The following is a 232,969-nucleotide window of genomic DNA, read 5'->3' on the forward strand; positions in this document are numbered from 1 at the left end:
AAAACCCACAAGAGGGGCCAAGGTCACTGTGTTTTAAGAAATGGCGTAATTAAGATCAGAAGTTAAACTGAAGTCCTGACTCACTGGTCACTAAAGTAGCACTTTTAAAATAACTATGAGTGCTAAGCCCAGTGGCAAGGTTAACCTCTCTCTAGACCTGAACAATCTGGCCTTAGTAAGGTTTGCCCTAAAACTGGTGAAGCTTTATCTGTCTTCTCCACCTGATCTGATGTTTAGAGGGTCTTCCGGTGCACAATATCCATCACACGTTACACGGGTGAACATCAATGCTGGATATTTGAGTCCCCACTAAATGTTAAGAGTTTGAGATCATGATTTGTGAAATAAACTTTGATATCTTTTAAAAGGAAAAGGACCATATAAACATTGAATTATTGTTCATATTTTTTACCCAACTTTAACATATAAATATGTTATAGATTCAATGGTAATGCTTTACTCAAATGAATCAAAACAACAGCCTTACAATACATAAACAATACACAAGACAATAAATCTACATGCATAGAAAGTGTATAGTAAACATACCAGGAACACTTTAAGTATTATGCATCTACAGAAAGTGTCCAAGATGGTGCCTTCCTTCATTTTAAGTTGACTTCTCTTAACGTTGATCTCTACTTTTTGCTTTCATTTGAAACAATGTCTGGTTATCAACCCTAATGAATAACTGTCAGTCTGTAACAAATGGTTGTAAAGGATTACACATGTTGTTATCTTGTGTTGTGTAGTGCTTGTGGAGGTGTTATGACCGTGTTTTTAACTTAACTCATGTAAAGTGTAAGGGTTCAATAATAAACCCTTCATTCATGAATTTAATTAACTTAATGTATCCTAAATAGATACTGACCCCATAGTAAATTAACTATGAAACGAATTGTTATAGATTGAGGAACAAATACAGGTTAATTCCACATTGCAAAGTAGAATGAAAAGAGAGAATGTTTTAGCTAAATGTGCAATTAATCTTAATTGTTCCTTTGTAACCACAAATGCTGATGCAGCTGATACCTAGTCATATAGCCATAACCAGGCAGGCTGTTATAATAAAGAAACATTGTATCCTCTGAGGATGATATGATTCAATCTGGATACTTCAGCTTTGTTGTCTGATGAGGTAACAGCTTGTCACTAATAAACATTTAGCAGGCTGTCCTCTGTACATGCTCACTTTTGCTTGTAACACTGTCATTTACACAGATTTGTAACTGGTCAATTAGCAAGTAATATTCTGCATGTCAAATACGTATTAAGGGTAAATAAATTAACATGTATTATCAAAATTGACTGTAAAGATTTACCCACAGTTCTATTTCTGGGCTCCCTGGTGGCTCCATCAGGTAAGGGTCTTTGAGTTTCTATGATGCAAACATTGCAAGTTTGACCTTGGGTCATAATTCAATTCAATTTATTTTTATAAAGCGCCTTTCACAACAAGGTTGCCACAAGGCGCTTAACAATACAATTGATTTTACATTTTGTAAATACAGAACAGAAGACCAGAAGACAACTAAGGAGCGGAACCAAAAACTCCTTAGTAAGGAGAGAAGAAACCTCTAGGGGTCCAAGGTCAACTGGTTGCCCAACCCCTTTGGGCATGCTAACATTATATAATTTAATAAAGGAAACGATGAGGGTATTAATCCATCATGTCTTCTGTGTGTCAGTACTCCATGTAGATCTCTGTAGACCAGCAAAATCCTCCTAAATGATAGCTATATCCACGACGTCCCTCTTGGATCCATGGCAGTGATGCAGCATCCAACTCAGATGGTACCCAGCCCGGGCACCATCCGGACATGTGGGAAGGAGAATAGGATAGTTTGGTCAGAACAGATGTATCTACCTGGTGGTTTTGCAATATTTCTTAACTGTAGGAAGCATGTTTTAGATACTGTTTTAACATGAGAGTTAAATGAGAACTTTGTGTCTAATATGATGCCTAGGTTACGTGTGGAGTCTTTGAGGCAATTTTTTAAATCCTCTGAGTTAAGTGCTGACGTTATAGTAGTCCTATCAGAATTTTTCCCTCCAAACAACAGAACCTCAGTTTAATCAGAGTGAAGTAACAAAACGTTTTCACACATCCAAGTCTTTACTTCATTAATGCAATTAACTAATGTGATAATAGAAGAGTTGTCATTTGGTGTAAACTAAATGTATATTTGCGTGTCATCAGCATATGAATGAAAGTTAATATTATGTTTTCGTATTATCTTACCTAGCGTCAGCATGTAAAGAGAGAACAATATTGGCACCAGCACTGAATCCTGTGGTACCCCAAATTGAACTGGTTACATTAATGAAGCAGTACAATTATTAGATATTTGAACATAATGAAAACGATTACCTAAATATGAAGTAAACCACTAAAGGATGGTCCCAGATAAGCCAAGCTCAAACTCAAGCCTGTGTAACAAAACAGAGTGGTCAACCGTGTCAAAGGCAGCACTAAGATCTAGAAGCACAAGCACTGTTGCATTCCTCGCATCAGTAGCTAAGAGAATATCATTTATGACTCTTGTTAATGCAGTTTCAGTGCTGTGGCCTGGGCAGAAACCAGACTGAAATTTCTCAAGTATATTATTTGAATCCAGATACGATTGCAGCTGGGCCACAACTATACTCTCAAGAATTTTAGATAGAAATGGGACATTTGTAACAGGCTTGAAATTTAATCAAGTTACATTTGTGTCGAGTTGTAATAGTCTCCTTGGCAGCTATCAAGGGCAGATAATCTGAAAAGTAATTAAAGAGTGGTCAGAAAAAGAGTTATTGATGGGATGGACTAGCACCTGATGAATATCAGCTCTGTGAGTGATAATTAAGTCTAGTGTATGATTGTCAAGTCAAGGAGTCAAGGAGAGACAAGACATTTTTACTGAAGGTGTCTGTCTGTATGTCCATATGTATGTTAAAGTCACCTAATATTACAACTTTGTCTAAGTTAATAACTAAATCAGAGAGCAGTTCCCCAAATTCGGCAAGAAACAATGCATATGGTCCTGGGGGTCTGTACACTAAAAGAATGTATGTAGATAATTTGGGTGCTATTTTAAAGAGCATTGCTTCAAATATGTGAAAGTCATTAATAGTTTTTAATTCAATTCTCAGAGACTCACTGAAGATGGCTGCTAGGCCACCTCCACGCCCCGAGCAACGAGCTCTCTGTAAAAACGTATAGGAATAGTGTAACTGTATGTTATGGGATTCCCCAGCTGTGTTCAACTGACTGAGTGTTTCTGAGGTTAGAATCGGAAATAACTGGCCAGAGCTTCTTTGTTTCTGTGGCAGTCTTTGAGCTGTGATGCAAAAGAAACAACCGGTGGAACCAAAGAGGGTGGGTATGAATTAAAAAGCACAAAAATGTGTTGAAATGGAATCTATTGTTGGTATTCACTGTATTGTTGATCATGAGTGGTCTTGTCCTGATAGACCTAGCAAATCTGCCTGAAGGCGTAACCCTAGTTTGATATTTATAGTTGACAGACGCAGGGCTCTTTGGTATGCCTGAAAGAAATCTGTTCTCCCTGGGGGACTGAGCATTCAATTGCTGGGCACCGTAATATTGGACATCTTGTCCTTGGAATATCAGAGTCTGACCCTTTTTAAATCACAACTCAAAATTCATTTTGCCTATGTCTCCTAATGTTTCATTATTGCTTTTTGTTTTCTTCATTTTTGTCATTTTAGAATGTTTCTATTATTTATAACCTTTGTACTTTTTTATGTGAAAGCCTGCAAGATACTTTTCGGAAAAGCAGCATTGAAACTTTACTATATTTATTAAAACTAAACCATATTTTAAACTACCATGTAAAATAGTTAAGCTTCAATATCGGATTATAAAATCTTAAGAAAATCACAGAAGCCTATAGTAAAATTTAATGTTTTAAGAAATTGCATTTCTTAGTAATAAATCTGTAATAGTTTTACAACAAGGTATATGTAATCCTTCATGCTAAAATTAATCTATGCATTAAATGGGAGGGTCTAGTTTCCTGTCTTTACGGAATGAATCAAAAATAGCTCAGTTAATGCACAACTCAAAAGACAGAAAATATTTCCACGTCAGACGTTAATTAACTACTACTATAAATCCAGCAAGGTCAAGTAAGGAAATGCAGCTGAATAAAACAAAGGACATTTCTTGGAAATAAAATAAACTAGTGGGTTCTTCCAAGAGTGTAAACTAAGGCTAATGCACAAATAGTTAGAATTAGCGTTTAACTTTTAAAAAGGTTGTTCTTAATTAGAATGAAATTTAAATACACTGTTGCTCCAACCTATGTGTTTCAGAACAGAACATGGAAACCTGCACCCACTCTCCAAAAGAAACATTTTCTAAAAATAAGTATAGGCCAACATTAACAAAAGAAATCCAAAAAAGAAAAATCAGAGTAGACTGCCTTTAAGTTATTAAGGTGATAAACATAAGCTGATGACTAATTCTGTGACATTAAACTTAGTGCGCAGGGCTGGATCACAGCTCAGCAATGGAAACAAATAAAAGTAGAGTGAGTGCTGGGAACAGGGGGATATTCTTTCTACAAAGCGTTTTTGGATGAAAATAACAAGTTGCTAAACCTTGACTCTCTTTGTTTTAATACCTCATTTATGGTTTACAACATCTGCTCATTGTAAAGCAGAAAACTGACAGAAAAAGGAAAAGGTCTACTTATTTGACTCAGTTTCAAAAGGGAGAGTGCAGTGAAACACTAAAACATAATTGTGCCCAAACAATGAAAATCGAGCAAAAATAACAAATGTCGCTCACTACAGTTCGAGCAAAGACAATGTGGTGAAATGTTTTATGGTTCTACAGTGAGGTCACATTAACATTTGGGCACACAAGTGTAGCACACACAACTGAATGAAATCAGACATCCAGAATGTCTGCAAGAGATTATGAAGCAAGGTGGATATGAGATCAAGCCACTCAGAACATTCACAACTTTCATTGGATGACTAAATGCCAAAAAAGCTTTTAGAAAACAGCCAAATGGTAACTCCCATCGTTCAGGAAGTCTCAATGAAAATTTTAGATTTTCCATGAAAGCCGGGCAAACAGAAACAGACATTCAAAGCCAACATTTCTTTGCTCTCTTTTGTTTATCCAAGCACCACCAACTTAAAGAAAAACCAAACAACATAGGAAGAGCCGGGAAAGTGAGCAAGTCTAACTGCAGGGGGGAATTTAGGTTGGCGAGCTTGAGAAAGTCAAAACTGGATTTTAGCCAGCACACGAGGGTTATCACTCAGTATTCTTACCTTGGCTTAATATCTCATTTGGGTGTTTTTTTAAAGTCTGGTGCAGAGGGAAATGTGCTATCTGCTAATCCACTAAAACCACTTCCATCAGCAACCAAATTTTCCTTAGAGGTCTCCTTTCCCATTTCTGACCAGGCCCAGCCTTACTTACTTTCGAAGATCTGAATACATCAAGCTTTAAAGTGGTGCAGCAGCTGACGAGCCATTTCATGTCAAAAGGCTGCAGTTTCACACAATTTACAATACATTAAGGCTCTTATTTTCCCCTAGGGAAAACTGCCAACTCCAAAGTAAATGAAGGTTGGTGATTTTCCTTTTCCTAGGTTTGCACATATGCTGAATGTAAAATGTTCAAGAAAACATTGATTTTATTTAAACAAGACAGAGTTTACCTGCAATACAAGCATTTTTTTGTCCCGTGATGCATCAAATTTTGCATACAATAAACAATATTGTATTTTTTCTTGTTAAGGGTCAGACTTTCACAAATTTGAATATTTGAAAATGTATTGTACTTAAATATCAATGTAACCAAAATAGAGTAGTGAATGTTGTAATCTAACCAGCAACAAAAACATAATCTCGCTAAAAAATCTTTAAAGCAGCTTTAACATGTTTCAGTGCCTTTGATGTTTGAACACATGGTGGTGTACATTTTCTAAATTTCTAAACTGTAAGGTTATCAAAGAAACTTTTAAGTCTTACTTATGAAGACAAAACCACAGTTTTCTGATTGATTTAAAGCCTTGTTTTTTCTGGCACAAGTCCTTAATAAAAAAAAAGTTCTAACGCCTATGTGTCTAAACATTCTGTCACACAATTCTGAACCCTTTATGCACATGGAGATTACTGCTTCAGCACAAAGTGACTGGTGAAAGTAACCTAGATTTAGTTATCACTGCTTATTGACTTTCCCACTGCTTGTCACTAACACTTGTGCTTGCATAGCAGTGAAAGGAAAGCTTGTTTTAAAAGTGCTTCTGGCATCTGACCCAGTACAGTGTGGCTGAAATCTTCAATCTCACAATAATCTCTTTAGGTCCTTTGCACAAACCAGGTCTGATGAAAAGCTGCTGCTTGTCTAAAATACTACACACTCCCGCTCATAGAACAGGACTCTAAGTGGACTCTAATTTATGAAGCAGTTAAATGTTGCCTATGTTCATGGCTCTGCTTATCAACTGAAGAGCAGGCAACTATAAAAATCAGTGTGTGGGAGAGAAAAAATCAGTTTCATGAATCTTACATATTGTAGATATACAGTAAAATAATACTAACAGGAATTGAAACCAATGTGATTGATAGATATGGAAGGCTCTTTTTGTGGTACAAATAAAGACTTCGAATAAATAAATCCTCTAATGTTTCTTTTCATGTGCAACAGATGAGTTTTCACAAAAAACAGGTTGGCCTTTTTTAAAATGCCGTAGCTTGCCTTTTGTCTTCTCTTTGTATTAACAGCTTGCTTAATGTAAGTAAATAAGAAAAGTTACTTAAAACCTTAAAATTCTAACCTATCCAGCTCATTTTGAGATAATCTCATTCGGTTGTTTCTTGAAGGAAAACAGTGTATTGGATACATTCAGTAACATGGCTGGATTGCTGGTTCCAAAGCCCCACAGCCCTTTGTGTTAAATTTGAAAAGTCCTCCGGTTTTCAAAACGTCTAACAGAGGTTCCACTTGTGTACCTTGATGGGTGCTACAGGATTCTGAAGAAGTTCATTAGGTTGTCTTTCTCAATAGAATTTGGAATATTTGTATCAGATTCCCAAGTAGAAAGATCTCACACACAGAGTCAACACGAGAGAGCCTGGTTTTACATTAGTGGGTGATTACATCTCCCTGGCGGAAGCTCAAGAGCTGCCTCTGAGTTTCCAGAGTTACAGGGGTTCGGAAGAACTAGGAGGCAGGGGAGGAGCAGAGATGAACTCCTCCCATTGGTTTAGTTGTGATAGATTAGTGTAGGAGTTCTGGCCTTGCTGTAGGGTTAAGGAAGAAGTAGCTCTCAAGTGGAAGCCATGTTGTTAGCGGTTAGGTTAGGCCGAAGAGTTTCCATTGGGAATGACAATTGAATTAATTGAATTAAAAGTACAATAGCTTCTCCTTCCTGGTTAGAAATCATAGAGCAGATTATGGGTGGGGTTTCTTTTCTAACCCTGTCACTGAAATGGGTAAACAGTAGCAGTTGAAATGCACTGCTTCCTTCCCTGTGTCACGTCATGTCTAGGAGCTTCGAGACCCTGTCACAATTAGCTGGTCACCAGTGGACTTTGAGAATGTGCTGAGAATGGAAGATTTCTGCGTGTGACATCTTTTATTGTGGCGAAAACAGTGCATGGCACCTGCAAACACTTGTTTTTTACAAAACTTGACCTTGATCCAATAGCATGGAGACCAAAATGATTGAATGTCTTGTTCTGCTGTAGGCTTCACCCACCAGAACAGGCAGTGAGATTTCCCAGGTGCTACATATCTTTCACCTAATCTGCCATTGAGCATTTGGTTGCCAAAGCCTTGTTTTCTCACAGTGGAGGCTTTTGTAAAAAACCTCTCAGAACTTTATGTAACCAAAGTGGCTACATTAACCTGTAGATGATTCATTTACATTACTAATTTAACTTATTGAACTGCTGTAGTTTATTAAAAACTTGTTTTATTATCTTAAGTTCAGGTTTATTATTTTGACACATATCATGGCTGTTCTTGCTGAAAAAAATAGAAACAGAGAAATTTCCTAAAGCATATGGGAAGTTTTTTAAACTACTGTTTTATAGGGCTTTGATTTTTCATGAGTCCGAGTTGTCTCTGCATTGTAAGTCAAAGTTTGTGAAGTGCCTAGGATGGTCTGTATGTGTGAACCGGGAAATGTTTGCTGAGGGAGAAGGATGACAACAGATTGTCGTCGAGATTGTTTTTTTTTTCATTTTAATGTTATTTTTATTTATTTATTACTGATTTCTTTATTTCTTCTGGTCACTTGAGGTTTTTTGATTACTCAGGATACGAGGCAGTTTACTGCACATATTTGGCAAAAGCCTGCTCAGCGACAGGACCATGAATGTGCTGTTGTATCAGCCAAATGTGGAGATTCTGAAACAGTTCCAGAAAGAAGAAGTAGCCAAAATACTTAAAATGCAAAATTCATAAACCTAAAATTCTTAAAAGATGATGTGAGAGACTGATAAACAGTTTCAGGAAATACCTAGTTGAAGTCTCTGCTGCTGAAGGAGATGCTACCAGTTATTGAATATAAGGGTTCACACACTTATTCATGGTGACCTTATTATCTTGCAATTCCAAAATATCCGAAACTGCATCTGAAACATCTTACTCCCCTGTTTCTTCCGGATATGAGAGAACTTACAGTAGATACTATACAGGGCTAAAGGGAAGTCCTGGATTATCCACTGGAAGAACGTGCTCTGAACAGATAAGTCAAAAGCTGAGCTTTTTGGCAAAGTAAGAAATGTTTGTGGTGAAAACCAAGCATCGCCTTCCAGTAGAAGAACTCACCCCAGCTTCACACAGAATGTACCCTGTCTGGGCTGCCCCACCGGGACCCGGCTCTCAGGAGCTGGGTGACACTGAACCAACCTCTGTCCCACAAAATCTACCCATTTACAAAACCAGCCCGATGAGTGCTCTGTGTGTTAATAATAATAATTAAAAAAATATTTTATATAGCACCTTTAAAAGTGGTTTCTCAAAGTGCTTTACAGAATGTTGTAATGCTATTCTGATATTATTACTTTTTAATTTTATGGAGCATTTTATATTTGTTCTGCACTTTGCAATACACAAATGTTTTGATTCTATACGTCTGTTACATTTGTTTGTTTAAGGAGAGCCAATTAACAAAAATAAATAAACATTAAAGAAAGATTCTCATGGTCATGTGAAAGTGAGACAATTACAGGCTGCAGCTGCTGAAAATACAGGGGAAGATGGAATAGATTATATATTATGTAGTTATTTCTGTGTATAAAAACAACAACACACTGATTTTGTGATATGATCTAAGGAAAAGGGAACAGATATAAGGAAGAAAGGTATGGAAACATACAGAGAGATAAATGTGTATAGATATTATTATGATAAACAGCCATTGGGCAGTAAATGCTAGGCAGTCTCACAAAATAAATTAACTAAAAATAAAAATACTTTAAATGTTTGCTAGAAATACAAAGTGTCAAAGTGGTCAACGTGTGCCTGTGATATGGAGAAAATAGAGCAAAATGAAGTTGTCTTGTATGAATATTACAGTCAAGTTACACTCAGTTTAGAAACCCAAACAGTGCATTTTTAAATTTGATGACATATAAATACATATAAAGAGCATAGGTTGCATCTTCATTTTCTTTTATAAGGGCTGCTTGATATCCTACACTAATAAATGACAAATATGTGGAATATACTCCACTCCTGATGTATTTCTTGTTCTTTGTAAGAAAACAGAATATGCCATTGGATGTTAAATGAGAGAATTGTGCATTTTTCAATATTATTAAAAAATCTCTTTTTAATACTGGCCATAGGAACAAAATAGAGTTGGGTACTAGCACAGAATGCTGTAAATAATTTTATGTCTATTACTAGGATCTGAAGCAAGCTTTTTATTTTCCATTCTGTGTCTCCCCATTCTAGTAAATGGAAAGGTTAGAAAAGAATACAAATAATTGTTTTTAACAAAAAATAACATTTGCAAAAATAAAAACCTCTCATGTGGGTGTAGCCGTTACATGTGAAAACACTAAATTAAAAGAACAAAACCACATTTTAGGCTAATGAATCGTGCTGATTTCAAAATCATTGGGTAAGACTAGCAAAGACCAAATCTAAAACGTCGCTTTGCTGGGAGGGAGTTATTATGGGTGTGTAATTTCCTGAAATTTCCAACGATTTTAAATGTACAACATCAGATTGCATTCACAGGACTTGGGCTTTACAAGATTAAAGACCTCTTGCACTGAATTAGGCTAAATGTATGAGTGAGACCAGATAAATGTGTGACAAATTGAAGTGCATAGACAAGACAACTCCCTGATGCCACAGGGCAATGCTTTGTGTTCCACTGCTCTCTCAGTGGGGATTGTATTATTCCTTTGAACTTACAGCCCTGGGCAGCCTCTTCTTCCTCTAACTCACCAAATTTCGTTTTTTACTGCTGAGCAACACCCAAAGATCCATCAGCCTTGGTAATTAAGACATGTAAAGTTGAAATATTTGGTTGTAAAGTGGTAGCATAATAATTCTCCCCGAAAGGTTTCTTAAGTTAAAAAAATAAAAGCAAAACGGATCACAACAATAGACTTAAACTTCCAATCTACAAGTTGTCGTGTAGCATAGTCCAGTTTTTGCTTGGCTTGGCCTCCAGTTACATTATAGTTTCATGCTATTAATTAAAAATAACCTATATCCTTCCTTGGGTTATTTCCTCCAATTTATGCCTACTTACTCATGGCTTTATTCCATATTTCTGTTTTCAGTCTTCAAGATTTGTATGTTTAAAAGCATGTCTATAAATCAGACATATCATAAAAATGTTCTGTCCTCAGCCTTTACAAAGAGCTCAAGATTAAAGCCAGAACATAATCCTATTAGCTTTAAATATCTCTGTACTACAAAGAACCTCATCCCATTTCTGATATGGTGTGCAAGTATTCAATTAACTAAAAAGGAGTTACTATATATTTCTGGGGAGTTTGTTTTGTTGTTTTATCAGCCTCTGCAGTTTACCTTTCCTGTGTACATAATCCTAGCTTGTTAGACTCTATTATAACAAACAACCTCACCATATGTCTTCCCTCTCATTTTGACATAGCCCGCAACCTCAGGATGCCTGCAGATTTATTACAGTGTAATCTTAAGGTAAGTCACAGTGTCTGCAGCCAGGACAGGAAGCTTTAGTTTAAAATCCACCTACAGCTCCTTAATAGCAAAAACATTCCTTTGTGATTTGTTCTGCACAAATCTTTGCTAGTAGGAAACTGCGTGTGTGGTATAAATCCACAGAGTGCTCAAACTGAAAAAAATACCCTTTATAAACACTTAATGCTTTTTCAGTATCAGCCCTTCAAAACATACTCTATATACTGAAGGTGCTGTTGCACACTATCATTACTAATGGGGCTTGTTTTTGTACTGTATAGGGATTAATTTTGTTTCTGATTGAACCTTTCTCCTTACGGAGGTGCTATTATGGATCTACCAGAGGTCCCTATTCCAGGTAGACCAGTTGCTGTCTTCCCATTGCATATCTCCATCAGTATTCTACGCAGAGTGTAAAAACGAAACTGTGCCCCAGGGACCCCCAAAGGCAGGCTGCACAACTGAATGAAGATGTAGATTTATAAAGAAATTTTTACCCCGTAAATTGCAGCATGATTGGAAAAAAGATTTTTTGTAAGAGCCCTCACTGGTGTCAGAAAAGAACATATTGTAGTCTTGACTCTCTGATGGTGGGAAAATACTTCCCTTTGTAAACTGCTTTATAATACTACAGGCTATTTGGTTTCACTACTTCTTAATTTTAACACTTTTCTGATTCCCTTAGAGTGATAAAGACACAAAATATACAGTTTGACTTCTCATATGAACCACAGATCAAGCCGTTGGTGTCCTGCTCTCATTCATCAGTCAGACCCATGTGAACCATGCATATCACTTGTCTTAATTATAGAAGGAGGTGGTTGCACTTATTATTATTTATGCTTTTCTCTTTTCCGTTTTGTTGGTTTCCATGAAAACAAATCTTTGGCTGCATACCACTTGTTTTCTTCAATCTACCCAGATTATTAGATCTTACTAGTGTAGTCATTGTGAAAAACTTTGCGTTTCATCATGCAATAGTGGGTTATAATAACAGGAGACACTCCGCATGCTCGGTAGATATTCAGGTACAGTACAATAAAATGTGTTTAAATTCTATGAAGATCAGTTAAAGAGACAATGAGTTTGGGCTGTACAGATCAAGGATGTGGTCTACACAGTCTCACTTCAAAGGCAGCCTGGGAAATGCCTTTGTCCTTCAGTGGCTGGAGCCAGCGTCCTTGTTTGTCCTGTGGTGAATAGGGTTACATGCTGTTTTATACCTGTGTTTACGCATTGTTCTCTTTGTCTTTCTCATTTTATTGAGCTTATCTGACCAATGTTTTACAACAGCCCTCAAGTAAAGGTTCTAACCAAGTTTTAAATAACTCCCAAGGAAGAGGGGAAAACCAGCTACTTCTGTTTCACAATAAAGGGCACTGCTGCTCTTTGTGAATGCACACTGCACTCAGAGGTATCGCTGGAGCATTTTTCTTTTTTAAATGTGGCATACTGTACAACTATCGGGTGAACAGTAGGTATGGGTATGTACGATCCCCAGTAAAGAAATAAGAGTAGTCAATTGTGTTGTCTGTTCAGCATTCTGATGCTGTTAGACACACAGGATGAAGTGAAATGAGGGAAGCAGGACAGACAATGTGGAAAAGGTATCCTTATTCCCCTCCTTCTCAGGAATAATACAGGACGTGGGATAACAAAGGCAAAGTGGTAGCACTTATTGCATTTACAACCTGTTGCTTAAAGTACTTTAAAACTGGTTTAAACCATATTCCAAAAAACACAATAAATCATAATTAATGACTCCCAAGAGGGACACAACAAGGCTGCTTGATGAAAAGAACACAGAAAAGTACACCGATTAAGAAAAAAACAACAACAGTACTAACCACCTGTTATTAATCTTATGAAATAAGACCCCTAGAAAGGAAAAAAGTGGAGGGTCAGTGTGCTTCTGAAGAGCTATGTAAACTTGAGACATGACCAGACATCTGAAGATACAATTCTTTCCTTCATCTAAATGAATTTACACCTGCTATTACAGTGAGTTCACTGTTCAATGACAAACAGAAAAAATATTTAGATTAGTCAGCAAAATAAGAGTGTGTTCTTGGAAGGGAAAAATTTAAGGGCAATATTTTAATATGACATTTTTTGATGTGCATATTAACTTTAATCGCTTGAGATTATCAAACAATTTTCTTAGTCACAGTATAAAGGACTGATTTATTAAACTGTCACTCCGTAATTATTTTTTACGCGTTCTTCTGTCACTGAAGTGCATGAATGCCAAGCGACGGGAGACATTTTTGCTCCACAAGCTGTAATGTATGATGATTTCAATTAACACACAGCGGTTGCTCAAAATCAACACAACATTCTTTGGACAAATCCAGGCAGACCTTACCCACCATGTAAAGTAAACTTTTGACTTCCGTAATTATTTCATACACAGGAAGAATTTAGTAGCTGTAATCACTTCGAAATTGATGGAGTCTCAAGGTGAAAAGGTTTCCTCATTTAAAAAGACATGATACACTGAATTCACTACCTGACCACCGGAAAAAAAAAATGATTTTGAGATACCTTCGTTTAACAAAATGCCTTGGGAGAAGGGGCAAATGATAGCTAAAATAGAAGGATTAGCAAATACTTAGAAAGAATAACACAGCTAAATGTAAATTAGTAGGTATGCCTATTTTTTCAGAAAGACAGGCCAGATACAATATGTATTGCTTGATTATACAGTATATTGACAATAAACCACAAGCTAGGGAATTGGACCAAGATAATACAAAAAGGTACTTTAATATTAATATCACTTACATTTATTAATCTGAATGTATTGAATGTTTTAGCATTTCACCTGTTTTGCCCCAGATGTATTGTTCGGAAAACAGAAAAGCACTGGCTAATCAACTATTCTGTGCACACTCCTCTTCAATGCATGGTGTCTCTGTGGCTTAAAATGGCTTCTTTGAACAGGTTCCATTTGTTCCAGGAAGACCCACAATGCCCTGTGAACCTCAACCCCTCTTTGTATTTATACACGTGAAGTTACATTTCTAAAAATAAAAACACTTTAGACATTCTGCTCAATGTTGTCTTTTTTATCATTTAATCCTGTTATCACAAAGAAAATAATGAATGACCCAAAATAAATGTCAATTTCAAGAAACGTGTACACTAGTGTTAGTAAGCTGGCTATTCTAACATCTACCATACTTATTGCCAATTTTTTCAAGAAAGATTTTTTTTTTTTATATATATGGTAGACTAATCATGATTGTGAATACAGCTTTGGGTTACTAATACATAGTAATAAGGATTCATTTGAATTTACCCACTCACTGTCTCAGCAATTAATCGTTTAAGTTGATTTTTCAATACCAAAGTGAAAATTATAAAAACTACTTTATTAAACAATTAAAAATCAATGGTGAAAGAAATCTTCCACCTTCCTGCAAGTAGAAAATGAAACTTTCTCGTTTGAGAGCATCAGCTTCAAAAAGATTTAAAATGTTTATTTCTGAAGATACTGTATCTATGAGCTCCTCACTGGAAATCAACATTCTTTTACATAACACCACAGGAGACCAAATCCAAGTTTATCATGGCAACTTCTCCATGCCAGTGTGGAGAAGTGGCTAGAATTCTGGACTCCTTACCAGTGGTTTGAGGGATAAAATCTCAGTTGGCAAGCACAGCTGTGCCCTTGAATAAGGTATTTAACCACACTACATATTAAATCCCACGAGTCTACAAAAGCCAAGCTTTTCTTACTGTGATGGTGCTAGCTGAGGTTTGGCTAACACAGCCTCCTTCTGGACTTAAATTCGACACACCTGCCTTCATTGGATGATTAGAATTTCATTCCATGGGTGAAAAAAGAGGGTTCATGTGATTGGTCCATTGGTTAATGGAAAATTCCACAGGGTCGGAAAATTAGGATACAGTGGAGAGAGCAAGAGACTGTGTCTAAGCTCCTGCAGTTCAAGGAGAGACAGTCGGGAGAAATATGAACTGCAGAGAGTTTAGACAGTACAGGAGTAGACATTTTGCTCCTGTGGTTCAACACCAGCAACCAGCCTGCAATACTGAACCCAGTTAATGTCTGAAGAGCTTAAGTGATATGGGGAAAAACGTGCAATTATTTCGTTTATGGAATGGATTTGGCTAATGAATGATAGATACAGAGTGAATCTGTTGTATTCCTGGATTTAATTTGAATTCTCCATAGTCTCCGTAGATTTGAGTAGCCCTGATTATAGTTGGAAAGTGGCAGAAGGGGACCACCCAATGGGGTTCTGCAAGCCAAGAGGGGTGACACACTATCGAAACACACGCTCCTGGTCTGGTGATATGCTGTTCCTGGGTTGTTGTGGCCTGGAGATTTGCATTCACCACCCAGTACTGTGTAGGGAGGTCTGAATCAACAAGGATGAAAGAATCTTACAAGACGAGACCAAAAATGAGCTTTGTAACAGTGGATGCAGCCAATTTGTGGTCTGTTCAGTGAATGCAGAACACTCATTTGTCTGTCAAATTCTTGAGTGTATCTGAGATTGGATGGGAGTTTGTTTCAGTCTTCTGGGAAGCATGAACATCAAGGAAGAGGGTGAGCATGTGACAAACGCCATGCTATACATCTCCATCTGTAAGGAAAGGGAAAGGGATTTGTTTTCCAACCTGAACTTGCAGTTCATTGTAGCTGCAGAGCAGAGAATCTACTGTTCTTTCTTTTGAGTGGCTTAAAGCCAGCACCAGTCTCCTCAAAGCATGAGCATTTTCACTTTTTCTTTCACTCTTGATTTAATTAAATGGTTATGGTACCTGACAGGTGTCTAAAGAGGGAAAATGTTGATTGGGGCTAACATTTAATAAAACATTAGATTTATGCTAATATGCTAAAGAAATATGCTAAATGTATGTTAAAAATAAACCTAAAATAACTAAAAATATAAGGCTCATATCTAATGTATTGTTCCTTGGCAACTAAAGTGACACAAACAATAGATGTCCCACTAGATCAAAATATCCATTATAAAGTTGCCTCTGTAGGGCAACAGTCAGAAATCCATCTATCACGTAGGCACAAACAATACCACAAACAAGTCCCACATGTTTTTCTTTTACACTTTATCTTGACAAAAAATAATCACACTTAAATGTCCCAAATTAAGTTGTTATTTTGGAAAATAATAAACTCTCCTCCTGACAGTTTTCATTAGGTTAAATCAAACAAACATACCAAACTTTTTTTGAGTCCTGCAATTAATTGTTGTAATTGAAAACACCCAGGATGTGGTAAGTTTAGGAGAGTTTAAGTTTGCTTTCACCCTTAAAATTTACTTTCAACCCTATTACAATACCAAAAAGATCTAATGAATACTGGTAAATAGAAATACAATAAATGGAACACACATGCTTGTTCATGAAAAACAGCTGATGTGCTTAAGATTGAAAAATCCTCTCTGTAATTGATAAGTAAGAAAGAACAGACATTAGTTTTCACACTTCATATCACATCAAGTTCAATAAGCATTTAACCTTTTCAGGGTCACAGTGGCACAGGGTCCAGGGAAACATTGGGCCCAAGGCAAGATACACCCTGAGAGGGATGTCAGTCCATCACAGGGGAAAACACAGACAAAAACACTCACATGAGACCCAACTAAGGTTGCCACTGGAGGATGTGTTAGTGAGGCCAGGTGCTCACCCTGTGGGCTGTGTGGATCCTAATGCCCCAGTATAGCGACAGGGACACTGGGTGGTGTGGTGGCTCTGTGGTTAAGGATCTGCGCCTGTGGCTGGAAGGTTGCCAGTTCGTATCCTGCGGCCGGCAGAGGAATCCGACTCTGTTGGGCCCCTGAGCAAGGCCCTTCACCCCAACTGCTCCAGGGGCACTGTATAAATGGCTGACCCTGCGCTCTGACCCCAGACCTCTCTCTCTGTCTGTGTGTCTCATGGAGAGCAAGTTGGGGTACGCGAAAAGACAAATTCCTAATACAAGAAATTGCATATGGCCAATAAAGTGATCTTCTTCATACTATAAACAAAAAGGCGCTGTCCTTCAGATGAGAAATAAAACTGAGATCTTGACTCTCTGTGGATATTAAAAACCCTAGGGTGTTTCTCAAAAAGAGTAAGGGTGTAACCCTGGTGTCCTGGCCAAATTTCCCCCTGGCCTTTACCAATCATGGCCTCCTAATAATCCCTATTTATGAACTGGCTTCATCACTCTGTTCTCCTCCCCACTGAGAGCTGGTGTGTGGTGAGTGTACTGGTGCACTATGGCTGCCATCTCATCTTTCACGTGGGGCTGCACTCTGGTGGTGGTGGAGGGGCGTCCCCATTACCTGTAAAGTGCTTTGAGTGGTGTGTCCAGAAAAGTACTATATAAGTGTAAGGAATTATGATTAATTAATTATAGAAGCCAATTGACCTACTTGTATGTCTTTGAACTGTGGGAGGATACCAGAGCACCCAGAGGAAACCCACACATACAGTACTTGGGGAAAACATACAAACTCCATGCAGATATACTGTAGGTCATCAGGAATAGAACCCAGGGCCCAGCAATGCTAACCACTGCGCCACAGTGCTGTCCATTGTCGCACTTTCAAGTGATTACTTCTGCAGGCCTGGGACATAAAGACTTGAATAGTAATTTACACTACAGCAGCCAGCACCTGAGTCACCCAAGCTGGAACCATTCAATTCTGTGTTGAAAGGGTCCAACTTACTGAATAACCTTAGCCTTTTTCTGAAGCATCATCTTGCAAATTAAATTTTACAGTTAAATATATTTTTACAGTTAAAAAATCTTACCATTGGAAGAACGTTTAAGGGTAAATCCAACTGTAATCTTTTTCAATGATTGTTTTATACCCAAAAGATGTAGTAGCTTGTTCTTTGTCAGGTAGACTGTGTTTTAAATATACTTTTTTTGTTTTTAAAAATTCCATGTAGTAATACAAACACATTTAGTACAATAGTTAGGTTCTGACTGCTGTTATCAAATGCTATTAGTATCTGCACATATAATATTATATTACAGTTGATATTAAATGACATATATTAGAATATATGACACACACTGATCAGGACAGGTAAGATCTCTGTAATTAGTAACAAATCTCAGTGAATTATAAAAAACATAAGCAGCTCAGATCATATTGGTAAAAATAATAAAAGCATTGGAAGGGTTGCAAACGAGACAAAGCCAGTCAGCTATTTTAGGTGTTTGTAGCTTATTGATCTGAAGATCTCATCCAGCAGTCCTCTTGAAAGAAGTAAGTCTTGGATTTGACACACGCCCACAAACCTTAGAATAATATTAATTCACTAGTCACTTGTTCGTCGAGGATCAAAATAGTGGAAAGAAAGATACTCCCTAATTTTACAGCCAACATAAATTCACACCTGTGTACACAACATTTTATCTAGGTAGATCCTGTTCAACATAGTCACAAATCATAAATTAAACAAGACTTCATCTTTTCAGATGGTGTGACCAGGCACCACCTTGAACAAAATGAAACCTCAGCACTTTTTTGGAGAGATTTCACACAGAAAAGCAAACAAAAATGCAACCTTCGTGTTTTGCCCATGACCTCATTCTTAACGCTACTTGCTGCGCGAACTCCTTGCTTGGTCTTCTCAGGTGGTTATTCAGGTGCGTCATCTGCCAGATGGGCTTCTATGTCACAAGAGGCACATTAATCCTAAAACCACTTGTCAGCCACCTTTCCCAAACTCCATTTTAGTTCCAAACCAAACCATTGTAAAGAAACCAGCCCCTGAGGTATCTTGATATGTGCAGTTTCTCTGTAACTCTATATTTTGCATAGGAAATGACTCATAAATTAAAAGAGCCCCTTTACGAAATGTAAAAGTCTGAGCACAGAGCTGGGTCTGTGATCACTGAAAATACAGGAGGCCAATGTTACCTCATGGGTTCTATATGTCTAGGTATAGCTCTGAATTTAAAAATTGTGCAACTAGGTGAGGAGGCAAAGACCTGGAGTTTAAAAGATTATATTCACAGGATTATAGGAAGCAAACTCACAGGCATCTAAAACAGTGGGTATGGATTTTTTTGTGTGATTTGTATGAATCTGAGTAACAGCCTCTACAGATTTACAGATACATATTTTAAAGATAGGTCATTGTAATGATCCATCCATCCATTTCCTGATCACTTTATCCAAGTGATCCAGAGCTTCTCACAGCAAGCCAAACATGCAAGGCAGGATTGACCTTTGGATGGGAGGCCAGCACATCACAGGGCACACAGAGAAACAAACAGACACATGTACACACACACACACACACACACACACACACACACACACACACACACACACACACACACACACACACACATTGAATCCCAGGCCTCAGTTTCAGTGAACCCCGAGCTTGTTTCAAAGCTTAAGTGTTGACATTAGACTTGTGATTGAAAAAAGTGAGTGCATCGAAAATCTTTTCGGAAACAATGAGGTTTATATTGAGGAGAATCCCATTGTAGTCAATTTGTATATGTTTTACATACCAATAATGTTACGTCATTGATTCCATCCCTCATCAGAAAGTTCTTATTCATAACATAAGAAAGACACAAAAAGAGGAGGCCATTCAACCCATTAAGCCTGTTTGTTAGGTAATTGATCCAAGGATTTCTTCTAATCATTTCTTGAAAGAAACCAGGGTATCAACTTCAACAACAAGGCTGCGAAGCTTGTTCCATACTCCCACAGCCTTTCGGGTAAAGAAATGTGTCCTGTTCCCGGTCTTAAAAGAATATCTCTGTAGTTTCCTTTTGTGCTCTCTGATTCATGTTTCACTCCTCATTCTGAAGTAGTCCATTGGGTTGATTTCGTCAATGCCTTGAGGATTTTGAATGCATGTATCAGGTCCGCTTTTTATTGTCTCCTTTACTAAAAGACTAAAAAGGTGTGGGTAGGGGTAATTCCAGATAAGAGTCATAGCAATCCAGAACGTACTGTATACCAGAAGCACATGGCGCAAGTCAGGACTACACCCTGGGTGGCACACTAGTCCATCATAGGCCACTGGACTGGCACAGAACAGGAACACAGAGGCGAGTTTATGAACAGAAATTAAGCCAACCGGCAAATCTGTGTGAGGCAGGAGGAAACCAGAGTTCCTGAAACCCACACATGCATAGAGTGGTTCATTTTTTGTGATACTAGCTGTTACAAATGTCTACTTTTCTAATTACATTGTTTGCTAGTGGTACAGGTTTTGCTGTTATTAGTGCTATATGATCCATTCTTAATATAGTTTACTATCACCTTCTTAGCAATCCAGTTTTGCCTTACATTATAAAATATGAAGAAATATATTTGCAACCTGATTTAAAGATTTGTGTGTGTATTTCTTTCATACTGTGGTGTGTGCAGTGATTTTTTTAAAAACAGATCTCTTGCCTCTTACTTTATAAACCTAATATGGCACTCCCAAAATAATCTGAGAATAAGAGTAAGAGTGATGAATCCATTAGATGTCCAAGGAGTCAGTGCATTAAAAAGAAGAGATGTTAGTCTCAGTAGATTTTAGGAAATTAAATCTGCCTTTGGTTTAGCAGCTTTTTCCAGCCTGAATGGCAGAGTTAGATACATATGCCCCAACAATCTGGACAATAATTACATCAGATCTTATTCCCAGAGCACAATTGGAAAAAGGCCTGGTCTTCTACTACTTTCCAGTGCACAGAAATCTTGTGACCTATCACATGCTGGACCCTTCTCACTGGTTTGGAAAGGGTATCACATAAGGCACATTTCACTATGTAAGCAATGTTTTAGTTTTCTATTGTTATTTTTAGCAACACATTGCATATTTGAAAAGAAATTGGAAAGAAAGAAAAGTTGAATCCATTAGATTTTCTGAAGTTTGCATAATTTAGAAAAAAACATGTTTTTATGACTGAGTTTTTAGTAACTTTTACTGGCCAACTACAACTAAGAAGTTGCATATTGTACTGAAATTATCTGACTGCTTACCAATTCTTAATACATACTGATTATCTTGGGTTTTAGTGGATAATAATAAGCATATTATTTGTATAATAAGTAAGCACTTAAGAAACAAATATTAGCACTGTTTCTGTTCTAGAAGCCTAACACTGTGGCAACAAAACAGTTCTTCTCTTTATTCCCCAAAAATTACAGTTCTGTGGCAATCAGTTTCATTTATCTTCTTGGTTTAAAAGGTGATATATAAGTGATATACAATGTATACACCATTTGCCTTAATTCATGCAGTCACTTTGTCACACACTTTAAAATACAACCATGCATTCACATGGTTGTGAGTTTGAAAATCAAACAAGAGGGCCCCTTCTGCTGTATTTTTTCTGCAGTTGTGACTTTAGACTAAACAGAGTTGTCAAAACTTGATACTTAAAAACTATAGTTGGTATACTTTGAGCTGTTGAAAAATTACTATTCAGTGGTGTAAACAAATAAAAAACAGTAGGGTATATGGGTTTTATCACATTTTCACCTACATAGTAAACTGTCCTGCTCAGCTGTCTAAGTATAGTGCAATGATTTATTATATACTTACATGTACATAGAGTCAGCATCACAAACTGTTTACATTTCCTGCAGTTAAAGACGGGTAAGTCACTGGACCCTCTGATAGCTCTGCTAATGTGAGTCCTCAACAAATACTGTGTATTAAAAACCTCAAATTTTGAATCAAGGATTCATGCAAAACTGGAAAAACCATACAAGGTATGTATGTTTTATGATGTCTCCTGGACTGAGTTAGAGATGCAATAACAAAAAGGGTGAAGTTTGTTATCAACAGGTTATTGTGACATTGAGGTCTCACTTTAGTTCTTATCAGTCACAATTATAGGCTACTGGTCTGTCTATGTGCTAATGTAAGGGAGAAATAATCAACATGTGCTCTCAACCAAATTATGTTATACTGTAGTTTCTCCGCATCTTGACACAAATCAATGAGAAATTTGGGAAATGGTAAAGTAAAGGAAGTTGCATGGAATGTTTTAATGGCTGGAAGCTCCCATGTAAATGAACATTTAGTTTATTTTGTTTAAACTACTCATTTTAGTATTCATTCAACAGTTTCGTTCAATGTGGAAGTTAAAAAATATCATTATTAAAATTATTTAGGATTAGAGAAACTCTGATATCTCCCCGATTGCACCAATGTAATACCTATCCAAGCAATTGGAGCTGTATTACTTGTTTCTAAGGAACAAGTAATACGTTTATTCCATGCTGAAAAAAAAAAGAAAACACAACGTTTCACCTTTGGAGCCTTCTTCGGGTGTAAGAAAGATAGGACAGTCAGCACAGATAATATAGGATGGGAAAACACAAGCCAGGAGAGAGGAGGAGGTGGGAGCAGGGGAGAGAAAGAGTGGCCAATCGGGTTGTGCAAGGTCGAGAGAGGTGAGGAGAGGTGTGAAACGAAACCTACAAATGAAGAGAGAGAATTAGAAGCAAACAAGTCTGTCGTTGAGAGAAGGGGGAAGGTGTGAACCAAGTTTCCGTATAATTTTAGTTTCTGATGTCTTTCTGCTACAGGAGTTAAGAAACCCTACTTTGAGAATGCAGATGGAGAGATCAGTGTGATCATGGCCGTCAGAGGTGAAATGAGAAACTATGGCCTTGGAGAAATCTTTCATCTTCACAGCCCTAACATGTTCTCTGAAGCGCTCTCCGAGTCTCCTTCCTGTTTCCCCAATGTAGATGGCTGGGCATTTACTGGAAGAGATACAGTAAAAAAGGTTGCTGGAGGTACAAGATGTAATCTGAGTGATCCGGAATTGTCCTGAGGGGCCTTGAATGAGAGCAGTGTTAGGTATGTACTCGCAGGTGAGACAGCGAGCTCTGTTGCAGGGGAAAGTGTGGATCATTGTTGAGGGTAGTCAAGGGAGCTGTGAACAAGGCTACGGAGATTAGGTGGTCTGCAATATGAGATGATAGGGCTGTCAGGAAAGCCTCAATAGAGGGATCATCCTGTAGGACAGGAAAGTGGTCGTTAATGGTGCTGGGGAAAGAGAGTGTGTTAGGGTGGTAGGGAAGCACCAAAGGAATGTTCCTGATCGAGTTGATGGTCTGAGGGCTGTTTTTGGCTCGGGTGTGGGCCCTGTCAATTACACGGGTGGGGTATCCTCTGCTGATGAAAAAAGAGAGCATTTTGAGTGCTTGGTTCTGGAAATCGATGTCATCACTGCAGAGTCATCGTAGCCGAAGGAACTGTGAAAAAAGGAGAGAGTTTTTAGTGTGTTTGGGGTGAAATGAGCTGTACAGAAGATAGCTGTTTGAATCTGTGGGTTTGTAATAGATTGAAGTAGAGAGTCGGGGATGGTTAATGGATAGGTTTATGTCTAGAAAGAGAAGAGTAGCGGAGGATATGTTAACTGTATATTTGAGGGACGGGTGGAAGTTGCTGAAGTGAGGCAGAAAGTGCTCTAGCTGGTCATTAGAGCATGTGGCGGCACCGACACAGTCATCAGTGTAGGAAGTGTAGGAAGCGAGGAAGCGTTCTTCTACCCAGCAGACAAAAATATTGGCATAGCTGGGTCCCATTCTGGTGCCCATGGCGACTCCACTAACTTGCTGGTAAAAAAGGATATTGAAAGAGAATGCATTAAGTGTGAGTACCAATTCTGCAAGGCATACAAGGATGTGGGTGGGTGGATCATGCACTGTGTGTTTGTCCAGCTTGTGCTTGAGGGATGTAAGACCATCATTGTGAGGGATGAAGGTGTAGAGAGATGTGATGGAGGGCATGGTTGGTGTCCTTGATAGATAAAGGAAGACCTTCAACCAGCGGTCTCATAAGGCTGTCGAGAAAGGCCGAGATGTGAGTAGTTGAACAGTTGCATGCTGAGATGATGGGGTATCCAGGGGTATCGGGTTTGTGGGTTTTGGGGAGGAGGTAACATTGGGATACCTGGGGATGTTCAACGATGAGCCGGTGCTCTTCTGGGGGAGCTCCTTGCTGCTGAGAAGAAGTGAGATGGTGGATACCACTTCCTTTTGGTAGTCAGTGATAGGATCCTGTTGGAGAGGAAAGTAATCGGAAGTGTTGGTTAGTTGTCTAGAGGCTTCATTAATATATAGGTCCTTTCGCCACGCCACACCAGCGACTTCTTTGTCAGCTGGTTTGATGGCAATCTCTCTATTGCGAAGAGATTGGAGTGCCTGAGTTTCTCCTTGGGTGGGGTTAGACCTGTGTTTACTGGGTATAGAAAGGGTCTTGGGAGCTTGATTGATGCATTGGTTAATGAAGTAATCGACTGGTGGAAAATGGCCAGAGGGGGGAGTCCGACAGCTCTGTTTAGATTAATATTGTTAATGGCATCAATAACTGGGTTGTTGTCACCTGCCTGTGAGGAGGAGTCATCAGAAAAATGTGCTCTGAGACGAATCCTACAGTAAAAGCAGTTGAGATCGACTTGGGTTTGGGGCATGTCCAGCCTCTTGGGGACTGGTACAAAACTGAGGCCTCTGCTGAGAAGAGATTGTTCATCCTGTGAGAGGGAAAGGTCAGAGGTTATAGTAATGACAAGGTTAGGATTGGTGAAGGTGGTAGGGGTGTTGGTGGTTTTGTTCTGTAGAACATGATTGAGTTTTTTATCCTTCTCTGAAGTGAGGAACTGGTAGAGTTGGGAGTTGAGGGATCTAATGAGGCTAGTCATAAAGGGAAGATGATGTGGAGCTGTAAAAATTCCTTGGCTTCTTTGATGTTGTCGTCAGAGAGGGTAAACTGTTGTTTGAGGGAGACAATGGTAGAAAGCATTAGTTTCCTAGAAAATCGTTGTAGAAGCCTCTGAGTGGAAGTGTCAAGAGTCAAAAGAAGAAGTGTTAAATTTCAGGCTAAATCCTTCAGGAATTATATCATAATGACGACACCCGTAAAGGAATAGGGGGTAGTTAGAAAGTCCGGTCTTGGAACAGATCGCTATGAAGAGATGGAATGCTGGTTCAGTGAAAGAAGGGGGCAAGTGGCCCAGGGAAGTCGAGAAGGAACGACGAAGAGATCTAGAAAAAGATTTAGAGGAAGGCATAATGGGTCACAACAGAAGTAGGTTGAAGTAGTTGAGGTGGGTAGCTGTGTCTGCATGCATAGGCTGCAAAGGACTTGTTTCGTACTTGTTTCTAGCTGACCAATATCATACTTAAAGAGCACCAGCTGTAGGAAAGGTAGTACAAAACAATGTGAATTAGCACCTCCCCCTTGAGTAAAACAATCACTGAACATTACATGCATACAACAATATCCTAAACACAAACTATGTTTTACTGTAGTTCAATAATCTCTAGAGTGAAATATGTTAGGTCTCACACACAGGTGGAAACACAGCAATGACTTCTCCATTACTTTGACATTCTTTTAAATATGACATGTTCCTCAGAAAACGAATGCATAAACATGGTTAATTTCTTAATTTAAACTAATTTTTCAGAGTAAAGAGCTATCATTTCTGGCTGCATTTTTAACATACATATTAAGGTGAATAAATCTGCAACACGTGGCCATCAACCAAATTTACAGTACTGTATGTCTGCCACCTTATATATATAAAAACAAATTACTCAGACCTTGGCTAAATAAACTGTGGTCTGTAATTTTTTTAAGATACCATTTTTCATTTTTGACCTGCAGGATGAAAAAGAAAATACACCATAAAGCACAAAGAAATTTTAGTTGACTCTAACACTTGAATTATTATTGGCTTCCCCTGGGGTCCATACTGAGAACCAAGACTTTATTTTAAAAAGTTCCCCAGAGTAACACCCTGACCAGCAGCTCAAGGCAAAGTACATTTATGGATACTTCAGTAGGTTTTATCTGAAAACACACATAAAATATAAGACAAGATGTATATATTTTAGCTACTATTTTTTAAGGATAAATCAATGTATGACACTTCAATGTTCTTGAAAACAGTACAGTAAAGTATTCAAAGCTAATCTTTAGGGATTTTCAGTGACAATCCTAACCTTGTTCACAAATTGCTGCCAGACTGCTATGCAACCTTAGAAATCTCTTCTAGCATACTGTACTTGTTTGTCTGCAGTATTCCTGTAAAGCAGACAGTATTTTCTAATTCCATACACTGCTAAAGCCACATTTCACAGCAAGTAAGGTGATACATGTGGGAAAAAACATCTGATTTACATAAGTCTGGAACATTTTGGTAATGGCAATTATGGGTTAATATTTAGATGTTAAAAAGGAACAGTAATACAGAAAGAGATCAACATTGTATATAATATATAAACACATGTGAAAATAATGGTGAAATGGTGAAAGAACCCTTGTGTGTGTTCTGTACAAATGGCTGCCGCAAATGTGGAGTAGTTTAGGTATAGCTCTGGCATTGATTCCAGAAGGGTGTTCAGTGAGGGTATAATTTCCTTAGCTGTTTTTGCTCATTATCTTTTATCAGTATAGTACCAATAAAGTAGAAAGGCCTCTAATGAAAAATAAAGAAAAAAAATCTAAAATACCGCCACGTCACACATTTTAAAGGTTAAGGCAGAGGCTGCCACTGATTTAAATTGTAATTTTGGACAAGCTTGCATTAAACAGTTGCCACTGGAGAACAAATCAGAGGGCCAACAGGTGTGACTTCTGCCCAACCACAAAAGGGAGCCAATCTTTTCATTAACTCTGTCTCTCAGGCGTAAAGGGCTAATCAACAGCTGCTGATCACCTGAATCTTAACCCCTAGGGCCATCTGTTTTTCTTTCAAGAGAAATGGAATGCCTTTCAGGCAACAGTTCCACAAATAATATTTTATAACCAGACATTAAGAAATTCTTAATTAAGAAAACTCCAGGTTTCGGAAAGAGGCAGCAATATTGTTAATGGATATAAAAAGAGGAGAAACCTCTTTAGCTTTCAGAACTGCTATACAGTGCCCAAATAAACGGGAAGACTAATTACTAGATTAAATTAAACTCTGTGTATTGCTTTCTATAGTTACTGTATATTCCTGTGAATATTTAGAAGTACTCAGAAGTGGTGTTCTGAATCTTCTCACACTCTAGAAATGCCAGAGCTTCAAAAAGGAAGATAATGTTCTTCTAGTTCTCCTTAAGAACCACATTCTTGTCCCAATTTAAAAAGACTGAGAAACTGAAGAAAGTTTATTTTAGGGCCAGAAACACAAAAATCTGGTTAGACTGGACTCAATACGCATGTTATAGAATAAGACATCCAACCTATCTATCTGCTGTCCATTATTGCATATATAGGTAGATAATGGTGACAACAACTGCTCCTGTATAGAGCTTCTTATCCCAAAGGATCACAAAATACTATTCCAATACTATTCCATTCAGCACTGATGCGCACTGAGGTGCACATCTGATACCTGGGACATCTGTAGCCATTATATGACAGAGGCTTCATTTCACAACAGAACAGGTGGAGACAAGAGAGTGAGAGGTTACTTTCCAGTCACATTAATGGGGACATTCAGGCAGGAGAGATGGTGCAAACTCAGTATGGAATTGAGTCAGGACCCCATAAAGAATGCCATAATGGTGAAGTCTCAGTCTAATAGTTATCTAGGTCTTTGTGATTGTCTTTGTGCGTTAAATCATTGTGAAACTCTTGGGAACAAACCTGAGATGGTTTAACTGTACATTTATGTAGTGTAACTATTAAAAGTAAAGTTTTGGGGAATACTTCTGTTCACAACAACAACAATAATAATAATAATAATAATAATAATAATAATAATAATAATAATAATAATAATAATAAGATCCTTACACTTTCTGGACACTCCACTCAAAGCACTATAGAGATAATGGGTACTGCTCGCCACCACCAATGAGTGGATGATTACATTTCATTCAAAGGACAGCACCTTTTTTACAGTATAGTCTCCTCAGCAACTACACTGGGGCATAAAGACCCACACAGACCACAAAGTGAGCAACCCCTACTTTTTATAAGCATTTCATTGCATTTGTGCATATGACAAATAAACTGAACGAAACCACTTCCAGCAGCAACCATAGTTTTTTTTCCCAGGAGGTCTCACATCTAGGTACTGACCAGGCTCACACCTGCTGAGCTTCAGTGGGATGTCAATTGTGATTTGCAGCGTGATATAGCTGCTGGCATATTTAGTTGAAGGTCATTGTTAATGCTGTTTAATTTAAAGCATCAAATTGTAGAGCACATGTGAAATGTATTTTTGTTTCATTTTCCCTGGTGAGGCCATGTGAAGAGCAAGGCATGGCCCTAATATCATAAGAAAAAAATAATAGTACAACATGAATAGGCTGTGCTCCGAGTATTGTTGCTGGAAAATTTTAATCTTTAACAGTTATTGTTCTGGCCTTCTGAGTGTTTTAATACGTATAATAATAATTACTTACACTTATATAGACCTTTTCTGGACACTCCACTCAAAGCGCTTTACAGGTAATCGGGGATCTCCTCTACCACCACCAGTGTGCAGCCCCACCTGGATTTAATGTTTTGCTAAACACAGCTACATCTCTGGTTGTTTCTGCATGTTCTGGAAGCAGAAATGTTCCACATATGGGCTGTTACTTTATGAAAATCCCCCCTCTGTTAAAACCTCTTGTCACTTTTACTGCTTTCTTGTTAGATTAGTCTGGGTATTTCACACTGCATAACAAGGTCAAATCAAAACAAATGCCGTCATTCTGCATGTTGTTTTCATTGTCAGAGAGGGTGGTTTTCACAGGTCTTTGGGAATGTCCTATTATGTGAATCACACCTGGAGATCAGAAAGATTGACCCTTTGACATGCAATTTCTCAACATCCTGTGTGAAAAGAAACAAGTGGCACTAAGGAGAAAAGAGTAACCTCTTAGGGGCAGGTGAAGGTTCATATTTCCCTGACAACACCATTTTTCATGTTTTATCAATGAAAAAAGTATAAAGCCAATATGATCAAGCATGAAACAGGTTTGGTTCTAGTTAATTCTGAAAGCATACTATCAGTATCAGTATCAATTTTGAAACTGTCAAAAGATACAGAAGAAAATTATTTTTTTATCATTGAGAATGTGGAAAATATCTACCTTTAAAACATTTCAATACCTTTTTGCAGATACAATCAGATACTACTTCTGCTGCTTTAAAACATTAAAATACACATGATTGAAAACTTTTTAAGGTTAAATTGTTTATGCTCATACTGTAGGTTTCCTACTCAAACTTCAGTGTTTTGGTGTTGATGGTGCTGAAATTGAGCTTTGAATTAAGTTAGAAACATTGGTGTTATTTTTGATCCAATGCTATCACTTGAAGCGTGTGTTGGGAGATGTACTAAGGTATATATCTTCCATGTGCCTAACAATACAGACCTCTGGTTGTGGTATCTTCTAAGGTGCTAAACAGACTTCAATATGTCCAGAATTCAGACATTCATGTATAAAGAACTCTGTGCTCTGTATCAACATCTCTGCAAACTCCTCAATGTGTAATTTGAAAACTTGTACTTTTCCTGTTCATTCAAATACATATATGATACAGTATATAAGGCAAGTGTCACGCCCAACATCCCTCCCTAGAGGGCGCTCCACCACTCCCATTATTATTCCTGTAATTGTTGTTAATTCCCCAGGTGCACCTTGTTATGTGTATCATTCAATGACTAGCTCCTCCAGTCCTCGGGGCTCTGCATTGGAACAAGGAGCCTACCACCAAGTCACCCTACGCCCACGGCTCGGAGGATATTCGCCTCCTATCGGCGTCCTGAACCAGCAGAGTCCAGGACTTGGAGCACCTGGTCCCATTCCCCCTTTTTTCTCCGACCCTTCGCCTGATCCCATTCCGGCTTTTAACGTTTGTCTTTGTCTTGGATTGATCACCCGGCTTTGGACATTTGCCTCCCCATGGATTTCCCTACGAAACACCCTTCGGACTTGTTTGCCTGGACCTCGCCTCCCAAGCATCTTTGTCACGCCCCCCCGTTCGTCTACCAGCCCACTTCCTCGTTACCTCCCCGTGTCTATACACTCCCTTCCGGATTGTGCTGTCCCACTACTCCCGGTATTATTCCTGTAATTGTGGTTAACTCCACAGGTGTACCTTGTTATGTGTATTTAAAGACTAGCTCCTCCAGTCCTCGGGGCTCAACATTAGGGTAAGGATGTTGCGAGGCCCGCCTAGCACCAGGAAACTCTACGTCCGTCTCCTGAGGGCATAGGCCTCATCCCCGACACCTCCCGCTTCCTGAGCCCGGGGTCTGGAGGATCTCGCCCCGTCACCCTTGGACCTCCATGTTTTGTCTGTTCGTGTTTTCCACCTTCCCAGGGATTTTAACCTTGTTGCGTCCCAGGATGTATTACTTGCCGCTGGACTCCCGGACTGTCCCCTGACCTGCCTTTGGACCCGTTTAGATTTGGATGCCATTCTTTGTCTCCCCCTTTCAATGTCTCACAGACTGCCACTATTATTTTGTGCACTATTAAACCCCCTGTGTGTTTTCCCATATTACGTCTTCTGTGTTCTCCAGCTCTTACTGCATCACATAGGGTCTATTACAAGACCCAACACGGACATCTGTCCACGGTCGTAATAGCAAGGAATTATCTAAATCTGCATTATCATAAGGAAAGTGCACAGTGCACATTTTATCCTTGATGCACACAATGAGTGAGTGAATCGTCTCATGTGCAGCTCCAGGTCTATGCACTACTTAATGTAAATATTCTCAGTCTGGCACAGAACATCATTGTCATGTATTTCATTAAGTTCACATTTCTCAAATTTAAAATTTACACATTCATTCTCTTTGTTATCGATCACTCAATCTGCCCAGAAGTCATTGGGAAATTAAACCAACCAGATTGTGTTTTGACAACAAATTGTCTATACACTGGGACTAAAACCTTTGAAGCAGTAAAGGTACAAATTTTGTTTCAGGTAGAAGTGTGAAACAAAACTTTGCAGCTCTCTTTAGAAAGCATGCAGCATTGCCAAGAGCTCCAGAAAACGTCTTTGGCTTTCGAAAATTGAATAAAAATAAAATTTACAGCATGAAGTACAGAGTACATGATAATTACAACATTAAGATTGCAATGTAATTATTGTCAGATGTATCCAAAAGCCCTGGGATTTCATGTTGCCAATAATGTTCAAAAAACATTTTGACAGAATATCAGATCCTTATATTTAATTTTTCCAAATATAAGGGATATGGATATTGTTTAATTCAGTGGTTTTCAGCATTTTATGAACACGTATGAATATGAATAGTCAAATAATATTAATAACAAATCTCCATATTCATATTTTTCTTGAAACTCCATCCCACTCCTACAGTGTACCGATGCTGTATGCTTCACCTAACTGGTGTGAACTGTTTCAGCAATTGGAGGTTTTTACCACTGTTATCTGGTTCAATTTGAATCAGTGGGTTATGCAACAATTGTTGACTTAGCATTTTCTTCCAGACTTGTATAGAGATTGTAAAATAATACAATTTAATGACCTTTTATTAACACAGACGTCACAAAACCCTTACCATCCATGAACTTAATGATTTGCTATGAATCTGTTGTATGCAGATTGAATTTAATGTTTTGAAAAAAGTAAGAAAGAACTTTGATGCAAGCAGTTTCAGATGATGGTCTACTCAAGTACAGCATGTAATGGGGACCACAGGGTCAATATTTTATGCCTAAATAGAGTTTGAATCTGAAACAGAGGACCACTCTTGTTATGTACAAGTTGACAATCTCTGCAATTAATATTTTTAGAAAATATTTTGCAACCACACAATTCCTCAACCTGTAGGTCTGCATACACAAAGACTTTCAAGCTTCCAGATTTTCTTTGAACTATGAAATCCGTTTTTTCATGGCAGTTGGTACCACTGCTTCACAGTTCCAGGGTCAAAGGTAATTTGAAAAAATAAAAATAAATTTGCGAATAAAACAAATGACCAACCCCACTTTGGTAAAATGGCCCCCTCTCATTTGTAACTTTTTTAATGTTCTTAATTCCTGGGTTACATTTTACCTGTAATTCACAATATAGCTTATTCTTTGGGAAAACAATTATAATTAGTCATTGCTAATACCTTCATCATTCTTTAAAACTATTTCATAGGAATAGTCAGAAGTACTGGTCTTGGGGTTTTGGACTGAAACTTAGGGTATCAGTTCTAACTAATTCATTAAAATTACACCTCCCATTTCAGAACCACAAGACACATCTTGTCTTCACCTCTCATCTTCTAACTAAAAACATTTTATTGCGTCACTTTTGGAAGTCTCAGTTTTAATTGCTTTAATAGTTTAAAAGTGATAAGGTAGCTTGCCCTAAACTCCCAGAACATTTTGTGTAAAATGTCTGAAGTCTTACCTTCTTATTTTGCAAGATTATTAAGTCCTTTATAATTTTGAGAGCAGAAGTGGACAAAGAATACAGAAAAGGCCATTACATAGTACATATGTTTGCAGACATCATACACGTTTGCAGACATCTTTATAATAACCGCGTAACAGTCAAGCCCATACCATTTTGAATTGTGCTGAGAAAAATATTCACTTCCTTCCAAATAATAAAGTTTGTTCTAAGCACACTCCCATCTTAAATAGATCTTTCCTGTAAATTAAATATTATTTTATTCACATATATTTTAGGCGTTTTAAGATGAGTAAAAAATGTAACGTTTAGATTTTGCAAAATGATTTGTAGTTAAAACCTACACTAGAAAACTCAAACCCAGAAAGTGAATAAGGGAAAGTGTTATGCCTTTTCAATTTACTTTCTACATTATACTCTTCTCTGAAGACATTCACCACTCAGGTCTCTGCTAAATGGCCCCAGTTGTGTCCACACAAAGGCACAGTAATCTCCCCTAACCAAAGATAATTAACGTGCACGGTTTCCAGCTTCTTCAAAAACATTTTTTATTTCTATTTTCTTCTTAAGCCCAGCAAACATGAACCACAACAATAAACGGCTCTCAGCTCTTAGCTGCAAGTATCCAGAAAGTTCATTTTAGTGTGAGAAGCAAAACAAATATTTCATCTTAAAAATCGTTGAGGTTTACATAGGCTGTAAAAACGTCCAGACGCCATGGCTAGTCATCCAGGAGATGTGTCCAAGAGGGTTCTGAAAAACGTTTTTGAGACTTTAAGCTTCTAAAAAGGGGGTGCATTCATTGTTCGTTAACAAATTGTGAAAAATTCAATTGAATCCCTCAATTAACCCTGCAGTGGACCAGTGTCTCATTGATGGAGAGAGCTCTGCTGCTTAATTCCACTCTCCTTTTGCTTAATTCTGGAAACTAGACTACCGTCAGCCTGATGAACTTCTAAATTCCAGTATAGGCTATGTTTTTATATCATTTCATCATAGCAACTGTAGCACTGCAATTAGTCATAAAGCAAACTTAATGTACTGTTTTTCAAAACAAAGACTAAAAAAGAAAAAAGGTTTAAAGGGGAACTTCGCTCCCAATTTCTCAGACCAATTATTAAATATTGGTAATGAAATAAATTAACTGATGTTATAATTTGTTTTTACCAATTTCAAACTAAGCACAAAATCTGTGAACATTGTGAAAGTACTGTAAGTCGCCATTTTGTCACAAACCTCTGGTCTTGCCTGAGTGCTGTGATGTGGCCCTTCTTGCTCACTAGTCACTGTAAAAACTAATGTAATGCAATGTATGAGTGAATAAGTTCAGGTCATGCAGCAGACATTTCACCACAGAAATGTTCCAGCGTGATCTGGGTGCAGAGTTAATAAGTAGTATTTGTCGGCAAAACCGTCTCCAAATCTAAACTAATATTTCTAATGGATTAAAGTAAATGTTTTCACAAGCCTGCTTCTTTACAATGTAATAAGGCTGCATCACGTCACCTGATGCTTTGTTGCCTTGTTCTGAATCACACACTATTGTGCTGCACATAGATGGAAATGGTGTCTACTTTGGGATGTAAATCAGGAGATTTACAAGTTACTGTATACATCGGAGGTTTACAGGTCACTATGTATATTTACTTTTATTGTGTTTTGAAATGCCCTCATCAATGCTGATTCTTTCTAACCCTGAAATATAAAAAAATATCTTTGCAGTTCCCTTTTAATTCATGAAGTCGATACTTAGATATAAAGATACAAAATAAAAAAACTCTGACTCATCAGATCAAATTATAAAGAATCCGCAGTTTCAATCCTGTTCTATGCCTATAGCTAGATAAATTACTGCTGCCCCTACAGCAACCCTTGAACCACAAGAAGGTTAACTGAGTTATCATTATAGTCTGAGGCTCTTTGAGGTAACACAGGAAATATTTTTTGTCAACCACAAGCAAACAAGAGCTTTCCTTGTTCTTCCACTCCACAAGTTAACAGCATCAAATAAACTAGCCTGTTCAGTGTAGCTGGCCTGCTCTTGTACTTTAGAATGTGCTCCTCGGGTGATCAAATTCTTTTTACCTTTGTTCCCTCAATATCTTGAATATCCAGATAAAATCTTCTTTGGTCCTCTGGACATCTTAGCTGTCTGCTATGATAAAGAATCACTTTTTCTTATTTACAGTATCTCTCTATTCCATATATTGTAGACTGTATTTGTTTGCTGTATTTACTGGAGTGACTGTTAGGTTTCCTGATATGATACTAAATTGGCATTTCAGAATTGTAGCACTCTCGGGTTCACGTGGGTATGCGCCCTCACCGGTGCCGGTCAGCCCCCCCTCCACTGGGGACTCGAACCCAGGCCTCTGGCGTCACTCCACAGGCACCCAGCCAGTTGAGCTAAAGGGAAATCTCCCCTCAGCCCAACCGCTGTGGTCCCTGGTATTCACAGGGAAGGGCGATAACGTTACCGCGCTGGCAAGCCGGCTCGCACAACCTGCAATGGTGGCCGTATTCATTAAAGAATCTAATGCCCGTAATGTTTTGGGGGACTTTTAGTGATTCCATCAATGAGGGGAAATCTTTAATACTATGAGCAGCAGTAGGGTGACCAGAGTTAAAAGCTCTTATGAAAAACAGTCAGTCAATATGGGACCACACAGAAATTCTCCAAAGCATGGAAAGCAACATTAAACTATAGTTTAATTTCCATTGAAAATACAATGTAACAGACGATGTGTGTATTTTATTTCAGTTATGAAACCATAAAACCATAAAAATGAAAATAAAAAAAAAACAATTTAACTACACCAAAGAATTTGATTTTCTTATTACTTAAAGATGCAATGTACTGTAAGCAACCAAGCCTTGGTCACTATGGTATGACACGTTTGCTTTTTTGTAAATAACAATGAACTAATTCCAATATAAGCCCACATCAACCAACATCAGTGCAATAGGATAAAAATGATAAACAGAGTTTAATCACCACTAATTCTAATAGTAATCACTCTATATTGCTCATGCACACGCACATAAACAGTACATGCACATACACATGGACATAAACCTAGGCATGTACATACACACACATCCATACAGATACACATACCCATACTGTACATATACCCATATACAGTACATACATACACACTCATACACACACACACAAACACATACAAATACACATACCCATATACATATACACACACCCATACACACACACACAAACAAATACACATACCCATACCCATATACACACACACAGACACATACAAATACAAATACTGTACCCATACACATAGCCATATTCATACACACACACAAACACATACAAATACACATACACAAACACACAGATTAGACCATGGAATAAGACGGTAAAATAAAATAAAAACGTTTGCTGGACCAATGTGGTTGTGAAGAACCAGAGAGAGGCATCTACAGAAGATTTTCTCTAGGGAAACCTTCTTCCTGCTGTAGAGTGGGAAAAGCTGTTTATTCTAAGGTTTAGAAATATATCATCATCAGTGATCAGTGATCACGCATACTGCATTTTGTGCATGAAAAGGGGAAGATGTAAATGGATCTTTACCATATCTCACCTTCACTGTTCTTGAAAGTTCTCTTTGCACAAACAAAAGATGTCAAGGCCCTTAAACCTGTCACAGAGGTCTAATTTCAACTAAAGTGTTTTTGTTCACTGGTTCATGTACGGTACTGTATACATCTGGCATGCATTCCTGTAGAGTGGTGTGACAGAGTTTGTTTCTTTGTGATTTCCTGTATGTTTTTATTTTTTAGCCAGGTTTGCCATTACTATACTGACACTTGTTATTCATCCATCCTTATTATTGCATCGTATAGCTTCCTTTTGTTTGAAAGTTGTGTTAATACATCACTGGTATCGGCCACTGCTGACTGTTTCACCTGAACTGGAAGGACAACCACCTGGTAATATTTCTTCAAATCAGTCCTGGAATTTTCCCATTTACTTATCATTCATTGCTATTTTTTTCCTTCCTTTTTTTGGCTAACACTTTTCCCCTCTGTAGTCCATCTGCTACTGTAGATAGAATATTCTTAAATTCAGCACACACTACCCTGTTTCTACTGTTAACTTTCATCACATTGTTCTTCACTGCTACACGAGACAGAATAATCTACAGCTCACTTATGCAAATCTTTTTATTTCTTAAGCTAAGGGATCTAGTGCTGCAGACATATCTAATTATTGAGTATTGCACTTACTCATGAATACAGTTTAGTAAACATGGAACATTACCATTGGCAATTATTAACAGCTTAACTGACTATTTAAGACACTTAATACAGTTGCTTCAGACATTGGCTGTTAATATTAATGTCTGCAACTGCAGTATAAAGTAAATATATGTATCAGCAGATTTCCACTTTAGAATAAAGAGCTTTAAAGCTTTGAAGGTAAAGTATTAAGAATATGCTACAGGCAAGTACTAACATGCCTCTGGCAATGGGAGGAAAATAGTATTTTCCAATAAAGAGGCAGACGTTTTCATGATCCAAAGCACTGAAAATGAACAATTTAACAGTAATAATCCAAGGACCAACGCTCTGGAATCGGTATAGAGAAGTGTAATGGATGCTCTACAGTGACAGGCAGAAGGAACTAAATCGGAACATAGACTACAGAGGAGCCGTGATTCGACAATTTAAAATCCTCAGAGGCATTAACAGTTAGTCTGTGGATGTCTTCAGAATAAACAGTGCAACACAAACCACAGGACATAAGAGGAAACTACATGAAAGTGCATTTAAAAGTGAGAACAAGAGGCATTTTTTACACAAAAGGATGTGGGAATGCGATGCAATCTACCCAGCCAGTTGATACCTTGGTTTCTATCAAGAAATGACTGGCCTTCAAAATTTAAATCCAGACCTGATCCGATCCATTACTTACTAATTATTAATCACACTAGATGGATCAAATGACTTCCTCTTATTTCCCATGTTCTTATTACTTTTCAGTAAAATTAGGATCACTGGGTACCTCAGTTGACCATGCATAGGGCATTGTGTTGCTTTGAGAGCATCAAATTCTGACAGACTATGTAGTAACCAGTAATATCTGTTAAGCACATGTGCTGGTTGAAAGTACGTCATTTATCCGAGAATCGCATCGAGCTGTTTCTTGGGGTATCAAATCAGCTCCAACAACACAACTGTGAGTTTCAAATGCCAACTAGTCCTTGCTTGAAGAAATTGTGCATTTCCTCTTAACTTCCATTCATGTCCTTGGGGCCCAGTTACAAAGCTATTCCATAAATCCAATGGATTAAACTTTGTCATGATATTGTAACAAATACTGTATGCCCCTGAGCGTAGCAGGGATCTTGGCCGCCCGGGCTGAGGAAGGTCTTCTTTAGCTCAGCCGGCAAGACCCCTGTCGAGCGACGCTGGAGACCCGGGTTCGTGCCCATGTGGTGAGGGACAACTTGGGGTGGGAGTGGCGAGGGCACAAGCCTGAGAACCAGAATCCATTACAGTCTTCTAGAATTGTTAATGCTTCTCTCAAGTGCCCCCTGTCTGAGACTGAAGAGGAGTGATGTGCCAAGGTACAGTGATTACCACAACATTTCGTGAGAGTTTAAGTTGAGAACCTACTGCATCGTACCTGCCATTGCAATTCATGTAGGTTTTTTTTTCCAAGTGCTCTTCAGGGCTTCAACACATCGGTGATTCAGTGGGTTTAAATGGGAATCACAGCCAATACCTTCTTTCACCCTCTCTTCTGCACCTGTCCTTACTCCGGGACAGCTGGTCAGTATGATGGACACGCGGCTCTAGCTTCCTGACCTCAGGGACAGTGTTTGTGATCCTGGAGTTCCCAGGGGCTCGTCCCCTCTTAAACATTTTACGACAAGAGGAAACTAAACCAAACTATCCAGTTAAAAAAAAAGGTCTTAGCAGGTGTGTAACACAATTAAGGCACTTTTTTAGCATTAGAAGCCAGATGGAGTGGATTGTATTTTCGTCTAAAGAACAATTTTCTCCTTATTTATGGGAGAATACTGTATGTTGTTGAATGTATGAACACGCGACATTGGAATGCAAAACTCCACCCTATGTCAATCCTATTTAGTTTTAGCAGTGCAGCAAAATGAGAGGCTCCACGTCTCATCTTTTTTATCTTTATGTCTATTTTGAAAGTATTAACACATGATGAGCAAATAAAAATTCTTTTTAGAAAGGTAATCAAGTCAATGAGATAACAGCCATCTTCAATGTGATTTTTGATTTGTAAATGCGATAGGTACTTATTACGTCATTATTCCAGTTTTGCTTAATGGTCTCAGAGTGAGGGCCTAAATCTGAGAGGTACTGGTGCTGAGCACCAGTACAAATTAAGCGCAGACATCAGTCTGTGAGTCATGACCTCTGTATCTCAGCTGCTCCTCACACATTTGTTACTACAACTTTTTTATGATGAAATACAACGTCTGAGCTGACCACAGTCATCTGGCCTTAAACTACCACACAAGGCACAAAAACATCTGTCTAAAACCAATTAAAGAACATGTATTGATTTATTACACATACACAGGACAGTACTGGCATTGTTGCCAGTTACAGTTGCCAGTTTCTAGCTTTGTCAAATGCAAAAAATGCATCATGGGATGTATAAGGTTGAGTACTGTACTCCAAAAGCACAGATATTTGTATTATCGTTAGATTTTTTTCTATCCATTGTAAGTACCATATGCTTAAAAAAAAACATAAAAGTATAGAAATCACTCGGATACTTGTATATTTCCTACAGGCTACATGTGGAATCTTTTGATTTGCCTGTTATTTTACAGTCCCATTCTGAAAGCAAATGAAAATGTGTGCATTCATAGTCAAATAACATAAATGTCAACTGTACACCTTCAATAACAAAATAAATATTTTAATTTGCCAGTTAACCCTTATAACTTACAAAGTCACAGTGGGTTGAGCGCTGACAGGCACTTAAAATTGAAGACAGTTCTAGAAAATTATTATTTGTTTAATTGTTAGACTTAATAACAGAATTAATTCAGAATAATTCTGAACATATTTCTCAGGCAAATACAATTCTGGTGAGGTCTCAATTCTGTGAGCTGGAGTGTACTGCTTTCAAATGGTGTAGATGGACCAAATGGTCCCCTTCTTCTTGATGTTCTTATAACTTAATGTGGTAAGTGGTAAACAGTGGGTACCCCATTGTATTGTTCATATTCTATCTAAAAGTGAGGTTATACTCACTATACAGTCAAGTTCCTACTTATCTCTGATGTGCTCTCCTTTTTCATCCCCAGCTTCCACTTAAAAAAAAACAACCTTGCTAACCATTGTTCAGTGCATGTCATTTTAAGCATGGTGATTCCCTAGTACAGGAAAGGAAGCAGGTAGACACCAGTAAGTTGTGCATCTCAAGAAAAGAGCATTATCTGGATCTCAATGATCTGTTAAAGTCCACATTTATATATATACATTTTTGCCTACAAGCTATACACCACATTTTTTAATATTTCAGTTTTCGTCTTAAGCCCTCATGCCCTTTTTCATCTGATGCATAACCTACACTATATAAAAGGTTTTCTCTGTCACCAATATCACCCCTCACACACAGTCATTTCTAATTTGTTCTAGCGCTGTGTGAAACAAAAGCCCTACTGTACTGTTCATCCAGACTCTTGTCGGGGCGTTCATAGTAAGCAGCTGATCTAATACTGATGAATGCCACTGGAGGCACCCATTCAGCCCACTGGGTTTTTCTCCTTCTGAATGTTGAGGTTTCTCCTCTGAGTAAGATTCCTGTTCATTTTGTCAAAGGTTGCCATGTCTCTTCAAACAGAGAGCGGATGAAAAACAATCTGTGTGTCAGACAGATTTTGCTTCTGTGTCCTCATCCATTCTCACTGCAGAGACACAAGCAAACAATCCTTATTCACAGCCTAGCAACTCTGTAGACAGACAGACAAGCTGTCTGGACTGCATGGCCTTTATCTCCAGATGAACAAAAGCGATTAAGATTTTATTATTATGCATAGCCAAGAAGTGGTCTTTTTTTATGGTGACATCAACAGACCCGTCTGACTTTTGCATCTCAAAAAGTCAGTCTTAACAGTGTCCTCACAAGGATCTCCGGAATCTGATGCCAGCACAGAGTTCTCAAAAACATCATTGTATAACAGTGTACCACAAGACACACAGTACTAGAGATCTGCAGAGATAGACTTTCTTAAGCAAGATAAAAAGAAGAGTAGCATAGATTAATTCTGATGCTGCAAAAACAAAAGTTTTGTTTTTAAATTTGTAGAATATTTGAAATAATGTACTCTGCAAGTAATTCTTGTTTAGAACTATTAGATTTCACAGAAATCTGGCATTTCTTGGAAACGTTTAGACAAAATGACTTCTGTTTTATTTATAATGAAATATTTATAATTGATTTGGCATGCAGTTAGTAATATCTATATATCCATACTTTATTACATATTTGATTGATTTGCTTGTAAACCTACATTAAACTTTTTTATACTCAATACTGTTTCTCCAATGGGTATTTGAACAACACATTCCTAGAACCACTGCATGCATGCCTCAGTTTCCATGTGTGCACTGTTTTAAGTGAGCTATCTGGTGGTTTTCCCTGTTTATTCTTTTGTACAACTTGAATACTAATACAGTAGTCAGCGTAGCCATTACATTTGATGCATTTCAAAATGTTTATGCAGTGCTCTCTTCAAAGATAATGGAATGGGTAAAACAAATGCCTGAAGAGGATTTTTCTTTCCATACCAATGACGCCATGGTATTTAACAGGGCTTGCTTTATTGTTCAGTAGCTGTTTCAATGCCATTAAAAGTGCCCACCCTTCAAAAGCATGGTGCTGTTACTGCAGCTCTGACAGGACAGAGATTATAAATAGCTTGTTATTGACGTACAGTAAAGGCTACTTGATTGAACTAACTTTGAATCAGAATTGAAATCGGTGGGGGAGTGATACACTACACAGACTTGCACTTTGCAAACAGTTGTAGTGTTTCCTTTTCACAACTTCAATAAAATCTGGAGTATCTTTCTATTCCAAGTTACTCCCTTTTCAGTTTACCCATGGTGGTGGGAAAAGATCTGTTTCTATCCTTCTTCCTTCCGATTAGTGCCTTCAGTTATCCTGGTATGTTTTGACAGCCCACAGAACCTTTCGTATCCATGCAGAGTGAATAATCTTTCTTAATTACATTCTAGTGTGGCTGGTCCCCTCAGAAACAGGGCTCCTCTGCTAACCAGATGATTTTGCAGGCCACAATGTGCGCAGATGCTACTCTGTTTATTCTACATCGTTTTGCACAGGTATCAATTAGAAAAGGAGGCTAAAGCCAGTCAAAGCAATAATTGTTGCTTGGATTGAAAATTAAAACCTTTCAAAGTTCAAAGTGAGAAATGAAGATGTAATTGCTACGTTTAAGTGAAATGGTTTTCAGATGACTTTCAGTATTATTTATGGAATTTTGGAAAAACCTAGCTCCATAAAGTAAATAAAATGAATTGTAGTTTTTCAATGGTATGTTTATGGATACGTTTTATTCATGTCAAAAAGGTGAGAAATTCAATTCCAAATGTTACCATTTCAAATGCACTTGCAAATATATTTCCCACTGATTCTATTTTTTTCTAGTTTCCACGTTATGATAAAGGGGGTCCAAATGGCCAATTAAACATGAGCATCTGTTACCAATTTAAGCCTTAAATTACAGTAATATTTAAGTTAACATCGATTAGGATTAGGTAAATTAAATATGCCATCATATTGCAAAGGAACCTTTTAAGCTTAATTTTATATAGTCTAAAATGGACTCTTTTAGTTTCATAATTGTCACGGACATCCAAAGGGACTAACCGTGGGGAGCAGGAGAGCGGAAAAAGATCCATATGCGTAGCGGCGAGACGGGAAAAAGACCCGGGCTCATTAGTGCAAAGAGTTCAGGAATGCCGTATAGAAACCTATGCCCTCAGGGAGCGGACGTGGGGCGCCCTGGTGCTAGGCGGGTCTCAGGACATCCGAACGTCAATGCCGAGCCAGGACAGAGTGCAAGACCCGGAAATATATAGCCCAAGGGAAAGAGAGGGACAGGAAGGACAGCAGACCGGAAACTAGGGACAGGACAGAGAAGGAGCGCCCTCTGGCTGCAGAGGGCGAGACAATAATTACAACACTAGCAGATAATATACTCAGTCTCTATTTCTAATTTGTTGCCGTCTACAAAGCGGATGATATTATCACACTTAATTCAGTGCAAGAAACATTTAGGAAAACACTTGGATTGTGTTGTTTTCACATGATAACATGGAACTAAACAAAACCACAAACATAAGAGAGACAGATGGACAGTAGAGAATAATAGATTGACAAAAGGTAGGCAACAGACACAGACAGGTAACTAGAAAAACCAGAGTAATTAGATAATTAGCTATATTACAGTTGCCTCCTGAAGTACTTAGAAAGATGTGAAAGACCATGATCATAACTAAATCAAATGAAAATATTCTTCAGGTGTGCTATTAATATTAATGTCAAATCTCATGATTCCATCCATGAGCAAACCTGATATACAACTGCTCCTGCTACCCAGTCACAATTTTACAGCTATTTCCCCGTCAGTACAGCCACATCTGTATTTACTTTCTGCATTGAATGTATGCAAATGTCTCAGAAGAAGCAGGGGAACAAAATGAAAACTGAGAATTGAACTCTCTGAGTCAACAACACACACCACTCTGTCACCGTGCCACCCAATGATATTAATATGAATCTGAAATAATTCAAAAGTTAAACAAAAGTAACAAAGGAAAACAATTAGTCTGTGAGTATCTCTAGCAGCAATGCACAGTTAATGGATGGGTAACGTGTAACAGCAGCATTCAGACAAGGAGAAATATGAAGAAGAGATATAGATGAATAGTACTGAAATGTTTGGCACTTTTGCTTTCACAAGGGCCTCTATCCTAAGATGTTTCAGAAAGATGTTCCCACATTTATGAATTGAATTCAAGAGAAAGCATTTTACTCTCATTGGTAGATGAAGGAACGAATGAAAAGATTGTACAATTATTTTCACAAGAGTTAAAAATGTAATCTCCATTTGTACATTGAACATTAATCTTGGCTATGGGAGTTTTGGTGGTTAAGTATTTAACAGTGGTTATCACCAAGGTCCTTACAAAACTATTCCAAATTTTATCTTTTGTAATGCTGCCAAATATGAAGGTTATTTTTGTTCAAAATCAAACACAATTCTTAATTGTAGGTTCGTTGATATCAACGGTCAATTTGTGGCCATTTAAAAAAAAAGACTATCTTTTTCTTAAAGCTTTGAATGAGTTTGTAGTTGATATCAACCCTCTAGCAATTACTGACCAACTGTCATTCAGGAGTCTCATCTGAAACGTAACCAACTCAATCTCTGGAGAAGGAAAAACAAACGCTGATTGTGGCAGATACATTTGGCGTGATACATTTCTATTCCCACCTGTATCTGTTCTTCATAAGATTATTCTCCTAATAAAACCTAAGGCAGCAAACTCTTAACAAAAGGACAGTTAAAGGCACATAGCAGCGTCAGTGACAAAGAGATCAGTTGTAGTGAAGACCAGCAGACAAAGAAATCCACAAGAGCTAAGGATCGAAACGTAAATTTCTTTGCTTGTTGTTATGGCTAAACACATTAAGGGTACATGTTATAGAAGTAAGACGAGTGCTGTAAAAGTAATACTCCTGGATTTCTTCTAATTATATGTTTTTAATGTTCAATGTTTACCAGTTGCTGATGCTCTTCCTTTGTTGATCTTGATATAAATGTGTTTAAATAACCAGGTTCTCAAGCATTTAATCCTCAAGTATAAATAAGGACAGCAGGAAGAGAACCTCACCCTGGCAGATGCAGGAAACATAAACATGCCTGCATTTTGTTGCCTTGAGGCTATTGAAAACTTTCTTGCTAGATGTACTACACCTTAAGCTCCATGACAAGCTTTATAGTACTGACATTTCGGCTCAATGTAAAGTTCGCACTGAGCCGCACACTGTGATCTATATGAATCACTCTATAGCAGCATTCTAAAAAGCACGTACAAGATAAAGAGTTAATTCTGTTGGTCTATGTGAACAGGTTTTTTAGAGGGGTGAGAAACTGTCATGTCAATAGCACAAAATGTTGTTTTTCATAAAAGTATATCAGAAGCTGTTATATTCTTCTTCTGCTTTATGTCACATCTATATTTGAAGTTTACACTGAAGTCATACGTGACCACGACCTGGTTTGAATCAACATTTTGAACCAACTGCCAATCGCCCAGTAATTTCAAGCCCAGTAACAGATGGCAGCCTTCCATGGGGTGGATGTGAGAAACCTCTGTCAAGCACAGTACCGTCATCAAGAGCTGGGTTTGGATTCTGGAATGGGAGGGTGGGGTCAGAAGCTCTGATTTAGTCTGGACCCAGATCAAGGATTTTGTAGTTTAAGGCACGATGGAACTGACTTGCACAACAACGTGGAAATTTAAAAAAAGGCAAAGAAATAGGTATTCACTGTACTGTACTTTGGATTCCTTATGGGAAAATGTATTTTGAGGAATTCTACCAGGGCCACATGGAAACCCAGCAAAGAAAGAGAAATATGGAGATTTAACACAAAAGATTGGTGCAGAGTATAGGCTTACAGGGTTCAAGGAGTATTGGCGATCCGTCTGGAACATGTGGGACCTGCACAGACAGGTATTGGAGAAGTGTGTGCATAGAATAGTTGAGGAATGTTTAAGTTGGGAATAGGGAAGTAAGGAGCTCACAACAGAGACAATTCTGATGGGATCAGAAAAGTCCTGGACAGTACTAGGAAAAAAAAATTCTTAAGCATAAGGCAAGTCCTGCAAGACCTTGGAACTGCTGCTACTGTATTGTCAGAGCACTATGACTTTACAGGAATGAGTGAAACATGACTAGAAGGGATTGATGGGCATGAATATAAAATTAATGGGTACACTTTTTTAGCAAACCAAACAGGGGTGAAGGGCTGGTGAACTGGGACTGTATATCAAAACTAATGTGCAAGGCAGAGAGATGATGTAAGAGGGTGTGGGCAAGAGGGTTTCTAGCAAACCCTGGAAGATAAAAAATGTAAAGGCTGAGCACAAGGTGAATGCAATAGACCACTTAACACAGACATGGGTTCACATCACTTCGTTTTACTGAGACCAGGACAGGATGTAGGAAAGCTGATGATCTATCACCAGGGGGATTTCAATTTTCCACACTTAAATTAGGTTATTGTGATGGAGAATTCAGAATTGATTGAGCTGAAATGGTTAATGATTGCTTTTGAACCTAGATTGTGAAAGTAGGCACCAGCTAGGCAAGCCGTTCATTTTTTACTTAATCCTTTCAAACAAACAGGATATAATCAAGGAAAATAGACATGACAGAACCACTGGGAAATTGTGACCATAAATTTTGATGCATACTAAAACTTGAGTCTAATATTAAGGTTTCTTATTTTAGAAAAGCAGAATATGACAGCATGAGAAAAAACTTATAAGTAGCAAACTACAGATGTGTTCAGAGTGAACAGAAGGAGGATGATCATACTTGGATGATCAGAAACATAATGTTTAGGGATGAAAACATATCCATTCTTGTAACAATGATGGCAAGGAAAATATGGTCTGGGTATTTTAGTGGAGAAATTAAGAAAAATTGATAGAAGAAAGAGAGTACTCTATCGAAGGTAAAAAAGGTAACATATTCAAGTCGAAAGATGGAAGATCAAGTTTTATTTAAGAACTACCTGCATACAAAACATATTGCACAACAAAAAAGGATAGCTATACAAATTGAAACAAATAGAATTGCCTGAAAAGAAGCAGAGAAGAATATTAAAGCAGTGGCAAAATAATAATAATAAAAGATTTTTATTAGTAGTAGTACAACAGTAAAAGGCCATTAAAAGTAAAATGTTTAATAACATACTTTCAATAATGGAAGGTGAGTAGGAGATTTAAAGTATTGGACTATTTTACCTTAATTGACACAAAGCTTCTGGTGATGTTCTGGGTTTGTTTTTTCACAGTCATACTTCAATGGCCTATTTCACACTCAATAGTGAAATAAGAACACAGAGAGACAATTGGAAACTAACAGGGAGCTAATATAGGAGGGGCGATGGGAAACCCTTCTGTGTTTGTGTGCATCTGGCATGGCCTTCCCAGTCAGATGATTAAGGCCCAAACTCTGGGCTCTTCCAAACAATGTGGCTAGATGAAGATTTCAGTTCATTTGGCTTTATTGAATTACTAAACAAGCAAGATGATCAGGCTGGCCATTGCAGCCATTCTTCTGGAAACACAAACCTGCACACTACTGAAGAATGAAAAGAGGCCCTTCAACTATACCATCTGTGCCCTCTTGTGGAAAGCTGGCAGAATTCAGTATTGCATTTTAACAAAGCGTGGTCTAGTCATTTATTATTTTTACAGAAAATATCTCACAGTTTTTTATTAATAGGAACCCCTGTCAGCATTTTTATGTCATATTACTTTTGAAGACATCATCAAATAAAATTGGGATATTTTAGAATAAAACCTTACATTCAAGTCACTGTGATATCCCTCTTATATCTGTATGTGAGGAAGCTGATAAGATAAGAAATTAGATTTATTAATACTGACCACTCATTGCATACATAAACATTCCCATATTACATCTCTTTAGCAGCAGAACAAATTCCCAGTTTTATGAAAATATTATCCAAAACAATGTAAGCCAAGCCCTGACTTTTGGCAGTTATATGTCAATGAATTCATTTCTAACAGTGAAGTAAACATTAACCAAATACTAATGATGTAATGGATAAAGCTGTATAGGTTTTAAAGCAACTTCCAAGAATATGAAATATGAGGTAAGAAAAATCCTAGCCGTATTTCCACAGATAAAACAAAGACTCACACTTCTTTCATTGAGCAGTTTAACAAAGAATTTTATATGAGGCTACTGTCTGCTTTACATTTTGAAAGCGTTTCAGTTCCCAGAATGAACACTCACACAATGACGGCAACCTAATCAAAACCAGTTGACATTAGAAGCAAGCCAATGAGCAAAAATTAATGTCTCAAGTTGGAGAAAAATCTCCTTCACTGTAAAACAGTTTTTTTTGTTCATGTGCCAGTAATGAACAGGTCAATTAATTATGATTTTCAAAAGTATGCTTTGATGTAGAATATGAAAGTGTCATTGGGTTGAAGCAGTAAATCGCTTGGTGAAAAGTAATACAAATCATTACTGTGAGTAAACACTCTTTAAGAGCAAATACAAAGACCACTTTTATGAAACATTGCAAATGTGTCAGCAAATCTCTTTTTTCTTGTAGAACTCTGCAGTCGATTGATAATGTGAAGCAATGGGCAAATCTGATTTAGATTACATAGGGATGCCAAAGTTTTAAATATCACCATAACAAACTATTTAGCAGCACACTACTAGAGGAGATTCATTACTTAACAGCTTTAGAGTTTACATCCACACATTAGCAGTGCTATAGGGCTTTACCATATACTTTAAGGTAAACTGTACCAGCGTATATATCACCCTGCAACTGTCAACGCACTGAAGCTCAGCAGGTGTGAGGCTGGCCAGTACCTGGATGGGAGACCTCCTGGGAAAGCTAAGGTTTGATTGGCCTACTGATTAACCTGCGGTCTGTGTGTGCCCTAATGCCCCAGTATAGAGATGGGGACACTATACTATAAAAAGGGGAACCATCCTTCAGAAGAGACATAAAACTGAGATCCTGACTCTTCGTGGTCATTAAAATGCCAGGGCATTTCTTGAAAAGAGTAGGGTTGTCACCCCGGTGTCCTGGCCTAATTTCTCCCTGGCCTTTATCAATCATAGCTTCCTAATAATCCCTATCTATGAATTGGCTTCATCATGCTGCTCTCCTCCCCATTGATAGCTGATGTGTGCATTAGTGTTAGGATTTTTTTAATATTGCACTTCTGTGGTTTTAAATTAATGTAAAAAGTATGATGTGCAGCACACACTAGAAGAACAAGCGCACACTAGAAAAAGACCAGTAACTACAGAATTACATCATCGTTCTTCTCACTACTTCTAGACTACAGTCACGTCTGTCATCCTCAAACATATACCTTTGGGAGGCTGAAGTTTTAAGTAGCTAAACCTCTCATTGAAATATAACTTCACAGCTCCAGTATCGTGTTTCATGTTCATGAAAATGATCTGAATGCATAGCTCTACATATTTAAATAAACGTATCCCCATCCTTTGCAGAGCTTAACAATGGTACCATTTTTATTGATAGGTCATCAAGTATTGCCCATTTCAGCAAGTTTGTTCTGCGGTTGCTGTGGCAAATCTGTGCAATTCCTCCAGACGTTATTAAACAACATCCATTAAAGACGAATAGTTGAGTTAAATGGACTGAGTGAATTAAACCAGATCACCAAGTCACCTTGTTTAATGAAATACCCCTACATGAAACAAGGGCAGTCCTGTCAGCACTGATACACCTATAGTATGACCACTAACAAGCTAGCTAACAGAAGAATGTTTAAAACCACTTAAACATTCAAATAGTCTTTAAATTCAACACAAGCGGATCAGATTTGCACAGGAATTAAAAAGAAGGAAACTTCTGAAAGTTAGCTAACTTTGTTCCTTTTTTCTAAAAGGAACATGAAAAATATAAAAGACATTCCCCAGCTGTCACCCTCTCAAAAGTAAATGATTGAGGATGATGGACATGACTGCAGCCTAGGAATACTGGGAAGAATTATGATGTAATTCTAATTGCATTGTAATGTGGGTCTTTTTCTAGGTTGTGCTCCGTTTTATAATGTTCGTTTCCTTTTTCTAGTGTGCACTGCACTTCAGGGCCACTATAAAAAAGACATTCTTATGACTTCTAAATTTAACGACTTGTAACAACTCGTGTCAAGAGGAGATGGTGAAGTTGGACTGTAGTAATAACATTAAAAATGTAAAACAATCTAGAGCAAAATCATGATCAATGTACAAACAGCAGTCTTTAGAGTGATAACTTAACATCAGACATGTTACGTTAGGATAGGAAGTTTATTTGCTTATATTTCCAGGTGGATTGGGGCTCTTACACAAAATATCATCACATTCTCAGTCATAAATCTACCAATGCCAGATTATCCTGTTGAGCCATTGCCTTTTCATCCAATGGTTTTCATATTACCCTTAGATGTGGCCAGTTAATGTCCGTTTATTATAACTTACATGGGCTGTTTTTTTTTTGTTATAGTGTCAGCTCATATTTTTTTCAGCCATGATTTATGATACGCATTTTCACTGTTAATGTATTTTGGTGCAGTTTTAAAATGATTATTCTTAGAAAAAATAGCTCTGCAGCATTGTAACATGATGGGCCAAATTCCTCCTTTCAGGAGATAATAAATAAGCATAATTCCAAGAATGTTTGTTACTCCTCTGGCTGTGTACCAGGCCTGGTGTTATTGCTGTTTTATGGAATCCATCTTTCGTCAGCAAACAGCTTCTTCACAGTAAGGGTTGCAGTTACCTGGAGTCCATCCTGGAAGCACAGGGTACAAAACAAGTCTATACCCTGGATGGGACTCCAGTCCATCACAGGCAGCATGTATACAAGGACATTTTCAAGAAGTCAGCATATCTGGAAATACCCACCATGGAAACACCTGGAGAAGACCAAAAGAAGATAATGAAAGACTGGAACCAAATCCAAAAAAATCCAAGAGCTGTGACCCCGAATTCACACCAGAAGCGACACGCCAGCGCAGCAAAAGCATAGCGTAACTATTCGTCCAATCCACACCAACTCCTTTCCAACAAACTCTTTCGGTGAGAATTGGCCTTCGGGCTACAGCATCACCCTGCATCCCACCATTCCTCCTGTTTTATGGTCTTCATAATGAAATAAGAACCAGGGCACAGACAGAAACTACATGGAAGTGCATTGAAAAATGAGAAGAGGAGCCACTTCTTTACTCAAAAGGCTTTGGGAGAATGGAATAAACTACACAGCTGTGTGATTGAAGCCAGTACTCTGGGTGAATGAATTCCTTGAAATAATTGGCTACTGTACAGTCTACCAAACAGGCCCGCAGGGTTGAATGCTGTCTTGTCGTTTGGAAAAAGTTCTTATGTATCTGTGTGTTAAAATATTTTGCTTTCCCCTGCATGTTCTTTCATGACCCTAATTCAGGGGATTGTCATATCAGCTTGTGTATTTAGAAACTAACCTCAATAAGAAACGAAAATAAACTAGATACACAGATTACCTGTTGTATCACTATCACTTCCAAGTCTTTGAAAAGTCAGAGTATTTTTATGCTTGATCTTGCTTGCTTTCACAAACACATAGACAATATGCTATGAAATAATGGATATCATATTTATGAAAAATTCTCGATTTCATTTGTTTTTCTCTCAGAGTTATGTTATTTGTTTAAGAAAAAAGGATTAAGGAAGACGCGTTGCCGTGGAAACCACACCTGAAGGCAATAAGTGAATGAACGGCAGGTGTAGAAGTGGTTTAAGAGGGGGAAAGATCCAGCCGGACCTCGGTCTTGCTGTTCCTGCAGTCATGAACAGGACAAATGCGGAGTCTCAGTTGTGAAAGAACCGGGCTGAAGCATGACAGTAGCGGGTGTGAGAGGTTACTAGTTGGGGCGTTGTTAGAAGAGCGTGTCGCCGTGTATGAGTGAACAGATGCTGGCTAGCCGCTGTAGTAACCCCGTGAGGGGGTGGAGAAGAACGACGATCTCGTAGGGGATTGTGAGAGGAATAGTCTGCGAGGAAAAAAGTGAAAACGTCAGTCTGAGAGGAGACTGACGAAAGAAACGGAGCTTTATGAGATTGTCTCAAGATTTAAAGGGACAGCATCCTGCTAGGGTGATAGAACAGGGCTGTCGTGTCCGCTGTATGAGCGAGTTGTGATTTGATCAGTGAGTTAGTGTGTGTGAACCAGTGGGTTGTGTGGTAGAGGGACCCTCCCCCTGGCAATACATTGCTATTGGGGAAGTGAGTGGGGTCTATCTAGCTGCACCCTCTGGGAGATGGTGGCTGGGCACAGTGAGGTGTGCTGGCTGCTGTGAGTTCATAACTTAAGGGTGTGAGACTGAAGCACTAGAAAAGTTGTGTGTGTTAGAGAGGGACAGTGTGTTGAGTCTCGGCACGGCGTGTAGTGCGGAAGAGACTCGGTGATGTAGGTAGTGTGTTTGTGTAACCCAAACTGTTGGTGTTGGGAAGAGGATGTAAGGGCTGGAGGTGGACCCGAGAGTCTGAGGCACTGGTTGTGTGTGAAACCGTGACCTAATGGAGCAGGAGCAGGAGGCTTTGGGTTGGGGTCTGGGAGCAGGAGGTTCCTAGCAGTGAGGACAACAGGATGAACTTGGTGAACTTGAGACTCCGAAGGTAAAGGGCCCAGAAGTAATGGAGTGTGGAGTCATGTATCCTGTTACCCCGATGAGGGGGTCAGTGTGATCACCACTCTTGGAGGAGGGAATGTGTAATATTAAATAAAGGAACATATAAGAGCTTATAAAGGGGTGTGACAGGGGAGAATGGGAGCCTGACCATGCCCAATGCAGTGTCAACTAACCCCATGGCACCACACTAACAAAACAATATTTCATAGGCTGCAAACTCTTATATACAGTACTTTAACAAGAGGAAGTAATTTGGCTCCCTGAATTTGTTTGCTTGTAGAATGTGATCTGAATTATCCAAGTGATTTAGAGAATGAGTGAATCAAGAAAATGAGTGATTTAGGGAGACTTATTATTGCTCTCAAACAGGCTAAATGGGCCAGATTGCCTCCTCTTATTTGTAACCTTTCTTATGACTTAAACATACTGCATTGGACCTCTAGACTGTTGAGAAAAATTAGGAACAGAAGTAGCCACTGTATTGTATAGTAGAGTATATCTGGGATCTAAACACCCAAATTTAAGCTTTCATTCCATATGTACCATGTGTACCATTCCATTCTGTTTTTCTGTCCATTAACCAGTTCATAATTTGAAAACCTCCTGCCTACTATTTTAGACTTGTTTTATAAGCAACTTCATAAAAAAAACACACCATATTTTATGTTGTAGTGACATTACTGTTGCTGCGTATTCAAAGTACTCTAACAAGTGAGAGATACTTTACGTCTCAATTTTCTATGGTAGCATGTGGTGTAGGGTATCACATACACAAAATAGAACACCAGCCATAAACACTACCCAGCTAGTAGCCTTAAAGGCATGGTTAGTTTAGTAATGTGCTGGGTACACACTATTAACATTCCTGTAGGATGGCTCCTTCAATACGCAGTTCTTGTTCTGCCTTTTTCTAACCTCACAATTAAAAAATACTTCATTCACTGCAGTAAGGCAGCTTGCAATGTTGTGATTTTTTAAAACTAATATTTTGATTGAACCTGACAATAATACAGAACAAAAAGTATACTTCAAGTGTTTTGTTTGTTTTAATTACAACTGTTGTTTACTTGTGAACAGTTTTCTCCAGGAGAAAACAAACAAAATAACATGATGAAAACTTTCAATCCTTTAAGGATCCTTGATTGAATTCTTGATTCATTTTTTTGTTTCATATTTGTCAAAATCTGTGTAAATCAAGAGTAGAATAGTGCTATAATACAACAGGCACCAAATCTCACCCCCATCATTGGGGCATCTCTGTAAGGTCCAACACAAAGAATCTAAATCAGTGTTAGACACCTATGATAGATACTTCAAGTTATTAAGGTATTGATAATGAATTTATCTCACCTAATGTGCAAGAAGTGCTGTTTCTAAATCTAAGCTCCCTTTTATAAACACCTCTTCTAGATTTTCTCCTTTTAAGTCTCATTAAATAACAATTCTCTGATTCACAGTTTACTGGGATTTCATTTGTCTGTTTTTTGAACTGTTGAATGAGGTTACTAACTCTGGATATTGCAGTTTTGAGAAATCTGCCAGTCTGGTCTGGGTGGTGGTTTAGCGGTCATTCATCACTTAGATCTTGGTCTAAATATATTTTCCGTGCAGAATGTTACATTCTCTGAAAGCCTGATTTTTAACACAAATAATCTCATCCTCTGCTCACTTTTCAAAGCTAAAAACTCTTCTATGTAAAGACAGTATGTTCCTTTTTGGTTCCCTTTTGTTGTTTTCAGTATGCAAGTGAATTCTTCTAATTGCTCACCTATTGCCGATTTCGTGTCTACTCTGGATCATTTAGGCTTTACTAAACATGTAAACTCCAACATGTAAGTGTAACTATACATTATACTTCATGCATATGAACTAGGAAATTCCTATCTAAAAGCATTTGAACATGGGATTTTAGATCACAAAAATGTCCCTCTAGATTTGGCTGAACCTCCATCTCTTATTAGTAGTAAACAGACTATGGCATCTATAGATAGAGTTTAGTAAATTCAGCTGGTTAAGTACAGGAGATCATAAAATCAGTTTAGTTTAGTTCAGTTTGTGCTGCTTGAAGATTATCTAACAATTATCAATCCATTTTCAGCATGACTTTCCTAGTTATGACCCAATCTGCACTTTTTTTTTAACAAATGTCTGGAAAAGCAGTGGCTACTCAATATCAAATTTTTGCATTTTGCATTTTTGAAACTTTTCAGTCAGGGTTTAGGCATAGGTATGCTGTAGTACTACAACAATTCTTGTTATTATAATGAAAATGATCTGTTGATTCTGACTTGTCTTCTTGTTCTGCACTAATGTGCAGTTTTTAATGTTTTCAATCATGACATCCTGTGGATCTATGGATCACTGGTTCATCTCTTCACGTGTTTGGCTGTTATTTGAATACCAGAAGCCAAATCATAACTTTTGCTGAACTCAGACTGTGACACAAATTTATGAGCTGGGACCTCTATTGTTTAGTATTTACTGTACATATTGCCTCATGGTCCAGTTATTCACCTTTATGGATGAGACAGATATATTTCCATAGCAAGTTATCCACACAAGTTCCTAAAGCAATCTTCTCAAAGCTGGTGACCTCAATGTCATTTTTGATGTATTGTTGAAACTGACTTCAAGTTGATAAGGATGATTTTTTCAACCTCTGCAGAATTAGTCTTGTCTCTGATTTATGATAAAATGCCTTGTTTTGGAGAAGTCTTTCTCTTTACACTCAACTTGCCAGAGTACAAAAGAAACAATGTTACTTTTGCCCACAAAGGCAATTAATCTTTGCATGTTTTCTGATACGTCAAAAGTGACGAGTCTAAAGGCTCTCTCTTTGATGCATATACTTACAGTTCACTGTGCAAAACAGATCTTTCCAAGTCATCTTCGTCAGTCTGCTGTCGGAGACCTCATAGATGCTCGCAGATGTGCATATTCTTGCTCTCTTGGATGTAACTAGATCACTTTCATATGTTACACATAGATCAGAGCAGCCTTTGATCACAAGCCTTTTTGGTCATTGCTGAAGAAATGGTTTTTAAATTGTGGATTTAAGGGGCTTGATAACTGGAAATCCAGATTATTTTCTAAAATTGATAATCTTGATGATTTGGCTCAAAATACAGTCTTTCATCTTCAATCTAGTTTTGGATTTTGTTTCAAGGTTTTGTAAGGCTCTGCAAATTCCAACCACTGCAGGGAGAATGAGAGATGCAGTTGTATATTTTGCTCCAAAGAGAATTGTGGTGGCTTCCTGGAATAGTTTGAGCACACACACTTCTAGGAACATCTAATCTTCTGCAATAATGAAGTGTTGGTTTCTTCAATTTCAGTGATGTAATTTTCTGCTTGTTCTACATCTTTTTCAATCATGGGAAAGCTCTAATTTTATCAAGTCCTTGGGAATTTTCTGTGCCTCAGATCCTGTTTTAGTCAGATACACCTTAGCATAAGTGTGCCAAGCACCACTTTGACTTCTTAAATAAAGTAGCAGAGGATTGTCATCTTCCAGTCACCAAAGATATTTCTTCTGCTGCGGTATTCTTTCCTGTCATAGAAAAAAGCAGTTAATCCATAGGCAGTGCAAGCTGTGACAAACAGGACAGCAATTACCACTGCAATGGACTGCAGGCACATACAACATTGTTCTACTATGATTAACGGCATATACCACTTGAAGTAAAAAGATGTCAGTATATTTTGCAAGTTGGAAGCACTGTTCTCTCCAGAATGCACACTGTTCTTTCCAGAATGCAACTGATCAGCTAGAATGCACTCAGTGCATTTCACCTTACACTCTTAATGGCATGCCACTGCAAGAAACTTTTTTTTTTGTCCAGATTAACAGATCACAAGTGATTGCAACATGTGATGCAAACATGAGTTGTACTGAACACAATTGCAGTGTTTTGTTCAGACAATGGTTGGTATTATGGATAAAGCAGGTTCTGGTTCTTCCTAAAAAGAAAAGAAAAACAAATGTTCTTTAAATACATTTTACATAAGTAACAATAATAATTATTAATTTATTTGGCTGATCCATTTACAGTATACTAGGAGCTTACTAGGAAGTGTTATATAAAATCAAAGCACTAGTTAAAATTATAAGCCAAAACCTACTTCTATTATAAAATGTGTTGAATGTTATGTAAACATTTTCAATATCAGACTGTTTTCTTTGCAAAGTATCAAGGTATATAAAATGTGAATTTAAAGAACATCCTCACATCACAACAAAACTAATATTTATTATTTTTTGTTTCTGGCTTGTTAATAATATTTGTCAAGTTATAAGGTACAGACCAAAAATTATTTTTAAAACAGGGGAAAGACTATTCTTTTCCAGTGGTTTATTTAACATGGTCAGTAAGGTACCCATGTTCTATGTTCCAGTAAAAAAGAAAATATCTGTAATTTGCAGCAAACATTGTAACCTTTATGTCACTTGCAACAACAAAAAGAAATCTTTCAATTTTTCCATCCTTCACCACAACTGATCACCCTTGAACGAAGAAAAAACAACCCCTTAACATCCAGACCAGGATTATCTTTCATACTGCTTCCCATGAGTACTAACTCGGTTAAGTCCAGCCATCCAAGCGTGTTTCCTTCTGCTATCGTAAGGAAAGAAAAAAATAAACTGAATTTTAGTTGCTTCCAGCCTCCTCTTCAGTCCCCAACAAAATGTTCCATTTTACCTTCCCTGCCCTGGTCATGTGCATCAAAGAAGGGCAGGGGAGCAGAGAGTGCCCACCAATACCTCCTGGCAGGATTCTATACCCCCTTCCTGGCCAGAGCTCCAGAGGTAGGGACGGGAATCCCAGACGATCACAGGGGGAAAGCCTCCATGGGCAATCCAGGGGCTACTTGCAGACCATGTTTGTATCCAGATTGTCAGGTGTCAGCGTGTTCTGTCTTTCCTGCCTCTCTCCCTTCTTTCCTTTCTGCTTCAGGCATGCTCACCACCTCCATAGACTTCAGATGTTTCCTCTGATTGTGTGGTAACAGATGGGTGTCTTAGCAAAGTGTGTCACTCACTTCCATGAAGACCATTGTGAGCTGTAATATTTACAGTAGGGTGGCAGGAAGGCCTTAAAAGAAACGGGATGTGGACACATTGAGTTTAATTATGAGTGATTATACAGTATACTTTAGTTTTTATCGTATTGTAAACATGGCCCCCACTTCTGTCACCCTGTGACACCAATATATAACCTTATGCATCATACAGTACGGTAATATATTACTGATAGATTGTCCTTTGGGTGATGGACATTGACCTTTCACCCACTGTCCTAGCAGAAACAGACTAGCTAGACTCAATGGCACCCATCTACGTTATATATCATTAGATGGTTCAAAATAGAGACGGCTTTATTATGTCCTAGTCTGTGGACATCTTGGGAAATCTGTTTTTTTTAAGAAAATTGGGCCTCTTCTTAGCTGCATTCCTTTACTTTTATACAGAGGCACATGGTGCCTGGTCAAGGCACAGAAATCTTGATAACACTGAAGTTGCCGGTGCACATGTAAAGTAGTAGAGAGTGGAACAGTTACAATGCCGCTTGTCACACCCTCCACAGCTAGAGGGCGCTCCTTCTCTGTTCTGTTCCTAGTTTCCCTGTGCTTTACTTGTTCTTGTCCGGTGTGTCTTCTTGTCTGGGGCTTTATATTTCCAGGTCTCCCTATCTTTCTCGCTCGGCATTGGGATGGGCTGTCCAGAGGCTCGCCTCACCAAGTCGCCCCACGTCTGCTACCCGAGGGCTTTTGTCTCGCTCTGACTCCGCCCAATACCTTGAGCCCGGACAGAACCTTCGTGTTTGCTTAGGGAAGCATAGGGTCCTCCCGTCTCGCCAGTCTCTCTCCATGGCAACCCCCTGGCTTCCGTGACACTGCTATTCCAGGCTCCAGAGAGCTGCGGTGAACTTGAATCATTTCTGCTTTGGCATCAACACATCTTGTTCCTGCCTGTTAACCTCTATGGATGCACTGAATCTATGTAGTTCACCCAAATGCATTGGATTTGCAATCTCAAAACTGCAAAACTCACTTAAAAGGCCATCTTTTCCATATCAAATGCAATGTATAACTTAGTTTTACTGGGTTAAGTTACTGTGCTTTTTATTCTGTTATAATTATGCATTATTATTATGTAAAATAACTCAGGAAGAGCAAGGGATAGCTTTGTTTAGAGCAGTGTTTCCAAAGCAAAACTACAAAGGACATAGCCAAAAGTAATGCCAAAAGAAGTTCACATGCTCCCTGGATGAAGTTGACACAGGGTTCTAGGAACTAATTGCATTTGGTAGTATCTATGAAGGGCCATGTACAACCTGTGAGGAGAATTCAAGTGAATAATTCAATTGTTGGGATATTTGAAACCTAAATTTATTATTGTCCAAATTGCTCTACCAAGAATTATCGCCATCTCTAACACTCAAATCCTTATTCCAAGAAATGACAGAACAAATATAATTAGAGGAAACCAATCCCTTTGTTTTGCCTCTGATATCCGACAAATTTCTGTGAAATGACTATGTAGAAAACTTTGCACTACAGGGTCACAGAAAAGAGATATAAGTAAAAAAACAATGAGGAACCAGGAAGCTCATATTAAGATTGGAAATCCTGCAATGAATGATCACACCCAGGCATAGTCTTTGTAATTTTTTCCAACAACTTCAGTAACATATCACTTTGTATTTTGTCATTGTTCCAGTCTTATTTCCCACAGTAAATTTTTATGCAGTTGTGATTCCTAAAGTGCACTGAGGTATGAAGCAAATGGATACAGAGAAAAAAAAAGTTTATTTTGACATGGTCAATAAAGTTTAAATCTGTGCTGCTATTTCTCTTGAAGATTGATGCAAGATTGTCCACGTGACATCATAATTACATCTGCCAGTGACTTTGAATACCAAGACATGAAAAATGATAAATATCTATTTTCTGTTATATTGATCCAAAAGTTGGAAAAGTATGTTCTTTCCAAAATGAATTACAACTACAGCAAAGCTTATTGGAAAATCTTCCACATGTGGTTTGAATTAACATGTAGATACACAGACAGAGGGCAGATTAATAAGATTATTAGAAAATAGGGATACGTCTACAAATGTTCAGTGATCAAACAGACGTATACGGTATATATTCATCACAAGAGTTTTATATACAAAATGAGTGCTAAATTAGCCTGTGGGTCTTTAGAAAACAAGCCAATTTGCACTTCTGGAAATTATCAGCTCACCATGACAATTCCAACCCTAGACCACAAACCTCTTTATTCCATTGTGTACAATGCAGACCAGCAACAAACAGCAAGATGTTCATGCTGTCATCACAGTGCAATTTGCTGAGTGCTCAATTCCATTTAGTCTATAACCCATAAACTCTCAGCCTCAGATAATACCATATAATATTGAGACATGCCACAAGCATCATCCCTGATTTTCCTAGCTTCACCTGTTTTTTTTAAAGCTCACCACACAACATAGTTATAGGATTTCATACCCAATCTGTATCAATTCGTAGGGAGGTACCTAAGTCTGTCTTGGACTTCATCCTCACAAGAAATGTAAACATAAGAGAATCATGCCACATTGTAGACTAAACACTTCTAAAGTACTAGTAATTTAATAGCATATTAAAAAACTTCTGGGGATAATTTTTTATGTACTTTTTAACTCTATACAGCCCTGTTTCACTGCAGACGTATTTTTGAAATTTTCCTCCAGTGACTGTGGTTTTGGAAACCACTTTTCAGATGCACATTAAAAGAGGCAGTGTGTTGGTTACCCACACTTTGCCATGAGTTTTATACTTTTCTATGAGCTTCGGAGGTGGGAACTTGAGTGATCTTCCAGCTTTTGAACATTGCCAGTAATATCTCAATATAACTAATAAGCAAAATCTGAGGATGCTTCTTTGAACTAATGGCACATAAAGCCATAAGGTTCTAGTTTTGGTTATGAAACTGTTATTCTAATAGCAGTAAGCTATTTTGGAGGTCACCTGAAGGAAGAGAGGGGTGGCAGATGCTTCCATGGAAATACATTTGCTTCCCTAAAATGTTCCTTCCAGGGCTTCTTCTGCCTGTTACGCAGGAGAATAGCAGAAGGGCTCAGCCAGCCCAGACCCAAGGCTGCAACACTAGCATAATTAAACAGTACAATGCAGCATATCTAAACTGTAACAGGATGAGTCAAACCAAATTAATTCCTAGAGTTAAGATATTAGAAACGTAGACTTAAAGAATATTAAGCACAACATTTGCTTTGTTGTGTGAATACAATTGCTAAACCTTCTAACAAAGACACTGCTAAAAACATCTTATTAACACAATATGGAACAATAGTCCTTGATCTTTCTTATTTTATGCTGCGTTATATTTTTACTATTCACAACTATGGATGCATTATACATAGTTCGAGGCAACAAATGAGTATTCTCTCATACGTTAATGGTTTTCCACTAGGATTGGGCTGTACTTGGTGTAGTTTGCCCAGTTATTACCCAGTTCCAGATGCTTGAGTTGCCTAGGACTAGTCTTTTCAAAGGAATGACTTCTCTCGTGCCACTCACCCATGAAGGCTAGCTTAGTATGGAGATGGGGATAATGTCATTGTTTCAAAGTCAGTGTTGGCTTCACAGTTGCATCCCTAACCTAACCAAGTTGGAAATGCAGCCTGATCTAGTTCATGTCTAGCAGGTACAATGCACATTCCACTTCTTAATGATTAACTTCATTTTACTTGAAAGGACATATAGCCCTGATCTGTGACTCTCTACCTCTTCATCCCTGACTTGTTTTGAAAGCTCCTTGGTCTTCATGGTTGATTAGTCTTATCACTATCTGAGTACTGCCTGAAATTCAATATCTATCCATGAAAAGATTCAGGGACAGATGCATTTACTCTGAAGTCAAGTTAAACCATCTTGATTTAACACAGAGACTGCTTCACTAATTTTGTGGCCTTTCAAACTACTCTTCCACCTGAACTGATTTAAAGTGTTGTAGCAAAAGGTGTTGAATACTTATGCAATTGTGGAATAATTGTGGAAGGGACATCACGTATATCAAAAAGGAAAAAAACAGATCATTTATCACTGAAACAGGAGTTTACTGGAGACGTCCACTTTAACACTTCTCTTCCACTTACCCAGCATTTGAAGCTTTCATGGGAGGTATTGATATGTATATCCCTTCAAAGCAAACAGGCCCATATAGCACAGACATTTTTGTTTCATTTAGGGTTTAATACTGTAATGCTATGCCATAAATAAATAGGAAAGCGGAGCCAAGCTGACCATTGCAATCTGAGACTTGAAGAAAGAAAATACTTAGTTACACACACTTGGGTGGCCCAGTAGCTTTTAACATGTTTAATTCATTGAGGTTGAACTCAGTAAACAAAGGGTAATGGTGCATTTAATCTCTAGAAAGATAACCTTTTTCAAAATTATTTCCCATTTGTCACTTGCAAGGGCACGTTGCATCAAAAGTTTCCAGTTCTATTAGCAAAGAGGCAAAGCTCAGCCTTGTTAAATCTTTGATGGGCGTCATTAAGCAGGCTGTTTCACCACTTTGTCCAGATAATTCAGCAAGCTAAAAATAATTCAAGTAGGTAGCTGTGTCACCATGCTGTGCTTCTTTTCTTCTCTTTTCAGCATGGAATAAACCTTGACATGTTCCTTTGCAAGCTAAAAATAATGTGCAGTGTGCCAAATTATATCTAACACTTTTCATGTCAATGGAGATGCTCAAATTCTGCTGCTATTATATGTGATTTCAGTTATTAATTATGTATGGTTACTACATAATTGTGTTATTTGTCAGGTGTTTATTTTGTCTTATTTTTGAAATACTGTTTGTGGAGCTCCGGTCTCCAAACACAAAAGAATACACCACAAATCCCAGGTTTACATATGTAATGCAATGTAATACTATAAATGGGTTTAGCTTTATCTCCAGAATGTGCTCTGCAATAACAAATTTACCTTCATAAAGGTCCTGACGAGATCCCAAGAATGGAACCAGTGTGTTTTCTCACACTTCCTCTTATATTGAAAACTCTTCAGAGGCTTGTGCCTGAATTGTTTGTGACAATGACACATAAGTAATTCTATCAGAAGAATTTATCTTGTTTTAATCTGATTTTAGACACAACAGTTCTGCTTCCATACGGTAACCCATTACACAGAAGTAATCCAGTTTTTCCTGAGCTGCCAATTCTAAAGATGCTGTTATTAATCTTCTTGATTAAGTATTGTTTTGCATTTTGTCCCAGCTTTGTTTAAATTATTATGTTGTATATTTTTAAGAAGTCTAACACCATATTGATTTTGCATTAGACAATGTAGAAAACGTACCCATACCTGATTTTGTTTCAAGTGTGCTCTGAAATGCTCAAGAACTGTCACATCTAGTGTAAAAACTATTCTTTAAAACTATAGGATAGAAAAAAACACATGTCCCTTCTGTTGCAAATGAGTCAAAATTTGCTCTTACGGTTTGGCGTGGAACATCTTGGTTAAAATTGCATTTTAGCAAGCTTTCAGACGGTGCCGGTCTGGGTGTGTCTAGTATGGGCTTACTTTATTCAAATGGAAAACTAAATCTAAATCTGATGTCTCATCTGGTTTGCTTACACTGTAGTGCTTTGATATTTTTGTCTCCCTCTCTTTCCCTTCTCACCAATAACACAATTGGAAAGAAAGTAATTTAGAAATGAAAACAAAATAATAGACCTGCACAAATCCTGTTGGTTACAGTGCTTATTGCGATAATAAGAGAAGAAACTCAAAGTCTTCAGGTGAAACTTAAGCTAGACCATTGACCATTTAATTGACCCACTCCTGCTCTAGAAGATAATACGTACTGTTATGAAGCCCAATCTGATGAAGCAACAATTTTGCTCCTTTTGAACCTACCTACCACAGACCATCAGCCTCAACTCCAGAAGAGAATCACCTTCCTCTCCAAATGACTACCACACTTTTACAGTCATTTTTTTACAGTCTTTACTGTTTCTGCAAACCTGATGATGGAATGTACAATTTTCACTTGGCTAAAATAATTTATACAGCTACATCTAGAGTTTTAACAACCTAAAACAAATTTTTAAAATATTTTTTTTCCATAAAGATGGAGTTAAAAGAAATTCTGATAATCATTTTGGCTTATGTTTCTCAATGGAACAAGTAACGGTTAAGTCCACGCTGAAAATTAACAAGACATACAACATTTTGGCTGTTGAGCTTTTTTCAAGTTCTTCAGGTGATTCATTCAAGAATTTAAACAAAATGTTGTTTCTATTTGTACTCTTCACCGTGGAATTAACTTTTACTTGTTCCTTTACAGTCAACACTCTCCGACATAGTTCCCCACTCAAACTTACCGTTTGCTTCTCAATGTTCAATCATTTGTAATGACACATTTTCTTGAAGCAATTTCTTAAACTTTCTCCTGAAGTGAGCCATTTGTCTCATACTTTGAGGTACACGATCTGAAGTTGTAACGTAAAGTACCACAGAGCCAACACAGTTTAGCAAGCAAGAGGTATGAACCTGTTGCATGGTTTTACATTGGAGACACTTGTCAGAGTTATACACCAGTAAAGTTGCCAATATGTACCTTTAATTCTGCTTGTTTTTAAGCACATTATGAAATTCCCTGATTAGGGTTTCTCTTATCAGAATTCAGACAGTATCTCAATGTTTGAAGAAATGTCCAAAAAAGCAATACAGGAATTTTAAAACTAGAACCCTGCTGACATGCTAAGTCTTGCCCTGCCCCTTAAAATATAAGTATATAAAGGAATGACTTATAAAACCATGATTTAGAACCATGACATTTTAAAGCTTCCATTCCCCTCTGTGGGTCGAGTAGAAAATGTGCCTAGAATGAAAATTGGTAGACATGCGGTCGATTGTCTATTCACATCTCATAACCCCTTGAGCACAGCCGATGTTTGCAACTTGCTACCAAGGCAGCTGGATAATGAAAATATCCTTTAAAACCTTTGACAAATACCTTGGTGATGGGAGAAGCCACTGTGCCCTTGCCGTGACCTTGCTGATGCGTGAGATCTGAGCCTTCAGCTAATCAAGCATGTTGGCAGCTGTGTCTCGACAAAGTGGAAAATCGTAACACAGCGTTCCTCTGTGCACTCGGAGAGGCAGTGTGAAGGATCAGTTGACACCCAGTGCCAGCTGGACTTTTTTTCACATGACTGAGATGCTGTTTCCTTCATCTTCATCAGGCTTGTCAACTTCGGTTTTAAAATACTTCTACTTTTCCACCACCCTTGATATCAAAGTTTTAGTTGGCACCTTGTAGCATAATAGGTCCTGCAGCAACATCTTATTTCCTTTTAGGAAATAAGACTGATATTCCTGCAGGACTGGCTACTTCATTACATTTGTGAATCACAAATATATTTCTTTTAGAATTTCTTTTAGAATAAATATAGCATACTATGCTTCAAAAATGTAAACATTCCACCACAATCTTAGTCTGGATTCTTATATGAGGAATTATCTACAGGAATGCTCTAGCAAATTTCACAATTCTATTTCTGAATCCATGCTATCAATTATTTGTTATTAGGGCAGAAACCCAGTGTCACCATCGTCATCCCTCCTCTAGAGGGCATTCTGACCCTTTTTTAACCTGGTGCTCCGGAAGCTCGGGGCTCTGCATTGGAAGACGGACGCCCGGAGGCCCGCCTAGCATCAAGTCGCCCCACGATCGCGGCTTGAGGGCTTAGGCTTCCGATCGGCGTCCTGACCAGCTGAGTCTGGGGCTCGGAGCGCCTGGCCTCATCACTCCGTTTCCTTCTTCCATGTCCCTGTTCCTGTTTTTAATGGTTCTGTCTTGGATGGATTCCCTGGTTTTGGATTTCAGACTGTGTCCCAGATTTCCTACATTGGACTGTTTACTGTCCATGTTTGTCTGCGCTCCCCCCTTGCACATGGATTCCCTGTCGGCATCGCCCCCTGTTCGCCATCCCTTCCATTCCTCTCCTAACCTGTAGCCCCTTTTCCAGTCACTTCCAGATTATACCGTCTGCATAGGGTCCCATTACACCCAGTATTGCTCCCGTTACACCCATTATTGCAATGTACTGTAGCATCTTGCTTATGAACAATGTTGTTTTAATCTTCTGCTGGAAGGCCTTTTCTTCTCAGAATTCATCTGTTGAATATTCATTATTTTTCAGGATACCATTTGTCACTATTTGGTCAGATTGACATAAGTACGTATCCATATACCATTTAGGTATTTCCAAGACTACATAGACTATTCTCCTGAATGTACACATATGTGACTTATACCATCATTTAAAGAAAGCATATTTAAAATATGGTTAAATTCTTTAGACCAATACAATATATATCAGGAATTTTTCCTTTTTGTGTAAATGGAGTACAAAATCGCCAATTATCATTTTAATTTGAGGATCCAGTACTTAATCTCCAAAGATTAAATTGAATAAAATTGACCACCAAAACATGTCCTTTCTATATAGCATTGTTAAAAGATCTTCATTCTTCTTTTTAAATCAGCTGGTTGCTTTATTTTATCTTAAATAGAAATATATTTTACAGCCCAGTTATTCCTTTGTAATATAGACAAGGTGACTCTTAAAGGGTTCCTGTCATTTCAAATGATGGGAATGGCATGGGTTTCTACAGGTGATAACTGATAAATTGATTCAATTGTAGATCACAAACCTCTATAATGCATATGGAGCAGTTAGATAAAAATGAGTCTCATATTTATTTTAATTTAATGAGATTGCATATGATTCTGTAAAATAAGATTTTTAATCTTAATGACATTCAGTGATGAATACAAAGTGTAGATCCATGATAAAAGCAGAAGAGCAATTTAAATGAAAGAATACCAAAAGACATGCTTTGAGCTGGTAAAATGCATACTGTATATATGATTTGCTTGTACTTCACTAAAAATATTATTTGTACATCTCCTAAGATAAAGGTAGTCTTGCACAGAAAAAATGAATACAAGCTGCATCTAAGAAAATCAAACTCTGTGTATATAAGTAGTAATATAAGATATAGTATATATTTTTTTCATATAAATTATAAAAATAAATGATTTCTGTTATTCTATACAGAATATTTAAAATGTCCATCCATTTGCATAATCAGATCAGGTCAGTATTCTGGTTCCTTGTCATCATAAACCTATAGAAGAATAAGGAAAACATTGGTTAGTGTTCCAGAAACGACATGTACAGAGACATGAACTGTTTTAGAAAAATGTGATGACATATAACACATCGTCGCACCTCTGCCACATCACGTCAGAGGTGTAAGGATAAATCGAAACTGGACACATCAAAGCAGCTGCAGGCAAGTGATGTAACCAAGGCTCTAGACGTTTTCGAAGTTTGCCAGCTCATAAATCCATTTGTAAAAAAAAAAAGAACGTTTCATTGCCAATGATGTTTTTACACTGTGCAACACTGGCTGAAATTCAGATCCAACCAGCAACGAAAAGCCACAGGCAAATGAGTTAAACAATCCTCCCTCTCCAACAGCTCTTTCTCCTGCGTCTCAGTGCTGCATCAGAATGAGTCAATGGAAACCAGTGTCTCACAGGGTCACACTTTCCAGTGTTTTAGGTTTCAATGCTAGTGCTTCACAGCTACTGTGTACATGCTTTGTGTCTATTTCAACACATATCTTCCATCAAGTCAGACAGTAGAATATGTCTTTTTGCTGTTTCAGCAGATCTGTGGAGTACATTACTTCAATACAGTGAGTAAGAGGATAAAATATGGTGGTGAAGAACACAAATTAGACAACTTAATGAGGAATTTGGGGCGTAATCAAAAAATTAAAATTACTCAACAAACAAGCATTTTAAACAAAATCAGAATTTAGTCAACACATTTCTCATATTTGTCTTAGAGGGCCTTTTTCTATCGGTTGACAACAATGGAATAAAAACTGTATTGAATTTATATATTTATTAATGTAAGCAAAGTACAAAAATAATGCTTAAACAATATGCATAATTTAATTTAAGATTGTCTAGAATTCTGGATCCATGACGCTTTCTGATATGGGAAGAAAGTGTGTACACTACATCCGAATTATAACTTTGTAATTGTATTCCCATGAAACTCCAAAGACTTGCATTAAAATTGAGAAGACTTTTTTTTTCTTTTTTCTTGAACCAACCTCCACCCGCCCAACTTTGGAGGACTTCCTTATTTTTAATTTTAATTTTAATTGAGAAGACTTAAGTTGAATTGAGTCCAAAGACTTGCACTGTTTGAGAAACTTTGAATTTGTGATTTTCAATGGACAGGACACAAAATTAATTGATAAAGTAGAGTTATTGTACTTTGTTACTTGTTACCCTTTTAAATAGTTTCTTAAACCATTTTCTGCATATTGAGCTCTGAAATGTAACAATCTGAAGCAACAACTGCAACAGTCCTCAGGTTACATAAGACTTTGGTTCTGGAAACTGTCGGCTTTTACTTACTTTGGATTTCACTCTTGAGTCTTGTGCACATACAATACTGTATATTATTTTATACTTTATTCATAGTAGAAGAAGTTGCTATCCTATTCTATACAATGCTTAGCCCACATAAATATATAATTAATACTGTAGTATGAGTATTCTGCAATAAAATAAAAATACTCATATATTAAAAAGACTAGAAGTAACAATAACTAATTGATATTAATAGCTGTTAGATTAATAAAGATAATTTATTTAAGGGAGTGTATTCATATCTGCTCACTTTATGTATATTTATATGTAAAACTGATTTTACAAATCATTTCTTTTTATTAATTTACAGTAATTTTACATAAATTTGATTCTGAGTAAGCCAACTATTCTTAATTGAGGGAGGGTCTGTATTTTATGTAACACACAAATACAAAATATGAAACGTGGAGGCAAATTCTAAAATGTCAAACATCAAAAGCCAGATTAGCACAAAGCAATCTATTTTGATGTAACAGGATTTTTCCTGGCAAAGCTCTGCAATATAACTACAGGCAAAATCAGAATATCAACTCCATCTCATGTTCCAGGAGTATGCTCAAGAGACAGAATTCTGCTTTCTTTCTCTGCTCAACATGTCAAGGGCTACAGTATGACACTGTGGCACCAGGACATAAGAAATAAACCAAATAACCCTCTTCATGCCTTCTTCTTAGGCTTGGTGCAATGATCCACCGAAACAGATCTTTGAACCCATCAACTCAGAAATGCATACAGAAAGGCTTAAACATCGTATTGAGGACAAACAAATCGGCGTTCAGGTATACATCCAGAATCAAGGGCGATAAGAGTCTCTTCAAGCTGAGGACTCAACAGATGTCTCCACTCTAACTTAAATCCTGTGGTGCTCAATCTGTCTTGTGCTTTCTGCTCTCTCACCAAGATAGTGTAATAGGGTAGCATGGATTCAGTGTTGTAACATCCAAACGGCAAGAATTCTCCGTCTCACTAGTATATTTTTCATAATAAGCCCCATAAGTCCCTTTATTTGGTAGATTTATGATTTTGACAGAGATGTAGTTACATTCACAGTCACTCAGTGTCTCATCATTGCCTCCTTCTCTCTTCAGTTCTCTTTCTTACTGGTTTCCATTTTGACTCTCAGCCCATGTCCTACCACTAAAGTTTAAATATTTCATAGTAAAACTGTTGTTTCAGTGCTAAACATTTTCGTAACAAGATGACAAGCTGTTATCATGATTTTAAATTTCTTTAGCTCAAATAGTGTTCGGTTTTTAACACTTCGCTTACACCCGAAGAAGGCTCCACTGCCGAAACGTTGTGTTCTCTTTCTGCTCTTCTCAGCATGGAATAAACCCATTACTTGTTCCTTGTTGGATTGTTAACATTTTTAAAATAACTTAGTTCATAATTACATGAGAAAAAGGACGTGAGAAAAATCCCCTAAGAATGATAGAAGGGTGACATTCTTTAATACACATTTATGTCTTGCTCTTATGGAATAATTCAATGTCAGTGACTGTTATGACTGTTACCATCACCACCACTGCTATAAATGCTTTTGCTAGTTAAATACTACTGTAACTATTACTGTGCTAATAAGAATAACAATAAAGACATTCACCTGAAAACACAGATCTTTTAGTGGCATCCCGAACTCCAGTCTGGCTACCTGTAAGAAGGAATATTTCTTCAAATTATTTTTGCACAGTCTGTCAAAAACTAAACATAGCCCAGCATTTTGTCATCTCAGTTTCAGAAGCGTGGCAAACCATATTAAGCAGTAATATATGTGTTCGCATCAGACATGTCAAGCAGAACTGGTGAAGAAATAGTAAAATGTTTTTTTAATGGGAAGATTTGGCATTGCCAGACATTAAAATTCAGTAGTTACACACTGTATTTCAGCCAGCACAAATGGATCCTCGTGTCGGGGGTTATTTTAAACAAGAAACCTACTATGAGGCAAATTTGTCATAGTACATTGCCCACATTAGGCAATATCTATTAATGTCCTATGGTGAGTGCTTGATTCATGCATTTATAACATCAAGGCTTGAACTCGGCCACTCTTAACTCTACAGGCTCCTTTACAGATCTTCTCAGTAAGTTGCAATACATCCAGAAGTCTGCAGCTAGACAACATAATTTCCCACTGCGTACAGTAGGTGTGGCTTTGATGTCTACAAAGTTCAGGTGATTAAAACTCATATGAAGGGTTACTTATGATGTCTTTCATATCTTGATACAGTTCCTGGTTCTTTTACTCTTGCTGAAGCACAGCTGACAAGTGACATTAATTGCTCATTCCCAATTAACGTGTTTTTCATCTCTGCAGCTGGCTGCTCTAGCCTGCAATGTTTATCACTGTGCTTTTGTTGTCTTCTCTACTGTTTAACAAAAGACATCCTGACAATTTGTCTTTTCACATCGAAACTGCTGTGTAATTTGCACACTAGTGGCATTCTGAACATTTGAACTCGCCTTAATCACCGTTTGTAGGAAATAAAAAACAACTAAACACTACCTTGTTTTGTTAACTAAGATCTAGAGACAGCTTAGCAACTAACAATTAAGGTTTAAATGCATGTACAGAGAGAAAAAGAAGAGTAAACATATTTAAAAGCCCTCCTTCCTTGAAAAAAACATGCAGTACAGCAGCAAATTGTTCACCACATGGCTTTGGTTATGGTAAGCTTTCTCCAAGTGCCAGATAGTCTACACCCTTTGGACACTTTTCACCACATTTCTGTTCTTTTTTTTAAAAAAAAAAATCTTTCCCTGCTTGGCAATTTTCATTACCTGTCACATTAAGAATCAAAACCATATAACAGGTGGTATTAGTATTAATATAAATAACACCTTTCATGCTAAAAGTAGCTCCAAGCATTTCCACAGAAAGTATTCTTAAAAAGAGGAAAATACAATTTGACATACTCAACAACAACAAAAAAAGCCTAAATAAATTATTAGCAATGAAATTACAAAGGCTTACAAAAATTAGTTGGGGAAAGTATGATTTAAGTCTTGATTACGGCGAGGTGGCAGAGTCTTAGTGCATTATAAAAATAAGCAGTCTCTTCTCCTCTTTTATACATTGTGCATGGGTTTTGGAAGTTGTCCACTGTCAGCTGATAACAAGTCTTCACCCTTGTTAGCTCTTACTGTCTTAAGAATTCACCAGATGATGGATTGTTCACACACCAATAGGGAATGTGAGCTGGGTTTAGACTGTCATAAGACAGGGGGGTTTTACTCTCCTCAGCACAGGGGGACTTGCAGGTCCAGGCATCTGTGCATTGCCGGAGTCATTGATGCAAAGCTACCATCTGTGGGGTTATAACTGAACACCTTGAAGTCAGAATCCCCCATAAGAGGTATCACTTAAAGATGTAAAATGGCATTCTCCATCAGTACACCTATCTGAAAGGTGTGTGTTTTCATTCTAACTTATCACACATTGGTTGATACCTGTAAAAGTAACATGAGAGGATGTAGTTAACATTTTGAACATTTGGTCCATACTGTATGTGGATTGGTTTTCTAGGCTGGGCCTAGAAAACAGGCCCTTTATTCAAAATCCCTTCAGCTTCAACCTGTCGTCTGCTTTGCGTTATTTAGTTCCTACCTCACACTGTGCTCTGGACTCTGATTATGCACTTAAGCAACTTTATGGTACTGAACATAATTTTCCTTAGATTATAACCAGACTCAACATCCACCAGGAGCACCAAAATATATGAAAATTTATTACACTTGACTAAAACAAGAATGTAGCCTTAATTGCAGTTTTCTTTAAATGTTATAAAATGCTTAATTGATGGTCAATAAAAGATTATTAGTACTGTAGCTTCAGTCCCTAGACGTTTAAGCAGGTACTTGGAAACGAGCCATTAAACAGCCATGATGTCAAAACCTTAACAGCTGGTTAATAAATACCCATCTGGGACTAGGCCTGGACTTCTAACTGGGGCCTTGATGGTATGAAGAGCATTGCAGCTTAACTGGTGAGAATGCTGCAGTAGACAGGACCCTAACAACCAAAAAACCTGAAACACACCATTATGCAAATATAAATTACAGAGTCATATTGGTAGTTCTCACTAAATGGAGGAAGGGGTCAATATAAACAGATAAAAGGAAAAAGAATAAAAAAAGATATCAGTTTCACTTGGATACATAAATGTATAAATATTAGAAGGAATCACATTATGTCCAATATTTAAATGAGAAATCATAATTATTTTCTTGATTAGAGTTTTCCATATGTTTCTGCATATTTCCATTACACTGCCTGTAATAAAGCATTTACATACATCTCAATAAATATTTTTTTGAACGTGTAAAGGGCACTGAAAGCATTATTTCAGTTATTTTCACTACCAGACATTTTAATAGCACAATAAAGGGTGTAGGGTTAAATATATCAAAGAAAATTGCTGAAAGGAAACATCTTATTTGGATTTATTTAAAAAGAATTACATTCTTCTGAACATGATCAAAAGATATTAAATGAATATAATCACAAAATAACTAAAACAATTGTTTACTCAACTGTAATTTGATATTATAACAAGCATGAAATATATATTTATTTTAATAGAGCTGTAATTTTGCTGGGCTTGTGAGGAGCAATTGTCTTTTTTTGTTCAAACTCAGAATTTGCATTTAAGACACAATTATGGTAAACATCTGGGACTTCCTGGCACTGAAATGTTAATACTGAAATATTAAATGCTGAACTTTTCTATTTTTCCTTGAATTTAATTGACTCATTAAACTGAAACCTGCTTAACCAGCAATTTAACATCACAACTAATACTTAAAAGGGGATTTTAACTGCTAAAAATAGTATAATCGGATAAAATCTGAATTTTACTTAAATGCCCAGATACAGAGCTGTCATTTGTACACTCTAAAGGTGTGAATCTAATATTAACTAAGGATGCATTGAGCTTTATTTTCCCAAATTCAAACCACAAAAGGGGCTGTGCTGGGGGAAGCAGGGTTTACTTTCATCTTGGTTGGGGTTAGTGGTTACCCCACTGTGGCAGCCTCTAAAACAACAGGAAATGACTGCGGATCTTTTTGCTCTTAAGGCGCACTTGGCTACCGAACAGAAACAAGTACTGGCACGCGATGTCAGGAAAGCCAGTACCAACACTACCCCTGGACCTTGCTGAACAAGTCAGCCTGCTGTGAAGTCAAAGCCTCCATTTCCATTTCTCATTACATGATGTGGTTTTCAACTAGAAGGCTGCACTGCTTAAGCATCAAACTCAAGATCTACAATTAAGCCCCCGAGGAATATTAGACATGCCACCATGTTATCTGGGGAAATGACAAGCAAAACATATTTTTGAGTAACAGAAAGTAGACCTCCACCAACAGACCAATAAAATAATGGCTACAGTCACACGGTTAAATTGCACACACAATCTCAAAATGAAAAGAAGTACGTCTGCAGGGCACAAACTTAAACATGACGAATTGCTGCACATTTTAATGCAAATTTTTTGCTGAATCTAGCCAACTAAAAAGATAAAACAGTGAATGTGGCATGTGCAAAAGTTTGGCCACCACATCATTCAGTACTTAGTAACACCTCTCTTGGCAGAAATCACAGCTTCCAAACTTTTTATGTAGCCAGCTAAGTGTCTTTCTTTTCTTGGCTTTAGGATTTTTCCCATTCTTTCTTGCAGAAGTCTTCTAGCTCAGAAATATTCTTAGGTCTACTTGCATGTTTGAGATCTCCCCATAGATTTTCAATAATATACAAGTCTTGAGACTGTGAAGGCCATTCCAAAACCTTAAACTTTCATTCCTGTATGTACTTCATGGTTGAATTTGAGCTATGTTTTGGATCATTGTCTTGCTGAAATATCCAGCCTCTTTTCAGCTTCAATTTCTTCACTGACTCTGGGACATTAGCTTCTAGGTTTTGGTGATATTTAGTTGAATCCATTCTTCCTTCCATCCGTACAATATTTCAACCCCAAAGCATAATAGATCTACCCCCATTCTTAACAGCTGGCAAGGTGTTCTTTTCTTCAAATGCTTCACCTGTTTTGTTTCCAAATGTATCTTCTGGGGTTGTGGCCAAAAAGTTCAATTTTTGTTTCATCAACACTTTGTTCCAAAAAATGTCTGGCTTATCTACTGTATGTATTGTTTTGCATACTTCAGACGTTGCCTTTTGTGATGAGGTTGTAGGAAAGGCTTCCTTCTGACAGCTCTTCCATGCAGATTATTTTTGTGTAAGCAACGCTGTACTGTGGACCGTGGATGACTACTCCAGTGTCAGCTAAACCTGTCTGAAGATCCTTTGCAGTGATATGTGGGTTCTCCCTTGCATATCTGACCAGTTTCTGAGCAGCTCTATCAACGTTTTTTTCTGGGTCTTCCAGATCTTGCCTTGACTTCAACAGTTCCCCTTAACTTCCATTTCTTCGTGATGTTTCTGACAGTGGAAATTCCAAGCTGGAAGCGTTTAAATATCTCTTTATAGCCTTCCCCTGCTTTGTAAGAGACAATTAACTTTATTTTCAAGTCCTTATTTAGCTGCTTAGAGGAGCCCATGGTTGTTGAGAGTAGCCACAACTTCCTGAGAGGTTAGAAGGATCAGAGTATTTATTAAACTCTGGAATTATTTTCACCTGGCTTAATGTAAGGCCTAACGAGTCAATCAAGTTTCGAGGCCTTCACAAAGAATTAATTAATCAACTTTTGCGCACGCCACATTCACTGTTTTATTTTTCAATCTGTAAAATAAATGGTAATAACAATTATAATAAGAAATAGTGATAGTGCATTAAAGCGTTCAGAAATATGTCATGTGTCACGGATGTTAGAAAGGACAAACCGTGGAGAGGCAGGAGAGCGGAAAAAGACCCATATGCGTAGTGGCGGAACAGAGAAAAGGCCCAGGTTTAGGAGTCGAATAGAAACCAACGCCCTCAGGCAGAGGACGTGGGGCGACCTGCATGCTAGGCGGGTTTCAGAACATCCGAACGTCAATGCTGAGCGAAGCAGAATAAGTGACCCGGAAATATATAGCCCCAGGGAGAGAGAGACACCGGAAGGAGAGCAAAGCACTGGAAACTACGGACAGGACAGAGTAGGAGCGCCCTCTGGCTGCAGAGGGCGTGACATCATGTTTAAATGTGTACCCTGCAGAGGTTGTAATTTCCTTCCACTTAGAAATTCAGTGAAACATGCAATTTGACCAGGGGTGCCCAAACTTTTGCATTCGTACCTGTATACCTATAAAGGCAGCATAATATTTCCTAGCCACTTCAAAACTTACTTTGCTTTAAAAATCTAAATTATTCACACTTTACTGGTGGAACAATTTCTTCTTTCTACTGTTCAGTGTGGAATCAATCTTTATTTGTTTCTCTGGTGCCAATTCATGCTGACACAGTGCCCCATTCTAGTGAAACTGTTGTTCTGACCTCCCTGTATGCGTGACTTTATCCCATTGAAAAGTGAAAGCTGTATGACAGAATCTCAAAAACATTTGCTGCTATAATTACTAACAAGAAGAGTAATGTCGTGAAAAAAAAACTCAGAAATCTCAGTAAAGTATACCCTTCATTATACTTTCTTCCCATGTTAGAATTAGTCTAAATTCAATTTCTATGTTTTCATGTTTCCACAAATTTTGACCAGCAGTGTATACACACAGCTAAAACTATGAGCATTTGACAGATTTTGCCAAACAAAACAATAATTTATTTTCTTTTAATATTAAAAGAATTTCTACTGTTTAATGCTTTTTTACACCATATAGTCAGCTGGAAAAGGGGAATTAAAAAGTATAATATCCTAACACCCGGACCTGTCTCTTCTTTTCTTGCCTTGTATTTAAGACAACATTTTTAAAGTTTGCTCCTTCAAATTGTATAATAAATTTAAAACCAACAGAAGGCCAAATCCTTTACATACACCTGTGCATTTTTCAGAGTGCACTCTTAAGTGACACATCAAAAAGTCAGGATAGTGTCTCAGAATCTCCACATAGCGATGAAAACCACCTGCACTCCTCATTTAAAAAGTGACAGGGCTTCCTGTAACTTCCAATGAAAGAAAATAATCCCAATATGATTATTTATAATGTTATAATTAACAGAAATGTCTATTAATAACAAAATAAAAACTACACTATAGATTAGGTGTTCATAAAAAGTTTATTTTTTCATCAGGTGCCTTTATTTCCTAAGTCTAAGAAAAACATGTTCAGGAATAAACTGTGCAAAAGTAAAATAATGGTTATTCTTAATCTTACTGCATCACATATTTTGACATTGCAAAATGGTAGTCTTTTATAAAAAATCAGATACTTTCAAAATGTTTTTAATTGCATTTTGAATTTGATCAAATTTAACAGTTTACATTTTTTAAATTAAAAACTACTCCATTTGACAGGGCGTTCCCTCCATCGGTACCCTTTTTTCTAACCGCCTAATCATCTCATACCATCGTCCACCCAATCTACATAAACTTCTTGTTCACAGCTTCCTCGACCACACTCGGCAATCATCCCCACCAGGCACCTTCCCCTGCAACAGAACTCGCTGCATCACCTGCAAATACAGATCTAACAACACGCTCATTCAGGGCCCCCCAGGTCAATTCCAGATCGTCCAGATGACATCCTGTACCTCCAGCAACCTCATTTACTGTATCTCCTGCAAGAAATGCCCAGCTATCTACGTTGGGGAAATGGGAAAGAGACTAGGAGACCACTTCAGAGAACATGTTAGGGCTGTGAAGATTAAAGATTTCTCCAAGCCCATAGTTTCTCATTTCACCTCAGCTGGCTGTGATCACACTGAACTCTCTGTCTCTGTTCTCAAAGAAGGATTTCTCAACTCCCATAGCAGAAAGACAACAGAAACGAAACTCATCCTGAAACTAGGTTCACACCTCCCCTCTTCTCTCAATGACCGACTTATTTTCGTGTAATCTTCTCTATTCTCATGCAGGTTTTGACTTCACACCTTTCTTCACCCCTCTCCACTTTGCACTTCCTGAGTGGCCCCACTGCCTCTCTGCCCCTCCTGCCTCCTCCCCTCTCCCAGCTTTCGTTCTCCTGTGCTATTTAATCTTTGCTGTCTGCCCTGTATTTCTCACACCTGAAGAAGGCTTCACAGCTGAAACGTTGTGTTTTCTCTCTTCTCTTTTCAGCATGGAATAAACCTATTACTTGTTCTTTTGCAGCCTACGCATGCTGACGCAGCTACCCACCTGAACAGTTTTACATTTTATCTACAAATACAACATGAATCAAATCAAAACAAAAGGAAAAGAAAATGCTGCAAATGTCCGTGATTCATTCGAAGAAGAAATGACTATTATGTGCTAGGAAAAAAAAGTATTAATAAATGTCTCTGCCTTGTTTATATCATTAGTAACAAAGACAGGCCCAAGGCATGGGAAGGGTTTATACTTAATAGATCTGATGATAATCCTTGCCCCAGGAGTCTAACTTCACTTCTGTAGACTCACGATAATTTCTGAAATGATGACATGCATGGGATTTGTTATTATGAGATACCTCAAAAACACTCTATCAAGTACCTCTAATTATGTGATTATCTTAACAATGAGGCTAATACTTTAAAATGTACTTAATGTTAATACCTTGAAAAATAGAAGCACCAAAAGTGTTTTCTTGGCTAAAGCACAAGGAAACCCAGGAAAATAATGAAAAACAGGATATCTTCTATCCACTAACAAATCCGACTGGTTCTTAGGGCCAGAAGATGTCAGATCGAGCCATTCCTCTGCCTACAGTGAAAACTGAAACTGATGAAAGCCTGGTATTAAGATAGGTTGCCTAATGACAGCAACAACAATGAGTCTAATATGCAGAGGGAGTACTTCCATTCAGAAGTTAACAGCAAGCCGCATTTTATATGATGAAAATATGAAACCTGAGTCCAAATGTTTAAATTCGAAACTTGGGTGCAGACAAACGTAAAATAAAAAGCAAAGAGTTTTATAGTGAGGATGTAAAACATTTTTAAATGATGCTCAGCACCTCCAGCAAGGATAGAGTAAGATGGAAATTAGGTGTTGTGTTTCAGAAAGTACATATTTTTTAATTGAAAACATTTTAAGCAATTTTGGTGACATTCATTTTCTGCAGCATTAATATCATTTGTATTTTTTCTCCATGTCTCCCGGCCTGACGTGTTTTTGTCTAAAATAACCAGAATATTCCAGTGACTCATTTAACCACTGAAAGGTTTAACCTAAAGTATTTTTCATCTCTATTTGCATCAACATTTTGTGCCTTTTCACTGGAAACAATACCACATTCTTAGGAAATACATTTTGAAAATTAATGTGCTTAATGCACAGTACACTTGTTCCACAATAACAACATTACACTATTTTTATAGGTTAAATGGGAGAATTTAAAATGGAATTTCTTAAAGATAGATCTCCAGTATTGATTTTATCAATGCCTCTGAGGTTCAAAAACCTAAATCAGGCTCACTTGCAGTCTTCTCTCTTCAGGAGAATAAGATTTTGTTTTGAGAATGAGGACATATTAGATCTTCATTTTGTGCAGTAAATCGGTAGCAGTGATATTTTATTGGTAAAGTAAAGACCAAAATTGTACAAAATATTCTAAACAGTGCATTACATGGCAAAATTTTAACATAAAAACCAGGAAAGGAATAATGATACCCCAAAAATAGATGTGTTTGAGGATGTTTATTGAATATTTAGGCACAGGGAAATTTGGCTTAACCCCCTGTCTGTATGTCAAGAAGGATGGGACCTTCATGGAGAATGAGGAGTTAACCAAGAGGTAGATAAAAAATGGAGATAGGGTGGAGGAGGGAAATGTAAGATAAATGTGAAATGTGAGATTTGCATATGTATATAGCTTTTGAGAAATGATGGTGGGGATGATTATGATTCAGAACAGCTGGACTGAAAGTGACTTGGTTGCTGTCATCCCTTTGGAATTTCAGTTAAGAACTCCATATCCTAACATTCAGTTTGCCTTGCTGATTGCATTCACCATATTATTACAATGCAGTACCAATATACTGTAGGCTAAGGAGAATGATGACCTGTCCAGGAGATCAAGGCTGTCAAGAGCCTCCAGAAGAAGTCAGTGGAACTCCATAACACTGATCCAGCATTCCAAAATTACGAAGACTTGAAATGAAATATGAATAAGAAAATGGTTAGCAGATCAAATTCCTAAAAAGGAAATGAAAGATCCAGTGGAAGAATTAGTAACATTTCCAAGCCACCTACGAAGAGTAGAGAGTTCAGGACTCTGAAGAGTATTGGTTTCAGTGAGGGTGACAAAGGGGTTGCAGTTTTTGCTTTTGAATGAGTTGTCGTCAGCACCGCTTCGCTCCATCTCTGGCACCCAAAAAGTAGCGATGCAGATTGTAAAATTCCAAAGAGAACTCCAAAAGGGAAAATGGAAATGTTTCACAAAGTCAAGGGTCTGCAGCTATATGCATAGCACATAAGGCAATGTGGAACAAAACCAAGGTCGCACTTACTTAAGTCAGGAGTACCTTTATCATTAAATCCACCAGCTGCAATGGAATCTGTAGCCCACTACAGTTCCACACTGTGGGCTCTTCACAGCCTAGCAATACTGTAAATGTGGGTAATGCTGTATTGCCCATCATGCTAAAGAAATATGGCTGCCAACATTCTGAAAGCCTGAAACTTCCACAAGCTACTTTCCTCCTTTGGAAAAACTGGACCTCTCCACTAATCGTGCTCTACACACCACACATAAACTCGAGGCTTTTCAGAAGCAAATTAACTGAGTCCATAGCTGCTGTTTAGCTACATCACATACAAAGAGCGGTCTATGTCAGTGACCAATTGTCTTCAGAACATATTCTGGTTAGTTTTGGATAGCGCAAAGTTGTGTGCTACATACAGTAAAAGTCTACATACAGTAAAAGTGGTTGCTTCCTTATGAAAATGCAATTCACGTGCATATCAAGATATTTTAGCATAAAATGGATACACAAACAATTGGGTGTCAAATTGTATGCCCTGACTCTTAATATTTGTTTATTCACATCACTGTCTAACGAGATGGATAGTACACTTGATGATGAGCATTTTATTCAATGTGATCTATGAGCTCTCTCTCTCCTTCATACTGAATACAACATATTGTGTGAATGGTGACCTCTCCTGCCAGGAAGACTGTTCTCCCATATCTGGTTATCAGCAGCCCTGAATCTAGAAGCTGTGCACAATGAAGCAAAAGATATATCCTCTCCTGACAGTTGGCATTCTGTCCATTTGTCATCCACCTCATACTGCTCTCATTTTTCAGCTATGGAAACTCTTATATTACTTCACAGCAGGCACAAAGGATTTTTCAATACTGGAGCATTTTTATGAATGGAAAGATTTTTGCAAAACATAACTACTTAAAAAAAGTAATGAATGACTTTATAAATGGCCTTTTCACAACAACAAAAGCAGTCTAGCATGGTTTATGGATCATATGCAGAAAAAATGCAGGGGTCTCTAGAGGCACATTAAAGACACAGAAGTTGGTACTGTATATTGTGGATGCAAACAAGGTTTAAGCCACAGTATTCAAAAAAATTAAAGAAAGAAGAAACAAATAGAGGACCACGAAAAAACCCAGAACAGCTGCACCCTGGCACCCCACCTCAATCTCCCAGCCATTATTATACACATGCAGGGTAATGCTCTACGGTCTTTGGCACCTTTAGAAAACTAATTGCATCACCAGTTTTGAACACTCATTTGCGCAAGTGATTCAATAAATACCAAATGAACATTCTAACTGTTCCCTAATAAACTAATACGGAAAAGCCATCATTTTCAAGACCTTCTAACATACAAATACATAGGAACATTAGTTTATATTTCTTATATTGTACTGTCAAATCTGAGTGTCATCAACATAGTGCCGAAACCCACGTCCATGATGTGGAATAATGTGACCAAGAGGTAACATAAATTGGACAGAACTAAGTCCTGGGACAGAACTCTGGAACATCTGAGAACAGCCAAGATTTATGAATGGTATTACAATACCAAGCACTTATTTCTTACTCTTTGAGATGGATTTCAAAAAGCTTAATGAGCCCCTTTCTTTCATAGCCTACTTACATTTGACAAAATCTAAGATGTGAGAACAGTACTTTTTCTATGCACTTATTTATGTATGTTGATCATCTTAATTAGCAAAGTCAAGTGCCAGGCTAATGGTCAACTTAACCAAATGCTGTGTGGTAAATCGTCTGTTTGTTAACTGATATCATGGTTTTGAATTAAGGTGAAATTCATGCATTTCTGAATTTGCTCACTGCCTGACAACATACATGGAACCTGTTCTAGCAAAATATATCATTCTATATCTCCAATTTTAAAATGTATGTTGACAAATACATTTAGTGAATAAATAGTTGAACATTAATAAAAATGTATAAAAGAATATAAAAAAATGGGTTAACCTGTGTAAGAAAATGTTCAATAAAATCATTTAACAGAAAAATACTCAGTGAAATAAAGTTTAATACAAACCTTAAATAAAACAATATTAGCAATGAAGGTTTAGAAAAGATACATATTCTTTTGTATATCTGCCATTTGTTGCTCCTAATTCTTTTGATAATCTAAGGAGATGTATCCAAGTTCCTGTTGACGTAGTTATGATATCACTTATTTTTGATTAAAGTGATAAAATGTTTCTTATAAACAACAGACAAAGAAACTGAATCATGAAATAAATTATGGCATACTAAGAAAAAACATACCTTAAATTGCTATAAGTTTAAACTGAAGAAGCCTTAATGTAAAGTTTAAATCAACATTAACCTTAATCAAAGATTAACACTATTTATCACAATGGAAAGGAAACAGGAATAAACAGGAAAGGGAAACCAGACATAGTTCAGAAACATTTGTTTCAGGAATCTATTGAGTCATACATACTGTATGACATGAGAATGCAGGAAAAGAAACCCTGTTTTAATGCTTGTGTTTTTAATGGATAATCCTCCACTTTTTAGAGATTATGTTTGTGTATCTTTGGAAGACCAGCCCCTTGATACAAATCCTAAGAAGAACAGGATCCTGCTCTGTAATTTTAAGTGCATCTCAACGAAATTTAAAGAAATTATTGGCAAAAGAAATAGCAATGAATCAGCTCACCTTGATGAAAAACCTATAGAAAGATGTTTTTTTCTTCTGTTACTACCTCATTTAAGGTTGTCTCCCAAATAAGATCTTTACGAGACTTTAATCACTTCTAAGTGGTTGCCTTTATACTTGTCTAACAGATCGCTTAAGTGGTCTGAACTCACATTTGTCTTGATCAGGCTGATCCACACAGTCACTGTCTGTGTCACTGGGAATTAGCCAGGGTTGTCGAACAGCCTGTAACTGCTGATAGAACTCATCCTGTTGAGAGAGAATGCACAAGAAGCATATATAATTATTCATAATTCCTTACACTTTTATAGTGCTTTTCTGGACGCTCCAATCAAAGCGCTTTACTGGTAATAGGGCCTCCCCTCCACCGCCACCTTGTGCAGCCCCACCTGGATAATGAGACAGTAGCCAGGGTGCACCAGTACACTCCCCACACACCAGATCTCAGTGGGGAGGAGAACATTAGTTCATGAGTCATTAGGACAAATTAATAGATGGGGTTTATTAGAAGGCCATGATTGGTAAAGGCCAATGGTAAATTTGGCCAGGATGCCAGGAAAGACCCCTATTTTTTTCTAGAAATGCCCTGGGATTTTTAATGACGACAGAGAGCCAAGACATCAGTTTTACGTCTCATCCAAAGGATGGCGCCTTTTTACAGTATGGTGTCCCCGTCACTATACTGGGGCATTAGGACCCACACAGACTGCAGGGTGAGCGCCCCCTGCGGACCCCACTTATACCCCTTCCAGCAGCAACCTTAGTTTTTCCCAGGAGGTCTGCCCTCTTAGGAACTGGCCAGGCTCACACCACTTGCCGGTTGTGAGTTGCAGGCTTCTGGCTTATATATAAATATATATAAAACAGTTACATGTACAGTATGTATAAACGGCTGACAGAGATTGGCAATGGAGAGACAGAGAATAGATCTCTCGTGATTTGAATCTCTTGTGAGATTTACTTTATGTCTGAATGCAGCTCACAGACATGAAGCAAAAAGACAAAGAAAAAAGTAGCATTTATGTCGGACATTTATGTCCAAAATACTGTGTGTTGCAATTTCAACTTGTTTTTAACATTGCAAATATGGAGGTCCGATTCCCATACAGTACATCGGCATGTAACACATTCATAGCAAATGACACAGGAATTCTAGGATTAGTTTGTCATGTGCAAGAAGGAAGTAAATCTGAACACTTTCTTCTATTGATTAGTAAGAGCTTTGGTATAGAAACCTAAATTGGCTTTGTAAAGAAGCCATACTTTTCCAATCTCTGAAATAATGGAAAACCTTCAGCATACTTTGTGTAGGCAGAAACAAAAATTTCACAGTAGAATATGCCGATAGAGCAAGCACTGAAGTTGTTATAATATCTTTTCATAGTCTTCACTGCAAAAACAGAATAGGAAGAAATGAACAGAGGATTACAATTCTGATTTTATGTAATGCCATGAAATTTAATCTTATATAACTGGACTATTAATACCATGTAAAACATATGGCTTATGCATTTTGTTAACTGTCCCAGTTGATTTGTAAAGTAATGGAAGTATTCTCCTTATATGTAATATTACTACAACAATCTAATATATAAGCTATTGTTGCATGAAGATGTCTGATATGTTATGTAAGAAAGGTCATAAATGAGAGGGGACATTTGGCCCACCTAATCCATTGGATATTTAACAGCTTCAAGGATCTCATAAACTGGTTTCTTGAAAGAAGCTAGGTTACTGGCTTTAAAACATGGCTGGGTAGCTTGTTCCATAGTCCCAATCCTTTGGATAAAGACATACCTCCTTTTTTGGTTTTAAACACACATCCTTATAGCTTTCACTTGTATCCTCTGGTTCATAGAAAAACATACTAAAGGCATGATTTTGTTTTTAGTTGTTAATTTTTAGAGAGATAGCATTCTAGCATGCTAATAATCGTGTATAAAATGCACAGGTCTGGTTGCCTTTAATTGAGGCTATGATTGTGGGCAAACGTTATAGGTGTTAGAGGTTTCAATTATCAAGACTGCTTAAATTGCTGATGTTTTACAAGCAATCGTGTAAAATTCAAAGGGAAAGATATCATAAGAAAGCTGAACAGTGGGTAGAAATGTACCATCTAGGACTGTGATATGTATACATTATGCAACTGCAGATTAACTGAACTCAAATTTTAGAGCGTAAGCATAATAATAAATAATAAAAACAGACTGCTCAAATGTTAGGAGTAAATGTTTATATACAGTAACATCTCTTCACTTTGACTCAGTGGTTCTCACTGTGTATCCTGGGGTAATATATGGCTTTTGCATTGCTTCTGAACATTGTACTGAGGATGTAAATTTAACATAATCTGAAAAGTGTTTACCCAGTCTTGAATTCGATCTAAACCTTTTCTAAAATTCCTTTACAATGTCTCCTATTTTGGAGTCATAGTTTGCAAGTTAGCAAACATAACTACCTTACTAACTGCACCAGGATTTACTGTATATCATATGTATAAATTATGAAGAGCAGTGCCCCTAATACAGATCCCTAAAGTACTCCACTAACTTTATCAGTCCATTTCGAACACTTTTCCCTTGTTTTCAATCCATTAACCTCTTCTCAATCCAAACACATGCATTACATGCATTACTGTTGGTCCTGCAATGTTTTGGGTTGTATTTTAACGGCATAGTTTGTGTGCATTGATCATTTTCACTCATGTTTCACTATTTCTTTCCTGTTGGGAGGGGAATCTTCCAGGATGACAATGCTTCCTATCCACAGAGCACAAGTGGTCCCCTCTTAGTTTGATGAGCATCGCTCTAGAGTTATCCACATGTCACAGCCTTCTCTCTCACCACATCTGAACCCAATTGAGTATTTATGAGACATTCTGAAACTACGTCTAAGATAGCGTTTTCTGCCTCCACTGGCCAGGTGTAAGTTAATTGACTTTCTAGTGAAAGAATGCTGCTACAGTACATCCCTACAGAATTCCAGATGCTGATAGACACTATAAAGCTGTGCAAACGGGTCTTATTGTCCCCATGTGCTAGTCCGATGATCAGTGACTTTACATTTGTTTGTGTTTGCTTTTTTTTTCCACCACCTGTGTGTATTCTTCTGATGGAATATAAAACATTATGTTTGATTCCACATAATGGTTATATATTGGGCTGCTAGTAACTTGTTTTATTTTTCAATTTTTGGCTCTTGAAAGGCTTTGGGTTTTCTACCCTAGAAAAATCAGTATTGTATTGCAATAGCGTTATTAGGATTCCACAAGAAAAATTGGATTTTTTTTCCAAAACTATTATTTTACACAAATGCTCTTTGTATTCATCCCTCATCAACACAATTAATACAGTGTGCAAGAAGAATAAAATCCTCTGATCCAAACAGACACACACAACATTTTTCAACACACAAACATTTTGAAAGGATTATTCTTCTGACGTCTTTACTTATCACTCCACTTTCAATAACTGCTTATCTAATTCAGGGTCACAGGGGCCACAGCAGATCTCAGAAAGCATTGGACACTACAAACTCCATGCAGATAGCATCCCAAGAAACTGAGCCTATGGTCACAGCACTGTGAGGCAGTAATACTAGCCACTGTGCCACTGTGCCTCCCTCTCTACTTATCTAAAGGAATATTTTATTTTTCACAGCCCTGGATAAATTTTTCCCCTTTCTCATTTTGTTGATTTTGTGCCAACTAGGGTGAACCCATGTGGCTTTAATAAGAGGTGACTTGCGGTTTTGAAGTTTATTATAATCTCACTAGGCCTCAGAAGTACAGGCAAAAGAACTGACAAAATATACTGAAATTCCAGCTCGCGATTAATAGAGCTGACAAAAAAGGACTTAAATTTAACAATGCTACTCAATGAGAAAAAGAACTTTAAAAAATAAAACTTTTATTTATGTCTATAATTTTAAACCACAGACACATTTTTTCCACTTACTTCTGGCAGTGTATTGCAGCTACCTCAAATGCAATAATGTTTTGTGACTTTTATGTTAAGAATATCATATATTATGTAAAAAACCGTACTATATTAACGATGTGCTCCTATTTTCTATTCACAATAAGAACAAGTATTAGAGATTATTACTTAAACCGTGAATCCTAATTCTAACAATACAAAGTTAAAGAATTAATAGGCTTTCTGGATGTCTTCAACAGTAATAATTTTGGTAATCTTAACAGTTCAGGTATACTGTATGCCCAGATGGAATCTTAAAAAAAATGATTTTTTCTGTGATCATTATTTACTTTAACATGAGCCATTTAATAAATTTCTTATATATTTAATTCAATTCAAGCTTTATTGTCCCATTTGGGGAAATTCGTTTTACAGCAGCACTCACAAAATAACACAGATAATTTAGTCCAGTTACAAAATAGTAGTCCTGAGTAATATGGTGCACGTCACATCCACTGTTGTGGAATACAGATCATAGCTGGCCCGTATATATAAAGCGACAGATTAGTGCAAACATGGACACAGTCAAACCCTGCTGATCCTGATGAACATATTTGTTTGATACACACAATGAACCACATATATGTGTAATGTTTGTCTGACATTTTTTAACCTAGCCTGTTTGGAATATTGTCCATATACTTGGGCACATGCAAAGAGACTGAGGACTGCCTTAAACTCAGGATACCTGAATTGTGTCAACTTTGGTTGCACAAACTGACACACATTTTGGTTTAGTGTTTAGTCAGGACAAAAGGCACTCTATTAGTTTCTTCAGCAGTGACATGCTCACTAAAATACTGGTTGTGCTCTTTAGCTAAAGCTTTGCTATCTTGCAATTATAATCCACAATTATCCCTTAAATTGTTTGCTATTCCTTTCATGTTTTTACATGAAAGAATGTAGAAAAAATGTTTCCACATGAAAAAATGCAGAAAAAAATGTTTTGTCCTTTTATACCTTTAGTTTATCTCATTGTCTCTGTGATTTTTAATATGCACTTATGATTCCTTTTCCTCTTGGTATTTTTCTTATTTTTATTATTTTATAAACCTCTTGTTAACTTTCTTTCTTCTTATATACTGCTTAATTGATGTAACACAGTTTTACTTAAAATAGTTTTGGGCTAAATTTGTTCATAAATATTAGCTGCTAGGGCGGCTCTGTGGTTTGTATTGCTGGGTTTCCACTAGGTGCTCTTGGTTCCTTCCACAGCCCAAAGACATACTGGTAGGTTAATTAGCTTTTGGGAAAATTGGCCCTAGCATTGTGTTTGCGTGTTTGTGTCTGTGTGTCTGCCCTGCAATAGACTGGCGACCCATCCTGGCTGTATCCTGCCTTATGCCTGTTACTTGCCAGGACAGTCTTCAGCTTCCCCATGACACTGTACTGGATAAAACAGTAAGAAGAATCTGTATATCGATGTTAAGTTCTCAGCATAAAATATAAGGAGTTTAGAATAAGCTACTCAGCCATATTGATGAAACCATTACCCTGACGTCTTTCAAGAAACATCTGAATGAGGCCCTTGGAACAACTAGCCACTACCTAATGGGCTAGATGGGCCTAATGGCCTCCTCTCATTTATAACCTTCCTTATGTTCCTATGTAAAATATCAAACAAATAATTAAAGGCTTACTATATTGTACTGACATCTACAAATATTTTAATACAAGTTGATTCATTGCACAATGGAAAAAATATTTGAAACCCCTTGTCATATTTTGACAATTTCATGACCATGCATGAGGTACACAGCAATCAAGGGTTACGAATCAGTTTCCAAATATGTTTCTCAGAAAATGCGCTAAAGTGAGCATCCTCAGTACCAGTAATGCCAGGAATGTGAAAAGTCACTTTGCTCAAGCATATTTCTGCTAAACTGTTTAATTCATTCTTGGGCTGAAATATAATATCATTTCTCATTAAGATTCATAACTGTTTTCAACAAGACATCCCTGCATTCTCTTTATTACCTCTGGCAGATTGGTCCGTTGACTTTGAGCTTTTCCCATGTTCTCTGGAGTTATTGCCCCAGCAGTGAGTCCTGTTGGAGTGAGCAGCGGCCTCCCACTCTGACTTGTAGGTGTGACTGGTCTGCTCCTCTGACTTCCAAAGTTTTCATTCTTGTTGCCTTGGTTGCTAGGAGTGACAGGTCGTGGCATCAAGCTATTCGGAGTCACGGGCCTATTTCCTGACGGTGTTCTGGGCCTGCTGCTCTGTGAGTTGGGAGTTTGAGGCCTGCTGTTATGGTTGCTTGGCGTTTGTGGTCTGCTTGTTGCTAGGGAAACTGGTTTGTTGGTTTGCAGAGATAATGGGCTGCTTTTACCAGCAAAACCTCCAGGCGACTGTGGTCTAGAATTTGGACCAGGCAAAGACGGAAGACCACCTTGAAGAACTGGTGTTAGAAGGAGACTGCTGTGAGGACTGTTAGGACTCCTCAATAATGTACTTTCAGCCATCTTCGCAAGATCCTTCTCGACTTCTGTAACAACAAAAAATATATCTGTTAAAACTGTGTAATATGTTATTTCTTATGTTTAAAAAAATAATAACTGATCAATATGATGAAAACACAAGAACCTTCAAGAGCTAAAAAAAATGTAATGTGATCAAATTAAATTTTGATCTGATCAAAATTTGATCAGATCTGATAAAATTGTATTTCATACTTACACATAAAACATTATACAATAATATTTTGAGTTATACATAATACATAATTATATTATATTCAGTTTGATAATATTATTCATGATTCACACATTCATGATAAAATATTACTTTAATAATATTCTACAATTTCATGTCATAGTAAAATTATTTTGTTGACACTGAGGACACTAGTTTTAATATAAGGTCAAATGAAAATCACTTTTTAGAGTTCTTTGGAGAAGCAAATGTAATAGACACACACAGAACATGCAACTTGAAGTATTTCCATTTTAGAAAACTTGATGAAGGTCCCAATTTCAAAATTTCAGAAAGTAGGCATTCAAGATAATACCTGTGTTTGGATTGAGATGTAGTTTATAGATAGAAAAGAGAGGATACAGAGAATGAGAAAATGTTCCTGGAGTACTTCAGGGATCTGTATTTAAAGCACTGGTCTTCTTAATTTATATAAATGATCTTAATTCTGGTACAGTTAGTTTACTTGTTACTTTTGCAGATGACTCCAAAACAGTAGACGTTGCAAAGGAAACTAAAAATTTTTAGATAGAGTTCAAGACTGGGTAAATGTCTAAACAACATGTAGAAGCAATGCAAAAAGCAAAAAGAGCCTCAGGATGTACAGTTAGAAACACAGAAGTAAAATGAAGAGATGTTATAGTAACATTATGTTTTAACATTAACATTAACATTATTCTAGTAAGACCTCATTTGAATGCGCTGCACAATTGTAGCCTAAAACTATCTTACTGCTCTGGAATCAGTCCAGAGGACAGCAACCAGATGTTTTCCCAGGCTTACAGACTAAAAGAATAAACCAGTTCCAGTCTTTAATTGAAAAGGTTATGTGGGGAACCTGAAACTCTTGATTTTTCCAACAAAGGTCTAATGAAACCCTTAGATCAATTACCTACTAGCAACCAAAGCGTCTAATAATAATAATAATAATTTGTTACACTTATATAGCACTCTTCTGGACACTCCACTCAAAACGCTCAGCACACATCAGCTCAAAGATGATGGCTAGATGAATCAATTGACCTTTTCTTCTTTGCCAACTTTCTTATGCTCTAATGTTGAATAGAAATTCTTATTTCCTTGAGTACCTTTCTTAATGTTCCATAACATCAATTGGACATTCTTTCTTTGAGGTTAAGCAGTACAAAGTTTCAAACAATTTGTTCGGAATTACATTTCAATACCACTGGAAGACCAAACGAATAAAAAAAAATGCTCCTCTTTCATTTTTGTTTGTGTAGTTGGTAGATCGAAAAAGATGTTGTGAGTTTGGAGGTTAATGATTTAGTGTGACAGAGGACCAGTTTTCATTCATTGATCAGAAACAGCATTTACAGTGCCTTGCGAAAGCATTCAGACTTGCACAGTTTTCACATTTTGTTGCTTTTAAGCTTGCTTTTATGACACCTTGAAAAGTATTTCTTTGGTCATTTAGATTGAATGTTTGCTTGAAATTCTCTAACGGACTGAAGGATTAACCAAAATAATTATTCTGTAAACTACTATCATTGCACACAGAGGCCACTCAACTAGTTGTCTGGTTCATTAGGGTAATTCTGTATACTCAAATTAATTTAGGTTTGCCTGGCACAGGTTTTGAATACTTACACAATCAACAACTTTTCCATTTTTCTTTCATATTAATTATCAATGGACTTCTTTTTTTGTTTTCTTGTTTGGAATTTGAGTATGTCATGTACTGTACAGAAGAAATATTAATTGCTATTTCAAAGTGTCATGACTGCAAGCTTAAAGGCATTAAAATGTGAAAGAAATTCAATGGCCAGCATAATTAAACAATGCACCGTACTGTATATAAAGGCTTTTTACATCAACCAGATAATTCTCAAAGGTGAAAAGCAGAGGGATAGATCATACAGTATGGTTTTCACATTGGAGAGAAGTACACTGTGCACTGATAAAACTCCAGGATTGGGAAATGCTTGCTTTCATGTTTTGATATTTGCATTTTTTAAGCATGTGTCAATACTTCCTTCAACCAGGAAGGAAAACATCAACTTATCATCCTTGTCCAGTGGAGGAGGTTGGTTGTGCTTCAGTCCATTTTAAACAAATTATGGATTGAAATTTCTGCTGTCAGTAGTAGACACCAGACATGGATTCTTTGGGATTCTTCTGGATTCTGGCCATAACTAATATAAAAATATCCTAAACATATCTACAGAAATTAATTAAATAATTATTAATTATATTTTTTGTTAGCACAAACATGACTTACATGTCAAAAAGATCACTCCCCATAATTTCTATCCTTTTATTTCATTCTGTTGATGCATGTTTTTGCACATCTGATGTTGTTTTTGCACATTACCTGTTACCTTTTTGTTGTTTTTGCACATTGCCTGTCGTTGTTTTTGCACATTGCCTGTCGTTGTTTTGCACAATGCCTGTTGTTGTTTTTGCACACTGCCTGTTGTCTCTGTCTTTCTAATATATACAATTATACAATTGTATTGTTGTTGTTGTTTTTTTGTACTACTTATTGAGAGCAAGCTAAATAGCATTTCGTTATACCATATACCTGTATATGAGCATAATGACAATAAACTTGAACTTGAACTTGAACTTGAAGAGTATATTAACTATAACCCATGGCACTGCGGATGTGAGTTTTTCCACATTTTATCATAAAGCACCTTTCATCATTAGAGTACAGTTTTGACAGGAATGTGTTTGTTGTTCCACAAGTCTGCTATGTATCACTATCTAAACAGATTCTGACATTCACTTGTTCTCTGGCACTTTTCCACTTAAATTCTATAAGGATGGAGCCATGCTGCTGTTACATTTCTAAGTGGAACTGAACTATGCAGACATTTCAGAGCTGAGAGTCTCTTCCTGTCTGCTATGATCTTTAATGCTAATAGGTACCACACCGTTTGAAATGTATCTTACTATGCAGTGGCAAGAGAAGTGTGCAACTCGTGCACTTGTTATTATATATACGTTTAGGTGTTCCAAGCAGGAGAAAGTGTGCACACATTTCCCAAGCTGTGCACAACACTTGTGATTGTGATTTGAACATGCTACACCACTGTCAGTGGGCAATGGGAGCCAAATTAGAATTCCCTCAGACACCCATAGTGTGTCACTGCACAAAGGAAAAATCTACATTTCCAATCCATAAGGATATTTGCCCATCAAAATCCAAAGCATATTCTAGATCATCATCTTTTTCCTTGAACGCTTCCTGCAGAAAATTATCTAAATCTGACGTATACAACACAAGTATATACAGTGCATGACATAGGGTTAAAAATAAGCAGCATACTGTATCTTTTGGAGGTGTCATGGAAGGTATGAAGAACCCTAGCGAACAATCCCTACAGGGCAAGACGGAGCCGGAGTCGGGTAGGCAGGCAGTGTCGACATCCAGGAGGTTTCGAAAGGGAGAGGAGCTCAGGAAAACAAGCAGTGAAGTGCGGGTTGAGGAAGGTTTAAATAGAAGGTGCGGTGGGAGGCGAGAGACGTGATAGGACGATTAGATCGTGCGCCGTCGTTCTTCGGGAATCGGATCGGGCTGGTGCCTGATTCACTGTGGCCGTGGGAATGCGCCAGCGTTTGCGAGACTTAGAAAGGTTAGGTGACTGATTATGTGAGAGCGTGACAGGAGGATTTTGGATGATCGGAACTCAGTAGTACTTTGGCTTTAGCACAGTGAGGTAGATGATAACAGGTTTTAAACACAGTCTGGGAAATGAGTTCTAATAAAATATTCTCAGGAAATGGTGTCATTATCAATTATACTGAAATATGTAATCTATTCCAGTTATGCTTCCATTTTATATACAAAATTGCAGCTGTCACAACAAGCAAAGTGTCTTGGATTATAGTGTACACTATGTCCAGTTATTCTACTAAGGCATACTTCTTAAATACATTTTCCTTGTAAACAAGATTATAGAAAATTAATACTTTTAAAGATATGAAAAATGCACTCAAGTATATAGTCACACAATATGGAATATTTAGTTTTAAAAAGTGTAAGATCTACATATAAATGGCATAATTATAGCATTAAAATTATAAATTGCATGCTAAAGATGGTGTTATTCTTGCAGTAGGATTGCCTCATTTATGAACAAATTGCTCTTTTCCCACAATACAAAACCAATTCAGTAAATTTTTTTTGTGTTCCTGATAATACAAGTGTGTCAATACTGTATATTTCACATGCAGACAATAAAGAAAAGATGATAAGATGCATTCAAAATTATAAACAAGGAAATTATTTAATTTCTTGAATCCTATTCCAGTAAGTACACATATCAACAAATTTCAAACATAAATAGATTGCTAATTATTAATTTGATCAAATTTAATTTAAATTCTACCATTCTAAATGAGATGTAGCTTTCTTTTCTATATGTTCCTTAGGAACATATTGAACAGCTTCACTGTTTGATACTCAACATTCATCATCACTGACATTTATTAACAGTGTATATCATACATGTATAGTGTTGAAAATATGCTAAAGACTGCAATTTAGGTGTAAATTATAATTCAGCCTAGTACAATGAACCTGGGAAGAATCTTGATATTATTTTGTATCACCTGATACAAGTGTCTGAGATAATATTTGAAATAGTGGTTACAAGTCATATATCTGCATTTGATAATTTGACTATTTTACTATATTCTTAATGGAAGTTATTAAGACAACAATTGAGGAAGCTACTTGAGAACAGCAAGGAATTTACAATATAAAACCTAATTTTTTATACATGTACATGTTAACATTTTAAACATCACTTTAGTTTAAGGTAAATGTATATGATTGACTTGATTCATTTAAGTTATTTTGTTATTTGTTTTAACAGTAGCCAGTCTGTTAAGCATCCAACATGACCCCTTATCATTTTTTATATGAATTGCTTAACTAATAAATATAGCTTAAATATTATAACAAGTGCAATGCAATGCAAAAACAGCTTCAGACAAACATTTTAGTATCCGTATTGACTTATGATCTAAGAATGTGACTTTATAAAGGGCTGAGCTGAACACAATCAAAGAGATACTAGGCTGCATTCAGAATGACTCATCCCACATGACGGAGGCAATATTAGATTCAGACTGCATGGGACTACCCGGACTGGCAAACTAAAAGATTATGTCAGAACAGCAGCATTTTCATATTATAAATTTACTAATGACTAAGCTTTTTTAAATTAGCAATTGCAGACATCTTTATTTTTAATTGAAGGACCCAAATTCATTCATTATTATTATGAATTATAACTGTATTCATTTGAGAGAGGTAGCACTAAAGACGGTAAAATGTCTTATAATAGCAAGAAACAGATCCATTCCCTTTAGCAAGGTATTTTTCCAAGACTGTTCCAGCAAACCCATCTTTATAAATGGGTACCAACAGCTGTATATAAAAATCAGTTAATGGGAATCTCTATAAATTTCTTATGCAATAAAATCAAGAATACAAAATGACATTATTCTCCCAAGAATGTGGAAGTCAAGAGCACATGTGGCCAGCAAAATCCCAAAGATTGTGTTTTTGTCATTGTGTCATCTATAAATATAAATATACAGTCTCTCAAAATTCTCATGTAAGGTGGAATTGTGTTGGTTGGGCACAAAATTCCCATAAGCAACAATGTAAATGCAGCAAGATTGCAGTCCAGACGCAACTTAAAATCAAACGTTTTAGAAATGTTACTGCTTTATTAACACTATATTTTGATAAAAACTCTCAGTTTGCGCCTTATTATGTATATGCTATGCTTGAATTTTATTTACAGAGAAGAAATAACAGAGGTAAGAGCGAGTTATAGTATGAATGTGTGAGCTGTGAGAGAAAAGGGGTAACATTGTAGGTCCTATTGATGAAATCACGTTAAACCAAATTTGTGTAGGTGGAAACCACACTAATCGACAAACTTTAATATAAAGTATTTTAAACTTTAAAGTAAAGTAATTTGAATCTTTGTCAATAATTGGATGGCTTATCAAAAAAAGAAAAGAGATGACCACAAGGTGACCACAAAAATGCAAATAAAATTAAATTGAGAAATTGCTAAACATTATCAGATAATAAATTCTAGAAGGAGGAAATTAGGCTGTTCAAGGGGTAAGTGCACTGCTTTTTTGAGGTGTTACTTTTTCAAAACAGCTTTCCACAAAATAACACATTGTCAATTCAATCTAAAGGCTTGAAAGCCTTATATGATCAGATTTAGGATAGCAAGAATCTTTTGTCACAAAAGGTGTCCTTATATGTGAAAAGTTTTTCTTGAAGGCAGTAAACGGTAAAATGTATTGTCTGACTGAGAGTGAGAAGACTTGCAATTTGCATATGGATTAGAATTTAGAATGATTAGCATGAGTCATAATACTCTAAAGAGTAGTACACAATGTGCCTTGCATAACTTGGTCAATTTAAAATATATGTGGTTTTCTACAGTGATCCAAAATAAAAGGCAAGACATGAACAAACAAAGAACTGGAAGGCACATGTCTTAAATTTGATGCCTTATGGTAGTGTTGCCTTTGGTCTACCATGATACTTTCAAGTCACTAATAAAAACGTTTCCAATCCTCAGCTTAAGCCTTTCTCTTTACAAATGCTGTAGAATTGCCTGATCTTTGCATCGTTTCAAGAAAAAGATCAAAACTGATAAAATACACTGGGTCATGCGCAGCAATCGTTTTTGATTCTCAGACACGAATTTGCCAGTTCCCCCCTTCCCAAACACACACACACACACACACACACACTTTTGACTCGGTGCTGCTTGGTTTGTTAAATCAGTAAAAGATGTTCTCGGTGATTGTTTTTCCAAATTCATTAATTGGTAGATCAGTTTTTAGTCAGCCAATCAAGCTCCTTGGTTCCAAAATATTTTGGGGGCAAGAACAAAGGGCTGATTAAAATTTTCTTCAGATGTGTCATTGATAATAAAACAGTTAGTGGATACAATGCAGAGTTTGGGGTTTATCTTAGCCCTCAATATTCATTGCTTAATAAAAATGCCCGTGCGCACATACCAGCAAGATGTTTCTCCATACACAGCAGTTCCTTACTGAAGAAGGACTCCCTCAGTTGTTTCTGGCTTGGGGAGGTTCCCCCTCTGGCAGACATGATCTCGGAATCCCAGACTGGTTGACGCTAGTTCAGATGAAAAAGTCGCATTACAAGAAAGAACCTTAAAATGTGCTGCAGTATTTCTGCAACAATTGCTAAATATTAAAGCCAAATCTGTTATAATGAGAAGCAATTATCGTTTTTATGGGGACAAAAAGCATTTTGAGCCGCAATAAGTCATAATGAAAGCTTCGCTATAATGAAAAGAAAAAACTTGGAATTATTGCAGATTACTAACATTATTGCTATATCACCAGTGAAGGCAATAACAGTAAAATTACATTGAGCTAGTTCGTGTCACTCAATTTTGTTTGCAACTGTGAATGTTCTGGCATCATGCTAGAAAGTTCGCCAGAATTTTTTGTAGTTTCTTTGAAGTCTCATTTGGTTTTCAAATTTATACTTTTGAAATAAAGCTCAAAGCAGTACAAGTAGTTAACTAGTTATTGTTTACATTGAGTCAAAGTTTTATCCTGCATGTGTAACGCACATAATCCAGTTTCTTTTCTAAATACATATACAGTATACTGTATATACAGTATATATGATACGTCCTCTACAAATCTAGGTTCTTTCAGGTCTGTTCCCTATTTCTATCAATTATAGTAGCAGTATTTAAAAGAGAGCATTAAATAAGACACATTCCCAATTAAGTTTTATCTCATAGAATAGTTTTATTCTCATAAATGTAGTCTTGTGAAGTCAGGATACGTGAATAAAAACGTCCATTTAATCTTCATCTTGATAATTATGAATAATGTGGCTTTGACACAAAAAGGTCACCAGAATAGTCTAATAGATTTAAATGTATGAATACCTTTAATTTTATCCAGTATGTTATTTACTGTACAATGACTAACTATGGACCCAAAAAAGAAAATGTATTAAAATCAGTACAAAATTACTGTATTAGTATTTGGCAGTCCATATATAGCTTTTCATTTTAGTCAACTTAATAGAAAAATGATTGATACAACCATGTTATTTCAAAATAGCTCTACAAATCATCTTCAGTCCTATAAACAATCCCCCCGATACAGGAAATACTGTAGGTGGAAGCATGGTCTACTTTTTGGAAATGTCAGTGTAATTGGTAAAAAGAAATGTTAAGGAAAACAATTGTCATAGCAAACTTTAGGACAGTGCCTGAAGACACAGCTGACAGGTTCCTTTATGTGTCATTAAGCTTCACTACAGATCCAAGTAGTGTCTGTCATAGCATAAATAATAACTGAAGCCAGGTAATACAACTAATCACCAGATATTGACTCAGGTGTCACAGGTGTCTTTAAAAGAAGAACTAGAGGTTTTACTTCTAAAAGGCAAGTACAGTTGAATTTCATTGCTCCACAGCCAAATGATTTAAAAAGCTACATCTTAGCTGTTGAGTATAGAATTAAACTCTACTTGTCTTTTAGAAGTAGAGCTTGTGTACTGATGCATCTCCCACATTTGATCAAACTGCTTCAAACAGCTTTATGTTTGGTCAGTATAAGCAATGTCATAAACAAAAAGCAACAAGGTTGGAAACCTCAGTTTTAAAAGAGCTGCAAAATTACTAGTTCAGAATAAATGTTTTAAAAAGCGCAAAGCTTTTAAAAATGTATTGCATCTAATTAATGAAAATGATCGACATAAATTTAATATTCAGTAGCAGTAGTACACTGTTCAGAAATATCCTTACATTAAATATTTCCTTTTTAACATCATGACTGCATGAGAAAAATAAAACAAGCTTGCATCTAAATGCAATCCTAAAGTATGTTTTACATTGAACATTTAACGTGTCTGAGAGATATAAATCCAATTTTCATGGCTGAGTTGTTTATTTTATGATGTTTCTGACATCTGCATTGCTGGCGTCATGACTAAGCTATGTCAAAGTTTACAATAACAAAGCTAAACAAAGCTTTTTGAACATCTTAGATATTTATCTGTTGATGTAATTATTGGACAGACAGTAAAACACTTCTATGTGCTTTCAGAGGGTAAATGATTTGAATTAATAATAGCGCTGGCATGCTACATTAATTCCTGAGAAGAAAATGTCCTGTGCTTCTATTTTCCTATTTAGTATACTGGGTACTAGGTTTGTGGTGAATGAAGGGTCACGACTCAGCCACATTAATTTGCCAGAGAAACAAACTGAAGACAAAAATGTACCCCATAGATGCATAGGTGCAGCACATGTGACACTAATGATAGACCTTCGTCACCTACAGTGCCTTGCGAAAGTATTCGGCCCCCTTGAACTTTTCAACCTTTTGCCACATTTCAGGCTTCAAACATAAAGATATAAATTTTTTATTTTATGTGAAGAATCACCAACAAGTGGGACACAATTGTGAAGTGGAACGAAATCTATTGGATTTTTGAAACTTTTTTAACTAATAAAAAAATGAAAAGTGGGGCGTGCAAAATTATTCGGCCCCCTTGTGTTAATACTTTGTAGAGCCACCTTTTGCTGCGATTACAGCTGCAAGTCGCTTGGGGTATGTCTCTATCAGTTTTGCACATCGAGAGACTGAAATTCTTGCCCATTCTTCCTTGCAAAACAGCTCGAGCTCAGTGAGGTTGGATGGAGAGCGTTTGTGAACAGCAGTTTTCAGCTCTTTCCACAGATTCTCGATTGGATTCAGGTCTGGACTTTGACTTGGCCATTCAAACACCTGGATACGTTTATTTGTGAACCATTCCTTTGTAGATTTTGCTGTATGTTTGGGATCATTGTCTTGTTGGAAGATAAATCTCCGTCCCAGTTTCAGGTCTTTTGCAGACTCCAACAGGTTTTCATCCAGAATGGTCCTGTATTTGGCTGCATCCATCTTCCCCTCAATTTTAACCATCTTCCCTGTCCCTGCTGAAGAAAAGCAGGCCCAAACCATGATGCTGCCACCACCATGTTTGACAGTGGGGATGGTGTGTTGAGGGTGATGAGCTGTGTTGCTTTTACGCCAAACATATCGTTTTGCATTGTGGCCAAAAAGTTCGATTTTGGTTTCATCTGACCAGAGCACCTTCTTCCACATGTTTGGGGTGTCTCCCAGGTGGCTTGTGGCAAACTTTAGACGAGACTTTTTATGGATATCTTTGAGAAATGGCTTTCTTCTTGCCACTCTTCCATAAAGGCCAGATTTGTGCAGTGTAAGACTGATTGTTGTCCTATGGACAGACTCTCCCACCTCAGCTGTAGTTCTCTGCAGTTCATCCAGAGTGATCATGGGCCTCTTGGCTGCATCTCTGATCAGTCTTCTCCTTGTCTGAGCTGAAAGTTTAGAGGGACGGCCAGGTCTTGGTAGATTTGCAGTGGTCTGATACTCCTTCCATTTCAAGATGATCGCTTGCACAGTGCTCCTTGGGATGTTTGAAGCTTGGGAAATCTTTTTGTATCCAAATCCGGCTTTAAACTTCTCCACAACAGTATTACGGACCTGCCTGGTGTGTTCCTTGGTCTTCATGATGCTCTCTGCGCTTTCAACAGAACCTTGAGACTATCACAGAGCAGGTGCATTTATACTGAGACTTGATTACACACAGGTGGATTCTATTTATCACCATCAGTCATTTAGGACAACATTGGATCATTCAGAGATCCTCGCTGAACTTCTGGAGTGAGTTTGCTGCACTGAAAGTAAAGGGGCCGAATAATTTTGCACGCCCCACTTTTCATTTTTTTATTAGTTAAAAAAGTTTCAAAAATCCAATAGATTTCGTTCCACTTCACAATTGTGTCCCAGTTGTTGGTGATTCTTCACATAAAATAAAAAAATTATATCTTTATGTTTGAAGCCTGAAATGTGGCAAAAGGTTGAAAAGTTCAAGGGGGCCGAATACTTTCGCAAGGCACTGTAGCTCATTCAGCAACAAATGCTTGATGGAATAACATTTTTTTTTTCAGTTATTTGTTTTCACTCCACAACACTAGCTGTTATGAAACATCATCATGGGAGACTATAAAATGATAACATAGATTATTCTTACTGCAATTAAATGTCTTTCTCTTTAACTCCTTGATTTGGATTCTCCAATTCGCAATGACCTCATTTTCCAACAGTCAAGCTTTATTTTGCACAGGCACACTGCAAACATGTTCACCTGGTTGTGTTCTTGTCAAGCCATCTGCTGCAGAGAGGGAGGGGAGCTGCAACTCACACTGATGACCCTGCAAGCTCACCAGTCCCTGGCACACAGTGCTAAACACTCTTGCTTGGCAATGATACACTGGCATTCATCCAGTCTGGCACAGCCACATGGTCAGTCCCATGGTCAAGTCAAAAAATGACATACAGTAGCTCATGTCTGGAGCAGCACTGTCTGGAATATATATATATCATCTAAAAGTTTGAACATGTACAATCACCAAATCACAGCGTTGCTAAATATATACTGTATATATATACTAGCTGTAGTAGCATTATATGAAATAATGTTGGAATGTAGTCAATAAACTACTGTATACACACTACTGGATTCAAGGTGAATTTTTCCAATGTCTATTAATAAAAAGCCAACGGACCTCCTCTTAGCCCAAGAAAAGAGAATCTGGGTATCCAGGGTTGTGAGAGGACACTGTTAAATCTGTTTTCTAACAGGGAATGCAACAATGGAATGAAGAAAACAGACCAAACCAGAACAACTCTAACTCTAAGAGCAAAAGGGAGAGTACTTAAAGGAACGTGCTGCACTGACTGACTGAAGGAACAGAACACAGAGAAGCAGAGAACACAGAAGGCTACATGACGACTTGATGCAAGTATTCAAATTCCTCAAAAGCCTTGACAAAGTCAACACAGTGGACTTCTTCAGAATGAACAGTGTGAAACATGAACAGAGGACTCAAGTGGAAACTATGTGCAAGCCACTTACTGTATAACCAAGACTATGAGGGACATACAGTATTTACAGTACTTTTATTTGCCATGTGGTTGAAGATGATACTTTGGCGTCCTTCAAGAAATAACTGGATGAGGTCCTTGAATCAATAAGAAACTACCAATCAGGCCAGATGGCCTCCTCTAATTTCTAACCTTACGTATAGGCTCAGAAAAGTACCTTGACACATCAGTTTATAAAACATGTGGTCTCAATGAGCCTGCACTGGCACGTGAAATACTGTACCACAAGCCTGATACATAAAGACATTTTGTCATGTACACATAAAGTGATTCTGATTCATTCTTTGCCACATTTATCCACACTGAGGGCAGGGTAACCCTGTGCAGGCATGGGACGCCCACCCTTGTGGAAGTCAACACCACTAAGCACATTACCTCAATCCCACAAACCAGGCTGTAAAGCCAGTTTAAAAGAAACTTTGTTTGTTTGCAGGATATGGGATTCAGAAAAAGTAAGGAGAGGAAAAAAATAAATGATTATTCCAGATTTTGTTTTCTACTTGCAGCATTGAAGTTTTGAACATGTTGCCGCAAACAAATGCAGGATTTATGACAGTCTCATGTTTAGAGCTATCATATTGTGTTCACAATTGCTTTTTTCAAAGAATTTTTTCATTCAAAAAGCAGCTTCTGTGTCGGCAAGTTGTTTATTAAAGATTGCAAAGCAGCTTCCCACACTAGCAAAGTAATTCTGTGATATTAATAGGAAAGGCATGCAACGTAAATTGCAGTGGTAAACATCATGCGATGTCCAGCTCATTTTGATTAGATCCCTCTTTAAAATAAATTATTTCAATGTAATAATTGCATTAGTGGGGAATTACTATTGTTGACAGATTTACATCACTTCCAAAACTGACCAGTGTCATATACCTAGAAAAGCATAATCTTATAGTATATAATTAAATTCTTAGAGAAGTGCCTTGACACATTGGTTTGCATGACATTTGGCCTCAAATAGCCTTCACTGGTACTTAACAGGATGGCCGGTCGAGATAAAATAGTAGCTTTGGTCTGAACCACATTACCCAGAAATTTTTGAAACTTTGAGATGTTGATTAAAAACGTTATTGTTTTGTATTTTCGCAAGAGAAACTAAAATTGGGAAGCAGCTTTATATATAATAACAATAATTGCTTACACTTACATAGCGCTTTTCTGGCCACTACACTAAAAGCACTTTACAGGTAATGGGGACTCCCCTCCACCACCACCAGTGTGCAGCCCCACTTGGATGATGTGACAGCAGCCAATTCTGCACCAGCACACTCACCACACACCAGCTCTCAGTGGGGAGGAGAACAGGGTGATGAAGCCAGTTCATAGACCCGCATTATTAGGAGGCCATGATTGGTAAAGGCCAATGGGAAATTTGGCCATGACACTGGGGTGACACCCCTCATAAATATATATACTGTATATACAATAAGAAGTCTTGGTAGCTCAAAGATTTTAAGCTTTTTTTCTTGTGTTTTGGACAGTGTTTTTTTTTTTATTGCACTGTGTAAAACTGTGTTCCAGCCTTCTGCCACCAGGTCTGCTTGAACCGGGATTCAATGTAAATCATACTGCCTCCCTCAAGACTGGTCTGATCTAGCTGCAACTTCAACAAGGCTTTTATATGCATTTTGCATCTGCCTGCCTGTTTCATGCCCACTGAAGCCAACATGGCACTTAACACCAACAGCGTGTTGTAGAGGTGTGGCAGAGCAATGTGGATGTTTTTTATACATTATAACATTCTAATATTGTGTCCAAACTGCCTAGTACCTCCCAAAACTCAGAATTATAAGATGCTTGCAAAGATGCTGATGAGCCCAGTTTCTGTGGTTGAGAAGGTTGACTGGATAATGATGGAGGAGGGGGACGGAAGACATGATCGAATGAACATAGCTACTGCACATTTGTACTGTGCATACAAAATCTTCTGTAACCTATGTTACACAAGGTGTCTCATTGTGTAATTTATGTTTGTCTTCCCTTCAGTTTTGGGATGATAAGCAGTCAAACCGCATCTCGGATCCTGCTTGCAGTGCAAAGTTGAAATCAAAAATAACTTCAAAGGTGTGAAATGTAAAACTTACATTTAAAGTGGAGAAGCACAAAGCCCTCTACAACCTCAGCATTCTTCCTTATAACAACATGAGAAAAACAATATGGTCTGGAAGACATGTACCAATAGAGCACAGCTTGAGTATTTAATAAACTACATGACAATACTATAATGAAAATAAAGTATAACTTCACTAATTAAATAGTATATTACATTGAAAGTTTGATTGCACAATTTAGTTGGCATATGTTCCAATTAAAGAAACTTAGAAAAGGTGAAAAAGTGCAGGAGCTTGTCCTGTATTAGTTCCTCATTAGGCAGTGGAGCTGGTAACACTTTGGAGGTCATCAGTGTAGATGACTAGCTGCATAAAAACAACGTAACATGAGCAGAACCCACACATATATTTTTTTCCCCTGGTGTCCTTGCCAAAACTCCCCCTGGCCTTTATCAGTTATGGCCTCCTAATAATCCCCTTCTATGAGTTGGCTTCGTTACTCTGTTCTCCTCCCAACTGACAGCTGCCATTCTGTTGCTCTTTGGTTGCTGCATATTGGTGGTGAGAGTGGGATTCCCCATTACCTGTAAAACGCTTTGAGTAGAGTGTCCAGAATGGCACTATATCTTATATATATGTGTATACAGCATACACCTACCTGTATATACACAATATAGATGTAAGCAATAATAATAAAGATTATTTTTATTTTGTTATTGTTGGATTGGAAAACGTATAGACCTGGTTTCAATTTCAACAGAATAAACAAAGATAAAATAACCATGACTGCATAACAAGTTCAAAAGTATTTCTGCCAGGGGACTAGGGTATGGAGAATTGCCTCAACCATCAAAAGGCTGCATATGAGTATACAACCTTTTCGTGAAAACAAGCAAGAGCTCATATATTCTGCATTAATACAAAGAGCAATAAATCCAGCTTCTCCAGTGTAATTAGGCTTGTGTATTCAATACTGTCTGCTGACTGTCTCTCTTACTTTCAATGTCGGGTGTATAATTTACTCTCTAAATATACATTTATTGTTGCACTAATTAGACAGTGAGTTTGGCTTACAGAAATAAAACCACAACAGAGAAAACCACCAATATTTCATGTCTGTTCACTTTTAAAAATGACAAACATTTGCAAAATACGAAATCTATCCAAGTAAAAATGAAAAAACATTTCCGAAGATGACAATTGGCAATATAAAGACAGCTGAGTCAGTTTCATCATGCAACAGAAAAACTAGTTTTGGGTTATTTTGCTTTAGGACGTACAGTATATTACAAGAAAGATCCAGAAACACAGTTAGAATCTAAAACTTAATAAAGAATTAATTTAATAGAATCTGGGACTTAATAAGGAATCAATAACAAATTTTGGTGAATCCAACAGAAACGATATTGAAATTGCCTTTGTAATTGATTTAATGAAGAATTCAACCGCGACATTTATGTGGTAATTATCACCTTTGGTAACTGCCACTTTAGATGGTGTTTCATACTGTATGTCTATGCCATACGTTATCCAGGCCTCCAATTGTGTTACTAAATGAAAAGGGTGATTTTAAAGCCAGTCAAAAAAGGACAAAAACAACAAGTAAAGAACTAATAACTACTCTGCCAAAATAGTTTCATTTCTATGCTTAGGAAAAAGTGCATTTATAACCTATTTATACTGTCCTTATGTCTTTATACATTAATCATTTTAAAATATTGTAAAATGACATTTATTGATGGTCATTATGAGAACTGTGAGCACCCGATACTTGTTGTAGTCCCCTACACAGCAATTTCAGCTACAACTGACAATTTGGCAAGGTCATCATAAGCTTCCTTGAACTTGATCCCTCCCTTGATCCAAACAGGAATGTCCCACTTTTAGATTAGAAATCAGTTCTAGATCATTGACCATTGACCAGGATTTCTATTTGGAGAAATTAAATGTGCAACTTATCCTTGATCAAATCACTAGAATATTACATTTTGTAGGTCCTCCACTAACTCTACAATACCAATACTGGCACAAATCTATTACCCAAACTACAACAAAAACATTTTTGTTCTATATGTATTATTATATAATTCCACTTTGAGATACAATTAGTTTTAATACAATTTCATGAAATTAGTTTCATTTATTGAATTCATTATGATTATTAAAAATTCTATTTTAGGCTTAGAAGATTAACACAGCATTAACAGACTTAGTCATGAGAACAGCTTCTCTAATGCTGTTCCCGACATTTTAATATTGCGATTTTTATATTCTAAACACACGATACCTAGCTTGAAAAGACTTCCAGCTTTTATCCACCTTCAGTAAGCTGTAATATCAGACGGGATTAACTTTGTTATTAAAATCATCTTGCTGTTGAGGAAATGAAAATGTCAGTCATCATTAATAAGAAAGTCTATGTTCTCCGCAGTTCTATTTCCCCACTGCTGCAGTCCCACAGAGATCGGTATGAGTACAGACGTGCTGCCCTGTTCAAGGAAAGTAAGTCAACTCAAAAGAGCACTTACTGTAAGTATAAATCCCAGCACCTTGTTACACTAATAAGTCATTAGGAAGCCTAATTACAATTGCTTTTGAAAATGTGCCTAAGAAATAAGCAGTTACTTTGAAAACAACCATATTAAGCTCCTAGAGCTGCAGAAGGTATTCTGAGACTGGCATCACCATATGGGATGAATTACAGCTCGTTCTTGACTTATCTGGCATAGCACAACCTGTAGAAAATATTCTAAACAGAAGTAACAGAAAATTGACAATGACACAAATTTTACAAATATCACACTGCAAAGAACATATTTCTGGAGGCAGGGTGCAAAATGGCTTGTATGGGCTAAAACTAAACAACAAAGCTGTAGAGTAATATAAATATTAAGTTGCCACACAGAGTGTGTCTTCCTGCAAGGAGTCTTCACATTTTGGTGAAAAATGCAACATGCAATTTTAATGCAGATAAATGGAACGTGTACATTTTACCAGTATGTCTGGACCGATTTCCATCTGTTTCACATGTGTATGTTTTGGTGGGGAAAACACTTTGAAAGACTCTTGAAAAGGCTTTCATATTTTTACTATACTTGACTGGTAGGATTCAAAAGGACACTAAAACCTTTAGAATGTTGTTTACAAAAGTATATATACTGAATAACTGTTCTGAACTTAAATCACTGAAAATACTGGGGTTTAAAATATTTTTTTTACATTATTCCCCTTAGGCAGTCAGGAATTTTTGTTAGTAGATGCACGCTGTATTCCACATTTGATCAATTACACCCTCCAAATACCTCTGTTATTTTACAACTGATTTGAAAAAGCATACTACAAAATGTAATATGTTAATTAATAGGTGCCAGACAAGATTGCCTGCAAAAAGATGCACAATAATCCACCTTCTACAGAGAAAAAAAAAACTTTTCATATTTAAAAAGCCCTCTCTTGCAACTTCAACCTTGATTTTAAGTTCTATGTTGCCAAACCTACTATGCTGTGCACTAATTACAGCTAATTTGGAACAATACATTGTATGTCAATTACATGAACCTCATATATATGTAGGGTCTTCCAAAATCTTGAAAAAAGCAGAATATAGGAGTATAAAACAGGAAATTATATAGGATTAGGAGATTTTCAATATTGGTTTATTAAAAGTTGACTCTTTATATCACCACAGCTGAATATACTGTAGTCACCAGACAAGATCACATTTGTACCACTGTCACCTAAGGAATGTTTCACCCAAACATATAAGCTTGAAAATTTGATTTGCCGAGAAATCAATACACATTTCACAGAACTTCACAGTCATTTAAAATTAGTCTAAAATTCAGATTCAGTGTGTGAACCACTGTGTTTATTGGAAAATGACTATTGTAAATAAACAAATGATAGTATTTGATACTTATTAATTGAATTTAATTTTTGTGTGAACTTAAAGGTGCACCTTCTAATTTTCAAAACATTTTGCACCTAACGTTTTTAAAAATGAGGTTCTTTTTTTAAAAAAAAAATGGGCAAATGCAGAAAATCTTGAGCTCCCACTCTTAAGATGTGACATTGAGCAACTGAAAGCTCAGCTTCTTCGGGGCTGTAAAATACAGTTGGGGAGGATTACGTCTTCTGAACTAAGTGGTCTGAGCCAGGATTGAACATGGATTTCTATTCTGTTTAGTGGGGGAGTGGACAGCTTCCTTTAAAAGAAAGCCAAGAATCTCATGTTGCCAAAACCTGCTTTGGAAAATGTTTTCTGTGCATGCATGCTGTGACGTCTTTCTGACAATGCATATTCTAGAATATTCTACAATGCATATTCTTGACACCTGAAGAAGGCTCCACGGCCGAAACGTTGTGTTCTCTTTCTTCTTTTTTTCAGCATGGAATAAACCTATTACTTGTTCCTTTGCAGCCTAGGCATGCTGACGCAGCTACCCACCTATTCTAGAAGTGTGCTACCTCACTGGGATTGGCTAGCTGTGCATTGTAGTTAAAGTACTGTAGGTAGACGCATCAGCATGCGTAGGCTGCAAGGAACAAGTAAAGGTTTATTCCATACTGAAAAGAGAAGAAGAGAAACACAACATTTCGGCTGTGGAGCCTTCTTCGGGTGTCCCTTCAGACACCCAAAAAAGGCTCCACAGCTGAAATACTGAGTTTTTCTTCTCTTTTCAGCATGTAATAAACCTTTACTTGTTCCCTAACTGTGCATTGGCTGACTTGCTTTACTAACTTGTGCATTTCAGGTCTACCTCACTTGACTGTGTCTCCCCCATTTCAGCATAGAGATGGTGGATACGAAGAACAGGAAATCTGTAGTCCTGTTGGTATGGAAAAGGAGCTGTAGCCCATGATCTCAACCTGGAATCCTCTTTCCTTTCTTCCGCACACACTTTCCACTGCCATGTTTTGTAAACCACAGTAATTTATCACTCCAGTTGAACTGCTCTGTGTTTTAGAGTATGTATACACTGTGAATAACTTATGTAAGTGAAGATGGTCAGCAAAAATGGCTCTCCCAAACACTACTTACTGTGCAGAAAGGATAACTGAATAAATGAATAAGTGAATTACTGTATGTGTGCAGTAACGTATTTCATCATAATTCATTTAAAAATAAAAATAAGCATTGGGGTGGAATTAATTGCAAAGTACTATCTATGACTGTGGACAGTGACATAACAAAGAAGTGCTAAAAATGGCAGCTGTTTTCAAGCCTGGACCACTCCTTTCTGCCAGCAAACTTAAAATTTAACTGTCACTTTTACTGTAAAGATCATGAACAACAAATGGGATATTTAATTAATCACGTAACACGATCAGGGATTATTCAGTAATTGAATATTACTTACTGGGCCTGTCACTTGAGAAGCACTCTCAAATTCTTCATCTTCCTCCATCAGTGTTTCTGCCCCAGGCAGTGGACCTGATCCAGACAACAGAACAGTACTCACTGCACACTTACATCAGCTCTCAGAAATAATTGCTCCCAAACATAGCTTACAACTAGTAATTAACTGCCAGTTCACGCACAGGTAGAAAAAAAAAGTAGACAAATGAGTTTCAGTTTTTCTGCCAAGTATTTTTTTTAAAGAATCGCACACTACTTTTTTAACACATCTGTTGACTTATTTCTATAGTTTTAAAATGTCGACAGCTTATATATTTAAAATGACTCATTTAAAAACGTTCAACTTATACAAGGGTATTGTTATCCATTTATCTGCCTGACATTTTCGTCCAAAGCGACTCAATGTTTGTACCCATTTCTACTGCTGGGCATCGTACTGGGGCAATCGGCGTGAAGTACCTTGCTCAAGAGTACAACAGGATCACTTCACCTAGGACTTGAACCCACACCTTTCCAGTTCTGAGTCCTGAGCCCAATCATGCACAAACTCTTGCCAATGGGTGAGTCAGATCATGAAGGCAATTTGTCAAGTATGCCCTAATAATTATGCTTCCAAAGGGCCATATTTATATCTTCACATTTATATGTCTGCCAGCCCTAGACAGGTTATTACTCTTCCTGTAATAAAGTGTTTGTACTTCATCCCTGAGCCACACATGAAGCTCCTCTTAGATCTCGTCATCATCACTGTAGTTCCTTTATCCAAACACGAAACATGATGAAAGTGCAACATATAGAGATGTAAGGTGAATGAGAAAATGGTTCAAAACTGAGCTCTGCATAGCCCTGCACAGAAGTCTGTTTCACAGGTGGGTACAAGTCATGTTGAAGAACGATGTCCTTTGCCTTTCAGGGCTGCCTTCTTCCTTGATGGAGCAACCATGGTTCAAGAAGCTCTTCGAAGTTGGATGTTCAGTGATGATGAGGTCCAAGTGGCAATGCAAGTATGGCCTTGTTTTTCAGACATATTTACAGTTGCCAATTATTTTAGGTTATTATTAAGCAAATGTAATTAATTTGGTATCGGCAATTGTTCAGGACTTGGTTTTCCAGAAATAGAGTGTGCTTGCACAGGAAAAAAGAGGACCTGTAGGCATGTTCAGCTGACACGCCCGCCTGTCAGAAGCATTCATTTCTGACACTCTGCAGGCTGTCAGGAAACTAAGTTGTCAGGAAACTGAGCAAAAAATATCTCTCACTGAGGTCTGGGCAAGCCTGCAGGCACATGGAAAGTCACAGTTTTACCAAAAGCCAAAAGGATTCTGACTGTCTTATGCCCATCATTCTCCTGCGTTGCCCCTTGGGTGATAGTGACCACAGGCGGCTGGTAACATGACTCAGATTTGAACCAGCAGGTTTGAACCAGCCCAAGGACCAGCCAACATAATTTTATCATAATGGTTTCCATGACCCTAAGAATTGCTGAGTTGCTGTCATCAGAGGTACAGTATATGGACATCAGATGGCACTGTGCTGCAAAATAATGGTCTTCGCATCAAACTGTGAAGAGTAATTAGTGGAAAATTCACAAATCCAGCCCCAGCCACCATTTGCATAGATTGATAACCTGTAGAACATTTCTTTAATTCAGTAGAGCTGTTATGGTTTGTTAGAGTGTGTACTCATTGTAAGATGTCTGTTGTAAAATAAAGTTTATTTTTTTAAAAAAATTGCTAATTAACTTCACTGCCTTAACCTTGTAAAATTCAAACACTCTTGTATTCAGTTTCAAACTCAGGATTGATGGCAACTCTTACAATAATGAATTTTAGGTAGGTTTGTAAAATGACACTTAATACTTTTAATACGACAAGCACTGTATTAGATAAGCAATCGACGAAGGACATCTTGAATGCTCTTTACTGCTGTTTCTATTCAAACGGTTTTATATACAGTTAATGAATTGTGAAAAGAAGAGTTGTACAGGTGTGGAGGTGATGGCATTTTCGATTTGTAGTAGATTTCTGAGCAGATCTGATGATTGCTGGCGCCACTACTTACAGACAATTTCGGGAACAGCTTGCTCAGGGGACTGGGCGGTGTGAAGGTCTTCATCCCTTGCCTCCAAGAGACTGTCACCTTGGAGCCTGAATGAAACGGATGAGGAGGAAGAATGTTATTGATAGTCTGCACCTTTGATGACGTCATGGAGGATTCAAGAAAGTGAGATGACCACTAGGTTCAGATTGCGTGTTGCAAAGACTACACCTTCTAATATGTTTTGTTAATATTCTATTCATTCTATAACAATTATCACCTGATTGTTTCTAGAGGCAATTTTGATTTATATTTATGATTTTAATGTACATTAATTTAATTTTACAAATCTAAAATAATACATTATGCCATAGCAGCTGTTAGATGAGTACCTGAAACAAAGTCAAAACACATATTTTTTATTATTGTTCTTTTTTTTTTCAGATAAAATTTCTGAAGAAAAATTGTTTGTAAACCTTTGGTAATTTGGCAATCCAATTAATGTCTCCTTATTTCCTACTGATAAATCAACATGCTTGCAGTTAACTTTCAGATTAAAATAATTTATACTGTACAACTTTCATATAACCACAAACAGCAACACATGAAAACAGAAATATGAATTATTAATTTATTTTGTTTGTTTTATACACTGATATATTTTATATATCTATTTTTTTAAATTCCAAGCATAACTTAAATCTGTACATTTGAAATTATATTTCAAGAATATGCCTTTTAGGGTAGTTGAGATCGGTTACAAGGACAAGTGTGTTTTTCTGCAATGATTATTAATTAATGCAAGCATTATAATGATATTAAATTAATACATTCTAAAAAACAATCATTGCAGCATGCTTTAGAGAGAAATGTTTTTTTTTAATCTACTTTGCTGTTTTTCTACAAAAATTGAATTACATAAAGTAAGATGTTTTATTTCCTGTGTAGTTAATTCTGTTGTTCAAAGAATGAACATTTTAGACAACCATAAGATACCATCCAGATTAATCAAATTCAGAAAAAAATGGCTTGGATACTCATTATGAATTACATGTGTAAAATAAAAAGGTCCCAACCCATAAGAAATTTAAACACAAAACAGATTAAGACATAAAATGGAAAACCATCTATCTTAGGTCAGAACTTGATGAATTTTCACACAGATAAAAAACTACATCGAACAGTGGCTATGCCTAATTAATTGAGAATAACACTTACATCCCCACTGGAATCAAAACAGCTTTAGAAATGACACAATGCATTTTGCTTGACTGAAACTCTGGAGACTTAGTGTCCCCATTGAAAAAGGTTGATTAAACAAACATGTTATGTGTCCATCGGTCTTATCGCCTTTATATGGAATCAGAAATGTTGGATCATACAGTAGGTATGTACAGTAACAATAGTAAACGACCGAGAGGAAAGTGAAGATGTATTCTACAGATATTATGTTTAGGAAGAGGTCACCACAACAGTGATATGAAAAGTGCAATGATGATATCAGCAGCTGTTTGGAATCTTTTAAAGCCCACCTCTTCTGTTATTTTTGTACTGGAATGTTTTGCTTCCTAGAAAATGCATTCAGTACACTAACATTTCCCCTAGTTGAAAAGGGATTCTCGTCTGCCTGGATAAAGTGGTGCATCTTGGAAATGATTCATGCTTCTCACTTTGTGAAACACAGAAAGTCTGCAGCCAGTAATAGCAAATCCGGTTTCTTTGCATCTATAATTAAATCATAAACAGTTCCATAAAACATCAAAAAATATCACACACCCCATTTAATTAATGCTATGATGTAGAAAAGTAGACTATTAAAATTTTATTCCCTTAAAACAATCCTACAAAAAAATAATAAAAAGCAAACAAATGCCCTTTAGTTTTGCCACCCATGCCACTGTGTACAGCACAAGGTGTTTCTTTACATGTTAGTGCTGTACTGTCTCCACTGGACCCATTGAAGCAGCGCAGATAATGGCTGGTTTAAATTAACGGTCTTCTGTGTGCTACAGTTCCCACTGCCATTCAATAAAACACTCACTACATAAACACAATTTAGTTAATGGAGCCACCTGCCTTATAATTTTGATTTGTAAAGGCTGGAACCAGGATGTTATGGAATGGGATGGACTGTACTGTATATGGGACATGTTTCATAATGGAAGTTGTGGCTCAAGGCATGTTTCTGCTTAATTGACCAAAATGAATATACAGTACAGAGACTATGGCAATGCTACGCTGAAAAGCATGCCGCAAGAAAGCAGCAGCACTCTGTCCAAGAAGAAAACGAGGCCGAAGAATTCTACAGCCAAATTAAAAACAAAGGGAGAAAATTCCCCATGCGGAAGCTGAAAATATGAGAAGTAAATGCTCAGGATGTGAATTTTTATTCAAATACGCACTTTTGAATACGTTGAAAAGCTTACGCTATTTTTACACTGCCATCAAATCCCCAAATTAGAAAAGACTTCACATTCGCCTCTGGTGTCGCAACCCTTGGGGTTAGGTGGGTAGTGTAGTACAGGCGTCAGAACCTAAAATAATACCAATCACTTTCTGTAAGGCAGAAAGTATATCTAGTGCTTCTGGTGTTTATTTTACAAATGAATGAAACCCTCTTTTAAAATGCAATTAGCAGCTGCCGTGCTTTCACAACATTTCAAATTTTGTAAGACAAATTTCTTGCCCTTAGAGTCCGGTGTGTTTAATCATTATTAACAATAATTATTGCCTGAGGGATAAATAAATTCCAGGCATCTGAGGATGTGAATTGAGCATTTGCAGTAGGTATAGTAAGATCTGACTTGACCCTCTTGTGTGAGGTCCTACCTCCCTGGCTATAGGATGAGCAGACTGGGGCCCGACGGGCAGTGATGAGAAAACCATAGAGCTGCACAGGTGGAGGAGGAATGTGAGCAAAAGCAACTTGTGAATGATACTGTATATCACACACGCTTTCAAGACATAACGTTGCCATCGATTCTGATTCAGAACAGCTGGGACAAAAGCAGCTTGGTTGTTGTCATTCCTCCTGAAATTCAGTTAAGCATTTCAAATATCATAGTTCTACATCCACTTCCCTTCCACTGACCACAGTACTCTCATTCAACAAAAACCTCTCATTCGACAAAAAACGAAATAAAAAATGGCAAAAATACAGTAAAACTACAACCATCTGCAAAATAGCAGTTAACCGCCGATCTGCTACTGTATGTGAGATAAACAGGCTCTGGGATTGGTGATTAGTGATTAGTATTGCCTGTAAACTCTGCTGAAGGATTGATAAATCAAAATATTCAGCATCTTTGAGGGAAAAGGAGATCCTTCTTGAGCACTAAACCTCAAATGACTCATTTGGATATTTCAATCAAATTTGATTGGCATTTACAGTAGGAACAAAATTTCTGTGGTTTCTATTGTTTGTATTGGTTGGTAATTAATGAATGGCTCTTAAACTGTTACATTAAGATAATCAGCTCATTTCACCATGTGGAAGCACTATAGTCAAGTAAAAGAGCAAGGGATAAGAGAGATAAAATCCACTGAATTTAATCTTCCTTCCTCTCGTGATAATGCTCCAAGTAAAAATACTGATTGCATTTAAATTTCCTGTGTACTGTAAAATAGGATATTCATGCATTCTGGAAAACAGATAAGCTGTCTATTTGTATAGAAACAACCAAGGAAATAAGAAAACAAAATTTAAAAACATGCTGGCATGATTGTACCAACTGTTTCATCTCAAAGATGCAATTTTATCAGGTTTTGGCATCGAGTTTCAGCAGTGCATGAGCATGATTAATGAATCAGAAAGAAATCTGGGCAAAAGATTTGGCCCTGTGGTTTTGAACAGGAAATGTTTTTAAAAATAAGTGATAATGCTGAAATTATCGAAGTTTGTCTGTGTAGTAAAAGCAAACAAATTTGGAATGCGTTTAAGATAACTCATCCTTACAACTGTGTAGACTGTAGATAGATATAAGAAGAGGAAACAACGTTTTTCTGATATCTTATACTGCAGTCATATCTTTATATTACTGTCAACGGAGAAGTAAATTCAAAACACAAAAAGGTCCTCTTGAGTTTCCACTCTAATCCTTATCCTGAAGATATACATCAGCTCTTTTAGGTATTTCTTTAACTGTATAGAATTACTTTTTTTTAAGTAAGCCAATAGATTTCTGTTACATGTGTTCTTTAAAACTACATTGTGAACTTCATGTTATTTTAGCAGAAATATATGGCATAGGGTAGGAAAACGTAGCACACAAAATTTAGTTTGTGCTAGGACTTGCAACGACAAAACAATATTTTTGTTAATCTGAAACACACTTTCTTGAACTTGAAACTCTCAGCATGCCATGTTACGTATCCACTCTGCAAGTCATTGCGTGTGTTTGGAAAAACAGACTGCTCACAAGGACGGGGAAGTTCTTGAGGCGACTTAGCAACGAGAAAAGGGAGTGTTGCACTGTTACTGACTGTTACAGAAGACAAGTAAAGCCTACGTTTCTTGGGTCTGCACCTGGAGAATATATTCAGACCTGTTTGACATGATTTGTGGTCCTGTAGTTGCTTATAATTTATTTTTCTACTTGCGCTGTTATTTTCTAAATGAGGTCCGGTGATGCTACCATAAATCATAAATATTTATCAACAGAACTTACTCTACTCTTTCAAATAAATATTGTTCAAATAAAAAACAGTATTGTTGTCAGCTTTTGCACCCTGGCACTTCCTTCAATACAAATTTAGAAGAATGTAATACCTGCTGTTTTTTGAGCAAACATATACATTAAAATGTGGGCATCTTTTTCAAATCTAGTGGTGAAAGTTCACTTGTATCATCGTTAGTGGGTACAGGTCACATGACAAATCAGTTTATGTCTTAATGTCTTAATATCTTAATAATTCCTAATTTAACCATATAAACCAGTCAAAAATAATAGTTTACAATGGTAACCTGTGATCCAAGAGGCTCATGATAATATTAAGCAGAAGATGAACAGGGAAAGAAAGAAAATAATAATGTAGAAAAATAACGTCATATACGAAGACAAAGAGTTTCAGCTTACTCTCCAGATTGTTCCAGTAATTTGCAGAGGCAAATTAAACTGACTTGCACCCTAGGTCAGTAGTTACTCTTGGGAGTTTCCATTTGATAAAAATAGTACACCTTTGAATGTACGATAGTAAAGAAAACTGCAATAAATTATTGTAAAATAATCTAAATCGATGATGCATTTGGCTAGTGTGCAGAGAGGAACAACCATGATCAAAGACTAAAGGATACAATGATGAATGCGACAGGAAGCAATAGTGATACATTTCACAGCAGATTAGTATAAGATATGAAGTTTCACAAGAACAGATTTAAAGGTCATACTGCAAACCATAGTCCAAGACTGGGGATTATGGACATCTGAACTAGAGTTTGCCTAGAGGAATGTGTAAAACAGGATATGTAGCAAAGAAGGAGAGCAAGTCTAAGCTTGACTTAATTTGTCAATATGAGTTTAAAAGTTAAAGCACTTCCCCGTCAAATGCCTTCATATTTATAAACCATGATAAAATTTATTCAGGTTAAAGTAAAAAAATGTTCTAATCATTATTAAGGGAGCAGTTTTTAATTTTTAATTAAATGGAATAAATATAATTTTAGCAAAGGTAAGCAGTTTTCTGAAATTTGACTGAATATTATAGAAACCGAGCACAAAAGTAATGATTAAATCTGATGGAGTGGGTCCATTTGATAATAATACAGCGATAATATAGCAATTTTTCTTAATATAGATGGATTAATGCGTAAGACCCAGAACAGGCCCTTGTGGGACTCCCTTAGGATTAAGGAAAGCCTAGGAAGCATATCTTTCAGATTTTACGCAATTTTTCTGGTTTGTATTTCTGAATCCATGCCAGGGTGGTCACAACAAAGCAAATTTCCTGCAAAGGTCCTGACTCTCTGTGGTCATTAAAAATCCCAGGGCGTTTCTCGAAAAGAGTAGGGGTGTAACCCCAGTGTCCTGGCCAAATTTCCCATTGGCCCTTACCAATCATGGCCTCCTAATAATCCCCCTCTATGAATTGGCTACATTACTCTACTCTCCTCCCCACTGATAGCTGATGTGTGGTGAGCGTTCTGGCGCACTATGGCTGCCGTCGCATCATCCAGGTGGGGCTGCACATTGGTGGTGGTGGAGGGGAGTCCCCATTACCTGTAAAGCGCTTGAGTGGAGTGTCCAGAAAAGCGCTATATAAGTGTAAGCAATTATTATTATTATTATTATTATTATTATTATTATTATTATTATTATTATTATTATTTGAAACAACCTTTCCAGAATGATTGAAACCATGTTGGGGACAACAGCCTTTTTTCTGCAAATGCACACAAACAAGTCAAGCCTTCGCTCTCATTTTATGAATGCATGCCTGAACTCAATGCTTAAAAAGTTGTCACAGCCAAGACATTTGACAGGAATCAGGAATTGTTTTTAGCAGTACTGTGAAGTACAGTAGGTTCTATACTGTTTAATTCTTAATCTTTAATACATTATTTCAAATAATGTTCAAAACTGTATTTATGTAAGGTATGTATGGCTCTATATATTACATTTTAGTAGAATCTAGCCTGCCATTGCAACTCAGTTTGACTACCCTGCATTAGCCCAGTTCTCAATCCAAGCACACATTAGCTTGGATGCTTATTTTCTGAAATTTGAAAATTAAATCTGCTATGAGGATCTTTATCAAGAGCCTTCCGAAATAAAATACCAAATAGTATGCTCAGTGTATATCCAATTACAGAGCGCTGATAAGAATAAAATAAACAAACACTACAAGTGGGTCTTGTATTAAAATCTAGGACCATTTTTGGCTTTACTGAAAGGTGCAAGGAAGTGTTTTAGTGTCTAACAAAAGGACAGTGAAATATATTCCTCTAAACTGTGGGTTATTTAAGTGCCTAAATTACCTAAAATAATGATTGTTTCAGCCGATCATCATGTACAACATGTTGTGTTATATTGTGCATGATGGCCTGTGACTTTCAATACTTATTTTTTACTGTTTTGTAACGTACTGTGCACGTCGTGTGGTGTTTTCTCTTGTTCTGTGTTGTCTACTCTACTGAGCGCAGCCCCCAAAATTGGAGTGAGTAAGAATCTCAATAAAGATGTACTGATGGCAAATAAACTCCTCTCTCTCATAAATAAAGCATTTTCTAAGTGACGTACAGCAGCATGTTGACGTAGCATGTCAAGCTGTGCTTATGCTTATTCTCTGTGTACGATTTTTAACTGAGCCTGAGCAAATACTGACAAAGTATCACTGGTAAACTGTAGCGATTGACATAGTGACACAGAAGGTAGAGATTACCTTGCACACCTTGAGCAGATGTTCAGTGTAACCCTGGCCTGTGGCTCAGGGCAGTAAGAGCTGCGGCCCTGACTGAACTTGCTGCCAGAAGGTGCCAGACTGGTGACGCCCTCCATTCGCAGGTCGTCCAGATCCTCTGTGAGCACAGGGACAAGAGAGAAAAACTGGTTCACCGAGACGTAATAATACACAGTGTTTCTGTCTCTGAACAATCAAAGACAAAATACTTTTCTTTTCATTATTTTCCATTGATTTAAAAAACAACGGACTGAAATTTCTCTTTGGACATTTACAGTTGAATAAAGACAAATGTATTGAATTTGATTCATTTAATGAAGAAAAAGGAAGAACTGAGACTCAAGGGCTTATACAAAGGTCAGGAAATGTCACATTTTAATAATCTGACAGCAGTATTTTGTGAGGGACTTCACAAAGCTGTGTGTTTTTTCTGCTTTGACTTCTGTATGCAATAAAGACACTCCTACTAAATACAAATAATGAAAGCAAGTACTCAGAAAGGTCCTCATAACTCTAACGTGGTTTCTTTACAGTCCCTCTGTCCATGCAATTTTGATTTGTGCAAAAGTCTAAAACTTTGACTGTGTTGTACCCCCACCCCCAAATATATGGAATTTGATTAATAATGACTTATGACAATGTGACTTCAAGCACATAGGTTACCACAGTGATAAAACAAACACCAAAACTCTTAATTTCTTTGGTGACCAACACTTTTGTAATCTTTCCAACAACTTTCAGGAAATGACATTTAAACATCTCTCAAGTTGATCGCAGCATTCTAATTATGACACTGCCAGCAGTCTAGCTCCTGACTGGAAGATCCCGGGTTCAATCCCAAGTAGGGACAAGTGATGGAGCTTGCTCTAAGTCCTTCCAGACGGCTCCCATGTCCACTTAGTCTGATTTCCAAATGAGTACCGGGGGTTAATCCTTCTGGGGGTAATAGGCCGGCCGGAGCGTGATGCTGACCACATCACCTCCACCTCCAGTGCCCTTGCCCCCCATTCCCCATGGGCCTTGATGGCCTTAAAAGGGACCTACCTACCTACCTATCTAGGGGCCAGCAGGGGGCGCTCACCCTGCGGTCCATGTGAGTCCTCATGCCCCAGTATAGTGACACTATACTGTAAACAGGCACGGTCCTTCCAATGAGACGGAAAACCGAGGTCCTGACTCTCTGTGGTCATTCCAAATCCCAGGGCGTTTCTCGAAAAGAGTAGGGTGTTACCCCAGTGTCCTGGCCAAATTTCCCATTGGCCTTACCAATCATGGCCTGCTAATAATCCCCATCTACTGTATGAATTGTCTTCATTACTCTGCTCTCCTCCCCACTGATAGCTGATGTGGGGTGAGCGTTCTGGCGCACTATGGCTGCTGTTGCATCATTCAGGTGGATGCTGCACATTTACAGGACATTACCTGTAAAGAGCTTTGAGTGGAGTGCCCAGAAAAGCGCTATATAAGTGTAAGCATTTATTATTATCTACCAGCAGTCCTGCTGTAACATATTTAACATATTTACTGTAAGTGTTACGTAGTGCAGTAAAACATGCAGTAAAACAGTAAAACATCAATATTACAGCTCAGAAGAGGTTTTTAGTTCTGAATGCATTTATTTTCCATATCATAAACTTCTTCCTCTGCGACTGATTCTCAGCAAGAAGTGCGGGGTAAACAGCAACCCCAAAAATATCCACAAAATTGAGCTAAAAACATTAGTCAAGGTGATAATTCAAGAATTGGAGATTTTTTAACTCGTTCACTGAAGGATATCAGTTCCTTAATAAACAAGTCTGCTGATGCTCATTATAATGTTGATCTTGGCTCTATTGCTGCAGTAACTGTACTGAAGATGGGAAAGGACAGCGGGGAAGTAGGACCTCACAGGCAGTTTATAGACACAAGCTGCTCCTCACACCGAGCTTCTGTACTCCTCTGTGTACTGTAGGAGAATCCAAAAAGATCCATGTGTTTACAACATGCGTTAGTCATCTCAGAATGTAGCTAGAAACAGGTGCAGAAAAGGCACTTTCAGTTTTGGCAGCCATGACCTATCAGCAGCCCAGGGCTTGAAATACAGCAGAGGACCACGTTTTGATTATCGTTTTCACGCAGCTGTTCTTTGCTCAGATGAGGTTTCCCACACGCAGTGCTTTTGTTTGATTAGCTTCGGGACTACTGGGTTCACCAGGGATGAAAAATTATTAAGTGTCGGTGAGGAAGAACTTCTTACTCCTCGGCCGAAGGGAGCGTATTCACAGCTCCCGACCATGTGAGGCTACTGTAAAGTGATTAACAGAAATCTGTGCCCTATACCTTTTCAGTGGGGTGCTAGGGGAGGAAAGGTGTGGAGAATCCACGCTGTAACATATTTACACATTTTTATATATCAGGAAAATCTTCATTTTCTAAATGTACTACACTTGAATGTATACAAGCTTTATGGCTTGCACAAGACCTGAAATACAACCCTTGCAGTGATCTACAATGTGCAAACTTTGCACATGGATATACTGGTAGCCTTATGCATCTTTTATGATGTTTAAGCTTAACAAGCAATGAAAGACTTTGGTAAATCACTGATGTTTGACATCAATGCATTTCGTAAGAGTTCCCCCTTTGACAGCAAATTAAACCTACAAGTTATACTGTGCTGCAGGGGCTCTGTTTCTGCAAGTGATACATTTTGCTTTATCTCTCCTTTCAGACAAGTTGGAACACAGCACGAGAGAGGTCATGCACCTATTTACACTGAAGCACATTTTCATAGATTCTGCTTAATCAATAAATACATTTAAAATCAAGAAAAGTTTTTGCCATGTATTTTGGATTTTTTATCTAAAAAAACATATCGTAATAAATTAGTAACATATTCCTTGTTAGCCCTGAATGAATTGTCTAATAATATTGAGGGTAAAATGTTTATAAATTGCATGATTCTGTGAAATAATGATTTCATGATATTACCTGTGATGGTAACATTTACTAACAGCTTAGACAGTCGTTGCCATATTTTTGCCTAGGCATTTCTGCATAGTTCATGTCTCTATTCACAGCATTACATAAAGCTACAGTAAGTGTAATACAAGACTGATGTCAAATCAATAATCATCACATTTAGATAAATGACGATTCTATTTTGCATGCTAAATATAAATTGAGCAAACAAATGATACATTTAATTGAAAGGCATTGAAAAAAAAAAGACGCAGATTTGAAGCTAAAAAGGCCTAAGGCTCAAGCTGTTCCTTGAGGCTTTGTGAAGTGCTGAGCTGTCGCCCCACATCCAGAGACACTCATGCTTGTGAAATACCATTAAGTACTGTGATATTAAATATCTCATTTATCACAGCTGCTAGGATCCAAATGAACTGTGTAACTGCTGGAGGCCACCTCAGAAGTGGGACTGTGACTCTTCGTGGGAACGTCTCAAATTCACGCCTGCTCAGTCCTCTGGGTATGGGAGCCAGCTGTGTTGCCAGTGTTAAAGTTGCTCCAGGGGTCACACGCCAGTTAACGGGCCACCAGGTTTGATGTAGAGTTCACCAGAGAACCGCTGTAAATCTGCGGTGTTTTGTTTTAAAAGAGCAGATTAAGACCTGATACAGAAAAGGATGAACAGAAAACCTAAGGAGCGTGGCTCCTTATGGATTCTACAGCACCCTTTCCTTTTTGTTGATGGAGGGTGGAATGTGAGTGTTAAAGCAAAACCTAAATTTGTTCTGGGAAATGTGGTTGACTGAAGTATGCAAGTCATTCTTCTCAGAGCTGTATTTTTTTACAGCACAATGTTAAAGCCCAGTACACCGAGACAGTATAGCATGCGAAAGTCTGTATTTGTGCCCTTGAAAGACTATCAGTATATTGCACTGCTGTCTTTTTGAATGGAAAATCTGTGGAAAAGTGCTGTCATCCTCATCAGCTTCCTATCCCTCTCACTGTATATCTAAAACCAGAGAAAACAAATGAATGAACTTTTAAACCCATCCTTAATTTTAAATCTATGAGATGACTTACCACATTGAACTTTTTTCTCTAGGAGATTTAATTTGTTTTTCTTCATGTGGATCTGCTTGTCTCACAAAGGGGCCAATTCCTCAGCCAAAAATCTACTTTCAGACTCTACACAGAGCTTCATCTAGCTTGACAGGAGTCTGATCTATTTTCATGAAAAAGCTATGGGTCTAAAGTTGTTGTTTTCCCTCCTCATGATAGATGTGTTTTGTAGGAAATAAAAGTGTTGTCCTTGTCGTCAAACAGCTGTTTTCAGATTGCCTTGATATCTAGATTTGAGACAAAAAGCCAACAGCTAACATAAACACAGATTACCAAAGGGTATGTGTGAAAACCCATTAGTTCAGGCTAAAGATAGATTATTGGCTGAGTTACACATGGTAGTGTTTAGACTTTCTTTCACAGTGGTATGTTAACTGTGAAACCCCCAAGGATGTGTACAGTATTAACATATTATTGACTCAGATTTCATTTAGTTTACTGCACTTTTACAAGTACTAGGAGGCTGATATACAAACAGTAACTGTCATCCACCTGGCTCACTGCTAGACAAAACAACAGTCTTCACACCCAAACCTCTTCTTGTCAGCACACACATTACCCTTATTAAACCACTTTCAACCAGCCATGCATGGCTCTGAAGTCTCACTTTATAAATATACAGTAATGGGTCCGCGCCCCTGAGATGGAGGGGAAAGGTATGTAAGAGATGTTATCCGAGCAAATGCTGGTTGTAAATAAAATCAGTTTGAAATCACTAAGGTAAATAAAAAGAATGTCACATTTTACCCTCCAGGGTGTAAGATTTCAGCTTTTTTAGAAACTCGCTTGTCAAAACAGAAAAACAGAAAACAAAAAAACAAAGCAATGGTATTGTTCCAAATTGTAACATTTATGTTATGAAATCTTTATTTTATAAGAGCAATAAGAGCAGAATTTGCAAATAACAGGAGGCCATTTGGTCCCACTGCCTTTTGTTTGGTTTGTCGTAACAACTAGATCCAATGGCCCTAAACAGTAACGTTGCCAAAAGCAACAGTACCACTTTTGACAATATAACTGGGTAGCTTGTTATATACTTCCAAAACTCTCTTTGTACAGTACTGCCTACTGTTCTCTGTTTCAAATGAACATCTCCTTAGTTTTTCTTTTGTTTGTGGCCTCTGGCTCCTCTGGTTCATGTTTTGCTGTTGACTCTGAAGAAATCCATAAGATTTTGAGGTAAAAAATTCACTGGACCGATGAAACAAAAATTGAACTCTTTAGCCTGATGCAAAGTGCTGTGCCTGATGTGCCTTAACACAGCACGCCATCAGTGTAACACCATCCCTGCCATGAAGCTTGGTAGTGGCAGTATTACTTTATGGGGATGTTTTTCGGGGATTGGGACTGGGGCACCTTTCAAGATAGAGGGAACAATGAACTGAGTCTGATGCAGTTAAATTATTGAGGTGAACATGCTTCTAAGTCAACAAAAGACTTCAGACTGGAGCAAAGAATCATCTTCAAAGGATAACGATCCCAAGAATATAGCCAGAGCGACACTGGAGCGACTTCAGAATGAGAAGATGAATGTCCTTCAAATGGACCAGATCCAGATGTGCAATGCAGAAAGAAACATATCCGAGAAAACTCAAAACTATAATTGCTTCAAACGGTGTTTCTACAAAGTATTGACTCAGGAGGATGAATGCATAAATAAGATATTTCTGTCTTTAATTTTTCATAATGTTTGTTTCACAGTAAAAATATGTTTGCACCTTTTATTGCATATGTTGTGTGAATTAAGAGAAAAAAAACATTTAAATGATTTAAATTTAAATTCTGCTTGTAACACAACAAGATTTGCAATAGTTCAGTGGGGGGTAAATACGTTTTGAAGGCACTGTAGGTGGGCAGGCAGTCACACTGCACCATGATACCCTGAAGGAAGTGTTAAGACTGCAATAAGCCCAGGCTAAGTCCACTATGGTATGTCTTTTGATTTGCAACGGCACTTCTCTAACCTAGCACGTCAAACAGATTGATTAACATCATTAAGTCTTATTATTTTTTTAACAACAAAGAAGGAAGAAGCAATTACAACATTAATAAAAATCTCAATACTAGAACTGTTTTTACATTACAACACAGTACCTAAATGTTATGAACGTTATGTGTGAAGCTTTATCTGTGACATTCTGTGATTACAAAACCATGAATGAATAATTAGCTGCTCTGCATCGAGATATTTTAACTTTTCCTTCATTAGGACCTGAATACTGTATATATCAAATAACACCCAAATGAATAACACATAATACAAAAACACTATAATATTTTTGCAATACTTAACCATTCATTTTTTAACTGCATACGTTATTTAGTTCTAAGTCATACTTGATAGAGATTTTTGTTTAATCTAAGCAGATGATCAGCAAGACACATAACAGAAATGCCTATACTCGTGGTGATATCTGTGATGACATCAGACATCAAATCTTGTCTCAGGATCTGGTGGAGATCTACTTGCTTTACTGGGATCTCCATTTTAGGCATCCCAGACTTCATGCCTGTGGGGAGCCACAGGACACTACATTACCCACTCATGTAGCGGCTGTCGTCTGCTTGTTTAAACTGTTGTCCTAACAGACTCAATCTCTTCTATAAGTGCCCTTCTTCTCTTATCTAAATTCAATTTCCAACCAGGTACCCCTACTTTGGGATGACCCAGCAGTCAATATCCGCAGCATCAGGGAGGCTAAAATTTCAAAGCTTGAAATAACTCAACACAGAAAATGTAATTATTTGTGAATAATTACATAAAATGACCAAAATCCATATTAGTGACATAATGTAGATGCACGTACAATGTCTCTCCAGTCATGTTTGAAATCGGTGCCGGAGCTGACAATATACAATTCGTTTGAAAACACAGACAAGATCCCTCAGTGCATCTGCACTTTGTTTTGATGGAACAGCGAGCTCAGGCACGATGACAGCTCTGGCCTAAAAAAAGCTATGGGCCATGTCCTGTTGCCCTCAGTCACCTGACCAGCTAGAGGAAAATTATTTAAAAACCAGGAAGTAGAGACTTGCAGGGGATTGGCAAGAGAGAAAGAGAGTACTCAGTTTGAGTCGGTAAAGGTTTTGGAATCCTCCTGTGTGGAATAGAGAAATTTTAACCCATGGTGTGCTTTTTTTCATTTTGAGAAGAGTTTTGAAAGTATTTTGTGAATCCGGTAAGCAGCTTGGCCGCCAGGTGTGTTATAGACATTGACTGAAGACGTCTAGTTATGAGCTCAGAGAAGAGCTGTGGTTGTGGTTTCCCCTTCTGTCACGCTGTAAAATGAAGAGCATTAGTCTTGCACCTTACAGCTGTGTTTGTGTCCATTTGAGTTGGACTCACCTATTAACAAATCTGTGCTACAGTACCCAGCTGCCAGATGTGTCACACCCTTTCTACCATGGAAATTTCCTCAGGAGTGTCTCATATAAATATACACACTTTTCACTCTTCGTATTTGAATTATGCCTATACACGTCTAATTTAAATACCAAGCCCCACCCTCCATTTCCCTCATTTGCAGAACATTTGCAAAACTCTTTGGGAAAATGGGAGGAAAATGGAAATGGAAAATGACAGTGAGAATCTCGATCACACAAGAAAAAAGGTTTTGCATGTAAATGTCCAGCTCCCTTTAAAACTAGCTCAAGGTTTTGCATGTAAATGTCCAGCTCCCTTTAAAACCAGCTCAAAGACAGTTCGGTGTATGCAAAGCAATGGGTTTCATTCAATTATAAAACATTATGACTGGGATGGAAGAATTACATTGTGTTGAATGTCTGTTTATGGTTCTTTCAATATCCTCCTGACACTGTAACTGAGTTTCGATTGCAAAGCCAACTTCCTAGGTTCTCAGAAGAAGATATATCTAAAGCAGTTAATGCTGCATATATACAGTACAATCCATCTAAATAATTAATGGCACACATATTTATATCCCTGAATTTCAATCTCAAACTTAGGTAAGAAGGAGTAAAATAAAAAATATGAGTTAAAAGAAGAAGACAAGGACAGTAAAACTGTCCCGAGGGGAAATGAGAGGATAATCAAGGTCACTTGACAAGTCCTTACATGGTTAAGGTAACTAACTTCCAGAGCAGATCATATTTGCCTGCAGTGTAGCGACAGGCAAGGCCGGATATCCACAGCAGCATAACAGACCTATCAAATGCTCAGACAAGGCAGATGACAGGTGAAGAGGCATGTAACCAACATTGCTAGACAAAACATCTGCAAAGGAGAAGATAATGTTGCAGCATTGTTGAGGTTTTGTGAACTTCGTGATTCTGCTCTTACAAAAACAAAATGCTAAAGGAGCCGTATCATTTCCGTGTAAAATTCACCAAAATCAATCATGCTGATACAGTAGATTCCGAACCAACACAGTTGATTACATTTGGGTTCTTACATGTCTCTTAAAAATATCATTCATAACATACCAACTTAAAATCGCACATTTTAAAAACATTGCACCTAACTTTTTAATTATCTAAATACCTAAGGGCTGACACAGTAACTTTAATCATAACATAAATAATAATCTTAATATAAAAATAGTATAAAGCTATGATTATAGTACTGCATATTATATATTACTGTACTTTATATTATACAGTACTATAATTATATAGGATTAATAGGATTTATAAAGTGGATTCCTTTAGCCCTGTAATGAGAAGGAATAAGCTGCAACTAATTTCTACAATTTTTTATTTTTGGTTATTTTCCCACAAGCTGGGGTTAAATGAATCTTGGAACCCGAATGTTCACTTAGCCAGGTGGGGTAAAATACATTCAAAACAAATACTATTTGCACCACTCATGTTGTCCAGTACATACTGTATTAGAGCACATTTACACAATTTACAATAAGAGTCTCTTTTGTTGCAGTGGTCTTAGCCAAAGATGAGTAAGGTCATTGTCTTTCTGCATTTTGCCCTGCAGTAAACACTAAGTTCGTAATGAAAAACAAAAGCAGGTTTTCAAAGCCTGGAATGAAATCACGAAGGTTATTATACTTTATGAATTGTGTTTCTTCACCCAGTGCACCAATATAAATAACAGTGTCTTGTGACATATTTACCTTCTTATTTAAGGGGAAAGTCTGCCATTCCTGAGACTCCAGGAATCATAAGACTCCATAGCCTCATAATTCTCATGTTGTTTGCATTTGTATTTCATTAAGAACAAAACGCACAGCTCTTGGTTGGTGGTTTGCCTTAATACAAAGCTCTTTGATGTGAAAAAGAAAAAAAAACATTTGTTTGGCAGCGTAATAAAAACAATATTTCAACTTTCATTGTCTAATTAGAAGATAGATGTCTTGGTTTTAAATTTGTGTTTTTCCTTCCCAGAAATGTGCAATTAAATATTCAATCCTAACATCTTTTCTCAAGACGATTTAAGAGATTTGCAGCAAAATCAGTTGTGAAAGTTAGTCAGGTTACATAAATATGTGGGAAGAAAATACAAATTGATTTAAATGGAAATGTTTATGTTTTCTATTAAATTATGTCTTTGCATGTGCAGTTTTTTTGTTCTGAAATGATTTTTAAAGGGCACATGCCAAATAGTATTTTTAATGGTAATAGTAATTAACAGAAAGAGAACTTACTGTTCCTCCATTTTAGCTACTTTTTCACTTAAACTATTATTTTTGTAAAATAAACCAATTTTGTAATACAATTCTAAATAAAAGAATCAAAGTTGATACTTATAATATTCATGTTTTTACACCTGTTTAAAATGGGTCTACCATTTGAATAAAAAAATCATGGTAATTCAATCAAAACAAAAGCATATAATTATTGATTTAAAAAAACATACAAAATATAAATTAAATTTGTTGCTGCAGATACAATTAACACTCAGTTGTTTCACATACAAAATGTGTATCCCTGATCTTAGTAAAAAGTAACTTCCTTTTAAAAGGATTATCCATGGGGTGTCTAAAAATATGACTGACTCTGGTGATCTGGATTCCCACAAGACAATCAATACCTTCCAGCTGTCACAGTCAGAAACAATTATCTGCACTCTTTTAAATTCCACATATATAATCCTTAGCATAAATAATGTATATTCGCGTTATTCTATTTATACCTTAATTATTGAAAAACAGTATTTAATATTGCAGTAGTATCATTAGTAATATGTAGTAAGATTATATCATAACCCATAAAGAAGATCAGATATTTAGGTACATAAGGCAGTAGAAACCCCATTATTTTAACTTTCAGTCATTTTAATCATGCAACTGCTAACGTGATATTTTAAGGTTTTGGCTAGTATTAGAAATGACTAACTAGCATTAGCTAATTTATTGGAAACCTTGGTTGTCAGTTGCTGCCATGAATGAGTGCTCAATAAACCTGTAAGATGTGTCATAGAACAGTATAATAAGAAATTGATTATACTTAATATTAATTAACAAACTAAATTGAGCTAGACGTTGTCACATTCATGATTCTAACATTATAACATTATCGAGGCACATACTTAAAAATTATGTAAAGAAAGAGTATTCTTTTAAATGTGTCCAATATGTTTATATACTGAGCATCAAAAGCACTGTAATACAACAGCAACATATTCACCCAGTTATTATGAGGATTAATCAATCTTTTTGTATCTGGTGCATTGACATTTTATTAAACAGATATGACAGAGGTAAATTCTGTAAGCTGATTAACATTTGCTATCAACAGGGAGTCCACTGTGAAAGTCACAGGCTTGTAGTGTGTGTGGCCACTGCTGGAAACAATACAATCTGTACATCTGCCATGCATGCTTTGCACCAGCTTGCAGATACTTTCTTGTTTGTCCCATTGCTCTTGTAGAGTCTGGACAAGTATGTGCCTGTTCGCTGAGCCCTAGTTTCCAAATGTCATCCCAGCTCTTCCCACAAACGTTTAATTGGGCGCAAATCTAGAGAGCAGGGCAACCACAATAGAATGGTCACATTCTCATCTTACAAGTAAGTCGTTGTTACACGAGCATGTTTGCTGTCTTCCTGGAATGTTGCCACATCATGATAAGTCTGCAGGAAGGGCAGGAAGTGAGGTCACAGTACTTGACCAATGTAGCACCTTACAGTCAAAATGCCACTAACCACAGCAAGTGGAGTTCTGTAGCAAATAGCGCATACCATAACAGGGACCATCAACTGGTCTGTGACACACAACACGTTCTGTCCATCTGCGCCACACTCACAGGATGGTCTACACAAAACTTTGATTCATCACTAATAAGGACTTTGCCCCACTGCCGCCAAGTCCATCTGAGATGATTAAATAACAGCCTCCATCATAGTGAAGGTGATATGTTCTTGTTAAGCGAGATACATTGGATCATTTCTGTGTTTTTCTTTCCAGATTTCACCAGACCAAGGATTCAACAGACTGGCACATCGATGTCCAATAAACTCAGGTGATAAGGTGATTTAGTACTTATGCAAGTCACATGGGTTTACCAAAGTCACACCAAAGGCTTTTTTTTTAAATATCAATTTCCAAAAATGATTTAGTTCATTTTTCAAAAAACATTCATGTATCCAGTGCCAAGGTTCTTTATGCTCAGTATAGTGAGTGTTGTATAAATGCATTTAAACTTGACCTTCATTACAAACCTCGGTGTGTTAATGATGAAAACAGTTGTAAGCAAACTCTTTAAACCTCATCAAAATAGAGACTGTGATACGTTTTATAAAATTCTTTAACCAGCTTACAATTAAAAAAAAGAGCATTTATACTGAGCTTAAATTTGAAAATGCATTAAAAACAGAACTTATACATACTGTATATAATGAAAATACATTAAATATATGTGCAATATTGTATATGTGAAAATCTGATAGTCTACAATGTATTTTGTGTCAACATCATTCTGTATAACTGATGTGTAATTATCAATTCTACTTGATTATTAATCTAGTTATAATGTTTTGCAGCCAAAATGTCCATTCCTGACAGAAATTTTTTATTTAAATTTTAGAAATGTAGCCAACGAGGTATTTCTACAAAAAATATTTTACAGGTCTAGAGCTGCCACCTACTGTTGATATGGAATATAACTAGCAATCTAATAAGGCTGAAATGTACTGTAGGTCCTCATGAAGAAAACTCAACATTATAAGAATTCTTATTTGCCAGATAGGAGAGAATAGTAAAGGTTTGTTTGTTGAGTTGGAAGGGGATTGAAAATGAGCAAAGTCCAAAATATAATTTAAAAACTATAAATTATTTTCAGAAAAACATGCTGCCATCTCTTAGCATCTGCAAAACAAAGAAGGTTCTATTTTTTAAAATGTAGATGTCTTGCTGCATGTATATCGTATACAGTCTTAAGGCAAAATGCCTGTTGCTTCACTGGATAGTCTAGAACTATATTCTAATTCTTACAATTATTAAAATGTTAAATTTCTATTATTTCAGGTTACATTCTTTTTTCAGATTTCCAGAGTTTAAACTTTGATGAAAATAGGAACATTGTGTAAACTCTCCTTGGAACTTGAACGCAATATCCAATGAGTTCAAATAGATATTAGAAAGTGTTAAAAACTATATTCTGATAAAAAATTATATAGTTAAATCCATCATCCAAAATAACATTTCTTAAATTATTTATTGCTTTGATAAATACTACAAAACTGACACGTTTGCAAAAACAAACCAGTTTGCAATTGAAGGGTTTCATCTGAACACGATCTGATGGAAAGCACAAGATTCAGCTTTCCTTTAAATCAGCAAGTGTCTTCAATAAGAGATCACCAGATTCCTTGAAATCAATGCAGCCTCTCCTGATTTTCTTTTTTGTTTCTGACACACTGAGCTGAGCCCTTGCATGTCATTTTGCTTGTAAAAGACTCTCTTCTCCAGTCTGTATTGTTAACATTTATGGTTCAACAATTTTCCAATCTCCCAGGTAAGTAAAACAACCATACCTGGACCCAGAGTAAAACAGATGAGCCAGGAACGAGAATTTGAAAAGATGTGCTGATTCTAATTTTCTTCCTGGGTTACTATCAGAATTCTAAAAAGGGTCCATCAATTCATACTGTAGCATCCCTAACACAATATTTGTTTTTCATAAACTTCATTCTGAAGGATTAGCCTAAAAGAATACAGATTATTTCCCGATAACAATTTTCTCTGTGGTTTAATATAAGTCTGTTACATTATGGTATTGTTATAAATATACTGTATTTACTTTTAATTTGCTTTCATTTTAGAAATCACACACACCTAAAGTTAAGGATGACCATACACTAGTGCTGTTTATTTAGATAATTTCTATGGTAATGGGTCAAATTTATGAGGTGGTGTCAGGAAGCAAAATCCCAATGTGTGCCAACTGCCACCACAGAAGAAACGTTAAGTTGGTCATTAACCCAGGGAGATGTGTGTATATTTATGTTCAGCAAGGAGCCCCAAATATTTCAAAGATTACTGAACAAGCATTTGTAACTGAAAACCTGCTCTGATCTATTAAAAAGGAAGTTTAGATTGAAACAATCTGAATTGCCAACATGTTTTAGCTCTTGTTTCTTTTTTAGCTAACTCAAAGAGAAAGAAATTAATCTGAAGTACTGCTACCCCTGCCTCTGGCCCCAGACGGGCAGACATGCAGCCATGCCAGAACACAGCCACAGCTCTGTCTCGGTGGCGTCCCTTTTGACAAAAGAAATTCACCAACATTTTGTTTTAATTTTACAACAAAAAAATGTTAACCAAGTATAATCGTATTACAAAACACCCCAGTAGCACAATCCTATATGAAAACCATATATTACATTTACAAACTGCATTTTTTGAGCATTATCACATATAGACTTAAATGAAAGGACAGCTGTTTTTCTCATGTTTCACCACCAATGTGACTCAACTTACAGACCCCATACAAACATTACCACAAATATAAAAACCTTCTGAGCAGTAAATAAACTTATGAATTTATCATATTTATTTTAAACATCAAATAATTCCATTGTCAAATTCCCTACAGTGGCACAATTAAAAAAAAAGTCTAATACAAAAAGATTACAGTTCATACAATTAATCTGTAAATTGCCTGTAACGTAATTTTATAACCCACTGCAACATTTTTCAGCAGTAAATGACTGAAAATCATATTTTCTCAAAGTCAATAAGAATGCTACTTTAGAAATCATGTTTTTCACTCCATCTGTATGTTTGTTACGACACAGAGAGCAGATGAAGAAAGCCGTGTCGTGCTGACAGACTGATGAATCCAATAGCCTGAGCCCAGTGAAGGCTGGGAGACAGATGAGAGCTGACAGAGACTGCTGAAGCAGGACAGAGACGGGACTGACCCATGACAGTAGGCAAGAGCAGCTATCGAGGCTGATTCAGGCAGTGTGGCTGCGTTATAGCACAGGGTTACAGACAGTAGGTTCGTAAATGTGCCGCTGGTCCGGTGCTTGGCTGAAGGCGACAGGGTCCAGACAGGCAGAGTGGGTTCGAGACAGAATGAGAATCTCCTGTGCAGGATTCAGGCTGAGTGTCCTTCTGGGATGCGGGATAGTCATGCTGAGAGCACTATCCAGGTTGGAAGGTACAATACCTCAATGACAGAGCACCGGATCAGTGGCACATTAGGGTTTATATACAGTGTCCTGGGTTTGATGAAATTAGCACCTGTTAATTGTAGGAAGGCATTTGGGCCTGAGAGAGCTCAAAACAGCCACAGAAGGTGTCCGGTTCCTCGTGCAAACATGCCCAGTTTCTGAGGGGACCAAGGGCTGCGATCTTTGGCTCAACCCAGGCAAAAAATACAATATTATTTTTACATTGCACCATTAATGCCTGAGGCATCCCAAGCTTCAGAAATTAAATCACAAAGCAAAAATACTCTCCAGAACACAGTATCAGTTGAAACTCATTAGAATATTAGTTTTGAAATTATAATACTTTTGAAAGGGTTGAAATAAAACATTCTGCTATTAATCATATTAAATTGATTTCTTAGGTCATTATACTATGAATTATACTTTTATCTTTTTTACTTTTTTGTAATATAAATGGTAACTTAATTCCTTAATTTCACAAAGCAGTGGCTGGGGTGGACATTGACTACACAGATTGTTTTAGCCAATGTGTTTCCAAATTCTGTTAGAATAAAAGGATTGTTTGATATAAAGAGCACAAATGTGTTGCAGGTCCATATTTTTATCACCCTCTGTAAACCCATGCATACTGTCTCATGTAAAACATGTGACTAAATAAAATTAGTGTTCAATTTAATATATTAGATTTTTCCTACATACCAACTGAGATTTTAAACAGGTTACCAAATGTTAATAATATAATCATAACTCAGACATAAAAATGCATTGGAACATGCTTTTAATAAAAATTAGAACTAAATTAAGATATAAAAAGCTATTAAACTATTGGTAGAACATCATTTTATTGGGGGCAAATCACAAATCCCCAAGACTTGAGACTGGGCCCCCTCCTGTTCAGCATGTACTGTACATGTTCCCAGTTGATCATTTATTAAAATCATATAGTATAAATTATCATTCTATGCTGATGATACTCATATCCAGGTCCATACTAAACCCAGCACTGAAGTAAATATCTCTGCACTCTCTAATTGCACCTCTGATATAAAAAACTGGATAACCAAACCCAATATTTCCTTCACTTCAACAGCTACAAGAGTGAGGTCATGCTACTTCCATAAGGCCAATGCAGTAACCCTCTCTGTGAACAGCACTGTGCTTTGATTTCAATCAAAACTGAAGAATTTAGGGTTGATACTCAATCCCGGCTTGACTTTCGACCCTAATGGGCAGAATACTGTAAAAACATAATTTTTACATCTCAAAAACATTGGCGTCCTATGTTGTTTTGACTGTCACAGAAAATTAGTCAACACTTGGTTATTCTAGAATTGATTACTACAATGCCCTGCTTGCTGGGGTAATTAAATCCACACTGAACAAACTCTAATATGTTCAGAATCCTGACCAAGACGCGTGCAAGTGATCATGTCACAACCTCGTTTGTCTGACTCTGGTCTTCTAGATGTCCCTCAAGCTTGGTTAAACTCTGTTGGTGACAGGGCTTTCTCCCACTACATCCTAGAGCTCTGGAATTCTATCCCCAAGGATATAACAAATATGTTCAGAAAAGCTTTTACTTAATTAGTGTCTGTGCCTGCTCCATCTTCTAAGTTCTGCTGCACTTTTAACCAACTGTCTTTCTTATGTAACCATTTTTCTACTGAAAAGTGCTTTGAAATACTACTTTTATAAAGGTGATACATAAAATAAAGTTTATTATTATATAATTTTAGGCATTAAACACAGAACAAACACACTATTGGTTTTAGTACTCATCTGTGTTAAGTAAAAATGCATAAAAGCATTATTATTTATATGTACACATTTATATGTATTCCTGAATAATATATATAGTATATGACTTTAATTAAAAACCATGCAATCAATCTCAGGTTAGAGTCACTACCAGGTTATTGTTCATATATTGTATACAGTATATGTACATTTTCCCTTCATTTATTACAGGTAACGAATGGTTTATATACACATATACAGTACATATGGTTTACACTAAATGTTTATCATATAATTTTTGTAATGTGTGTTAGACACATTATGGTGACATTTTTAACACACAATCACACTAAGCTATACTTTTCTACTACAACATTATTTCAACACTGCCATCTAGTGCAGAGAGTGATAAAGCACAATCTGTACAAATTTAACTGTTTAATAATGCAAACTACTTACTGTACATGTCTCACTCACTCACTTATTTTCATAGTCTTCAAAGCAAAGACAAATGCAAAAAACTGAATTAAAAGGGGCTATTATGAAAAACACTCAGGTGTTTGACACATCATTTACATTTTCTACAACAAAGTGGTAAAGCAATTAAAGAAGCAAACAAAATGTTAGGATATGTACTTAAAAGAGTAGAATTTAAATCAATGTATGTAATGTTAAAATTGTTTAATACACTAGTAAGCTCATTAAATAATGTTGTGTACAATTTTGGTAACCATATAAAAAATATTCTGTTGTTGAGATATCAGCACAGAGAAGAGTATAGAACAACATACAGTACACTGACAGGCTAAAATACCCAAATCTATTTAGCCCTGAACCAAAAACACAAATAAAACTATTTAAACTAAAACAGAAATCTCAAAGCCATTTATAATGTCAAACAAGAGGACATCTTCAGAATGAAGAATCAGAAACACAAACCAGATGAGTTAAAACTGCAGATATGCAATTTAAAACTGAGTAAAGGAAGGTTTTCTTTACCCAAAGGATTATAGGAGTATGTAAAAAGCTACCCAGCCATTTGGCTGAAGCTGATACCCTGGTTTCTTTTAGGAAACACCTGGATGAGGTTAGTGACTACCAAATGAGCTATTGTAGCTGGGACAAATAACTCCCCTTTTTTTCCAACTGTTCTTATGTTCTAGCTTTATAGATAAGATCACTTTATTGGCCATATACCATTGCTGGTATTAGGAATTTGTCTTTTCGCATACCCCAGCTTGCTCTCCATGAGACACACAGACAGGGAGAGAAGCTTGGGGTCAGAGCACAGGGTCAGCCATTTATACAGCACCCCTGGAGCAGTTGGGGTAAAGGTGTTGCTCGGGGGCCCAAAAGAGTAGGATTCCTCTGCCGGCTGCGGGATACGAACCAGCATCCTTCGAACCACAGGCGTAGATCCTTAGCCACAGATCCACTGTACCACCCCAGCTGGTATTGAAAACACTCAAATTGCCTCTTAAGACCATAGTTTAACTGATATAAGGTCTATTTCTTTGTTAAATTATTTTACACCTAGACAAAGGCTTACATGGGTCAAGCCAAGGCCACACAAGTACAGTATCTCCGAATCATTCATTTGTGTTCTACTGTAATGATCTGTCATCTAAATGCAGACTTTTCTAATATCTATGTAATTTCAAAGTAGCTTGAGTTTGAATTGGGGGCGAACAGTTGTGTATTGTACAGAACATTAGTAGTAAATATTAGTTAATGTATACATTGGTTTTATTTTACAGTGCTAAATTTTCCAGTCTTTACTACAATCACAGATTAAAGAGAGTGAGGTTTACCTTGTGGAATAAATCTACACTTAAACTGCACAAAAACATTCTCCCCAAGATTTGAAGACAATTTATACAGCAGATTTTTTCATTTTCTTTTAAGAACAGAACTGGGATTTCCACTTGGACAAAGGAATATACTCAACACAGCAACCATTTACCCAGTAAGTTATCTGTGCCATCTGTATATTTGTTTAATAATCCAATTGGATTTGGGATCACTGAAGTAGAGATACAGGTAGAGATACACAGAAATAGAGATATTTCATTTGATTTCTTCAAAAGTTAAGATTACCTAAGATACTCAGTTACATAATAATCCTCAGAAAAAAGGAGAGTGAAAAGTTCTGAATACTGTCCGGATGGAGATGGAAGATGGAAACCAACTACAAGACACAGTATGATACAGTATTCTGTGAATTGTGCATCGAAAAACAGAGAAGTGTTACGTAAGACAAATAAGCAACACTAGAGACACGCAGAAGATGAACAGGGAGAACGATTATTCAGTTCAAACATAAAACAACAATAAAGTGTACGTTGTTTTCAGATATTAGTTTTGTAGTGTTATGAAAAAAGAACCATTCTAATATGAGCTAGATTCCCCTTGGAGTTAATTAAAAGTGACAATTTGCATAAGAAATGCAATACAAGTGTGCAAAAGGTATTGCTTCATCAAGACACAGCACATGAATTTATGAGACTTAATTACTGTGAGATAATGATTTTTTTCCCAAAAGATCCCATTAAATGTGTGCATGATTGCAGGGAGCAGCCGGAATAGAAGCAAGGGAATCAGTGAAATGCAGGAGAAGTAAAACAGGGCTCCGCACTCATAGTTAATTACCATAATTACATTCTTAAATCATAATTAACAAATTCAACTGTAACTGAAGGGTTTTTGGGGTGTCTTCAAACAATTCTGAAAAGTCACTCCTATGGCACCTGACTTAATTTCTCTAGCATGTTTGGCTCCAAGCTAGGAGCCATTTACTGTACAAGTCTCTCAAGTCCAGCATTTAAACAAAGCTTTGCAATGTTGTCCTTGCTGCTGTGAGAGGCTGATGTGTCTTTGTAACCATTGTCTTACAGAAATAAAATACATGTTAAATAAGCTAAGTTATGTTCTCTATTCTGTTTCTTACAGATTTTTGGCATAGCATTGCTGCAGTAATAATACAGCACATTTTCCTTGGTTAATAGGATACCTGTGTGGCCGGCTGCCAAATTCTAATTTTACTTGGAGCTGATGCATACATCACATTCAGGGTCAGCTTGTATAGATACTGTAGGTGACCTTTGGCTGCTGTCTAGGATGCCAAGTTAAACTGGGCGCCAAATTTCAGGAGAAAATATCTTGTGTATTCAAAACAATTTAAAAGATTAAAAGACACACTTAAAATAATGTGTATGTCATTATTTAAATGACATGTGTAAGGAGGAAATGTCAATTATAATTCAATTTTTTAATGAGGAGAGAGCGTCAGGGAATTCACAGAAGGAAAAAGAAGTGGGTGAGTGGACCTTATTCTGATCTTTGATTTGGTGATTTCACAATAGGGAGAGTGAGACACTTTCACTTCTGGACATCTAGTATTATAGGAAGGGAGATTTTGTGCTGGGTTGTATTCTGTTAATTTAGGATACCAGCTGTTTCTCTTGTTGGCCTGTTTAGTCATTATTTAAGATTTCAGGTTACAGGGTCAGCATTCAGGATTTCTGGGCCTTGTTTTGTAAATAGTGTAACCTTTATGTTGTATGTTGTGTAATGTGTTGTTTAGTTGTTATTGTAAATAACTATTCATTTGAAGCTTCTTCGCTATGAACTACTGTAGGAAACATTTATGATGCCCTAATCAAAATTTCTCATGAAATCTTTACCGGTCCTTGTGGCAATATGGCATGTTCATGTACAAGAGATCTTGTAAATAGCCTTTCCATGTTGAAATTTGTGACCTCATTCACTATGTGGTACAATATCCTTTTTTAGATTAATTTTCATAGCTCTACACATTATTTTAACTTTGCCAGTTTCCATAGCTACTGTATTAGGGAGCGTAGCTTCTGAAATCTCAAATTAATAAAAACACATCTGCATTTACCAGTGGTGCAAGAGAGAGTTGTTGGACTTGCCACAATGTCAATAAAATATGAACCTGGTGGCAAGCTGGATGTAAAAGAACTAATGACTGAGTTTGCAAAACATGAGCCAAGAAAAATTATGTTTTAAGAGAATACTTAAAAATACACAGAATACTTTTATCTTGTACATACTGTACACATTAAAGTTCACTGAAATGTTTTTTAATTGTGGGATACTGGCTGTCTAAGAAATTCTGGACTTGATATCAAGCCTCAGCATGATAATAATCATGGTCATCTGGAATGTGATTTACAAAAAATAGTAGATTTTAAGAACAGCCATCAGATTAAAAGTTTAGCATTTTATAATGTATAAAATGATTTTTCATAAATAGAACGTTCCTGATTTCAGCTGTTAACCGTCATTCTATTTTTTTCCCACTAGAGGGTTTTCTCGGGTTTTCTGAGTTACTGAATTTCTGATATCACTGAATCTGTCAGCCGGAGGCTATTAATGACACAAAATCCTGTCTGGCGACCTCTGTTTTTTTCTCTCTGCATCTTTTTATCTTATGCATTTGTACACCATCCAGAACACAAATAAATAGCGCTACCATATTTAACAGTGCTGTAGCACAATTTCTTCATGTAGCAGAGAGTCCTTTAAAATTCAGACATCCCAGGCTGAAATGTGTCATTTTAAGGTATGTTATTATTACTGTGAATGCTCCATATATGACGCACAAAACCAGTGAAATTATTTCCAATTTAAGATAATGCACAACAATCGCAGCATATCACACCTACCAATCCAAAGCATTGCAACAGAAAAAAAAAACAGATGCAACTTATGTACTGTAAACAGAGTGTTACATTACAGCTAAAAGTCTTTTTGGGTACGTTTCTACAAGCTTCGCACTGCACTGGTTTGGTGCAATTTATGCCCATTCTTGGCAGATTTACTCAAGCTCTCTCAAGTTGCTTGGGGATCGTTTTTGGACACCAGTTTTCAAGTCTTTCCACAGATTCTCCACGGGATTCAAGTCAGAACTTTGGGCCTTTCAAGGACATTCATTTTCTTATTCTTATTCGTAAGCCATTGCGTATAGCTTTGGCCTTTTTCTTTGGGTCATTCTCCTGCTGAAACATGAATGTGTATAACAGGTTTAGGTCAGAAGCAAATTTTCACTGTACATTATGACAGTACTCTTTTCCATCTCTATCTCGACTGCAGTCTTGACAAGCTTCCCAGAGTCTCCTCATAAGAAGCAGGACTATAACATAATGCTGAGCAATGCTCTGACTGACCACAAAACCTTCTGCCACATGTTCCACTTAGATAAGGGCAAGGGCATTGCTCGCAAAAGAACATTTTCTCCCATCTTAGACCCTGAATTCTGTAATTCTGAAATAATTCAAAGAATTAGAATTCTGTGATGTTTCAAAGTCACTGCTGGCCTCACAGTGGCATCTTCAACCTGTTTTCTCCTTGCCCAGCTGCTTAGCTTGGACGGACAACCTAATGTAGGAGGTGTCTGGTTGCCTCCCACTTCTAAATGACGGACATCACCATGCTCAGAGAGATTTTAAAGGTCTTTGAAATGTTATATAGCCTTCTCCTGATCTGTGCTTTTATAAAGCTGTTTTGTAAGCTGTGTGGCTTTCATGGCAGAATGTTGAATAGATACTTAACAGGTAGTGAATTGCCAAGACAATTCACTACCTAACTGAGGATCTTCACAGGGATAGGTGTATTTATTCTGAAATCATTATTTTACACAGACAGAGGCCACTCACCTAGAGTAACTGTGTGGCTCATTAAGTTAATTTTGTGCACCTAAATTAATTTCTGTTTCCCACAGGAAAGGGTTTAAAATCGTATGCATATACTATATACGTTTTTTGTTTTACGTAATGAATGTATGGAGTAATTTGTGTGTATTTTGCAGAAGCAAATTTAAATAGCTCCTTAAAAGTATTATGACTACATGCATTAAAGCAATAAAAAGTGAAAAATATGCAAAGGTCTGAATACTTTTGCAAGTCATTGTACATCATAAAGAGAGTTTTGTCTTGTTAGGCTTATCAGTCCCAAGACATGCCATTCATGTCTGATTCCATTACTTCATAATAAGAGTACTTCAGGGCTCCATTATTAACAGGTTATTTTCATCAGAAGTATTTTTTTATTCCATCTGCCTTTCAAGCAGCTCTTTCAAGTCCCAGTACTCATGAGCTTTTCCATAACCAAATGCTGTGCTGAAGAAACAAATCACCTCATTACCCACTGCCAAATTTATATTTGTCAATAAATATATGGTCAATAAATCTGAAACAAACACTTACTTAATATCATTCCTGCTGATATGGAAGGCTACAGAGCAACAATGGTAATGAGACTGCATGGCAAGAAACACACAACTCCCAATCACCTCCTCACACATCATTTGTACACCTTTGTACAGTATCTGTCAAACTGCGTGGCTCTGGCAGGAAACCCAATATATGGGATTAGAAACAGTCTTCTGCTGCCAAAAAAGTCTCCTGGGATCTTATTAAATAAGCTTTTGTATCTCCTTCATGAGCAATACTATGCAATTGTCCACTCAAACATACAGCAGGATTTCAGTTTGCACCTATGGGCTACAGGTTCATAGAAGCTCTAGGTATGAAGCAGAAAGCAGTAAAAAATACATGATTACTCAAGCTCAAAAACTAGTCTAAAAGAGCTTGATATGGGCTGCTTTTGTCATTTTAACTAATTCTAAATTACTATTTCAACATAAAAGAGAGCAGATGCTATAAGAGGCAGCCTGTTCAGGCTTTCCATACAAATCCACACCCTGCCTTTTGATAGCTTGAGTAGCTAATAGTGACAGTTTATTCTAAAGCCATACAGGAAATTTGAAATCTCAAACACTAAATGTATAACCTTCAAGCAACAACTGTTAACTTCTCAGGCCTGTATAGCAGGATGGAAGGAAATCTCTAGTCATTAAAAACAGTTTCCTTGATCTTTTTGAAAATATTTCCTTTAGAGGGAACACAAGATTTAATTAGTGCTGTACATAAACAGAGCAACAGCTACCTGGCTTAGGTCAGAAACGCAACAAGTCTTACACTGTTTAAAATGTAAAGCAATTATAAAAATATAAAAAATATAGCCCATGATGCCTTTTTGTGCTTCCATTTTAATCAGTTCTACAGCATATATACAAAATGCACACATTAGTAGATCAATTCAACTTAAATTTTGGAATCTTCAAAAACATACAAGAAATGCTTTCCGTATCATTTACAATTTTTTTCAGCTTAAATGTACAATAGTCCCTTCAATATGCAACAATTGCTCAAAACTTTCCTGAAGACAGAAAACTATATATGTTGTTCCTCAACAATGGTCACTGTCCAGCTCTTTCTGGCAGATACACAATTTCAGGAAAACGTTAACGAGAGGCCTTCTGGAACAATAGCTGACATCTTTCTCTTATTTCCTGTGAGAGAAAATGTGACATAATTGTTTCAATTTATAACCCTAGTTTTTCATTTCCCTGTCAAGATCACTTAAAACTAAGATGGAAAATTATTGACATTTGGTTGAAAGTGTTGACACTCATGTGAGTTATTGGGACTGAAAGGTCTCTACAGTAACATTCAGACACTCACAGATGTGCTGTCATACAGAAGCAACAGATTCTTTGAATGTCATCACTGGACTCCGTCCTCAGAGGCAGGATTTCAGTGACAAAAGTGTTTAAATCTGAGGCACACATACTGTACATAGATGCAAAACCTGACACACTCATGACATTATCCTCTGGGTCCACTGCCGGAGCCGTCACTGATTTAAAATAATATATAAATAAAATATTTAACACTGGTAGGTATTTTTTTCTGGAACATCGCCTATATTATAAAAAAAATATTATTATAAATGCAGGATTTTTTTTGCTGGCCTAACATCAGCTATACCATAGAGCTATTACTTTAGAGCTGAAATACATCGTCTGAACTTAGGTGAAAGCGAAGATGGAAGTAACCAATATCATGAGGAAGCAACATTGAAATACTGTACACAAAGTGTTGGGGGGATATTTTGAAAAACAAATCCAGCAGCATTTGATCAAATTCACCACTGAGATCTATGCAAACGGGTGGAAACAACAGAATGGCAATTAATCAAACATTGAATGCCTAATTTGAAACAAAATGGATGGATTGTATAAGGTATACCAAAACAGTACCTTCAATATACATAAGTAAAAAAAAAAGTGTTTTATTCTCTGTAAATACAAGTGGTAACTAACTAGTAATCCGATTATTTCTTTTGCACAGCTTCTGTTCTATTTGAACTAGTCTCTGACAGAAATGACTCAATAACTATTCTGGTTATGCCGGCGTCACGCTACACGACTTTTCCTAGGATTTTCAGTCGTAGCCTTCATATTACATAATCGTAAGAAAATCACAGCGAGTTATAGGGAGTTGCAGTGCGCGCCCGTTACCATCAGTTGTGCAGTGTGACACCCCCAGTGACTCAGTCATAGCGCTCTTAACAGCCCCTATGACTCTCTGTGGCTTGCTATGACAAAATCAAACTGGTCTGATATGACAAAGTAGTAGGGGTGGGCTCTTGTGTCTGCGACAGTCAACAGCCAATGAGCTCTCAACCAGAAGTACAATGCACACAATGCCCACAAACAGTGAAGAACAATGGAGGCCACAAGGAAAGAAGGATAGTGAGTGTTTTGGACTATGCAAATGGAGGAGAGGCTTGTCGAACTTTGGAGCCAGCACGGATGTCTGTTCGATGTTTCATGTTGGTCGTTTTGTGTTTGTTGCGGTGCTCATCTTCTTATTCCGGTGTGCTCAACGTTGATTGGCTGCTAAAACGAGGCGACCTAGCGGTACTTTCGCGACACAATACCGTGTTAACAATACACGATTTGGAACCGTGATGAAAAGTCGTGAGGGAATCACCCCCTGCGATTAATAATCATATAATTTGACACTTTCTAGGACAGAAAAGGCAGCGAGATTCAGCAACTGCCATCTTTAAATTTGACATGCTCTCCAACTAGAAGTCGTGTCGATTCATGTAGTGTAACGCCAGCTTTATCATGATTTATCATCGGATGTTGCTTTCTGAGCACACTCACTGTCTTTCTGTTTGTGTGTGGCCAACCTACAGTATCTGCTGAAGCTTGACTGCGTGTTGTTTACCCAGTAACTCCATGGCGTCGTCCTCATGGTCAATCTCCTCCTCAGTGACTGATGGAGCAGAGCTGGGCACAGACTCAAAGGAGTCCTGGGACAGCATGGCGGCCAGGAGTTTCTTGTGGTGCTGTTGCTGCTGTTTCAGCCCTTTGTTCTTTGGCTCCACCTTCAAGCTGAAAAACACAGAGCCCGTCGTTCAGCCTGAAATGAGGTATTCAAAGATAGCTCACATCTCCTGTCATGCCTTTCACTGGAAATATAGACCTCAAAGGCCTTCACAGCAGTATCCCAGGGGAAGCCACAGCCATTATTTAAAGGGCTGCTACCTGCGTCAAATTCAGGATGTAGCCTGTGCAAGAGCACCACAGAACATATCATCTCTGCAAAATCACCACTGCTGTCCATAATCATATTCCACAGAAACATATACTATGCACAAATTGCCTCCAGAGGCACTGTAAAGGTAGCTGCAAAAAAATAAATTGGAAATCTATGAAGCACTTCAATGCTTTCAGAAAATCAAAACAGATGTATTGTGAAAAGTATGTTATGTACAGCATCACCAAGCGCTGAGGGACCTGGAGATGCTGTGATAATTTGCCTTTCTCTTGCGCTTTATTTTTTCATTCAGTGCACTCTTCCTTACCAGTTCTCTTGGCAAAAGAGAATTACCAAGGGTATCTCCTGTACTTTAGGAAGTTGCTGCCCCTTTTTAGACACGGCAATTATTGTACAGTATATATGAATTTTCCCAGGTACAGTGATGTCACTTCTCAAGACAAAATAACATTTCCTGAGATTTTGTCATTTCTATATGAATCATGACAGAGATGAGACACAAGAGCTCTAGATACCTTTTCCACTCCTGACATTTATTTAGTATGCGTTCTATGTTGATGTTTCTCCTTCATTTGTTATTTGGCACAATAACTAACTACGGTGATTCAATGAGCTAGAGAATAGAATACTCACTACTAATATGCATGGGCGTTTTAAGGTAAGCTGATTGGCACAATGCCTGAAAAGAACAGGTTTTTCTCAGAGAGAAAAGAAACAAGATTTGAGATGAAGCAGGAGTATGTTACTCCAGCTGATCATTTTTCTCCATTTCTTTATGCAGTAGTTTATTGTACATCCCATTTATCCATCCATGTAAGGTTCTTATGAAGAGTCTTTTCCTGACCCCTCATGGCAATTATTTATTGATAGTATTTTATAGAATGATCCAGATCTTAACATTAAACAGAATACACACAAAAGAAAGTGCTGCAAATGAGAAAACTGCATTACAGATGTAGCACCCTATACCTGTGACATCCTTTCCATTACGCTTTAGGCAAAATTACCTTTCAGCTGGCAGTTAGATACACAGCACAGATATTTCATAATATAATTATATTTTCTCATCCCCATATCTCAGAAACCAGAACTGTTTTTTTTACTGAGGTTGGAATGAACTTTGGAGCTTGATGACAACATATTTTAAATGATATTTAAAGATTGAAATGCTGCTTTAATTTGATTCTTGCCTCAGGAAACTAATCAGCACTTACAGGTAATTTAAAGGTTAAAATAGGTTCAAAACCTCAGAACTTTGTTAATATCCAGAGTTCAACATTAATATTATGTTAGTGTTCTAATTTGGAATATCAGTGATGAATGAAATTAGTCTTAGGTGATTTGTTTTTTCCATGACAGTAAAAAAACTTTACACATCCTTTTGCCACAGATATACATTTCCAGAAGCAGAGAAATACATAATTATTTCTGTTAAAATCTAAAAAGTAAATGCTACTGGAATATCACTAAATTAATTGTATGTAGATGTCTCTTTTGTTTCATTGTTGTACTTTACATTACACTGCCTTGAGATAATGTAATGAAAAGTGCTGGACAAAATATGTATCCTTATTTTGCAGTTGAAAACACTGAGGTGCAATAAAGAGGTTCATGCTATTACAAGTATTTGAAAAACAATAGAAGCATATTGAAGCAAATGGAACATTTTAGAATTTTTCAGTCATAAATTTTTAATCTTCTTTGTCCGTGGAGGAGGATAAGCATATTAGAAGTTAAAATGAGTTAAACTTTTAATTTAGTTCAAACATGTATTAAATTCCATAAAATATTCATAGAGTGCTTGGGGAATATTAAGTACTAATTTAAAAATATATGAGAAATAATCTCTAGTTATAGATAGAAATAAGGAAAAATTATAGTTACTTTAATGCTGATTTACCACAAATTTAATGTAAGTAGCATCGAAGGATACATATATTTAACTTAATAAATTAGTACAAAAATAGTTAAATTAAATGGGATGTCAGTGCTTACGTTTAGAGATGTATAAAACAAAACAAGATTCATTTATTGCTTTTCCATGTTGAGTGGAAGATAAAAATACTTTACCCGCATAAATATCTAATTGGTTAGTTACTAATTGTTTAAATAGTCTCTTCAAAATCAGAGTTACGTTTTCTGCTACCTGTTTGCAGCAATCCAGAAACTGATATAAATCATTTTAATTTTAATTTGCTGTTTCAACAGTTTTTGCTAAACCTCCGATTTTGGTATCATCTGCAAACACGACTAGTCTCGTATCTAGCACAATCTCTAGATCACATGTACAGTATATGTAGATGAGAAAGAGCATCAGTCCTAAAACAGATCCCTACGGTACTCCACTAATGACAATACATCGCCCTAATCTGAATATTTACTACTTACTACTGTAAGTCATGTTTTTCCTGTGATCTTAATGCAAGTACATGCATTTTTGTGAGTGTCTCCCATCTTCAATTATAAGGATTAGCGCCACGAGTGTCACGCATTGCACACACTCACAAACGCCGTCACATTCCCACGCGCACCCACTCAAACAGACGTTCATGCTGCAACTAATCTTCCTATCGCCTCTCACTGCCGTCACTATTTTAACCCTCCTCTTTTCCCTTACTATCACTATTTAGGATTCTCTTTAGGGCTCACTAGTGCAAGTACCCGTCTTCTTTCAATTTTGATCTCATTGTTACTTCCTGGATTCTCGCTCGTTTCTGCCTTTGCGATTTAGATTTGTTGTCTCGATTGAACTGTCCCAGTCCGGTTTTTGACTTTCGCCTGCCCATCGTTTTTTGAGTATAAGGACTTGCGTTTTTTGTAACATTTTCTATAAGGACTTCCTGCAACACTGTGGAGATATCACCAACTTGAGCCCTGCAGAGGGTCTTTATTTTTTTTTAGCATTACGATTGCTAACAATGAGGGCGTTCAGTGCTGTGTTCTGCTCATGCACCCCGTTACATTTTTACTTCACACATGTTTGGAAAATTACCATAAGGTTGTGCTGAAACAATGCCAAATAACTCTTACGTGTTTTCCCATGCTTCATTTCGGGCAGTACGTAACTGACTTTTAGACAGCCACAATTCGGCTAAAATCATAATTATCGGTTAAATCACAAGAAACTAGCTTTGATTTGAAAACGTTAGTGCAGGACAGTCATTGCCAACCAGTAAACCAGGAACGATGTATAAGTACCATCACCTGGATGATGCAACAGCAGACAGTACACCCAGCACACACCAGCTATCAGTAGGCAGGAGAACAGAGTGATGAAGCCAGTTCAGAGATGGCTTACTAGAAAGGTCATGATTAGTAAAGGCCAGGGGGAAATTTGAACAGGACACTGGGTAACACCCCTACTGTTTTTAAGAAACACCCTGAAATGTTTAATGACCATAGAGGGTGAGGAACTCAGTTTTACATCTTATCCAAAGAACTACATTAGCAATTAAGCAGTCAATAGGTATTTACCCAGTATGCAGAGAGAATGTTTTCCTCCTGTAGTTCACCTGTAGGCATTTCCTGTTTTTGTTTAATTACAGCATCTAATTGCAGTTTGTTTGTTGATTTCAGAGCATGAAGTGTAATAATTGCATACATAAAATAACTTTCCCAGAAATTATTCTGTGGCAGTATGTCTTAGGATATGGGAAAGTACTTGAGCACCCGTCACTGTAAATTAAAGAACATTATTATCTAATCTAAGTTGACAGTTGTCTGACAACTATGCAGAATTTCTAATTGGTTATTAATTTACTAATATGGGCATGTAATAGGCATATGGGTAATGCATCTTCTTTGTACTGATCAGACTTCTTTGGTTCCACTACATGGACCTGTGGGTTATTAGAAATCTTCATTTATTGAGTTGAGTTTACCTACCACAAAGAGGACATCCATGTCATTTTAGTTGGTTTTAATAGTTTTAACATTTTCATGACTAATTAATACTGCAGACATATGGGAATTTTTAAACTTGGTCTCAAAAGTAACTTAATGTACTGTACATTTGACAATCACCTTACAACAATGAAATACTGTGTCTTGGAGATAATGATGGTAAAATTTAAAATAATGACAGGGAAATGGCAGATATATTAAATGACTATTTTATCAGGTGTTTGCCTCAGACCTATAGTAGCAAACAAAGTTCTACATAATGTTAGCACAGATGAAGCAGATAGGCAAAAATGTTATGGGCACTCATTAGCCATTAACAAAACTCTCCCAACAGTAGTCAGGCTAAATGTCAAAATTCTTTCAAATATGACAATAACAGGAATGTATTATGATCTACACTAATGAGGATATTTATGCCTGATTTTTCGCAATTAACATTTTCTAGTAAATTTAACCTCTTTATTCAACTGAAAGGAAATGTGATATGATCCTAATCAGCTTGATGACCGTTGTTGATTAGATACTCTCTAATCTCTAATCTTTTAATAAAAATTTTAAAATGCGCACAGCATATTTTTTCCTACATAATACTAAACGAAAGTGTACAAAATTGCACTTTAAGGAATCTTTTGTCTTGAACGTGAGGAGAAGAACAAAAGGTTTATGAGATGTAAAAAGTGATTCAAATATCGCAAAAATGTTTGACGCTCACTACTCTAATTGAATCATACTCATTCCTCTATATTGTCATACAGGTATTTAGTTTTTTATGTACAGTATACCCTTCTCCAACGTGGGTTTAAACAACACAGAATTGATTAAACATGCATCAGTGGAAAGAAATATTGGTCAAGCCTGTTAATTTTGACTAGGCCCAATCACAAGTTGTCTGCCAAACGTATTCATGGTAATGTGTGGTCTAGAACCATCTTATACTGTAATGTGTCCATCACTCTCACTACCCACCTCCACTCGCACCACTTTACTGTACATCATTATCTCTGAGTCTCTTTTGTGCTGTTACAGTTAATTGAAGCCATAATTTAAATAATTTAATAAACCACTTAAATGGTTTTAAACCATTTTCTTACCAACAAATGAGGACCCGGAACAGATGTTGGTAGAGAATCCTATCAACATGGAGCTTTGAGGAGAACTTGAGGAACTTTTTTACACTTTACAGGGGACGTTGAAATAATTTAAAAGGGAAACACAAGAAGAAAAAATCATACCCTTCTTTTCTAAACCTAAAACAGCCGTTTGAACTCCTGACAATCCTCAGCTGTCAACATCTGGAGCCACCCCCAATGATCTCCAAGCATTGTCTTCAACTGTTTCAATGGCGTTTGAGACCGGATGATCCTAAAAATCCGTCAGCTTCAACTAAATAAGTCCTCAGCTTCCAAGTGCATCATCATCAAAAGTTTTCGTCCTCACCATTCCATCCATCCAGCCATTTTGTAACTGCTTTGTCCAATACAGGGTCACGGGGGAGCAAGAAACCTATCCCAGCAAGCTCATCGCTCTTCAAGGGCAATAATTTTCATTAACCGTGACGTGATAATTATGGGTAATTATTAGCCATAAATGAGAATGCTTTAATTCTAAAGTGAATGCTTTAATGCTATAATGTACAAGGCTTTGTTCACATATCCATATTTACTACATAAAGATGTTAAGCTTCCCCAACATGGATTTTCCTAACAAAACCACTTTGGAGGAACAAAACCTCAGGAATGGACAAGGTTCAACTGTATATTGAAATATTGATAGGTACAGTCTATTTATAGGTACAGGAAAGGATAGCCAATATCATGTGTTTATACAGTACATTGAAAAACAACATTTTATCAGAAATAGATCATTCAGCTATCTTCCCAACAGTATAACTTTCTTGTTCAGTGATTCCCTTGGAACTACAGATAATGTGGAGATTTATATCTTCAATCACAGAAGTCATGATGACTATGGATGAATCAAACAAGAAAGATGATGTTTTATGCATGAATTTATGTTTGGTTTGTATCTTTGGCAGGCCAGGGGAGACAAGACAAAAAGAAAATACATCCAAAAGAAAAAAGATTAACTTTTTTAAGGTTAACTTACAGTACGCTGTCAAAATACTTGACAGTTTGACATACAAGAGAAAGAGTAGAGCATGTGATGGTTAACAAGGTAAAAAAGGAAAAGAAGTACCTGAATTATTATGACATTTCAAAGTCAGCTCGAGTCACCTAATTAAAACTGCATCGCTCACAATTGACCCATCTTCTTTAGTTGACTTGTTCTGATCTGAAGGAGCTCATATACTCCCGACTGTGGTGATATTAAACTTTACTGTAAGTTTTAAGATCATACTTTAGGTTTCTTTATTCTACTGTTACTGTCTGTAAACAATTCTAATTGTATGTAAACATGTTCTATTACCATGTTATGAACATTATTATAAAAAGTCCCATCCATTCTTATATAACTGATTAGTATAATAGAATAAAGTTATCCAGAGCCAAAACCTAATAGGCTGCTGGACTACTGGTGTCAAGACAGGATGCATCCTGGGTGGAATATACAGTCCCACAGAAACAGTTATAAAAAAATCACTTTTTAGTTATAGTTTCTTAGTGATAAATACCCTAAAACCTATTCCTATACTTAGTATTAAAGTTCAGGCTATGGTCTGGTTAAAGGATTTATTGCAAGCATGGGACAGAGATTGGTTATTTTCACATTTGTGTCAATAAATTAATACATTTTGATTTTTTAGCTTTAGAGGATTTCAATATTCATGCTGACTCTCCAGCATGAATATTGAAATTGGCCTGTCTTTTCAATGACCCGCCTTCAAACAACAGCAGCAATCTGACAGCAATGCACTGATGGCCACTGTGATTTTGGGAAGCTAATTGGAAATGTGAATTCTAGAGTCAATTTTTTCACCATTCTTAATCTCTTAATTAATCCAGTTAAGGACAGCACTCAGTTAAGAAGAATCTGTGGTCCAAAGCAACTATTCTTCGAAGTTTTCAATCTTTTAAACTGATAACATCTGACGTCAGATTGTAACTTGTGATTCCCCTCCTGAGAATAATTTATGTACTCTCAAGATTACTACATCTTGCCTTGCAGGATTTCATGTACTCTCTCCTCAGCAGCTCTCTGAAATGAAACAACCATTAAAATGGAACTAGTTTCAGATCTCAATCATAACGTATAATCATAGCAATACTGTCACGGGAGCCGGTCCTGACTCCCGTAAAGTGCGTTGTTTAGGACCAAATGCAGACGGTATCATCTGGAAGTGACTGGAGAAGGACAACAGGGAAAACACAGCTGGAACAGGACGGGATGACAGACAGGGGGGCAGTGATGGCAGCGATTCGGTGCTCGGGGTGCGTGGCGAAGGCGAACTGAGTAAAAACAGGGCGCAGTCCAAAATCCAATACCGGGAGATCCAAAGACAAACACGGGGAACCAGACGCTCCGAGCCCCGGACTCAGATGGTCAGGACGCCGTTCTGAAGCCTGTGCCGTCGGGTCTCAACTGGACCCGCTGGTAGGCAGGCATCCGGGTGTCCGTCTTCCAGCGCTGAGCACTGAGCTTCGGAGGCACTGGGCTTAAATAATACAGGGGAAAACCAGGGACAGGTGTACGTAATAAAACTAAAATACAAAAGGGTCGGAGTGCCCACTAAAGGAGGGATGACGATCATGACAAATATTTTATTTAAGAGTTGCACCTGGCATTTATAAAGGTATATAAAAAGATCCTGTTAAATGCAGGATGTTCCAAGGTGTTTAAATTTACCATGAAAACTACTTCATTCTGTGCGGTAAAACAATGGGCAGAATGTTTGGATGACCATTATTTGGTTGGCCCACTTGGGACAGCAAAAAGCTGTACTAAAAACCTGGACTAAACCATATACAGACCGAGACAAGACAGTGGCGAAGGATATATGAACACTAAGAGGATCAGACTGTAGGCCTTAAGAACGGGACTTGTTGTCTTATATCTGGGGAGATCTGGGGATTTCCTATTTGTCTTATCTTTCAATCTGAAAGATATCTCACTGTTTAGAGTGAATGGGGAAAATGACTGTTTTAGAGAGGGACTTACAGTAGTCTGGAATTATGTTTGATAGAACAGCTTCCCTCTTCTCCCCTTCATTCTATCGTGTCTCAGTGTGTTATCTGTCTGGTGACACAGACACGGAACTGCAAATAACCCTAAATAACGGAAGTTACATTTTGTGCAGTGTATTTGGCTTTCATTATGGAAATTTGTCCTCTTCGGGTTTGCTAATTGGTTATTTTACCATGCTGAACTGGTGAAAGAATACACATCATGTGGCTTGGTATACCCTGTCTAAATGAGGTGTAAAGCTGTTACATTTTGTAAATTTGCTCACAAAGCAAGCTGGTGTTAGGAACTCATTCATTTTTTAAATTAATCTGATTCAAATGTACTAATATATCATGTTTTGTAGTTATCTCCAGATTAAAATAACATCTTTATCAAGTATTAATACAGTGACAAAAATGTGATAATAACCTATATCTAATTACATCTAATACAGATTAATTAGGTGTGATAAAATAAATCCTGATCATCCACTGAACAATACCCCTAACGTTATCTTTGGGGTGATGGGTATATAATATTTTTTCATTAATACATTTATTAAAGTATCTATATCAATTTACAACACACCTAAGGTTATACCAAACGATAAGAATTCTACTTGATGAATATTTCAAAACAATACACTACAGGATTTTAACACATTTCTCTCATATATATGTCAAGCTGCTAGTATACCATTCCTCAGGTGATTTGTCCCTGGATAGTGGGCTCAGCCAAGACAAACAACATTGTTATGTCTGACCAGAGGGACCATTGCTTCTGATAAGGAATAACCGGCTTTAGTCTTTCATCTCGAGAACAGAAAAAAAAAACATGAAGTATACCCTTGGCTGACATGAAGATCATCATAAAATTGTTTGTAATCTCAGATCCCTCCAGTCTTAAAACAGAAAGCAAACTCCTGTTAAAGAAAAGAGCTAGTGTGCTGACTTTTCAGTCTTATTTTCCCCATTCATTTTAATCTAGTGTACTCTAAATGGTGTTCACTGTGAAAACTGTCAGATTACAAAGGTAGAGGTGCAATTACAAAAATCAATATAAAAAACAATATATTTAATAAACCAAGTCATCTCAAGCATGAATACACAGCACTCCCCATTATAAAAATGTACCTTCACACCATCAATTAAATATGATTTAATTAAAAACAATACAATATCTCAAGAAATGATTTACTATTACCACTATTGTTACTATTATTACTACTATTATTCAGACTTATTTTGATAATTTTTTTCCATTTAATTCTGGAAAGGGCTGTTGCTGCTCAGTTACATACTGCTCACAACATACTCAGTTATCTGCAAATGTTTTCAGTATGAGTTTAAATTATTGCATAGTATTCAGAGAACTCTTACTAATACTAATAACACAGGTTACTAATAGTCTGTTAATAACAGCAGATACTAGTGCTATTTCTGACAATATTCATCATACCATTTTACTCAGTAGGCGCAGACATTATGGAAGCATACTCCTCCTCTAGAGGGCGCTCCGACCCTTTTGTGTTTATTTCATTACCATGTTCACTTGTCCCTGGATTCACAGCCCTTTATTTTAACCCGGTGCTCCAGAAGCTCGGGGCTCTGCATTGGAAGACAGACACCCGGAGTCCCGCCTAGCATCAAGTTGCCCCACGATTGCGGCTTGAGGGCTTAGGCTTCCAAATCATGGCCTCCTAATAATCCCCATCTAGGAACTGGCTGCATCACTCTGCTCTCCTCCCCACTGAGAGCTGATGTGTGGGGAGAGTACTGGTGCACTATGGCTGCCGTCACATCATCCAGGTGGGGCTGCACATTGGTAGTGGTGGAGGGGAGTCCCCATCACCTGTAAAGTGCTTTGAGTGGAGTGTCCAGAAAAGTGTTATATAAGTGTAAGCAATTATTTATTATAATTATTATTATTATTATTAACAGGAAGTTAACCCATTGATCTTTTCACAAAACAATTCCTGACCCAATAGGTATCAGACTTTTTGTGACTTTATGCAATCCTCATTAGCCAAACAGGTGCCTTTAAGTCAACCTGCTAGAACATTAAACACCATCAGATAATACCTGTGCCCTGCCAAAGTTCTCCTTTGGCCTTTTTTTATCTGGTGAAGGGACACATAAAAAGAGAACAGTATATCCTACCTCCAACCCACAAGGTTTTTTTCCAGAGCCTGGTAAGAGAAAACGTCTGTAGTTGTAAACACAGCTCTCTGTGGTCACAGGGTGAACACTGGAAGCAGTGTGTCTAGCAGTCTCAGCTGGTTGCTAGTACTGTACATGATTGATCTGAGGATCTTATTCGGTGTTTAGGAGGTGTTTCAGTGAGCATTTAGCTGGATTGCTTTCACTGATCTTCAGATTTCATGTGGGAGTAGCATCAATGATAAAATAGTGGAATCAACTTGGCAACCTGTGTGTGGAAGGAAGGGTTGTAATCAGATGCGTACTATGTAAGTCAAGAAAAATATTTCAACAGATGTCAGTGGAATTCTCGCTGTTGCTCATAATGTCAAAAATAAGTTTCCTCTAGTGTCCTAATTAAATACTTTTCTCATCACCGTCAAGGAAATTTCCACTTTTTGTATGTTTTCTGTGTTATCCTCATTGCCAAGACTTCAGGCTTTGTAATATGGGTTTCGATTTAATAAAAGGAATAACTTAACGTAATTAAGGCATTTCTGTCAGCACAGCTCTATGTATGATTAATGGTTTAATACTGGATTCAATCTAATTAGCTACATCCTCAATGGGCATGCTGTTCCGTGCACACATGCATGCACATGTAATAAATATTTCCCTGGCTACAGCTGTAAAAGGCTACCATTTTTTTTTTCTATAGCCGAGCACCAAAATAATTTTCTAGGGCACGAAGTTCTTTTATTTTTCCTCATGAGGCACACATACAAAACTGATCACAATATCAGACTTAGTTTACTGAAATAAGCCATAAGCAATACTGTATGTGAATAATGATCCACAGGATTGTATACTCAGTTCTTATTAAAAAGTACTATCTTGGAGCAATATTCTCTCAAAATTTGTTTTCTGCCTACAAGAAACTAAACTGTGAGGAATGCCTTTTATTTTTGAGGAATAATGTGTTCGTCATCTTCATAAATTCAATAGCACAACTACAGGAACAAAAGGCAAAAAAATATGGAGGACAAAAGGCACAACAGCACCATATTTCTGTCTTCTTGTTTGCATTTGATTAAAAATTAAAAGGAAAAACATATTTTTGTCCAAAGCATGATAAAGTATATAATCTATTTTGATTAATTAAAAATTCATTTATTTCTAGTAATGGTTTAGGATATTTCCTTTTGATTTCCTTCTTGTAATAAAATGGAAAAAAAATAAAATTTCTTCCTAATCTTACACATATTAAGCTTCCATCGTTTCATTGCATATAATGCCAGAAAAAAAAGTCAAAGGACTACTGCTTGAACAAATGTTTCTACAAGGAAATGTTAATGTGAGGGATTCTAGTGCTGATAGAGATATCTTTCTTATTTAAAGTGTTTTATTGATTTCTTCATTTTATATAAAATACCACCGATGAGCTATAGTATATACTTATTTCTATAACATGACCCAGGATTATCAGCAGAATAAAGGCATATTGCTCCCAAAATGAAAAGAAGAGCTCATTGCTAAAACAACTGCATAATTCTCAGAGAGGCATGCCCACAGAGACAGATTTAATTTCTTTTCATTTTCTTATCTGGCTAGCATTTTAGAAAACCAGCTTACAGTGACTCACATAAATGTTATTAACAGCTTGAATAACAAAAGAAAAAATGGATAAAGACCCTGAATTCAAACATTCCTAGACATCACAGTTTTACAATAATTTACCTTATATGATGATCTCTACCTGTCAAAGCAAAAATAATTGATTTTGGTGCTGTCACATTTTGTCTTTTTGTTATCAGTCTGTTATTATTTTAATGTCAAACTAGAGAGCCAGAAAAAAAAATCCATATTTTCACTACAAGGCAAATTTTCATTGCAAAGAGAAATCTTAAGGAGTCAATTCAGCCCTTATCTGTAGGAAAATCCTTTGATTACACTGGCATGAAACCAATTGGTGTTATTCTAAGTACTTCCTACTTTAAATCTTAACAATGTTTAGCAGTCCTAATACAAATCATGTACATATTCTTCTCAGTGCTCTAAAACGGTGGCATTAATTTTTGACTCAATGTATCCTTTGCGCAGGGGTAAGCATTTTCATAATTCAGCAGCTACCACAAACACATTTAAAATGATAAAAATCACCTTTTAATACTCCAGTAATGCATTTTTAGGATTTATTTTAATTCAATGCAATCTTTATTCAATTCAAAAAATAATTTATCACATATACCGTCCTACCTTGGGCAGAATGAAATAAATGAAGCACTACATGTAATAGGGAGATACAAACCAGGAGAAATAATAGGTGAATTACTCCTGCAAGGAAACTCACATATCCAATTCTAAATCCCAAGGCTGAGACTATCGAAAATGGACTTGGGAAACAGTGAGACGTGGAATATGGGTGACATACATGTCATATGACTGAAATGGAAGAACTTGCAACCCAGTGCAGATTCTTACCAGGCACAAAATACATTTGAATAATCAATTAACACTGTGCAACATCATAATGAAGATAAGGAACAGGAGAAACAATTGTGAAAACAGCAGGAGTGATATGGAGTAAATCAGACAAACAGTCATGGAAATAAGCAGAAACACAGAAACCCAAATTGTTTAAATAACAACTTGGATCTAGAAGAAATACCTTCAGGAAGGAAAAATTACAACAAGACAGAGTACTGTGTGTAAACAAACAAGAAGACTGCCAGAACTGACTAATGTTAATGAGAAACGCAAAGAAAGAACTGCAACTACAACTACAACAAAGAGAAAAAAAAGAGAGACAAATACAAGATCATTAAGCAACTGATGAAGGCACACTTCAAGCTAACAGTGAGAATAATATAAGGCAAAATATTAACAGAGAACATGAAGATCAAAGAAAGTTGGATGGAACTTACAGTTCTCTTCAGTGATCAGAACAAATATAGAAACGATATCCTGGATAATCTGAGGAAGACCACCAGTGACAAAAACAGCAGGCAATTGGAAAATAATGGAATCGAGAAACACAAAAACAATAACAAAATAACAAGAAAACTGGCCCTGAAGGCATTGTCCCAGATGATCAAAACTGAAGGCCAGAGTAGTGTGAGTGATCCACAGAATATGAAGTGAAATATTGGAGGTACTGTATGTGGCTTTCAACTTTCAGCTCCTTATGGCAATTAAGGTCTGTGGGGAATGCTGGACTGTAGTCCTCAATCCCCCAATCAGGCTGATAAGAACAATGAAATACCTATACAGTACCAGCACTCTGAGACGAAGGTACCCTTTAAAAGAGCAAAGCGTGGATTACAGGGGAACTGTAGTCCCAATTACTGAGATGATTAAATCTTGGTAAAAAAATAAATGATTGAACTCTGAATTATGCACATAATTGTGAACTTTGTGAAAGCACTGTATAGACGCCATGCTGTCAAGAGTTCACGGGAACTGTGACGTAAGGCAGCCCTTCCTGCTCACTAGTCACTGTAACGACTAATGTACTGTAATGTACGAGCAATTTGTCTGCAAATCCATCATGAAGTCGAGAGTAATACTGGATAAAATGGATAAAAATAATTGCTTGTTCACAATTTAAAAGAGCTGCTTCAAGTCACCGGATGTATTATTGCCTTATTCTGAATTGCAGAATATGGTGCTGTGCAGACCTGGAAATGTAGGTCTATTTTGTGATGTAAATTGGAGGTTTTACAGTTACCGTGTACATTTTAATTTCACTGTTTTATCGCTATTTAGCTTCAGGGAATTGCAAACACGTCATACAAACAAAAGATAAGAGGCAGAAGCGGGAAATCAGAGGGGGAAGAAGTTATAACATAAGTCTGAGCATCACCTCCATAACAATGAGACTGAAGACCATGTATGTGTATACTCTGACCGAGAGGAAGCATATGAATAATAAGAAGTAGTGGGCCAAAGACTGAACTTTGCGGCACATCATGATTGACTGGGGCCATTAGCAATTTATGAGCACCAGGGGAAAATAAATGCTGCCAACAAGTCAGATAAGAGCAGAACCAGTTCAAGACCATTGTTAGATAAGAATATTTGCAAGTGATTGAGCAACACCCAATGCTTACAGTGTATAAAAAGCCTGCCTCACTAAGATCAAGGAGCATAGGGATACTTATAATAAGTAAATCATTTACAACCCTAGAATGGCAGTTTCAATGCTACGATTAAAGCAAAAACTGGACTGGAATGGTTCAAGCAAATCATCTGCTATCAAATATGCCTGAAATTAACATGCAACCCCACTAAAACCTTTAATTAGAAATTGGTCTGTAGTTCATCATTATATCAGAATCCAAACCAGGGTTTTATTTATTATAGGAATGGGTGATGCAGTCTTTAAAGCAGTATGGACCACACGCAGGGAGAAGGAGGTGTTGATGATGTTGACAATTATATTGGGCAGATGTCTGGCAGACAATCTTTCAGTAAATAGGCAGAGATGGGATCTACAGTAGGTAAAGATCATCGAAAAATGTAAAGGCAGAGAAGTCAAAGCATTAGGGAGAACTGAAGACCTCTGTTCTGTTAATGAAGAAGATTTATAAATAATAGCAAAAATGAACTATAACACACGGTACTATACTGCATTTTTCTGTTACTTATACTTCTGGAGTTCATTGTACTTTTTTGCACACTTTACTCTTTTGTTATCTGTGAAAAACACGGACCAGTTTGAGTATAATTTATGCTTCTTCAAGCTAGGCTATGTAAGACACCTGATTGTGCTACTTAAAATGAAACCAAGACTTCTATGTTTACCTGTAGATTCATGGAGAAGTTGAAGACTCACTAGAAGTCTAAGGCTGGGCCTGACACCTGTGCTCTGTGTTGTGTCACTGGCAAGTCCAAATCACCACTGGAAGCACAGAGTAACCTGGACTTCCTGGTCAAAGTGTCACGCCCTCTGCAGCCAGAGGGCGCTCCTTCTCTGTCCTGTCCCTAGTTTCCGGTCTGCTGTCCTTCCTGTCCCTCTCTTTCCCTTGGGCTATATATTTCCGGGTCTTGCACTCTGTCCTCGCTCAGCATTGACGTTCGGATGTCCTGAGACCCGCCTAGCACCAGGGCGCCCCACGTCCGCTCCCTGAGGGCATAGGTTTCTATACGGCATTCCTGAACTCTTTGCACTAATGAGCCCGGGCCTTTTTCCTGTCTCGCCGCTACGCATATGGGTCTTTTTCCGCTCTCCTGCTCCCCACGGTTAGTCCCTTTGGACATCCGTGACACAAAGATTGTAACAATTCAGAAATCTTAATTTAATTTGTGTTCCATTATAGAGCCAGGTCATACGTGAGTTTTCTTAACAGATATTTAACGCCGTGCTGTAAGTGGCCAATTTCCACCTGGAATTTTCTCCCCTTAAGTATTTTGTTGTATCTCTGCAGCAGAACATAGCAGAAGGCTGGTTCAAGTCTTAAATTGAAGCTAACCCCCTTGGCATTAAGTGTAGACAATTTCTTCTATCCCTTTATGTTTCCACTCAGTTGACAAACATATACAGAAAACAAAACAAAAAACAGCAAGCACATTTTTTTTTCTGTCTTCAAAGATATATATTTTTTTTCAACTTTTGGGCCTGGCAAACAGATGAAAATGCCTTGCCCTAGGTGTCTACTTGCTTGGATAAAAATCTGGGACAAATCAACAATGTTTTGTGAAGACTGAAATGAAGAATGAAATTTCACACATCCCCAAAACATTTATAAATAATACTGAAAGTCAATACAAATGCATACATTCTACCGCAATTGCTATTAAAAACCTTTAGGCCCTGCTCAAGAGCATTTTTCTGCTGTAAGACATTGAAAAAAAACTCTAGAGTGGCCTTCAGGTGTGAAGAAATGATCACCAATAAGAACCTGATTGATTACCACCTGCTGTGTTAATAATTGATAGCTGGAATACAGTTAGAACGCAGCCAGGGGCTCCCAGAGGAAGTCCCATCCCTTAAGGGATCTGAATGGCTGAAAATACAATGAATGACAGTTTTACCCAATCAGAGCAGCTTGTTCGAGGCATTCAGTTTCAAAATTCAGTTCCAATAGCCAATAACCCTCGGCTTCCTCCAGGTCTGGAGATGAGTAAAGTTAATGTTTTATGGATATTTTTAATTTTTTTTGGGATGCCCCAAACAAGGTAAAAACATGGGATATATATATTTTTTGCTGGTTTTTGCAGTCATGTTTTATGTTTAACTGGGTTTTTGATTACTTATCGACGCACTTTGGAAATTTGCCAAAATACGTCAGCAGATAAAGTTTATTTAGGTTCTGTAAACGGTTTTTTAAAGCTCCGGTTGTCTAATTTTGATTGATTTTCTGATTTTGGGGATTGGTGAAATACTATGAAATGTGATGTTTGTGTTAAGTAAATATTGACTCGGTGTGTCAAACGCTCGGTCCCTCGGGCGGTTCCGGGGGACTGCTAGGAGCTGTTTTCCCTGGTTTTTCTTAATTTAGGAAAATGTCAAATGAAACAGTATTATTTTACTCATCCTTATTTGCACTGATTTACCCATTCCCTTCTTTTTCTTCAGCCACTTAATTTTAAAATGAACAAATCCCATTCTGGTGTATATTAATATTTTCTGCTGTAATCTCCAGTTTATTTAAGGTCTAATCTGAGTATAGAGTAATTTCACTTTGAATGTGGGAAAAAAGACAGTGAGATTCTGAAAAATGAATTGCATTTACAGTAAAGCAATTTAGTATGATATTCATTTTTGGCAGACCACTCAAACTGTAATTAAATAAAAATTGATTAATATCAACAATACAGTTTATTTTCAAAAATAAAAGCCCGAAAATCATGCTGTTTGGACAAGATCACAAGAATGCCATATCCAGTACTCAAATATTTCTCACCCATATCTGAAAAACAAACACTATGGTAGTAAAAGTGAAGGTTGCAGATGAGACAAAGGGATTGGGCAAATATAATTTCTATTGATCTTAGAATAAAGTATACTGCATGCATAGCTATAATATTATGACTTTCAAAACAGACATTTTGAATGGAAAATATAATAAGCAACCTGACAAGTCACTTGGAAGCATTTTCATTTTTCTTTATTAGGTAAACTGCATGTTTCATAAAAGTCTAATCTGATGTTCTATCCAAGTAATTTAACAAAGGTTGCATTTATGCAAAATTGTGCAATATATACAATGAAGATATTAATCAAAAATCCAAAAATAAATGAAGCCAATTTGATTAGAAAGCCCAGATGCACACTGTTGTCTTGTTCCAACCTTTGTTCCATAAAAAGATGAAAATGAGTCTTTTTAATGGAATGTAATGGTTCAGTCTTAAATCAAGCCATAGAGGACAGCCAGTATCCTGCAGCACATACTGTTCCACTGCACACATGACTTGTGTAAAACAAGACAAATGGAAGCAGCGACAAAGATTGTGTTAGAGCATTTTCACAGATGAGACAGAAATCACACAAGAAAATCTACTGTGCTTTCCAAATCAAATTAAAAATCGTACACAAGTACACAGGGAGTGCAAAGTGACTTTTATTCATAACTGTAAAACTTTAATATTGGAACAAGTAATAGGTTAATGCCATGCCGAAAAGAGAAGAAAGAAAACACAACGTTTTCTTTCTTCTCTTTTCAGCATGGAATTAACCTATTGTTCCTTTGAAACCTACGCATGCTAACACAGCTACCCACCTAAACTTTCATATTTTTTTTTGTTAAAGTTGTAGTTTTTTTCAACTGTTTTTTTTTTCTGATCACGGACATTGATTTGTCCACCTTTAAGACAACACATAAATTTGCACACCATTATCCACAAAATATTTTTTGGGCAGGAAAAGCAATTTAGTCCTTTATAAATAAAAAGCTGCAAATTGCAGACTGGTAAAAGATAATTAGTGTCTTGAATATATCAGCAAAATTGCAGAGATAGCTTCTTGACTACATTTTTGGTAAGAAGTGTGAAAATCTGATTGCTTTTAAAAAAAACCGTTGGCAGCATTGTTACGGTGTGTAGAGCACATTCAAAAACACAAATCCTTAGTTTACTTTGCCAGTCTCCTAAAATTATCAATTAAACTTACAAGCATTGAAGTGTGTAAATCATTCTTAACACATTTAGAAAATTTAGACAGTTTCAGTTTGAATTTTTTAAAGCTATCAAATTACATTATTATGTAAAACAACAACAGTACTGTATGTGCAATGGGATGTATTTTCTTAAATCCTTTGGTAATGTTCGTCCTTCCTGACTAATGCAAAGAATATGAATGTTATATTTGTACATATAAAATAATCCTGTATTTAAAGCAAAATGCTGTATCCCTTTTTGATAAAATGTTTACAGAAAATAAAAACCTCTTTGTTATTATAATTAATAAAGATTTTATGATGTCATTATCATAAATGATTATTTGATTTAGAAGAGTTGTGCAATATCTATTTAAGGCAAACACTATTACTGTACATTATAAATTACACTCAACCTAACTTTATGTAGATTCTCATTTCACGTTTGAATAGACATTGCAGCATTTTATACATAATTATCTCCTATAAATGCCACCTGAAGAACGGTCCACAGCCAGTTGTTTCTCTTCTTCTGTTTTCAGCATGGAATAAACCTTTACTTGTTCCTTTACCTCCTATATACTGTATACTATGTTTTAAAATAAATGTTACACCACCATTATACTGTAACAGAACACCCCAAAGTTACCATTCCAGTGGTAAATATTCGTATCACAAACAAAGTACAAATTTCTTTTTTTTCTCTATACTCTTCTTGATCTAAAGAACGCACTCCTATGTTCCTATAGAAATGAAAATCTATGCGTTACAACACATACACTCCGATGGTCAATCGTTCCGCTTACTTACTGTGTATTGTTTCACGCACGGCCATTTTGAAAATGAGTTTCCCTTGACGATGACCATTCTCCGGTGGTCATCGTTGCTGCCAACGGGATAGAGCTCACCTCCCAGCAGGGCCGCTGCTGTCCTCGCTCTCCCACTGCTCGGTTTTGGTTCTCGGCACGGGAGGCTGCAGCATTTCGGCGGCCAGGGGATCCGCGTCGTGTTCCTCTCGGCCGACCCACTCCCCGATCACGCGGGGCCTCAGCAAGGAGCAGTTAAACGCCAGGGGGTCCTGAGCAAAAGCAAGAACACGTGTGGGGTGCCGACAGTCTTCTGCTCCTCCATGCAATTACAGAGTCGGAGACAGAAGTACGGCGCTCTGTGCATTTTTCTTTTATGCCTACTTTTTTTTTGATATTGCCGGCAGCCATATCACCCTGCAACTCACAACTGGCAACCCACTGAAGCTAAGCAGGTGTGAGCCTGGTCAGTACCTGGATGGGAGACCTCCTGGGAAAAACTAAGGTTGCTGCTGGAAGAGGTGTTAGGGGGGCCAGCAGGGGGCGCTCACCCTGCGGCTCATGTGGGTCCTAATGCCCCAGTGTAGTGACGGGGACACTATACTGTAAACAGGCGCCGTCCTTCGGATGAGATGTAAAACCGAGGTCCTGACTCTCTGTGGTCATTAAAAATCCCAGGGTGTTTCTCGAAAAGAGTAGGGGTGTAACCCCGGCATCCTGGCCAAATTTCCCCATCGGCTGTTATCAATCATGGCCTCCTAACAATCCCCCTCTGTGAATTGGCTTCATTACTCTGCTCTCCTCCCCACTGATAGCTGATGTGTGGTGAGCGTTCTGGCGCACTATGGCTGCCGTCGCATCATCCAGGTGGATGCTGCACATTGGTGGTGGCGGAGGGGAGTCCCCATTACCTGTAAAGCGCTTTGAGTGGAGTGTCCAGAAAAAGCGCTATATAAGTGTAAGCAATTATTATTATTATTATTATTACTTTCCTGTAGCTCACAAACCGCTTCCGTCTCAATACAGCATGCTGCACACTGAAAACTGGAGCACTGCTTCAGATAAAAACCTTTCAGAAATCTGTTCAAGAGGGTTCAACCATGAACAAGAATACTGCATATTCTAGGATGTAGAGACAGAGGTTGGTGCAGAAGGTGAATTAGTTGCTGTAGTTGCATTTGTAGCGAGTTTACTGTGATCTCAGACGTACTTTGTTAGATGATTTCTCAACTAAATTAAAGGTAGAAGTTCATAACAGCCTCTTTGTTAACCAATGTTTCATTCTCATCAGTGTAGAAAGATCACTGGAGAAAGGCCCGGGATTTCCTAGTTGAAATGGGTAAAATAAATATCAAATGACATTTTTTAGCTCCAGCCTTTATTCTAAAAATAGAGAATGTAGACGGAAAGTAACAAAGTAATCACAAAGGTACGATAAAGTACTCTTATAGCATTAGAAATAATTACAGAAACAGAAGAAAAACATTTTGCGAAACTAGAAAGAAAATATGAATTGAAGACTTCAGAGCAGCCACATGCTCATTGAGATCATTTTGTGCTGATGTGTACTTGAGGCGTCTCACTTTATTTGCAGCAATCTCTCCTGGATCAACCTATCAATGAAGAGAATTTATATTAAGAAGTCTTAACAGTTTGTTTTGTCCCTACATTGCTTGAATTTTCAGCAGTAGCAGTTGCACACACACGCCTAGAGTCCTACTGTACATAACAGAACTACAGTAGGTGAAAACTGGAGTGCAGTCTGACGACAGGTGTAGTCTTCATTAGCTGAAGCATGGTTTTGTATTCTCTTTTCATGTGAGAGTTTCTTACTAAAAGCCACAGTGTTCAACAAAACTTAAAAATGTACAGAAGTATCACTACTTACACCTATACAATACATGCCTTTAGGCATTATGACACTTTGTGAAGACAACCAGACATTGTAGCATGTCCATGCATTACATACTCATTTATTTTCCTTCCATAGATCTTTCCAGTGCATTATATGTCATTTACATCTCCAAGACACCCTGGCTCATCAGTCCTAAGATCATCCTGGTTTCTGTTGTGTAGGTTGAGTAGAGAACACATAACTCACTCCCCTGGACAGGAGGCTTGTCCATCACCATACTGCTGGGTCTATACCCCAGCAATACTGGTCCCCAATTATACAACTAGGTGGACTGGAGCCACTGGGCTAAAGTATCTCACTCAAGGTACAACAGCAGGACCATCAATGGGAACCTGAACCCACAGCCCACCAGTAACCACCTACACAGTACAGTCTATACACACACAGCTCATGCTACCGAAATCAGAAATACAAGTTTAAAGTATCAGTCTTTGAGCTTGGAATTGTGATTACATGAGGTGCTGTAATATTTTGTAATGCGACAATATTTTTCAGATATGTCTCGCATAACCCAGCAGTTTAAAAATAAAATGCTACCTCAGCATTCCAGGATACTTTAGGAACAGGTAACATTAGTGTTACTCCTCTTAGATTGATCCTCCAGAAGTATAAAATAATATCCTCAACATATATACATAGTGGTCTGAACTCCATTTAATATGTAATATGCTGTATTTAACAAATATAGTAATAAGTCATTTAATATTGGATTCCCTATTGACCACATATTTAACTACTATTTAGCTTACAGTTTCTCCTGTCAGTATGCATGAAGTGGTTTAGCCTCTTCATAACCTGTCATAATCAGTATTGTGGACAAATAAACAACCTATATAAAAACAAAACCATGTACACAGAATGGGGGCTCACAGACTGAGAAAAAAAGCAATGGGAGGTAATTGAACAGATCGTGAATATAGGGGAAAGCATTCTCACATGCTGTTTCAGAAACAGCACTAGTACACATGCAACCTAGCCATGTTCCAAACGTCCTGCCATGCTAACTGTGCTGTACATCATTGCAAAACATATTCACTTCATTAAGTACAGCAGTTTAATTTGCTTCATTTTCGTACTATGGCAGTGTTCCAGCAGGAGTAAACAAATGAAAGACACCATCTGCCAATACAAAATTCTAAAGCCAGATCTAACTGGACAGATGCAGGATGCCTGTGACAAACAGAAAGCTGCGGTCAGGTCACTCTTCTGAATTCTGCTGTCAGAGATGAAGCTCTCCATGCTTAAGGGAATCTTTCGCACCATATTGAAGACCTGAATGCCACTTAGGTACACAACACTAAAGCCAATCTACAGGCACGGAGCATTACATACAGTACACGTAGCAGATACCTGCAGGGAAAAAATAATAGCAGCAAATGGAAATATCCAATTAAAACCAGAAACTGTGAATCCAGGCATGTTAGATTACACCTACAGTATGCAATGTACTGTACTGGTAATGCCTCATTTAGAATATTAAGATGAATTTGGTTATCGCATTACAAAAAATATATTACTGCTCCAGAATCAGTTCAGAGAGCAGCAACTACATACATTTAAGGCTTAAAATAATGTTTTACACTGAATCTAAAACAGCTAAAATTTTAGCCTTGAATATAGAGGAGGGGACCTTCACAATTGTTTTTAAAACTAAAAACAGGAAGCACTTTTTATACATGGGAAGTAAAGGGGTGGAGAGAGTCTGGAGCAAGTTACAAATTAATTATGTCGAAAGGGATACCCAAGCTTCTTTCACAAAGCAGCTGGATTAGATTTGGGTAATCAAAATAGCTAGGTAAGGCAAATTGCCTCCTATGTGTAATTGTTCTTTAAATTAAAATTTAAATTGTTTTGTAAATTCTTCTCATCAGAATATTAAACTGAAAACACTCTCAGCATCCTGTCACAGTGACTTTCTACTTGGTTTTCCACTCAGTCAAAATCTTGACTCAGAATATATTTACGCTGGTTGATATCTTGTTTTTCTCTTTATCATCCTAATGAGCTAATCCAAACTTCAGTGGAGAAGTAGGGTTAAGGCCAGGTGACTATTGAGGCCAATGTGTCGATTTGAAAACCTGCTGCTTTTCTTTATTTTAGAGATTCAAGTCACGTAACTGTTTATAGTCATCATCAAGTTGAAAAACATATTTCATGAGAATAAGTACATTCTTGATGGTAGCACATCAAGTTGAAGAATTTCTTTTTTACAAATTGTTGGCATACTGTATGTTTGTTACTAGGATTTCAATAATTTTTACAGCTACTCATAATTATGATCACAATGTTGTGTACAGTACATGTGTCACAAATTATCTGCTATGAGCTGAGTGCAAGGTATTTAAAATGTTAGTGCTTGATATCTATATCTCTTAAGGCAAGATACAGTACCTAAGCAGCACTAGATAATTTAAACTTGGTATATCTAATGAATTAATTTTAGATACATTTCAAATTATCTCCTTACAGAAGACTTTAGAATCGCTGCTGCTGTTACTCTTAGAAAATATTCACGTACCCTGACAGGAGAAATTTTTAAATTTTAAAACTACTTCTAGACACTTCAGACACAAGTGAAGTGGTATCACACAAAGTGATATCAAGACAAGTTCAGTGGAATGATGTAACTAAAGAAGCAAAGCCTGCAAAATATATTCCAACATTATCAGACAATGGTTCCTAAACACAGCTTCTGCCATTAAATCTAAAACAGAAGAGCATGGATGAAATTAAATCAACAAATAAAAAGCTGAAAAATTCACCAATGGCACTAAATGCATTACAAACTAGGTATTCGCATTAATATACTGTACAAACACATTTTTTTATTAATTTGTATTAATAAACATGTCAGTACTGTTTAGTTGAAGTCAGTTCCCTCCAAGTTTGAATACACTTACTACTCTGTTAACACCACCAAAGATACATTGTTCTCCTCTGAAATGGGGAACAAAAGTGATGCATATCATTTAATGAGCTTCAGTGAGCTTTCTCCGAGTAACTAACCTTTTCCTAGTGTTCAGTAACACAAAGAATTACTCCCCCCCATCCTCCCATCATATTCAATGTTGCTCCTATCTACCAACAAATCCTCACACTCCTATCTAGACCTGGATATAACGGAAGTTAGAATCAAGGATGACAAGGAATAGGGAATGATGTTGGCAAACTGTGCTCGATCCCAAGTGAAATTTAAAATTCTCATATTGTCATAAAAACAGGATAGTAAGGAATGTGCCTGTTACTTGTGCCACAGTCTGGTAACGAAAAGCTGGACCAATGTGTTTCATTCCCAGTTTGTGTATCTTTATTATTATGACTACCAGCACAATGATTATCATTACCACCACTATGACACAGGATACAAACATTCATCTCTTCATTAAAATGGCCTCCACAGCTTTGTTAGTTTTGCACAGGTAGTTCATTTTAAAAGTCTGAGCCAAATCCCAAGGCAGAAACTGAGTATACAGCAAAATTGCATAAACAAAAGAATTTGCCAAGAAAGTCAAATAGTAGTTTTGTATTTGCGTCACGTTACAGTAAACTTTCTTAATATTTAAAACATTCCTGAGGAAAATAGATAGCATATATATTAGTGCCTGAAAGGAACAAAATTAGATTTAAAATGCATTAATGTTAAATTGCCTGCTATTCATCCTCCTTTAAGGAATTCAATATATTAATCTCAGGACTCGGCTGGAGATCTGGGCATATAGCCAGAATGGCAGACAGGTACTGTAAATGAAACTCTTACATAACAGGTGCAGTGCTCCAATTAGCAATAACTCAAGTTACTCAAAAATGTGCTGTCACGGTATTCTTGTTAAAGACATCTACCTATTTCAAATTCTTATTGTACTAAAGAAGAAATCTTAATGACAGTGAAAGAATTCAATATCAAGATTAGCACTGAAATGACTGGTTAGAAAGAACATTAAGTATACGAGAATATGTGAAGAAGTCAGGCTACATAAAATTATTTCCTTCTACAATGAAAAGGTTTCTAAAAACATTTCCTTTTTTCAGGATTTGTTTGTTTCGTACAGGAATGATTCAAAGTTACCAATTCAATTTAAAAAATGTTAAGCAATTAAAATTAGCTTAAAGTGTAAGGAATCCATAATAGTCATCAGCGTGATCTATTAGATATCCTGAAATCTACTGGCACAAAGTATAACTTTACAGGACTGATCTTGCCAGTATGATAAAATGTGATAATATTATGCCAGTGTTGAAATTACAAAGGCAGTTGTCTTCAAAAAGATATACATAGGGATCTATAACAATATTCATCCATCCATTTGCTAACGGAATCTGAAAACTAACCAGGAAAAGATGTCCATCTTTGGCAAGGCCAGCACAGTAATGAATGAACGACATTTTGAATAACCATAATATTTCTTATAGACAAATGAGTCTGTAAATTGGTAAACCCAACAGTGAACAAAAATATATTTTTGTATAACCAAAATATTTTTAAAATGAAATAAACTAGAATGATAGCCAATGTAAATAATTCAGTGTATAAATTTCTATGTCATTTTCCCTGCCAGATATCATATGAACAAACAGAACACGAGCCAGGGAACTTGTTTTCTCAGAGTGGTTGTTTTATGAGCGCTACACACTGAGGCTAAAACAAATGCCTGCTTTCCTAACAGCCTCTCCTGGTAGTCAATACCTTATACAACAGCTCATCTGTGTGAGCTCTTCTCAGCTGGAATGCTTTTCACTTCCTGGATATACACAACCTATTCCCAGCTCTTTACCATGTCATTTTAGGGCCTTCATGCATGTGTTTTAAGCAGACAACCAGAGATAATTTTGTAGAATGTGCTTCTAACAGATAAACGTCTTTGTTTTCAAATTATCATTCATATCGTATCATATTTCTCTCCCCTGGTTCATAAATAATCTACTTTCATTCACTTGAGACTGTCTGGTGGCGTCTTAACGATTTTTTACTTTTAACATTACTGATTTTTTTTAAATGGGTCAAATGCATTATTGTTATCCCAGCACTAATACTTAAGAACAGGACTGGAAAAGTACGTAATCAAGTTGAGAGTGGCGCAATGGTGTTAAATTAATTAAAACACAGAGACTTCCTGTTAGATCACAGCACTTACTGTAAATGGACTTAAAAGCCTTCCTTCTGGGTACTGAATATCGCTTTTATGAACAGGACAGAGTAAGAACAACTATAACATGTTCTGCTTACATTCGACAGTATTGATTAATCCATTATTACAAAACGTAGGGCGTTTATAAAGTTGCCTGGCTGTGTCAAATAACATTACTGTGAAAACTGTGAAAAGTGGAGTAATTGAATTGGACATACACACTAATGGAAGCACTGGGAATGCATTCCAATCGAGAATGGCAATGGACAACAGAACACACATAGCCTTTAATGCAGTCAACCAGCCAAGCATAATCAGAAAACTGCTTCTTCTCTAAAGCAGCCCCCACAACAATGCAGAACCTATCCTGGGAACACATATTGCAAGGCAGGACTTGCACACTGGAAAGAATACACGTCCATTGCTGGTCCTTAATGTACTGTTTGTGTGACATAATTTAAAGCTATACAACATCAGGAACATCTTCAACATTGTAACTGAAACTAATATCAGTCCATAAAAAAATTAATGAAATTCTTAAGTGCATTCCTGACATTAAAGGAAACTAAATTTGGCAAAAATTACACACAACAAATGAAATGGATGTACTGTGATATAACAATAGTTCCTCAGCTGTTTATAGCACAATCCTCTTTTAATTTTCATAACATATAAGGATCTAAGTTAAAAGGCCAGAATTTGTGTTGTTGTAAAATAATATATAACAATTTTAATAAGTTGTAAAGAGTCCCATGGAGTTTTAATCCACATTCCAACTGTAGATTTAAATCTACTGTAAATAGATAAAAGTTTTGAGTTTAGTATATCAAGAAGTTATCTGTACAGTGAGAATGTATTTGCCTAAAGAAAGAAGACATACATAAAAATATAAAATAAACATATGCACAGTGAATTGAAAAACAGTATGCCTGCCTGCTTTCACATCATGTGTGAAAAGAATGTTTGACATACCAACTGTTTACATCAAATTCTAAAATGTATGAGGACTAAAAAAACTGCAATGCAGTATTTAGAGAATGATTTAATAACTTGTAATATACAGTCAGAAAAACCCAAAGCGTTCTGAATAATTCACAGCACCACATGAAAAAGCACATTATTAGTATTAGTATTTATTTACCTGATCAAGTTCATCAGAAACTGCAATGCCTGTAAAACAATAAAGACATTTGTTTCAACAGGGCATTTTCCAGATACAATTCTTCTTCTTCCATATTAATTAGGTTTTTCAAACTGAAGGCAGAAATGTTTAACATACAGTATGTTTTGACATTTTTTGACGTGTGAACATTTGATGGCTGAACCGTAAAACTAAAATCTAATAGATTTCCTACTAGATTTGAGTTAGCCTTTTAGGTGTAACTTATGGTTTAAAGTTATTTGTAATAGTAATTATCATCATTATCGATCAAAGCGCTTTACAGGTAATGGGAACTCCTCTCCACCACCACCAGTGTGCAGCCCCACCTGGATGATGCGACGGCAGCCATAGTGCACCAGAACGCTCACCACACACCATGGGGAGGAGAGTAGAGTAATGAAGCCAATTCATAGATGGGGATTATTAGGAGGCCATGAATGGTAAGGGCCAATGGGAAATTTGGCCAGGACGCCGGGGTTACACCCCTGCTCTTTTCGAGAAACGTCCTGGGATTTTTAATGACCGCAGAGAGTCAGGACCTCGGTTTTATTTCTCATTCAAAGGACGGAGCTTGTTTACGATATAGGGTCCCTGTCACTATACTGGGGCATTAGGACCCACACAGACTGCAGGGTGAGCGCCCCCTACTGGCATTACTGAAACCTCTCCCAGCAGTAGCCTCAGCTTTCCTAGGTCTCCCATCTATCTATTGGCCAGACTCACACCAGCTGAGCTTCAGTGAGTTGCCAGGTGTGAGCTGCTGGGTGATATAGCTTCTGGCATATACAGTACTGTAGAAATTACCCAAAAGATCTGCAACAACCACAACTAACACCCCTGAGAGACTTGCCTTTATATTCACACACCTAATTGTTTCACCCCATGTGAAAAAGCGCACTCTCAACAATTAAACCCATGTGAGAATGCACATAGGTAGATTAAAAGGTGAACAAATTACAAGTCTTTAAGAATCTACTGGTTTGCAAGCCCATTCAAATTACAGTTCTTTAATGAGACCGGTTGCCATAGTTACATTTGGGACTAGCGCTAATTGTTATAGTTTAGGTTTGACCATGAGTTATGGCAGGTGTTCAATGAAGGTCTATTTACATAATATTCTCATATCTCCAGGGCCCAGTCACACATATTAACAATGTGGCAAATAATCGTATTTTTCCAGAGGTTGATCTATTTAAAAGAAATGTAATTCTTACCTACATAATTGTTTACAAAAGATACACATAAGTTGCAAAACATAAAATATAATAAAATGGAGTCTAGTGCAAAATGTTTGTTTCTTTTCCACAGCCAGCCTTTTGATATCAATATTTTGATATAAAATATTTTGGTATTTGTTTTTAAAAACCATGCCATACATGAACATAAACCTGGTACTATATAATGTATACTATGCCCTCCATCTTAGTTTTTGGAATGTCTTAGGTTTAATACTTTCAGTTCAACTGAAAAACCTTTTGCAGTGGTTCATGTTTAACACACCACTGAAAATAATTCACAGAGTTCTACCTGAAGTCAGACTCTGCCTACCCAACGGAACTGCATTGCTTTTTCTTCAACGATGACAAAAGTTCCATAAGTGCTCTACAATTCTACTGATTATTTTCTCGTATATAAACATTTTATTTAAAGTAGCGGAAATCTTTCTTTATGTTGATCAAATTTATCAAAGGACCTAATTATGCAGCAGAACAAAGTCTTTCAACTTTCAACCCCTGCAGTTGGGGAGGTCTTGAGATTAGCACGTCTTCGTTTGTTTGTGATACAACAAAATGGAGGTAGGTCATAAAATAATCAATGTTTGAATGAAAAAAGTGTACCCAAGTTTAAACCAAATATTTAAAAGTAATTTCAAACAAAATAAATATCCCTCTTGTTTCAAAAACAAATACCAGGTCCACAAGCTTTCACACCACTCAATATGCGATTCAAGTTTGACTGGATGAATAAACAAGCAACTTATTTTAAGTACAACAGTCTTTCTAGCAATTATAGCCTGACAAATAGCCTTTCTGCAAAAAAATGTTTTTAGGCTGTGTTTTGAAGCATAAAATCTTTGAACGTGGGGAATGCAGAAAGAATAGCATACTCACTGCGTGACAGATTCTCCAGAGCCTTTCCCAGCTTTTTGCTTTCCTGCAGAATATGGTTCAGCTCATCAAAGTCATGGCTCTCTGGCCTGGTCCTCCAGTCCCATGAAGGATGCTCAATTGATCTTGGCACTGGAAATGGCCAAAAGAACAAACAGCATGACACTTTTTTATTTACAATATACTTCTCTGAAAACACAGTTTCAGGCAAATTGCATTGACACTTTGCAGTGCCGGAGTGAGGTTTTTGTTTATTTTTCAATTTTTCAAAAGAGCAGGAAAAACTGAACTGCTCAATTTCATGTCAGATATAGATTTTTCATTACATATTTAATGTTTTTAGTATTAACAAAACAAACGTAATGCAGTTAAGATCATGCTAACCAAATTATGTTTTATATATTAGAATACAAATACTAATTATAAAACAATGTTATTTCCAAAAACTAATGAAAAGCACAAAATCATTATTATTAATAATATTAAATAATATTACATGAAGATGTATCTCTCACCTAAATATAAAATTGACCAGAAAACTTGTGTGTCATGTTTATTTAACTTTGGTGTAATAGCTGTGTTATAAATATTTGCTATTTGGGTTCCTATCGCTGTCCATTATGAAACTGCATGGCACTGTAACAAACATACACAGAAACATATACTGTAGATTACAGTGAAAAAAAATACATTTGTGACATAAAATACAGTATGTTCTACTGCAGGACATATTTTTGCTCAAGGATAGTGATGTTGTCATCATGACCTCAAGAAATTATGGAGATAATCAAAAGTGAAATTTCCTCTGTTCTCTTTAAAATCAGGAAAACAATTTTCTATCCATTATTACTACCCTTTAAGTGACGTACTTAAAGTGACATACAGCACATGCCCCAAATAAAATGTTGAATTTCTATAAATGTCTCAAAAAAATTCTCAAAAATAAAGTTTTGTCTTTATGAATAAAGACAGAATCTAAGATGAAGATTTCTACAATTATTTCTAGTATTCAACCATTTTTTCAAAAGATTACAAAATGTTCACACTGTTAAATGTTGTAGCATCATTGCCTACAACGTTTTAATATTTTTTATATCTTAATGTCCAATTTACTTCTAAAATAAAACTTAGAATTAAAGGCTGAGGAATTGGATGGTTTCTCCCATTATCAATGGAAGAAAAAACAGCAAAGAATTTGAAGGCCTTAAGTAGTAAACTGCAAGGTGAACTACAGTACCTGAGTTAATTGAGCAATTAAAGATCAATTCACTTTCAATCAATTCAATATTAACTAATTGTAATGAGCAAGGATGACCCACCCTGCGATATGCGAAATTTAAATTGAGGACTGAATTTTCAAACTCATCAACAGGCACACTTAACAGGATAGTTGCTACACATTGCCAAACAGCAGCCTCAAAAATTACCGCAGAACTGAATCTACACCTCCACAATCCATACTCAACAAAAAGTCATGAGCTTCACCAGGCTGATATTTATGGTAGGGCTGCCATTTAGAAACTACTTGAAAACAAGGCCAGTGCACAGCAATGCATAACCTGGTGTAACGAGAACAAACTCTGAAGTCTGAACACTGGAAGAAAGTTATGTGATCTGATTAGTGGTCTTTTAGTCTTTTCCTACATCTGGTTGGGTTTATGTTTGGAGAAAGCCAAAGGAAGCCTTCAACCCACATTGCCTGTTCTCAACTATTAATCCCAGTGGAGGTTCTTTTATTGTATGAGCAAGCATCTCTAAGGCCAAGGAATACAAAGCATTTTCAGCCACCAAGTGCACCCTACTGTATGGTGCACACATTGTTTACTCAAGATGTTCCACTACTCCAAGATGATAACACCACCATTCACATTGCTAAACCGATTCATGACTGGTTTCATGAACACCGAGAGGAAGTCACACACCTTCCATGGCCTCTCCAGTCATCAGATCTAAACATCACTAAATCTTGATGGGAATTCCTGGAATGCAGAGCACAGAGTAGATTTCTACCTTCTTCATCTCTCAATGAACTGGTGGCTTTTCGTCTTGAAGCACTAGGAGCAGTCCAAAACTGGTATAACAGAATTCAATTACAGACTGAAGCTATTCTGTGTTTTTTTTTCCTTTACCACTATTGGGAGGGGATGGGCATATGAGGAAGTACTGTACCTCTAATCTCAATACATTTTGCAACCCGACACCACAGCATCCAACACAAAGATGTAGCAAAGCGTGCATCACAGTCCTTTTCAGATTGTTAAAAAAGAATGGAGCCAAGGTTCCAGAATGACTGAGTCAAAGTCAGGACCTCTGACTGATTGAGAATCTTCAGTGAAGGCTGAGCACAAGACAAGGCCACAGAGTCGGCATTAGTTAGTACAATTTTACACGGAAAATGTCCTCGGCTCAGCGACACAATTGTGTCAACATTACTACTGCTTAAAGTGGTTTCAGCTAGCTAATTAATTTCATTTTCCTTGTAAGGGTGTGAATATTTTTATTTAGAAATTTAGGAGTTCTACAAAAATATTTTTTTTGCTATAATTAATTCTTTAAAATGAAATAAAAAGAAAAAAAATACTTTAAAGATAATAAAAAAATAATTTTTAGTGTGAACAGTATTGCAGATGGTGTTCCTTAGCTGCAGTCTAAGAACCAGCAAAGAACTCCAGTCTGACCATCACAAGAAGGGATCAGATATACAGAGCATAACTTGTGATTTCTTGAGATAATTAAATATCATCCATATTTGTAAGATCCACAGTGCTTATTTCATGGTGGCTTGGAGTAATGCTTTAAAGTAATGCTTTAAAATATATACAAGATTGATTTGATGTTTAAACTTCTATTTAAATTTCCTTAAGGCTAACCTATTGATTTATAGTGAAACTAAAGCTCTGAACCAGACTTGACAAGATATGTGATTTTGTGCCTTCTTATTATTTTATGTTAGCAATTTTAGAAATTATTTTTTCCCACATTTAAATTAGATGTTGATTGTACGTTCATAGAGCTTTATTAATAGTATGTATGCAACCAATATTGCTTCTAGGAAAAAATGTATTCCACTTTTGCCTCTTTACTTCTTCAAGGGTGGCATATTTTACTTATGTTTCATACAATGTCCTCAGTACAGAAATCAAAGAGAATGTGTGTTAGGTTACAAAACCAAACTACAGTGAATTTGGGGGGAGGGGGCTCTCTAGGGCTCCATCAGCAAAGATGATTGTTTAGAGCTCTGCTGGGTGTCCAGGACATTGTTGGTTTGGATCTGAGTCATGGTTCCATCCAGCTGTGACCAAGTCTTCCCAAGAAGCGAAAACTCTTCCGGCAGGCTGAGACATACCTGACACAGGCGCTCTGACATGTGCATGGAGATCAATATATGCAAAAAATCCCCAGGCTTAAGCAACTGGTTATTCTACATTAGATAAACGTATAGTAAAAAAAACAACAACTGGCAGTTTATTTTTAAAAAAGCAATACATCAAAATGTGTGCAACTCTTTCCCAGATTTTAGTTACATTCTCCTAGGCAACTTCCAGAATATCTTCCTACCAGTTGATTATAAGTAGTGCTAACTTACTGGAAGGCTGTGATAAAATTCAGTCCTAAAGGAGAACTATGCCCTGAGAGAAATAGTGTGTAAGCAGATGAATACTCAATGAAGTGTAGTGTAAAATACTGAAATCCTTTCATCAAAGGTTTTAAAATCATTTAGGGGGAATATCATACAGTACAGCGGGAGGCTATTGTGAGGCTAGTGCTGTCATCTGAGCTGAAAGGGGGTTGATGCATTACTCTACCACGTAGTTCACTGTAGGATGTAGACACAGCCTCTTTACATTTTTGAAAGAAATCAAATTCTAAACTATGGCTCTCACACAGAAAGTTCAAAGGACCTGAAATTGTTTTTTTTCTTAAGTTACAAATAATAAAACAGGACACGGGAATCTGTAATCATTTTTCACGCAAACTCTCGCACCCTGAGTCGCCCTTTTTATTTTAAAATTGTATTTAATGATTTTGTCTGTTGAAAATCCTTTCATGATTGGACAGTAGTGCGAATGAAAGCAAATGTGAGGAACTTTCACGGTCAGGTTTAAGCATCTGGCTGCATTTTCTTCCATGTGCATAAACAAAATTTAAAATGGTAAATGCATAATAAGTATTTCTTACAAATCCTTTCCTTTACATTTACCTTTCGTATATTTTTATATTTTATTAATTTAGTGCAATATCTTCCTGCACCTCTTATGTTGGAGAATTGTGAGGAGCAGGGATTGGTGGTGTTTGATACTGGGCATCAGACAGAAAAGGGCATGATCAATCATAAACCTGTCCCAACATAACCCAAGGCCACCAAAGAAACTCACTTCTCTTACCTCCTTACCATATACTGTACCCTGTATAATAAATCAGATTTACAGAAAATGTCATATCACCAGCCATATAATGAATGTGTCTGGGACAAAATGAACGGTAGTGCTAAATATTTCATTTACAATTATTTAAATTAACCAGCACTCATTCCTCTCCTTCACATTGGAACTTATTTGAAATGGAGAATTGTATATTACCCTATTTCATGCCAGTGCATTCTTAAAAAAGGTTTAAACCTTTTCTGCTCTTTTAACCCTGCAAAGGCACAGGAAATAAAAATGATTAACTTGATATCACATATAAAATACAGGGCAACTTGAATAATGCAAATGGAAAATGTCCAATGTCCAATTTGGAATATCCAAATTCGTCCAACATCAGTCATGGCCATTAAGATGGCATACTGTACATATGTCCAACAGTAACTTTTCTATATGTGCTTGTATACTTGAAAGTATCATCACAGAAAAGGAATTATTTCACATCATGCTTTTTAACCAGATGAACAAAACTTACAAGACTTTGATTCAGGTGATGGTGGGGAAATGTTGGACACAGCAAGGTCACTCTTGGATTTCTTAGGCTTTTTTGGGTGGATCTGCCATGGCTTCTCATAACTTCTGAAATCACGCCTGGTTCCTTTATTTTCTGAAACAAGAAGCAGTTTTGAAGGAAGGATTCATCTCCTATCCTTGTACTGTGCAGCACTAACACAGTTTTTGCTGGATGAATTTCTGCTGTAAATATCCAACAAAGGATTTTAATGCATTGTAGACGGATGTGGAGTGGAGACCAAATAAACAGCTCTCCAGTACACTTTTATTTTTAACATGGTGAAAAAAACAAAGATTGCAACACAAAATCCAGTGGTGCGCAGCAAATGTTTTTTATTTATTTAGGCACTAGGTATATTTTGCCTGTGTAAGTACGCAATTGGGGAAGGCACTTCTTTTTTTGTCAATTCTTTTAGATGAGTTGTGATACACTATAAACCCAATTACCTATTGTTCTGTATACAAATATAAACAGTTTTTTTATTCTTTTCAATTTCCAGAATTGTATTAATATCTGCTGTTCTTGTAAGAAGCAATGCCTCAGAATATGCTGCTGCTGTATACATCTACAATAATTCCGCAGTAGATAACACAGTATATTACACATCCTTTATTACTTTTGATGTGAATATATTTGTTTGCAATGCCTTCAAATTTATATTTTGTTCCAGCTGTTATTACTTATATAGATTATAAATAACATCTCTATTATTAATTTCTGGAGTTTGAACTTCTATGTGTTAACAAGCAAATGGTCCCTTATTTAAAAAAAAAGACAGAAATAATGGATGTGATCCACAAGTCTGTAGAAGCTTTCTCCAAAGACGATAAGTGCATCAGCCTGCCAGGTTAAATGATAAGAAATAAATACTCAATCCAAAATGACAACTGAAAAAAGTCAACCCACTTTAGCACAGATGAAATTTATGTTTTTCTGAAATCTAAAAAGAAGAAGAAGAAAGCACCACTATAGCTGACTTGCTTCTTACTTTTCTGAAATGTTTGATGGGTCCTCAGGGGACTGGGAGGTACATTTTTACAAGTAAACAATTTAATAACAATTGGATATACAGCAGGAATAAATATAAAAATCCAACTGAATTAAAATCAATACTTTAAAATATGAATAAAATAAAGAGGAAACTGGTTTACAGTCATCTGCAAAACAACAACACTACATAACAAAGAAAAGAAATTGCAAGCACAAATGAGGATTTTAAAAAGCTCTTGAAAAAGTCAGCAAAATTGAGGTAGAACAACTGCTTCACTGTCATTTCCATTTCGTTCCATTTTAAACCAGTCAATCATAGTGTGAAGTTCTTTTCTGAAAGTGATCATCAACTTTGTAAAGATACCTGACATAACAAAAGTGAAAGACAACTAACATTTAACACCCCAGGTCATTTTCCCTCAATTCCATGAGCTGCAAGATGAGAAAGACAAATGTATCAGGGCCCACCTGTTGTCCCAGTATCAGCCCACAGGGCGGCCGAGCCAGACAGTGTTCTCTGTAGCTTGCTGGGGCTGCCTTGCTTAGTCTGCAGGTGATTGATGAGAAAAGGAATAGGATGATCTGGGGTCTCAGTTATCAGTTTGGTCATCATTTCCTATCAGAGCAAAATAAAAAAAAAACTCAGAATGACCGACAATCTGCAGTTTTGACGAGAGTGAGGTAGCGTTTACATAGAACATTCGTGAAGTATGTTAGTGTGTCTTTGCTAGAATATATAAATAAAAAATACCGTACATGTTTTTCACCGTGTTTTCAGCTAAAACCTTAGGGATGTAAACAGAGCTGTCCATCTGCCACCTCACAGAGGGGCATCCAAAGCTTTTAAAGTCTAAAGAGATCAGATCTCAAATGGAAGAATCACCCTTTCTTTCACTGCAGTGCAAAATAAAGGCTACAATAGGTACTTTTGAAAATAAAGTCAGGGAAAAAGATCTGACTATAAGCTCTCTGTCCCATCTGTCTAAAAAGGCCAGTCAGTTCTGAAAACACAGACTGTGGATGTGACTAAGAGAGACTTTGAGTGATCCCAGTCCACTAGTTTTCATCAGTCATATTACAAAATCCTGAATTCCAAATTCCAGTGTCCCTCTGGTTCTACAAGAATATTTGAGTCACCAAGATAAAATATGTGCAGGTCTGTCATTTTTTTTTCCAAAACAACAACAAAAAACACAGTCTGTATTAATGCAGTGGTAGTAAGGAGAATTTGTCTTGTTATATTGGGAATAAACATACCCCAGCTGACTGAACCAACTGTGGTTTGCAACACCAAAGGTCATAATTCTGCAGAAGCCGCAGGCCTCTGAGTACTTACACAGTCAGCACTGCAGCTGAGACTGCTTGCATGGGAAGGACTATCCAATCATTCAGAGGGGAAGACAATTGGGAAGAATCATTCTATTCCCTAAAGACTATGACTCGTTTAACTTGCAGATAGCAGAGCAAATTCAGGATTGCAAGCAGTGTTCATTTTCTTCCTGGTCTTTTCTCCTAAGAATGTGCCTAACTTCTGGGACCAATGCCCTGTTCCATCAAATCCAAGGTGTACTTAAATCAACCTCAAAGCTCTAAGAATTTTTATTGTAACATTGTGCCTTTCATGACATACTGTATCATTACAAGGCTTACAATAATCTGTTACAATAATAGAAAACAGATAGGGTCACCCAAATTCTAAAGTGTAGAAAAGAGAGCTTTAAGACAGAATGTGAAACTGACTGACACTATAGACCTAACAGGGGCTGAGAGATCATTCCACAGCCTTGGTGCAGCAGCACAGAAAGCATAGTCTCCCAGTGTTTAAAGCCTCACTTTGTCATCGGAAACAAGGCCAGATTCCAAAAAGTGCAAACAACATGGAGATATCGAGGGAATTAACAGTCCACTGATGTTGACAGAAGCCATATAGTTCATGCTCATAAAAGTGAACAGAAGCAATTCAGAGAAAGGGTTAAAGGACAGTTAAAGGATGCCACAACAGAAGATATAGTTAAGACAGCACCGTGTAGCTCTGACAGGACCGTGGCACACAAGACAATTTTCAGCTCACAATCTTTTTGCAACTGCTGTAAATCGGCATCTTACTGAAATGTGTAACCCCAAATCTAAAACAACTAACAAAACAATTTAATTAGACACATGCAGTATACTGTAGGATGTGTGTAAAGGTCTTCTACAGTTGTTTTACCCAAAACATTAATGTTTTTAAAAGTATATTTACCTACAAAACATTGTGGAGCCAGGTTATAAATATTCCAGTTATGCAGATAATTAAATAATTACATCCATAATGTTACTGAGAGCTGAGTTGGAAAAAATACCAGGCCCTGCAGTAACTGAGTTTGATAGTCCTGGTCTAAACTTTAATGCTGGGAGACCGAAGCTTGCTTTCCCTTTTCTAACCTATGGGAGAGCACCTTCTCAGTATTATCTTATAGACACTGAACCGTTCTGACCCCTTTCTGACCTACTGGGGAGTTGCCATTCTGCATAATTTTATGAGAAAGCAAACTGTGCTGCACCCTTTCTAACCTACCGTGTAAGAAATGACCTCTTCCCTGGTCTATACATTATCCCCATGCCTTCACTGTGATTAGTCTAACTAATCTAACAATTACACAGTTTCTCCTGTGTTCTTCACTTATTTATAGAGAAGGCTAATCGAAATCGCCAGCAGCAGATTGCCTGCACTACTTTCTTTAAATACCTGTATTTGTTGTCTCTAAACCACACACATCTTGGATAAAATGCTGCTCCACTTCAAATAAAACAGAAGAGCTAAATACCTCTTTTTGTATTTATTATAAATGGTATTTATTATAAATGTGGCTGGAAGGTTGCCGGTTCGTATCCCGAGGCCGGCAGAGGAATCCTACTCCGTTGGGCCCCTGAGCAAGGCCTTTAACCCCAACTGCTCCAGGGGCGCTGTACAATGGCTGATCCTGCGCTCTGACCCCAAGCTTCTCTCCCTGTCTGTGTCTCATGGAGAGCAAGTTGGGATATGTGAAAAAGACAAATTCCAAATACCAGAAATTGTATATGGCCAATAAAGTGATCTTAAATCTTATTTAACATTTTTAATGGAGATTATTAAAAAATCAAAGTACAAAGGAAATCGAATGAATGTCCCAAGCAGTCAGAAAAAAGCAGAGGTGAGGTAAAGCATTCATCTTAAAGCTGTAATATTTCCTATCATAAAGTCCGTCTACACTTACAAAAAGAAGAAAAAAGAACAGTAAATATAATTTGACTTCTTATACAATGTCAAACAGTCCTCTCCACACAGAATGAAAAATGCTTCTCACAACAGCATGCAAATTATACTGTCAATAGTGTGGCACAAAAAATATTTGCTGGCATTTTCATAAATAAATTTGAATTATTTTTGCAAGCAATAAAAGGCAACATCTGATTCATGAGTCCCTCAGCCTTTTTTTACAGAAATGTCAAAGTTTTAGAAAGGTGAAGGATAGAACATTTATTTCAGAGAGAACAGTTAAGGAACAGAGCCTAACCACAGAACGTATAGTACATCTGACAAAGTTATCAGTTCTGAGTACAAATTGAGCTAAAAATTAACCACACATGTTTGGATCTATCACCCTTTAGACTGCTGGCTTCACTGAAGATTAATTTTAAATTTCTCCTGTCATTTCTCTCTTATAAAAAGTTATCATCAGGGAAACGGCAATCTTTTTTGGCAGAGGTGCACTAACATTTAACTGCAAAGACATGACATTGCACCAGGTTGCAAATATAGGAAGGAAGTCTGATGATTAGGACATCAGCCACATCACCAATTCTATACCCCTGCCTCAACCAGCATACTTCAGTTTCCATTTTGATTAGTCCTATTGTTATTAGGATATCGTTCTACGTATCCGCGTCACAATGCCTGATGTCCGAGATGGTGTCCTACACAAAACTTTGATTCACTCCTAACACGACTTGGCTCCTCTGGAGCAAGAGTCCACCTATAGTGACTTAATCCAGCCTCCAGCCCACTGATGGCACAAAAGCAATGTTATCTTTTTAAGAGGGAGATAGTTTCTTTTCTGTGTTTTTCACCAGGTTCACCATTCAACAAGTCCAATAACCTCATCTCCATTGGGGAATCAGCTTTTTCACTAATGAACTCATTTATGGCTTTTAGGACAGTCAAAGTCCCTTGACTACATTACAGCCAGTCATGAATCATTGATTAATAAAAATGATGTCAAACATTACATGTAATAGTTTTCCAAAATTCATATCCTTTATTTGACATCATTTTAATTTATTTCAATTTACTTTCTGCCCTACTGCAGTACGCATCCTTAACAGCTAATTGCAATGCTTCAGACTCGATGCACATTTTTGCATGATCTACCTTGTTTCTCCACAGCTACATATTTATTGTCCTCTACAACGTATTTACTGTTCTGTTGTTATTATCTATTTTGTTTGTAATGTACTGTCAACTTTGTTGTACTGTGTGTGTCCTGAGAGATCAACATGAGTAAGAAATCCAATGTACACGTACATACGGACGTAAACTCCTCTAAGCCTACTTCTAATTTATTTTTCTAAATGCTGGTGGAACCTGGTGACATGAAGATGTGTGGCACAGACGTGTGACATGAAGATGTGTGTTAACATCCTCACACAGCCTGGTAGCTGCATGATTTTAAAGAAACAGTGAGTCATGGAGCCAATAGTGAAACAATTGCAATAAAATAGTATTCTCTATACCTGCAATCAAATTAAATGATTGCACCTTTCAGTTAACCATCTTCTTATCAGAAATCTTTAATATCTTGATTGTGCGAAGCTGAATATGCAGTGATGACAAGCTATCACCAGAAGGGATGACTGCAGAAAACAAAAACGATTCTTCCGGAAAACAGGGTGTACTGCAATAAATAATCCCTGGTCAGTCAGTTTCCTCATTCCTTGGGCCTAAGTGAATTATGCACATTTACGATGAAAACAGGCAATGCCTGCCTCACTCAGGGAAATTAGACCACACAGAGTAAACACAAATACTCATCGAATTATAAAAGACACCTAATATGATTTGTGATACTAATGATAGTGCTGAAACTTGTTTTTATGCTTTTCATAAGTCAACATGCATTTCTATTTAGAATATTAACATGCTGTTGAAAAAAAAAAAAGATTATTCATGTCAAACATAGCTCAGCTCATATTTTCAGTTGAATTCCATGAGAAAGTAGTTGGGGAGACAAAGATGAATAGCTGTATTTACATTTATTTAAAATAATAAGACCATTTTGGTTTTAACCTGTAATACACTTCCTCATTCCATGCTACAATGATTTAGACTAAATCTTGCTTCACGAGAAAGCTGTGCTCATGAGATTAACAGGCACTAAGGGGGGAGTTTTAGAGATGCCATAATTAAATCAAACTGAAGCAAACGGAAGAACCTCAGCACTCACAATGTCTTCTGTCTGAATTACACATTGCAAAACAATTGACTCCCGGAAACAAAAACAAAAAAACAAAAAACCTGCAAATTTCACAGCTCAGGAACGGAAGTTCTTGGCAGACATGCGGGAGGGTTAACTACAGAAAAGGCCAGTCTTACTCAGCTGGTTTAAGTTAGAAACATTACTGACATTCGCTAGATGTATTTCCCTCTCAAACCCCTCTCTTCATATTTTTGTTGCATGCACTGATTTGTCAACACCTGCTGAAAATGACAAAAGATGGAAGAAAAGAAAAAACATTTTTCTCCTCTTGTATTTTGCCTCATGCATTATTCTTCTACGTGTGGACTATCTCCAAACAAGAAGGAAAGAGAAATATTCTACTTGTCTTGCATCTTCACACAGTATTCATTTATACAGTATGTGGACAGCGATCCAAACTACAAAAAAACAGAAGGAAATATATACATGTATTCTACCTACCTCTCATTTTGTCTCAAGTATAATTCAACACATTGCTTACGATTGTGTTTAAACTAAACAACTAAGAAAACAGAAGGAAAAGAGAACTTCTATGATTGTCTCTGCTTAACTTTAAACCTGAACAATCAAAACAACCTAAGATAGAAAGAAACTCAGATGTGTCCTTTTTAAAAAATATATTTGTCTTTGCTATGGATCTCTAGTACCTCAACTGCAAATTTAAATATACTGATCTAAATATCAGTATGTACTGTATTAATTGTAAGCTGCTACCTTGTAACTTACTGTACAATACACAATGGACAGTTATTTAAATCAAAATTAATTTTAATCTGATCTGTTTTGTTTTTTACTATACGTGTTTATTTGCTTTTAAATACAATTCTGTATTTTAAAAGCCACTTCAGTCTGTGTATAATATATTTTTATAATCAAAATCTGAAATAAAATTACGTTTTCTAATTCCTATTTATTCACAATTACTAATAATTATATATGCGTGTGTAATTAAAAACTGATTATCAAACAGGAATGTGAAAATATTAGTGTTGTACAGTGTTGTGACATATTGTATAGTAGATCAAGTAGGTAGCTGTGTCAGCATGCATAGGCTGCAAAGGAACAAGTTAAAGGTTTATTCCATGCTGAAAAGAGAAGAAAAGAAACAATGTTTTGGCTGTGGAGCCTTCTTCAGGTGTGTCATGTATAGTAGGTCTTTTAGAGTTGTGGTGGCAACATGGTAGCAACATCCTGTCTCAGCAATGTAAGCGTTGTGCTAATCATACCGACAATTTAATGAAATATAATACAAGAAAGCACTAATTGGTTAATCAACATTTAAAATTGTAATGATTTTTTACTAGAGCCACGTACAGCTGCAGTACTTTAAGGATTCGTTGGCCTTCCTTTTACAGCGTTTTTGCAGTTTTAAATATACAGTAAATGGATCTAATTCTAATTGCACCTCTAATTTCAAAATCATCAGATCCATTTGTGATTACGGAATATCAATAGAGTATCTAAAATTTTATAGTGCAATAAAAAGCAATGAAAGGATTCAATGAAAAAAAGTCTCAAAAATACAGATCATAGTTTTGTATCGATTGTATATAAAATAACAATGCCTGGAGCCTAAATGTCACTAAATTTTAGAGTGGATGAGGATCTTGTAATCTTGTAAGCATTCAGAATAGAAAAAAAGGAAGATTATTCATTAAATGCAGACACTACTTACTACTTACAGTTTTGCATTGCTTAACTTCTCCTGATGGAAATTCACAATACATTTTTTTCTCACTGTCAAAGCACTCTTGTGATGACAGACAAATTTCAGACAAACGAGCTCATCTCACAGTCTATTAATCACAGACTCAATTACAGGAAAGCTTCCATTAGCAATGTCTAGAAGCAGCTGCCAGGTTATTAAGTTAACTAATGGTCAGTCCTTAATGTTTTTTTCTAGTTTCGACAGGCAATAATTAATTCCAGAATTTGTTTTTTTTCTGTTTATGAGCAGCTCCTGGAGTATTTGTTAATTGAGTGGTTGGAACTTGTTAAGCATTCATTGCTCCTGGAGAGAAACACAGTACTGTTAGTATAATACGAGAATAGATACTGATGGGGGGGGGAGAAACACAACATTTTTTGGAATGAGAACACTATAGTTATAGCTTATGTACTTTCACAAAAAGCCATTGGCATGCTGCAGGCAGGCTTGTCATGTGCCAGCGTTGCCAGACACTATGGAGTAAGCCACTCCACTGTGTCTCGACTACAGAGGAGGTTTCAGCAGACCGACAGGACAGATGACTGTCCCAGATCTGGTCACCCTCGAGTGACCACACCAGAGCAGGACCGACACATCAGACTGGTCCATCTGAGAGATCGTTTCAGATCTGCCTCCTATACTGCTGCCGTAATTTCCTTTTTGCTATGATACTGCTGTCCTTCTAAATTCATCACAAATCTTAACTCATTATGTTCTAAACTCAATTAGAATGGCAACTCCACGATCCAATCATCTACATTTTAGCTCACCGAAGAGGCTGAGAAAGATGCCTTACCAGACTTCCAAAGTTGCTTTGGTTTAGTCCAGGTACTTAAGTCTGTTTTACCTAAAGCAGAACAATTTATTGGGAAAGGGTAGTGTAAATGCTAACAACTTCTTGATTTGGAATAACTGAAACTGCTTTACAAGTAAGGAACACTGTATGCTTTACAGCCAATATGGCATACAGATGCAGAAACTTAAGCACACCTTTGCTAATATTAGGAACAAGTAATAGGTTTATTCCATGCTGAAAAAAAGAAGATAGAAAACACAACGTTTCGGCCGTGGAGCCTTCTTCAGGTGTGAGGGTGCTCACACTTCTTCAGGTCCTCACACCTGAAGAAGGCTCCACGGCCGAAACGTTGTGTTTTCTCTCTTCTTTTTTTCAGCATAGAATAAACCTAGTACTTGTTCCTTTGCAGCCTACGCATGCTAACGCAGCTACCCACCTGAAGAACCTTTGCTAATATTAGCTGTGTCTCATACTGTAAATACCACACACAGCCAGCAATACTGAGCATCTTTTCACTATTTAAACATTTCATGACTATAGAAAACTGTTTTACATAGTTAATAATCACTTTGTTATACATAAAAACTTTTATTTTTCACTCTGCTATTGACAAAGAAGCCCAAATGATGTAATGTTTCCTGTACCTTGTCTAAGTATGTTTCTCCCCTTTTTTCTCTTCCTTCTCCTATATTTTCTAAATGAAACATTAAAATATACATTGTGTATGACTAGACAAACTATATATGATTTGTTTTGTTCTACAGTATTCTGTAGAGTTGGGTTTTAAAAGATAGCTCATAAGTACCATAATTCAAGGGTTCTATTTTGAACAGCTTGCATAAAGAACTTTACCAAGCCTCTTTTCAACTTGTTTGCTATTATTCCTTAGTTTAAAGCTCCCAATAGTTGATCAAGTGATGAGTAAGAGATACAGTGGGAATTACATTGTATTGGACACATTCAACAACTAACATTTTTATCCTTCTGCAGAACTGGATACATTTCAGGCAACACACCTGAATGAGGGCAGTTTTGAAACTTTTGAAATTGACACAGGGTTCATACCAATTCCAATTGTCATTTAACCATTTTTGAGACGTGAAAGCAAATTTACAAATATCCTGCAAACACACAATTGAAATAAATTAGCCAGTAATTAAGAACTCAGCTGGAGCAAAAAGCAGAAGACACAGGGTTTCTCCAAGACAAGATCAGGGAATCACTATTTTATAGTACACAAAAAGGCGAATAAGGCATTTAACATTTATTGCCTTTGTGAAATATTTCTGTATCACGTTTTTCTTTTTTCTAAAATATACCTATGCTTTATTCATTCTTTACTGCACCATATAATTTCATTTTACAGAGAAATGGCTACTCTCATATTTCAATCTCATGATATTATATACGCACAGCACATATTCAAAACTCCATAAATCTTAAGACTACAGTAAGTTCTCTTCAAGAACAGATGAAAAAAGGAAATAACTATGTACATGTACCCTTGATTTCCACATCACTGCATAGTCTAAAAACTAAAAATGAGAATTCAAATTGCATTGAAGACTATTAACCTTTAAGAAACCCACTTAATAGAGGGAAGGGTCCTGCAGAATTCATAGAATGACCCAACTGACCTACATTTCTGTATAAAACTTCAAGCTGTCCATCAAATCATTCTAGTGAAACTGATCCAAAGAACAACAAAGCAATCAACATATCAGCTGTTATAAACTCTTCCCTAAGACTGACTGATAGCTGCAGTAACTCCACAATGGATTCTTTGAGAGACAAAGGCATAGACATAATTTGGCTTAAACTTCACAAATTACAGGAGTGAAAAGTAAGAGGAAACTAAAAAATTAAAATAATAAGAAGCAAGACAGCAAATGAGAGGAGGCCATTTAATAATAATAATAATAATAAACTTTATTTTATATAGCGCCTTTAAAGGTGGCTTCTCAAAGCGCTTTACAGGATGACATTAACAATAAATAAGAAGACTACAACAATAAATAAGAAAAATTTCACAAGACAGGACACAATTATAATTACAGCAATACAACAATAACAATAGAGGAGACCGTGGAAGATGGTATTAAGAAGAGCAGAGGGGTGAAGAATGGAACCAGTTAAGTAAAGGCTTTTCTGAAAAGGAGGGTTTTGAGTCTGGATTTGAAGGAGTTTAGAGAAGGTGACTCTCTAATATCCTTGGGCAAGGAGTTCCAGAGCTTGGGGGCATAGCAGGAGAAGGCCCTGTCGCCCATACAATGTAGACGGGCTTGGGGGACAGTAAGGAGGGCAGAATTTGAAGAGCGGAGGTTGCGAGGTGGGGAGTAGGGCGATAAAAGTTCAGACAGGTATTGAGGTGCCAAGCCATGTAAAGCCTTGTAGGTGAGCATGAGGATTTTAAAGTCTACGCGGAATTTGACCGGAAGTCAGTGCAAGGACTCCAGGATAGGAGTAATGTGAACACTTGCACTAGATCTGGTCAGGATTCTGGCTGCTGAATTTTGGACATACTGCAGCTTGTTCAGAGTAGATTTAGATACCCCAGGGAGCAGAGCATTGCAGTAGTCAATTCGAGAGAATACAAATATGTTGATCAGCTTTTCAGCCACAGTTAATGATAGCATAGGGCGTAGTCTTGCGATATTTCTAAGGTGAAAAAAAGATGTTTTGACAGTATGCTGTACATGTGGGTCGAATGTTAAGCCAGAATCGAATATAACCCCAAGGTTTTTCAATTTTGATTGGAGCTCAAGTACAGAGCCATCTACAGACAGGGTTACAGGACTGGCTTTGCGAAGTTGATGGGGGGTACCAATAAGCATGACTTCAGTCTTGTCACAGTTAAGATGAAGGAAGTTTTGAGTCATCCAAATTTTTATGTCAGAGATGCAATTAGATAGAATAGAGACAGCCACATCAGTGTCGGGTTTGGTATGGATGTATATTTGAGTATCGTCAGCGTAAAAATGAAAGCTGAGGCCATGTGATCTTAAAAGCTGACCAAGTGGGAACATGTAAATGCTGAAGAGCAAGGGGCCCAGTATTGAGCCCTGAGGGACACCAGACTTGACAAGACCAATTTCAGACCTGTACCCATTGAGAGAGACAAAGTGACAGCGATCAGTGAGGTAAGACTTAAACCATTTGAGGGCAGTGTCAGAGACTCCAAACACAGTCTCGAGACGAGAAAGCAAGATGTTATGGTCAACAGTGTCAAAGGCAGCACTGAGATCAAGAAGGATGAGTATGGAAAGAGAACCAGAATCAGAAGCTATTAGGAGATCGTTGGTGACTTTGACTAGGGCGGTTTCTGTGCTGTGAAGTTGACGGAAGCCAGATTGGAGGGGTTCGAAAAGGTTGTTTGTCATGAGGTGGTTATGTAACTGAAGTGTGACAGCACGTTCTAGAATTTTAGAGAGAAAGGGTAAGTTGGAGATGGGGCGAAAGTTGTTAAGATTGTCGAGAGCCATGTTAGGCTTCTTTGGCACTGGGGTAATAGCAGCAGTTTTGAGGACCGTTGGTACAATGCCGGTGCTCAAGGATTCATGTATTATATCAAAATCATGATTATATGATTTTAAATCAATCAAATATGATTGATTTAAATCAAACTACTGTAGCTTCTTTGGTTTCAAGTAAAAAGTTGATCAGAAAATGTATAATTTCCATTTCTCAGAAGAAAGCAGCATGCATTTTGCATGCCGAAGAAAAAAGTGAAGGCAGAAAACTCCAAGAATAAGCAATTCAACGCCTGCAGGAAAGCATCTCAAATGATTACACAATAAATTAAGAAACATCAATGGGTCACAGACTCAAGTAGCTATTCCTTCTAAGGGATATGAAACCAAATACCAATTTTTTCATTGTAATATTTACTAAAAATGATTATATCCCAATATTTTTGGTTTGTCAAATGTATGCATATTAATCTCATGGCCGCACAAACTGTATTAACTGCTTGTCTTTAAAGCAAAATGATAGTTCTTATCTCAATATTTTTGCTTAGCACTATAAAGCACCTGCTTTACTTGCATAACATATTATAAAGCAAATTACAGTATAATATATATTTACCCAAGCTGAACATTACTTTTAATATTTAAACACAATTTCCCAATGAGTTCGTTACTCAAAATTATAAAAAACTCAGCATTACTTGTGAATAAAGCAGATTCAGCTGTCCATATTATTGTTATTGTTGTATTGTTGTAATTGTAATTGTGTCTTATCTTGTGTATTCTTCTTATTTATTGTTGTATTCTTCTTATTTATTGTAATTGTCATCCTGTAAAGCGCTTTGAGAAGCCACCTTTAAAGGCGTTATATAAAATAAAGTTTATTATTATTATTATATATTTTAAAATACATTTCTTTCCTGAATCAATTATTACATGCCTTAGCTCACTTAAGAAATGCTCAATTTTACCTATGCCCATTTACCACATTGGAGTGCTGCTTCTGAGTGACAAATGCATCACTTCAGGCTTTTACAGTTAGCCAAATTATAGCTGCTAGCCCATTTAGTGACTGTGAAAAGTCAGTGGTCATCAGTAAGAACACATTACAGCCCAACTGTAATGTTCTGTGCTTGGTAGCACTCCTCTCCCTCACTTCTAACCCATCCCTTTCCAACCCTTTCCATTACAAACAGGGAAGTGCTTTAAAAAAACTGAAACAGCTTAAAGCTGCTCAAAACCAAATTGTAATTGATAATTCAAGACTGAGAGGCACGGCACCTCACTCTGAAGTTCAATGCTGGTTCTTTCTGATACAAAAACATAAACGCATAATGTTTTCCAAACTTGTGAATTTATCCACAGCTATCAAATGTAAGCTATTCAATGCATGTCCTGTCACACTTGTCTAGACCCTTTCAGGAGAACCACTCAAAGGTGTCAAAAAATATTGTTCACTATGATTGAAGTAATGTGGCAGTGGGACTTTTGTTAGACGTTGCCTAAAGCAGAAATGACCTTAACAATCTGGCCAGGTTATTGTTTATTAAACAAAATAATTAAGCATGTTCCTCTTACTGCATGTGTTAGTTACTGAGCCTTAAAATCATAAAATTCAAACTGTCTAAAAATGTATACTGGCATCAAAATGAATCACTTCATTTATGTATGTATAGTTTAGAAAAATAAAATGGATTCTGGATATTGAAATATTTTTACATAGTTTTAATTAATTGATCACTCATGGCTGACCATGATACATTCAAGAGACTACTGCTTCATAGGTGCAATTTATAGAATGACCCTGCCAATTTAACGAGAGAGCCACAGCTTTAGAGGTTTAGAGATCTTTCTGAGATTACTTAACCTTCTAAATGTCAAGCCTGGTAAAAATATATGTAGAAAAGAAACCAATATGCCTCACTCATCAAGAGAACATCACTTTCATGTCACGGGCGTGTTCAAAACCTGACTGAGTCAGTGCACTGTCACTTACAATATTGACTGCCCACAACCAGCAGTATCTAACATACAGTAGTGTACCAAGATTTCACAAACAAAACACAGTTATCCAACAATAAGAAAATAACAGGCACGTCAGCAGTACAAATGTGAGAAGGTGGCTCGACAGTCTCCATGTGCAAACTCGATGGCCACACAGGGTCCAGTGCTCATCAGTTTTTCACGAATGCAACAGAATGATATGAATGAAGCAACTGCTCAGGTAAACAAGCCAGCAATGGAGCCAAGTCCCCTTCAGCAATGAATTGAGTTTTTTTTCTTGTAGATCAGTCTGATGGGTGTCAGTGAATTTGGCACAGGCATGTAGACCGATAGCTAATTATTGGGTACAACATACCAATCAATGGGGAGGTCTGAGTGTGATGGTCTGGGCAAGACTGTCCAATCACTACAGAACTCCACTTGTAGTGATTCATTTTAGCCTGGCTGCATCAATCTAGTCCTCACTGCCCTTCATACAGGCTCATCCTGGTGTGACAAAATGCCAGAAGACCAAGACATCTTATTAATTATAAATGTATATATTATTTATACCAGTACATGAAACTCAAGTATTTATTACTATGGGTACACGTTTTCAACATTCAGATTGCTTTGGTTCTCATTAAAAAAATTTAATAACTGAAAAAATTCCTTTATTCAGTTAAGCGGAAAAGTGTTATCCTGTTCCATATTAAAGGAATCTAGGTCTTCAGATACTCACAAATGACAGCTTCAGTACTGCTTTGATCTCTTAACAGACAAGAATAACTGCATATGCTTTGAAGCATATAGAGCAATATTATGTGAGCATGTATCCACACAAATCAGTATTCAAAACGTGCGGTTTCTGGTTCTGTCTCCAGTTTCTATGCTAAATGCAGTCCCAATTGTAAGTACTCCTACCTGGCCCTAGATTTACAGATAAACTGTAAATTGTTATTCAGATATGAGAGTTGAATTGTAATCCCAATTTGTGGAGTAAACTCTATAGCTTGAAAAGAACTGAGATCTAAAATTTGAACAAAAGGCCATATCGATGAGCTTCTGAACCACATGCAGTGGGGATCTGTAATCTGTTTGATTGTGTTCTGTAAATAGAATTAATTATAGCTGTCAAAAAATATCAGACTGAGATGACGTAATGCTTGTTTTATTGACTGATTCTTCTTTCTCCTTTAATTGTAACACTCTACCTGTTATAGTGGATTCAGATCAGCTGCAACATCCTGTTTTATGGAGTATTATTCACCAAGTGTGTCTGTCACAGACTACTATAAAAACTAATGACTGAATGAAATGACTGCTCTTTGCCTTAAGACAAAGGTATTGTCACGGAAATTCTTTCATAATGTCAAACAGCTCCATCCATTTTGGTGCCTCTTTCAGTCAAGACTTGTAAGGATAGGACACCATTTCTACAAACACATTTTGACTTAGCTTAAAGTTTATTTTTACTTTATTAATACTGTGTCTAATAAAAAGTGTCTGATCGCAAGTGCTTCTTCTGAGGGATGTAGGGCTGCTGCTGATACAGACAGGCTTTTATTGCGTTCTAACTTTAGTGGACACACAGCTGTCAGGAGAATGAAGGGGATTTTGTACGGAGAGGGAAATGTTTTTGTTGTCTTATGTTCTTTTGGCAATTAGTGATGTTCCATTGATTTCAGTTCTAGGCTAGGCTGCTACTGTACCTTGTGTGCAGGGTTGAAATATAGGGCGCATTGTTTTCTCTAGCTTTTTCCTACAGCTCAAAGACACTAGATTGTTTGGTATCTCTAACCGGCTCCACAATTTAAAGGGGAACTACACTCCCAAATTCTCAGACTGTTTATTAAATCTGGGTAACAAAATAAATTCATTGACGATATACATTTTTTTACAAATTTTAAATTAAGCACAAAATTAGGAACATTGTGAAAGTACTGTACAGTAAGTCGCCATGTTGTCACAAACTTGTGGCCCTTCCTGCTCACTAGTCTCCATAATGACTAATGTACTGTGATGTACAAGCAAATAAGCAAAGGATGTGCAGCACACATTTCACTGCAGACATTTTCTTACATGATCTGTACGCAGAGTTTACAAGTAAGTGGTAAGCAATATTTCTATTGGATGAGAAGAGATGCATTCACAAGCCTGCTTCTTTACAAAGTAATAAGGCCACAACATAAGATCACCAGAAGTCTTGCTGCCTTGTTCGCAGAGTATGGTGCTGATCATACCTGCACATTTCATGTATTGTACATAAAAAGGAGGTTTTACAAGTTACTGTATACATTGTAGATTTATTTTGGTTTGAAATGCACTCATTAACCCCCTTTCTTTCTAATCCTGAAATATAAAAATAGTTCTACTTTAAAGTGTGTGTCTTCCAGCAGACTGGCATGGTATCCTATACTCCCTTGTGCTCTCAGTGTCTGCCAGGTTAGGCTCTGTTTCACCACAACGCTGGAGTGGACTAAACAGTTATTGAAAAAGTGTGGATGTTAAAATGTGAAAATTAATACTAGCTATAGTTCAGCTGTAGTTCATTAAAAAAGCTTTCAAGGTGTGACAAGTCATGACAGAATACAATGTAACACGCTATTAAAAATATATAAACCCATTTTGTGCAAAGCTGTTTTTCCAATTTATTTTCATATACAGCAAATACAGACCTTTGGGAATACTACTCCAGTGCCCTGGTGCACACAGTCATGAGACACTGCAGCGGTGAAGACATGCAAATCTCACTCAAGCCAAATTCAAGTTTAATGAAACAATTCAGCAGATAGTAATGTGATATTTTGCAGATGAATGTAACTGTCTTACATCCAAGGAGTGACCACCTGGTCTCACCTGTGACATCACTAAAGCTTATTTATAGTTTCAGAATTTCCACATTAGGACAGGAGCCGCAAGTGAAATGAAAACATTGCTGTACATATTGAAGTTACAATAAATACAGGCAGGACCTTGTCATGGCCATAAGCTGCATTTACCATAAGATGGAAGAAAATTCATTCGCAGACCAGCAGGAAAATATTGCATTAAAATCTGAAAAAAGCAATCACATACAGTATGATGAGCAAAACAAGTGCTAATCAAAGAAACAAAATCAGGTCAAATCTGCTGAGAATTGTTTTTCCTTCTCCTGGTCCTGCTGATCAGCTTGTAGCTTTGCTTATGGAACTGCACAGATGGCTGTCGCATTTGTTTATTCATTTCATACTTATATGATATTGCTTTTAGCCTCTGATGCTCTCTGAGGCAAACCTTGCATTTTTCCCCATGTAGAACAATATGTTGCTCCGACAATGAAGCAGTCTGGTGTTAATACTAGTCAGCCATCTGTGTAATGCTAAACAGGCAAGCATTTCTAATGAAACAGGAGAAATCTGTAATTGCAGAATACATCATTTCTACCTAGTTAAAAGCAATTTAATAAATGAACTTTCACACGGTGTTACGTGAGAAGCAGAAGCCTTTTCAATGGAAGCACAAATGAAATAACATTGTACTGTAACGCATACGGCCTCCATTGCTTGCGAGAGCCGGCTTACCAGCGTGGTGACGTCACCGCCCTTCCCTGTGGATAGCAGGGACCTCACCCACTGGGCTGAAGGGAGGTTTCCCTTTGGCTCAAGAGGCTGGGTCCCTGTTGAGTGACGCGAGGGCGCCCACGTGAACCCCGAAGTGTTACAGTACATTTAAATGGAGGCAGAGCTTCTTTCCATGCAGAACAACCAACTCTCACTCCCATACATCCACAGCTGACATGGACTCTTATTACAAGTAAAACCAAAGTACAGTATATAAGAAATAAATATACCTCCATCAGCCACCATGGCTGAATCTACAATTTAAAAACTAGTGCACCCCACATCTAAAATATTGAAGGCACTTCACGGAGCTCCTGGAGAAATGTTAAGTTAGTACTTCAACAGTGGAATTAGGATTTCATTTTGCACTCCTTAAAAAACTGGCTGTTCTAGGTTTATAGGAGGTGATTAGAAAAGTTCAGGGACCCCATAGGAAAACGTCTAGTGGTTTCAGATCTGGGCTACATGGAGGACATTTGACTGGGCCATGGCACCCTGTCCTTTCATCTTGACAGCGTACAAAGGTGTAGGTAATTATCTGTGGCTCCTTGCTTCTGATCCATACAAAACTTATTTCTGTCTCTCTTTTTGCAGTATCATTCCACTCTACAGTATGTACGTATCTTTTGCACATTCACTGCCCCTAAACGTCTGGTTATGGTAAGGTGCCGTGGATAAAAGTGACAATTGTGTAATGTAGTTAAAAGAATTATAAACATAATTCCTAAAGCAAATATAAAGCAGTACCAAACAACACCAAAATATACATCAAAGCACAGATCCAAATGAAACTCAAAAATATGCTTAAGACAAAAATCATGTTTGTTAGCTCATCCACAGTAATGTGGAATCAAAGTTTTGTATTCATGCTCAGTTTCTAGTTAAAGCACCTTTCCAATTAACTTAAAAGTCTTTGAGAATGAACATTTTAAGTGAACTTTTTAACTGCTTCGCATTTAATAGTATGCAACACCCAAAAGAAGACTTTAAGTAAATGTAAAGTGATAAATAGATGGATTAATTAAAAAAAATAGCAGGCCATTTTAAAGTACCAAACAAGCACGATGGACCAAATGGCCTCCTCTCTTTGCCACCTTATCAAGTGTTCTGTTCTAAAGTGAGTACTATGAGTCCGCTGCAATGTTCTCAAGCCATTCTGTAAAACTCCCATACATACATCACACATGTAAAATGTCCACGCGGCCTCAGTCTTGTTCCGCTTGGCCTTGTTTTTTATCATAACTGTAAAGCATTCTAGAGATGTGAAAGGCAAGCCAACACTAGGAATTAAGGGAAGTTCTGTTCTGTAATCTGCAGTGTTCTTTGCTTGAATGTGTTATTATTAAAGCACTGCGCTGTAGCACTTGTTCCTTTTCTCCTTTAGAGAGTGTGTTGGCGTGTGGGGCTGTAAAAGCAGGACACCAAGACTACAAGCTCACAGAGGTTTATTGCCCTTAATAATTAACAGATGTACTGTATGCTAGTCACTGAGAGGGGCTGGGAGAGAAAGGCAGAGCATTCACTGACAGCTCCCGTGCTGGGCACCAGGAAGAGGTCCGTCTGCACCTTTTTATAGGGGGAGAAGCGGAAGGTTAAAGAACAGAGGTGCTAGAATGCTACAGTACTGTACAGTATACTATAATAACAGTATTATGAATGTGGAGTTTTGCTTTATTATTGTTTATATTTTTTATTATTACAGTAATACAGATGGTATACTGTAGATAATGCAATAAAGATCATTTTTTAATGTGAAAATCCTACAAGAGTGTGTTCTGACTTTATTTTGGTCAATTTTGGCTTATGTTATGTTTTGCAGACCTAAACCCTTATGTAACTCAGGAAGCAAAAGTACAGTAAACATACTGTTGTCCAGCATTTCAGTTTACAAGCAACAAAAAAGTCAGAGAAAAAGCATCTGTATACTTAATCAAATGTATCACAGGTACGCAGCATGCAAAAGAAAAATGGAGAGTAAACTCCTGCTAGGGCTACTGTATGTGGGACTGGAGAAAAAAATCTTGTATAAAGTGTGCTTAATTAGTAACGGTTTAACACTTTTCTGAGACTAAAATGATCAACGTTAAATAAACAATTTGCTTGTGGCTATTGTTTCGTAGGCATCAGCAGATGATACATACATATACAGTATAGTACTGTAGTGTACTGTATGTACAGCTCCAATTATGAATTAAACATACAGTATCTTTAAAAGTCTGGGTCTTTTTAGTACTGTTGTTATTACTAACAGTTATTACTGTTATTCATTGATATGAACACCTGGTGTTATTTAAGGGTGTGTGCTGTGATAGGATATATAGCCTTCAATAAAGCCTTGCTTGATGCTTATTTGGATATTGGATGATATCCAATAATAATGCCAATTATTGTATATATACAGTATATACTGGTCCTTTGGATATTTTTGTCATTTTCAATGACTGTAGAAGCAGAAATATAAACTGCAAGATGATCACAATAAAGAAATGTCTACTCTGCTCTAATTAACTCTGGCCCCAAATGGGCTTATAGTTGCTAATTTTGTACATTTCTGTTTCTATGACGCCACCAAGAAAATCTTCTTAGACCCAGTCTGAGATACTATATACACGTTCTGAACATAAAGTTTACTCTGATCTGCTCCTCTTTGCTGTTAATACAGCTTAGTATGGGTGAGAAGAAACCAGACTTGTCATTTAGCAATCTTTACTTTACATCTTAAGATTTATTGATATTTTATTGCACGTGAGAGGTTTATTCTTTATGCTTATTAACATCTCTGATCACTAGAGGATCCTATTTTGGAAGTTCTACACAATGTCCATCTGCAATGCGTGCTTTGCACCAGATTGCAGATGCTGTCTTGTCAGATTCTGTCATATTCTGTCATATTTTGCCATATTCTGGCATATTGTGATTAACAATACACATATATTAGGCAATATGCAAAACAAATCACTCACTAGCAGTCTCACTCTGCCAGGCAACATCTTACACTGGACCATTGGCATGCCAGGAGATCTCAGCAAGAGTGAGCAACCAGTTGTGTAGCTATCTACTTGCCTTCTCAAGTTTGATCAATTAAAACACAGAGAGAAAGATCTTTCTCAAAGCCCAAGGGAGAAAGAACATTGTGGCTTCAAGTGGTGGCCAGTGAGGACTACTTCTTGAAAATGTTCAATTGTGGCATCGGCTCAGTACTGCAAGCCTTGTAGCAGAGTGGGAAGAATGAGGACTGTTACCCGACTTCCTTTAAAACACACAGAGCTGTCAAACACCCTCTCACTCAGTGAGCTTTGCTTATTGCAGAGCAGGAACCCAGCAGGACACAGGAGTTTATACCTCATGGCTAACACCCTCATTCACTGGCTAGGGGAACCATTTATAACTCCCAAAATAGAACACACCACACACAGAACACAGCACAGTCGAACTATCTCACACAGTGTGTCCGTCTCTTTTTTATCAGTAGAGTAGTTTTATATTCACCATACTGTATGTTTTCTCCTTTGAGTACTTGATAGAATTCAGAGAACCATTGTTATTTAATAATGTTTACCATGTTTCCATGCAAATGGTAAACTGCACAGCATTTAACAAGACACAATAACACAATCGGTATTTTATGTGTTCTGTATTGCACAGTTTGATGTTTGTTTAAGACACATTGTTTAAGATCAGCGGGCTGTCCCCAGATAGCAGACATCTCTCTGGAGGACTACTGGACCCAAGCACCCTTCATAGCAACAGCCCCATGTGGGCATGATTACTGGGAAGGAATCGTCTCAGTCACTCCAGGGACCAGCTGAAAATAAATATTTCTCTCTGTGATTTCTCTCTTTTTTAAATGCTGTATATCGTAACACAAAGCAGAAGTAAAAGGATTACTGTAAATATGTGTTAGAAAATGATGGCACAGTGTTGTTGCAGTGAGAGCTGTGTTGATTCCAGACTGGGGCTCCTTCTGTGCGGAGTTTGTATGTTCTCTCTGTGTTCACCCTGGTTTTCCCTGGGTGCTTGGATTTTCCCTCAACTTCCATACCTATGCTGGCTGGGTAAGTAGATGTCTCTTAAGCTTTCCTAATGTACATCCTTCTGCCATTCAATGAACTGATTTGCTGTCTAGTGTGCAGTCCTACCCTATGTTTCTCTGGGCTACAGCAACCCTTAGTAGGTTGTGGACATTCAGCTTTCAGAGAACAGATAGATGTGTAAGGAAAGGACAACAAAAAAAGTTATTTAAATGTTGTGACAGGCCTTTCTAGGAAAAGACTGCAATGGCAGCTGGCCTGCCACTAGAGGCCACTAAACAGGGCCTCAAATTCTAATTAGTTGTCTAGGGTGTGTTCTCAATAACTGTATAATTGAATAATTTTGTGTGCATGCTCACATGAGGTTACTTTAGGAGAGTAGACGTTTTTGCATGGGTTTAATTAGTGGGTTTGTATACAGTACATGTGTGTCACGTAGGCATTAACTATGTAGAATATGTAGGCATGAGGTAGAATAGCTATGGTAAGGCACTAGTGAAGGAAGCTATATATTTTAAGTTTTTAGTTTGAAGTATAGCTATGAGCAGAAATATATAAATGCAACGAAATATCAAAGTAATTTCTATCTGTACTGCTAACAAGGGGCTGAAAGGGTTCTGTAGTCTTTGCCACATTGTATACTTTTGCTTTTAATTTGTCTTACAAATTCCTAGTTTTTACTTATCAATTATTGTATTGTATTGTATCTAGTTTAGTATTATGAATCACATGTTATAACACACAGTTAAGCATATGACAATTAGTGGCAAAATACTGGATTGGTTTTGCAATGAGTATGATTTAGACCTACTGGAAAAAAGCATGTTCCAAACGTAATAAAACCATAAAAAGCAGGTGATATTACTAGTTTTAACTGCACGAACTTATGCCATTTTTCATTTGACCACTTTTCAGAAATTAAAATGCATTCTACAGCCTCACAGTCATACAATATTATCAGGCACGTCATAAAATAAGAAATTGTTAAATATTACAAGAAGACTGGTAGCAATGACATTAAACAACAGTTTCAATTCTTGAAAGATGACAGAAGTATTTACAGTGCTGAGGACTAGATATGAAAATACTTACAGTATGTGCAAAGGAGGAGTATTTAAAGCATTAGAAAAACAAGAATACAGAAAGCAAGTAGGGTCAACCATTTGATACCGGGACATTGTAAACTACAGTATATAATGAAAATAATGTATGTATTTATGTAATTTCTTTACCTTGACTTGCACAGGGCTTGAACAACACTGATTTCAGCTGGGAGACAAGGGGTGAGTCTCGTGAGTCATTTATTACTCAATTCATAGTTGTATATTTCTTTAGCGGCTGAGGACATTACAAAAAAATAACCTGATGAATGGAAAGACTGCAGTACTAAATCAACCCGAATCCAATATTTCCTAAACTAATCATTTAGACTGTGAAGAAGGAATAAAGTTAGCTGTCATTTCCTCAACATCCATAAATTAGAAAGCATTTACTATTACTAAGTGCTAAAATTCTACATTTATGCTGACAACTTAAATTTGTTTTAGGGTTATTTAACAAGAGAAACATAACAAAACACAAGTTAGGGGATTACTAAGATTAACGGTACAAATATACTACAATGGGAGATAAAAATAGCACACATTGTTCTAGAAAATTATAATAGTACAATTATAAGATAAAGGTTTACAATATTTTAACAGTCTAAAATACATTCATTAATGCATATACAGTACAGTGTGTGTAGAACAGCTGCAACAAATGCAAACACTGTGTTTACGTACTGTACATACTAACATCTGCTGTGATCAGCCCAGTTCTCTTGGTCTCTATTGTCTCTGTCCTTTCACTGCACACACTGTAGTAAATAAGGACAGAAGACAAATATCACAGGTGTTACAACACCTGAATTTGAAAGGTCAGAGATAGTTATGCTAATTATGCATCGCTACCTACCTGTACATATTAGTACACCCCAATGACGGAACATGCTGTATAAAGGTAATGAGTGATCACTTTATGATATTTTGCACCCTGTATCATCTTGTCATTTTCAAGGGTCACAGCAGGACTCCAGTCTGACATAACTGGGAAATGTGATGACCCCAAAAGAGATACAGTCAGAGATGTGGTTAGATGGGCAAATTTTATTCTCTGTGAGTATAACAGGGTTTCAAGGTTTTAGGTTTTAGGTTTTCATAGCAAAATCTCTGCTAGTAAAATATAGCTTTAACCCCACCCTCAGATGGAACTCAAGCTCAGTGTCTTCCTAGAATGGATGAACCTTTAATAATCTTGACTTATCTTGGAAAATATACACAGTACAAGCCTGGTGATGGTCATAAATTAAAGGGCACCCTTGGACACTCAGTCAGAACCTTCATCCAGATTTTTTATACTGTATGTCTTACTCAGTACACATATTTGAAAAAAATAGCCAGAACAAAAACAGGAAAAAACAAATGCAATTTATTGTCTTTTTTCAAAAGTCAATTTTTCAAGTTGTGGCACAACTAGGATATAAATGTCCCTTTCTAGCTCTTCTCTAATATATCTACTAACTCGGACAAAAATCTGAGAGTGATTGAACAAATCTGCATACATTTTTATGAAGACAGGAACTGGAATGATTTTCGAAAACATGAAATTAATTTAAAATATATAAAAAGAATAAATAATTAATTGTTTTATTTTTCTATTGCATTGGCATCTGACAGTGCTGGAGAGACTACATATGGTGTCTATGGAGAAAGGGTGTGAAAGGCTGAGTTTTTGTACTTTATTGCACACTTCTGCTGTGTAGAACAGATTGACAAGAGGCGATGTGATCTTTCTTTACTTCATTGACAGAAAAAAACAGTAAATGAAAGCAGAGCTAAGAACCCTCCCTAAATCCCTGAATGGTCAGAATTTTCCTAAAGAATGCTGAAGAATTGATAAATTCTCAGTGGACGTTGGTGCTTCTCTAAACTGAAACACCAGATAAACATTCCTATGAAAAGAGATTCATTTGTTTCATGTTTTTTTTTAACTAGTTATAAAACACTAGTGAAAATCTTACGTTATCCTATGTCTTGTATAGTCTATTGTGTTTTGAGCTTGCAGGTTAAAATATTAATAATTCATCCGTTATGCAGTTTCTGTCTGAATTGCTGTTCTCAGCATTATGCTGTTAATTTGTTTGTTTATACAAAATAGTTTCACTGCTGTGAAAACAAATTTAAAGGTTGTATTTACAGAATATTGGAAATGACTTGCATGTGTGATACTTTGAGAAACAGTTAAAAATATTGGTTATGATCAGGTATAACTTTAACTGCAGATTATGCGTCGGTCCGGATGGGGACAATTGTGGTGGTATACTTAATATAACAGGCTGGATAGGCCAAATGGCTCTCCCTTACTTGTTACTTTTCTTATCTTCTTTTATATTGGTAAAATCCTTGGACATATTCAGTACAAATGTACTGGAAGGAAATGCTAAACAAATGACAGGATATAGATAACAGAAATGGTCAAATAATAAAATACATATTTTCTTTCTCCTTTTCTCATATAAAGTTTCTGTATGTTGGAAAATGTAGATCATCTGCACAGTAACAGAATGCACCCTTACATCTGTCAAAATGTCTAATATATAATATGCCTTTTTATTTTTCCTTAAATCCTCCAATTCGGAAGTACCCATGAAATTCAAATGATATATGCGTCATTTCTGCCAGCACCATTTGCCTCTGTTTCTTCATAAGCTACTGTAGGCTTGTATTTTCTTCAGAGGATGGTTTTATATACTGTATATTCAGTCTTCATTAATTTCTGTCCCGACATCATACATATTTCATCACAGACGTTTTTAGATCAATTTCCTTGTGTCAAAAGCATTTTAAACTCTGAAAATAATGTGCATGGTTTTGGAATACACAAGGGCATGAAAAGTCACAGAAATTGAATGGAGTTGGTTGCACATAACGTTATTAAAATGGAGAAAAAATACCAATAAAATTGCAATACAAATCAATACAAAAAAATAAATCCTTCATCTTCAGCTACAAAGATTTATTTAAATTTGAATATAAGAATAAAAGAAAGTTGAATATTACTTAACGACCACCTCCTCTCCTCCATCTTCACATGCAGTGACCATTATCTTATTGATCTGAGAATCTCATGCACCTGTTTATTGAACAGTCTCAGGGAATCATCTATCCACTTGTTTCATTGCTGAGTATAAAGTCATCTGTCGGGTCCCTTTGCCACATACCTTTCAGAAATTTGAATACTTGATGAGTCTCCTCATAATCTGATTCTGTTTAGATTTAAAGGGAACTGCAGTCCCATTTTCTCAGACCGGTTATTAAATCTTGGAAACATTATAAATTAATTGATAATATTGCAAAATTTTTACAAGTAAGTAGTTAGTAGTATTTGACAGCAAAGTCAAAATATTTCCATTGGATAAAGAGATGTACTGTATTCACAAGCCTGCTTGTTTACAATTGCAATAGGGCTGCTTCACCTCGCTGGGAATTGTGTTTCATTCATTCAAATGGCAGAGAATGACAGCAATATGGCACTGCACACTGGAAATTTTGTCAAATTTGTGATGGAAATTGGAGGTTTTACACATTACTGTGTACATTTTACTTTCATTGTGGTTTAAAATGCACTCATCAATGCCAGTTCTTTCTAACCCTGAAACATAAAAAGAGTTGCAATTCCCCCTTTAAGATATTCAGTCACTTTAATCCACCTTTGAATAGCATTTCTTTTAGACACAGATTGAATCCAGTTTCTCTTCTTCTCTTTCCTTGTTTGGAGAGTTACAGTAAGTGCTAACTTTAATTTTCCTCATCACTTTCCCATATTCCCACAGGAAGAGAGTAATGACTCTTTCTTCAACATATCGCACTGTATGATTTGAAATGCTACTTAGGTATTCCTAAAATAAAGGCAATGCATGCAGAATCCATAAGTGTCCATAAATGTCATACAAAAAATGCCATATGCCCTATTTTCCCTGGGTGAAAATAAACCATTTATGCTATAACAAACTACACTATGCATGTGTATTATACCATTACTTATTTTTCTGATGTGTTATGCATGTACAACAGATGTAATGTGTAATGTTTTGTGATGTACTGGATTCAGATATACAGTACAGAAGCAACGTATGCCCATGAACATTTTCCCCTTGGGGACAATAAAGTTTATCTTATTGTGATTTCCCCATATTCCTGTTTACATCAGATTTGGATATATTTACATGTTCGTGTCACTAATGGCTAAATTAAATTCATCCTTCTGGAGGGCATGTGGTTTAAATAGTCCTAATAAGCATGATAGTTGGTTAGATGTTTTTGTACAGAAAGACAGTATATATTGAGATGAACAAGAAGATTTTCATAAACTGGCTACTAGAATTTTAAACAAAGTTTGGGATCAGGTCAAATCCTAATCTCATCCAGGTCTTGCATCTACCTATATATAATTATCACTCTTCTTGCAGACTCCCTGCTCTCTAACTTCTCCCATGCAGCAACTCCCTGACTCATCCTTCATTAAGACTGTTTCTGACAGCATGCTGTTCTCTTCAGACAGGTCAGGTACCCCAGTAAAGCTCACTATTCCAAACATGACTCCTATCCATCTTAATTAGATTTTGAGCTACTGTAGAAGCTTCATCAATGGCCTTAAATGAGTACTAACTACACACCTGAAGAAAGTTCAACAGCCAACATGTTGTTTCTTTCTGCATTTCCAAGTGGAATCAATCTTTACTTGTTCCTTTAGGATGTGACCAAAATCTGTATTATTTTGCTGCTTCTTTTTCTGCAAAGAATACGTCTGCATGGTGTGCTTAGGTTTTGTGAGCCATACCACTGTCTCGTATATGTGTAGCAAGTACTGAAGAAGGTAGAGCTGCATTACTGAAAAAAAACACAAATCCGTTTTATTTCAGTTTAAGCCCTGAAGTTTTTTTTTACTTAGATTCCTTTACTTCTCTGACCTACTGTATTATAAATCATCTCTGAATGTACTGTAGTTGAATTGTTGGTGATGATTCTAAATATTATATTTAACCCAGTTCTCTGTGGAATGAATGTACAGCAAAACCTATCGTCACACTACTGCATCTGATCCACTGCACAGCAAATAATAAGCCAGCTCACTGCTGTTCAACTAGTATATTTGATCAAAATAGATGCTGTAGCAATTTTTTGATAATGTTGGTATGAACATGGAATGTTATTGTCCATAAAGTGTTGTTAATGGCTGCCAGTGTTGTAGAAAGAGTGTATCATTTGGACACAACACACTATTGACAGTCTCAAAATGTATTTTTGGAAAGAGAATGTAATACTGTATATAACTTATTAAAACTAGTATTTTATATGTGATGCTCTTATGTTACAGTAGTGTTATAAATCAAGAACAGCAGATCTTAGAATTGTGAAAGATCTAATGTCCTCATATGGGTGGGGAGAGAGGGCCTGAGGCTTATTTGAGATGGCAGATAACATCAAACAAATTTTGATCTGCCTATATAGTGCTATCTAATCGTGATTTGGGGTGTTCTGTGTGTTTTTTGGAGGGTGAGGACATTGCCTCTTTGAAAGGATAGGGGAATTGGGGGTGGGGTTGGGGGAATGTGGGACAGATGGGAGAAAATGTTTTTGGGGCAACATTATAGTACTACATCATGAATCTGTTCTCCCTAAACCATCACAATGAATAATAAAAAATGAATCATAATCACTGATCATCAGTGATAAATGTTAATCAAGGAATACACAGGGTTTCTTGCAGTTCCATTCAACATGGCTCTAAAAAAGTTGATTTTCTGCGTAATTGCACGCAAAAATACATACTTTTTTTGTATTTTTTATATTTGTTCTTTCAGCAAATGTTTCAATTTAAGATGAAATCTCTCATGTCACTTTATAAACAAAAATATAGAAATATAGAAACAGATTTAAGAACCACTTTGTTTTTACGTTTTGACTTGCTGATTAAGGCGAGGCAACAAACTACTAATACAAAATGTTTTTATTATTTAAATCAAACGTATCTTTTGAAACAGCCAGTTTCTTGCTCTTTCCCTTTAAATTAAAAAAGCATATTGAATTAACCTTATCAAAGATAAGCTTGCTTAGTAGTGCCATATTCAAAATTGAATTTCAAATGCCATGTGTCTGAAATTTAACAAGAGACCACAGCACAGCAAAGTTTTCAAGAGCAAGTCATTGTTTCTGATGGGAAAGTGTTATCGGCTCCAGCTGAAGATATACAGCTGTGTTTGTCATACTACACAAAACAACTAAGTTAACTTTCAGTCATAACTAAAGAACATATACAGGATATCAGGCTGTGAAAGGCAAAATCTATTTCCTGATCTAAAACTTTGTGAAATGGCCCCTGGATTGAAAATGCTTCCAGAAACATTACCTTGTAGGAGTTACTTAAATTATCTGCCCTTCACTTATATTTCTTACTGCTTGCCTGTTTTTTACCATCTGTGTGAGAGATTTTTTGGTGTGCTTTACATGTCCTGTTCAATTTCTATTCCACTACTAGCTGCCTGTTCTTGTAAAATTACCTTCTGGAATGACTGCTCTAAAATGATTACCAAGAACATGCTCAGGGAAAATAAATTAGCATTTGTTAATTTGGTAAGGGAGAGATTTTTAAATAGTAACTGTCTGCTGGATTACATAGTATATCAAACTATATTTATAGCAGAAAATAGCAAATAAAAATGGGATGTAATAAGAAAAAACAGTTAACTCACAAAATCTGATAATGCCTTTAAATTGTCCTTTTGCTTACTTCCATTGATGAACAGGCATCTAATTCAGAATACAGCCCCACCTTGCTCTCTATCAACCAATTTAGACTCCTGCTTGCTACAACTCTTAGATGAAGCAGTTACAAATAATGCATATATACTTTCCACAAAAAGGGGGCTACAGTAAATCTGAGATGTAAAGGTTTAAGGTTTGGCTATTTCAAAACAACCTTTATGTGGCATTACGCGAGGGCGTGCCCAGTGTGGAGGCGGAGCTCTGGAGGAAGGGCGACGCCTCGCTTTTGTGGTCCCAGCAGTCCGGCTTCTAGATAATGAGCCACAGCTGGGCGGGTCCTATAAACGCACACTGGACACCTCCTGACAAGACGAGCAGGTGCACCCCTGGGTGGGGGAGGAGTTTACACCGACAGTACCAGAGGGGATTGTACTCGCGTAAGGTTTTATTTTTCTTTTCTTTTTTTGTCTGTCCCATAACGCACAAAGTTCTTGTTTCTTTTTCCCATACTGTACGTGCCCTGCTCACCAGACTGGACCCCGTTAAATAGGTTAAGTTCAGTCTGGTCGCCGCTGTGCTAGTGGTTCTTTTTTTTTCCAGGCTGGACCCCGTTAAATAGGGTAAGCCCTGCCTGGAGGTAACGTGGAGCAGCAATACACTTTCTTTTTGTCTTTTTTGTTGCATTTTTTCAATGATTTCTTTTTTGTCCTTGCCAACTTCATTTTTTACCGGTGTCCGCCTGTGCGGTCTGAGACTTGAATAATAATGTTAAAACTTGAGGCATTAACATTCAATCTACAGTATAAATGACTGCTGTGCAATAACAATATTAAAGTGTTTCCGATCAAACTGGATCTCAAACACAAAATCATCTTTCTCTGTCGTCGCATTCCCAATCCTTCCCACGAAACAGCAGTAAGTCTGGGCAGGAATACAATCATTGATTGCTCTATAAAATCTCACTGTGAACAGCTCCTTCAATACATATCATATTGGGTTTATGCTCTACACTTGGGCTGATTTCACTGATTATTTCTGTGTAAATATAAATATCCTCATTTAGTTTCTTCGCACACAGTGTGAACTTGAATTATTGAACATTCAATAACATGCAAGCCCCTCTTACCCTGGAGAGCACACAAAACTTCAACTTGGAATTTAACATATTAAGTAACACACAAACACAGTGTGTTTATAAATATCTGTTTATAAATGAAAACCACTAGAATACAGTGAAAGCTAGAGTGTTGTTTTTCTAAATGGTCCAGGCGCCCCAGAGGAAAGATATTTCTGGTCATGAAGCTCTTCATACAGAAGGTATTTCTTTAGAGGATGTGCCAGTCTGGCTTCAAATTTGCTTCTGTCTCTTTTCAAATAAAAATAAGATTCTTCTTATTGGTTTTTCTTGCAGATTTCTTGAAGATTTCCTTATCTATAGTAGCAAACAGCCACCCAAGGAAAAAAGGAAACCCCTTTCACTTTTTATAGTGGAAAACTGCAGAAGTAAAGGAAGAATTGTAAAGAATGTTTCCAAACTGTTGTCATTACGTCAGCATGATTCTTACCATCTACTTCCTTTGTACTACAGTACAAGTAACAGAACCTGTGCCCACAAGAGCACACTGCACACTAGAACTTCTGAACACACGGTCATTCCAGGACATTGTAGCATACAAGTACAAACAGCACTTCAACTAATCAACTGAAGAAAAACAAATGTGTAAGTGCCATTATTTCAATAGTCCCACCCTACACCATGAACATTTTCCAAACCTCTACTTACACTGACCAACTTTCTATGTAATTACACACCCACAATGATTCCTGGTTTTCCATGGTAAATTCAGATCTCATGTGGGGCAGCATCCGTTTTACCTTTGCAAAGAGACCAAGCATTTCCCTGATGCTCAAGGAGAGACATCCTAAAAGCCCTCTAGGGTTATTTTCTGCAAATGCTTAAAATAATCAGAATCTGCATTTTTGAATTACCATGTACTGCCTCACTAAATCTCCATGTCTATCATTAAAAAAGATGAATACCTATTGTAGTATAAGGTGCACAGATTTTCTAATATGATGTGAAACAATTCATGTCCCTTAGGTTGAGTTTCGACACCGTCATATTAATGTACAATTTTATGTTCTGCACACAAAAAGATAGGTTGGTTGTGCTTTGACATCTGAGCATCTCTTCATCGTACCACCAGGTACTGTACTTGTATTTGGAAAAAATATTAGCATAAAGACACATAATACCTAGGTAAATGGTCAACCATTTAAATTACATGGTGGAAATCCCATGCAGGCAGACTCTAGTGAAGCATTTAAATATTAGAAAAAGATAGCTGTAAAGGTACTGTAAACCTGTTCTCTTGTATGTTATTAGCTGAAATTGCTTTACATTTGTAGATCACTTCTGTTCCAGGCTGAATCCAGTAAAGTGTGTGACTTATACATTATATACAGTAAGTGTATGTTTAAGACATTCCTTGATGCACAGACTCAGATTTTGTGTGCTTGTAAAAACGACTCCCTTTTGTTAATAAAATGATTCATGGCATTTTTAAGAAGACAAAAGCTCAGCTTGCCCATGTGATAAATGTGTATTTAACAGTCTTCTATTAGTTCCTTCAGAGTGGAGCTTTTATGAAGCAGCATATGAGGGTTGCTGGGACCATCTAATTCCCTTCCACTGTCCACAGTATCACAGGCACAGCTTTGCTTTTAGCTGTTTAATATGCAGGTTTTGTTTTTCAGTTCATTTACAGCTAGATGTTTGAAATGAACTGGAAAATCAGGAATCGTTAAATAATCTTTTAATACATGATGACAGTGCTTCTTAACTTAAAAAAAACATACTGTACATGCCAATATCTTGCAATATCTCGGGAAGTATAGACCATAGAGGCCTGGTTCAGGGATTAAACTGAAGCTAACCTCTGGGGTTTCAAGTCTGAAACATCAGATTTATTTATTTCTTATTCTGAAAAAAAGAAACAACAAAACATTCTTCGTTTTCTGCCTTTAAGAGTAAAATTTTATACAAACGAGCACATGAAAAGACCCAACATTTTTAGGGATTTCACCTTCTCATAGATACTGTACTATACATTGCATAACGATCACCGTTTCCAAACCACTTATTTTACTTTGTAAACCAATATTTCAAAGGTGTCTTTATGGAGAGGTTTGAGGTGTCCAAAATATATCCACGAGAAGTATTCAAATAGCCTCATTTCATAGCTAGCTGCAGTTTTATCCCTGACATGCTTAAAAAGCATGGCAATGTCAAAAAAGCATGACAATGTTAAAAAGAAAAATAATGGGCCTTTTTATCTAAGTAGTGTTTACTGACCCAAATATGTCAATTGAAACAAAAAACATGACACATACAAAACAAACCACAAACTCCAATCAATTCATCCAATCAATTCAGAACAGTGAACAAACTAAAAGCAGCACACGGTGAACTCATACTTTATATGGTCCTGGAAAGAAGTTTTGCATTTTGCCAGAAATGCACTGAAAAGTCTTCATTTTGCTCCCATCTGTGCCACTTCCTGAAGCACTTCCTGTCCACAATCAGGCATGACAGCACATCGCAGGCCTCGCACTTGCAGGGTGTTTTGTTGTGAACTTTGCCCTTGAGGCACAATAAAGCACCGTATTTGTGCCCAGCAGCGGCTTTCTCACAAGGGTCAACCTTCACCCCCTTTGTAATGGATTCAAATCTTCTTCACTCGGTCTCTTCCATCTGACCTCAGATTCCCAGCTTGTGGAGGCGGGTGTGCTTGCTCTCCTGAGCGCTGCAGGTCGTGCAGGTGGGTATGGGTTGCTATATGGAGAACTGCTCGCCTCTTTTCAACAGAGAAACATCAGGACTCTGACTGCCTGAGGGAGTGGGGGTTTCTTCAATGTCCTCAGTGAAAACAAAAATCAATTTAGAATAAAAGTAGGAATGAGACTCAGCAACAGGCAGTAACACTCTAGACAATCTGGCTGGCAGAATGAAAGCACCTCACTTTCTTTGCTTCTCCCTTTACTGGGAGGTGACAAACTTAGGAGAACACTTCCATTTGTACAGTATACAGTATACAGTATTGAGCTGCACACAGTGGCTCTGCAGACAAAAGGGTTCTTCCAAGTCTGACAGGAATAATCCAGGTCCGTTATCTTTAATGCCGGGTAACAAAGACACACCCTGGCCTGTGAAAAAAACCCAAACTTTGGAAAAGTCTGTGTAATGGAAAAAAAATATGGAAATATAAAAACATTTTTTCAACATCACAGATGGTAGTATTTAAAAAGTGTCACAAAATATTTTTTTCCTTTGGGTACTGTGTAGGTACAGTACGCTCTTTCTACTGTAGAGAGTCTGTGGAATATGTGCATCAATAGCCAGTCTCATCATTTACATTTTACAGACCACTTTGATAATCATCCCACCCTAAATCTCTAATGGTCAAATCTCAGTAACTTACAGCTATATTCACATATTACGGTAGCATCTTTTGGGAGAAGTATCGAAGACCTTTGTTAGGTAATATCTCATAGGTGGTAAGGTGCAAGAGAAATCATTCTTCACTGTTTTACAAGTTGGAAGCATGGCTTTTGACAATGTGGCAAGTCTTTGCTTTTGTATTTTTTTCCACTGTATAAGAGGCAAACTTTTCACTTTATGGTGTTGACCCGTAATGCAAAGTACAAAAAATGTATTGATTATACACAACAATTTGACATTATAAACATTTTTACTAATAAGGGCTTGTCAGAAAAACAGAAAGCAGGATATAACATAAACTACAATACATTATGTCAAAGAATTTCCAAAAATTAAAAGAATATGACCATCTCTTCCTATCTCACTTCCTACAGTATATAACCTGAATGCCTAAAAAGTTAAGAAAGAAAGTCTTTAGTCTAAGGTTTCCATAATGGAGGAAATCAGAATTTCCTGAAGCTCTCTTGTTCTGACATGTCACCTGGTTCTTTTTCTTCTTCTTTCCATTTCCCTGGTGCTTCTCTTTCTCCTTTCCTGTCTTGTCCTCTCTCCTCTACTTCGCCTGTATCTTCTCATGCTGTCTTTCTGTGTGTTGAATGTTTATTCTTTATCACAACTAACCAAACTAATTCACCACCACATTTCCTTTGATGTTATCTCTCAGCCCACCTGTGGCTCAGTTAACATCTAGGCTTCTACTCATTTTCTTTTTACCTTTTTATGGCCTCTTACTGTAAGTCATAACAACACAGATACACCATTTTTGGCTGTCATATCAAACCATGTGGGCCATAGAAGTCCAACCTGTGGTCTTTATCCTACAGTTCTGCAGAAGTATGATGGTACATACTTTTTTAAGAACAATGAAAATGTATCAATCTTGCTTGTAACTAAAGTCTTTAATAATTACTTAAATAATGTATTGTAATGAACTGAAAAGGTCTAAAATCTAAAACTGTGTAACAAAAATGCCTACAGAACACATCAATCCTAATTATGAAATTTGAAATTTGAGTAATATGGATATCTTTACAAAACCATTTGGTGCTGTAAATATAAAGAAAGCAAAAAGAGCTGTCTGTCCAGCTTTATAACTGATTATAAGTGATTTTTCATACAATGAAAGCCACTTGCTCACAGGTGATATGCTCTAGTACTTCCCAAAAACATAGCTTAAAAGAAGCCCTCAGAATTTGTGATTTGGGAAGCTAAGTAACTAAAAACACAGACGTTCTGTAAATCTTCATACTGAAGCCTTTTCAATACAGTAGGCTGAAACATTTGACATTGCATTTTTTACTTCTTAAATCCACAAAACTCGTATAAAACACAATCAGTTTAGGCACTGTTTACTTAACTCCCAATTTTAATCATATAAAAACAAACAGCGGTTTAATTGCAGCATTTTTTATGATCACACTAAATCAACTCAAGGGCTGTGAAGATCAGGGGTTTTCAATCCTGTTCCTGGAGGAGAGCTGTTCTCTGGTTTTTGATCCAGTCTAGTTCTTAAACACAGGCTATTTGATTTCAATTTTACTGTTTGATGCCTTTTTTTTTAACAAATTTTTGAATGACATTAATGACATTTGAATCTGGCACCTACAATTAAAATTCACAACTGCTCCCATGTTAAAGGAAATGTGAACAACTGGACATCAGCAGCAAAAAAAAGTATCCATTCACTGTGGGAGCACTGCATACAGTGCATTATTATTCCCATATTGTTTATCAAAAATCAGTCATGGGTTAAGGGATTATTAGTCAGAAATAAAGGGCAATGATGAATTGGCAAATTAAAGAAAGTACTCTGGGGCAAGGAGTCAGAATCACTGGTCTAGACACACAGGCTTACAGCACCATTACATTTATTTCTGGATTTGATTAATTCTATCAAATAAAACACAGAGCACTTCTAAACCTTTAGTAAGCAAGAAAATCCTGATTGATTCTGAACGTAAGGAAAGTTGGAGATTGTATAAATAACCCTGTAGTAAATATAAAGTCCCACTTGAACTCTAAGCTCTTCTAATAGCTTGTGGAGGAAACTGTCTACTGCGTTCTGTTCACTTTGCGTATCCAGTCTGTACAGAAAGGTGTACCTGTATTTCTGTTTGCCAAAGTTTTCCTTTAATAGGCGCAGATTCAGTGGCCACAAAACACAGTCCTGGGGGACCCCTTGTCCTATGGCTTTTGATCCCTTTGCCTGTGGTAACAAGCAGAGTTCTTAAAGGGGGACTGCAATGCTAGTTTTCTATTTCAGGGTTAGAAAGCTTCAGCATTGTTGAGTACATTTCAAACCATTATAAAAGTAAACTATACACAGTAACTTGTAAAACCTCCAATTTACATCACAAAAAGACTGCTTAAAATTCTTTATGATAAAGATGTAGAAATCTATGCTAGAATCTGAGTATGTTTGAAACCAATTAATGAGTGCAAGAACACCTCAACAAGCAAGACGACATCAATTAACACTGGCAACTTGAGTTCAACTGCCATGCAAACCAGAAGGCACACAGTTTCCCAACACCAGGAATGGGAAAGACCTGCTCTAAATCAAAATCCATCCAGGATCGCAGGACCTAAACCCCAGTGCGCATGGTGCAGAAAACATCAGGACAAAATGTCATTTCAAGCCCACTATGATCAAAAATAATTTCATGATCTGTCCGAATTTTACGAGATATATGCCTATCAGTTACTGTATAATTCCTTTTTGCACCACTTATGACTGAAACTGCTTTGCATTTTATAATGTCATGGCACAGGGGCTGGGGTATCTGTGGCAAAGGGCTTTTCAGTCCAAGAATATCAGGAGGGGAAAGCCTGTTCATCCTTAAGGAGCTTGTTCGGATAAAAGTGCCTTTTTATCGCTTTCTCCAATTTGTAAAAAATAACTCGTGTGCGCGGAATAAACAATAATATGCTGTAATAAACAATTTGCTTTAGAGGTTAACCTACAGCACGAAGTCCACCCAAGTATCCGTAAACTCGCAGTTGAGGCTTTCCTGGACACTTGAAAAATAGAGCAGACAATCATTTACAACGAAGACGCACCTGAAAGAATTATATTAAAGTATCGCGTTGTGTTGAAAAGTTAAAATAATCCGTGTTGAAGAAGACTCGGAAGTTAATCTAACGCATTAAACCATGGTATAACGAAAGCATTTTTGTACTACTCAAGGTTCTAGTCACATTATTTTAACTTATTTATACATTATTTAATCTAGAAAACAGATTTTCTCGTCATACAAATATGCGTGCGACTTTCAATTCATCTGCATCAATCTCTTTATTCCGTAATACACAATGCGCTTCGGTTTGGTATAATCGGTTAAAATTACCCCCATGAGAATAGCCTACGGTAAATGTAAATTTCATTAACGCGAACCTTTTCTGAGCTGGTTTGTCGTTTGTCACTAACCGCAGCATAAAGGCTAACAGAGCTGTCGCTAAAAAAACACCTTTATGATTTTCATACTTAAATACTTAAGGGATCAGATTGCACTGTTACAGTCAAGAAGAGCTTTTCACCGCGGATTCTTTGATAATTGCATTTACAATGCTATTCAAACCACTGCAGGCGCATGAAATGCATGGGTTTCTTTAGCAAACAGCGACAACCTTTAGAATGTCACTAGGTGAAAAGAGTACGGTATCTAAAATATACCATACCCTACCTCAGTAATCCTATACAAAACAAACTAGTATATTAACCATAAGATTTCACCAAATTATTTGGATAAAGTAATCACAATAATGTACATTAACACTATGTACTGTACTTGTTGGATATACAGTACTGTATAAAACGGGACATTTTCATTCAGGAAACCTTTCCGATTTGCAATATAGGGAATACTGACGAATCACAGCACATACTGTAGTTACCGCTTACATACTGAGGTTTCTGTAAAAGTCTTACCTCGAAGAGAGGTCCAATTTTATTCTTTTCCAGGTAAGCTTGAATTCTTGATTGCTGATGAGACGCCATACAGGAAAAGTAGGATATCTTGTAATTGCTGTTTAACTACACTTTGCCAAAAAGGACTTAGCCGAATGTAATTTTATACATGCGTCTTTTGGGTTTTAAAAACAGACAGGCCAGTAGAATTCAGTCTTAAAAATAAGGCGTAACCAGGAAGGCTCGAAACATCGAAAACGGAGGTGTCAGGAGCTTCGAGTTTGTTTAAGTGAAGTACACATTGTATAAAGTGGAGCGCAGTGAGTGCTGCTCTTGGTTACTGTACCACGGGCATTTCTGTCTTTGCTATTGAAACGCTACTCCCTAGCGACGGCTTCGCTCTTGAAGCCAATGGTAAAGATGGTTATTCGACAGTGAATAGAAATCTCCTGCTTGTTGGCCGTTAGTAGAGACAGCAACAGGGAAAAGGAACTCCTCCTCTTTTCCTCGTTTACTGATAAAGCCACTTTGTAACTATAGTGATTCGGTTATTCGAACTGTGCATGATAAGAGCTCTCACAAGTTTGATTAGCTGTGCACCTCTAACATTATTAAATAATCATTTTCTCCATCGGAATCCATTTGGTAGTAGCTGCTGCTGTTTGGCTTTTAATCACAAAAATACAGTTAATTTCAAAAGCAGGAGAAAAGAGTGTATTTAAAACATCATATTGTAGGTATTGATAAAAAAAATGCGTTTATGTGTTCTCGGGTACAGTAGTTAGCAAGGAAATTCCTTTTCTGCTGACAAACGAGGTTCAGTCTTGCTGAATTCTTTGTCAGTGGCGTTTTTTCTACATAAGAATGTGCCCTTATTGAACCTCGAAACAAGCTGAGTGTTAGTCACGAGCTAGCTCAAATTGTTTACAAAGCAACATTTCTTATCGCACGGAAAAAAATATCTGCCGCAGTCCTTTTTTCTACAGGACAAAAATTATGATGATGCAGCTCAGCAACCTTTTCAGCAGACATTCAGAACTGCTAACGGTAGAACTGCTTAAATGTTTTTAAACAAACATCCCACTTTGGAAATGTGAAAAGTATTTGTAAATCTACTGCCAGTACCAGGTGCTAATGTTATTGGACCAGAATGTGCTTAATATAAAATTTTGAATGAGGTCGTGGAAGCACCTGTATACAGTATGTTACCCAAATACAAAACAAAATCCAGCAATAATATAATGATGTATCAAAACATTTTATTAACATTTTAAAAAATAAAACATGATTTTGTTGCCACTACACAACAGGAATAAGCCCTCTTTTTAGCAATTGCAGATTCACACAATCTAAGCATTCTGTTACACAATGTCTACAATGTTTCAGCTTCTACATTCCATCCTAAACATCTCTGAATTTCTTATGTGACCCTTAACACAGGTAAAGAGGAAATGAGAAAGAACATCAGGTTTCAAAACAGACAAGCTGATGGAACATTCTTTAATCCCGTTGAAGAGATACATGGCGCCATTGGCAGAATCAATTATTTTTGGAGAAAGTAAGAATGCAGTGAACACAAATAAAAGTGCACATTCCAATATTTACTGTACAGTATGTAGTATAAATCTTAGATCTAGTGTTCCCAATTCACGTCCTTTAGACTCCACGTGGTTTCATTCCTTTTCTACTCTCAGTCTTGTAATTGAACTAATGGCAATGCTTTAATTGATTTAAACATGTAAGTTATTAGCTGTTAAAGACATATAACTATAACATTTAGTTTAGAAATTTCTTCCTTTTGCAACACAAAAGAAAGAAATTGTGATGATGAGAAAACTGTGCAGGAAAAAGACAGCAAAAGTCTTCTTTTATAGTTTTTCAAAGAAAATACATATGTTCTTCTTAGAAGTAGTTTTAACTAGAGTATATGTAAGATTTATCCTTGGATACAAAAGGGAGGTTTTATGCTAGTGTGGCAGAGAAAGATGTAGTCTTCTACCCCCAGTATATCAAACAAGGTTGTTGGTGGCAGTGAAAAGGAATTGCTGGTGATCGTTTACAGTAATATCATCAGAGACAGCCATCAGACTATGATGATGGTTGTACAATAGCATAAATAATTTTCTGTTGTGAATACATGTACTTTTTTAACATTTCTCTGGGTGTGGTCCCTACACTTTTGAAGACCGCATCAATTATTTGAATATTAAAGTACCTTGGATTGGCTTTGATTGTGATATAATGAACTACTGACCAATTTCTAATTTATCATTCATATCCTTATTCCCTATTCCTATTCCTATGGCTCACATGATAATAGCTCATTTTTCTGTTTGACTATTGCAGTCCATTTTTCTCAATAACCATAGTACTGACACTGCTCTTGTGAGGGTTGTGAATGATTTTCTTGTTGCCTCTGACTTGGGGACTATAAGTATTTCTATGCTCCTTGATCTTATTGCAGCTTTTGATACAGTACTGTACTGTATGTCTTTCAATGTTGCTCTAATGCTTGCAGACATTCTTGTCTATCTATAGGACTGTATTTACAGTAACTACTTCCAACTACAATATATCTGATTGGCAGGTAGCATCTTGTTTTCCTTGGTCCTCATAAATCCCTCATAACCCCAGTCAATCATGGTGTGCCTCAAGGTTCAGTTTTGGGCCCACTGCTTTTTATTATTTATATGCCTCCTCTTGGTCCTATTAGATGCAAAGACGGTATTTAAGTTTTCATTTTTATGCCAATTTTACTCAGATGTATATTAAAAACCTCTTCCCCCTCTGATCTCCATTGTTTGTCTCTTGCCTGTGTAACTGAAAAAAAAGTTCCATATGAGATAATAAGTTATATGTTATGGTTTATGTAATGACATTAATATATTTATATGTACAGTATATTATGATATATATTTGCCTATGTATAAAAATAAATACCTGTATATTTTTAGAGTGTAACCTGAATAAGAATATCACACATTCTGTCACCATGTTCTCACTTTACACTTTTTTTATTCATGTCAAATCACATTAAATATAACTGGACAAACTCAATTTTATTCAGTATTATAACATGATCATTAGCATGTACATCCACATATCCATTGCTCTGGTGTCCAGAGTCTGATTGGATCATGTGTAATATTTGCGTAGTATCAGTGAATCACTGTGTGGACTTCGTGGACTGTTTGATGTTCCAGGAAATTGAAGGAGCGCATCTTGATTAACAATGAAAAAAGAATCAATGAATTTCAGTCTTTAATGAAAAGTGACCAGCTTAGCCTAAGTAAATTATGCAGTGATAAGAGGAGACTAATGGCCCTTAGGATACAGTACACTTATATGACACAACTAGTATATACTGTATATATTGACTTATTACCATAGAAGAAGAGTATCAGTCTATTCTCGCTATCCTACTTAAGCACTTCTAAAGGAAGGTTCTGTAATCCTGTCTAAACAAACTATTTCATGTTGAGAACTACTTCACAGAGAGAATCATTCTTGCAGCGATTCCTGTGGTTCTCAGAATGAGCCCAGCTTGTTTGTGTTTTTCCTATTCTGGCGTTACCTACTGACAACAAAGGAGGGAGGCACAAAAAAGCCAAAGGAAACAAGTTTGGGGTTATGCTTCTATGTTATCAACTGTGAAATGTTGGTCTCTTCCCACATCATTTCATTTTACGCATGTAATAGTCAGGATAATGGTTAAATCAATAACAAATTTAATTTTTGTATTTTGTCAATGGGATTAAAAAGTAACATAAAATCTATCTCTATAAAAGAACTGTCGTATTTAGAATCCTTCTTTGTATAATTTTGCAAATCAATCCAGAATGCTTTAACAACAGGATATAACCAAAACTCAGGTTGTAAAGTTTCTGAGCTGCTTTCACAGTTATCATCTACAGTATATTAATTTTGAATCTATGTACAATAAGGGTCTCCACAGAGGAAATTCAATGAACAATTTTGTACAACCACCCTTAACCATATTGGTTATACAATATTTACTCGACATCATCCATATTTTATTGCAATCACTTTGTCTCCCAAGCAAGGTGTTCCAAAGTAATTTGAATGACAAAATATTGCTAGCTGGCAAAAGTGATCTTAAATAATTATTGCCTACATTGTTTTATTAGTCAAATTACCTTATTTTCATTCACTCTTGACAGCCAATCAGTTAATTAATTAATATAGTTCAGGTGGGTAGCCGCGTCAGCATGCATAGTCTGCAAAGGAAGAAGTAATAGGTTTATTCCATGCTGAAAAGAGAAGAAAGAAAACACAACGTTTCAGCTGTGGAGCCTTCTTCAGGTGTGTGAATGTAATTAGATCTTCATGGAAGTTTCAATAAAGGATGGAGATAACCTTGTCTAACTATTACTATTGGATAACGATTGTCTTGTAATTCAACAGCTCTTGGACATATAAAAGTAAAAAGAACTGTTGAATTGAGTGTATTCTTAGTGTAATGAAACTGTAGGTTTAAACTTTGCTTTTTTGTGGGTTTGACTTCAAATGATAAGTGATTGAGTGTAAAGATAGATTACATCTGAAGAATGTTGGATTTTTTAGAAATCTTCCTCATACTGATGAAAGTGAATTGAAAAAGTTCTGAATGCACTATTAATTTCTCTTCTCTGAGAAAGTGAATTGAAGTGTGCTTGACAGAGAATCTTATATGTATTTTTATGCTTAAATAGTCATGTAAGATTTAGAATTATGGTACACGATGATAGTACAGGCCAAAAATAAGATTTTTTTTCTAAGGTCAAATTTAATTCAGTTTTACAGCATTAAAAGATCTATATCATATATGCAGTCCTGTTCATTTTTGATTTTCACAACAGGGTTCTGGTCCTCCACAAACATGCGATCACTTAATTTATTTATTAAATGGCTCAAAACCCTAAATAAAGTATTGTCGTATTGGCTCTGCTTATACTTGACTGAGAAGAGCAGTCCGTGACAGTGAGGTGAACCTACAGGTAGGTGCAAGATGAAGCAAGCAAGCAGGCAAGCCAAATTCAAAAGGCAAAGTCGAAAACACAAAGTTCGAGGGTGGAAAAAGGCGTGTAGAGCACTGGGAAGACAGGAACGAATGCTGAGACTAGAGGGAAAACTCTCTAAGGCACAGCAAAATTGAGTGGTAAATATCCAGTCTTCAGTATCCTTTGAGAATGAGGTACTGTAATTGCTTGTTAATCACAGGCAGGAGGGACTGATTTTCTACCGGATCCCTTTGTCATGGTAATGGCCTGATGGGCGGTTGAAGTTGCAGTTACTGTACACTAGTAGCCTGGTTACCCCTAAGCATCTTCCGATGGTTAAATGTATAATTAAAAACTAAATAAAAATAACCAGCCAGCAGCCATATCACCCTGCAACTCACAACTGGCAACACACTGAAGCTCAGCAGGGTTGAGCCTCATCAATACCTAAATGGGATGACCTTATGGGAAAAATTAAGGTTGCTGATGGAAGAAGTGTTAGTGGAGCCAGCAGGGGGGCGCTCACCCTGTGGTCAGTGTGGGTCCTAATGTGGGGACACTATACTGTAAAAAGGCGCTGTCCTTCTGATGAGACATTAAACTGGGGTCCTGACTCTCTGTGGTCATTAAAAATCCCACAGCTTTTCCCAAAAAGAGTAGGGGTGTAACCCTGGCATCCTGGCCAAATTTCCTATTGGCCCTTACCAATCATGGCTTCCTAATAATCCCCATCTATGAATTGGCTTCTTAACTCCGTTCTCCTCCTCACTGATAGCTGGTGTGTGGTGGGCGTTCTGGCGCACTATGGCTGCCGTCGCATCATCCAGGTGGGGCTGCACATTGGTGGTGGTGGAGGGGAGTCCCCATTACCTGTAAAACGCTTTGAGTGGAGTATCCAGAAAAGCGCTATATATGTGTTTTCAAAAGTGTTGATTTTGAAAACGTTAAAACTTAAATTTATTTGGGAGCATGATCTGGGATCATATCTTTTCTTTTAAAATTAAACTTGTAGTGTGTTTTGCTCACACTTGCTTAATATTCAGTCCATCTAAGATCTCTCAGGTCTCAGACAAACACAGAGCACGGGCAAGAGTTAGTGATCAGCCGATCACATTCGATCTTATGAGGGTTAGAGTACTGTAACATGTTCACAGTGATTAAGTACTGTTGCAAAACACAATTCACTAATGCAAAAGGACACCATGATATACCACAGTAGATGTTTCTGAGGAATGCTTACTTTAGTAGACCAGAATTTGCCCGTGCTCCTGTGTAGTGAAATAAAGAGATAACGCATTAAAAGCATATAAAACTATAGCAAAAGTCAGGCAAAATAACAGTAATAGTGTGAAAATACTATGGGAATATGAGGTAAAACTTCACAAAGGCCGCCGTTACTGCAAGTGTCACAGATTGAATACTCTGGCATTTATTAGACCCTGTTCCAATTTTATTTCAATGCTCTTTTTCAATGCAAAGCAGAAATTAGTGTAACTGACAATATACCCTACCATTTACACCATATTCCACAATATACAAAAGCTCAGTCCCTGAGGAGGAAAAGTTCCATTTGAAGAAAATAACACTTTCAGTACCACACTATTTAACCATTCTAAAACATTGGGATTCCTGTAAAGAGCCATCATTACTATGAAAGGTGAGACAATGAAAGTATTTGTCAATTCATCTGGTGAAAGAACAGTTAATTCTTCAGAATGTGCCACCTGAAAAACTGTATCCATATTATCCCGCATTGCAAATCAAGATATGCAAATGTTGAATGATATTCACACACCCATAGAATTGTTAGCTTTGTTACCCATGATAATTCTGTAATAATGCGTCTCATACAAATCTTGTATAAAACAATTCTTAGTACAGTATACAAAATAAAATGCTGACAGCATGTAAAATACAGATTTTTAATTCGATGTTTACTTCAGATGTGCTTGTTGCAGATTCGAAAAAAAAAGCAAAAAGCACAACATGATGATTTTGTCAAGCTTAATGTAGAACTTTAGATAAGGTCTTACTCTATGACTTTTTTCATTTCTTTACTTCAAATACATTTATGGTTCTTACTATGAAATTGGTTTGAATATTATACTTTTTATTTGAACTCTTGCAGAATAATGTATTCTGAGGTAGCCACTCTTACTCTTTCTTTGACAAAAAGGAAATAAAGAACACTTCATGCTGCTGTTATGCTCTTGTCAGTCTAGTAAGAAAAAGTCATGTCAAATCACTGCAGCACTTTCTTTTGATGAGACTCAAGCCAACTTGAATTGAAAATATCAAGGTATTCCACTATCTATCTCCATATTTCAGTCTGAGCTTCTAAGATCGATTCCTAATTCAGAGGTTCTTGACACTAGATAAGCTAGGTGTCTTTGTTATCTGCACAGCTCAAGCTGGTTTTAAGTTTTAATCTTTTTAAACCTGGTAAATGAAAACTTTAGAATTCTGAAGAAGCGAAATGGAATAACCCAGAACATATCCATCCATCAGTTTTCTAACTGCTTTATCTATTACAGGGACATGGGGAAGTTGGAGCCTATCCCAGCAAGCAATGGGCGCAAGGCAGTACGTATATACCCTTGACAGGACACCGGTCCATTGAAAGGCACACACAGGCACAAACGGCCAGTTTTCCCCAAAGCCAGTTAACCTTCCGGTATGTTTTTGGACTGTGAGAGGGAACCCATGCGATCATACAAACTTGACAAAGACAGCACCCCAGGAATTGAGCCCAGTACCCATCACTGTGAGGCAGCAATGCCAACCACTACCCAACCCAGAACATGTGAGGTGCATATTTGTCAGTTTAAATATGAATGTGGAACTGGATAATGGAAGGAAAATCTTGACATTATTTTATTATTAAGAATGCCCAGCATTAAAAAAAACCCGATATCAATGAATAAATAAGGGCTACAGCACGAAAGATGAAAAAATAGAGGTGAGAAGATTTATAGTCTATTTTTCTGTTTTTTAGTCTTTGCTGCCATGAAAATGTTCAGAATTCCTTGGTCGTACTAGATTGCTACCCCACCTGCTGACTGTATTAAGACTTACAAGTGGTCTGAAGAAGATTATGAGCAGATATCTGGGCCCTTTTTAGATGTGTTATTAAGGAACAAGATGGACTGTGATGATAAACAGACGATTCAGGAAGACAAAATAATTACTGAATCAAGGGCTTGTGGCATAGAAAGAATGACAATATAATGTTTGTAATGAATACCACTCCCTCCTATTTGTGAATACATTCTAGAATCATATAATGTTAATCACATTAATATCACCACAATCAGAATTATTAACAAACTAAGTACATTCTTAGTGTTCTGGGGTGTTCGGCTCTTGCCATGTTAATATTACAGCGTGTTCAATTTATGTTTCCGCTGGTTGTAGTGGTGAGAAAAAATAGCAGTTTTTAGATGCATCGCATCTTTTTCTATATAATTCATACATGTTTACATTTTATAATAAACTCCATCGACGAGATCAAAGACTTAAAACTCTTAGCTGTTTGAAATGGAACTACTATGTCAATGCAAAAGATGATGCTGGCTTAATTTTCTTTTTCAAAAGTTTTCTTTTTCAGAGTTACTGCACATCATGTATTAAATTGAATTACCAGATGACCTCTTCCAAATGGCAAAGCACTAATGTCAGTTTACAATTTGCTGAGCAGTTGTTTGAAAATTACAACACCAGTCAAAAGTGGCATCACTTTAACCTGAGTCTTTTGCAATATGACATGTGGAAAGTACTTGTAATTTAATTTAGCATTGCTAATATGTTCCACTGACTGCTTAAAGGTGAACTAACACTTTTCACTATTTTTCTAATAGTATTCCTAGGTTGTGTTTTATGTAGTAGAAATCTGCCTTTTTGCTATTATTATTCAGCTGTACTGAACAGCTAACTGACTAAGCCAATACAAAATTTACTTTTAAAATGTCATCATCACTACTGTATTATTGTAAAACTAAAAAAAAAAAAAAAAAGATTAATCCAATAATATGTTTTTTCAAAGCAATATCTTTTTAGTTGCAGGCTCAATAATCAAAACATATTGTTAAAAAAAAAGTGATGCTGATTATTTAGGCACTGTAAAGTAAGACCTTAATCCTTTTTTGGAACCTTGGGATGGGAACAGAAAAACAAATAGCTACTGTGTATGAGGATCTCATTACTGGAATTAGTACGTAGAGAAACATGCATACTAACAAACCTCAAACAGACACATGTGAATGTGCATGTTAATTGCTTTAAAGCACTAAAAGGAATCAGCAACATATGTCTGGTACTGTTTATAATGAGTAGTTGAATACATTTCAAAATAATCATCACAGGACAAGGGTCTGAGTTCAGTGCCTACAAACCCCATTCATACTCAATTATTCAAGTAATAAAGAATTGTTGCTGAATCACAAAATTGCTCCAAACTGCCTGAAAAACCACTTTGTTTTCTGTAGGATCCAGAAACAGATATGTTGCAAGATCATGGTCCTGTAAAGTACAAGAATTAAACAGAAATGAAAACTGAAACTAAAGACAACAAAAGAGAAAAGTGAAAACAGATTTGAATATCAACCATAGACTTTCATACAATATTTGAAGGGAAAGATTCTCTGTCATGTGTTGACAACTGTGTGGAAACAATAAGAAAGAGCTCGTGTGCCACTTAAACCACCTGCTATGGAGGCACCACGCTTGGATGCTTACATACTGTAGGGCTGATGAATGATGAGCCTGGGGCCAGGGGATTAGAGAAGGTAGAAGAGTGTGCAAGGAGACAGCGCTCCCCAAAACAAGGACACAAGGAAAACAGAAGAGAAACTGCTGAGCCAGAATTACTGGGACATTGTTGTGTTTTGCTTTTCTCTCTAAATGTACTAAAAACAAAGGGAACTGTTTTAACGGCATTTGGTTCTCGCTGGAAAAGAGAGGCTGGAAATTGAATTTAAAAACAGTTTATGTAATTATGGAGTATATTTGTAAAACACACCCCAAGAAGGCTCCACAGCCGAAACATTGTTTCTTTTCTTCACTTTTCAGAATGGAATAAACGTATTACTTGTTCCATTGCAGCCTATGCATGCTGACGCAGCTCCCTGCTTGAACATATTTAATAAGTAAAATACGTTCAACTGACAAATCATGTATTTTATGGAAATGTTCAAACTGTATTGTAGGTTGATAAACTTTACAATGCCATGAGGGCTCTGTGGGCAGCGTAGGACGTTCACAGTTGTTTTTAGGCAGACTTGATCAATCAAAGTTTATTTATCAAATGCACAACAATACAGCATGCAGCACTAGTTGCTGGCAATGTAATGTCTTTTCTACGAGCTCACCAGGGGGTAAAAATCACAAAAATAAGGTTACATAATAATAGATAATAACGTAGTAGAAATAGAATAAAATAAACTCAAACTTTAGGTCTTGTAGTGGCAATGGTTGACAGTTTTTTCAATTTTGGTTTGTATCTGTTTCTTTGTATGAGAAATGAAGACAATGTCATCAACAAAGATTTCTAACTGGGACCAGGGTGTTTACTGAATCCTAAGGTTTTTGTCAGTAGTCCCTCATCATCCAGTCAACTGCCAGGAGGAAGAGTAATGGGACAGTAGACATTTCTCAGTAATATGTTTGGCTGATACTTTTATTGAAAGCAACTTATCATTTGCACCCACTTGTACAGATGGGTACAAACGGAACAATTACTTTAACGTTTCGGGCAAACTGTCTTGCTCTAGGGTTTAACAGCAGTGTTTCACCTGAGATTTGAACTTACAACATTCCAGTTACAAGGCTGGAAGGCTCCACAATGTTGCCCCACAAAATAAATTAATGTTCTAAAAATACTAGTAATTGGATGATCCTCTTACTGTACATTTTCTTCACAAAGTGTAATTGACCCCTTTTTTGCGTGCATACAAATCTCAATGTATAAATTCAGAAACACTAGTTATCATGAGCCAAAACTGCATTTCCATGCAGGTTTCAGGATTCATATCATATATAAACCACATACAGTTTATCTGCTGTAGGTTGATGGGGCAGTGTGGGGAATGGTTATGGTCTTTTGCTGGAAAGGGTAACCATTGAATTGGAAGGAGAACATAGATGTGGGTTGTGAAACAAGATAAATTTACATTTCTTCTGCTTTGCATTTGTTATGTTCAATTACAAAATAAAATGTAAAGAAACTAAAATCCAAAATAGTATGAGCTCAATAAAAGGTGCGTCTTTTTCCAACGTAACAATAGTGTGGCTTTTTAGGGACCAAGGTGGTAATAAAGTGATTTTCCTCATGTTGGCACTCTGAATAACAAGGCTTTTTCTAACACTATTCCAGCTTTCCAAGAAAAAAATATACATTGCCCCTTACTGATGTATTATGTGTTTCATTCCAAAGGAGTACTCACACTCAACACATTTAGGGAATGCGTGCACTTGCATTTCAAACTAAGTTGGAATACAGCCCAGTTCTAAAGATTAACTTCCTGTATTGAGCGTCCATCTCTGTGCCTCTTTAGGCTATGATGTATTTTGTTACTGAAATCAGTGTCGTAATCTATATGGCTTCCATGGCACTAATAGATTGAGGAAACACCATTGAACCATTTGTTAATGTCAGGAGGACCTGCATTACAATATACTAGCAGTGAGAGAGAATATCCAATTAACCAAAAACCTAGATTTCCTTTTGACTTCAGGCGTGAACAAAATAAAATTAATGACAAAAAAATGTCATTAAGAATATTGTGCACAGTTTGATCAAAAGAATTTGCTGCTAAGCATTCAGTCCACAAAAGTGCAGATGCATTTCAGGGATGAAAGAAATGTTCTGTACTGACAGCCTGAAATACAGTAAGTGAACCTTTTAAGTCTTAAGTCTTAACAGGAAAGAATATGAGAGGACCTGATACAAGTTAATGTGTCCTCAAAGGTACTGACAAAGTCAACCCAGTGTTTCACTGAATCAATAGAGAGACACACAAACCAGAGAGCACAAGTCAGTGAAAATGCATTTAAAACTGAGGACAGAAGGCACTTCTTTATGCAAAGGGTTGTGGGAACTGTAACATTACGGGAGTGGGAGGAGCCGCGGCGAGCACTGGTAAAAGTCGATGCCCCATCTGTGTGAGGCTAGCGAGAACCGAAAAGAAAACAAAAAGAAAAACAGAAAAATGTGCCATTGTAGGCTGGACTCACCCTATCTAACAGGGTCCAGCCTGGGGAAAAGATCCCGCTGGGAGGCGGGGACCAGACTAGACTAACCCTGTTTATAGCAGGGAGCGCAGGCCCAAAAATAAAAACTTGACTTGCGGAAAAAGGTCAGCCTGCCCCGGTAGAGATGCATGACGGGACAGGCGAAAAGAAAAAGAAAGTGAAAACGACGGCCTTACGCACGGGTAGAATCCCCTTTGGTGCTGCCCGGTGAAAGTTCCTCCCCTTCCGGGGGTTGCCATGCTCGTCCCTTCGGGGGTGTTAAGTGTGTTTTTAAAGAGCCTTCACAGCTGTGGCTTCATCCAGAGCTCCTCCTCCACACTGAACACACCCCCTCGTAGTGCCACAGAATATAGAACAAGCAATCCAGTCAGGTTGTTGAAGCTGATGCCCTGGATTCTTTCAAGAGAACAGATACATGCTACAGTACGTTATGATGATTAAAAAAGATACCTTCACATCAGCGTGAACAACTGATTCCATGTCCACCAAGAGACAAACAAGATTCACACATCTGTCAAACTGATAAGCAAACGTAATCAACACAACTTTGATTTAGCCAAATACAAGTTCAAATACTAAAAGCATAGTGACAAGACAGCTAGTGCCCGATTTAACATCAGAATTAATACATTTGGTTGTCATAAACACAGAAATGCTGCCATACCCACAAACAATGAGTGAATGGTCATATACATAGATACAAAAAAGAATGGGACCAAAAACAGAGCCTTGCAGGACACCAGCTACAACTACCAATTTGAGCAAATTGTTTTATATTAGTGAGGATAAGTTGAGCCATAACAAAAACAGCTCCAGCAATAGCAATTAAGAACTCTAATCAATTTGGCAAGATTGTATGATCATCATCAATGTAGCATACTTGTCAAAAACTATTACTCAATCAAACAAAAAAGTAACAACTTCCTTGTGGCTGTTTTGTCATCTGAAGCACACATTCTCGTGAAAACTACTCATCCTTGATTTGGTAAAAACATTTCTATCCCAGACCCTATTGTGTAAATGAGTCACTCAGGTTTCCAGTGTCAGGACAGTCATCAGATTTATTTATACTCTTATTATTACACTTATTGTAACTGTAACATAAAACTTGGACCTGGATTTCTTCTGCTCTTCCTGTGGCTGTGTCACTGCAAGTCTTTTCAGGCTATGTTGCCTGGAAATCAGAGAGGATCTATTGTCTGTGTTTCACAGTTGAAAGTATTTTAGATCAGAGATTTGCAGACCCATTTTGCTTACTTTGAAATGTAGTGTATCTGTCTTACTCAATGTATGAACTATTACTTTTACAATGAAAAAAACATTTCCTCAAAACTAATGCTGTCATGCATAAGTTCAACATACTGCACACGCCCAGATTTCTGCACCAAAGCTCTACAGTTTTAACTAAAACATGCAGTCAAATAGTGAAATCATGTCCTGACCATTTGGGGTTTAAGTTACCTAAACACGCTTTAAGATATGTTTTCTATCTTTCTAACATTGAATCATGCAGTACTTCTGAAATGCTCTTAAATAATTTTTCATTAATATTCATTCCCTGACCAACAAGGTTACTATTACTTTTGAACAAATTCATTACTAGTAGATCAATCATACAGTAGGTCATTGTTTTAGATAATTTCTCTGGAAAAACAAGGATGTGTATTTTACACGCAACCTCTTGATATAACAACAAACATCACTCCATGGTGTCTCATGGGTAAAAACGTAAAGGGGAACTGCAACACTATTTTTAAATTTCAGAGTTAGAAAGAATCAGTATCAATGAGTGCATTCCAAACCACAATAAAAGTAAATTTGTAAATCCTCCGATTTGAATCACAAAACAGACACATTCCCAGGCATGCACTGAGCCGTATTCTGTGACTCAGAATGAGGCAACTAAACTACTGGTGATATGAAGTAGTCCCATTACATTGTAAAAAAGAAGATATCTGAATACATCTCTGTTAATCAAAACAATATTGCTCTCTGTTCCAAGATGATTTTGCCAATAAATGGAACTTTAACTCTGCATGCAACTTTCTGTGGTGAAATATGTGCTGCACAGCCTGTGTGTAATTTGCTGTTACATTACATTACATTAGATATTACAGTGACTAGCGAGCAGAAACCTCACACTTTGTGGGAACTCTTGCTCTCGCCTGTGGCAAGACCAGGGGTTTGTGACAACATGGCTACTTACAGTACTTTCACAAAGTTCACAACTTTGTGCTTAATTCGAAATTTGTAACATTTTTCTGTACGGTCAATGAATTTATTTTCTTACCAAGATTTAATAACTGGTTGAGACTGCAGTTCACCTTTAAATGCAGATGGAGACACACTGTCCTGTCCACTTATTTGCTGTTGAACAACACTAACAATCCTACTGTTCACTTGCTGGCCACATGGTCAATGTTTTGGAAAGCTAATTGAAGAAGGTAAGAGAAATCATAAAACCCTTTTTTCCTTCTTTCATCATCTCTTTGTTATGATGCGGTTAGCTGGAAGTAACAGCCATGTCTTGCGGATCGACTGGAATCCAAGTGCTAGAGCTGGGTGATTTTCGGAGGCGAGGCTGTCGAGGCAGGATGACGAGAGGTGGAGAAAGAGGATGGGAAATGACGATAGAGATCAGGACTGGACTGAAAGATAATGCCGGCTTCAGGGCAGATGAAGACACGGTGCATTTGCTGCCATGTAGGGGACTGGTAGAGCTACTGGTCTGGTGCTGGGAAGGAGTCTGATTCTGACAGGCAGATGAGGTTCAAGAAAGACTTGGGAGTTTTTCAGGCGGATTCAGGCAGGGTAGACTTCTAAGAGGGAGGTTAGTACTACTAAACACACAATTGTGGTATTAAATTCGCTCAATGACAGAGCACCATACCATTGTCCAAGCAAGGTTTATAGAGTGTGGCCATGATGGTGAAGGCACCAATTGGACAAGGGAAGCTGGGATAATCAGATCAACCAAGTCCAAATAGTCCCTGGTGGAATAGGGCTCCTTGAGTGAATACTCTGAGTTTCCCGAGTAAAACGAGAGCCATGTGTTCAGGCTCACCCAGGCAGGACACTCTTAACTCCAGCTAAAAACAAACACTACAAAGGGGACTAAAGTGCAATGCAATCATTTTTCAATCTAAATTTGATAACATCCAGTTAGACCATTCCTTGTGATTGATGTCTAAGCATAAATTATGTACTCTAAAGCTAAGTGCATTTCTCTTTGCAGTGTTTTCCACAGTCTTGTCTCAAAAGCTATCTAAATGCAAACCCCCAGGGTTAGGGGAGTGGAAATTGTTTTTCTAGTTGGTTAGATGTAACATCTTTAATGATATTAATTGTTAGTTTAGATCCAGTTATAACTGTATAACATCACACTACAGTCTTTTAAACAGTCTCCCATGTCATGTTTATGTGTGGGTGCTGGTACACAACTCCATAAGTGCTTTAACCCTGAACAGTGGACAAGATAGATAGCAGTGTTATGTCTGACCAGAGGGAAAATTGTTTCTGATAAGGAATAACCTGCTTTAATCTTTCATCTTGAAATGAGAAAAACAATTTTGGCGGACATGAAGATCAACATGAAATGGTTGTATTCTCAAATCCCTCCAGTCTTAAAAGAGTAGAAAAACACTGGTAAACTAAAGACAAAAGCTTGTGCCCAATCTTATGAAATAAACGTCTTTTCCCATCCCTGTCTTTAACGTAGAGTGCTTTAAATGGTGTTCACTGTAAAAAAAGTCATTCATTAAAAGAAAAAAAAATGAGTCAGAAGCTTAATTTGTCCCTGTTAAATTACAAAAGATAAATTCAGATCAATTGGGTAATCAATTACAAAATATTACTATACAATACAATGTACAGTACAGTATGTAGATAGATACGTTGTAGTTTATATTAAAGATGTGTACTCTCTACACATAATAAAATGCAATTTAGTTAATAACTATTTCATAGCATGAAACATATAATGAACGTTGTAGTTGTTCATTATATGAAAATTACTTCTAAGCCTAGCTGTTATATTAATGGATGTAAAATGTGAATATTTTAGAAATATTAATATTTCTTTTAAAGTTCCATGGATTTTATGAGAAACACATTGCTACAGTACATAAAATAACACATTTTAACATTAACAAGGCTAATTCTAGTAATACATTATTTTTCTTTTTAACGAAGAGTTCATCAACGTTTTTATCATTATTATTCCTTGGCACAGCCATTATGTATGAACTTTTGATCACAATCCCTTCCGTGAGTTTCAGAATTCCATACAGGTCTTTGAGGATCTGCTTAATATATCTACTGTTGCTTTATTTTTAGAAGAAAATGATTACAATTGGGGTGAGAGGAGTACACCGATACAGATATCATATAATTTCATCTCTTTCTTTAGCTATGTAACATTTGAATGAAAACTAAATTAATTCAATTTTTCCCCTGAAGATAAACTGTCTCATTTTAAAGCACAACTGAAATGATAATGACACAGCTCATCATGTGCCCAGAGAAATAGGTCTGGAGCAAAAGAATGAACATACTCACAAAGCAGTAACAATATTCTACATGAAAATGGATCAGGATGAATGATTTCCAAACAAAGATCTTATACAAATAATCAACAAAATCCATTTAATTTGGACACTTTTTACGTCCATTTAAATTATTTGTGTATAATTGGATTTTTAGAACAAGGTGAACTGGTTAACAGAACTATAACCTTCTTAATGCTGATACAATACATAAGTGTTTTAGAAAGGTGATCTGTCACTACAGCTGGTGGAGCAATAAGCAATATTTCACTGAAACAGGGACCTTTTTACACTGAGGAAATTTCAAAAAGTCCAAAAGTTTCTAAATACTAACTTATGCTGTATGGTTACTGTACTGTATGTGCAGATTCACGATAATGAATTGTGTTCAATTTGAGCCTTTTCTATTATGAAGGATGCAGTTGAGCCTTCCTATTATGTGTAGTGTATACTTTAAACAGGAAGTATTCAATCTAACTTTAGC

At 37.0% G+C, this 232,969-nt stretch overlaps 1 protein-coding gene and 1 pseudogene across 2 annotated transcripts; both read right to left on the reverse strand.

Moving 5' to 3' along the window:
• Window positions 1-23,875: 23,875 nt before the first annotated feature.
• LOC148655596 (uncharacterized) lies at window positions 23,876-25,199 on the reverse strand (annotated as a pseudogene).
• Window positions 25,200-65,827: 40,628 nt separating this feature from the next.
• Window positions 65,828-216,416, reverse strand: c8h8orf34 (chromosome 8 C8orf34 homolog). 2 transcript variants are annotated; one of them, XM_088642285.1, is made up of 15 exons: window positions 215,715-216,416; window positions 178,867-179,014; window positions 177,370-177,501; window positions 172,474-172,602; window positions 170,342-170,370; window positions 162,262-162,431; window positions 142,762-142,928; window positions 117,261-117,387; window positions 109,899-109,984; window positions 107,839-107,912; window positions 95,436-95,556; window positions 87,692-88,200; window positions 81,890-81,986; window positions 69,166-69,213; window positions 65,828-66,235 (listed from the first exon to the last, which is right to left on the reverse strand). In XM_088642285.1, the coding sequence occupies exons 1-15, from the start codon at window positions 215,781-215,783 to the stop codon at window positions 66,228-66,230; spliced, it is 1,914 nt and encodes a 637-aa protein (XP_088498411.1). In that variant the 5' UTR covers window positions 215,784-216,416; the 3' UTR covers window positions 65,828-66,227. The 2 variants fall into 2 exon arrangements, with proteins under 2 accessions (XP_088498411.1, XP_088498409.1); XM_088642283.1 differs by having other exon boundaries at window positions 117,252-117,387; window positions 215,715-216,414.
• Window positions 216,417-232,969: the final 16,553 nt, after the last annotated feature.

This window comes from Lepisosteus platostomus, chromosome 8, assembly GCF_059453375.1.
Source record: "Lepisosteus platostomus isolate fLepPlt1 chromosome 8, fLepPlt1.hap1, whole genome shotgun sequence".
NCBI classification, from domain to species: Eukaryota; Metazoa; Chordata; class Actinopteri; order Semionotiformes; family Lepisosteidae; genus Lepisosteus; species Lepisosteus platostomus.

Excerpts from the sequence above, each read along its gene's own strand:
- c8h8orf34 (XM_088642283.1), bottom strand. The coding sequence starts at position 215,783 with ATGGCGTCTCATCAGCAATCAAGAATTCAAGCTTACCTGGAAAAGAAT. Across the intron at positions 179,015-215,714 it reads AAATTGGACCTCTCTTCGAG|GAAATGATGACCAAACTGAT; the intron begins GTAAGACTTTTA and ends TTGCTCTGATAG. Across the intron at positions 88,201-95,435 it reads TATGGAGAAACATCTTGCTG|AAGTCGAGAAGGATCTTGCG; the intron begins GTATGTGCGCAC and ends TTGTTGTTACAG.